General features: G+C 44.2%; 2 protein-coding genes and 1 pseudogene across 10 annotated transcripts; 2 read left to right on the forward strand and 1 right to left on the reverse strand.

The window, feature by feature from the left end:
- Window positions 1-622: 622 nt before the first annotated feature.
- Window positions 623-134,970, forward strand: FGD4 (FYVE, RhoGEF and PH domain containing 4). Of its 6 annotated transcripts, none has more exons than XM_040438988.1 (17): window positions 623-909; window positions 94,610-94,759; window positions 101,136-101,304; window positions 102,577-103,174; window positions 108,757-108,843; window positions 111,596-111,741; window positions 119,618-119,774; window positions 120,537-120,675; window positions 121,432-121,490; window positions 124,459-124,605; window positions 125,638-125,810; window positions 125,904-125,934; window positions 128,630-128,725; window positions 130,145-130,270; window positions 130,469-130,612; window positions 131,039-131,179; window positions 132,690-134,970. In XM_040438988.1, exons 1-17 carry the CDS (start codon window positions 801-803, stop codon window positions 132,924-132,926), a joined length of 2,709 nt encoding a protein of 902 aa, XP_040294922.1. In that variant the 5' UTR covers window positions 623-800; the 3' UTR covers window positions 132,927-134,970. The 6 variants fall into 6 exon arrangements, with proteins under 6 accessions (XP_040294922.1, XP_040294932.1, XP_040294947.1 ...); XM_040438998.1 differs by lacking the exon at window positions 623-909 and adding an exon at window positions 27,014-27,260; XM_040439013.1 differs by lacking the exon at window positions 623-909 and adding an exon at window positions 40,821-40,946.
- On the reverse strand, window positions 35,283-37,721 carry LOC121006111 (annotated as a pseudogene).
- Window positions 134,971-166,378: 31,408 nt separating the features above from the next.
- DNM1L (dynamin 1 like) lies at window positions 166,379-229,886 on the forward strand. 4 transcript variants are annotated; one of them, XM_040439076.1, is made up of 20 exons: window positions 166,379-166,616; window positions 175,952-176,099; window positions 177,687-177,725; window positions 188,307-188,353; window positions 191,579-191,650; window positions 200,177-200,263; window positions 200,565-200,727; window positions 202,103-202,223; window positions 202,697-202,828; window positions 205,849-206,055; window positions 206,702-206,822; window positions 206,933-207,088; window positions 209,849-209,938; window positions 210,769-210,861; window positions 210,940-210,999; window positions 213,255-213,332; window positions 215,299-215,472; window positions 216,797-216,906; window positions 216,982-217,141; window positions 229,376-229,886. In XM_040439076.1, the coding sequence occupies exons 1-20, from the start codon at window positions 166,515-166,517 to the stop codon at window positions 229,430-229,432; spliced, it is 2,217 nt and encodes a 738-aa protein (XP_040295010.1). In that variant the 5' UTR covers window positions 166,379-166,514; the 3' UTR covers window positions 229,433-229,886. The 4 variants fall into 4 exon arrangements, with proteins under 4 accessions (XP_040295010.1, XP_040294984.1, XP_040295002.1 ...); XM_040439050.1 differs by lacking the exon at window positions 213,255-213,332 and having other exon boundaries at window positions 166,380-166,616; XM_040439068.1 differs by lacking the exons at window positions 210,940-210,999; window positions 213,255-213,332 and having other exon boundaries at window positions 166,380-166,616.
- The last annotated feature ends 58,472 nt before the right edge of the window (window positions 229,887-288,358 follow it).

Below are 288,358 nucleotides of genomic sequence, written 5' to 3' on the forward strand. Positions count from 1 at the left end.
CTTGAAAAAGGGACTGTGGCTCCATAGTCACCTATTTACAAAAATACCGCCATACTGTGCTGAACTAAGGAAAGCATTGTGTAAAGCATCATGTTTTTCAACAAGTAGCGTCCCATGTTGATACATATGGCATGCGTTACCTAAGAAATTAGTGGTACATATGCCCAAATGTGCATTTTGGCATTAGTTTGAATCCATAGATATGAATGCAGCGGGTCGTTGGATCCGCTACAGGCATGCTCAATCTGCGGCCCTCCAGCTGTTGCAAAACTACAACTCCCAGCATGCCCGAACAGCCTACAGCAAGGCATTGTGGGAGTTGTCGTTTTACAACAGCTGGAGGGCCGCAGGTTGAGCATGCCTGCCGGGCTACAGTGTGAACAAGTCCTTAGCCTAGAGGTTTCTTTCTTGTGTTTGTCAGGAAGCCAAGTGTGACGACTCTTCTATATTTGGTCTCTTCCCAGCCATAGCAACCAGCGCACACTGCACAGGCAATGCAATAGCTGTGATACTCAGGTGAGAAGACTCCCCTCAGGTGAGGGTGGGGCTAAGGAAAGGGGTGTGGCCTCACATTCCTCCCTTGTGTTGTCACTCACTTTGGCTCAGTGTGCAGCAGCTGCAGATCAGCCTCACACTGCAAGGAGCTGGCTCGGCTTACAGGGAATGAATATTGAGGATTTCTACAGGGAGACCTCCCTGGATGCAGAATCTGGGGGCATCTGAAGAGAAGTGTGTCCCACTGGGAGAAGGAATTATAATCTGCATACCTGCCTGGATTCTGCAGCTACTTTAATGCAAACATGAGCTCAGAGGGTTTTAGGAGAGTGGCCATCAGGAGGAAATCCAACCCCTGTCTGGGGAGTGGACCTTTAAGCGTGCACAATCCAATGGAGAATGGGGATCAAGCTGGTAAGTCAGACCAAGGGCAAATTCTACCATCATTATAGGATATTATTGGTACACACAGCTGTGTATATAGCAGATGCCACCAACAACCACAACAGCACCAATAATTATATTGTGTGTGTCATATCTGTCTCTAGGAAAGCTGGGTGACAGCCGATCAGGCAGCTGTAACAGCTCACAGAGGGATATTACCTAGTGAGCCCTGAATGGGACAATTCATCTGATTATATGTTGTTAGACTATTGGCTTCTATGTGATTACATAAATTGTCAGACTTGCCATTCAGGGTTCTAGGAAAGTTGGGTAAAGCCCCAAATGTTAATGGTAGTTGAATTGCCACCCAGTTTTCCCAGGAAAATAAATAACGCCATATCATAACTCAATAGAAGCAGACGACCAGAGGACTTTGAATTTTAAACAGAAATGTTAATGTGTCACCTCTGTGATGAGAGTATGTGCGACTCCTGTGAGCGCACGCCTGAGTCACTGTGTCAACATTAGTGCATCACGGATTCATGCCAGTCTCCGCCTGGTGTATTATGTTGTTGACTGCTATATACTGTATACATCTACAATAGAGTGAATCGATTCCTCTCATCAGCAGGATTTTATTCCCTGTGAGAGGTGCCCCCTTGGGCAGACTGGCCATATTTCCCGGTGGGCTGATGCCCAGTGTGCCACCTAAGCCCTCCTCACGGTCACTGGCCAGGTGAATAATGATCCGATGCTCTCAACGTTAATTAATGTAGGAGCATCAGGTACTTAAGCTCCTGGCCAGCAGCTGAAGGTGTCCTCCTGAATTTAACTATATCACTGTCCTCATCATGGTGATAGGGCAGTATGTGGTATTTGGTTTTGCTGGGGCAGTATTTTGTGCTGCACTATGGTATTGCTGACCCCACCTACTTCTGTTATCCCTGCCTTCTTGTGTCTTGTGTTAGCCCTGCCTACTTCTGTTGCCCCGCCTCCTGTCAATTTGGACTCATGTACAACTTGGGACCACTTTTAGTTTTTTTTTTACAGGGCTACTTTCAGTTCTCAGTCCACCCCTGGCTGACGCCACAGGTCAAAAAGGGTCCACCTGCCGCAAGATTGACAGGGCCGGACATTTAGCCCGTCCCTGACAATTGGGCTACATGTAAAAGCCATTAAATGGATTCACCGTTAGTTTTCAACTGATGCCTTTCTGAGAAACAGACGCTAGAAATAGTCCCATTCAATTATATGGGGGCTGTCGGTCAGTGATAACTCGTGAGATAGAACATGTTGTATACTTTGACGTCCTTTATTCACTGGTTGTCAAAAAAACTGCCATGTGATTAACCCCATAGACTACCATTATTCTTAAAACGGACCAGTGACAGCCATTAAAAAAACGCCCATTACACATCCGTTTTTCACTGTCATGTGCATGTAGCCTTACCAGCCTGCGCCTCTACTCCAATGGGCAAGGGCACAGGCTCTGCTTTGGCTTTGGATCAGCCTCTGCTCAGGCGCCTGTCAATCAGCCTAAAGAAGCCCTGCTGAGACGAATCGATTTGATCATATCTAATCTATAATACATACTTGCCAACTCCCACAGAAAGTCCTAGAGCCTACCAAAAATAGGGGAGACCCCCGGAACAGTTGGCAAATCTTCCACAAAGCACTTGCAGAGCTGCATTCTCTCCTGAGCTCTAACTGTATGTGGTGCCAGGATGCTGAGTCATTAGACTCCGCCCCGGTGTCCTTACAGGATCTTAGAAGGTATGGTGTGAGTCACTTAAAGGGGGAAAAAACCATACCTGGGAAAGGGGTGGAACCTCAGAAAAGGGGTGTGTCTATACAAAAAACATTTTAGCAATGTGCTTCACGTGCTGCAATCTGATTTCTCCCACAAGCCAACTTCTAAATGTTGACATTTATGCTATAATATCACACTACTGGAAAAATGGGGCGTGGCTTGAGTTGAGTTGCCCAATGTGTAAGATATTTACCGCATGGTACACAATGTACAGTTTGTGTTCGACGTTCATGATTATTGTGCATGAAGTCACTGCTCTACGTATACTTGTCTCCGCTGTCGCTGCTCTACGTATACTTGTCTCCGCTGTCGCTGCTCTACGTATACTTGTCTCCGCTGTCGCTGCTCTACGTATACTTGTCTCCGCTGTCGCTGCTCTACGTATACTTGTCTCCGCTGTCGCTGCTCTACGTATACTTGTCTCCGCTGTCGCTGCTCTACGTATACTTGTCTCCGCTGTGACTGTCACTGCTCTACGTATACTTGTCTCCGCTGTGACTGTCACTGCTCTACGTATACTTGTCTCCGCTGTGACTGTCACTGCTCTACGTATACTTGTCTCCGCTGTGACTGTCACTGCTCTACGTATACTTGTCTCCGCTGTCGCTGCTCTACGTATACTTGTCTCCGCTGTGACTGTCACTGCTCTACGTATACTTGTCTCCGCTGTGACTGTCACTGCTCTACGTATACTTGTCTCCGCTGTCGCTGCTCTACGTATACTTGTCTCCGCTGTCGCTGCTCTACGTATACTTGTCTCCGCTGTCGCTGCTCTACGTATACTTGTCTCCGCTGTCGCTGCTCTACGTATACTTGTCTCCGCTGTCGCTGCTCTACGTATACTTGTCTCCGCTGTCGCTGCTCTACGTATACTTGTCTCCGCTGTGACTGTCACTGCTCTACGTATACTTGTCTCCGCTGTGACTGTCACTGCTCTACGTATACTTGTCTCCGCTGTCGCTGCTCTACGTATACTTGTCTCCGCTGTCGCTGCTCTACGTATACTTGTCTCCGCTGTCGCTGCTCTACGTATACTTGTCTCCGCTGTCGCTGCTCTACGTATACTTGTCTCCGCTGTCGCTGCTCTACGTATACTTGTCTCCGCTGTCGCTGCTCTACGTATACTTGTCTCCGCTGTCGCTGCTCTACGTATACTTGTCTCCGCTGTCGCTGCTCTACGTATACTTGTCTCCGCTGTCGCTGCTCTACGTATACTTGTCTCCGCTGTCGCTGCTCTACGTATACTTGTCTCCGCTGTCGCTGCTCTACGTATACTTGTCTCCGCTGTCGCTGCTCTACGTATACTTGTCTCCGCTGTCGCTGCTCTACGTATACTTGTCGCTGCTCTTCGCTTACTTGTTTACTTATGTCCGCTGTGACTGTCGCTGCCCTTTGTATACTCCTTTGTGACTGTTGCTACAGCTTACATCATTTTGCTTGTGGCCTGTTTACTTTCTCAAAGACTAGCTGTTACATAAACATTGGCATTCTCAGCACTGTGCATCCAGGCACAAGAACGGATGTAGATCATGTGGGTGTTATGTGACAGAATACGCAGAAATTAAATTTACAAAAGCAGGTCTCGCCTAGCCACATTTGAGTGTATATATACACTCGCCTAAAGAATTATTAGGAACACCATACTAATACGGTGTTGGACCCCCTTTTGCCTTCAGAACTGTCTTAATTCTACGTGGCATTGATTCAACAAGGTGCTGATAGCATTCTTTAGAAATGTTGGCCCATATTGATAGGATAGCATCTTGCAGTTGATGGAGATTTGAGGGATGCACATCCAGGGCACGAAGCTCCCGTTCCACCACATCCCAAAGATGCTCTATTGGGCTGAGATCTGGTGACTGTGGGGGCCATTTTAGTACAGTGAACTCATTGTCATGTTCAAGAAACCAATTTGAAATGATTCGAGCTTTGTGACATGGTGCATTATCCTGCTGGAAGTAGCCATCAGAGGATGGATACATGTTCTCATTCTGTTTACGCCAAATTCGGACTCTACCATTTGAATGTCTCAACAGAAATCGAGACTCATCAGACCAGGCAACATTTTTCCAGTCTTCAACAGTCCAATTTTGGTGAGCTCGTGCAAATTGTAGCCTCTTTTTCCTATTTGTAGTGGAGGTGAGTGGTACCCGGTGGGGTCTTCTGCTGTTGTAGCCCATCCGCCTCAAGGTTGTGCGTGTTGTGGCTTCACAAATGCTTTGCTGCATACCTCAGTTGTAACGAGTGGTTATTTCAGTCAACGTTGCTCTTCTATCAGCTTGAATCAGTTGGCCCATTCTCCTCTGACCTCTAGCATCCACAAGGCATTTTCGCCCACAAGACTGCCGCATACTGGATGTTTTTCCCTTTTCACACCATTCTTTGTAAACCCTAGAAATGGTTGTGCGTGAAAATCCCAGTAACTGAGCAGATTGTGAAATACTCAGACCGGCCCGTCTGGCACCAACAACCATGCCACGCTCAAAATTGCTTAAATCACCTTTCTTTCCCATTCTGACATTCAGTTTGGAGTTCAGGAGATTGTCTTGACCAGGACCACACCCCTAAATGCATTGAAGCAACTGCCATGTGATTGGTTGACTAGATAATTGCATTAATGAGAAATAGAACAGGTGTTCCTAATAATTCTTTAGGTGAGTGTATATTTATACATATTATACATCTCAAACGTCGGGAACCATCTTCTGGTTTCATTTATCTTAGAATGCTTTATAGTGTCCCTCTGTTATCCCTCCCAGAAATGTAGAAATAACTATGTTACCATTTCTCTTATCGGTGGGACATGTACCTACTTCACACATTGTCCAGTTATGCAACCCGGTTAAATGGTAACCAGACATTAACCCTTTCAAGATCAGGTGATTTTCAGTTTTTTTTCTTTTTCATTTTTTACTCCCAGCCATTTCAAAGCTATGACTTTTTTTTAATTTTTTTATTCACATAGCCGTATGAGGGCTTGTTTTTTGCCGGACAGGATGCACATTCTAATGACACCATTTACAGTTGCATACAATGTGATGGGAAGCAGGGAAGACATTTCAAATGGAAAAAAACCGTTTCCTAAGCGGTCAAACTGACTGGTTATTTTTATTCTCGGTGTCACTACTATTACAACAATAGCACATATGTATAGTTTTCCTTGATTTTTAATACTGAAAAAAATGTAAAACTTTGGGAATTTTTTCCCCCTTTGTATTGCCATATCTGACCCCCATAACTTTATTTTTATTTTTATGTTTACTGAGCTGTGTGGGGGCTCATTTTTTGCAGGACTATCTGTATTTTTCATCGATACCAATGAGTTTAACATGTTTTGATCACTTTTTATTTCATTTTTTGTGGGAGGTGAAGCAACATAAAAATGGCAAATCGGTCATTTTGACTTTTTTCCGTTTCACCGTTTGCCGTCTAGGATAAATATTTTTATACTTTAACAGTATGAGTGTTTTCAGATGCGGCGATGTCCATGATGTTAATTTTATTATCACCGATCGCATACATAAGTCCCAGGTGCCTGCTTATTAAAACAGAAGGCACCCAGTGGCTATGGCACCCTCTGCACACTTGAGCGGCGCCATATTTAAAGTCCTGACCGCCAATGTAAATTTACGTGGGGCTGTCAGGAAGGGGTTAAGTTAGTTGTACATTTCCAGCAGGCGAACATTAGGGCCTTTATTAGAGATGAGCGAATTTCATATTTTGAAATTCTTTCACACTTCGTTTATTGGTAAAAGGTGAATTGCGTTATGGATTCAGTTACGACGGACCATAACACAATTCTATGACGGAATACATAAAGGAATGCCTTTATGTATTCCGTCATAGAATTGTGTTATGGTCCGTGGTAACGGAATCCATAACGCAATTCACCTTTTACCAATAAACGAAGCGTGAAAGATTTTCAAAATATGAAATTCGCTCATCTCTAGTCCTTATCATCACACATTAATATACCATTTTGAAAAACTTTTCTTACGAAGAACCCGATGTTCATGTTCTGTCCCTGCTAAATGGAGATACAGCTGTGACTATAATAAAGTCAGGCTTGCCCTAGGAACGTTCTCTCTCCACATCCATTCCTTCACCGGGGCAAATTTACTAAAGTGATAGTGATTAGACCTTGTTGTAAAATGCAACAAAATTTACAACAGAATTTGTGACCAGTGAATAAGTGATGTCACTGGCCGCAGCACTTACCACTCACCAGAACAGTTGATTGGTGCTAATGTCGGGAGTCCAACCCCCCACTGACTAGATATAGATGACATATATAAAGGATGAATCCTGGAAACCCCCGACAACTTGGAACATCACCAATATGTGCCGAAATTTAGCAAGACGTTAACACTGACTACATTTTCAATTTTTAAATGTGCCCCCGTGTCTTTCAACAAAAGGATTCTGCAAGCAGCACTACTTTTTGTACCAGCATTGTTGGGCATGGTAGTCCCTTAGATCTGGAAAGATACTGGCAGAATTTCGTGCAGCAGGAAAGCAATGTCTGTAACAATAATTAATGCTCCCTCCTCTTCATAAATTCAAGGCCTTAGGACATGGGTGGTGATTGCTGTAATGGCTTTCCCATACTTTGATGTCTGCTCAGACACGTTCTCATGCACTCGTGTAGGCTATTCTGGAACAAACAAATGCATAACTGAAGAATTAAATAACTTGTTGACTTAGTTTGAATAAGTATTCACCCCTCTCTCCTCAGATCATGTCTCCTATCATTTCATATTTGTCAAAATGACTTTTTCTTATTAGAGAAATGAAGTAGGCATGTAATCGTTTTTGCATTTTTACATAAAATGGGCAATACACATGCACTGTATTGAGAAAAGTATTGGGATACACATCATAATCATTGAATTCAGGTGTTTCATTTTGTCCCATTGCCACCTGCCTTTACAAACACTTTACAAAAGGACAGGTCATTGGGAAAATAGGGTAGAGTCACCTAGAGCAGTGTTCCTCAACTCCCGTCCTCAGGACCGACCTGCCGGTCATGTTTTCAGGATTTCCTTAGCGTTGAGCAGGTGATATAATTAGTGTCGGTGCTTTAGGATTTACCACAGGTATTCATTCTGTGGGATATTCTCAAATCATGACCGGCAGGTGGGCCTGAGGACTGGAGTTAAAGGTTTCTGTCACCCCACAAAACTCATATTTTTTTTTTGGATAGTTATATTCCTTATAGCACGATATAGGAGAATATAATAGTCTTACTTACTTTCATGCGGCCGATTCTTTAGAAAACGAAGTTTTATAATATGTAAATCAGGGCTCTACCAGCAAGTAGGGCGTCTACTTGCTGGTAGCCGCAGCAGAAAACCGCCCCCTCACCGTGTTGATTGACAGGGCCAGCCGTGATCTCCTCCTCCGGCCGGCCCTGTCAGTATTTCAAAAATCGCGCGCCTCTGGTCATTCGGCGCAGGCGCTCTGAGATGAGGAGGCTCGTCTCCTCAGCACTCCCTCAGTGCGCCTGCGCCGATGACATCACCGAAAGAGAAGACGTCATCGGCGCAGGCGCACTGAGGGAGTGCTGAGGAGACGAGCCTCCCCATCTCAGAGCGCCTGCGCCGAATGACCAGAGGCGCACGATTTTTGAAATACTGACAGGGCCGGCCGGAGGAGGAGATCACGGCTGGCCCTGTCAATCAACACGGCGAGGGGGCGGTTTTCTGCTGCGGCTACCAGCAAGTAGACGCCCTACTTGCTGGTAGAGCCCTGATTTACAAATTATAAAACTTCGTTTTCTAAAGAATCGGCCGCATGAAAGTAAGTAAGACCATTATATTCTCCTATATCGTGCTATAAGGAATATAACTATCCAAAAAAAAAAATATGAGTTTTGTGGGGTGACAGAAACCCTTTAAGGAACACTGATCTAGAGTTCAGTTGGCTCTGTGCAGTAGAAAAGGGGCTATAGATTTTGGCCTCCTGCAGCCACCGCTAGAGGGAGCTTGACCAAAGTTGCCTATTACATGGTACTTTTTTAGTATCACATCTGAGTAGGGAAAAGCTGGTACCATGTGCAGCAGCCTAGCGAGGAGGTGGAGAGGATGACCATAGTAGTGGCATAGATGTGGGTGGTAGTAGTCATTGTGGTTGTCCTCCCCAGCACTTCATGAGGCCATGCAGTAAAAATGATGATGCAAACTGCAGTAGAAGGATAAGACCTGGATTTGGTGCAACATATCTACTGTACTTTACTGGAGCCAGTCAACAGGTGACCCACACAAGCACTGTATACAGGAAGTACAGTCTGTACAGCTGACATAAGCAATTCCCAAAGTTGTATATGGAGACTGATTTCTTTCTTTTATTCAGGCTGTACAATTTCTGTCCGTGCCAGCCTGTGGTAGCAGGCCTCGTGCTAACAGGGATCCACCTTCTGGGCGGTGGAGTCTCATCCTCTAGCTGTACAGGCTTTTCCCACTGTTCAAGTTTTTGCCACATTTTCTCTATGCTTTTGCTCAGGAGAGAGACTTGATCTGTTAGAAAAGCAACACCATCTAGAACTGCTGCTTGAGCTTCTTGGCTAGCCATGAAACTGACCTTTGGAGGCTTAGGCTACTTTCACACTCGCGTTTTGTGCGGATCCGCCATAGACTGATCCGTTCAGATAATACAACCGTCTGCATCCGTTCAGAATGGATCCGTTTGTATTATCTGTAACATAGCCAAGACGGATCCATCTTGAACACCATTGAAAGTCAATGGAGGACGGATCCGTTATCTATTGTGCCAGATTGTGTCAGTGAAAACGGATCCGTCCCCATTGACTTACATTGTGTGCCATGACGGATCCGTTTGGCTCAGTTTCATCAAACGTTCTGGTGTCCGTCTCCAAAGCGGAATGGAGACTAAACTGATGCAAAGGCCTCATGCATACGACCTTTGTTTTGTTCCGCACCCGAGCTGCAGTATTTGCGGCTCGGATGCGGACCCATTCACTTCAATGGGGCCGCAAAAGATGCCGACAGCACTCTGTGTGCTTTCCGCATCCGTTGCTCCGTTCCGTGGTCCGCAAAAAAAATATAACCTGTCCTATTCTTGTCCGTTTTGCGGACAAGAATAGGCAGTTATATTAATGGCTGTCAGCGCCGTTCCGCAAATTGCGAAACGCACACAGATGCCATCCGTGTTTTGCGGATCCGCAATTTACGGACTGCAAAACACACAACGGTCGTGTGCATGAGGCCAAACTGATGCATTCTGAGCGGATCCTTTTCCATTGCATTAGAATGCAAACTGATCCGGATCTAACAAACGGAAAGCCAAAACGCGAGTGTGAAAGTAGCCTTAGGCTGCGTTCACACGGGCGAGTATTCCGCGCGGGTGCAATGCGGTAGGTGAACGTATTGCACCCGCACTGAATCCTGACCCATTCATTTCTATGGGGCTGTTCAGATGAGCGGTGATTTTCACGCATCACTTGTGCGTTACGTGAAAATCGCAGCATGCTCTATATTCTGCGTTTTTCACGCAACGCAGGCCCCATAGAAGTGAATGGGGTTGCGTGAAAATCGCAAGCATCCGCAAGCAAGTGCGGATGCGGTGCGATTTTCACGCATGGTTGCTAGGTGACAGTCTATTCACTATATTATTTTCCCTTATAACATGGTTATAAGGGAAAATAATAGCATTCTGAAAACAGAATGCTTAGTAGAAGATCAATTGAGGGTTAAAAAAAATAAAAAAAATAAACTCACCTTCTCCTCTTGTTCGCGTAGGTCCCGGTCTCTTCTTTACTTCTTTAAAGATGAACTATGGGCTAAAGGACCTTTGGTGACGTCAGATCACATGCTCCAATCACATGGTCCATCACCGCGCGTTGCATTCCTACTCGCGCGTTTTTGCCGCAACACACCGGGACGCATCCGGAACTAATCCGGACACGCTCGTGTGAACCCAGCCTTAGGCCTCATGCACACGACCGTATTTTTTTGCGGTCCGCAAAACGGGGTTCCGTTTTACCGTGATCCGTGACCGTTTTTTCGTCCGTGGGTCTTCCTTGATTTTTGGAGGATCCACGGACATGAAAAAAAAGTCGTTTTGGTGTCCGCCTGGCCGTGCGGAGCCAAACGGATCCGTCCTGAATTACAATGCAAGTCAATGGGGACGGATCCGTTTGACGTTGACACAATATGGTGCCATTTCAAACGGATCCGTCCCCATTGACTTTCAATGTAAAGTCTGGAGTCCCTTTTATACCATCGGATCAGAGTTTTCTCCAATCCGATGGTATATTTTAACTTGAAGCGTCCCCATCACCATGGGAACGCCTCTATGTTAGAATATACTGTCGGATATGAGTTAGATCGTGAAACCTCATTTCCGACAGTATATTCTAACACAGAGGCGTTCCCATGGTGATGGGGACGCTTCTAGTTAGAATATACTATAAACTGTGTACATGACTGCCCCCTGCTGCCTAGCAGCATCCGATCTCTTACAGGGGGCCGTGATCAGCACAATTAACCCCTCAGGTGCCGCACCTGAAGGGGTTAATTGTACTATCATATCCCCCTGTAAGAGATCAGGGCTGCCAGGCAGCAGGGGGCAGACCCCCCCCCCCCCTCCCCAGTTTGAATATCATTGGTGGCCAGTGCGGCCCCCCCCCCTCTATTGTAATAATAGGTTGGTGGCCAGTGCGGCCCCCCCCCCCTTCCTCCCTCTATTGTAATAATTCGTTGGTGGCACAGTGTGCGCCCCCCCCCTTCCTCCCTCTATTGTAATAAATCGTTGGTGGCACAGTGTGCGCCCCCCCCCTTCCTCCCTCTATTGTAATAAATCGTTGGTGGCACAGTGTGTGCCCCCCCCCCTTCCTCCCTCTATTGTAATAAATCGTTGGTGGCACAGTGTGCGCCCCCCATCGGCCCCCCCTCCCTCTATAGCATTAACAACATTGGTGGCCAGTGTGCGGCCTCCCATCTGCCCCCCCCCCCACCCCCCCCCCCCCCCCCCCCGATCATTGGTGGCAGCGGGTTACTAGCAATAGTACAATAGTAAAAGATTCATACTTACCTGGGAGCTGCGATGTTCGTGTCCGGCCGGGAGCTCCTCCTACTGGTAAGTGACGGTTCATTTAGCAATGCGCCGCACAGACCTGTCACTTACCAGTAGGTGGAGCTCCTGGCCGGACACGAACATCGCAGCAGCAGGTAAGTATGAATCTTCTACTATTGTACTATTGCTAAGTAACCATGGCAACCAGGACTGTAGTAGCGTCCTGGTTGCCATGGTTACCGATCGGAGCCCCAGCGATTAAACTGGGACTCCGATCGGAACTCCGCTGCCACCAATGATTGGGGGGGGGGGGGGGGAGATGGAAGGCCGCACACTGGCCACCAATGTTGTTAATGCTATAGAGGGAGGGGGGGCCGATGGGGGGCGCACACTGTGCCACCAACGAATTATTACAATAGAGCGAGGGAGGGGGGGCGCACACCGTGCCACCAACAAATTATTACAATAGAGGGAGGGGGGGGCCGCACTGGCCACCAACCTATTATTACAATAGAGGGGGGGGGCCGCACTGGCCACCAATGATATTCAAACTGGGGAGGGGGGGGAGGGTCTGCCCCCTGCTGCCTGGCAGCCCTGATCTCTTACAGGGGGCCGTGATCAGCACAATTAACCCCTTCAGGTGCCGCACCTGAAGGGGTTAATTGTGCTGATCACGGCCCCCTGTAAGAGATCGGGTGCTGCCAGGCAGCAGGGGGCAGTCTTGTACACAGTTTGTAGTGTATTCTAACTAGAAGCATCCCCATCACCATGGGAACACTTCTGTGTTAGAATATACTGTCGGTTCTGAGTTTTCACGAAGTGAAAACTCAGCTTTGAAAAAGCTTTTATGCAGACGGATCTTCGGATCCGTCTGTATAAAAACTAACCTACGGCCACGGATGCCAATCTTGTGTGCATCCGTGTTCTTTCACGGACCCATTGACTTGAATGGGTCCGTGAACCGTTGGCCGTGAAAAAAATAGGACAGGTCATATTTTTTTCACGGCCAGGAAACACGGATCACGGATGCGGCTGCAAAACGGTGCATTTTCCGATTTTTCCACGGACCCTTTGAAAGTCAATGGGTCCGCGAAAAAAAACGGAAACCGGCACAACGGCCACGGGTGCACACAACGGTCGTGTGCATGAGGCCTTAGCCTGTTTACTTGTGGATATTACAGCAGGTTTGTCTGGTTCTGATTGATGTTCTCTTCCCAGAATGCTAATAGCTAGCTCTTTAAGGTTCATTAAAGTGGAATGTGGTTGTTGAGCAAATAACATCTTTAATTGGCTTTTTAGAATCTCTGCACAGTCACCATCAATGAGTTGAGTTTTGTCTTGATTCTCTGCTTTACTGGGGTCTAATTGCGCTGTAGCTGTACTGGATCTGTACTGTTGTACATGTACAAATCCACTGTACTTTATTGAGGCCGTCGATAGGTGATTCACACAAACGCAGTACACCGGAAATGAAGTCTTTATAGCTGACATAATTCTGAAGGTTGTATATAGAGGATAGTTTCCCTCCTTTTAATCTCTCCTTTTTCGGCCTAAAGGGATGCACTTTCTCTATCTTCAGATATATATTTACAGGTGAAACTCGAAAAATTATAATATCATGTAAAGTTCATTTATTTCAGTAATCCAACTTAAAAGGTGAAACTAACAGATGAGAGACTCATTACATGTAAAGCGAGATATTTCAAGCCTTTATTTGTTATAATTTGGATGATTATGGCTTATAGCTTATGAAACCCCAAAGTCACAATCTCAGGTACCCTTTGCTCAGGGGGTATGGATTAATCAGCTGACTAGAGTGTGACATTTTGAGCCTAGAATATTGAACATTTTCAAAAAATTCTAATTTTAAGTTACATTACTGAAATAAATGAACTTTTGCACGATATTCTAATTTTTTGAGTTTCACCTGTATGTCCACAGTATCCTCGGGGGAATACAGTCTCTGAACAGAGATCCCTTTCTTTCCTGAGGCTTGTTTTGCTCCAACCACATGCAGAGAAGCCTGTAAGCCAGGGTGTAGGTAGTTACCTTCTCTGACAAATGCTCTGCAATCCTCTTTGTAGCCGCTAAACGTTCTGGCTGGCACATAATCTGTCACTTTTACAGTTTGTAATCCACAGGGTTGGCGGTTTCCCTGGGTCACTGCTCTCAGGTGTTCACTCCACCACTGCTTACTGTAGACTGACTAGCAACTTCCTCCTTGAGAGGAAGAGAACGTTCTAGCTCCCCCTAGCTACAGAACCAAGTAACTCCATATACAGCCTATGGGACATGACGCATGAAATATGGTGTCATAAACACTTTCATTGCTTTGAAGTGGATTTCAGGACACTGCATATGCAGAAGAAAAACCGTTATATAGTCTATGCATTTTTGTCGGCATAGCCTGTAGCCATACATATTTGTTTGCATTTTATTCTCTATCGCACCTTGACCTGAAGGCTCCTGGAGCTATGAGGTAAAGTAGTGCTCATTAGGGCAGATATTTTCCTGGACTTCCTGTAAGTTATTTAATTGAAGATTACCATAACCTACCGATTTACAGCGTGAACTTATTGATAGTAGGGAACAATAGATTTCAATACTTCATAGTCATAATAATATGCTTGCAATCGTCAAGAAGGAATCTCCTCTAATTTAGGCTGGGTAATTATTCATGAGAGAATTTTCCAGGCACCCTAAGGCCTCTTTCACACGGGCGTTGCGGGAAAAGGTGCGGGTGTGTTGCGGGAACATGCGCAATTTTTCAGTGCGAGTGCAAAACATTGTAATGCGTTTTGCACGCGCGTGAGAAAAATCGGCATGTTTGGTACCCGAACTTCTTCACAGAAGTTCGGGCTTGGGATCGGTGTTCTGTAGATTGCATTATTTCCCCTTATAACATGGTTATAAGGGAAAATAATAGCATTCTGAATACAGAATGCATAGTAAAATAGTGCTGGAGGGCGTTAAAAAAAAAAAAAAATAATAATTTATCTCGCCTTAATCCATTTGATCGCGCAGCCCGGCTTCTCTTCTGACTTCTTCTTTGCTGTGCAGGAAAAGGACCTGTGGTGACGTCACTCCGGTCATCACATGTCCGTCACATGATCTTTTACCATGGTGATGGATCATGTGATGACCGGAGTGACGTCACTACAGGTCCTTTTCCTGCACAGCAAAGAAGTCAAAAGAGAAGCCGGGCTGCGCGATCAAGTGGATGAAGGTGAGTTCAAATTATTTTTATTTTTTTAACCCCTCCAGCGCTATTGTACTAAGCATTCTGTATTCAGAATGCTATTATTTTCCCTATAACCATGTTATAAGGGAAAATAATGATGATCGGGTCTCCATCCCGATAGTCTCCTAGCAACCGTGCGTGAAAATCGCACCGCATCCGCACTTGCTTGCGGATGCTTGCGATTTTCACGCAGCCCCATTCACTTCTATGGGGCCTGCGTTGCGTGAAAAACGCACAATATAGAACATGCTGCGATTTTCACGCAACGCACAAGTGATGCGTGAAAATCACCACTCATGTGAACAGCCCCATAGAAATGAATGGGTCCTGATTCAGTGCGGGTGCAATGCGTTCAACTCACGGATTGCACCCGCGCGGAAAACTCGCCCGTGTGAAAGGGGCCTAAGGATTTTCTTTGCAGCAGTGTTTAATAAGCAGTGACATAAATATTTTTTGAATAGTTCCTTGGCAACGGTTGGCATCGTCAGTGGGTGACAACCCTAGATTCTGACACTCTCCAGCAGATCAGACATTCTGAGTAAGAGTGCTAGTGTCATATATTGATAAAACCCATTAGATATTCATGCCTAATTCATTTAAGGAGTTGTCCCATTAAGACAACTTTGCCCCGTTGCTGCCGAAGAGACACATATCCCCTATCCTGTGGATATAAGATATGTTGTCTTAATGGGACAACCCCCTAGCTTTATGTCCTTAAAGGGGTTGCGTACTCATACCGGAGAGCAAACCGCAGCATGCTGCCGTTTTCTTTCCGTCATGGGATGCGGAGCACAAAAGATCTTTCATGACCCACAATGCAAGTCAACTCTGACACAATAGAAAACAGATCCGTCCCCTATTGACTTTCAATGGAGTTCATGACTGATCCGTCTTGGCAATGTTAAAAATAATACAACCGGATCCATTCATAATAAATGCAGATTGTTGTATTATCAGTAACGGAAGTGTTTTTGCTGAACCCTGCCGGAAAGTACCCTTACCTGCTACATGCTGCTGCGGTCCTCCACTCTCGCTCCTGCATGTCCATGTTCCGTTTCAAGGACTGTTTACATCTGGTGGTGCATGGGAATGGTTGTGATGCTGCCAATAACTGGCTTCAGCAGTGACATGGCCACAAGAAACGCATCACAGCTGAAGCTTGGGTGCAGTGGAGAACTGGAGCAGCGTCATGTAGATCAGTATAAATGTAGTATTTACAAATGCAGGCTGCGGGCATTAGATAAGATATCTTTATTCATGTAGAATCCCTTTAAAGTTGTTGTGTCACAATACAACTACACTATAGCAGATAAGCATCTGATCGGTGGAGTCTGATCATTAGGACCAAATTTAATCACAAGAAACCAGGGTTGTGTGTACCAGAAAGAAAGGTGCGGCAGGGCAAGCATTCATTCTCCATGGGACTGTGGAGATAGCCAAGTACAGATAGAATTGTCAGCTATTCAGCAATGTCAACAGTTTTTATCTCAGTTGTTCATTAGAACAATAAATAGAAGATGTAGTGCAATAATGCTTGGCGCAGCCGGAACCCATACTGACATCCACTGTACATGTATGGTGGATGACTGGTCTTTGGAGATGGTGATTGCTCAGGAGTTGAGCAGGCACCACAGCGGGCAGGTGACTGACTGCTATGTTACATAGAAGATACCCGCCAGCAGTGTCTGTGATCGGAGGTAACTCTAATCACATTTAAATCCTCAGAGGAAGTGGTAATTTGCGGTCACAGTACCTGAGGGGTCAATTACTGCTCCATGTGATCGGACACCCCCCACAACAAGATTGCAGTTACTTTTCCTTTGCTAAGACAGATGGGAATCTTTTTAAGGGTCCCAGACCTGCCATGGCAAAGTTCCTATTGAGCCCTGCCTCAGACAGGGTTCCATAAGAATACAGGAATTTTCTCATAAACTGCTGTGGTACACAATTACAGTCAAATTCAGGCAAATTCAGTTCCCCTAAGGGGGCTAAAAACAAAGTTTACAAAGTTTTTTTAATTTTTTTTAAAGAATAAAAAAATAAAATCACCTTCCTTTCGCCCTTTTACATAATAAAATAAACAAAACAAATATCATATTGCTACTTCCAAAAATTGCTGAACTATTAAAACATCTCACCGAATATTAAAATATAATGGTGAAATCACCATTTCTTGGTTGCTTTGCTTCTCCCCCCCCAAAAAAAAGTCTAACATAACCCAAAAAGGTATTAAGAAAAACTACAGATCACCCTACAAAACCAGAACCCTCACATAGTACCATAGACATGCCTATAAACAAGTTGTGGATGTTAGAATATGGTGATGTAAAGAATTTTTTTCAAATTTTTATTTTTTATTTTTTTTAAGTATTAGAACATACCAAATTTGATGTCACTGTAACCTTACTAACTTACAGAGTAAAGATAATGGAAGAGATTTATCAAAACTGAAGAAAACTGTTTTAGTTGCCAATAGCAACCAATCAGCTTCCACCTTTAATTTTCCAAAGGAGCCCTGAAAAATGAAAGATGGAATTTTATTGATTTGATCTACCTTCTGGCCTAGAGATGACGTCCTGAACATAGTATCTACCCCCATTACAATTCCCTTAAAGGGTGTATGAAAATGTCCATCTCTCTCTCAGAATGCTGGTACCCTGGCCAAAGGGTTAGTGGCCTAGGGTCTGTGGTGCAGTCATCCGTCTGGCTCCATGGTTAAAGGTTGGTGACCTGGCGTCTGCGGCTCAGTATTCCCATCTCAGTGTCTTCTTCTGGTCATTAATGCAGTCTGGCAGAGTCTCTTCTACTAAACACTGGTCTCCATCTGCAGACAACTAGGGGCTCTAATTCTCTCATTTATATACAGTTTCTAGCTCAACTACAAACTTCTAGTGGGAGATATGGAGTGTAGAAACACAGCCTTACAACAAACATTGTAGCAATTTCAGTCTACTATAGACTTGTATAGAGTTTCAATACAAGTCTATAGGAATGACTTAGTAGTTATTCCAGACATAAACAAGTCTTCAGACATAAACAAGATAGCTGAACCACACAAACGGTCAGTATGCCTGTTTTTCCCTCCAAAACTTTGCTAGCAACTGTGGGAGATTTTTAACTTCTCAGTGCATAGACAGAAAGTCCCTAAGTCTCTCATTATTAGCAGACTGTGCATTAACCCGTTCCAGTGCAGTACAGATATAGTGCAATAATGATGAAAATAAACAGGATATATTACAATAAACATCTAAAATTCAATTCAACAGTATAAAACACTATAAGTATAAACAAAGGCGTAAATAAAGTTAACCCTTCCAAGTGCAGTAGTGAACAATAAATGGGGATCCATGGATCCATGTAAAGTACAGGGCTGGTTCTAGCTTTCTTAGAGGTTCTCATGTACTATATGATGTCTGATTTTTCAGTTTTAGGCCTCATGCACACGACCGTTTTTTTTGCGGTCCGCAAAAACGGGTTCCGTTTTACCGTGATCCGTGACCGTTTTTTTGTCCGTGGGTCTTCCTTGATTTTTGGAGGATCCACGGACATGAAAAAAAAGTCGTTTTGGTGTCCGCCTGGCCGTGCGGAGCTAAACGGATCCGTCCTGAATTACAATGCAAGTCAATGGGGACGGATCCGTTTGACGTTGACACAATATGGTGCAATTTCAAACGGATCCGTCCCCCATTGACTTTCAATGTAAAGTCAGGAGTTAATATACCATAGGATCAGAGTTTTCTCCAATCCGATGGTATATTTTAACTTGAAGCGTCCCCATCACCATGGGAACGCCTCTATGTTAGAATATACCATCGGATTTGAGTTACATCGTGAAACTCAGATCCGACAGTATATTCTAACACAGGCGTTCCCATAGTGATGGGGACGCTTCTAGTTAGAATATACTACGAACTGTGTACATGACTGCCCCCTGCTGCCTGGCAGCACCCGATCTTTTACAGGGGGCTGTGATCAGCACAATTAACCCTTCAGGTGCCGCACCTGAAGGGGTTAATTGTGCGTATCATAGCCCCCTGTAAGAGATCAGGGGCTGCCAGGCAGCAGGGGGCAGACCCCCCTCCCTCCCCAGTTTGAATATCATTGGTGGCCAGTGTGCGGCCCCCCCTCTATTGTAATATCATTGGTGGCCAGTGTGCGGCCCCTCCTCCCTCCCTCTATTGTAATATCATTGGTGGCCAGTGTGTGGCCCCCCCCTCTATTGTAATATCATTGGTGGCCAGTGTGCGGCCTCCGTCGGCCCCCCTCCCCCCCTCTATTGTAATTTCATTGGTGGCCAGTGTGCGGCCTCCCCTCTCTCCCCTTCCCCCTCCCTGCCCGATCATTGGTGGCAGCGGAGATTCCGATCGGAGTCCCAGTTTAATCGCTCTGAGGCTCCGATCGGTAACCATGGCAACCAGGATGCTACTGCAGGCCTGGTTGCCATGGTTACTTAGCAATATTACAATATTAGAAGCATCATACTTACCTGCTGTGCTGTCTGTGACCGGCCGGGAGCTCCTCCTACTGGTAAGTGACAGATCATTAAGCAATGCGCCGCACAGACCTGTCACTTACCAGTAGGAGGAGCTCCCGGCCGGACACAGACAGCGCAGCAGCCAGCAGGTAAGTATGATGCTTCTAATATTGTAATATTGCCTGCAGTAGCGTCCTGGTTGCCATGGTTACCGATCGGAGCCCCAGATCGATTAAACTGGGACTCCGATCGGAATCTCCGCTGCCACCAATGATCGGGGGGGGGAGGGGAGGCCGCACACTGGCCACCAATGATATTACAATAGAGGGAGGGGGGGCCGGGGGAGGCCGCACACTGGCCACCAATGATATTACAATGGGGGGGCAGGGGGGGGGCTCACACTGGCCACCAATGTTTTTCAAACTGGGGAGGGAGGTGGGTCTGCCCCCTGCTGCCTGGCAGCCCCTGATCTCTTATAGGGGGCTATGATATGCACAATTAACAACCTCAGGTGCAGCACCTGAGGGGTTAATTGTGCGGATCACAGCCCCCTGTAAGAGATCGGGTGCTGCCAGGCAGCAGGGGGCAGACCCCCCTCCCTCCCCAGCAGGGGGCAGTCATGTACACAGTTCGTAGTATATTCTAACTAGAAGCGTCCCCATCACTATGGGAACGCCTCTGTGTTAGAATATACTGTCGGATATGAGTTTTCACAAAGTGAAAACTCATCTCTGAAAAAGCTTTTATGCAGACGGGTCTTCTGATCCATCTGTATGAAAGTAACCTACGGCCACGGATCACGGACACGGATGCCAATCTTCTGTGCATCCGTGTTCTTTCACGGACCCATTGACTTGAATGGGTCCGTGAACCGTTGTCCGTCAAAAAAATAGGACAGGTCATATTTTTTTGACGGACAGGAAACACGGATGCGGCTGCAAAACGGTGCATTTTCCGATTTTTCCACGGACCCATTGAAAGTCAATGGGTCCGCGAAAAAAAAACTGAAAATGGCACAACGGCCACGGATGCACACAACGATCGTGTGCATGAGGCCTAACAGCAATCATGGCATAACCTGTTTAAGTAAATTCATTTACATGACAGCCATGACATCAACCTATCACATAGTTGGAGTTTTGCCACCACCTCTGAACCCCCTGGTCTGGGAACTACACGTTATGCTTGTTAATATGCTTTTTTAGCTTTCTTCCAGTGTTATAAATGCTGAGCTGTTCAGTACCAACATGAACATTCTTCAGGGAATTGAAAAACAAATCTAGCGTATAAACCTGCTGGACGCTTTTTTATTAAGTTGGTCATGTGCCCAGAATTCTACTTTAATAACAATAGGTTTTGTCCAGACCGGTCTATCAGGAATAGTGAGCCATGTGGGAGATTTCTCTTGGCCACTTGTGTATGAATTATAATTTGTAGAGAAGCTTTCATATTAAAGTGTGCCTATAAAACCCAAACCCAAGATAGATAGAGATATATATATATATATATATCTCTATGGAACAAGCTCATACACTATAATACAGCAGGCATCAGCTGTACTGACCTGTTTTGGAGATGATTCCGATCCCAGTCATCTAACCCCTCAGATGCCATGGTCATTAATGACCATGGCATCTCTGAGGTTAGAAAGAGGGAGGGGGTTCCCTCTGCCTTCCAATCTAAGACCCTGCATGGAAATTATGGGGCTCATTACAGTCTGAAGTGAAGACTCCCAGCACTTCCATACCAAGCTGCCTGAAAAGCCATGCCAGAGGCCAGCCAATTTGCTAGTTTTTGGTCATGCTGGTCAAAGTTGAATATAAAGTGATGGAAATTTTGTATGTACAGCAAATATAGTAATAAACTACAGCTCACCCTCACACATATTTAAAAGGTTTTTATTTTTTTAAGTAGTCAAACATAATAAATTAGGTATCACCGTAATCTTAGTGACCCATAGCAATCGACGTCGTCATTTTTGGTGCACAGTGAACAACACCAAACCTCCCCAAAAAATGGCTGAATTGCATTTACAAGTTGTGCAACAAAAATAAGTCCTCATTCTGCTTTGTAAACGGAAAATTTAAAAAAGTTAATCGCTCTTGGAAGGTGTTTATTTTTACTTAAATTTTTTTCAAAAACTGTCCTGCAATAATAATTAAAAAAAAACATTGGGAGAATTTATTATCTCATTACCCCGGCTAAAGAGAAAATCAGCCCTGGTATAGTGACGTCTATGCTCCCCCTATTACAACTCAGGAGGCAGTTAATGGACGAAACTGAGCATGTGCGGAGATCTCAGTGAGCAGGACATAGAAATGAGAAACAAAAAAACAGTAGGTGGCGCTACACAGATAAATTTTATTGAATAATTCAGTGGCTATACTAAATTTTACATGTAATTACAAAGGAATTGAGATCCAGGTGCTGGTTTGAAAACTGTAGAATATTTTTCATGGGACAACCCCTTTAACATTACAAATAGTACAGCAAATAATTTCAGATTCCCCCAGTTGTACTGAGGTACTGCACCACCATTCCAGTTATCACATGACAAGTCATGTGACCATTTAGGGTCCATTCACACGTCCGTATGTGTTTTGCAGATCCGCAAAACATGGACACCGGCAATTGTGCGTTCTGCATTTTGCGGACCGCACATCACCAGCACTCTTATAGGAAATGCCTTTTTCTTGTCCTCCATTTCGGACAAGAATAGGACATGTTATAGTTTTTTGCGGAACAGAAGTGCGGATCCGCAAATGTGGATGCGGACAGCACATTCTGGCCCAATTGAAAATGAATGGGTCCGCACCTGTTCCGCAAAATTGCAGAACGGATGCAGACCCATTTTTCGGACATGTGAATGGACCCTTATACTAACAGGCAGCGACACGTGTGTGGGAAGGGAAAGTAAATAGAAGTGGTGAAAATTTCTTCTGTTTGGGCCTCTGATGCTTGGGTAACCAGTTTACCTCCACACAAAACATATACGTTGGTGCAAATTTAGGAACCAGGAGATTCTCAGATGTTGATATCAATAAAGCAGCCATCGTAGCTTCCAAAGGGTTTCACATAAAGCTATCTCATTATATGAATAACAAGCCAATGTAATGAAAAACCACGTCAGACTAATTCTTCTTGGGCCCAGCAGAGGATATGATTCTTATAAGTCCATACAGGGGTGGACATATCGCCTGTATAGCCGGTTCAGCTGCACAGGGGCCCGGCGTGTGAGGGGGCCCATTCATACTAGTATCATACTAGTGAGCGCATCCAGAAACGCTCACTAGTATGAATGGGCCCCCTCTAGTATGCAAAAGAGAGGCGGTGGATAGAAGCGCTTACTTACCCCTCCGGCTCTGCTTTCTCCTTGGTCTCCTCCAGCCTGACTGCGTACAGCGCGCACTATGACCTGAAGCTGTACGCAGTCAGGTCACGTGACTGTGCAGCGCGAGTTGTTGGAGACCAGCAGGGCAGGCACTCGCATCAGGACACCCCGGCGGACATGGAGGGCAGTGGAGCAGGAGAGGTAAGTTTTCATTATTTATTTTTAGTCTGATGGGGGTCTGTCACATCGATATGGGGGGCCTGAATGAGCATATGGGGGTGCCTGAATAAATAATTTAACAACTGATATTAGGGGGGGTCCTCCTGACTCTGGGGGTTCTGAGCAAGTGACATATGGGAGGCCTGCCTATTTTATATACTGGAACACATGGGAAGCACTATGGAAGGGGAGGAGTAATATGGGGGCCCTATCTTATATACTGGCACACATGGGGGTTACTATAGAGAGGGAGGAGCACTATGGGGACCCAATCTTACATACTGGCACACATGGGGGCACTATGGAGAAGGGGGGGAAAGGAGCACTATGGCGGCATCTTCTGGGGCCTTATCTTATATACTGGCAGACATGGGGGGCACTATGGAGGGGAGGAGCACTTTGGGGGCCCTATCTTATATACTAGCACACATGGGGGGCACTATGGAGAAGGGGGAGCACTATGGGGGCATCTACTGGGGACCCTATCTTATATACTGGCAAACATGGGGGGCACTATGGCGAAGGGGTGAGAGGAGCACTATTGGGGTCATTATATAGGGGAATTATACTGGCACACATTATGGGGGCATTTTATACTGGCACATTGTCAGGCACCATGGGGACAAGGGGAGGCGCACTATTGGGGCACGATATAGGAGTATTTTATACTGGCGCAAATTATAGGGCACTATGGGGACATTGTCTCTACAGGGGGCACTAAGAGGAGGTATTTTTTATACTGCCACACAACAGGGCATTTTTATTTTTACTGTAACACATTATAAAGAGAATTATTACTACCGTGGGCATTATGGTGGGCTTTATTACAGTTCAAGGACTATAAGGAACATGAATACTAGTATGAGCACTATGGGAGCATTATTACTTCTGGGAAACAGTGGGGAATTATTACTGTAGGTGCACTATTACTACTACGTGTTGTCTGATAGATAATTATTTCTATTGGTGGGACTTTGGGGAGCAGTATTACTGTGGTGGGCACCCTGGCACGATATCAGCTTAGCACAATTATTTTTGGGAAACATTATTTTTACACTATTAGTGTCAGGGACACAGTTTCCTGGGCACAGTTATTTTTTAGGACACTGTGTGCCAATAATTATTGAAGGGGAACTATCTGTGTGTAATTTGTATTGGGGGTGGCAAGATGGGGTGTTCAAAAGGTGGGAGGATGATGGAAAAGTAGGAAACTAAGATGTCTATCAACCTCTGCAGAGAGAAGGGATGGCTGAAAGAAATCATCATGGCGGTCTGGTCTGAAAGGAGAAGATGAGGACAGAGAACATCTACATCAAGCATGTCAAACTCAAAGGCTAACATGGGCCAAAAAAACAAAATTTAAGTTTATGTGGGCCGCATCAAAAAAAAATAAAAATCGTACATTTTCATAGAACAACATTGTTGTTTCATGACTGCTGACCCCCAACATCCCGTTGCCCAATAACACAAGTGAGACCTATATATATATATATATATATATATATATATATATATATATACAAATATTAAACTTCACTATAAGACGCACCTAGGTTTTTGAGGAGGAAAATAAGAAAAAAATATTTTTAACCAAAAGTTGTGCTTTTGGTGGTCTTTGAATTAATGGTGGTCTGTGCATGACACTATTATGGGGGATCTGTGGATGACGCACTGTCATGTGGGGGATCTGTGGATGGCGCTGTTATGGGGGATCTGTGGATGGCGCTGTTATGGGGGATCTGTGGATGGCACTGTTATGGGGGATCTGTGGATGGCACTGTTATGGGGGATCTGTGGATGGCACTGTTATGGGGGATCTGTGGATGGCACTGTTATGGGGGATCTGTGGATGGCACTGTTATGGGGGATCTGTGGATGGCACTGTTATGGGGGATCTGTGGATGGCACTGTTATGGGGGATCTGTGGATGGCACTGTTATGGGGGATCTGTGGATGGCACTGTTATGGGGGATCTGTGGATGGCACTGTTATGGGGGATCTGTGGATGGCACTGTTATGGGGGATCTGTGGATGGCACTGTTATGGGGGATCTGTGGATGGCACTGTTATGGGGGATCTGTGGATGGCACTGTTATGGGGATCTGTGGATGGCACTGCTATGGGGTGGGATATCTGTGGATGGCATTGTTATGGGGTGGGGGGATCTGTGGATGGCATTGTTATGGGGTGGGGGATCTGTGGATGGCACTGTTATGGGGGATCTGTGGATGGCACTGTTATGGGGGATCTGTGGATGGCACTGTTATGGGGATCTGTGGATGGCACTGCTATGGGGTGGGATATCTGTGGATGGCATTGTTATGGGGTGGGGGGATCTGTGGATGGCATTGTTATGGGGTGGGGGATCTGTGGATGGTGCTGTTATGGGGGATCTGTGGATGGCATTGTTATGAGGTGGGGGATCTGTGGATGGAACTGTTATGGGGTGGGATATCTGTGGATGGTACTGCTATGGGGTGGGATATCTGTGGATGTCATTGTTATGAGGTGGGGGGATCTGTGGATGGAACTGTTATGGGGGGGGATCTGTGGATGACACTGCTATATGTCATCCACAGATCCCCCTCATAACAGTGTCCCCCAATACACCGGCCCTCTGCTCACCGAAGTATTTATAAACGTGAATCCTTATCCTGTTATTAAGTTGAACTAACGCTGCGCTCTCCCATGTTCCCCTGTATCCCCACAGAACTTACGAACACGCTTCCATAGCAGGCAGAGCGGACGGCACCAGTAACGTCACTCACTGACGTCGCGCGTCTGCTCCGCCTGCTTCATTCATAAAGTGGGCGGAGCAGGCGCTCGACGTCAGTGAGTGACGTTACTGCTGCCGTCCGCTCTGCCTGCTATTGAAGCTTAAGTAAGTGCTATGGGGATACAGGGGAACATGGGAACATGGGAGAGGGCAGCGTTAGTTCAACTTAATAACAGGATAAGTTTGTAAATACTTTGGTGAGCGGCGGGGCCTGGTGTAAGAGTACAGTGACTGCACCGGGCCCCGCCCCTAGTTACGGACTCCAGCCCCTCCTCTCTCCCGGCTCATACATAGCAGTGCATCTTTGCCGGGCCGCAAAGATATTCATTGCGGGCCGCATGCGGCCCGTGGGCCGCATGTTTGACACCCATGATCTACATCAAGGGAGATGTTACTGGATGGAAGAGGTATGTGGACCTGTATTAGGCTACTTTCACATCTGCGTTAGTGATTCTGGCAGGTTGTTCCAGCAGCGAACAGCCTGCCGAAATTCTGCTGGATGCAGACAAAAGCCCGCTGGCCCCATTGACTATAATGGGGTACGGCAGAGATCCAGCCACAATCTGGCAAAAATGCAGAGAATCAGTGGGACACAAACCTTGCATTTTCTGCCGGATCAGGTGGCCGGAGCGTAGTGCTGCAGGTGTGAAAGTTGCCTTACCCTGTATGTTTTGTATTGCTATAAGTAATGTTAGGACGGAATAGGTTAGGTTGCGAATTTGGCTTGGGGTGGGGGGGCCCCAGGCACATTTTTTGCACAAGGGCCCTCCATAGGACATACCATCAATAAGATCTAATTTATTTGTGAAGCATCTTTTAAGATATAGAACCTAATGACAAGTCAACTCAAACTTGGTCTTCTGCTAGACCTCTGAAGCCCATATTTATGTTACAGGTTGGATCGGAGGATCCTTAATTAAAAATATTCACTGTGTCAAGCAACTGTCAGTGGGCCTAGTGTTAGAGTCTTATGGGGACTAAAACTGAAGCAGATGAAAATGTCAGCAAAACAGCTAAATCTTTACTATTTTATACAGTTATATAAGTTATATAATGCAAAGAGTTATAATCAACCATTATTATCTTCTTGGTAACTTATCATTAAATACTTATATACTTGCCAGAAACTTAATGGAAGGTCATGACTCATGATATCTAAAGCTCCTCCTGTTCCCTTGTTATTTCTTGGGAGATTAATATATTCCATCCCTGATTCACCTTGGGTGTTCCCAAGACCTGTATTTTTCAAGCAGTGTTACACAGGAAAGTTTGCAGAGCACAAGATCTCTACAGCTCTGTCATTGGCCTTTTTAGTCTTTGGAGTTTTTGCTTTAAAATGTGACATTTTTGGTCATGGAAGCTCTCATTATGATCATCATAGTCAGCAACAGTGTCTAATTATATTTTTATGGTTGGGAACTTGGAATGAAGCCATGTCCTTGGAGGTGGCCTGCCCCAGGTGCCAAGCTCTTTCATCCTGTCACTGTGATAACACAGGTAAGTGTTTGTCTTTCAGTTCTTCTGTTTGTTAATCTATAGGAAGGGTATAAGGGGAGCATCTGCTAGTCACACCAATTCTTCAAGAAAACAAATAGCCAGGGGAGTCAGGTGGCCCTACAATATATACACGATGGGACATGAAAAACACAACCCTATTTCCCTTGTGTGGTTTGTACAGGACAATCCTTATTGGGCCTCATTTATCAAACCTGTGATCAAGTGATTGTCAAGTTGCAGCTTGAGAAAAAAAAATGTTTTATTAGCTCTGTGATGGCTTTTTTGCAGGATGAGCTATATTTTTTATTAGTACCATTTCTGGAAAAAAAATGTATCAATGTTTTTTTCTTTTTGGGAAGGCAGGATAAAAAAAACTTTTCAGGTATTGCTTTTAGTTTTTTATATTAGGGGTGTTTATGTAAGCCATACAATTTATATGTGCCTAATGAAGAAGAAGAAAAAAACGAAAAAATTGTATTATTTTTTTTCAGATTTTTTTTTTTAGTCCTGCTAGGGACCATACGATTGCTTCATTGCAGCATTATTGCATTGTATCATGCCAGTGTCTGTTCAACTGTTTTAGCGGGGTCTAAAAGGAGTTCAAAGATAACAAACCTGGGGACTTTCATTAGACTCCCAACTGCCATGAGAATCTGTCAGCAATCCACAGTCGAGTTGTAGGGGTGCTGTTGGTGCGACCCCCCCCCCCCCCCTTGGTGTGACCCCCCCCCTCCCTCTGTCTAACAGCTTAGATGCCAAGGTTGCTATTGAACGCAGAATCTAAAGGACTCAATAGCCAAGATCAGAGTTATCTCGGATCCAAGCTTTTGCAGCAGGATATTATCTGTATGTTACAGCCAACACCTACTGCTGATGACACAGGCGCAGGGTGGGAAGGTGTTAAGTTTCTTCTCATGTGGCAGTAGGCAGCCTGAGGATTTGACTTTGCTGCCTGTGTGTACTTGGTGCTCTGTTCAAGATTTGCTAATCTTGGAATGCATTTTAGATAAGAGAGTCATTTATTAATCTGGTCTCAAAGTGTGTTCTCAAAGAAATTATTTCAAAGCGGGCAGCACGGTGGCTCGCACTGGTTAGCACTGTTGCCTTGCAGCGCTGGGGTCCTAGGTTCGAATCCAACCAAGGACAACATCTGCATGGAGTTTGTATGTTCTCCCCTTGTTTGCATGGGTTTCCTCCGGGTACTCTAGTTTCCTCCCACACTCCAAAGACATAGTGATTGTGAGACCCATTGGGGACAGTTGGAAGCTAATGTCTGTAAAGTGCTGCGGAATTTAGTAGAGCTATATAAGTGCATACAATAAAATAAATAAATAAAGAGGAATTCCAACCAAATAAAAAACTTAATTTTGCATGATCAACAAGTTCACCCCTTACAATTTCCTTACCTAAAAATGATATTCTATTTTATTAAGTTAAGATGAAAGGGTTTGTTATGGTTAAGAAAGGTCAATCACTTAAAGGGAGATTGCAACTAGAGACATTTATGATGCATTAGCAGCATATACCCATAGGTGGGGAACCTACATTTCAGAGGTCCCCTGACCCCTATTAAAGAAACAGTCAAGCAAGCACGTTGAATTTGGTTGCAAATTTGAGGTCCCAGAATACAGTTTTCCAATAAATGGTCATCCCAGAGATGATTAATAAATGTTGTTGGTAATAATAGTCCATCATATTGAATATTGTGTCACAAATGGATCAGCCACCAGCTTCTAGGAAACGCACATGGTAGGAATCGATTGGAAAACTGGTTATTTAAAGCCACCTCTAGAGGGAGACTACTGAATACTGTTTATATATTGTATAGTAATACAGTAAAAAGATAGTCTTTAGCAAGCTCCTAAGCTCACTCTAGTGGTGGCTGCAGACAGAATGTCCACACATAGTTATTTGTGGATGTATTAGAAAAATGTTGTGAAGACTACCGTAAAGGTATATTATGAAATTAATTGGCTCCAAATTTTACAGAGTCCGCTTTAAAAATGTGAACTCCATTTTTTTTTATTTCGGGAAAAAAGAAAGATGTATCATCGTATCCGTTTCTAAACCCTGAAGTTTTTTACACTGTAAGACTTCCCAAAAAATGTCTTGCTGTTGATAAAAAATATCAGTATGTAGAGGCATATTGAAAACTGTCATCAAATCAATAAATGAGGTTGATTTTTACCGTTCACTCCATGAAAAAGAACATTTGGAGGAGTGGATAACACACTGCTACATGGATCTGAAAGATTTCAGCTTGTTTTGGGTGGCTCACTTGGTTAAAACCATGTATCGGGTGCTCAAAATCTATCTGATTCACCCAATCAGAAAGTTTAAAATCTGAAGTATAATGTATAGACGAGCACTCCTCATCAGGTCTTATGCAGAAATTAATATTTATTGGTTAAAAGATATAAAAAAAAAAAAATTATAAAAATATATATACAGTACAGACCAAAAGTTTGGACACACCTTCTCATGAAAAGAGTTTTCTTTATTTTCATGACTATAAAGGCATCAAAACTATGAATTAACACATGTGGAATTATATACATAACAAACAAGTGGGAAACAACTGAAAATATGTCATATTCTAGGTTCTTCAAAGTAGCCACCTTTTGCTTTGATTACTGCTTTGCACACTCTTGGCATTCTCTTAATGAGCTTCAAGAGGTAGTCCCCTGAAATGGTCTTCCAACAGTCTTGAAGGAGTTCCCAGAGATGCTTAGCACTTGTTGGCCCTTTTGCCTTCACTCTGCGGTCCAGCTCAACCCAAACCAAATAGCCCTTACTTTCAAAGTTTTCCCAATTTTTCGGCTGACTGACTGACCTTCATTTCTTAAAGTAATGATGGCCGCTCGTTTTTCTTTACTTAGCTGCTTTTTTCTTGCCATAATACAAATTCTAACAGTCTATTCAGTAGGACTATCAGCTGTGTATCCACCTGACTTCTCTTCAATGCCACTGATGGTCCCAACCCCATTTATAAGGCAAGAAATCCCACTTATTAAACCTGACAGGGCACACCTGTGAAATGAAAACCATTTCAGGGGACTACCTCTTGAAGCTCATCAAGAGAATGCCAAGAGTGTGCAAAGCAGTAATCAAAGCAAAAGGTGGCTACTTTGAAGAACCTAGAATATGACATATTTTCAGTTGTTTCACACTTGTTTGTTATGTATATAATTCCACATGTGTTAATTCATAGTTTTGATGCCTTCAGTGTGAATCTACAATTTTCATAGTCATGAAAATAAAGAAAACTCTTTAAATGAGAAGGTGAGTCCAAACTTTTGGTCTTTACTGTATGTATAAGGAAGATATGGTGTACAAATAAAATAGCGTATACGGTTACTTATTGGAGTTCCCACACAGACATAAATTCAATACAAACTTGATTGCATTGGTGCAATTGTGCAAAAAAGTGCATGTGCAGTAAAAGGATAAATAGTTAAAAGTTGTGAAGTAAATCGATGAGAAATAAAGGTAAAAATAAAATAAAGGTAAAAATAAAGGTAAATTATTTTAATATTTTTTATTTTTACCTTTATTTCTCATCAATTTACTTCACAACTTTTAACTATTTATCCTTTTACTGCACATGCACTTTTTTGCACAATTGTACCAATGCAATCAAGTTTGTATTGAATTTATGTCTGTGTGGGAACTCCAATAAGTAACCGTATACGCTATTTTATTTGTACACCATATCTTCCATATGCATATTTTTTTTTTTTTAAATGTAATTTTTTTTAAATATCTCCTAACCAATAAATATAAATTTCTGCATAAGACCTGATGAGGAGTGCTCGTCTATACATTATACTTCAGATTTTAAACTTATGGATCTGAAAGATACACACAAGTGGTTGAAATGGCTAATATACAGTACCTTGTAATATAACATATTAGATTTTCTTTTTCCTTTCTTAACACTTTCAGCCACTTAAACTTGGATACGTTTGACAGTTACAAAACCTTTTAATGATTTGAGGGTTTTCTGTTCGCACTTTTTAGTATTGTAACATGCTGTTGCCTTCACATTAGCCCTGCCAATATGTTGCAGCAATTCAGATGAGCAATAGAAATGTACAGCTTAAAGAGGACCTTTCACTTGTAAAAACAATGTGAACTGATTATGCTGCCATGGAGAGCGGCGCCCAGGGATCTCACTGCACTTACTATTATCCCCAGGCGCCGCTCCGTTCTCCCGTTATGCTCTCCGGTACCTTTGCTCTGTAAGTTATAGTAGGCGGTGTCTTCCCTTGTCCTGTGGGCGTCTCCTTCTCCTAGGGTGCAGCGCTGGCCAATCGCAGCGCACAGCTCACAGCCTGGGAGGTTTTTTTCTCTCAGGCTGTGAGCTGTGCGCCGCGATTGGCCAGCGCTGCAGCCTAGGAGAAGGAGACGCCCACAGGACAAGGGAAGACCCGCCTACTATAACTTACTGAGCGAAGATACAGGAGGACATAACGGGAGAACGGAGCGGCGCCCGGGGATAATAGTAAGTGCAGTGAGATCCCTGGGCGCCGCTCTCCATGGCAGCATACTTAGTTCACAATGTTTTTACAAGTTAAAGGTCCTCTTTAAAGAGTAACTTTCCATAATTCCGTCGTTCAAACGAAGATAAGAAACTTTATATACTTCGGCCTCAACAATGAAATTGCCACACCAAGAAGGACAAAAGGTCATGAATAAGGATCTGAATTTGTTGATCTGAAACGCGTAGACCTGGTGTACATGTCCGGATTTTAGCACGTTTTTTCATTAAAGCATTTATATGGTCGTCTGGAAGCTGGATTTCCCTTTTTTCTTATAAGAAGGACAAAAGGTAAGGTTATGCGAATCGAGGAAGTAGCAGGTGTTGCCGAGATCTACATTTCAAGCACCTACTGTAGCTCCAATCTGTGGCATGAGGGAGAGATATAAACGCCAGATTGATAGCAATTTTTTTAGCCACATGAAACGACAAAAATACGATGATTGCTCAATGCCTCCTGTTTGTTGATCCCAGTTATTGCAACTTGTCAGAAACGAAGAGGGCTAAAATCCTTGAACTGTGATACCTTGGTTTATCACTCAGGCAGATCACTACATGCCTAGTCTGAGATATTAGCACCGTTCTATGTTGTTTGCACTGGTGGTTGGGAGAACAACAACGAACTGCAATGACAGTCAAGAGTTGTATAGAAGGGTGTCACGGTCATGGACGTTCCCGCGACAGGTGGCAGGAGATCGGTGAGACTGGCAACACATGGTTTGATCTGACATGTTTTCTGTTTGTATCAAATGACGTCTGTGTTGTTTCTGGTGCTTGCCACACCTTCTTTCCCCAGGTGTGGCTATTATGGTCATTTAACCTTCTCTATTTATTGATGTTTCTCCCACTATGCTATGCGGTTTAACGCTTCAGTTTGAGTTGTGAATAGCTGGTGTGTGGATCTCGACTGAGCTCCTGGTGCGGCCATAGGCACTTGAAGTTAAGTGTTTTTTCTTTCCCTTTTGTATTTTGTTTGGGTTATTTTGTGTGTTGCATTTCCCTGTCATTTGTATTAAGGCCCGAGGAAGACTCCTGTTCGTCCTTCCTTTTGGAGGAACAGGTTGTCTCAGTCCTGACATTAGTACCAGGGTCCTATAGGGTGAGTTAGGACATTAGGTATTCCTGTGTATGAACTCACCTACCTCTGGGGTCTGTTCATACTGGTAGTTAGTCAGGACTTTGATTAGGGTTTTACTAGGTGTCCATCTTCTTTCCCTAGTTTCCAGGCCTTATTCCCTCACCTCTCTACCTCCTATGTTTGGTGTGGTGTTTCCCTCCCACACCCGAACGTGACAAAGGGAGCCTTTGCACAGATGGATCTGAATAGAAGACAGGCCTGTATTGATCCATTCGGTACTGCAAGTTAAACTGGATGTCATATATCAAGCCTAGGACGGCAAACAGTGTCTACACAAACCATCAGAAGGTGTTTGCACAACTTTGGGCTACAAGCCAGACATTTTTATCATTTGCATATTTTAAACATGTCTATCGATCCGGTGATTTCCATAATTCCACAACTTTTCCTTCTTGGTGTTGCAATTTCAATGTTGAGAAGCGTACTATATCTTATTAGAGAAACATGTATCTTTATCGGGCTTCTTCCCTCCTGACTATTGAGTTCTTCTCTGAGGTTTCAATTAACTTAGGTATCCGGTCTTTAGCCTGTATTACATCAGGGGTCTGGTCTGGAGTCCGATTTAATTTTGCAATGTTGCCAGCTTAGTTGTCAGGAGAAATTGCCATGGTGGTGTGGGCAAGATAAAAAACACAAGGAAAGTGAAGGATTCCAATCAGAGTTGATGTTGCCTGTGAGTTACTGGATGTAACTTTATTGTATTTTATACTGTATATGGCTACTTTCACACCTGCGTTCGGGTATCCGCTCGTGAGCTCCGTTTGAAGGGGCTCACAAGCGGCCCCGAACGCAGCCGTCCAGCCCTAATGCAATCTCAGTGGAGGCGGATCCACTGAGAATGCATCCGCCTGCCAGCGTTCAGCCTCCGCTCAGTGAGCGGACACCCACGCTGCTTGCAGCGTTCGGGTGTCCGCCTGGCCGTGCGGAGGCAAGCAAATCCGTCTAGACTTACAATGTAAGTCAATGGGGACGGATCCGTTTGAAGATGACACTATATGGCTCAATCTTCAAACGGATCCGCCCCCATTGACTTTCAATGTAAAGTCTGGACGGATCCGTTCAGGCTACTTTCACACTTAGAAATTTATAATGCAGACGGATCCGTTCTGAACGGATGCAAACGTCTGCATTATAGGAGCGGATCCGTCTGAGCAGACATCAGACGGACCCGCTCCGAACGCTAGTGTGAAAGTAGCCTATGACTGCAAGTGACCTGTGTTGTATTCAAGTACTGTAAGATAGTTTTGAATTGATTCAAGGTTGAAGGGGGGATCAATTTGTTTAATCTGTTTAGGGCTCCAAATCATGTACCTGTATCATATAATATGGGATATATTTTATAATCATGAATTTTACATTTGTATATGCACTGTAAATTGATTTTTGTCACACAATAAATTGATAATTGATTTATATTGACCACCCTTTTTATATGCTCTGTGTACCCACTGTTTGTATCACTGCTTGAGAAAGTTTCCAGTGTTTGGACCGAAACGCTGAGATTGGTGAATAAATATACACTTTTCTATATAAGGAAGTGCCGTGGATCTCTTTGAGATAGATAGATAGATAGATAGATAGATAGATAGATAGATAGATAGAAGAGCGAGATAGATGGGAGAGAGAGTTGGTAGTTAAATGGATGGGTATGAACTGTATATTATAATTTGCCCAGCAGATGGCATTGTAATAATGTAGTTATTTAAGTGTCGTGCTAACAGGCTGTATGTTTTAGTTTTAATAAATTACACATTTAATAGGTTTCTCTCTGTACTTCATCAAATACTCACTTACTTTTGGAGTAGTTTATTAATGATTGCCGCAAATTAAGCGCATCTGGTTAGAGTGAAGGTCATGTCAGCAGTGTGATAAAATAGGAAGAAACCACGGCACTCGTTTTTCAGATAATCAGAGATAATTCATTTATTGTCCATCCCAGAATTGGATCTTTTGAATAATGGCCAACGTTTCGGTCCACTAGGACCTTGTTCACGGCCTTAGTGCAGTGTGATAAAAACCTTGCCTTGTGCTTTATAAATGAATATACAGGGTGAAAATGTTTTATAATAAGTTATGTTTGGGCTCTGTTTAAAGTGTGAACATATAGACTATGGTGTTGCGTTTAAGCAGAAAAAAGGGGAAAAATGAACTTGTGTTACAATATTCTGAAGCCAGTCTTATGTTTTTTTGCTCTTTATATATTGTTTAGTGGAATTCTGTAAGGTTCTTTCAATAAATTCAACTGTGGCACTGGGGATTGGGAGATGGACTGTGATTTGGTTATAAGTGAATGGGGTTGTAAAAGGAATGTGAGGTTGACTCCAGATAAGGGGAAGGTCTTTGATTTGCTTCTTGTCCTTCCTAACTGTACACTATAAAATGACATTCAGTCGATTTAACAAATGCATTCCTTATAATTGTGCCTTTCTCAGCTCCCTTGATGCTGATTCATAAATATTGATTTTCCATCCTGGAGTTGGATAAAGCCGCCATGGCCTCCACTTCTGATATCTCTTAGAAAAGGATTTCAAAGGTTTTCTGAGAGCTGCTCCTAAAATCACTTATTATTGTGCAAGAAGGACTCTTGGCCTTAGTGTCAAATAGAGCCTTCCCTTTATTTCTGAGGCGCAGGGCGTCTCTTATTCATCCCTTGTGCTAATTTACTTTGACAGATGAATAGGACAGGTTGGGTTTTCACAAAGCAACAGTCATGTAGGTCACGCTAGAGCAATGCATTATGGGAAGACGGGCCCTGTGTCTCCAAGACACTAAAATAAAGTAATATTGAATGAAGTCATTTCATGGTTAGTCATTGTGAAGAAAAAATGCTCTAAAAAGGATCAGGATATTGGTCCTCAATCACATCAATGTATTTGGCTTTTGTCTGGTATTGCAGCTCAGCTTCACTTTGATGACTAGGGTTGAACTGTAATACCGGAGACAGTCCATGGACCAGGATGACACTGCTTCTTGGGGGGAAAAGACAGCAGAGCCTTTTTTTGAAAGACTAGCTTTAGTTACAATGTAGGCAGATTCCTTCAGTGGAATAAACCTGGAGGAGTAAGTGGCACCAATATCAAGTCTGCCGTGCCTGTAATGTATATTGCTGAGTTAAATTTGCCATATTTGTGTACCTAATAGCATTGTATGGACAATTAATGGTTAAATCCTTGACTCATCCTGTTAGGTTACCAGGAGATGGACCTGGGTCTGCCCCTGGTTAGAGAGTCTGTTCTTAGCTGTGCTACAGTGAGGACGTATATGTGCCAGTTCTTAAGATCTAGGCCCAAGCTCAGAGAACCTTCATCGCCAGGACTTCTACAGCCAAATATGCTACATTACCATTGAAACTGATCCAGAGAGAAAGAAATCAGAAGGTCCAAAATCTGCAAGGCAGTGCATTGGACTCAGTTAGCAAGATATTATGCACAGATATGACAGAGAGACCTTAAAGGTGTTCTACAGTTTGTTTTAACTGATGATCTATCCTCTGCATAGATCATCAGCTTCTGATCGGCGGGGGTCCGACACCCAGGACCCCTGCCGATCAACTATTTGAGAAGGCAGCGGCGAGCCAGCAGCGCCACGGCCTTCTCACTGTTTACCGCAGGCCCAGTGACGTCACGACTAGTATCACTGGCCTGGGCGGGGCTAAGCTCTGTTCACTTGAATGGAGCTTAGCCCCGCCCAGGCCAGTTAATACAAGTCGTGACGTCACTGGGCCTGCGGTAAACAGTGAGAAGGCCGAGGCACTGCTGGAGCGCCGCTGCCTTCTCAAACAGCTGATCGGCGGGGGTCCCGGGTGTCGGACCCCCGCCAATCAGAAGCTGATGATCTATCCAGAGGATAGATCATCAGTTAAAACAAACTGTAGAACCCCTTTAATGCTGCGTGAGGGAACACTGCTAATGCACCTTTTCACAGCTGTATCTTAAATCGGCTCCCCTTAGCCTGGGAACTGCAGAAACATTTCACAAGAACCTCATTGCCAGCCTATGGTTCTGTTGGGGGATTTTAGAGAGACAAGGAGATAGAGTACTACAACCTCCATCATTGCTGCTGTCCATACACTGCTATTGGGAAAGGATTTCACTGCATTACATGCATTGCAATTGTGCCTTGTTATTGTAAGGTGTACTACTACTCCTAGACTGCACTTTTGTAAAGTGAGACTTCTTTATTAATACCAACTGGCCTGACTTCACCTTCGCTCGCTATTGCACCTGACCCCTGCCTTGCAAAAAGAGCAACACCTAACATCTAGGGCACCCCAACTACCACCAGGGTGTGCCTGAAGGCAAGAAACTGTGTGCCCTCCAGTCACTGCATGGCACCAAGGAGCACCAAAGGGGGAGATTGCCATTATGAACTGTGAGCACTACTATGGCCAGCATAGCCACTGACAATCCCATTCACCTCTTCGCCTCCCCTCCGGGTCACTGTACTTGTAGGTGGTAGAAAATTCACCCAGGTAATGGCCAAACATCTTGGGCTTCATTTCAGCTATGTTGAAGGATTTTCCTTGCATTTCTGGTCCCATGATCAAGTCTCCCAGATGAGTCTTTATGACCTCTGGTTTCTCGATGGGAAGATCTTCCTCCTTAGCCCTGCGCAGATGCTTCAGAGGAGAGTTCCATTTGACCCCTGTTCAGATTCTTGAGTTGACAGGCAGAGTACAGCTGCATGATCTGCTGATAGGACATACAAGCAGCTGGTCCAAGTCCACACCTCTGTATGTGAATTTCCTGCAGGTCCTTTTCCTCTTCTGTTCTGCATTTGCCATCTTGTCCAGGAGCAGGGGAGGAAAAAATAAAATAAAATTAGACCCCGTTTTTTAATGTCCTACACTTTCCCATTTATTCTTCTGCTGGATACCAGAGGCAGGAACCGCACGTATAAGGCATATCCTATGCATTATTGTTTGAGATGGGAAAACTTCAGGAAGAAATACTTGATTTCCTCTGCTCCGTCCTCCGCTTCTGATATTTCTACCAGGTTTTGTCAATTCTGGCATCCTTGACCGTGACTGGTCGTCAATAGAGATGAGCGAATCGCATCCCACGAAGTGGAATTCGATCCGAATTTCAGGATAAATTCGATTCGCCTCAAAGCTGAATTTCCTCGTGCTTCGTGTCAGCGAATCGATTTAACCTGAAATAGTGTTAAAAACAAAAAATAAATCATACTTACTTCCTCCATTTACTCGCGACGGGCCTGCCAGCCTCCATCTTGATTGAAGATCTCGGCCGAAATCCCGGCGTGATGACGTAATCTCGCGCTGCGCAAGATTTCGCTCCAGATCTTCAAGCAAGATGGAGGCGGCCGGCCCGTCGCGAGCAAATGGAGGCGTTAAGTTTGATAAAGAAAATAATTTTATGTTAATTTCACACTGTTTTTACACTCAGATGCCGCAATCATGTATGAATGCGGCATCTGAGGGGTACAATGACGGAGGGCGGCGCTATCGCTGCTTTCTGTCATTGCATCTGCTACTTAAAAAAAAAAAAAAAGGCGCTTTGTGACGAACTTATTTGTCACAAAGCAAATTTCTTTGTAAAATTCGGCGACTCAGCCGAATTGAACTTTTCATAAAGTCGCTCATCTATAGTCGTCACGATCACTATAGAAGAACCACTAAAAATGCATCTTTAAAAGATTGTTGCCCAGCACAGAAATGATGCAGCGTCTGAAGGGTTAAAGGGAAGCAAAGTTTAGTTACCGCTCATAGCAGCATGCACTATAGGGTACTGGAACAGTTCAGACTTGCTCAGATCCTTATTTTGGTTTGTTGGAAAAGGAAACTGTTAAGGGCTATGAAACTGCGGTGAGAGTGGCCATTTTTCAACAGTACTGCTCAGATGAATTGTACTCTGAATAGCAGTTTGGCCCTCAGTAGAAGGACGTTGACATGCATGGGCGTACTCCACTCGCTGTAGAAAGTGAAAGGTCAATCTCTGTTGTGTGTCTATGGCAAAGAACAGGAAAGGGTCATACACGTTGGGTACTGATAGGAAGATCTGACCCAAGTGTTTAGCAAGAGCAAATGTCAGCAAGAACAACCATAGAAAACCAGGCATACTGCCTGGGAGGGTTGATCATGTTGAGGCAAAGACCCCTCTCTTGCAGCAATCCAATGTGTTGTCTTTGAGAAATTCATACTTTTATGATATTGAGGTGCTCAGGGCACTGAGTGGCGGGCCTAGCCCCGCAGTGCACTGTTTCACCTCTGCGTTTCACTCTTTGCCACTCCCTCCCCCCCCCCCCACCGATGGACACAGCTTGCCTGGGATTGACTGTTCGATGCCTGGCCCAACAATCTTGCGCATGTGCTGGCAAGAGTGCAGTTGGCATATGCGCTATCCCCGCTTTGAGATCCAAACTGCGCATCTTTTTGTAGAACTCTATTTTGTGTTGTTCCTCTGTTATTCCACCTGAAAAAGTGTGAATAAATGGAAAATGGAGTTTAACCTTTCACCTTGTCAATGTTCATTCAGTGCAATGACATTTGTTTGGTGACCCAGATTGGGGAAAACAGTAGGTGACAACCTCTGCAGGAACGGCAATGGCTACCATTTTTGGTAACTGTAGATTGGTCTGTAACTGAGGCAGCATTGTTTCTTAAAGGGTTTTAAGGAATAAAATAAAGGCTCTTTTTTCCCCAGAAACAGTGCCACTCTTGTCTGTGGGTTGTCACTGGTATTGCAGTATTTAATTGAACGAGACTAAGCTGCAATACCAGACACAACCAAAGGACAAGAGTGGCGCTGTTTCTGGAAATAAAACAGACCCTTTTTATTTTAATCCAGTAGAATCTGTCAATGCCAGGAATACAGTTGTAACACAGGACACTGAAGAATGGACAGGCAGTCTCCACTCAGCAGTGACACACACTGTTTCACATCATCATAGTTTACCCTCTTTACTCTCCTGCCCCTGACATAACTGAAGGCTTTTGTGGTGCATTGACTGGCTAATGGGTTAAACATAAATACATTAGGATTAAGAATTACTCTCCATTGTTGCAGACATGTGCTGTAGCTGAGTCTTTCTTCAGCTTTGAAAACAAAAAGTCCTTTTCACAAAGACGAGGGAACCTTGCCTACAAGAAAGAAGTTGACATTTTCCAGCTCTGAGAAATTTCCTGTCATTTAGATAAATGAAGAAATAGGACACAGTTTCCACGAGAGTTCAGATCTGCTCTTATCCTCTGGAGAATGTACAGATTAAAATGTATTTTTGTCAATTTTTGTAAACATGTTTTTGTTAAATTTAAGATAAAAAATAAATAGTGAAGTATAAAATGTTATCAAAAATTATAATTACTAATTTAAGGGAAATTTGGGGCAAAAACTGAAATAAATTAGGCTCCATATTTGCAGCCCTGGAATATGCAAATGTCTGGGTTTGCGGTTAGAAAAATTTACGGCATCTCAGAGAGAAGGTTCATCTAGGGCCCATAGATAACACAAGATCCACCATTCCCAATAGGTGATATCACAGCTTATCTACTCCCTCCTGACCTCTGCACAGGTCACAGAACATGCCTAGAAAACTCTGCCATAGAGTCTTATCCTGCCCATTGTGTCTCTCAAAGATATATAGAAAATTAAAAAAAATCACCAAAAATTCGAAAACGTATATCTTTAACACAAAAGCTTGAATAAGTCATTTTCTGATGACACATTCCCTTTAATATGAAGTATGCACCGTCCATGCATAGCAAGGAAGCAGGGAAGGTAAGGGGGGCTTTGAACAATCCAAAACAACACGTCTGAGGAACCGTTTCCTTCGTGTTTTGAAATACTCTTGCAAGTTTCCTGTGGTTGCAAATTGTTCACAGCTTTACAAAATATACAGCATTTCCTATACAGCTGCCCTAATATTAACGCTGGTAGTGACCCCGGCTCTATCTAGACATATGGCTCTAAAGAAGGATTTTTGGTGGACTGGTGGGAGAATTTTGGCAGAAATGTAGAGACATCCGGAGAGGAGCTACTCATGGGGGGTTGTGAGTATGGCTGTTTGTTTTTTTTTTTTCTGTTCTTAATAATACAAATATCAGAGGTGGAACATTTGTAAGTCTGTATCTAAATCCTTTATCTACTATGTGCCATGTATAATACTGGTGTCTTCATATGTGGCAGAGGGGCCCCGGTGAGACCTCCTACAGCTACAACCTGCCTATAACCCCATAATTGGAGTAACACCCACCCACCAGTTCCTCTTTAGTTGTGTACTTCATTTTTCTTGCCCCCGCTAAACTCTGTGGTTTGGCCGTAATGAGTTGAATATGTGCAGCCTCCATTGTTTCTCACAATTAGGCTGTTATTCTATTATTATGATATTATTGCTGTTTTTAGGCTGCTTATGGTTTTGCTCTGGTTTTTGGCTTTTAGGTTTATAGTAAGTCATCTGATGGTTTATTTTATGGTGATCTGTTGGCTTAGGGAGTGCAATACTTTCAGTTATTGAAAAGTGCTTTTAGACATTTTGTTTGGAAAACTATAATGTAAAAGATGTTTTTACTGGTTGGGTGCCCTTATAGTAAGGTACTGTATCCTTAAAGGGAAATTTTAGCCATAGATGTGTATGATGTGTCTGTAGGATATGTCTGACTTAGGTTGGAGCACTACTATACAGGTATCCCATACATCTGCTATGAATCAGGTTGGCATCATACTTCTTCCACATGGTTGGTATGGCCACTTATGGTTTTATATAGATTGGGGCCTGGGCAGCAAACAAAGTAACTTGCCATTTTTATTTTTTCTTATACTTTTAGACCACATAATGATGTTGTACCCACCATATAACGCCAAGATAACAGTGGCATATACAGCCCACAATAACCACGATATCGTGTTCAAATAATGTGCAGTTTCCAAATAATATTGTCTACTAATACAAAGTAGAGCTCACCTAATTCTACCTTGTGGTTCCCTCATACTCTAATACTATAATACCATATAGTGCTAAATTATACCAGGTAGTCTTCATTTTCCTCTCAGGTTCCTGTCTTCAGCCTAATTTTCAGAGACAGTCTCTGCAAATCATGGCCTGAAAATGGGCAGTCCTGCTCGGTTTGGGAGTGTACCTGGGGTGGGGGGGTCAACTTGTCCCTACTTTGCCAACTGCAGTGTTGGTAAGTATGAAATTGGTTGCCACCAAACTTTCCTGTAACGGTTTGCCAGAAATGGTGGTCTTTTTTATTATTTTATTTCTCCTTATATCGTAAGCTGTATATGATAACATTACCTTGGCCCTATAGGGCAGTATTTGTCCCATAGGAAATGTGCTCACGTGAAGCTGTAAAATGTTTTATCATGAGATCTGCTTCATATCTTTACTTGGAAATGTCTCTGCTGTTTCTCCAGCTCATTTGCAGAATAGTCCGTTGTATAAACCATCAGGGACTTAGATTTATACAGACTGTAAATGCTGGAACATAAAAGTGTGATCCCAGATTACAATCACTGGTAACTGGACAAAAAGCCATATTTGGTGCTAGACTCTCTATAGCTTCTCAGGCAAGGAGGCCATTACACCTTATCAGGGGGGTCAGGGGTACATTCTATATGCTCACTGCACATTCTGTAAGTTGTATTTCAAAATATCTTGTAATATAAATTCTAATGGTCCACAATTTCAGATACCCAACTAATATATTCGCAATTACTGATTATCAGGAAAATGTCCAGTGGTCCAGCATCCATTGCTAAACATGAAATAAAAGTTCTAAGATGAGCTACTAATATCATTGTATGTAAATGTTCATAGAGGTTCTCAGAGATGTCACAAAGTAGTGGTCATTGGGGTAAGAGTTTGTCCATACCAGTCGTCTCCAATCTTTGGCTGCTGTGAAACGACAACCCTCAGCATGCTGTTTTGTATCAACTGGAAGGCCATAGGTTGGAGACCATGGGTCTAAACAAGAGGCATACATTGGAGCTTTTGGGCCTCTACCAAGTGTCTGTGAATAATACTGATGCCTTATTGTGTTTCAGAGAGGCCTTTGAGGCCATCGGACACCAGGGCCCAGGTGCCACCACTACCACAGCAACCCCTATAGGTACAACCCTAAGCAATCATTCTATTGAAGACTATTACAGCAAGAAATGGCTAATAACAGGGAATAATACAGTGTATTGCACAGTAGATGGAGAGAAGATAGACTCAAAATTTTAGTGCCCCTTGAACCTGTAATCAATTTTTTGCTGACCTCACTGAGGGCAGCATAAATTAGTGACAGAAATGTTGATTTCAGCGGTGTGTCACTCATGAGCTAAAAGTAAGTGGTTGCTGAGAACCAGCATCGTAATCATTGCAGCCCAGGCCTTGAAAAGAGTCAAATCTACCTGAGAAGAGTCCTGGTTATTCCTAATCTCCTGCTCTCTCACCCATCTGCTGATGATTGGCAGGTAGAAGACTGTCAATCATCAGCAGGTGGGCAGGAGAGCAGGAATTTAATAATAACCATGACTCTTCTCAGGTGGCCGTGACTCTTTTCCAAGCCCAGTCTGCAATGATTGCGATGTTGGTTCTTGGCAACCACTTACTTTTAAATGACAAACCGCTGAAATCAACTCACCTGTCTCTACTTTATACTGCCGTTAGTATGGGCAGCATAAACATGATGACAGGTTTCCTTTAATGAGTAAGTATAATGCACAGAAATGCCACACACAGATCATTGATTTGAATGTTTTACCCTGTAATGCTTCATGTCTCCTGTGGGGGCACTGTAGGGGAACTAAACACTTATAACCAGGTTCCCTCAAAAATAACAGCTGATGACTTGGAGTTCTAGCAGTAGGGAAATCTTTGATCATCCTGCAATGTTGGTGGACATAGATACAGTTGAAATGGAAACATGTGACAACCTATCCCAGGCAGCAGATGGAATCTGGAACTGTCCTGCTAGATAAGGGATGGCTGGGATATATGTATATGTGGCTATGGGAAAGGCGTGGCATTAGGGGGTTCTGTTACGATTGCAACCCCCATTAAAATGACCATGCAATCAAGGTCTATATATATACAGTGTGTGTGTGTGTATATATGTGTGTGTGTGTGTGTGTATGTGTGTATATATATATATATATATATATATATATATATATTAGTGATCCCTCAAGATACAATATTTTCACCATACAATGGTCTTTTCTGACCCATCGTAAGTTGAAACCAGACTCAACATACAATGTCTCAGACTCAGATCCAACCAATGAGGCCACTTCTCTGGTTAAATAGCTGTATTAGCTGCTAGTAAGCAGCTATTCCTGAATGTTATGTGTAAGGACTTGTTTAATCTGTCTTAGTTATCTGCTTATTTTTCTTAAATCTTCATTTTCTCTTATCTTGAATGACACTTTTGGGCTTTGGAACAGATTACTCAAATTACAATGGCTTCAACATACAATGGTTGTCCTGGAACCAATTAATATTGTAACTTGAGGGACCACTGTGTGTGTGTGTGTGTGTGTGTGTGTGTGTGTGTGTGTGTGTATATGTATGTGTATATGTATATGTATATGTATATATATATATATATATATATATATATATATCCAAAAACGAGGCAGCACTCCAAAATAAAGTGAAGATAGTGGACCCTTTATTGACCCCTCTGCAATAAAGGGTCCACTATCTTCACCTTATTTTGGAGTGGTGCCTCGTTTTTGGATATATATAGTCTTGTATTGATGTCACGAGGGTGTCAAGAGCCACGCCTGACTCCGTTATACCCGGGGTCAGGAAGTCGCAGCGGGTGGCTGCGCGCTCTATGTATAAAGATAGTGCTGTTTCTTAATGGTAGCTTTCTGGGTTTGCCTTGCAATCCTTTTTGGCTCACTCAGGGATCCGTAGCTCCTTCTCCTCAGCTGTTTCTTGTCCAGCACTCCCAACCTCCTTATATTCCCATCTCTCACTTCTCTGGTTGCCAGATATAGAGCTTCCTGCCTGGACTTCTATACTGACCCACTGGAGCTGTGTAGCTGCGTTCTCTGGTTGTTGTTCCAGAACGTTACCCTCCGGATCCCTGTTGGGCTTTTGTTGTCTGCTGTTGTCGCCCACCTGGGATTATGTGTTTGTCTGTTTTGTCTGTCCTCTCCTTGGTGTTTTCCTTTATTGTCAGTGGTGCGGACTAGTGATCCCACCGCCCTGTTCACTACGTAGGGCTCATCTTAGGGAAAGCCAGGGTTTAGGCACGTGATCGGCGTACGGGTGAGGAACCCGTCTAGGGACGTCAGGGCAGTCAGGTGCCAGCCGCAAGGTGAGTCAGGGGTCACCACCTTTCCCTCTCCCTTGGACAGGGCCTTCCCTTTTCCCTCCCCTTGCGTCACGTATGTGATCGGCACGCCGGTCATGACAATTGACTGCTGAGCCTGCGGTTTTGAGGATTTTGCACCCGTGGTCTATTGGACTAGTGCTGCTGTTTGATTTTTTTGTTTTAGATTTTTTTGTTTTATATATCTACACATTTTTTTTAAACATGAAGCAACTTGAACTGGATTCTGCTATGCAGAGATCCTTTTTACAAGGTTCATAAGGTAATTGTATAGCAACAGCCTGTAAATTCATCATACTGACACATTATAGAAGAGACGGTCACATTTCCAGCCACCTAATTCATCTGTAATTAGATTTTTTTTAGACCGTTAATAACATGTCATATTGCACAGTATGAGATTATTAGACTATGGCAACAGCTGAAACATGACTGGTTTCTATAGGTGGAGACACAAAACCAGGGGGCACCATCTATAGAGTGAGGTAGAGGTGTAACTTGATGTTCCTAGGCTGCTAAACTATCATCAATGATTTATAGCATTGGTCTCCTCACATGGAGCAGGTTCTGTGTCTTTCTCTTGTATTTTATTATTGGGAACCTCTTCGGAATCTACCTCATGTCTTCTCTACAAAAAAAAGAAAGTTGTATGTGCACTAAAGTTCATCTATATAAGATGGCAGTTATCAGGGGCGTAGCTAGAAGTGACTGGGCCCCACAGCAAATTTTTGTATGGATACCCCCCCTCCCCCCCAGGCCCGCTCACGGACCATATGTCTCGGAGGACATACAGTCGTGTTTATGGGCCCTTATAAATTTTTTGTTTGTTTGGTGTATGTGTGTATTGGGGAGGGAGGGGGGTGTTTAGTGTTTTTAGTATTTTTATATTTTAATATGTTTATCTTTATATAAAACATTGGGAAAGGGGGTGATTTGAACTTTCATCCCAATCTCTGCCAGCCTCCTGTCTATAGCTTGCAGTACATGGCAGCCTCCCCTTTTCTGGCCGCTGTTCTGCTGTGTTCTAGTGCTTATTATGGCACATATAAGTGCACACCCGATGCCAGCCCAGGACCATCCTGGCATCACGTGTGCATATATAAAAGTGCCAAAATAAGCAGTAGTAGATGGCAGAACAGCGAGCAGAGGGGGAGGCTGCTATGTATCGCATGCTTTATTACAGAAGGCTGGTGCAGGAAGTAGTGGGCAGAGGCTGGTCCCATCCTCTGCCCACTCCTTCTAATGCCAGCCTTCTGTACTGTAATATAGCAGAGATGCATATAATACAGGAGGCTGGGGTGGATGTGGCAGCTACATTGCCTGCAATCTGCTGTACCTGGCCTGCTTTCCTCTACTCTCGCAGTCTCACACAGAGTCCAGGACTCCACAGTCTCTTCTAGTCCACCCTGCCCTGCGTTCCCACTGCCCTTCCTCCTCCTCATGCCCAGAACTTGCCTGCAGGAAAGGGCGGGGGTGGCGCAGGTAAGAGCCAGAGGGGTGCAAGCAAGGGCCAGGGGGCACAGGCAGTGCGCACATACCTGAAATGCTGAGTGATGTGCGCTGCTTTTCTGCTCCTTGTGCCTGCTCCCTCCTTCTTTAGGTGAGGAACTTGGTAGGCAGGTTTAATTAGCATAGTACGCTGCGCCTGCCGGCTTGTACTTTTCTCTAGCTGGCGGCACGGTGCGCTATGCAGGCGCTGTCTGGCAGTGCCAGTAAGGAATCAATCTATGCGGGTGGGGTGGGCGGCCTTCTTTTAGTGAATGGATGATGGACAACAGGCCAGGCACGGGCCCCCAATATGACCGTCAATGCACAGTATGTGAAAGGATCGGGCCCATCCTGGAACTAAGACTGTATGTTAAGTTGTTTGAGACACAGCTTCTGGGCAGCCGGGCCCCTTGTCAGCCCGAGCCCCGAAGCAGCCGCTTCCCCCGCTTCCCCGATAGTTACGCCACTGGCAGTTATACTGCACATTCCCCTTGCACTGCACAATATATACTATGAGTAACTCTTAAAGCATGCTGGGAATTGTACTTTCACAACAGCTGGAGCGGTTGGTAATCGTTAATCTAGAGGAAGTATTACTGTGAAAATATAAAAAGACTGCATATTTGCTAGATGAGAACTACAGTAACATAAAAGGATATACTAGTTTACAAATATAATGCACATAAAAGCAAGTTTATAGGGCAAAATGTAGTACTGTGCAAGTCATGCGTACACAACCTGAATAAATAATAAAGGGGCTTTCCACATTCAGGATATTGATAATTTATACCTCAGGATAGACCATCAATATGAGATTGGCAAGTGTCCTGCTTCACCGATTGTCTGAAAGGACTAGATCACTCATGCGAGCGCTGTGACCTCTTCACATTGTTTACATGGGTCCATCTACCTGCACACGAGGGACGGATTGGCCATAGACCCTACAGGGAAATTTTCTGGTGGGCCGATGCTCAGGTGGCCACTGAAGCCCCCTTGATGGCCGCAGGCCAGGTACATAATAATCTGATACTCAATGGCCACAGGTACCCTCCTGAACTCAACTGTCATACAGTTGAATACTGTGGTTGGGGTGCAGTATTTTGTGCTGCCCTGGGGTATTTGGTTCTGCAGGGGTGGTTTTCTGTGCTACACCATGGTATTGCAGGCCCTGCCTACTTCTGTTGTCTCTGCCCATTTGATTTGTCTCATCTTCTGTCAATTTGGACCCACCTTCAACATGGGGTCATATTTAGGGTTTTTCCCAGGGCCACTTTAAGTTCCCAATCTGCCCCTGCTGCACACTGTCTGCTTAGTAGCACCAGTGCAGGGTATGTTCAGTGGGTTCCTAAGCATAGGCTGTGCCTGTAAAACCCACTTGAAGGAGTTGTTTTGCTTTAAAGGATATGGACACCTTTTGTATTTAACTCATTTTGTCATAAAAATTATTTTTTCAATTGCTCTTTATTAAAAATTGTCAACAGTTTTTCCGCTACAGCGTTCACTTTCACTACATCTATAGAATATTGCTCTCTACCTCATGCTAAATCCCCCAGGGAGCTGCTCTGACTGCTTAATCTACAGGTCTTATCTTTGGACTCCTGACTGCTCATAAACAAACATTATAGCTACAATCTTATAAATCCAATAAGAATATGGTTTAAATAAGTGTTTAGGAGCTGTCAGGAGTTCAGAGATAACGACTACAGATTTGGCTCTTAGAGCAGCTCCCTGACAGATTTAGTGTAAAGCAGAAAGAAATGTGGTAACAAAGTAGATGTAGTGAAAGTAAAAGCTGTTGAAAATGTTTATTAAAGACCAATTGAAAAAAAGAAGAATGTAGATATGAGTGTTTATGAGCTGTCAGGAGTTGAGCGAGAAAAGCTACAAACTGAGCAGATCCCTGAGGGATTTAGTGTGAGGCATAGGGCAATATTTTGTAGATTGAAAAAAATCTTTTTTAGCCCAAAATTATTGAAATACAGTATTAAAAATTCTCCCAAAAGGTGTCCACAACCATTAAACAATCCCTTTTTGTAAGTAGAGTCGCCGCCCTGATTTTCAGACAATCACTGATCAGCTGTAATCTGTGGAGGAACCTGGCTGCAAGCTTTAAATTCCCCTGCAGCACCCCCACAGGAAGAATGAAGTATTACACAGTGCCCATTGAAATCAGTATGCTGTCCATGTTACACAGGGAGATGCTCCTGAACTAGGGACCACTTCTATTATCCTCCGGGTAAGTATTTTCTACAGACTGCACGCACATTTAATTGCAGCCAGTCTCCGTAATTCATGACAGAGCTGAGCTATAATAAATCCAGAAGGAAATGCTCATCCAGAGCCCTCATATGAAGTTCATGTGTGGTCTGTGTGATTAATCTGTGAATGGGAGACAATAGTTTTCGGTTTGGCACACGCTATGGTTTTGTTCCTCCCTTTGCAGTGGAAATGAAGAAGGAAGGGAAAAAAAAAAAACCCTCTTGCTGACAAAGTCCTGGCCCCGGCTCTGCATTCACAGTCTAGCTCGTCTTCAAGTCTTTTATGCTGCAAACTAGAGCACTTGGACAAAGATCGAAAAAAAAAAAAAATCTGCACCTGTCAGTCAGGCTCTGCTATTGCCAGGGGCAGCTTGTCCCTTCATTAAGAAATTTGCAAAGCACAGGGACAATGAGTGAAAAAAAAAAACTAGTTGCCCAATAGGCAGGAGCCGTATTCATCCAATAGAGTAAGCTGAGGCCGGTTGCCACGGATATCGCCATCTGTTCCCTCCCCACTGGAATGTGGAGCCTGCTGGAGAAAAGCTGGGAAGCAATACAGTGTGGGTACGGAGACCTGCAGTGGGGAAAATCCTAGGACTGACCCAGAATAAGGACTAATCCAGGATTCCATGCAGGACGCGGTCACGTCATTTCTGGATTCCGGATACCCCCAGGTAAGGGATGAATGGGTCATTCCAAAAATGTCAGGCTTTCCAATATCCTATGGAGGGGGGGGGGGGGTCATGGTTCTAACTAGAAGATAATGCAGAGAATTACCAAATCCCTTTGTTGTCTATGACTTTCTGGTGGTCTACCTGGAGGCTGCACTAGGATGCAGGGGAGGACGGGAGGGGGGTTTCCATTGCAGCAATCTTCTATCTTCACGATCATGTGTGGTTTTGGTGCATTTTGCAGTCCCCATTCAGAACTTTCAGCAGTAGCTATGTATCTCCTCCCCATAGAGGGAGAACATCTCTGGCCTCTTGCCCTCAGGCCTTGGTCTTGTTTGTCCCTGATCTATAGTGTAGGAGATTTAGTTTTTTGGAGAACGAGTGCATGCTTGGCATATTTCTCCAGGGTACAGATCAGTGAGGGTAACAATTAAGTCCCTTGTTTCGATCTTATGTATTTCTAATGCAGTGAGATCTATAGCCCCTTGTTGGAAAGGCTGATACCCATGAAGGACCCCCTTCTTTACTCCACACTGTCTGGGGGGGCATGACGGATATGGATCGCCTGTTCACTTTGCCTTTTCTTTCTTTGATTTTCAGTTAAGTAGCGTTTACATCAAAATGGCCATATCTGCAATTAAAAGGGCATTTACCCCCAAAAATCCATCTTTCCATCTCTGTATGTTACAGGAAAAGCTGGGCAATCAGGCTGCAATTAAAGCTCTCAAAGGAGTTGTCACCCAGCTTTCCTGAGGTCCTGAAAGATAAGTCCAACAAGGTATCTAGTTATGCAGCAAGATAGAAGTTGGGAACGCATCACTAGACAGTTTTGTCGTTCAGGATTGTAGGAAAGCGATGTGTCAGCCAGGCCCTCTGGAAGCTGGCAGACATATAGATTGTCACCCATCTTTTCCAGAAACAGATAGGTGTAGAGTCATGTCTTTGTTCTATGTACCCTGCATGTTAATGTGATACTTGCAGCTTAAAGCTGTGTGTGCTATTTTTGTGGGTATTGCTTCACCAGTGTCTTGTGATATTTACACTATAAGGGGATGTGATACTGTCGTGTCAGTGAAGTTCAGCTGCTTAGACCAAGATCTGTGGGCGAGAGATGACGTTGGAGAGTGAGCACTGTAGCTGATGTTTGGAGAGTGAGCAATGTGAATAGGGCTCCACTTTTTACAAATATACAGCACACATCAGGTTTACATTCATCTATTCAATAAGGGGATTCTGGGTTGACAGAGGGGTCCATTTGAACAGTAAGTGTGTAATACTTAATTTCTCCTGCGGGGGCACTGCAGGAAAATTAAACACTTGCTGCTAGGAACTGGACACTTTGTGGTTATTGTATCGTAAGCCATTTCTACTACGGAGCTAGAATATTTTGAGTTAAAGGGGTTATCCAACCCCTATAATGCCCCCCCCCCCCCCCCCATCCCCCAATGCCCGGGCCCCTTGTGTACATTATACATACCCGATCCTTGGCACTCACGTTGCTCCTGATCCCCGCACAGCCTCTGCTGCCTCGTCACTCGCGATGCTAGGTAGGCCGGTCACCGTCGCGGCCTGCTATTGGCTGCTCCCCCCGTTGCAAGGATCAAAACATCAGCACCTGTGGCAGTGCGGGGATCAGGAGCGACGCAGGTGCTGGGGACCAGGTAAGTATAATGTATATGAGGGGCCCGGGCATTGGGAGTGTCTCTTATTTGGGATCTCCTTTGATTAGAGAGAGCAGAGAACAGCTCTTTCTTTCTGGAGGACACCACATGTCTGTGCATTACATAGACAGCCCATTTGATTTCAAAGTGTAATGCTTTCTCCCCTAGGGGCAAACCCTGGGCCTTTTGGGGACATCAGTAGTTGGGATGTCCTTGATGGTAAACAGTTGGCAGGGTACAAGGCGGGAGAGCGGGTGCAGGGCCAAATAATGGCAACAGTGCAATGATGGGGCAATAATCAGGCCAGCGTAGTGGTAACATCAGGGCCGGTGCAAGGATTTTTGCCGCCCTAGGCAAAGATCCATTTTGCCGCCCCCTCATGTCACTCACTCACTGACAGACACACACACACTGACAGACAGACACGCACTCAGACACTCACTGAATGACGTACACACATACACTCACTGACAGACACACATACACTCACTGACAGACACACATGCACTCACTGACAGACAGACACGCACTCACTGACAGACATACACCTACCCACTGAAACACACACACAGAAACTCACTGACAGACACTCACTGACACACATACACTCACAGACAGACACACACTCACTCACTGACAGACATACACCTACCCACTGAAACACACACACAGAAACTCACTGACAGACACTCACTCACTGGCAGACAAACACACATATAATCACTGACAAACACACAGACACTTACTGAACGACAGACATCCACACTCGCTGACATACACTCACTCACTGACATACACACACACAGACACTCAATGACAGACACACATACATTTACTGACAGAAAGACAGACATACATACACTCACTCACTGACATAAATACACAGTTAGAAACTCACTCAGTTAAACACTCACCTCCCTGGGGTCCAGTGTGGTGCAGCTCCTCAGTCCTCCAGCGCGCCGTTTAGTATGCCGGGTCCGGAATGACGTCATATTCCGGCATCACAGAGGGCGCACGAGGGAGGAGTGGGGAGCTGCTAGAACAGCCTCCCTTGCCGCCCGCCTCCTCTCCTCCGGTAATTTACTGGCAGAGCAGGCACCTGCCATCAGGGTAAGCAGATGCCTGCTCTGCCATATTTAAGAAGGACCTCCACCTCCTGGCCCCCCTGTAACGGCGCTGGGGGCGGCTCAAGACCCGCTCGCCCAGGGCTGCAGCCCCAGTCAGGGGGAGCCCAGCAGGCCGGCGCCCTAGGCGAACGCCTAGTTCGCCTATATGGTTGCACCGGCCCTGGGTAACATATCTAGTGTTCTTTACCGAAGTAGTTTAGGCAGTTCATTAAGACATTGGTAGCATTCAGTTCATTCTGTTCAGAGTACATAGACAAGGTTTCCAAGGGTGAACAGGAATAGCAAACTGCAAGATGGCTGACTCTGAGTCTGTTGAGAGGGGTGCACAGTTATTCATGATATGTGCTGCAGTTCCCACAGCGGGGTGCAGATCTTTTAACAGGTAGCTTATCCGTTGTAAAAGTGTGTTGGGCATCAAAGCAATTTACCCTTCCCACTAGCAGTAAGGCCTGTTGCCATAAATGAGTGAGTGCACTTTCTGTCTGTTCTTTGCCACCTGTCCTTCAAATTGGCCCTCAATAATCTGTATATTCTGTTCTACCTTCTAACTTTTCCTCAGCATGCAAGGATGGAGGCTTTTTGGAGTAGGGCTCACACTGCACATGCAACATGCATCTCCTCATTCTCTGGTTGCATGTTCTACACTCCTCAGCTCCTCCATCAGAGAAGACAGGTCCAGCCTTCCTCCTTCCGAGTAGGGCACAATAAACTAAATAGTGCTGCCATGTTCAGTTCTTGGAAAAACATTAAAGCACATAAAATGTATTAACCCAAAATAGCAAATGTTAGCACTTTACAGTGGTCGTCTGGGGCACTGCACAGGTTCCCTTTAAAGGGTCTGTTGACCTAGGAGTTCAGCTGCCTTATCAGTACTAGCACACATACTTCCTCGCTGCTGTGCTTGGACACAAATCGAAGGTGCTGCAGGCAAAGTTTCTTGAAGGGGTTGTCCGGGATTTCTTTTTAAATATCACCTATCTCCAGCGGAATTTGTAAAAAGATCTATACTTGCCTGCTCCTCGTCAGGTGGGCACTGTAAGTGCAGTGAAGACAGCCCAGATGCTACAAAGCTGGAATTGAGCATCGGGGAGCAGTTAAAAGTATGGATATTTTTAAGAATAGGCCATCAATGTATATTCCTGAAAAAGACAGTCCTTTTAAGAATAGGCCATCAATGTATATTCCTGTTTTTTGTACTTTTTGGATGATTACTATTACAGTCCACACAAGGCATAGAAATACTTATTGTCTAATATTATACAAAAGAACAGTGATGATGTCACATAACCCATAGCAACCAATCCAATATTGCCCTATACCCCCCTTCAAGGTAGGCATTCTCATTAAAGCCAGCATCTAACAGTTAGCTTCTGTCACACTTCACTGTTTAATAAATGCGCCCCAAAAATATTTCTGGGTAGTCACCGGGATCAGGAGGGATTACATTTCGGAATTACAGAGCATTCTGGCTTGTTCTCTATATCATGGGACATGTATGGGAACCTCCCTGCATTCTGAGTCACTGCATTGAAGCGCTTTAATTCAGCAGCTTGATGGTCGCTGGTTAATTGTTTCAGAATGTTCCTCGCAGCTGAAGTGTTCAGGGATCTCTTCTGATAGTCTGCTCATTCCCCCTCCTTGGAAAAAATCTGTTAAATAATTCATGGGAAGGGATGAAGTAAATTTTCTAGCACAGGCAATGAGGTTAGGTTAGGTTATTAGTATCAGGTCGGAGCAGGGGGGTGGGAGTACCCTCCATCGATCAATTATTTTCTCCTAGGGTTCCCCCTATCACCATAGTCAGCAGCAGGAGCTTAACTATAGGGGGGGGAGGGTGCCATCATGGTGACCCAATTACCAGGATCAGCAGCAAAGGTGGACAGGGGTGCAGAGGTAGCAACCTTCCCAATCCAAGGTGCTTCACAGGTCGCAAAAGCCCCTATGCCACATGAGAAGACTAGTATTATAAATATCACATGGTAGGTGGGGGGCTGTTACAGATTTGGGCCTAGAAGCTTAAAGAGGCTTTGCCATCCGAACATGTATGGCCTATCCAAAGAATATGCCATAAATGTCCCATAGATGTTGGTCCTACTTCTGGGACCCGTTCATATCTGAAGAAAGGGGTCTAGTCTTGTGCCACCATGAATGAAGAAGTGGCCACACGTCTGGCTCCCTCCATTCATCTTATATGAGACGTCTGAAAATAGCCAAACTTGCTAACTTTCCATTCATGAAGGTGTGAGATAAGGCCTCTTTCTTAAGGTGAGAGCTGCACCTATTGGAAATTTATCGGTATCCCATAAAGAGTCAACCCATAAAAATATAATTTGAATGCCCCAAAAAACAATATTTTTAGGACAGAAGCCATAGAATTAAATTATAACATTCTGGATTCCTAGGCTGCAGCTTCGGCATACATACAGTACCTGCATACATATAAGTCAATTGTAGCAATATACATGCTTATGCAGCAAACTCCCCCTAGTGGCGGCTTCCAGCAGCCTTTGCGGGAATCCTGTTCTGTTTAAAGTCCTGGAGATTTTGCCAATTTCATTTGATTACTGAACAACCAAGGAAGTAGGGAAGTATATTATAGGTTCAAGTTTTGAAAAGAAGAAAGAGGGACATTTTGTGCGGCGCAGATAGTGCGCCACAGCAAATTTTTTCATGATAAGCCTGTACAATATAATGTCCTCGATAGTGCCCCCCATTGAAAATAAAGCCACATAGTGGCCTCCAGAATAAATTATGTTCCCTATAATGGTCCCCAGCATTCATAATGTCTTCCATAGTGCCCCATGTTTTTTTTTTTTTTTTTTACTGCCGACAAAGAAAAGTGCGGGGACACTCCCTCCTCGCTGGAGGCAGCAGGACCTGACACTAAGAGCGTCATCACGCTGGGAGCACAGGTCCTGCTGCATCCAGCCTCCAAAAGCCCTGAAATGCCAGCTTTAACAGCTGTTAGACGGGTGCACTCCTGTCTAAAAGAATGTTAAAACTGTCCCATTGATTTCACAGCCCAAAATACGGCATGTCCTACTTTCTGACAGCCGCTATTCTTTGGCCGTTAAAGGAACATCCATATGACCACCCCCATAGACTTTAATTGGTTATAAAAATTACCGTGTGACGACTGTTACTTAAAATGTCCTCACTTTGCATACATGTGCATATAGGCTAAATAGCATTGCTCCCCTCCTTTCAGCCCCTCCAACATACAGTCCCATGTAAATAACATCAGACCCTCCCTCAGCTTCCTCCAATGTACAGCAGTCCTATGTAAATTACATCACTTCCTCTCTCCAGCTCCCTCCAACATACATTCCCATGTAAATAACATCACTCCCTCCCTCCAATATACAGTCCAATGTTAAACCATCGCTCACTTCAAACCTACAGTGCTACGTAAATAATATCACTCACTCCAAGCAGGGAGGGAGTGCAAGAGAACTACAACTCCCAGCATATCCCAGGCTCTCAGCCTCTTATGTTGAATCAGTAGCAGGACCTTCTCTCCACTGCTATGTTTCATCTCTTCATGCACTGATCCCAAGGCAGTGACACCATTGCAGGTCCTTCAACTGCTGATCTCTGCCTGCTGACGTCATCACAGGTCCTTCAGCGACTGCAGACAGAAGAGGACACTGAAACAACAAGTCCTCCTCAGAGCGCCTATGGACAGTTGAGAGCAGGAAATACCTAAGCCGTGTCGGGATCACAGGACAGCCACCTAAGCCCGGGACTGTCCAACCAGATTTGGGATGTATGCAGTCACCCTCCTGACTAGGGCTATCTGATGCCCTAAAATATACTTTAAGGCTGAAAAATGTATGAAAGTTGGTTTGAGTGCTCTTTGTTGCTGACAGGGTAACTCCTTTCTCATAACTGTTGATGCTGACATGACAAAGTACTGTACATAGTAGATTATTAATCATATTAATAACATTGCAGTCATGTGGTTAAACTGGCATTTTTCTTCCTGACCATCTTCTGTTTTGAGTGAGCTCTGCACTACTGGGCTGTTCAATAAAAAAAAAAAGGCATTGATCAAAAAGTTATTCTACTGTGAAATGACTGAAGAGTGTCATCAAAGGGGTATTCCAGGTATTCCAGCTTTTTGATATTGATGACCTATCCTCCACATACATCATTAATATCAGATTGTGGGAGTCCGACGCCCAGCACCCCCATGATCAGCTGTTTCAGGCAGGCACCAGAAACTAAACAGCGAATGAGAGCTGAGCTGTAGTAAGCTGGAACAGCTACTACACAGTGGACAGCTTCTGCTTCCGGCTCTGTCCATTGTTTAGCTTCCGATGACAGCTGATAATGGGGATGCTGGGTGTCGGACCCCCACAAATCTGCGATTGATACCCTATCTGAAGGATAGGCCATCAATACCACTTAAAGTAGAAAACCAATTCTGCTCTGTCCTAGGTGAAGGCAGCTATGTTAGTTTTCCTCTAGAGGCCCTGGGGAGGGTGAGATTAATGTACACTATGTACTGTGTAGTTTCTATAACACTGCCGCATACACATCAATATAGCTCTTATAATACTGCCCCTAGGTACAAGAATATAACTACTATAATACTGTCCCCATGTACAAAAATATAACTACTATAATACTGTCCCTATGTACAAGAATGTAACCACTGTTATATTGCCCCTATGTACAAAAATATAACAACCATTATACTGCCTCCACGCACAAGAATAAAACTACTATAATACTGTTTCTATGTAAAAGAATATAACTACTATAATACTGATCCCTATGTTCAAGAACATAACTACTATAATACTGCTTCCTAAGTACAAGAATTTACAATAATACTGCTTTCTATGTAAAAGAATATAACTACTATATTACTGCCCTACATACAAGAATATGACTACTATAATACTTCATCTGTGTACAAGAAATAATTACTATAATACTGCCCCCTATGTACAGGAATATAACTACTATAATACTGCCCCTTTGTACACGAATAAACTATAATATTACATGCTATATATTAGAATATAACTACTATAAAACTGTCTCTTATGTACAAGAATATAACTACTATAATACTGACCCTATGTACAAGAATATAACTACTATAATACTGCCTCCTATGTACAAGAATATAACTACTATAATACTGCCTCCTACGCGTAAGACTATAACTACTATTGTACTGCCCCTATGTACAAGACTATAACTACTATACAGACTCAAACATATCTTTGAATAGGAAATTTGTCTCCATATTTGAAATTACTTACCTTCCCTAGCTAGAAACCTTTCTCTTGAGATTTTGTTTTAGATATCTTTTGGTATATTTGAAGGTCAGACAGAGCTCAGGGGTAGAACTGGCCTAATGCAGACATTGATGAAGAAAATAGTATTTGTAGACCATAATCAGGGCAGAAAGACTTTTGTGGTGTACTGAAGGGTGACTAATGGCACCAGACAGGTCAGCTATATGGAACGTCTAACTTACAGCAGGCCCAAAAACTGCTGCATTATGGATATAAAAGAAAACAATTTTTTTTTTATACAAAGGCCCCATACTGTGAAGAATAGCTCATTATGTTTGGTAGCCTCATTTCTGATTTAGTTTTTCCATTGGCAAAAGGAATCTTTGACATGGACACTCATTTTAACTGTTATAGTTTGGCAGTTTTATGGCATCTATTATTGTAGTATTTATACTGGACACCTCCATAATAGGGCGACATTGATATTTTTAACATTAGTTACAGATCTGAGATAATGTTTGTCTTGTGGATGTTGATTTTATTTAACAGCCCACAATTCCTACATCTGGCACATGTTCTAGCACCCATCATCCCATTAGGAGTTCTGTGTATGGAACTGCTGGTGAGGCATTATCAATATACACCATGTATTGCTGATCCATATTATGCATTTAGTTTTATTGTCAGTTGTTCACCACTATTGCATGTGCGGTTTTGACACTTTGTACAGCCAGGATTATACTACAAGACTAGGACTCCATAATTGTGTTTATATTCATAAATCTAGAAACACTTGTAGTCACTCCTATATCAGTACAGATCTCTATGGACATCAATATAACTGCCATCATACTGCAATATAAGTACAAGAGCATAACTGATATAATACGGTGCCCTATGTACAAGAATATAGTTATTATACGACTATACCTACTATATAATACTGTCCCCTATGTAGTAGAATATACACAGTAACTACTATAATACTTCACCCTATGTAAAAGAATATAACTACTATAATACTTCGCCCTATGTAAAAGAATATAACTACTATAATACTTCACCCTATGTAAAAGAATATAACTACTATAACACTGCCTCCCATATGCAAGAATATAACTACTATAATACTTCACCCTATGTAAAAGAATATAACTACTATAATACTTCACCCTATGTAAAAGAATATAACTACTATAACACTGCCTCCTATATGCAAGAATATAACTACTATAATACTGCCTCCTATGTACAAGAATATAACTCCTATAATACTGAAAGTGAAGAAGGGCTCAAGCATCCAAATTTCCGAGTCTTTATTAGCAAATCAAAATCCAGTACAGGAAACATGTACAGTTGACACTTTTCGGCTAACACAGGTAGCCTTGACGGTACATGGTGAACAAGTGAGTATTAAAAGGAGCCAAGAACCAATCACGGCTCTCTAAAATAACACATGACTGAATAAAAATGGAATAAATAGGGAACAGCCTAGTAGTGTGGAATCGGATCAGATTTCCAATTCAGACCAAGGGGGGAGCATGTCCATAACAGAAACAACCAGAAAGTTTCTCTAATAATGACCTCCCTTAGGTGGTCGGCAAACCAGAAATACGCCTATATTAGGCATTATTTCTGGCGCAGATTGTGGTGCAAAGGTCCTTTGCGCCACAATCTGCGTTTTTCCCCCTCATGCCAGGTTTAAAATTGTGGTGTGGGTGGGGAAGGGTACAGGCCAGCAGGCCTATCTCATATACCATTTTGTACAGCTGGTTTAGGTCTAAATGTAAGACCGCAAGGAAGCTGTCCGGCAAATCTTATTTACAATGATAATGTGATAATCACCTATTGTGAATGGAGGATCCTGTCTTATCTGTACACCGAGGTGATATCATTACAGGCAGGATTAGAATGAGTTAACTGCAGTAAAGTGATGTGGGCAAACCAAGAAGTGGCAGCTATTATTAGACTTAGTGGCCAGTGCGAAAACTGCAGGGTTTTTGGTTTTAGTCACATGTGACATGTGTCTGGAGCACCGCGGTCTCCTCAAACAGCTGATCGGCAGTGGTGCCAGGAGTCGGAACCTTGCCAGTCTCATATTGATGGGCAGCACGGTGGCTCGCACTGGTTAGCACTGTTGCCTTGCAGCGCTGGGTTCCTGGGTTCAAATCAGACCAAGGACACCATCTGCATGGAGTTTGTATGTCCTCCCCGTGTTTGTGTGGGTTTCCTCCGGGTACTCCGGTTTCCTCCCACACTCCAAAGACATACTGATAGGGACCTTAGATTGTGAGCCCTATTAGGGACAGCGTAAACCAAAGCCGTGTTTGGTTTCCCACTTTAAAAATCACCGAATTTATTAAACAAAGTCACACGCGACTTTGAGAATAACTAACTTGGGCTCATCAGATACTCATTCTAATACTGTACTGAGACGGATCTCTGTACTTAGGGTCCATTCACATGTCCGTAATTTGGGTCCGCATTCGTTCCGCAATTTGCGGACCCATTCACTTTCAATGGGGCTGGAACAGATGCAAATCCACATTTCCTGGATCCGCATTCCCATTTTCGGGATCCGCATCCGTTTTTTCGCTCACCTCTAGTCCTGACCGTAACCCTATAAAGAAGCTGTGTCATAACCTGAGGAGGACTGTGCACACCAGAAATATTGAGGAACGCAAACACATTTGCAGAGATAAGGACGTGAACAATACAAATGTTTGTGTGCTATTAGTTTAGTTAGGCTGCGCTTTTTTATAATTGTGAGCTGAATAACAGACCACATGTTATACATTTTTACTTTTTTTTCTTCATTACTTCATTTTAATTTGAAAGGGTTCACTTACATTTTCTTGCAGCCTTACCTTCTATGTACAGGAATATAGCTTCTATAATACTACCCACTATGTGGAGGAATATAGTCACTATACTGTTGCTCCCAATGGACATAAGTTACACAGTTATGAAGGATTAAGACCGCTTTGAATGCAAATTCTCATGTTAACATTTGCATTGAAGGAGGAGGGGGGGGTTCCATTTTCAGAAATGATTTACAAAATGATGACAAAAATCCATTGCTGAAGCTGAGACCGCCAAAAGAGTAATGGGGAGGGGGGTCATTCTATAGATCAACAGAAAATGTAAATGTAAAATGTAAAATTCAACACAAACAATAAAAAATGTTTATCTTGGAAAAAGTAAGGTTACTTCTCCCAGCATCTTCTGATGACCTGACTTGACCCTTTAAACAAACATGGACGATATTTTCAGAAAATAAATTAAAGGGTTGCCCAGCCTTCAAAGAAAAGAAAACTTTCTTATTAAAGGTGGCGTCCGCTGCTCAAAATGGCGCCATTCCCAAGCGGCAGACACTGCATTTACTACCACTGATTGAGCAGCTCTACTAAAGCAATTGAAATTGGAATTTATGAAGGAAAATGAGCAAAGTACGACAAATTCCGGACAGGCACGTGACCGCTGCTGGCCAAACAATGTCCTCAGCAGTCATGTGTGCATGAACGGCACGTGACCCCTGAGGTTTGTGGTTCCAGGACTCCCCCTTTTTAACCTCACCCACTCCCTGCGACAAGTACAGGTGGGGAGTGAGCGGGAGGTTGGCTCTTCTGCACTGAAACGCAATCAAAGAGGCCTGATGCTATACTATGGCAGCTGTGTAGGCCCAGCCAAGGCCCTGACTTCTAGATCACGGCCCTAGTCATCTAAAAGCACAAAAACAAATGACATTAAAGGGATCATCCAGGATTTTGTTATTGATGGCTTAAAGGGTTATTATGGTCATATTAAGTTATCTTCTATCCAATCCCTGCTGTTCCAGCACGGCAGATATGACATTCCGGAGTACCCCGCATAATCACTACAGCCAACCACTGGCCTGAATTTTCAGAACTCCCACAACAGTGAATGGAGGGTGGCTGTGCTTGCACAGTGTGCTCTCCTTCACCTCAGAAGGTGCGTTCTAGAGATGAGAGCTGGTCTCAGAGGTGGGACCTGCACCTACCTGACATTAATGCCATATTCTAGTTATATGAGATTATCAGATAGGAATACCCCTTTAATACATTTTATTTACATCAAAATGTGCCATTGAAGGGTTTCTGCCACCACACTTTTCACTATTAAACAGGCTGACATTATACATGTGCAAATGTCACCTGAATTTAACTCTGCTATTCTTTTTTTTCAGTGTATTTCTGTTTTTGTGCAATTCTAACTTTTATTATATGCTAATTAGCATCTAGGAGCAGGAAGGGGGGGCGTTGCACCTGCTCCTAGAGGCTCCGTTCGCCCACCTCTTTCCACTCCCTTCTACTTTTGATTGACAGGGCCAGGCCAGCGCTGGTCTCCTCCTGCCGGCCCTGTTTGCCGAGGAAATCTCACGCTTGCACCATCCCGTTCAGTATTCGGCGCAGGCGCAGTGAGGAAAGGACGCTCGCCGGCTACCGGCTTCTTCACTGCGCCTGCGCCGAATACGCAGCAGTGAGGTGAGCGTCCTTCCCTCACTGCACCCATCAGAGCCAGTGAGGTCACAAGCAACTATGCTAGGTAGAAGCCTCTGTCTAGCAGTGAAAAAAATATAAACAAAAAAGCTCTTACCCTGAGTGATCCATCGCAGGGAAAGGGAGAGCATCGGAGCATGAAATTCTCCAATGCTCATATCAGAAGGGCTGCCTAGGTGAAAATGGGGATATGTCAGGGTTCAGTTCTGAACCCGAACAACCCTTAAAGTTTTTGGTGCCAGCGGCAGCCGAAAAGAGCTGCTCTGTGGGGATGTCGGCTGTTGGACCCACACCAATCTTATATTGATGACCTATCGTTTTAATCTGTTAAAATTCTACTTGTAGATTTTTCTTTGTTTTCTTAACATGATTAAGGGGGCAGCCATTTTGCCTGAGATTATGTTAACAGCATTTAGAGATGTGCTTTACAGCTGCCATATGGACCACAGAAATCTGGTATCTGGAGATACCCACCCAATGAAGACCCAGTTTTATAGGTAATTCTTTTCATACATTTCAACACCAAATCTGAACCAAAATCTGCATGTGTAAATTGTGGATTTTGGCATGAATTTTGATTCAGGTTTGCCCCGGATCTTTTATATTTGTCACGGCGCGGTGTGGGTGGTAAACTCCACATCGAACACAGGAGGGACGGGAAGAGGTACTAGGCTTGGAAACTAGGGAACGGGGAAAGGTCACCTCCTAGTGAATCCCTAAACTAAGCCCTGACTTCTATCAGTATGAACAGACCTCGATGGTAGGAATGTTCATATGCAGGAACCTAGAGCCCAATCTGACCCTAAAGGGCCCTGGAAATAGTGTCAGGACAAGAGACGACCTGTTCCTTCCCAGCTGAAGGAACAGAAGACTCCCTCAGGACCGACTTTATCCGGATGAGCTCTGTGAAAGGATTTCACCAGACGACTAGCATTAATGTCGGCCACTGGAACCCACATCCTTTCCTCTCGTCCGTAACCCTTCCAGTGAACGAGATACTGGAGGGATCCACTATCCTGGCAATCTGAAATTCCAGATTACCGTCAACCATGACAGGAGCGGGAGACAAGGAGGACTGTGCAACTGGTTCGACATATGTCTTCAACAATGACTTATGGAACACATTATGAATCTTCAAAGCCTGAGGAAGTTCAAGACGAAAGGCTACCGAGTTAATAATGGCAGTGATCTTGTATGGACCAATAAACCTTGGACCCAACTTCCAAGAAGGTACTTTCAACTTAATGTTTCTTGTGGACAGCCACACGGAATCACCCACTCTCAGGTCCGGACCATTCATACGTCTCTTGTCAGCCATACATTTATACTTGTTGCCCATTTTTTTTAGATTATTTTGAATTCTCCACCAAATAGATGACAAAGAAGAGGAAAATCGTTCCTCTTCAGGTATACCAGAAGTCTCAGTACCAGAAAATGTACCAAATTGCGGGTGGAACCCATATGCCCCAAAAAACGGCGACTTTGCAGTTGACTCCTGTGTACGTTTATTTATGGCAAACTCTGCTAAAGACAAAAATGAAGACCACTCCTCCTGGTTCTTCGAAATAAAACATCTCAAATAAGTCTCCAAATTCTGATTAGTGCGTTCAGTCTGTCCGTTTGACTGAGGATGAAAGGCCGAAGAGAAGTACAATTGTACCCCCAGACGAGTACAGAACGCCTTCCAGAATTTGGAAACAAACTGAGTCCCTCTGTCAGACACCACATCAGAAGGAATACCATGTAATTTCACAATGTTATCGACAAACACTTGTGCAAGAGTTTTAGCAATAGGTAGACCTGGCAATGCTATAAAGTGCACCATCTTACTAAAGAGATCAACAGTTTTCCCTGAAGAATTAGCTAAATCTGTGATAAAATCCATGGATAAATGAGTCCATGGTCGGGATGGGATGGGCAACGTAAGCAAAGATCCGGAAGGCAGAGTATGTGTCACCTTAGCACGTGCACAAGTACTACAAACAGACATAGCTTAGTCCTCAACACACTTACACAACCCCGGCCACCTGGATCTGCAAGAGATGACATCGACAGTGGATCTGCTCCCAGGATGTCTTGTGAGAACCGTACAGTGATGTCCCTCGAACACCTTGTAATGTAATTCAGAAGGAACAAACAACTTCCCCGGAGGACAAGAATCCGGTGCATCTCCCTGGGCCTCCAATACCTCTGCCTCAAGGTTGGGATATAGGGCGGATATAACGGGCGGATATAACGGACCTTCTCTGGATCCACACGAAAACCTGAAGAGGAGAGTAGGTAACCTAGGAATTGCACTTCCTGAACTGCAAATACACACTTCTCCACCTTAGCATACAATTTATTCTCTCTTAGGATCTGTAACACCTGTCTCACATGATCCTGATGAGTCTCCATATCTGGAGAATAAATTTGTATGTCATATAGATACACAACAACAAACTTCCCCACCAGACGATGAAAGATATTATTAACAAAATGCTGGAAAACCGCAGGATCATTAGTTAACCCAAACGGCATGACCAGACTCTCAAAATGCCCTCTGGGGTATTAAATGCTGTCTTCCATTCATGCCCTTCCTTGATCCTGACCAGATTATATGGCCCTCTGAGGTCCAACTTGGAGAAAACCTTGGCACCAACAATCTGGTTAAACAAGTCAGGAATCAAAGGAACGGGGTACGGATCATGGACCGTAATCCAATTGAGCTCACGGAAGTCCAGACATGGCCTAAGAGTTCCGTCTTTCTTCTTTACAAAGAAAAACCCTGCTGCCACTGGGGACTTGGAAGGTCTAATATGTCCCTTAGTCAAACTTTCAGCAATATACTCTCGCATGGCCGCTCTTTCGGGTTCAGAAAGGTTATATAACCTAGATTTGGGCAACTTTCCGGGAATAAGATTGATAGGACAATCATATTCCCGGTGTGGGGTTAAACCCTGGCAACCACTCTCAGAAAATACATCAGAAAAATCGGAAATGAAAGAAGGAACCACTTTATTGGTCAAGACAGAAAGAGATGTGTTAAGGCTACTTTCACACTAGCATTGTTGGATTCCGGCAGGCAGTTCCGTTGCCGAAACTGCCTGCCGGATCCGGAAATCCGTATGCAAACTGATAGCATTTGTTTCCAGATCCGGATCCGTCTGACAAATGCATTGCAATACCAGATCTGTCTCTCCGGTGTCATCTGGAAAAACAGATCCGGTATTTATCTTTTCACAGATTTAAAGGTCTGTGCATGCGCAGACCGGGAAACCGGGTCCGTTTTTCCGGAACACTTGGTACCGGATCTGGCATTAATATATTTCAATGGAAATTAATGCCGGCAATCCGGCAAGTGTTCCTGAATTTTGGCCGGAGAAAACACCATAGCATTATTTAGAATTCAGAATTATCTGGGTGAAAAGAGGTAAAGGGGTTGTCTGGTCATGACCACCACTGACCATATGGACATCATAGAGGTCCATTGCTTAGGACTTCCTATTTCACAAGTCACTGTGGAGAGACGCTAACAAGCGGTGGCGTGTCAAATGTCGATCAAATTATTCATGTTAGTTCTCACTTACTAGAACACTTAGGGCTCATGCACACAAACGTGTGTCGGCTGGGCACTGTACATCTCCTGTATAACGTTTGTGCATCCTAAATATCTGTGACATTCAGTGTAATTTATTTGCGCATACACTTACAAAACCTGCGCTACTGTAATTGTGACATACTTGCAAGCATATATACCATTTAATATGCTCAAGGCGAGCAGTAAGGGATGGGGAAGTGGCTGTGATGCTGATGGTGCACGCAGAGGCTGTGGCCCTGGGCGCAGTGAAACTCTGCCTGCTGCCAGAGCACAATAAACACACTCATCCACGATACCTAGCTTCATGTCCCAGTTTGCAGAGGCGGTGCAGGACACCACTCTTGAAGTCACACCAGTGCGACCAGGTGGTTGGTTGGATTGCAGCAGATAATGCTTCCAGTCGGTTAAGCACCACCCTGTCTTCCACAAAGTCCAGTCTCAGTAGCTAAGAGTCTGGTCAACAGAATCCTCACCCTGATCCTCCTTCCTCCCACCATGGAGAGTCTTGGCAAACCAGGATATTCCGAGGAGCTCTTTTCATCGCCATTCCTTGATTTGGGCCTCTCGCCAAGCACACTTATAGAGGGACATGAGAAGATTTTGTGCACGGATTCCCAAACTCTTGAGCATCAACAGTCAGAAGAAGATGACGGTGGGGAGTGGCAATTAGTGTTTCACGAGGGGGATGATGATGATGAGACACAGTTGCCAATAAGTCAACCGCAACTAGTGGCTCAAGAGGTTGATTATGAGGATGAGACACAGTTGTCAATAAGTGAGGTTCTTGTTGGGTCTGGAGTGAGGATGTGGAAGAGGAGGTGGTGGACAATGAAATCACTGACCCAACCTGGGAAGGTGGCAAGCCGAGCAAGGACAGCAATTCAGAGGGGGAGGGATCCGCAGCACCGCAACAGGCTTAAAAGAGACAGCGGGGTGTCAAAAGGGAGAAGGCGGGCCACACCAAACAGGCAGGCAACTGTTCCCCGGAGCACCCCCTTGCGGCAATCTCCCTTGCCAAGGGGTGGGTGTTCCACAGTCTGGCGCTTTTTTGAGGAAAGTGCGGATGATAATAGAATTGTCATTTGCAACCTGTGCCGTACCAAAATGAGCAGGGGCGTGAACACTAGCAACCTCACCACCACCAGTATGATCCGTCACATGGCATGAAAGCACCCTAATGGGCCGAACGCCTGGGTCCACAATCAATGTCTGCGGGTCACACCACTGCCTCCTCTTCCCCTGTGTTATGTGCTGGCCAATCCCCTGTCCAAGACGCAGGCCTGGATTTCTACCGCCCTGCACCTGGACCTTTGCAAGCACCATCAGCTAACACATCCACTTCTGTGACCCAGCGCAGCGTACAGATGTCCATACCCCAGGCCTTTGAACGAAAGCGCAAATACCTAGACTGAGCTGTGGCTCTCGCCACTCAACCTACAACCAGGCATGGTTGTATCTGATAATGGCCGTAACTTGGTGGCGGCTTTGGAGCTCGGCAAACTCAGACACATCCCATGCCTAGCCCACGTGTTCAACTTAGTTTCTCAAAACCTCCCCAAAGCCTGGGACAGTTTCATGACACCCCGCCAGCACCCTCACCCTGATGCGTTGCCTAGTGTCACAAGGAGGGAAAAGTTTTGGAAGATGGTGAAGGAGTACATAGTGCCTTACAACTATTGGGTGTCCAAGCTGGACACGTGGCACAAACTGGCGCTCTACGCCTTGGAGGTGCTGACCTGCCCTGCCACCAGCGTTTTGTCAGAGCGTGTATTTAGTGCTGCTAAGGGCATAATAACTGATAAGCGCATCTGCCTGTCAACTGAAAATGCTGACAGGTTGACTCTTATCAAAATGAACAAGGCCTGGATTGTCCATGACTTCTCTACTCCACCAGAGGAAAGCGGCCAAACATAAAGGTACTTTACATGTGGCTTATATGGTGTATTGAATACACTGTATTCCCATGCACCCCTTCCACCACAAAAAAGGGTATATGGTTAAATCTTCCTTTTCTCGTCCTCCTCCATCATATCAACATGCTTATTAGGCTGCCCTTGCTTCTAATGTTTTAGAGGGTCAGATCAGCAGCAGACCCTCACCACTAATGTTTTAGAGGGTCACCAGCAGACCCTCGTCCATAATGTTTTAGATGGTCAGATCAGCAGCAGGCACTCGCCCCTAATGTTTTTGAGGGTCACCAGCAGGCCATCAATCATAATTTTTCAAGGGTGTGTAGGATGCCCTCATTTATGTGTAATAAAGGGTGTATTGTAGTGCTGGTTCCTTGTAATTTTTGGCAGCCCTTTCACTTAGTGCATAGGCTTTATGAGTGTAGGAGTCCCACTACCTGAACAATTGTACCACAATGTAAATGAGGCCCTCCTTTATGTGATATACAGGTTGTATCTGAGTGCCTCTTCCTTGTAATTTTTGGCAGCACTTGCACTTTATATACAAGTAAATATACAGGAAAGAATGTTTCCTAACAATTTTTCCCCTAAAATCGATTTTATCTTCGGTTTTGTGCGTATTATTGTCAGTCTGTAAAAATGGCGTACTACTCGGACAACATCGTTCCCAGCAGCGACCTGGGAGTCCAAGATGCATCCAGACATCCTCCCCATGCTGTTCCTGAACATGAACCATTTCAGTGGTGTTTCCATCAATTTCTGACCTTTTTCCTATGAACCAGACACCCTCCGCTCTTCAGAGAAGGGGGTGCCTGGTTAATGCTCTGGTCCTCCCATTGACTTCCATTGTGCTCTGGTGCTCTGTAGAGCACCCGAGCATCCCCATGTTATCCACTTGAGCACCTGAGCACTTTGGGGCTCGATCAACACTACCTGTAACCTCTCCTGACATGTCAGTTTTACCAAACACTTGCATCCCCCATATAATAACAATTCTGGAGCATCTGTTCTTATGACTCTATGATGTGCCATTCCTTTATTATTCCTGCTAGCATTCCTGACAGCACTGATTGGAGGATGTAGGACTGTGCTTGGAACCCCCGCCCAACAGGTAACATCATTTTTGACCTTCATTGCAAACTGTTACCAATTCATTCATAACTTCTAGCAGGAATAATAAAGGTATGGCACAACGTAGAGTCATAAGAATAGATGCTCTGGAATAGTTATTACATAAGGAATGTAAGTAGTTCTTAAACCAGACTTGTCAGGAGAGGTCACAGGAAATCTTCAGTGTACTATTATATGGTAATCCTGGCACTGCCACACAATTACTATGGAGACCTTTTTTTGTTAATAGAATTACTTAATCAGAGTAATTCATACAGCTGAAGCACTTTGGTAGCTTGGCTCTGTCAGTGAGGGGTTAATGCAGAGGTCAATATGTGGGCAGGGTTTTTGCAAGTTACCTATTTGCTATTCCCAGAGAGCTGCCAGCTGGAAGTTATCCTGACCATTCTCAGTCAGCTTCTACTGACCTTTACCATTGCAGCAATGTCAATAGTGAAGCATTACGCCAACAAATTTTCCAGTACCCATTCAACATTCGCTGCATGCCAGGCTGCCATTCATTGCATACTGCTCCTCAAGAGTTACTGAGCTGGTAGACGGGCAGACACTGACCTGCCTACCATGAATGTAGTACCCAGAAGGAGGTGAGTGTAACATCATTACTAAAGGTTCCTGTGACACCCAAGTTGTAGAAGTGAGTGATTGGGAATATGCATAGTTTATATGGATGGATTTGCCATTCAGGATCTGCGGAAAGTCAAGTACGCTGTAGCTAATCCTGCTTTCAACAGAATCCTAGTTAAAGGTGTCTTTCTATGGATACTTTTTTATAATAATACAGGACAGGTTTAAAAAGAAAAAAGAATCATTACTCACCTCCAGCGATCCTTCCCTGTTGCTGTTCCCACTGTCACGGTCCCTGCAGCTCGGCATTTTCTGCTCCTTGCTTCTTGATCAGCCAATCACAGTTTTACTGAACCAAACTGTATGCAGTAACCTCCAGGTTTCTGATATTGATAGGATAGGTCATTTATATCTAACAGTCTGAAACCCCTCATCATAAACTGTTTCCTGCAGCCCCTGGCACAGCTTTGTTCAAAATGTAGTGGCCATGCTGGATTACTGCACCTCAGCTCCCATTAATGTGAATAAGTACTACACTTTTAACTGAGCTGTGCCTCCTGTTAACAGCTGATGAGTGTGGTTGGGGTGTGTCGGGCCTCCACCGATCGGATATTGATGTCCTATGCTGAGTATAGGTCATCAATATGAGGAAACTGGAATACCTCTTTAAGTCTATATTCACATCACGTTAGCGGATCTGTTTAAAGAATACGCTATAAACATATACTAGCGTATGCCAACCGAAGGGCACCTGTTTGCATTTGTTGTAATAGACTTACACTATCTGTCAGTGTCTGTTTTTGATGGGCTCAAAATTGTGGTAGACTCTGCTTTTGTGCACCGCTGCCCCATTCCTGGCAGCTTTCAGTCACCTCAGGACCATAAGTGTCTCTGTCTCGTGACACCTGAAGCCAATCACTGGCCTCAGTGGTCATGTGCTTGAATGGCATGTCACTGCTAGTAATGTACTTGTGATGATTCGTTCAAGCACACATGACCGCTGAGGTCAAAGATTGTCCACAGCGGACATAGGACCAAGCTACATCCAGTCCTGCAGGGTCTAGAAGCAGTTGGCTATAGCGGCTCAGGCACAGTGGGACCATGGACAGTAAGCATGTCTGCATTTATCGGACAGTTTGTACCAAATGTATGAAAACACCAATAATATGATCTTTAAAATTTGCACGTTAATACATTTTGCACATTTTACAACTCGTCTTAGACATGCCCTTTCCGTGACACATAAAAAACTTCTTCCCCAGCCCACCTGTCTACATTTGTCGATGTGCAGTAAGTGGGTTGTGTTTGGTCAGCATCATATAGTCTTCAGTAGTCTCCTCCAGATAGGTACATGGCATTCCAATGTCATTGCCTCATTAACTTCCCGCAGGTTGCTCACAAAGGTGTTTCTGTAGCAGCTACCAGGAGAGTTTCCATCATATTGGATACATGTCAAACTATCAGGACTTGGATTATTAGTTGCTAGATTGATGCTACATTCTGTATATATTGCTCCTCTTCTATGAGAAAACCACCCTTTGTGCTGCCAAACAACTGATCCATTGCAACATGAACTTCACAAGAGCTCTGAAGGGTCCTATGGTATCTGACAGGCATGTAGGTAGGGAAAAGGCGGCAAACAGGACGTGTGCCCCTAGCGGGGTGACAACAAGCCACTTTCTGGGTCAGGGTGTTTGAATACAGGACAGTGAACAAGCCCTGGGTGAAGGAAAGCCTTGCTACAGCTTTATCTCTCACCAAGATGTTACCATGACGTAGGTACAGGCTATCATGCTCGCTACCCTGTCCCCCGTCCCCAACCCACCACCTTGTCCCAAAATAATGACACAAACACCAAAGTTGGATTAAATAGGCCACAGCAGCCGTTTTTATTATTATATATGTTTAAATTTCCCAACAAAACATTTTTTAACGGCATATGACAACACTCACATATGTATAACATATAATAACGACGAGAGAGGTCCTCGAAGCCCCAACTGTTTTATAAAATCCTCCTCCACAGGATATTCCATCTTGCTCCCAGCCAATGATCACCAGCTAGGAGGCACCACTGATGGACCTAAAAACCAGCCCCTAATATCCAACCATGGGAGTCCAGCCCCAACCATGGAGCCCTTCCATCCTCCAGAACCTGATATTCCACCAACTCCGAGGACCTCCCGCCGCCTCAACTGACAAAAGGAAACCTCCCCCTTCTGCAAGCTGTGACCTGGAAACAAAAACAACCTGTCTGCACTCAAGATTGCTACCCACGAGAAATAAAAACAAGGGTGGTGAACGGCTGTCCCTCACTGTGCTACCTGATCTGCTGATTTTCAAACCTAAAATGGCCCCTTCTACCCTCCTCCCTGCTTATTTAATACCCCCCTTCTCCCCCCCCCCCCTGGAATTTCCAAACCACCAATCACCCCTTCTTTCTTTACTGGCTCTCAGACGCCTCCCCTCGTCATGCCGGCTTCTCCTAAGGCTTTGCCCTCTAGTCCGGTCATACTGGAGATCCTCTAAAGCAGGGATGCCCAACCTGCGGCCCTCCAGCTGTTGCAAAACTACAATTCCCAGCATGCTCGGACAGCCTACAGCTATCAGCCTATATCAGGGCATGGTGGGAGTTGTAGTTTTACAACAGCTGGAGGGCCGCAGGTTGGGCATTACTGCTCTAAAGGGTTATTCCCACTAACAACTCCTATCTCCTATCCACAGGATAAGGCTCCATTCACACGTCCGCAAATGGGTCCGCATCCGTTCCACAATTTTTGCGGAACGGGTGCGGACCCATTCATTTGCTATGTGGACGGAATGGATGCGGACAGCACACAGTGTGCTGTCCGCATTTGCGGAGCGCGGCCCCGATCTTCGGGTCCGCAGCTCCGCAAACGATAGAACATGTCCTATAGAATAGGCATTTCTATAGGGGTGCCGGGCGGGTGTGTTGCGGATCCGCAATTTGCGGGTCCGCAACACACCACGGATGTGTGAATGGAGCCTTAGTGTCTGATTGCTGTGGATCCAAATGCTTGTGTGATCACAAGAATGGGGGTCTCAGAGTTCCCTATGTGAACAGAGCAGTCATGCACATGTGACCACTGCTCCATTCACGTCTATGGGATTATTGAAGATGGCTCAAAGCTCTGTTCTTGGCAGTTCTATAGAGAACCCATGTAAAGTCCTTTCAGTTGAAAGCTAAAGCCTCCATGTACCGAACTTGTTACATAGGAGTAAAAATGACACATGTCCATCAATTTCAACCATTGTTTTTCAAGTACTTTGTCACAGTGCAGTTCACTGTGACAGTTTTGGCCGTGTAGGCTGGCTGTATGCCCTCTCGCGTTCTGGCTGCAGGCTGTCTCCTGTGTATGCTGGTTGCTTGGGGCTGCGGTGTTTTGTGGTACTGCTGCCTGTGAATGTTGCTCTCCCCGTGTCTGCTTCTCTGTGCAGTTCTTATCACTGTTGCCGTGCAAGCTGGCTGCAGGCTCCCTTGTGTACTGGCTGCAGGCTGACACTTGTATGCTGGTTGCTTGGGACTGCGTGCTGGCTGTGGTGTAGTGTGTGAACTGTGGCCTGTGTTTATGGATTCCTGTGTCTGCATCTCTGTGGCTCATGTCTCTGGTGCCGTGTAGGCTGGCTGCAGGCTGACTCCTGAGTATGCTGTTTGCTTGGGACTGTGTGCTGGCTGCGGCCTTGTGTGTGAACAGGGTCTGAATATGGATGCTTTTCTGTTTGTCACTGTGACACGGGTTGTTTGTGCTCTGGCGTACTGGCTGCGATGGACTCCGTGTATGCTGGTTGCCAGGGGCAACGTCCAGTACTGCAGCCTGTGTGTTCACTTCCCTGTTCATACAGGCTCCCATCCCTGTTTGGTTCTGATGGGGTTAACTTCCCCATGTCCGTTCCTGGGTGTGGCTTATCAGGTGCCCTCATTATTGCAGCTATATCTACCTTTGAGCCGTGGGGCTTGAGGTCAGTCTTTCTTGTGTCTTGCTGGGTGTAGCACCTCGCTGCTCACCCAGGAGGTCAGTATATTTTCTGTCCAGTGCCTTACTGGGTGTAGCCCCCTTGCTGCTGACCCAGGTTTTTTTCCCTATCTGCCCTTGTTTGTGGTGTCACCTGGTAATGCATTGTTGCTGCTTTGTCTGATGTTGTGGTGGTTACCTGTTCTACGATGTTTTGTACCTGTCCTGTACGTTGTGTATCCTAGCAGTGCTCTACTGCATCTGATAGCCTGGCAGTGCTAAACTGCTTCTTATGTATTCTGTCCCATCTCCTGTCTGGCAGTGCCTACTACTTCTGATCCTTGTCTGCCTGTAGTTCCTTTCTTTTTCTGTTCCTATGCCGTGTTTGTCCTGCCTTCGTGAGAGGGTCCCTGGCTTCCCCCCGGATGGGGAATCTCTAGTCTGTGTAGTATCTCTAGTCTGTGTGCAGTTCTTAAACCTTGCTGAGGATATACATATTTATAGTTGTAAATTCATGCAGTATAGAAAAACCGGATCACAGTAAGCATGAATAAAACGTAACTTTTATTCTTAATTTTTAAATAAATATTGAATGATCCACCCGTTAAGACAAACTACGATACGAACAAACATGCAAAAAGAATGGCGGGAGAAGGACAGAATAAGGGGGAGGACAACCGCGAGGGACCCCACTAATCATATGGGAACCCTCACTATCACCTCAACCCACAGGAACACCCTGATGGTGGATGGCCTGTGGTCCTGTACCTATCCTGACTCTCCCTAGAAAGACCCTAAGACCTCCCAACGCGTTTCCCCTAGAAAAGGTTCATCAGGGGAGAGATAATGGGTGAAAAAAACATATAGGAACACACAATGAACATATATATCATAGATAAAAAAAACACCCAATGCCGGGTACACAAATTTTTCTTGATCACAGGCTATTAAATTAGATAGTCAATAGCCTATGGCACCGATATCGCCAGATTATATAGTTATAGAAAATGTACACTGATGTAATAACTCCAAAAGTCCCCCCTATATAAAAGGGGCTAGATACAAAGGTATAAAGATACAAAGACTTCAGTTGATAATCGCTCAAGTGCCAGTTCCCAAAATCACAGATATAGTGTGCAGTTCTGCCTGAGACCGCCATGCATCTTCCTCTTGGAGTCCAGGCATCTGCTTCTGTACTGGTTCCTGTTCGTCTTGTCTGTTCCATGTCCTGTGTTTGCTTGGGTTACAGTTCTGTCGTCTGTTCCGCTGGTGCAAGGTTCCTTGCAGATAGAGGCCAAGTGTAACGGGACCTTCCTGGAGGTGCGACGAGTGAGCCCTCAGCCCAGTTCATCCCCACCACCAGGGGCTCTGTGAAGAACGGGGCTCTCTGGTCTGCCGGTGCACTTGGTTCTGTGGTAGTGCTACCACTATTGCCTACCTGCCTACTGTCATGTGCTTTTATTACACTTGTAATAAAGTTCTCTGTGGGCCCTCATCTGTTTTGCCTGTGTCCTGTTTGCATGACATCCTGGAGGTCTGCCTTGGGCGTCCGGCACGTGACACACTTCCCACAGATGCTCAATCGAATTGAGATTTGTGAGAATGTGGAGGCCAAGTCAATACCTTGAACCCTTTGACATGCTCCTTAAACCATTTGTGAACAATTTTTGCATGTGGCAGGGCACGATATCCTGCTGAAACGTCTCACTGGCAATAGGGAATACCATTGCCATGAAAGGGTGTACTTGGTCTGCAAGAAGCACAGATGAAAGGCGGGACCCAATGTTTCCCAACAGAACATTGCCCAGAGCATGACGCTGCTTCTGCCGCCTTGCATTCTTCACATAGTGAATCCTGGGGCCATCTCTTCCCTAGATAATCGATGCACATGCACTCAGCCGTCAAGATAAAAACATGATTTATCAGACCAGACCACCATCTTCCACTGCTCCATGGTCCAGTTCTGATACCCGTGTGCTCGTTGTTGGCGTTTTCAGTAGTGGACAAGGTTTGGAATCGGTGCTCTGACCATAAGGTGGCTATGCAATCCCACAGACAGCAATCTTTGACGGCCTTTGTGTACTAAAACCTTTCTACCATAGCCAGCAATTTGTACTGCTGTACCTCTTCAGTGGCATTGTGCCAGATGGGCTAGCCTTTGCACCCTGTGGGCATCAAAGAGCCTTTGGCCCCCATGACCTTACTACCTGTTCACAGGTTGTCCTTCTTTGGACCACTTTTAATAGGTGCTAAACACTACATGCTGAAAAGACCCCACTGAACCTGCCGTTCTAGAGATGCTCTGACCAAGTTGTCATCAAAGTTAAGCCTCATTCACACATCCGTGTCCGTGCTCAAATCCGTGAAAAGGTGGTCAGTAATAAATCCGTGAAGGATTCGTGTTGGGCCATGTGCCCGTTTTTTTTACTGTCCGTGTGCCATCTGTGTTTCGCGGACACAATAATTTTCAAAGCATCTCTTCCAAATGATCCGTGAAACACGGATGGCATCCGTGGTTTTCACGGACCCATAGACTATAATGGACGTGATGGATCTGTGAACACGGACAAAATAGAGCATGCATCCTTGCAAAAAAACAAAAAACAAACACTGACCCACGGACCGTGCTACAACACTGATGTCTGAATACACACATTAAAATAAACGGGGACGTGTGCTGTCCGTGGAGAACACATACAGCTCACGTCCGTGAAACACTGACGTGTGAATGAGGCTTTAGGCCTCTTGTCTGCAAAACATGGATCCACAAAAGAGGGACACCTTCCGTGTGCATTCCACATTTTCTTACTCCCGTCACTAGAAATGACTATTGTTGTCCGCAACATTGAAAAGGAATAGGACGTGATCTACAATTTGCAGAACGGGCACACGGATGCAGACAGCACACTGATGTAGATATACGCGGGTTTCCACCAATCAGCGGTCAGTAGACATTGTGCACATACTCCTTCAGACTTCTCCGTGGTCTCTTCATGACGTCTGGGCATTTGGTTGCTCAGAAGCTGGAGACATTGTGGGCTATGTAAAGTGTCATTGTGTCAAGTGAGTTTTTATTGAGGAGGAAGTGGAGTCTCTCCCTGGCAGGGAGGAGCGTGCATTGTGTTGGCAGAATGTAAGGCACGGGTTAGAACGCAGCAGAAATCCAACGTTTAGCTAGGAAAGAACCCAACCTGCAGCTCTGCAGAGGATCGCACCGCTTACTGATTTCCTCATTTCTGTCTAACTTCTCCAGACCCTGGAGAGACATTGCTCACAAATGTATACGAGCCGCGGGAAGTCGACAGCAGGTGAGTGTTTCTGAAGTTGGTTAGTTACCGCGCAGCTGAGTTTGCCAGGAGACTTAGATTATCATATGTAGCAGAGCTGATTTTGTCATCACACTGTGCTATCTACTGCATAAACTTAAATGTGTACCACTTTTATAAAAAATACTTTGAGTTCCGATTCCTCGCCATTTTCAAAATCTCCGCTTGCGATCAGTGAGCTGGAAATGTTTGGATTTTGAATCCAGAGACTGAAATCCTATACAGACCAAATTCTTCTCACAGCTGATGGTTTGTTACCATTGGCTCCGGACACAAATCTCTCTCCTTGTCCTGATAGTTTGTTACAATGTGTCAGTGCTGGTAAAAATGTATCCGTCTGGAGTCCAGGCGGTTTAGCTCCTAGGCTAAATACAATTGTAGCAAACCCTCAGCTGTGAGAAGTATTAGATCTGAACGTATTTGTTGCACTTCTGTCGGTAAACAAGAATGTTGCCATTCACTGACAGCAAGCCAAAGGCTTGTAAATGGTAATTGAATGGACACTTGAAATGTATATTACACAGCGGTAATGATGGAGCACAAACCCCTTAATTCACATATGATAGTCTCCAAAGAGTTAAATTACGCATTTCCAGCAATTAAAGGGGTTATCCAAGTTCTCAAACAGCCCTCCCATGTGTCGGGACCCCTCAGAGGTAATATACTTACCCGGCTCCCGGTCTCCGCATCGCCGCTGCTGCTTCTCCTTGTACACGGCTGCTCCCCCCCGACACCGGATGTTTTCATGTGTGTGCGGGAACCAGGAGCGGCATGGGGAGCGGGGTAAGTATATTACCTGTGAGGGGCCCGACACATGGGGGGGCTGTTTGAGAACTTGGATAACCCCTTTAAGGGGTATGTCTTACATATTCTGACCTCACCAAAAGATCACTCTATGGGGTTCAACACAAAATAAATCCTTGTAGACCAGTGATCTCCAATCTGAGACTCTCTAGCACCGGAAAACTACAACTCCCAGCATACCCTGACAACCTCCTTGGTTCTGACTCCTTAGACTTTGCATTAGGCGTAACACAGTGAGCCGGTTTTGCCTGGAGAGTTAGTTTAATTTGCGGCCAGATCCCTTCATTAGTAAGCAGATATGCCCAGGAGCAGGGCCACCCGTGCCCTGCTGGGGGCGCTCCCTTCATCTGTCATGCCCAGTTGCTGCTGGAGATCTACCGTATGTGTGTTTGCCGCTTGCTTGTCTCGTTGCTGGTAGAGATCAATTGAAATATTTAACTAGGCGCTCTCCATACATCATCCACTGTAGGACTTTGTACCAGCAATGACATTTTCTAGACATCATGGAATTTGTCTTTAGTGTACTGTAAGGGTACGGCCACACAGGTTTCTGCAGGCAATCAGGAGTGGGTCATAAAAGGAGAGAAAGTATAAAGGACGGATACAACTTCTACTCCTTTGAAGTCACTTCTGGTTTTAGTTTCCATTATCTCATAGCTATCTATCTAATATCTATCTATCTATCTATCTATCTATCTATCTAATATCTATCTATCATCTATCTAATATCTATCTATCTACCTACCTATCTAATATCTATCTATCTTATGTCTACCTATCTATCATCTATCTCATATCCATCTATCTAGTCTATCTCTTATCTATCTGTTTTGTCACTCTGTCTATCTAATCTATCGTCCATCCATTCATCTATCCTGAAAATAGGTTTAGCAAGTGGGCTGACGCGTCATGCTGGGTAAATACAATTCACTTTTGACTTGACCCATTGGTGCTGCAGGTCTGTATGGAGTATATTAGGCCACGTTCATAGATCCGGCTGTCTGATCCGGTGCAAATGTCAGCAGTCGGCATTTATGCCAGAAATCAGCCAGATCACTGCCGAACCTCACTGCAGTCAATAGTGATGCTGTGGTGAAGTAGAGGATCCGGCAGGCTGCTCTGTGCCGAAACATCCTGCCGGATCTCCTAACGGAGATGTGAATGAAGCCCTGTGGATCTCTGAGGGTATAGCTCGCTGGCACACCACATGGTGTTTTTTGATTAAAGGGTTATCCCATGACTAATGTAAAAAATGAAAACCCGACATCATATAGTACATGACAATCAAAGCTAGAACCAGCCCTGTACCTCACATGGATCCAGAGATCTCCCCATTCATTGCTGCTAGATTTATATCAGGCTGGCAGATTAAGGGGAGTGTCTTTCCTGCTGCAGCTCAGGGGGCGTGTCAGTGGTCTCCCTATCACAGCTCAGGAGGCAGTTGAAGGATGAAACTGAGCATGTGCGGCCTTCTCAGTGAGCAGGACAAAGAAACAAGAATAAAAACAAACAGCAGGTGGTGCTGTACACATAAATTTTATTGAATAACTCAGTAGCTATGCAAAATTTTTAATTCTATGCAATTACAAAAGTATTCAGGTGCTGGTTTGAAAACGGTAGAATATTTTCTCGATATGCTGGTATTTGCATATTATATGTACATGATATTTAATGTTATTTTGTGAGCAGAGTTATGAAAGCATAGGAAACCTCCAATCTGTCGTGTTTTATCTAGAATCTGCTATGTACATTGTGGTTGATGACTTTGTATTAGAGAGATAACTGCGTTACCAGCTCCACGTCCCCTGCGTTACCAGCTCCACGTCCCCATCATCATGTGCATGGTCCAAGGTCTCGCATCCTTGGACAGCCTCCTGTATAAATGAAGACCTGCTTGTTATATCTGAACCTAGAGGAAAAGCCTCGTCTGAGTTTTGTGTTTAGTACAGTGTGAAATCCATAACTGTTATGGGTGACACATGCCATCTTCTACCTGGAGAACGCTAACTTAAAGGGGTTGTCCAGGATTAGAAAAAATGGTCTTCTCAGAAATCGTGTCACACCTGTCCATAGTCAGTGGCTGAGCTGCAATACCTAACATAGCTATGGCACTGTTCCTGGAAAAATATATATATTTTCTTATAATGGTCAAGCCTTTCTGCCTCCTGAACTGTGATAGAGAGAGATCTGCAGCAGAAAGGACACACCTCCTGAGCTGCAGCAGAAAGGACACCCCCTTAATCTGCCAGCCTGATATAAATCTAGCAGAGCAATGAATGGGGAGATCTCTGGATCCATGTGAGGTACAGGACTGGTTCTAGCTTTGTTAGGAAGAGATTGTCATAATATATGATGTCTGATTTTCATTTTTTACATTAATCGTGGGATGATAACCCCTTAAATATTGCTGTTCCACTAGATGTCATATATGTACTAACACTATATGTACTAAATCACCTACTATATGAAAAGGTTCTGTAGTGAGCCCCACTCATAGGGTCCAGGACGCTGAGATATGAGGTGCTATTGGATGGGATTCACACACTATGGAGCTAATTTATCTGTGACGTGGAAGGAACACTATTACTGGCCGCCTTTATATCTCAGATAAGCAGCACAATAATATGTTTGTCCGCTACATAAAGGTGTACTCTCCATTACAAAGGTCACCCAGCGTGTTCAAGCTTGTGCTGTGCAAGACGCAGCCACCAGACACTGAAATAGTCACATAGTCTCTCTCCATCCAATGCAGGATGATGAACAAGATATCTTGTGTAGATCTGCTGTCTGGTATATACTCCATTCAGAAACTGCTGCTGGTCAATGCCCATAGTCCGGGATGGCTTTGCCAAGCAGTCAGTCAGGCTGTGGGGGCTAACATTGCATCCTAAAATGCAAACTCTAAGTCATTTCTTTACCTAAATACTGTACATTTATAGAAAAATCTGATTATTAATGACAGCCGAGATGAAGAAAGGCTTTCTGTGGCCACCAGAAACATAACTTGAAGCCCCTGGGTCTCCATACAAAATCTATAACAGGGCCCACATCGACAGTACCATGGGTCCTTTGGTCCTCCTCATGCACCAGGGCCTAGGTGCCACATCTACCCCCCCCCCCCCCACAGACCGATTATCCTAAGGACAGCATCGCTGGAAAACCATTTTGACTTCAAACTTTATTAATGTCCAGGAAAGATAGCCCTGCGCGGTCAGAATCGAGGGCATATGAACCATAGGAGCAGACTGTGCAGCTGCTAGGGGGAGGAGGTCATGGCGAGAGGTGGACCAGACCAGGTTGGCCACATTCCTGTGCCAGGATCCACTCTCCACTGTTAATAAATAGAGGTGTGCAGAAGAATGAATTGCATTGCTTTCTGTATAGGGATACGTGAGGTCACAGTCTGCGCTTTGACTGGTATCTACTGCTTCACCATGGGAGATCGGGGCTTCCTGCACAGCTGGACTGGAAAAAAAGTTTTGTTTTTTTTTAACTAAAAATAATCACTTTGTAGTTAAAACGTGTTTACAGAATATCAGAATAAAAATCTGAGTATTTGCCGTTTCTCTTCAAAATGGTAATTCGTTCCTCATCCTATGACTGGGTCAGATTCCTTATTTCATTAAAAATGGGAAATTTTTATTAACGTTCCCCAATAGAGTCACTCAAGCTATACTATGTGATGGACAGAATGCCGCCATAGTGACGGTCAGACAGTACCATCTGATGGACAGAGTTCCCCTTTAATAATGAATCAGACTGTAACATGGTTTCACCCCAAGTTATCTCAACGCCTCTATAATGATATGCAGAGTGCCTCCATAGTGACAGAGACTGTACCATGTTCCTATCCCCTATAAGGACAGATTGTGCCATGTATCAGGACAGACTGCCCCAGTAATGAAAGACCTGCGTCATGCATTTATCCCAGGTTATCTAAACAGTCCTTTAAAATTGTGGACAAAAGGGGGTCATTTACTAACTGATATACGCCATCTGTCACAGATTGCGCCGCAATTTGCGACTTTTCCCCGCTCATGCCAGGTTTAAAAATGAGGGCATTGCGGGGAAGGGGGTGGGCCCATCTCATTTATAATTTTCCACGCCTTTTTTAGGCGTAAAAAATGTTCTAAATCTATGCCTGAAAGAGAGCTGGCATTGATTTAGACAGGTGGTAAATACACTGTAGTTATGTAGTGGCCGGCGTCTCTACATAACTTTGGTGGATTCACCCGCTACCGCATGGGTTATTAAGACCGGCGTCTAAGACACCTGTCTTATAAATGACCCCCACACACTGCCCCATGTGCCCACCTCTGCTCTGAAAGCAGCTGTGCAATGAAGAACAGAATGCCCCCATAATGACATTCAAACTGTACCATATCCGCATCCCTACATTCTCATAATTTTGGGATCATTTTGACTACCAGGTAGAACAATGCAGGGTTAATTATGTACTGCTCTATAATGATGGACAGAGTGCCCCCGTAATGACAGCCACACAGTCCCAAGTCAAAAAGAAAATATTCCTGACAGGAAGTGACATGTGAACAAGTGACAAGTGGCTACTCGTGTCACTTCCTGTCTAGCCACTGATTGTTTCCTTCAGATTAGTGCCAACATAGTGTTCTTCACCAGTCTAGGAGAATACACAAATCTAAAATATTATATATATCAGCCACCAAAAAAAAAAAAATGCCGTTGCCATAGTAACCAATCAGACTGCAGCTTCCATTTTTCTGCGTGACAGACCATTTTCCTACATGCAGCCCAGTGTAAAATTTTGCATGTGTTATTCCAGATTTGTTTCCAGTTGTGACATATAGCACCTAATACTCGATAGAGGAGGAGCCCCTGGCACAGATTCATAGCTTCTCTTCCAGACATCTGCACGGACATGAACCCCCTGATAATGGTCAAAACACGAGATGTCAATAGCATCAGAACTCAATCTGAATTTTTAAGAGCTGCTGGTGTCTTAAAGGGGTTGTCCCATTGCAATAACTTTTAAGTGGTTTAAGGATGTGTCTGATCAGCGAAAGTCCGACCATGGGGGCCCCCAACGATTATGATAACGGGGGCTCGTGTTCCCGTGTTTGAATGTCGCGGTGGTCACGCATGGCGGCAAATGTGTTGCTGCTCTACTTAAAGGGGTTTTCTGAGACTTCTATTGTATATGTTATACTGATAACCTAGCCTCTAGATAGGTCATCAATATCTGATCGGTGGGGGTCCTACCCCTGGGACCCCTGCCGATCCGCTGTTTGAGAAGGCACTGGAGCTCTCAGTACGGAAAACCTATGTTGCCCATGGCAACCAATCACAATGTAGAATACGAAATGAAAGCTGCAGTGTGATTTTTGTGGTACCTCATTTTTATTGACCTGATAAACTGTCCAGAATATTTTAACTCTTGGTTGCCTGCTTGGCTGTATTTTATATGTTTGCATTTCGGAAGTAAATCTACTGTACAAGGTGGCTTGTTTTTAAGGCAATTTGCATAGGCACCACCCAACTATCCATTTAAAATCAGAAGAGTTGGGAGGCATGAGAGGATCCAAAATGAGTGAACTTTCACTGCCCCTCTCACTGTAGCCATTAGGAGTAAAGGTAAATTAACTGCTGCCTGATGCCCCAGATTATGAGATTGTGCTGGGAGTTCCCGCTCTGGGAGAGACAGATAGAGCTGCATCATTTTTGGACAGTGTTTGATCACCAAGCACAGACTGGCACAACAACATGTGCGCTCTAGTAATTTGTGCATAGGGCAAAATGAGTAAGAAGATCCCATACCATACATTCCATGTAGGTGAAGTAATATAGATCCAGGCATTTTTATAGTTCAGCTCTTAGTGAGCTTTCTTCAAGCATGATGGAACTAGGCAGCACCGATCTACATTATTCTGTATACTGAGGACAATTGGACCTGTGTCTGGTTAGGCCTGCAGCAACTTTTTTTTTTTGGGTTCTTTTGGTTCTGATTCTACTGTGCAAATTTATGAAAATTGCCTAAAAGGAAAATCTATGTTGCCCATGGCAACCAATCACAATAGAGCTTTCATTTTTTAAGAGAATACGAAATGAAAGCTGCACTGTGATTGGTTTCTATAGTTTTTCATTTAGACCGCTTTCATAAATAAATCTTATATTCCTAGGTGGTCACAACTGTACTGACATTTGTCACTGAAGACATCTGTCTTTTTTTTGCTAAATAAATTTGAAATATCTGAAATATTGCTTACTGTTATGAGATGCTGCTTTCCCACGCTCAGAATGGGAGGTGGCAAGGGACATTTTAAGCCATATTTAGTACTGGATAAATATACGGAACTACTGGAAAATAGTTTATTTTATTCAAAGTCGGTTTGTCAGAGAAACAACTGATGCAGATTCAGCTTATTTTTGGTAGCAAGTAGTGCTTATCTGTCCCTTTACTGTCCTAAAAGGCTCACTTGAATTTTTTTTTATATAACTCACCCAAAAATGAATGGTTTGATCCGTCTTCTGTCACTTTCTTAAAAATGATATGCAGGTGGGTGCCCCAGAAACAAAATGGCTGCTATTACAGCACCGATTTGGGTTGTTGGTCCGTTTGGGAACCCAAATGATTTTTAGATGGAAGTACTCTTAGGTAGTATAGCTTCATCCTAAAAATGCACATTTTTCTTCCTCTACATTTAGCTTGTTTATTGGCGAGCCATACATAGAAGATATACTATAGAGCTGGCCCTAATGGGTCAAATTATTAGGTCATCATACAATTCCATTCAATATTAGTACAATTGTTTGGTGGTGTCCACCCTATGACAGCTGGCATTAAACCTTTAATTCAGGGCCAGGTTTAGATCTACCCATGGCTTCACAATATTAGACCGTGCTCACCCAGGTGACCACAGGGGGCTCCAAGCCCAGGAAACCATCACATCTGATTCCATCACATAGTAAGGTACCAAAGAATTGGCAAGACCTGGTGTCAGACTAGACTATGGAGAATGAGAAGATCCTTCGGTGGGTTAAAGTTCTGACGGATACGATCCATATTCTTTATAGTGGCCCATGAGGGTAATTTCATCTGGAGGACACAATGTACCCTAGTCCGACACTGTACAGAGTTTCTTAATTTATATCCTGCAGAACAGTAACATGCTTAAATAAATGAAAACGTAATGGAAACTTTTAGTATTTCACCTTTTTGTCCTTTCTTTGCTACAACCTTCACTTAAAGGGCTTCTGTCACCCCACTAAACTCATTTTCTTTTTTTGTGTACTTATAATCCCTATCATGCCATATTGCCATACATTATGTTATTAATAATTTTCGTTCAGTAGATTTAGCAAAAGACGTACTTTTATGATATGCTAATTACCTGTCTACCAGCAAGTAGGGCGTCTACTTGCTGGTAGCAGCCGCAAAAAACCGCCCCCTCCTCCTGTTGATTGACAGGGCCAGCCGCGATCTCCTCCTCCGGCCAGCCCTGTCAGCATTTCAAAAATCGTGCGCCTGTGTTGATTCGGCGTAGGCGCTCTGAGAGAAGGAGGCTCGCCTCCTCAGCACTCCCTCAGTGCGCCTGCGCCGATGACGTCTTCTCTTTCGGTGACGTCATCGGCGCAGGCGCACTGAGGGAGTGCTGAGGAGGCGAGCCTCCTTATCTCAGAGCGCCTGCGCCGAATCAACACAGGCGCGCGATTTTTGAAATGCTGACAGGGCCAGTCGGAGGAGGAGATCGCTGCTGGCCCTGTCAATCAACAGAAGGAGGGGGCGGTTTTCTGCGGCTGCTACCAGCAAGTAGACGCCCTACTTGCTGGTAGACAGGTAATTAGCATATTAGAAAAGTATGTTTTTTGCTAAATCTACTGAATGAAAATTATTAATAACATAATGTATGGCAATTTGGCAGGATAGGGATTATAAGTACACAAAAAAAGAAAATGAGTTTAGTGGGGTGACAGAAGCCCTTTAACATTCTTTTTGCTTTTTTTATATTCTTGAGGGGAAAAAAAGGGAAGAAATAAGAAATGGGAACGGAAAGAGGAATAAGGAAAGGGAAAGGAACATGGAAGAGATAGTAGTAGACTGTAATATGGAAGTGAGGTGACCAGTTTGTTATACCCTTTGATACTACCTCTTTCTCATGTTAGGACTTTCAGAATTTAGAGGTTCTCACTTTTTACTCTGTACTTTTAATTAAAGATATACCATCCGTAAACAAAACAAAAAATCTGCAATTACATTGCAATCATTTTCTTTACAGTTAGTTACAGTACCTCATGTTTTATACCAGAGCTGCACTCACTATTCTGCTGGTGAAGTCACTGTGTACATACTAAGTTACATCCAGTATTCTACTCCAGAGCTGAATTCACAAATCTGCTGGTGGAGTCACTGTATACATACATTACTTATCCTGTACTGATCCTGAGTTACATCCAGTATTATACTTCAGAGCTGCACACATTATTCTGCTGGTGGAGTCACTGTGTACATACATTACTTATCCTGTACTGATCCTGAGTTACATCCTGCATTATACTCCAGAGCTGCACTCACTATTCTGCTAGTGAAGTCACTGTGTGCATACATTACATTACTTATCCTGTACTGATCCTGAGTTACGGCCTGTATTATACTTCAGAGCTGCACTCACTATTCTTCTGGTGGAGTCACTGTGTACATACATTATTTATCCTGTACTGATCCTGAGTTACACCATGTATTATACTCCAGAGCTGCACTCACTATTCTGCTGATGGAGTCGCTGTGCACATACATTACATTATTTATCCTGTACTGATCCTGAGTTATGGCCTGTATTATACTTTAGAGTTGTACTCACTATTCTGCTGGTGCAGGCACTGTGTACACACATTACTTGTCCTGTACTGATCCTGAATTACACCATGTATTATACTCCAGAGCTGTACTCACTATTCTGCTGGTGGAGTCACTGTGTACATACATTATTTATCCTGTACTGATCCTGAGTTACATCCTGTATTATACTCCAGAGCTGCACTCACTATTCTGCTGATGGAGTCGCTGTGCACATACATTACATTATTTATCCTGTATTGATCCTGAGTTATGGCCTGTATTATACTTCAGAGTTGTACTCACTATTCTGCTGGTGCAGGCACTGTGTACACACATTACTTGTCCTGTACTGATCCTGAATTACACCATGTATTATACTCCAGAGCTGCAAGCACAAATCTGCTTCTTGATATTTGAAACTCTCAGAAAGTTTTATGTTGGGTAAGTCCTCAACAGCTTACCTGCGCACTTCTAATGCAGGAATATGCATGCTGTGCATACATTCATTTGGTATAGTTTCAATTTTTATTTTTTTTACTGAGCTCCACAACTGAGGAATGGTACACAAGGAGTTAAAGTTTATTACAGGAATATAATTAGACATCAGTGAGCAGAGGACAGCGGAAAAAGTATTATTCAGCTGAAAATAGGTGGTCCGTGTGTAGTATGGAGCGCAGTGAAAGTTTTTACTTTCTGATTTATATGACACATGTGAATTACATCACATACAGAATGTTACAAAAGTGAGAAAATAATACAAATTATGATATATTTTTCTTTAAAGATCCATCTTCTCTCCCATCCTGTCAGCTATTCAGAACTCTAGGAAGTGACAACCCCTGGGGCAGCTATAATGGCAGTCACTCAGCTTCCCTAGGAACAGATGACAAATAAGGATCTGAATTGACAGAGCACCATTCCAGACTTAGGCCTCCTGCACACGACCGCATGGCTTTTTCAGTGTTTTGCGGTCCGTTTTTCACGGATCAGTTGTTCCGTTTTTTGTTTCCGTTGTGTTTCCGTTTCTGTTCCGTTTTTCCGTATGGCATATACAGTATACAGTAATTACATAGATAAAATTGGGCTGGGCATAACATTTTCAATAGATGGGTCCGCAAAAAACGGAACGGAAATGGAAGACTGCATTCCGTATGTGTTCCGTTTTTTTGCTGACACATTGACTTGAATGGAATGTGATTTGCAGGCAATATTAGGACATGTTCTATCTTTAAACGGAACGGAAATACGGAAACGGAATGCAAACGGAGTACATTCCGTTTTTTTTGCGGAACCATTGAAATGAATGGTTCCGTATACGGACCGTATACCGAACGCAAAAAACGGCCAGTAAGGGGGAAAAAAAACGGTCGTGTGCAGGAGGCCGTAGGCTTTTGCTCCTCAGGGTTAATTCACACGACCGTTAGTGTTTTGTGGTCCGCAAATTGCGGATCCACAAAACACGGATACTGGCCGTGTGCGTTCTGCAATTTGCCGACCGCAGATGGCCAGCGCTATATAGAGAATGCCTAAGCTTGTCCGTGGTTGCGGACAAGAATAGGACATGCTCTATCTTTTTTGCGGGGCCACGGAACGACGGATGTGGACAGCACACGATGTGCTGTCCGCATCTTATGCGGCCCCGGTGAAATGAATGTAAATATGTTTGTTATGTCAATTTGTTGGATAATTAAAAAGTTCTGAGACATTCTAATAGACTGCGTTTCAATTATTCACGATTTTTAGGATCTCTGCTTGCTGTCACCTTGTTGGAGACCCAAATCTATTAGTCATCACAGCTGAGCATTTATTATATCTAGTCAAGATTAAACCTTGTGAACTAAATAGTTGGACTCCTGGCTGATAGATTTTACCTGCACTGATACATTGTAGTCAACTATGAGGACAGGAAAGAGTTTTTTTTTTTTACAGAGGGTTGGCTAGACTGGATACAACTGCAGCGAACCCTCAGTCCTGAGAAGTCATAACCCTTTTTTGTTTTGGTTTTGCACTCCCTGCCTTCCCAGAGCCATAACTTTTTTATTTTTCTGTTCACATAGCCATATAAGGGCTTGTTTTTTTGCGGGACAAGTTGTACTTTAATGTTTTCTTATTGATTAAAATAATAAAAACCTTGAAAAAAATCAGATTTATTTTTTTGTCGCCTTAGGCCTCATGCACACGACCGTTGTGTGCATCCGCGTCCGTTCTGTCATTTTTCACAGTTTAGCCGAGGTTCCATTCATTTCTATGGAGCTGTGAAAAAAAATGATAGTCCTCTGTTTTTTCTCCGCGTCCGTGATCCGTGATTCTAGTCCGTCAAAAAAATATAACCTGTCCTATTCTTGTCAGTGGAAAACGGAGGACGGACCCATTCAAGTCAATGGGTCTGTCCAAAAAAACGGATGCACAACTGGTATACAACTGATATGTCATCCGTGTCCGCGTCCGTTTTTTTTCTACAAGACCTTGGTGCAATAAAATTACACTTTTCATTAACCTTCCTTTGGATGTTTTTTGCTGTATGGGAAAAATATTTTAATATTTTTATAGTATGAGCGTTTTTGCAATTGACGATAGCCATGATGTGCATTATTATGTATATATATATGTTTTTTTAAACTTAATTTTTTTTTACACTTTTTTTTATGGTTCCCATAAATCACTAGATTGCTATTTCTCAGAGACTCCAACACATTAGGGAACACCATCTTTTTGACACAATAGGTCACTTTTATCAAATTGAATAATAAATCAGCCTGTTGCCCATAGCAACCAATCAGAGCTCAGCTTTCAGTTCCTACAGGGCTCAGAAAAAAGGAAAGCTGAGCTCTGATTGGTCAGATTTACAATTAGGCAGTTTAATTTGAAGATATTGGAGGCGGTCTACTTTTTCGAGGGCCACCCTGTATAATGCATTTTCACGCGAGCCATTGTCACGTAGTCATTTTTAATCTCACATTAAACCACTTTAACAGGGAACAGGTCCTGTCAAGCATCTTCTTCCTCTTTTCGATAATCATTTTCATTTCTAGTTCATTTACTTTTACAAAGAGTAAGTCTTATGCATTTCGATAAAACATTAGCTACTGCTTCCTCAACTGAAATGATTCACCTGGTCAAACTGCGGCCGCAGTGCGGGAAGGTGACAACTACTGTCCGCGTGCTTTCTTAGTAGCACGGCAATAACCAGCTCCATCCACTACACAGTGGAGAGAGTTATATAGATGACATAGCTGCTGCACAACAGCTGACGCTGATGGGAATCCGATCCCCATGATCTCATACCGATCACCCATCCATAGTATATAAGTCACAGAGAACCCCTTTAAGTTTAAAAGCATTTCTAAAAGTATCAATACAGTAAGCTCCCTCTAGTGGTGACTGCAGGCAGCAAGAATTTTATCATTTATCTCTGTATGTCTGCATCCGTTTTGGAGCTGTACTTCATACAGTCTTGATGGCCAGTTGCACTCCTGGAAAACCATTTCAATCCATGCGTAAACTGATGTATAATTTAGGAAGACAAGTTGGAGTTAGGGGTTAGACCATGTGTAACAGTCCCAGGGAGACCTCCATTATCTACATACAGTCAAATGCAGCACTTTATGGCTCCTTTCAATCTCCTGGGGCAAAGAAAAATAGCAAATTGCTGGCTAAGGATCTGCTTGTGTCTAGGTTTCCCTTCTAAGCTAATTTTCCCGCATCACATAATGCATGTCTATGACATTAGCACGTGAGAAGAGCCCGATGATTAATTCATGAGAGATGCCATGCATGGCCGCAAATATCCCATTCAGAAAAAGCAACTGTATGTATAAACTGTAAAATGACATTAAAGGGGTATTCCAGCTATTAAGTTATCCCCAGATGGGTTTTACCCAGGGCCTTCCACAAACCATTATGCAGGCCTGGGTCCCTTCACTGTTCAAATATAATGGTGCTTTATTGAAATGAAAGTAATTGTGCAATTTTTTTTCTATATATATATATATATATATACATACGGATAGGGCATAACTTTAGATCATGAAAACATGGGGCCCCTACCCCCTGTTTGAATGGACAACTGGTTGAGGATGACCACTACTGCTCGACTTATCTTGATGGGATTGCTGGAGATAGCTCAGTAAAGTGCTCAACCAGTGTGCCATTTAAACAAAGGACATGGGTGATCCCAGCGGTCAGACCTCTACCGTTTTAACAGTTGTCACCTATCCAGTGGATAAGAGTTAACTTGTTCTAAATGGAATACCCCTTTAAAGTTGGGTACTAATGCAAATAAGGAGGCCTGAAGAACGTGATCACCTCTCCAATACAAGTGGTTGAAGTTGAACCCAATTCCTCTGGGTACTAGTTGGGTGTCCTGTACCTGGAATCCATACATGTCTGATTAAAGGGGTTTTCCATCTTTGGGGACCCCAACCTGCTAAAAAAAAAAAAAAAATAGCCAGTCCCTAGCTCCCTTCTGTAATCTTTCAGTTCTCATCCTATAAACTTCCTGACAGATGGGGTCACGTGCGCTGCTGCAGCCAATGACTGGCTACAGTGGTGACGTGCCCCCAAGCAGCAGGTGACTGCTGGGTCATGTGGCACTTTAGGACATGTTATCACTGAGGCCAGACATTGGCTGCAGCTGCGCATGTGACCCCATCTGTCTGGAAGTTTACAGGATGAGGACTGGAAGATCACAGAAGGGAGCTACGGACAGGCTATGTTTTCAGCAGGTGAAAGAGAACCAGGGAGCCAGAACGGAGAACCGGGGAGCCGGTGAATATGGTTTTTCCAACATATGCAGCAGACGGGTTGAAATTCAATAGTCTCCAAAGCTAGAAGATCCCTTTAAGGTTCACATCTGTGTCAATGGCTCTGATGTGCAAGCAGCACTATTTTTCCTCTCAAGATGATGGACACTTTGGAGGAACCTGACAGACCCCATTATAGGTCAGTGGGGTCTGCCAGGTGGTATTGGGGTCTGCCGGCGGAGCGTTGTGGCTCATGTTTATAACACGGATGTGTGCAGAGCCTGACATACCAATACCCGTCATACATCAATGCAAACCAGAGCGCTAACCTTAAATTCCTTTATGACAATTGCGTTGTCTTGCGTGGCAAAGGGGCCTTCGTGCAGATTTGTGTGCAGAAAGTCCACAAGAAATCTGTACCAAATCCACACTATTTATCGCGGTTTTGTGTGTGTTTTTATAAATTTTTATGCAGTTTTTGGTGCAAACATTCTGTTTATGGTAACAACCCCATTGAAGTCTATAGGGAAAACCACTCTACATAAGGGTGCCTGCACATGATGCGGATTACGCACGGTTTTTCTGCACTGATTTTCATGTGGGAAAAACGCGGAATAATTCAGTACCAGCAAAACGTGTGACAACAGCCAAATCTCATGTACGCTTTTTTTTTTTCTTGGTGTGGAAATTGACCTGATATGCAGATTTTTAAATCCACAGCATGTCAATTGTTGTTGCGTCTTGTGCGGACCCTATTCAACTGTGAGATGTGAGAAAAATCTGCAACAAATCCGTACCAAAAACTGCATAAAAAAACGAACCAAAAACACAATAAATAGTTTGGATTTCTGTGCATTTTTCATGCGGTTTTGGCCTCATGCACACGGCCGTTTTTGTGGTCTGCATCCAAGTCGCATTTTTTGCGGCTTGGGTGCGGACCCATTCACTTCAATGGGGCTGCAAAAGATGCGGACAGCACTCCGTGTGCTGTCCGCATCCGTTGCTCCGTTCCGTGGCCCCGCACAAAAAATATAGCATGTCCTATTCTTGCCCATTTTGCGGACAAGAATAGGCATTTCTACAATGGGCCGCCCGTTCCGCAAATTGCGGAAGGCACATGGGCGGCGTCCGTTTTTTTGCGGATCCGCGGTTTGAGGACCGCAAAAAAAACGGCACGGTCGTGTGCATGAGGCCTTTGGGGCACATTTCTTATGGATTTTCTGCACTGTGTGCAGGTACCCATAGGTGCAGAATCGCAGAAACAATTCTTAGGCTGAGTTCACACGGGCGAGATTTCCGCGCGGGTGCAATGCGGTAGGTGAACGTATTGCACCCGCACTGAATCCGGCACCATTCATTTCAATGGATCTGTGTACATGAGCGTTTTTTTTCACGCATCACTTCTGCAATGCTTTAAAATCGCAGCATGTTCTATATTCTGCGTTTGTAACGCAGGACAGGCCCCATAGAAGTGAATGGGGCTGCGTGAAAAACGCACTGCATCCGCAAGCAAGTGCGGGTGCGATGCGTTTTTCACTGATGGTTGCTAAGAGATGTTGTTTGTAAACCTTCAGTTTTTTATCACGCGCGTGAAAAACGCATCAAAACGCATTGCACCCGCGCGGAAAAAACTGAACAACTAAACGCAATCGCAGACAAAACTGACTGAACTTGCTTGCAAAATAGTGCGAGTTTCACTGAACGCACCCTGAACGCATCCTGAGCCAATCCGTCACGCCCGTGTGAACCCAGCCTTACTCTCCAAGTCCAGGAGCGGACACTATGTCTGCAGCCCCAATGTTGTTTGTCTCAGCTTTATAATTAGCACTTGAAACCGCAGAAGATTTGCAGGTTCTTGAAGATTTACAAACCCTTCCCACTTTACCATAATGATTGTTTTTTCAGTTCGCAGTCACTTTCAGGCAGTCGTGATGGACTTCTTAGCAATTTCGCTCACACATTTGGAGAGATGAACGGCTTGTTTTGGAATGGCTAAAACACCAGTAATTTAAAGCCGAGTTAGTAGAAAACAAATGAATAAATGTGGGAGATTTTCTGCAAAAAAAATAAAAAATTAAAGTAACATTTTTTCCTGCATGAACATTAGCACTCATTATCTGAGATGAGTCAGGTTTGGGCAGACTGTCGCTGCTAATTACATAATGCACGCAGAGAACTGAAGAGGGAAATAATAAAACCCTTCTCATAAAAGACATTTCACCAGTAATTAGAAGTTCTTGAGCGGTCCTCTTAGATCTGATTGTGGAGCTGGCTTCCAGTACACCTGACCCTGAATGGCAGATCTGCCCAGCTTTGCAATGCTACACCCCATTCCTAATGCTGTGCATAATTAGTACTCTAATTAAGATACTATAGGTGACAAAACCTGAGGTATGGTCGCTTTTTACACAGGCCAATGCACTGGCATGAACTACAGTAAATGTTCCCGATAATTGCCTGATCATCAGAGGAGTCGAGAGCTGCCTTTATGTGCAATAATCATCTCCCCTGCAGTGATGGCCAGTTCGCCGTGTTCGCTCGCGAACACATGCGGGCTGCCATCTTAAATCACAAGTCCGGAAAGGCACAGGTAAGCCCTTACCTGTGCCTGTGCCTGCGCTGCGAGCCGGTCTGAAACAAATGCGGTGCGAGAACAGCCACCGGGGGCCTTCATCGGGCTGTTCTTGGAACTGCCTGCTCCCGGTGACCTCATTTGTTTCAGACCGGCTCGCGGCGCAGGCACAGGTAAGGACTTGCCTGTGCATCGCCGGACTTGTGATTTAAGATGGCAGGCCGCATGTGTTCACGGGGGTGAACACGGCGAACTGGCCATCACTGCTCCCCTGTATGGGGACAAGCGATCTCATGTCCCTGTTTACACAGAATGACCTGCTGCCCAGAAAGAATGATATTGGATGCCGCATCAATGATGTTTGATCATTCATCCAGTGATCTGTGGCACCGTTACACAGGTCAATTCTGAGGAACGAGCATTTGTACAAATGTTTGTTCCCAATAATCAGCCATTTACAATAGCGACCATCAAGAGTATACATTACATACCACAGAGGCATGCTATTGGATAAAGGGAGGCTTGGTTGCTCTTGGGTGGCAAGAACTTGTGCAGGACTCACCTCTTGAGAAGAACTACATTGGTCTAAAAGATTGGGCTATTGGCCCAGGAGTCACAGATGGGACCACCAAATACTAGAAACTTCTCTCCTGAGTGGCAAAACCTGGCACCATAACGTAGACCCATTTTGATTTTTGCTATGGGGCCCGCTTTGTGTATGTCACTAGGAGCCATATTAGTTTCCAGTTAACCCTAAAAAATATGACTGAATAAACAACTTTTACTATGTTGTGATCTCTCAATAGAGCCTGTTTCCCCATGTTAAATCTCTTCAGCATGGACTAAGGACCATGGCCTCTAGGAGTTTATTTGCTATGTAGAGTATTTACTAGGAGGTTCTTCACATTTTTGATCAGCTCTACTTCTCTTGTTTTCTTTGTTATCTGCTTCTTATTTGTGATCTTATCCAATTCATATATTGTCTTGCAGGCAACAGCGTACAGTGTCCCCGTATCCTTCCCTCCTGGAAGCCGATCTCCACTAGCCGAGACCAACTGGTAGATGAGGAGAGAAGGAATAAACAAAATGATTACACGTCGGACTTTCCCAAAACTGTAGGGAGAAGTCCAAAGCCTAAAGGTAAACCATGCTTGCTGTATTTCATAGGAAACATGTGACACGCTCCAGCTTTTCAGATTTCTTTTATATAAATCAAAACGATGAAGAACACCATAAAGACTGCACAACAAATGGTGTAGTCAACCACCTGATAAAAGCAATGACATTGAAATACAAGTGAATCATTTACAGACCGCTGCATAAGGAATAGATGGATACATAGCAAATTATCTTCCAACCACAAATGGTCTCAAAGTTCACATGGGTGTGAAGAAAAACTGGCTAAGGCTACTTTCACACTGGCGTTTTGGCTTTCCATTTGTGAGATCCGTTCAGGGCTCTCACAAGCGATCCAAAACGGATCAGTTTACATTCTAATGCATTCTGAATGGATAAGGATCCGCTTAGAATGCACCAGTTTGCCTCCGATCAGTCTCCATTCCGCTCTGGAGACGGACGCCAAAACGCTGCTTGCAGCGTTTTGGTGTCCGTCTGATGAAACTGAGCCAAACTGATCCGTCCTGACACACAATGTAAGTCAATGGGGACGAATCCGTTTTCACTGACACAATATGGCACAATAGAAAACGGATCCGTCCTCTATTGACTTTTAATGGTGTTCAAGATGGATCCGTCTTGGCTATGTTAAAGATAATACAAACAGATCCATTCTGAACGGATGCACATGGTTGTATTATCTGAACGGATCTGTCCATGACGGACCCGCACAAAACGCAAGTGTGAAAGTAGCCTTAGTTGCCCATAGCGACCAATTAGATCCCACTTTTCATTTCCCAAAGGAGCTCTGAAAAATGAAAGGAAAAATCTGATTGGTTGCTATGGGCAACTAAGACAATTTTCCTTTACCACGCCAGCTTTGATAAATTTCCCTCATGGTGTACTTTCTACACCCTAAACCTCAACAGCATTCCTTCTCTGTGGGAACGTTCTTATCCCTGATCTATGTTCATTAAATGGGTTGACCTATCTAGAACAATCAATGGCATACTAGGATATGCCATCAATGTCAATTAGGGCTCTGAAACCCCTTCCTATCTCCAGAACAGGGCTCCTGACGTGAACAAAGAGCAGACGGTCATGCATAGCCACCCTCCGTTCATCGCTATGGATGTTCTGAAAATTGCCATCTTGTGTATTTCTGGCAATCTCATAGTGGTAAATAGGGAGGTGGCCGCGCTTGTGCGCTGTGCTCTTCATTCACCACTACGGCACTTAAAAAAAAAAAAGCTGTGTGCGCCCCCTCAGCTATTTTCGAAACTCCCAAAGCAATGAATGGAGAGCATGCTGCGCATGTGGCTTGCATGTAGGGCTACTTTCACACTCGTGTTTTGCCTTTCCCGTTTGTGAGATCCGTTCAGGGCTCTCACAAACGGTCCAAAACGGATCAGTTTTGCCCTAATGCATTCTGAAGGGATAAGGATCCACTCAGAATGCATCAGTTTGCCTCTGATGAGTCTCCATTCCGCTCTGGAGGCGGACACCATAACGTTGCTTGCAGCGTTTTGCTGTCCGCTTGACAAAACTGAGCCAAACGGATTCGTCCTGACACACAATGTACAGTGCTGCCCATAATTATTCATACCCCTGGCAAATTTTGACTTCTAAAGTTACTTTTATTCAACCAGCAAGTAATTTTTTGACCTTTGCAAAAGCTCATCTGGACAAAGAAGAAGACTTCTGGTCTTCTGTGTTATGGTCAGATGAAACAAACATTTAATTGTTTGGTCACAATGATGTTTCCTTCATTTGGCGTAAAAAAGGAGAAGCCTTCAACCCAAAGAAGACCATCCCCACTGTCAAACATGGTGGTGGGAACCTAATGCTTTGGGGGTGTTTTTCAGCCAATGGACCAGGAACCTAATCACAGTAAACGGCACCATGAAAAAAGAGCAATACATGAGGATTCTCAACGACAACATCAGGCAGTCTGCAGAGAAACTTGGCCTTGGGCACCAGTGGACATTTCAGCATGACAATGGCCCAAAACACACAGCAAAAGTGGTGAAGAAATGGTTCAGACAAGAACATTAACGTTTTGGAGTGGCCCAGCCAGAGTCCAGACTTGAATCCAATTGAGAATCTGTGGAGGGATCTAAAGATCAGGGTGATGGCAAGAAGACCCTCCAACCTGAAAGATTTGGAGCTCATTGCTAAAGATGAATGGGCAAAAATACCTGTGGAGACATGCAAAAAGCTGGTCTGCAGTTATAGGAAGCGTTTGATTGCTGTAATAGCCAATAAAGGCTTTTCTATTGATTATTGAGAAGGGTATGAATAATTTTGGACTGGACACTTTTTGCTCAATCGTAAATAAAAGCTGAGAATTTATTTTTTTCCACAATAATGCCTCTTGTGCATCGTCTTATTATCTTTTGGGAGACACCTATGTCATTTCCCGTCAAAAAATAAAATCTTGCTGGTTGAATAAAAGTAACTTTAAGTCAAAATTTGCCAGGGGTAAGAATAATTATGGGCAGCACTGTAAGTCAATGGGGACGGATCAGTTTTCTCTGACACAATCTGGCACAATAGAAAACAGATCCGTCTCCCATTGACTTTCAATGGAGTTCATGACGAATTCGTCTTGGCTATGTTACAGATAATACAAACGGATCCGTTCATGTCAGATGCATGCGGTTGTATTATTGTAACAAATCCGTTTTTGCAGATCCATGACGGATCCGCCCAAACCGCGGGTGTGATAGTAGCCTAAGTCTCATCCTAATTGGATGAGTTAAACACTGGATACAACCATGCATGAACAGTACTTGATTACCTAGTGGTCTTTGTAGTGAGCATATAGCCATTTAATCATTACCAAACCTTCTTTTGTCCTGTCCAGTCTAATTTATGGCCCTTCATATGAGTGCCATCCCCGACCACCACCACCTTTGGAATATGCTATTGTGATCCCTTGTCCCCATAAAGAATTATTGTTTCTGGACAGCAGATCGCTGCTTTGCTCGTTCATCAGGTGATCAGCGGCACATTTAGATGGGCAGATTGTCAGGAACGAGCGTTTGCAGGAATGGTTCTCTATAATCTGCCCAAAAATTTGACTGTAAATCCCCCTTTGGGTTTATTTTTTTTACTTCTTCAGTATCACCTTTTGTATAGATAACACAGGATGGATCCACCATTCACAGTAGGTGATATCACAGCTTATCTGCTCCCTCCTGACCTCTGCACAGGTCACAGAGCATGCCTAGAAAACGCTCTCATATGTTAATAAGATCCTCTCCTGTCCATTGCATCTATGGCCCAGTGTGAAAATTGCAGGATTTTAGGATGGTATTTTAAATTATAGATAGGGACATGGAAAATGAAAAAATATTCACCAAAAATTCTGACATAAAATTGATAGGTTATTTTCGGATGACTTATCCCCTTTAAAATCAATCAGTAGTGTTGCACAAAGTCTACGGGTAGTCCTAGCCTAAAGAAGAAATGCTCCCAGTAGTACACCTCAACTTTTTGAATACAATGAGACCAGAACTGAACAAAACTAAAACATTTCCCCAGTAGTGATGTAAAGAGAAAGGCCCTAGGAGGTTTTGTCGAAACCACCACACTCCAAAGCACCTGGGACAGGAGATACCTACCAGTTCCCACCACTGTTTACAATACAACCTGGAATTACCTTCTCTATGCAGGGTCCCACAGCAGCAGCAGCTTGGGTTGCCTCTATGATACCTACGGTTCTGCTAATAAATCCCACTTCTCTTGTGGACTCCAGTAGGTTTCCCCCGAGCATTCTCTATACAAGCCTTCCATAACTTTCTGTGTAGAAGCACCACTATTGCTGCCACCACCATGATTTACATTGAGGGTCTTTTGTGTTTGCTAAATGCACAATTTTGGTGCCATCAGACCACAGAACTTATTTTCCTGGTTCAAAAATATTTGCCTGTGTGTGAATGTACCTGAGTGTAATTTGACTAGTTCAGTGTTGGTTTAGGTGTCGTAGTAATGAAGAAGTGAATAGTCATGTAGTCATTAATCTTGTAAATATATAGTATATGCAGATCTTTGTCATTCATCGCAAATATCTTGTGACCTTTCATTGCACATGTAGCCTTTTTCATATCTGGCACACAAAAATGATGACTTCTGTGCCCCACCTTAGCAGGACAGCTCTGACTCAGCAGGTTGGAGGAAGGGATAGGTTTGACCTAATGACATGTCCTCAGTAGATGGACATATTGAAATCCCTGAGGAGCAATAGCCACATCCAGCGATAAAAGATGCATCCTCTGTCCCCCAGCAGCCTTGTGCTGCCCATCTTCAGTGTTCGTTTCCTTATGTTTGGTTGGGTAGCTGTCTGCTTCTCTTTCTAGGTAGAGGGTAATCATCCAAATTTCATATGGAGGTTGTCCAATGAAAAATATTGTACGTTTGTCAAAACAGCATCTTGTTTTGAATACTTTCCTAATTGCATGTGATAGAAAATGTACAATAGCTGCTTAGCGTAGTTATTCAATGAGATCTGTATAGCTCCACCTGCTGTTAGTTCTCTAATTTCTTGGTCCACTTCGGGGTCAATGGGGGGTCCTACAGCTCCCATTGACTTGTACTTTTGTTTATTGGGAGCACTGAACTAGGGCTACTGTGTGCAGAGGACATTCATTTGGCCATTTTGGGAAGTGCTATGATGGTGCAATTAGAATATTGTTATTAATGGCATTGTCATCGGTGCCACTGTGGTTGGCCGATCAGCATGTTGTGTACTATATAGCGGCATGTTTTAATTGTAAATGTATGGCAATGGTATTTATATGCATTGTATGTTGGCATAAGTTTTGTGTGGTATAGCAGCATTATTTATGTGCACTGTATGGCAGTATAAGTTATGTGTATAGTATAGCAGTATTTCTGTGCCCTGTATGCTGTCATAAGTTATGTGTGTAGTATAGTGGCATTACCTATGTGCACTGTATGGTGACGTACGTTGTGTGTAGTATAGCAGTATTATTTTTGTGCACTTTAGAGTGGCATAAGTTATGTGTATAGTATAGCAGCATTTATGTGCACTGTATGGCAGTATAAGTTATGTGTATAGTATAGCAGTATTTCTGTGCCCTGTATGGTGTCATAAGTTGTGTGTAGTATAGTGGCATTACCTATGTGCACTGTATGGTGACGTACGTTGTGTGTAGTATAGCAGTATTATTTTTGTGCACTTTAGAGTGGCATAAGTTATGTGTATAGTATAGCAGTATTTATGTGCACTGTATGGCAGTATAAGTTATGTGTATAGTATAGCAGTATTTCTGTGCCCTGTATGGTGTCATAAGTTGTGTGTAGTATAGTGGCATTACCTATGTGCACTGTATGGTGACGTACGTTGTGTGTAGTATAGCAGTATTATTTTTGTGCACTTTAGGGTGGCATAAGTTATGTGTATAGTATAGCAGTATTTATGTGCACTGTATGGTGACATTATTTATTAGCTTGATAATAGGGGAACTAATGAGGTCTATCAAGTACCTGTGTCACAAAACAGAAGTATTTTTAAATCATTATTCATAGCTGGTCCTGGGAGGGGTGCCATTTCCTCTGACTGGCCTTTTACCGACGTATATAGAAAATGCTTCTGCAGCAGTCTTTTATGTTGGGAGAAGGCAAAACCGCATGAGGTGTAAAATAAATTTGTCATCAAGAGATTATCCAGAAAAAACGAATATATCCTCCATTACGGTTGCTATAAGGGTTGTAATCCTGTTTTCCCTGATTGATTATTGGATAATCTGCACACTCTCTTATCCTTGCAGCACTAGGGAGGTTTGCTGTTCAGGATACTAGAAATGCTGGGTGACAAGCAATATAGTGACTAGTACATACCAATATGGGTGGTCAATAATGTAGTCACACCGTGCTGTAGTCTTTTACAGAGCTCAAAATAACTATACATGTGCAGATCTTGTGATCTTACTTTACTTTGATTTTTATATTTTGATAACTTCAATAAAAGATATAGCAGATCTGTAAATCATTTTAACAAAAAGTATTTACAGCTCAAATGCAAACTTGTGTGTTTCCATGGTAACGGCAATCAAACCCTGTGTAGTTTGATCCTGCAGTCACATTACCCATGTCCTACTTCTTACTAACCCACCAAGGGCCCAGAGCATTAGGTGGGGCCCACAGCGTCCCACCTAGAAACTGTACCACAGATCTCTATAGGGATCAAAGCTCAGTGTTTCTTCCCTGGAGCTCCAAATTCCTGACCCAATCCCCTCAGTAGTTCCCTGCGTATGGATTAATACAGGTAGATTTATGTTTAATTTGCGCTGTATGCAGTGACCTCCTCTTAATGGTAGCTGCAAGAGGTTCTGTCAAAATAGCTAATACTGAATTTTATTTCTGCTTGTGACAGTACCACCAAAGCCTTCAGATTTACCGCCCTCTCCATCACCATACAAGAACCAATCTCCTATCTGCAGAACCTATCCTCGGGTCCGTTCCAGGATGGATGAAGGTTCCCCTTCGGCAGGAGAGAAGTCAAGCAAGATCTCGGATCTCATCAGTCGATTTGAAGGCAGTGGGTTAGTATTTTATGCTCAAGTTTTTATCTCAGCCAAAATGAAAACTGAGCCATCACATACATGTATAGTGCAAAGCTGTAGCAGTGTGGCTTTTATCACCTTTACACATCTTTTTCAGCCTCCGCTTGTGTTATTTCCCGTCCCCTTCATAGGCATCAGTAGTTACATGACCATATACTTCTGCATTTTAGTGTCATTATTATGTGGAATATACCTGGTGTTAGGTCTACTGCACTGATCTCTATGAGATTACATGGCTATCTAAGTTGTTTTGGAGATAATTTATTATAGAAACCAATGCAACCGCACCACCAGCTATGAAAGCTTATTTAGAGCAGATATTGGTCTTTGAACTTGAATAATTCTGGAATGAATCACGGTTATGAATTACTAAACTTCTTTAGATCAGCAGGAATATCTCTTTAATGTCCTTATCCTAAGAAAATATTCACTGCAATCTCTTTAACCTTTGCCCTAATGCTTATGTAACACTCATAATTTAGGGTGACAGGTTATGATGTCTATTATCTATTGGCAAGCTACTCGGTGCACATCCTTGTTCTCAGCAAGGTCCTTCCTCTCTACATATTGTGACATCTAGGTGGAGCTGAGGAAGAGCATGTGCCTTCCTATGTAGCCTTTCCCTTCAGTAGTGTCTTAGCACCTGGACACACACCGTTTCCTTTGCAGAAATGCTATTCCTGTGTGTCATGGTGTATTGAATTATTGTAGAACACACATGGACATGGGGCTCCGTGCCAGAGGACTAAGCAGTGTGTATTTTACAACTATGCTACTGATAAAATAGCCCACCACTGACTTTATAGTAGACCTGCCTTTACTCCAGAGAGGAGATTTACATTAGTTCAACAGCTACTTTCCAAAAACAGTGCCAGTGTCTGTGGGTTGTGTCTGGTACTACAGCTCATACTGAACTGCAATGCCAGAGAAAGCCTATAGACAGGAGTGACTGTTTCTGGAAAAACATGGCCCCTTTTGTAAACCACTTTAAGGATGGAGATCCCAAAGAGGACGTGCAACCAAATCTAAAAATTTGAGTTAGGCAAGAGTGAATTTCCAACAGGAAATGGTGGCACGGCATATCTCCACCTGGGTTCGAAGATTGAACTGGTAATAAATCAATATTGTGATCCCTGACCATTCATTAGATTTTTGGGCTATACCTATAAATATTTGAGATTATGGGGATCAAACCTTGAATCACTAATGAGTAACCATAATTCACACACACGCTATATTTTTGTTTTCCAGCACTGTTGAAACCAAAAACGAAAGTCCAGATCTGAATAATGGACCTACTCAAAAGACTGTAGCTAAAGTAATTCTCCAACCACGACCATTTACTGAACACCCCCTTCTCCACAAACAAACTGTAAGTCAAGAAGAACCAAAGCACAATGGCATAGTAGGCCCTGACCTGGAGGAATATGTTGAAGCAGACACACTACCTTCTGCTGGAAATAAGATTGAGAATGAACTCCTTTCTTCACAATTACCTCAAACTCCAAAATCTCCTATTCATGATACAAGAGTTCCAACACCTCCAAAATCTCCAAACAGGACACAAGCCTCTAGGACACAGGATTTTCCACCAATGGATACACAAGATTCTTTTCCTGGAACATCAGAACTTTTCACTGAACAGATCTTATCTCCCTCAGAAGAAGCCGCAGTGCAGAATCTTCTGAATGGAGGACCCCAAACATCTAGGGATAAACCCAGCCATAAGGGTCTTATTAATGAGGGGTACCAAGAAACTGAACTCCCGAGCAGATTATCATCTGAGGAGAACGATATAGAAGGCAATAACAGTATCAAGTCCGTGTCAAGTCAATCTGATGAAATCAAGGTACATAGAATGATCTTGTTATCTTCATTAAAAGTACGGTAGTTCTCTGGGACATGCAGCAAAGTTGATATTTTCTCACATCGGAGGCATGATGTTGTCACTACATAGTGCTACATGGATTTAGATGCCAGACAATCTTGCAGCATTGACTTAGTGTAGATGTGGTTATAGTGACTGTGTGCAGACTCCCCAAGCTCTCCCCTAGACATCAACCACAGCATTTATGAAACACTCATAGATAGATAGTTATCATATCATAGAGAGAACTGTGTGGCTGTACAGTTACAACTGAATGGCCGTCTATACCACTGGTTCCCCTTTTTTTATACCAAGTACCACCTAGGGACAAGAAGTTTGCATTGAGTCCCCCCCCAAGAAAGAGAGCACTGCTAAATGTTAACAAAATAAGGCTAATCTCACGCTATGGTCATACTCTTTTCTAAGCCTTTGTCAGCAGTATCTTCAGATTTGACAGAAAGAATAGTGTAGCAGGCAGAGCTAATCTTCCTGTCAAAATGAAAGATACAAAATTAGGACTCCTGATGGATGACTATTACTTTTTAAATTACATTCTGCACGACCAAACATACAGGGTAATAGAGCACTACATACCTCTTACATACAGTGACATTTCCTCTGATATACATGTTCTCATTCTTCATCTTCTCTAATCAGACCAGACCGCCATGAGGACTTCTTTCAGCCATGTCTTGTCTCTGCAGAGTTTGTCACACAGACATCTTAGGTTCCTACTTTTTCATCATTATCTTCTGAACACCCCATCCTGCCACTCCCAATACTGTGCCCCAAATATTATACTACAGAGTCAGAGGGTCCCCTTGAAAATACCAGTACCACACAGCGCCTTCTTCAATAATTAATGTCACACCGTTTCCTCAAAAATAATTGCACCCAGCAAATAATGCCCCTTACAGTAACTGCCGTAAATAGTGTCCCCCAAAAATAATTGTGCTAAGCTAATGTGCCAGGGTGCCTCCACAATAATAGTAGTCACAAAAGTCCCACCAAGTGTAATAATTCTCTCTGAGTGCCTTGAGTAGTAATAGTGCCCCCAAAAGTAATAACATCCCCCATTGTGCCCCAGAATTAATAAAGTAACCCATGGTTCCCCAGTAGTAATAAAGCTTACCATAATGCCGCCCAGTGGTAATAATTTCCCAAAAAGTGCCCCAGTACTAGCAGAGCCCACCATAATGCCCCCTGTAGTAATAATACCGCCATTAGTAATAATACCCGCCTACAGTGGCCCAGTAGTAATGACACATACCATAGTGCCCCCAGTAGTAATAAAGCCCCAAAGTGTGCCCCAGAAGTAACAACGCCTGCCTATAGTGCTCCCAGTCGTAATAAAGCTTCCATGATGTGTGCCAGTAGAAAAAAAAAAAAAAAACACTGAGGAAACCCTGCTGACAACTGAGGGTTTGCTACTATTGTATCCAGTCAAGAAAATCTTCCTTGCTCAGACTGCAGGCTGATACATTTAATGACTGTTACATTGTATCACTACAGAGATTCATGCTTCTCTTATTAATAGCCACAGAGACATACTGTACCTGGACTGTATAAAGTGTAGCAAACCCTCAGCTCTGAGCATTATGTCTCTATAGGACTGTAGGTATCCCAAAGGTTTCCCATTGATTTCTATGGGTGCCCTCTAGGGCCGGCTTTAATATTGATTGGACCTTGGGCAAGAATTTACTTGGGCCCCCTGGATCCCGCCTTCCCACACCCTAGCATGCAATCACGCCCTCCACCACAACACACAAAAAAAAAATCCACACACCTCGTAGAGTAGTAAACTTTAATAATGATGAGTGGCCACTAGAGGTGTTCCTTGGCAGTAATGCAAATACTGCCTTTTTTCTGAAAAGGCAGTGTTTACATTAAAAATCTTGCAGAGACATGCTATAGACACCAGAACTACTACGTTTAGCTGTTGTGGTTCTGGTGACTGTAGTGTCCCTTAATATAGAGAAAAAAAAAAAAGAATCAGCACAAAAGTATCAAATAAAATGGCTGTATCATTATTTGAAAAATTAAAAAAGCAAAACTTCTGACAGAAATATATAGTATGTTGCAGATTACTTTTTTTTTACAATGTGCTGATAGTACTGTACTATTAACCCCTCCTTCCACCCCCACATACAGGGTAATACAGCGCCACATACCACTTACATCCAGTGATGTCTCTTTGATGTAGATGTTCCCTTTCCTCATCTTCTCCTTTCAGACCTTTAGACCAGACCACCATTTTTCAGCTATTTCTTTATCTCTGCAGTTTGACAAACAAAATCTTAGTTTACTACTTTTCCATCATCCTCCCATCTTCTGGACAAATCATCCTGCCACCCCCAATACTATGCCGCTGTGCTCCCCAATGCTATACTTTAGAAACAGATAAACCCCCTGATAATAGTAGTACCATGCAGATAGTGTCCTTTAATAATTATTGGCACACAGTGCCCTAAAATAACTGCGCCCAGCAAATGGTGCCCCTGACACTAATAGTGTAAACATAACGTCCCCAAAAAATAATTAGTGGTAAGCTGATACTGTGCCAAGGTGCCCCCACAGTAATAGTCCTCCCAAAAGTCCCACCAATAGGAATAATTCTCTGCTAGAGCACACATGGTAGTAATAGGGCTCCTACAGTGCCCCCAGCATGTCCCCACAGTGCCCCAGACGTAGTAATGCTCCCATACTGCCCATACTAGTAATCATGTTCCCCATAGACCCCCAGTAGTAATAAAGCCCATCATAATGCCTCCCAGTAGTAATAATTCCCCTTATAATGTGCCAGTGCAGAAAATACCCCCTTTTAATGCCCCCAGTTGAGCTAATGTCCCCATAGTACCCCCATAATGTGCCAGTATAAAATACCCCTATATAGTGCCTCCAGTAAATGCCCCCATAGTGTTCCTCTCCCCCCTTCTTCCTAGTGCCCCCCATAATATACCAGTATAAAATGCCCCATATATAGTGCCCCAGTAGATGCCCTTAGTGTCCCCCATAATTTGCAAGTATAAAATACCCTTTCTTAGTGCCCCCCATAAATGAGCCCATAGTACTCCTCTCTACCCTTCCCCATAGTACCCACCATAATGTGCCCCAGTATAAAATGCCCCTATACAGAGCCCCCCATATAAAATACCCCTTCTTTGTGGCCTCAGTAGAAGCCCCCATAGTGTTCCTCTCCCCCCTTCCCCCATATAAAATACCCCTTCTTTGTGGCCTCAGTAGATGCCCCCAATAATGTGCCAGTAAGAAGTGCCCACATAGATGCCCCCATAGTGCTACCCAATAATGTGTCAGTAAAAAGTGCCACTAATAATGTGCCAGTAACAAGTGCCCCATAGATGCCCCCACAGTGCCCGCCAATAATGTGCCAGTAAGATATGCCCCCCAATAATGTGCCAGTAACAAGTACCCCCATAGATGCCCCCAATCATGTGCCAGTAACAAGTGCCCCTATAGATGCCCCCCAATCATGTGCCAGTAAGTAGTACCATATAAAAAAATGAACACTTATACTTGCCTCCATCAGTCTGGCAGCGATGCAATGCAGGACTCTTCCGGCCTGTGTCCCGAGCTGTACGGCTCACTCAGGAGGAGCGATGACGTCATTGCGCCGCCTGCACCGGCCTCTGATAGGCTGCAGGTACTAGGCCTGCAGCCTATCAGAGGAACGGGGAAAGAAGACGCCTTTCCCGCCACAGCACATCTATCTGTATCGCTGTCCTGAGTACGGCGATACAGATGGCTATGGAGATGAGCGCTTCCATTGTGGAAGCGCTCATCTCATCTCCCTGTGCCCTGCCGCCACCCCCCACTTGTCACCAGGGCCGCGCCACCTGGGGCCATTGCCTCACTTTGCCTAATTGGTGGTGCGGCCCTGCTAGCACCCCCTGGAATTTTGTGCCCGTGGCAACGCCCCCTCTCCCCCCCACGCTACGCCACTGGTCAGCGAGGCTCAAAAGGCAGCTACCTTTGGCCCTCCTGGAGTAACTGGCCCAGGGGCAACTGCGCCTTTTGCCCACGTTAAAGACGGCCCTGGTGCCCTCTAGTGCTGTATTTTCGTTGCTGGAGGTAGACTAGCCCTGGTCTTGCAGTCCCCCTGCAGGTAATGGCACCTCTATGGGATGCACGCTCTGAAATTGGGGAACTGTTTTTGATTATCCATGTACAGGGAAATAGGAAAATGCAGTCTGCAGAATATAGGGCACGCTGAGGCGCTCACTTCTGTAATTGGCTGTACGCTCTGTACCCGAGCCGCTCTATAGAGATTAATTATCTCTGTGATCCTCTGTCTTTGCTGTCAAAAACCGTAACACAGGAGAGTCTGAAAAAGCAAATCTCATCTTGGTATTTGAGGATACGTCGCGTGTCTCTTCTTTTGTTACTGAAGGCCATAGTTAAGCAATATCCAAGACAAGTGCTGCAATGCAGTATTCATGTCCATTTATGAAATATAGCAGTCTGGAGTTTGCCATATAGTACAACTCACTGTACCTCTGCCATGTTTTCTGCATTTTTACATCGGACTGCAAATTTAATTAACTGACAAATTTAGCTGTGCTACATCTATAAATCTACAGTTTAATGAATGAAGAAAACACCATATAATTACCCAAACATTGGTTGTACTGCCTGCGAAGTGTTAAGAAGAATGATTTATCATTGTCCGCACGTCCTATTCTTATCCGTTTTGAAGACAAGAATAGACATTTTTAGAATAGTGCGGGACAGGAAAAAGCGGGATGCACACGGCCAGTAGGTGTGTTTTGCGGATCTGTGGTTTGTGGACCGTAAAACACATAGGGTCATGTGTCCATGTAGCCTTACAGAGATGAATAACTGCCCAGCCGGCATTCAGATTCACAATTCGCCCATGTTATAATTTGCTACATAGGAGCTTAACAGTACAATAAGTGGCACATGATGATTTTGAGGACTCTTACAGATGTTACTTCGATGCCCAGGTCAATACTGTAGAATATCCTTCAGTTTCCACCTTCTATCAAGTGGCCCTCACAACTCACACAAGAGGTGTCACTTTACTTTCCAAGATACCTGAATGTCTCTAGATATGCAGCAAAATATTCCTATAATCCATACATAACTAGGCAGATATGCCATATAGGACTCTGTTAAAACTAAGTGGCAATTCCCATGCACGTGTCATTTTAAGGAAAGAAACGGATAAATAAGAAACGGCTGAATACAACTTTGCAGCCACGAATGACTCAGGGCCTTATATTTACTGGTGAATTATTGTAGATGGAGATACTCTTTAGTTATGATTCACTAGAGCTGCCTTCACATCATCAATATAATATTCTCCTCCTGGATAGGAGCTGAGTAATAAACAAGCAGAATCAGAATGCCTGTGGTTTGTGGATTATCATTAGTAGAGCCAAGTAAATGTCAGATGACCTCCTAATTGGGAAGCTATTTTGAGATGATGCAATGTTTTTGTGTCCCGCAGAAGACCAGCATCTCATTAGTCTACTAGATCAGAGGTCTATATCACTTCATAAAAACTGAACTTTCCATTTTTCTAGGAAACAAATGAGCAGAAACTTCATAACATTGCCAATGAACTTCTACAGACAGAACGAGCGTATGTCAGCAGGTTGGAACTTCTGCAGGTAAAGATGCTCTACGTTCTATGTACAAGACTATAACTACTGTAATACTGCCTCTACAGTATGTATAAGAGAATAACTGTTATAATACTGCCCCATGTACAAGAGTATAAGTACTATAATACTACCCCCTATGTAAAAGACTATAACTACTATAGTACTGCCCCTACTTGTATGTACAAGAACATAACTACTATAATACTATCCCTGTTTACAAACATATAACTAATACTGCCTCTACAGTATGTATAAGAGAATAACTGTTATAATACTGCCCCATGTACAAGAGTATAAGTACTATAATACTAAACCCTATGTACAAGACTATAACCACCATAGTACTGCCCCTTCTTGTATGTATAAGAACATAACTACTATAATACTATCCCTGTGTACAAACATATAACTAATACTGCCTCTACAGTATGTATAAGAGAATAACTGTTATAATACTGCCCCATGTACAAGAGTATAAGTACTATAATACTACCCCCTATGTAAAAGACTATAACTACCATAGTACTGCCCCTACTTGTATGTACAAGAACATAACTACTATAATACTATCCCTGTTTACAAACATATAATTAATACTGCCCACTATGTACAAGAATTCAACTACAATAATACTGCCCACTATGTACAAAATATAGCTACTGTTCCCTATGTGCAAGAATATAACTGCTAAAACACTGCCTCCTGTGTATAACAATATAACTACTATAATACTATCCCTATGTACAAACATATAACTACTATAATACTGTCCCCTATGTACAAGAATTTAACTACTATAATACTGCCCTCTATGTACAAAATATAACTACTCTAATACTGTTCCCTATATACAAGAATATAACTAATATAATACTGCCCATTTGTGAAAAAAATAATAATAATATTGTCCTCTATATACAAGAGTATAACTGCCATAATACTACCCAGTATGTACAGCAATATTATTAATATAATACTGCACCCTACGTACAAAAACATAAGTACTGTAAGACTGCCCCAATGTGCGAAAATATAACTATTATAATACTGCCTTCTATGACAATGGATAATACTGCTTCCTATGACAAGAATATAAAGATTATAATACTAAGAATATAACAAGAATATAATTATTAAAATACTGCTCCCTGTGTACAAGAATATAACCACTGTAAAACTGTCTCATATGTACAAAAATATAACTACCATAATACTGCTCTCTATGTACAACTTTTATAATACAATCCCATAACTTTTCAGTAAGTAGTTGGTATGAGCTGGGATCAGTGCTCTACAGTAGAACCAAGGTGCTGACTGGGAGGGGTGTGGTTTTGGCAATTACTGCTGCGCTTTCTGAACCATGCAGCAGCGGTGGCTTTTCCAAGTTTTATGGTTTTAAAGACTCTCGATACCAAATAGAGCAGGATGTAGTTATGCTTATGTGTCCAAAGCCCAGAATTTCCAAGTAAGGGGAAATGTCACCCTTTCAGCAATAAGTCAGGGGACAACATTGATGGATGGAGGTCAGTAGAGATGAGCGAATTTCATGTTATGAAATTCTTTCACGCTTCGTTTGGTAAAAGCCGAATTGCGTTATGGATTCCGTTACCACGGACCATAACGCAATTCCATGATGGAATGCATAACGGAATGGCTTTAGAGGCATTCCGTTCTTCATTCCATCATAATAGAAGTCTATGGGCTGCATAACGGATCCGTCCTATTTCCGTTAAGCAGGGGAGTCCTCTCCTGCATTATGGAAACGGGACGGATCCGTTTTGCAGCCCATAGATTTCTATTATGACGGAATGAATAACGGAATGCCTCTAAAGGCATTCCGTTATGCATTCCATCATAGAATTGCATTATTGTCCGTGGTAACGGAATCCATAACGCAATTCGGCTTTTACCACCAAACGTAGCCTGAACGAATTTCATAATAAGAAATTCGCTCATCTTTAGAGGTCAGTATTGAATTCTCATGGCTTCCTTCATCAAGGGGACCTTGGCCTTGACAAAACAGGTATTTCATGAACTCGAATACAACTTTTTCCTATTATCCCATTAGGAAATCTAACACTAGGTTAATTTATATTAGAACAGATCATTTTTTTCCTATTATATTTAAACTAGAGGGCGCAATTGCATCTACTAAATAACCTCCAATGTTGAACTCCAGCAGGAATCAGATCTTCAGTAGGTCATGTGACCCCTTTCAGCAATGCTTACTGGTTGACACAGCTCACTGATAAATCTAGGGGCGAGTTTATTATTCCATTTGCGCCAGAAAACTGGAATCAAAAAGTTGCAATTTTTGCCACGTGCCATGTTTGCGCAAACATTTTGCAACTTTGTATTTTTATGCCGCTCTTGCCACGTTTGGAAAGTGGGTGGGAAAATGGGCCTGCTTAGCTATGTAAAAAACTGGAGTAAGATCTCTAGAGAAAAGTTGTATGCACCGAATTTACTAAACGTCCTGCTAAATTTAGGCACAAATTATGCTAACGAGGACTGAAGCAAAACTGAAAAAAACTCCTTGTGATGAATTCTCCCAACCCCGCTATGTGTCAAACTTTTTACCAGTCCTGAATGGGGCAATTCAGCCTACGCATTTGCAACCTTTACTTTAATGTTTTCGGGGTATTTTCTATATTTTGGGTGACCTGTTCCCATTAATGATCATTTATCTTCATTTGAACCGGATTAATTTAAAATCATATATTTTTTTTTTATAATAATTTTGTATTTTATATTCCAGACCTTTAACAAAGCATTAGAGAATGAAGCCAAGAAAGGATCTTTCCCAGTGGATGTTCCTAACAAAATATTCTCAAACATTATCTCAATTTACAATTTCCATTCGTCATTCCTGCTTCCGGAGCTTGAGGGCAGAATGAATGAATGGTGAGTAGTAAATAGCTCTACTATTGCTCTATGCAGCCACCATAGATTATGACCAGTCTTAAACTGAATGTCCACCATATCGTTTATCCAAATCCTTTGCATATACTTAAACATCTTGGATGCAAGAAACCGCCACTAGAGGGAGCTTAGGAGCGTACAGTTTTTTCATTGAGTTCAGAGCACAAACAGTATACTGTACAGTAAGCTTTTAAGCTTCATCAACTGGCAGCTGCATGTATCCAAGATTTTATCTTAAATGGAATTTGTCAGCGGTTTTGACAGCTCTAGGCAGGAGATGGGGTAAACAATAGAAACATAGGGGGTCATTTATCAAACTGGTGTAAAGTACAACTGGCTTAGTTGTCCATAGCAACCAATCAGCTTCCTTCTTTCATTTTCCAACGGAGCTGTCCAAAATGAAAGGTGGAATCTGATTGGTTGCTATGGGCAACTAAGCCAGTTCTACTTTGCACCAGTTTGATAAATGGCCCCCATACTTTATGTGGAGGTTTCATTATTGGGTGTAGTGTGAATATGAAGTTTTATTCTGTCAGATGCTCCTTTAGTGCCCAGGAGGTGGAGCTTCACTCTGAAGTGCTCTCTCCACTGAAATGCTTCATAGTCCCTCCTCTTTGCCCTAAAAGAGCAGAGAGGCTGGGATGTGAAGCAGCTCAATGTAGAGAGACCTTCATCATGAAGCTCCACCTCCTGGGCACTTAAGGAGCAGAATCAGGCAAAATAAAAGTTCATATTATCACTATTCCTGATCATAAAAGCTCCACAAACGGTATGTGTGTCCCTCTCTCTCCAGGCCCTTACCAGTTCTGTGAGTAGTATAGCATGGTCAAAACTTCTGACAGATTACCTTTAAGGGGGTTGTTTTCTACAGACCCCCCAGAGTGGCTAGACCGGCGAGGGTAATCATACTTGCCAGATCCCTGCTGCTGGGTTCCAGCTCCATCTTTGCTTCCTCAGTTCTGCAGGTCAACATCCGGTTTGACACCAGGTCACATGACTGCTGCAGCCAATGACTGGTAATGTGTTACCCATACATCACATGACCCAGTAGCATGATGCATGGGTGACACATTATCACTGTAGCCAGTCATTCGCTGCAGCAGCCACGTGACGCGGCATCAAACTGGATGTTGATGCAGAGAGACCCGGGACCTGGAGAGAAAAATGCCTCTTTCCCCGCTTATCAGCTCTTTTCCTTCACCCTCATCCCTCCAAAATGAAAGGGTTCTGAGAGACTGAGACAGACTGTCTGCTCACTAAATGATCAGATTATATGCTGCCCATAGAAGTCAGTGACTAGAAGAGGGGGCGGAGTAATGAGCTGCTAGAGGAAAAAAGTTTTTTGTTTTTTTTACAATAAGTTATATTACAAAGTTTCTTATATTCACAGGTATTATTGATTTATGAAAAGTTTGTTGAGTAATCACTTAAAGGGTTTCTGTCACCCCGCAAAACTCTTTTTTTTTTTTTTTTGGATAGTTAGATTCCTTATAGTGCGATATAGCAGAATATAATGCTCTTACTTACTTTCATGCGGCCGATTCTTTATAAAACGAACTTTTATAATATGTAAATGAGGGCTCTACCAGCAAGTAGGGCGTCTACTTGCTGGTAGCCGCAGCAGCAATCCGCCCCCTCGCCGTGTTGATTGACAGGGCCAGCCGTGATCTCCTCCTCTGGCTGGCCCTGTCAGTAATTCAAAAATCGCGCGCCTCGCGTCATTCGGCGCAGGCGCTCTGAGATGGGGAGGCTCGTATCCTCAGCACTCCCTCAGTGCGCCTGCGCCGATGACGTCTTCTCTTTCGGTGATGTCATCGGCGCAGGCGCACTGAGGGAGTGCTGAGGATACGAGCCTCCTCATCTCAGAGCGCCTGCGCCGAATGACGCGAGGCGCGCGATTTTTGAATTACTGACAGGGCCAGCCAGAGGAGGAGATCCCGGCTGGCCCTGTCAATCAACATGGCGAGGGGGCGGATTGCTGCTGCGGCTACCAGCAAGTAGACGCCCTACTTGCTGGTAGAGACCTCATTTACATATTATAAAAGTTCGTTTTATAAAGAATCGGCCGCATGAAAGTAAGTAAGAGCATTATATTCTGCTATATCGCACTATGAGGAATCTAACTATCCAAAAAAAAAAAAAAGAGTTTTGCGGGGTGAAAGAAACCCTTTAAGGCCATAAATAGTAGTTATGTTGAAACATATTCTCACCACCTATAAGCAGGTGATTTACTGTAGGTGAGATGTGTTCTGCATAGGGTTGTCAGATGACTGTATAAAATGTAGTGTGAACATTACATTGACCCAGGGCCGTCTTTAACGCGGGGCAAAAGGGGTAGCTGCCCCTGGCCCAGCTGCCTCTTGAGCCCCACTGGCCACTGCCCACAATGACATAGTAAAATATCTTGGCTCCGTGTCCCGAAAACTACCATAGCAGGCAGGCCAGCCGCGTAACGTCACTCAGTCTGTCACGCGCCCGCTCCGCCTGCTTCATTAAAAAATTGGGAGGAGCAGGCACGTGACGGAGTAAGTGACGTTATGCTGCCGGACGGTAGTTTGATAGTGAATACTCAGGGCCGTCTTTAACAAGGGGCAGCTGCCCCGGGCCCAGTTGCTCCTGGGGGGCCCAAGGCAGCTGCCTCTTGAGCCCTGCTAGCCACTCCCCCGGGTGTCAGGCTGTCAGCTACACAGGGGGTGCTGCCATGCCTGCCGGCACTCCAGGCAGCGTACTGTGAGAGCTATGATTCTCTAGGACCTTAGATGACATCATCACCATGTGACCAGTAACCTAGCAATATTACTGGTCACATGGCTATGAGGTCATCAAAGGTCCTACCAGGAGTGTTGCGGTAGAAGTTTGCCTTAACTGTGGACTTTTTTTTTGTGAAGATTACATCAGAAAAAGGTGACAGGGGCTGTTATGCTAATATACTGTAAACTACTGTACAGTGGGGTGCTGTATAGTGTGAGGGCCTGTATACTGTGGGGGCCTGTATACTGTGGGGGGCTCTATACTGTGGGGGGCTGTATATTGTGGAGTGCTATACTGCTGTACTGTATAGTGTGGGGGGCTGTATACTGTGGGTGCTGTATATTGTGGAGTGCTATACTGCTGTACTGTATACTGTGGGGGGCTGTATACTGTGGGTGCTGTATATTGTGGAGTGCTATACTGCTGTACTGTATATTGTGGGGGGCTGTATACTGTGGGTGCTGTATATTGTGGAGTGCTATACTGCTGTACTGTATACTGTGGGGGGATGTATACTGTGGGAGTCTGTATACTGTGGGTGCTGTATATTGTGGAGTGCTATACTGCTGTACTGTATACTGTGGGGGGCTGTATACTGTGTGTGCTGTATATTGTGGAGTGCTATACTGCTGTACTGTATAGTGTGGGGGCTGTATAGTGTGGGGTGCTGTATCGTGTATAGTTTGGGGTGCTGTATACGGTGAGGTGCTATACTGTGAGGTGCTGTATACTGCGTGCTGCTATACTGCTCTACTATATACTGTGGGGTACTGTATAGTGTGGGGTGCTATACTGCTCTACTATATACTGTGGGGTACTGTATAGTGTGGGGTGCTATACTGCTCTACTATATACTGTGGGGTACTGTATAGTGTGGGCGGCTATACTGCATACTGTGTGGTGCTGTATACTATAGGGTGCTATACTGCATACTGTGGGTTGCTGTATACTATAGGGTGCTATACTGCATACTGTGGGTTGCTGTATACTATAGGGTGCTATACTGCATACTGTGGGGTGCTGGGGAACACTGTAACACTAGGGTGAGCCGAGCCCTGGTCTCCTTCCTGCAGAGCGGTGCCCACTTCCAGCCTGAGCCCAGCTGCCCAGAGCACTGATCCTGAGCCGCTGGAGTCTTCAGAACTGGAAGTATTTATAGTCATTCACTGTACTCTACCAGATGTGTGGATTTTTTGTGTGTGTGTTGTGGTGGAGGGTGTGATTGCCTAAGGTGTGGGAAGGCGGGATCCAGGGGGCCCAAGTAAATTTTTGCCCAGGGTCCAATCAATATTAAAGACGGCCCTGTAATTACTACAGAGGATTGCGCTACTGCAGAGGATTGCGATACTTTAAGTTAAAGTATCGCAATCCTCTGCAGCAGTGCAATCCTCTGTAGGATAATCCAGATTGCCCCCGCTCCATCTATTAGATGGAGAGGTTAGGTATAGTCCGAGACACAGGCAAGATGTAGCCGAGTCACATTACTTCCTATAAGGCACCATCTTTGGTATGGGCAGATGCTGGTATGGTGGGCCTGCGTCACTTCCTATGATGCGGCACACACACATTAGTTGCCAGACACAGGTTACCAGAGGATCCTGCCGACCTATCTGGTCTCAGGGAGGGCTTTTTAAAGTGCCGAACTCTGACGTTCCAGCCAGACATCAAGCGGATAACAAGGTGCTCCCTGTGTGGTTGAGCCCTGGCCCGGCCGCCCATGAACAGAAACCTTACACATCTGTAGGGATAAGTAGTCGTGTATATTATATTGAGAATGCAGGGAGGTATTCTTTGTATCCCTTATGCCTTGTTGCATTAGGGATAAATTAGCCCTATATGTTATTTCTGTCCCTATATTGCAAGAAGCAGTCAATGCAACACCTGTGCTGGAATATATCGGTGGGCACAGGTGGGATGAATGTATCCTCCTATGCAGTGGATGTCTGGATCAGTTGAGTTGGTTGTGCTTATGCATTTTATTGCTGAGGTGATCTGTGATGTACTTGCACATCACACATTACTGTGAGTTGTATGTGGATTTTTGTGTGTGTTGTGGTGGAGGGCGTGATTGCATGCTAGGGTGTGGGAAGGCGGGATCCAGGGGGCCCAAGTAAATTCTTGCCCAGGGTCCAATCAATATTAAAGACGGCCCTGGAATATAAATTGCCAGAAAAATCTCTGTGCAGACACAACAAGAATGAAATGCTGGGAGATTTCAGCTCTGAAGCCTGCAGAAATATCAATGAAACCCTAGAGAATAATACAGGCCATAACTCCGGATCTGTACAATATAAGTAATGTGTATACAAAGTGACTCCACAAGCAGAATAGTGAGTGAGGATCTGGAGTATAATATAGTAGAAGATAAGGAATGTATGTACACAGTGACTCCACTTTTTATGTAGATGAATTCTTTCGGAAACTGTAAAGTGGTGAATGTTCATTTTACGTAGTGTGTATATTTAGCTGATAATGTTATACGTTCTGTGAAAAACAATAAAAGATCACAGCTCTGCAATATTCAAATTAATTCTGCTTGCGTTGCCTTCACTGTGTGTTTTTGGAGTGTGACATTAGGGATCTGGAGTGGGTGGAGGCACTAAGAATGGGATTTGTGTCCTGGGCTAAACTGATGGTGTAATATGTTTTCTGCTTTGAGAGGAGGAACAAGTTTTTGGAACACAGTACAAATCGATAAGACTATTCCTACAGAATTGAGCTTACTTTCTGCAATTGGCATGGGTGTATTCTCCCACAGGGTCTGCCTTCCATCTGTGTCTGCCTAGAGAGATACATAGGAATGAAGTTGTCAGTCCTCATCTTCTGGTTTTCCTAAATAATGACAGGCTCAGCAGGGTTTAGTGACGCCTGCGCTGTAGATTCTGTCATTCATCTAGATGGGAAGAGAAATGTCGTCTGACAACTTTATTGCCGCACTCTTGGAATGAGAGGCAGCAATTTGCTTGCTGTAATAACAATGGAAGGTGATGTTCATGAGAACACAGTTTATTTCACTGCTATCCTAAAAGAGTCCTCGGGGACGTCAATGAGTTGTTTAAAGCAAACTTCCAGCTGGGGAAACGACAGTTCCCATAGGGGTTGTCGCCCAGCGTTTTTATATTCCTGATTGGTAATGTAATACATCCCTGGCTCTTCCATAACGCCATACTACCTAAGAATCATTTTTAGGGAGACCTGAGAGGTGTTTTGCACACTCCCATAATGACAACTACATTGCCCCCTAGTGGTGTAACTTGGTGATCTTAGGTCCCAGTGAAAAATCTTTGACAAGGCCCTCCACCTCCCAAGCTGCAATTATAAAACTGATGACACCACGGCCCAAGTGAAACTGCCAGCCCTACAAACCGTTACCTGCAGATTGACTTCGATAAACTAGTGTCAGCAGAGTGCCATCCATGCCATAATTGTAGAAAAAAGGAACTGGACCTCTCCTCCACATCTTATACAATATGAAGTGAAGAATACTGCGGCACTCCATGTCTTCTTCTAATAATTCAGGTTTATTGACCAAAAATGCACTGTTTCGACTTCCTATAGTCTTTATCAAGCTTGATACAGACTGTAGTAAGTCGAAACGTTGCATCTTTTTGGTGAATAAACCTGAATTAGAAGATGACATGGAGTGCTGCAGTATTCTTCACTTGATACTGTCTACCAGGAGCCCTCAGACTAGGACCTGGCACCACCACCTAATGTACTCCGAAACTGTTGCTGAAGGACCGTAACTGCTGCTACACCTTTTTTCTACACGTTATACATTCATCTGTTGCAGCTAAGCAACATTTCTAGACACGAGTAGGAGGTTCCTAGTGTATGTTTTGCTTAAAGGGAACCTGTCACCAGTTTTATGGTGTCCTAACTAAGGGTAACCTAAATAAGTGACTGATTCTCTTAGCACAATGCTGGGTCACTTTCTTTAATTGACCTAGTCAATCTGCCAACATCTTGTATTGAAAAGCTCCAGCTCATAATGATGAGTCCTGAGTATTCATGAGCTCCTGACTCTCCCCGCCTACCTGCTGCTGATTGACAGTTATTTTCCATATGAATCAGCAGCAGGTGGGCAGGGGAGTGGCTATAGCTCTGAATTAAAAAAACGCTGGACTCAATGACATCATGCTGGACTGAAATCAGCTCATTGGCATGCAGCATCTTTGTGTGTATATTATGAGGTAACCATCTGTCACACCAGTAAGTGAATACATCTAAGGCACTTTTTAGTAGTTAATGATTGTATATAATTAGTTAGATTGTAATCAAATATCCACATGACAGGTTCCCTTTAAACTGTATTAGCCCACTTGCCATCTTCGCCACAACCTCCTTTAAGTGGGTCCCTACACTATTGGATATGGCACCAGGTGATTGCTGCTGCCACATCACACCTCTTTCAAGGGGACAACCACAGTACCTCCTCCAATAATGCCAGAAGACTGTTGTCAGACTGTCTTTTATGACTAATAGGACCAGACGAGAAACCCTTCACAAACAGCGCTTCTGGCATAATACTTACCTTCACAAAGTGTAGAAGAGATAATATTCTTGCTACCTGTAGCCACCACAAGAGGGAGCTCCCTGCACGTAGCATTTTTATTTCTCACTTAAAAAGGTTAGTCCTATATTCGTACAATCTTCCATACTGTCACCCAGCTTTCCCAGATGCAGAACTAAAAAAAAAAAGCACAGTAGTACTTTTTAAGAACATTTCTGCAGAGGACAACTCAAGGACTTTTATTCACTAGTGATATTTTGATTGTGGATGAAAATTTTTCTAGAACTTGCATATTACTCTTGGTCCATTTACGCAGGATGGGGTCCTTTTCAGGCCTACTGCAGATTCGTTTCTTGGGTTTCTGGTGACAAAGAAATGTCAGTTTTCTATTAGCAGGAAATGTCAGGCCTGAGCTAGCGGAGGGGCCTGGAGCATTGAATTTACCAGACACATTGTTAGTGCAGACACATAATTATTCCTGCTCTGATGCTGCATACTATTAAATGTCAGGCAGAGATCGAAGAGGCCATGATAAATGTTCCCAGCCTCTACGAGAAAATATACTAAATGCCATTTTTGTTATACTTTTGACAGGTCTATCAGCCCCAGAATTGGAGATATTTTACAAAAACTGGCACCATTCTTAAAGATGTATGGAGAGTATGTGAAAAATTTTGATAACGCTATGGAAACGGTGAAAACCTGGACGGAGCGGTCGGCGCAGTTTAAACATGTGGTTGAAGAAATACAGGTGAGGCCTCAGATGTACTGAATACATACCATAGCGATATATATATATATAATTACAGTACTATTATGTAGTGACCTCTAGTGGTGAAGTTTAAAAATGCAGCAGTCACATATTTGTAAAGAATTTTTAAGAGGATTTCTAGTTTGGTGTAAAATAAAAGACCTGGAAAATGTGTTTTGATATTTCAACCTCTGCTTGCTGTCAGTAAATAAGCACATTCTTGTTTACAACCAGGTGCTGATAACCTGTACATGCATGTAAGCCCTGTCTCAGGGAAGGCTCTAGACCCTTCAGGAAAGTCTACTAAGGGCAGGGCTTGGATTAACCCTACCCGTTTATGACCTGGGACAACCCAAATGTGCTGGTACTGTCTCTGAAAATTAGAGACAGTCCCTGCAAATTGGGGACAGCTGGCAACTATGAATACAGACACAATTGTAGCAAACTCTCAGCTCCTTAAAGGCTTTTAAACATTAGAGGCAAACATGAAAGCCCCCATTCACAGACAAAAAGCAGAGAGCTTGAAAATGTTGAGAACATAAAAATATATATTAGAAAGAGAAGAACTTCTCTATCCATATACCCTAATGGGACAGGTTTGGCCCAGTTGGAACCAATAATTATAAGTATTTTTTAGTTAGATCTGTTTTTAGGGAAGTTGGAGGACAACTAATCTTGCAAATCGCAGGTGACTGTAATATCATGGAGCATCTGATCATCCAAAGTCTGAAAAATAGAAGTGTATGTACTTTCTTGTTGCAGAGGGAAGGAAAGTGCGGTAGCTTGACACTGCCGCACCATATGCTGGGGCCAGTACAACGGATACCACGATACGAGATGCTCTTAAAGGACTATCTGCGCAAACTGCCCGAAGACTCACTTGATCGAAAGGATGCAGAAAGTAAGACATTTATTGCATGTCGTCCAGATAGATCCAATGTTAACACCTTGTGATGCTGATGGCACCCCCAGCAATCGGCTGTAATATGTGGGGAATCCTGGAAGCAAGTGTTAGTTCCCCTGCAGTGCCCCCATGGGGGAAATAAGACATTACACAGCCCCCTATTGAAATCAGTCTACATGACTGTGTAATGTATGGATGGGTCAGGTCCTCCAGAGGAAGAAATACTATTTGTAGCCACTACTCTCTCTACCTTATAGATGAAGTTCCTGAACTGTAGTTATTATCAGGCCTGGCATGAGTACAGCCAACCACCATAGTAATGACTCCCTCACACATATCATTATAATATTATAAAGCACCTCTGTCACTGATGCAAACATGGAAAGGAGCCATCCTCGGCTGATTGCTGTTCCATTCTCAAGTTCCTGCAATGGTCCCTGATCCATATATTTGGATATATATAATTTTACCCACTTATATAGCGTTGCTGTATTCCGCAGCGCTTTACAGGCATTAGGATGAAGCTAACATACAAACTCCATGGTCGGATTCGAATCTATATATATATATATATATATATAGCTGTTTTTCATATGTGTAATATATATATATATATATATATATATATACACATATATAGTGTGTGTGTGTGTGTGTATATATATATATATATATATATATATATATTCACTATCTCTATTATAATGAATAAAATATTTTGTCATGGTAATATACGGTACCTCTTTCCTTCAGAGTCCCTTGAAATTATTTCAACGGCAGCAATTCACTCAAATACAGCAATCAGGAAAATGGTGAGTGATTTATCGCGCAAATCTAAGGTACTCACATAACTCTGGCACGAAAATACCACCAGACCATACAATGGTGCCACAGGGTGCATAAATAATAACGCTGACATTGACAGGAGCAGAAAGTATTGCACTCAACTGTCTTTTTTACCCTGTTACAATCCAGCCTCATATGATGAGAACTCTTTCAGTGTACCCACCTCCCTTTGTATGGGGTAAGTTAAACTTCACTCTGCTTAGTCCAAAAGGGGAATCCAAAGTCAAGTTTGGTACCGAGGTACCAGATAGTACCAAAGCCATAGAAGTCATAGAACCGAAAGCCGAAGTCATTCACCGAAAGCCGAATTTTGCCTCCGCGAAGGACTTAGGTTACTTTCACGCTTGCGTTGGTAATTCCGGTATTGAGATCCGGCAGGGGATCGAAACAGAAAAAATTGATCCATCACTAAACACATTGAAAGTCAATGGGTGATGATCCAGTTGTTTAGGCTCCTAAAAAGAACGGATCCATCATCATTGACTTACAGTGTTTTCAGTGACGTATGCGTTTTTCTTTCTTGTTCCGATTTTATGCCCAGACAGAAAACCTCAGCTTGCAGCGGTTTTTGTGTCCGATGAGTTCGCAACCTCCTGCCAGCCCTCAGTGCATGGTAAATCTTACGCCTGCGCCGTGCTGTTCAGTATTCAGCGCAGGCACAGTGAAGGAAGGACGTGCAATGAGCCGGACTGCAGGGGCAACACGTGAGGCTACGGTGGGCCAATGGGGGTAGTAGTTCATGTACTCACGGTTAGCAGAGCCTCTCTGGGCCTGCGTGCAGTGATGGGGAAGACAGCACTAAATCCACCGGGGCACTCTCTATTGCAGGGAACACCAGCCAGATGGAAGCTGGGGTGCCCTTGATGGTATAGGTGTTTAAGGTGCTTTGGTGGTTGGGCCCCTGTATTCGTGACTCCAGCACCGTTAGGTTCAAATATTAAGAGTAGTAGTAGAAAGGATGAGGAGTCAGTTGTTGTAAAACAGTTGAACATTTACTGAATCAATAGTCTCAGGACAGGTGTTACAGTTCATCAATATATCAATGGTAATTATCCAGATGTTACTTTAGCTGTAATTCCTTAATACAGGTCTGGCAATTGTCAGTTGAGGAGTTCTCTTAATGCTTTGGCTTTAACAGGCAGAATGACAATTCTTGCTTAAGTAGTTATGCACTAAGTCCACGTTCTAGAACTCAGGTACTGAATATAATGTTTTCCTATTTATCTTGAGCATCCAATAAGGGCGTTCTCCCTCGTGGCAGGCAAACTCTCTGCTACATTATTTGATGCAGGATGCTCTCCTGAAATATTAAGGTTCCCAGAAGGCATTTAGTGCAAAAGGACAATTCTGCGCACTATTTATCCAGTTGCGTCCAAGTACCTTTAAGTTCCTCCTGGTCACTTGTGCTTGTGAAGTCCCTTGGCCAGACTCAGCTCGAATCTTCACCAGACTTGCTTTATATTCATACTTAGACTTACTGTATTGTGCTGGGCTGCTGTGACTCCTTGGTCTGTCATCTCCAGGCTTGATCAGGGCACAGAGGAAAGAAAGGCAGCTACATTGTGGAACTTGCCTGTTCTCCTCCTCCATTAACTTCCTTCTCCTCTCTCTCACTTCCACTAACTACTTCACTTTCTGTTCTGGCACACCCCAAGCTATATATAATATGTGGCGCCAGCACCACCTAGGGGAGAATAAATATATTGAAAATGCCAGCCTGATATTAGGAAAATACATAATATTAGATACATTAAATATGACATTTAGCTGCAATTTAAAGTGGCCAAATATAGCACATAGTGGGACACTGCAGACGCTCACTGCCTGCCGACTTCCTTACTGCGCTGAATACTGAACAGCACGGCGCAGGCACGAGATTTACCATGCACTGAGAGCCGGCAGGAGGATACGAACGCTGCCTGGCCCTGTCAATCAAGACTTGGAGGGAGGTGACAGGGGTGGGAGAACGGAGCCTCTAGGAGCAGGAGCAACGCCCCCCCCCCCCCCCCCCCCCGCTCCTAGAGGCTAATTTGCGTATTATAAAAGCTACATTTATGGAGTAACGGGGGCATGGATAACAATAGGAATAGGCTAGTTAGGTTAATCTGACATTAGCACATCGCTAATGTCAGCCAGTTTAATTTAGGTATGCAGGTTTTTAAATAAAGTTTTTGAAGCCCAAATCAGGAGTGGATCATAAAAGGAGAGAAACTATGATGGGCAGATACTATGTCTAGATTTTTTAATCCACCAAATTATTTTTGGCTCCAAAAACTGCATCAAGAAACCGAAATGTGGGGCAACACTTAGTGTGATTAAGCTCTAATAGGTTATTTGTGATTCAAATGGCAAGGAACTGGCAAGGGTGCACTTTCTGCTTCCTGAGGCGAAAATTGAAAAGGCGCGACTCCTTCCCCAATGCCAATTTCTTAACCTAACCCCTTCCCTTCAGCCCATGGCCATTCAGCTGTCCCTCTCTTGCCACTACCTGCTGCCTGAGGCGATCACCTCACCTGGCCTCATTGGTGGTGCACCCCTGGGAAATGGCTCCAAACTCACTCCCAAATGGGGTTGTCTTCTGTCATTATTGTTTCAGTGCCTGGGTCCATTGGAGGTTCTTCTAAGACTCCGGTGGGCCACCTGGGTCTAACATACCCCCCTGGCTAACTGGGGACACTTGTGGGGAACTATAGGCAGTCTATGTCAGAGTCATAACAGAGTCTAGATTACATGAGTCTGATTGCTCCTCTCCATGTACTATAGTATGAGATTCTTCACTTGCGTGTTGAGGGACGTGCATTGTCAGCATAAGATTTTCCAAATATTTATCCAACCCTCTACACTAGAGAACTTAATATGTATGTAATATGAATGTATTCTTACTACACTGGTATCACTAATAATCACTTGCTGTGGATTTCTGGTGCTCTGCAGGAGAGTCAGAAGAAGCTACTGATGGTATATGAAATGCTGGGAGAAGAAGAGGACATTGTCCACCCCTCTAGTGAGTTCATAAAAGAGGGGCAGATTCTTAAACTGGCCGCTCGTAACACGTCAGCCCAAGAGCGACATCTCTTCCTGGTACGTCTTGGTATTTGAAGGATATTTCTAGTCGCCAGTAGTGGCACACTAACCATACTTAACCCTTTCATGACCGGGCCCAAAAAGGCCTGAATGTCCAGGCAACATTTTGTGATGTTGTGCACCTGGTGGTTTAGTGACCGTAGCTTTTTTATTTGTTTGACTACAAAAATAATGTTTTTTAGAGGTTTTATTTCTTTTTTTAGGTTTAATTTGGAGGAAAACTGCTAATTATTATTAAAAAGTATTTTTTCAAATTATTTTAAAGCTTTTTATTTCTTAAATATTAAAACGGACACAAAAATATCGTTTTCATATAGAACATGTATAGGTTTGAGAGAACGGGGCGACTATGGTAACTGTTTCTGTTAGCGACCGCATTTTTTATATTTTTGGGGGGAATTTTTTTATTTGTATTTATTATTATTATTATTTTTAATTTTTTTTTACTTATATTTTAATTTATTTTTTTTGCCACATAATCTGTCGCCCAGGAGGTCATTAAAAGACCTCTGGAGGACACAGATATTTTTTATTTTTTACTTTTTTTTCCCCACTGTTTCCACTGTAGCTGGGGCATCCACAGGAGCCCCAGTTACAGGGGAAAACAGCCCCCTGAGGGGAAATGACACACAGGCAGAGCTGATCAGGGTCTCCTTAAACCCTGTAGCTCTGCTCCTGCCCCTGCTCTAGACACCCCGGCGGTCACGTGACCACCAGGACTAACAGAGGAAGCGGCTCTCCTGCCTCTCTCGTGCAGCACTCTCCTCCTGCCGGCACAGGGGAAGACAGAAGCAGTAATAATGCACTCCTGTCTTCTCCTCAGGGTCCCTGCTGCGTCTGTCAGCCGGGACACGAACAGGATTAAAGCGCTGCCAGCACGTGTATATACGTGCTGGCCGCACGGGGCATATGCAAATAGCACGTATATAGCCGTATGGCAGTCGGAAAGGGGTTAAGTGACAATTTTTACATTTACTACAGATAAGTGAGACTCATGTGCGACTATTGTATCAATCTCTTCTCTTTAAGTTCAACAACATGTTACTGTACTGTGTGCCTAAGTTCAGTCTGGTGGGGGCAAAGTACTCTGTGCGTACAAAGATCGGACTGGAAGGTATGAAAGTGGTAGAGACGCAGAATGACGACTATCCGTACACCTTCCAAATCTCGGGCAAAGAGCGTACACTGGAGTTACAGGCCAGGTAACCAGTCCTCTGTATGGGATCTTTGAGACATCGCAGATGTTTTCTTCATTATTATTATTTTTTTTAAACATGATTTATCTTTCATTTCAGCTCTGAACAAATAAAACAAGAATGGCTCAAGGTATGTACAATGACTGATCTAAATTAGTTTTCAGTTTTTAACAGGGATCTTCGGGCAGTTATAGGACATGGCTGCCCATGTATAACACATGGATAGGCTGGGTATGACAGAGATGCTCTATGATAGCAGCTGTCTGTGAATGTTCTCATTCTTCCAGGTCATGGTTTATCAGTAAAAAGTCAGAGCAACTGGACTTGTTGGATTCTAGCTCTAATTGAGAAAGCCAGTCAGATGACTAGCTGAATGTCTTCAAGAGAAAATACAAGTCCAGTTGCTCCGACTTATTACTACTGATATGCTCACGGCTCTGGCTAATAGAGTAATGAAATCACGTTTTAAAAAGAAGCCATCCAGAATGATCTCCTCTGACCCCATATTCTGCAGCAAAATCGCCCATAAAACATCTCCCACTTATTTAAATGGCACATACTCACTGAAGAGTCCAGGGTTGGACTGGGAACTTAAAGTGGTCCTGGAAAAGAAAACTAAAAATGTCCACATGTTGTAGGCGGGTCCAAATTTAAAGTGTAACTATCATGTTTTAGCATATGTTACTGCTGCAGCATTATGCATAAAGCAATCTTTAGTTTCTTCACATACCACTGTTTTCCTTAAGTTTTTCCCTTAGTTACGGCTGTTTTAACTTCTGCAATATAAGGATCTTCTCAAGATGGCTCCTCTGCCAGTTCTTTGAGGCCAAAACTGTCTTCCCTCACTTCACATGAACACTTGCTGTAGCCAGCAGATTCCTGCCAGCCAATCAGATTGGATTACTGAGAGACACGCCTCCTCACTCTGAAGCCTAATGTAGGCATGCAATGTTGAGGACTGCCCCTCTGTCTTCTGTTTATACTAAAGGGAAGTCAGAAAAGCTATAGCAACAGTCTTTTAAGGGACCAGTGGAAAGGACATTAATGAAAGCTGTTATTATAATGTAATTACAGATCTTTTGGCAATCATTGACAGACTAACTCAGGTATGCATGCCTAGCTATAATAAACTAGCAAATCAAAAAAATATGACAGCCCCTGCTGCAGTATCCAACTATATCACCGTCCAAAAGATGATGATACAGTTGAATTTAGGAGGGGGGACCTGTGGAGGGCTCGGGCGACCCCCTAGAGGGCTTGGGAAGCCCCCTAGGCATCATCGCACTGGGATATTTCCTTATAATAATCTTTAATTATATAGCGCCAACATATTCCGCAACACTTTACAGTTCAGGAGTTCATGTACAAACAGTCATAAATAATATAGCAACAGACAAGGCAATAATTAGAACAAGAGAAATGAGGGCCCTGCTCGCAAAAGCTTACAATCTATGAGCAGATTGGGATTGAGACAAAAGGTAAAAGTGCTTGTTTTGTACAATGGTCCAGCCATCTTGAGAAAATAGGGGAGTAGATATGAAGCTGCATGAGCCAGTCACCAGCCGATAAATGAAGTGCTTCTGGGTGCAGTGGAGGATCAAGTTCAGGAACTGATGATAAATGGGCTATATATGGAGAGGAGTTAGATCAGGGGAAGTGAAAGGCCACCCTAAAAAGATGTGTCTTTAGGGAACGCCTAAAACTGTGTATATTGTGATTTAACCTAATTTCTTGGAGTAGGGCATTCCAGAGAACTGGTGCAGCTTAGGCTACTTTCACACCTGCGTTCAGGTGTCCGCTCGTGAGCTCCGTTTGAAGGGGCTCACGAGCGGTCCTGAACGCAGCCGTTCAGCTCTAATGCATTCTCAGTGGAGGCGGATCCACTGAGAATGCATCCGCCTGCCAGCGTTCAGCCTCCGCTACGCTCAGCGAGCGGACACCTGAACGCTGCTTGCAGCGTTCGGGTGTCCGCCTGGCCGTGCGGAGGCGAGCGGATCCGTCCAGACTTATAATGGAAGTCAATGGGGACGGATCCGCTTGAAGATGACACCATATGGCTCTATCTTCAAGCGGATCCGTTCCCCATTGACTTTCAATGTAAAGTCTGAACGGATCCGCTCAGGCTACTTTCAGACTTAGAAAATTTTCTAAGTTATAATGCAGACGGATCCGTTCAGAACGGATGCAAACGTCTGCATTATAGGAGCGGATCCGTCTGATGAAACATCAGACGGATCCGCTCCGAACGCTAGTGTGAAAGTAGCCTTAGGAGAAGTCTTGGAGCCGGTAATGAGAGGTTAGGATTATGGTGGATGTCGGTCATAAATCATTTGTAGAGCACAGGTAGGGTGGTAGACAGAGATGAGGGAAGAGATTTAGGGGCAAAGCACGGGCAGGGTGGTAGACAGAGATGAGGGAAGAGATGTAGGGGCTAGAGAATGGGCAGAGTGGTAGACAGAGATGAGGGAGGAGATGTAAGGGGGTGCAGCACTGTGGAGAGCTTTGTGGGTGAGAACGAGAAGTTTAGATTGGATTCTATACTGTATAGGCAACCGTAGGGTCTATGGCCAGTCCGCCACTGAGTCAGTGTCAGATTTCTTCTTGTAAATCAGCATAGGATTTTACTTGTGTTAAAAATCCATTGTCTGAACATGCCCTTACTGTCGGGGGAAGCCATGGTTAGACACACATTTCCTTTGCAGTGGCATTTCTTAATGCTATCAATTACTGGATGTCTCACTGTTCTGGCACACACTGAGAAATTAACCCCCCCCCCCCCCCCCTTCCCCCCAAAATAACACATGTAATTCATTACTTCCTTTCAGGCTTTGAACGCAGCGATTGCAGAATTTCAGCAGCGGAATGAAACCTTTATAATTGCAAATGCTAAAAAAATGGAGGAGGCGCCACAGGAAGTTCCTGTAAGTTTTGACTAATTTACATTATGAGTCTGTTAACCGGCAATGAACAGCAGCTTGTGAAAAAGAGAAGTATTCTGCCATATCACGTCACATGAAGTAACACTATGGGTTCTGACAGTTCCCCTTTTTTCACAGCTTCCCCTGTCAATTACTTGCCATAACGGGTCACCCAGAGGTGTAACAAGGACCCATGGGACTCCATAGCAAAACATGGAATTGGGCGCCACACCTGCATGACCACTTTCAGTAGCATATATAGGAGACATTTATGATTATATTGGTTTTAGTAATGCATAGGGATAATGCCACAACGGTGGTAGAATGTGCACAGGGATATCACAATCGGATGATAATGTGCATGGTGACGTACAGAAATAATGAAAAAACAGTAATGCTCTCATCCATTGTCCATGGACATCACTAGCTGCACATAAGGGTGGAGATGGACCCCTTTAGTAATTGGGGCCCCATAGCAGCTGCTATGCCTGCTACCCTGGTACTTACACCATAGGGTCGCCTCTGTGGCCAGTGTCTGGTTGCAATGTAATATGGCTTTAAAAAAAATTAAAGGTCAAATTAAATTTCAATCTCTGATCATACTTCAAATTGTATCACAGATTTCCTATTCTCTTCACACTGGAAGAAGCTTTCACCTTTGCTTATATAGTTGTATCTTTGCTGAATAATGGTATAAGATTCTCAGGAGTATGGAGGAAGGGGGGATGACAACTGCCCTGAGCCCAAGGGGTTGTCCGCACTTATAATATTGATGATCCATCGTCAGAACGCCGATCAGCTGTAGGAGACGGCACGGGTAGTGTGCACGTGCCGTCTCCCATCCTGTTCATGTCAAAGCCGTAGTGAACAGGAAGAGAGAAGGGAGACGGCACATGAGCACTGCGTGCGCCGTCTCCTCATACAGTTGATCGGTGGGGGCGTAGGATAAAAGCCCGGAGAACCCCTTTAAAGCTCCCCTATACACACTACCAGTGCATCTACAGTACTTCTTCCTGTGATCCTCATACTCATGCTATCCAGTTGAGCTGAACAGTGCTATTAAACCCAGAGATTATCTGACAGATTTTCTGACCAGTCATTGGTCAGATGGCCGCTTACACACACAGATCTTTTGTTATACACACCAACTATTGGTCTAATTGGACAAAAATTGGTCAGATAATCCTTTGGTGTAATGCAACCCTAAATTGGAGGTGGTTTACAGCTCTGCTTCTCTATGTTGCAACTCTGTAAATACATTGTATTACACGTCTGATGCCGTACTATCTGTATTATACTACAGAGCTGCATTTATAATTCTGCTGGACAGAGTAGAAAAGCTCATTAACAACATTATGCAAAGTCAGACTTTCTTTGGAAACATATAATTTAGCTTAAGATATTTTTATCTGTCTGTTTTAGAGTGCTGAACTGGGTCTCCGAGCTCCAAAGTGGATCCGAGACAATGAGGTGACCATGTGCATGAAATGCAAAGAGCAATTTAATGCGCTGACCAGGAGGAGACATCATTGCAGGGCGTGTGGCCATGTAAGTAATTTGTTTGGTTCAAAGGGATACATTCACTCAGGGTTGACCTAAGGTTGGAAAATGGTGCCTTGTGCTGTAACCTATGTTGGCTAGGTGGTCTTAGGACTCTTGAGGTTATTTCTGACAGTCTATGGTGTTTCAGGAGATAATATCACTATGGATCCAATATCTAACATACATTTACCTTCTTCCTTACAGGTAGTTTGTTGGAAATGTTCTGACCACAAAGCCCCTCTTCAATATGACGGTAATAAAATGAATAAAGTGTGTAAAGACTGCTACCATATATTGCAAGGTTGTAACAACAGCGAGGAGAAAGAGAAGAAAAGGGGCATACTGGAGGTGAGATCTGAAATTTGGGCTTTGAGGTTGCACAAATCCACTACAGTGCCTAAACTCACTCTTTTTTTTTTTAACTGGGTGATGGGATGTCCCATCATAATCACATTTCAGCTTGAAGCCAGGCCTTGCTTCAGCAGATGAAATATAGTACTGCATGCAGGCCATTCAATACAGTGACTATCCACTCTCAGTAGTAGTCCCCCTCTACTTTATGGGACACCTCTGTCAATGGACAGGATAGAGATCTATTCAAGAATATTGATTTATAAAAGACAAAAGCACTTGATAATAAAATCTGTCTCAGTTGGCCCAAAAAAACTTCTTCGGGGCTCTATGAAAGGATTTAGTTTTGAGTTGACAATATTAATATATTAATTGCCTTTTTGTTTCATAATTCTTTCTAACCTTTGTTCTTCCTATTGTCAGATTGAGTCTGCAGAAGTCTCAGAAAATAGCGTAATCTGCAGTTTCCTCCAGTATAATGAAAAGTCAAAACCTTGGCAGAAGGTCTGGTGTGTGATACCGCAACACGAGGCTCTTGTGTTATACATGTATGGAGCGCCACAGGTAAGACAAATGTATGGCACTTGCTGATGGTCTCATGTGGGTTTATATTAGGGAAAATACCATCTCTGGTTTGAAATCTCTTTTGAAGCCAAAGTGGTAAAACTTAAAGGCTATGGACATCTTTGGAGCATTTTTTTTATTATTATTATTGCACTCTGCTTATTTGGGGTTAAACACTTTTTTTCAATTGTTTTTATTAAAAAATGTTCAATCATTTGTCTTCTACACTGACTCTGCAGATTGTTCCCTCTCCTTCTCACTGAAATCCATCACGGCACTGTTCTGACAGCTTATCGAGATGTCAGAGCAGCTCTGACAGGTTTCACTGTGAAGGAACAGTTCGTCAAACCTGAAGGCTGTAGAAGATAAAGAATAGAACTTTTTTTTTAAAAAAAACATTGGAAAAATGCTTTTGAGCCCAAAATAAGCACAGTGCAATAATAACTAAAATGACCCCACTGGTGTTCATAGCCTTTAAATTCATATTTTATGACCAACATTCTGTGCTGATTCATTTCTTAACATCTCTCTATAGTGGTTGGAGCTTCATTATCTTTTTATACAGAACTGCAAATTTCCTTTACAGGCATATTGGAAACTGCTAAAATTTCTGGGTGTCTACAGTCACCACTAGGGGGAGTCAGAATGTAATAATTTGAGAATGTAATAGCACCACTAAAGGTATCTGTCAGCAGATTTGTACCTATGAAGCTGTCTGACCTGTTGCATGTGTGCTTGACAGCTGAGGACATCTGTGTTGGTCCCATGTTCATATGTGTCTGTACTGCTGAGAAAAATGATGTTTTAATATATATAAAAGAGCCTCTAAGAGCAACTCTGCTGACAGATGGTCTTTAAGAAAGTTTGCCAAACTAGGTATCCCTCATGCCACTTTCTTTAGAACTGTTCTTATTCCTACATCTCTCGGCCCTTGTCTTATCTGTGTTTCATCCCAAGGCTTGATTATTTTGTCTGCAGTCTTCATACTGAAACGGTGGTCATACAAATTGAAGAAAAATAACTATGTGCCAGAAAGCCTTAACTAAAACCGCTTAGAGAAAAGATCTGCAAAGAAAGCAGTAAACCTAGATCTCTAAGAGGCATACAGTTGTTCACGATTCTTTTTTGTGAAGAGGCATCTCCCAAAATAAGCTTATCATAGGTGGAATCCCAATGTAATCTGTAGGAGAGCAGGAGAGTACGTTTTCAAATCTCCTGCAGTGCCACCTACAGGTGAAATGATGTATTTAATGGTGCTCATTTCAATTCAATGGGCTGGAGTGTCTATGTAATTCACTGGTGTGCCAGGACATTCAGGGAGAGACTCCATGTACCTGTACTCTGCACCAGCTAATTGATGGTGGTCCCAGATGAACAATTGCCCCCTCTGTTATATGTAGTGGAGTTTTAATACAACTGGTTCACCTGCTAACGTCTATAATATTCACAATTACCTTTAAAACATTAACGTAGGAACAATAGTCAATGTTTTTCTTGATTTTGCTTTCAGGATGTCAAAGCCCAAGCCACAATTCCTCTTCTGGGTTACATTATTGAAGAATCACCCCGTGGAGTAGACTTGCCCTACAGCTTCAGACTATCTCAGTCTAAATCCATACACAGCTTTTCGGCTGACAGTGAAGAACTGAAGCAGAGGTGGCTTAAAGTTATCAATCTGGCAGTAGTGGGGGAGACCACAAGTAACAGAAATGGTGCTGTAGATGGACACTTAGAACCTTCTCTGTGATAATGAAAGTTCTTCTTGGAAACCCCAATGAAATATGAACACAAGCCTAAGAAAGTTCTTTAAAAGGATAAGCCGAATTTGGTTTACAGATCTAACTACTGACCTGAGATCGAATGTCACTTAGCTTCCAGGTCACATCTTTCTTCAGTGCCAACCATGAAAATCCATATGGCTATTTTGGTGGTGAGAAGAATACTTGGTGGACCAGTCTTGATCAATAATTGGGGGGTCTAACATTCACCAAAAGGAGGTATCACTACATGGCGACATTTTATGGATCTTTAGGACTTCAAGAACATCTCTGATACAGATTTCAAAAACAAGGTGAACGCTACAACAGTTAAAAGGACAACACCCGAAAATTCCAGATAATGTTATAGGAAATCAATTATTTTATTAATAATTGCACAATCAGCTAAAAGATGAAATTGTAATGTTTTACAGATTTATTCATAGAGCGTGGATGAGAAAAATTTAAAGGCACAATGGTATGACAGAGAAAGCACATGGGGACTTAGAGTGAGGTCTAACGTATGCCCCAATCCTAAACAAAATTATTGTAAATTGAAAAGTCCTTGATTTATCAACTTTTTATTTGCACTTAGATTTTATTTATTAATTAAATATTGTCCTTTGTAATACACCATCGCGACTGTCATTATGCTGGTGTTAAGATGCCACCTTAAAGGCTTTCTCCAGAATTTAAAAACTGATGACCTATCCCTAGGTGGTTTTCAATATCAGATTGCAGGGGATCTGACACCCCCATTCACTTCAGTTGGAGCAGCACAGCAGTAACCCGCTTCATCTACTACACAATGGAGGGAGCTGTGTAGTTATACTGCCTACTTCTGGCACTGGAGCTACTCCCAAACAGCTAATCTGAAGGGTGCGGGGTGTCAGACAGGTCAATTGTTAAATTGACTTGTTTAACTAGTGTTCAAGGGTGGACATTCAAGTTTTAGAGAACTCTCTACTGTCCGACACTAGTGAGGGTCTCCGAGCTCTAGTTTGAGCACCCCTTTGTTTGGGTAGTGTGAGTACCAGCTGAAAGAACCCACCAACTTTATAGGAATTTAGGTGGAATGCCCCTTTATTTATTTTATCTTCATATAAATACATTGAGTTGGTTTCAAAAATCATGTTTCTGTTCGAATTTTTCCTCAGTTACCTACATTTTTTGTTACGTGGGGGAAGGGGGCAGCCATTTTGTCGTTTAAAGTGAATATTAGTAATGGCTCACCATTGGAATGATGATAGTTCTTATGAGGTAAAGGAACACACCAAGGCAAGACTGATATTGTGCTATGTCTAGGGCAGAGGCTGAGGGGGTGGAGCATGACACCGATTTAACAAACCCTGTGTCATGCACCGTTCCCTTATTAAACGTAACATAATATGAGTTGTACCTGTAGTGGGTGATTTACCAGTGAGTGCAGGGTCGGTAAGTAAATGGCTGCCAAACTGGTTCAGTGATATCATCAGTCTGAAGTAAAGTAATAGCAGATGAGCATTTACATGGGCAGTACGGCCACTGCTCATTTTTTGAGGCCATTTAAATTCTCTTTTATAGCATTCCACAACTGTTTCTGAAGTTAGAGGCCTATAAAACAGTATTATTATTATTATTAAAGGTGTAATGCTTTAGAGACAGGCTATGTGATTTCTAGGGGGCCCTTGGAGAGACGAGGCCTAGCCCTGGATGGTCCATCTCATGGAAATTGTCCCAAGGTTCATGGAAAAGACCAGCAAACACCTAGCTGTTACATGACTGTGTGCACGTGCTAACTGAGGGAACTAACATACATACATTATACATAAAGTACATATATACATAGCTAACATACATTGACATATGGACTGATGTGGGAGAAAATGTGTCTACAATGTACAGTCAATACTATCACTGCAAATAAAGCAAGCGTCTTCATCTTTAAAGGGGTTATCCCATGACTAATGTAAAAAATTTAAATCAGACATCATATAGTACATGACAATCTCAACAAGGCTAGAACCACTATTGTACCTCACATGGATCCAGAGATCTCCCCATTCATTGCTCTGCTAGATTTATATCAAGCTGGCAGCTCAAGGGGAGTGTCTTTTCTGCTGGAACTCAGGGGGCGTGTCCATGATCTCCCTATCACAACCCAGGAGGCAGTTGAAGGATGAAACTGAGCATGTGCGGCCTTCTCAGTAAGCAGGACAAAGAAACAAGAAAAATAACACAGCAGGTGGCGCTATACAGATACATTTTATTGAATAACTCAGTGGCTATGCTAGATTTTTAATTACATGTAATTACACAAGTATTCCAAGTGCTGGTTTGAAAACTGTTGAATATTTTTTGTGGGACAACCCTTTTAACTACTGTATTTGCCCGTGGTGGACAAGCAGTCTCCTATGATACATTTCATTGTAGAAGTTTTTCCCCCATTGCAGAATGGTGTAAACACTACATCTCTTACAATGCACCACAGCAGACCACGCTCTGTAAAGACACTGAACCAGCAGGGGATTGCGGTAAAGTCATCATACAGCTTGACAGGTTACAGTAAGGCCTCATGCACATGACCATATGTATTTTGCGGTCCGCAAAAAATACAGATGACATCCGTGTGCATTCCGTATTTTGCGCAATGCAACAGCTGTCCCCTAATGGAACAGTACTATCCTTGTCCGTAATGCAGACAATAATAGCACATGTTCTGTTTTTTGCGGAACGGAAATACGGAATTGGAATGCACACGGATTACTTTCTGTTTTTTTTTGCAGACTTATTGAAATAATTGGTTCCGTATATGGTCCGCATAAAAAAACTGAACGGATACGGAATGAAAATAGGTTCCTGTGCATGAGGCCTAAAGCAGCAGTCCTGACTGCAGCACTGAGCTTTCACCTACAGACAGGGACACAGCTATAAGAGTCATGCCTGAGCTCCTCTGCTACATAAAGGCTATGTGCACACAGAGGAATTCCATGCGAATTTCACCATGTATTCTGAGCCAGATTCAAATTAAGGGAATCTGTCGACCTCCCTATCAAGTTGTTTGCATAGACTCATTGCTGTGGTTTACCTGTTTAAAATGATGCTTTTCTTTTGCTGATCTGAGGCTTAATATGCAAATTATCCCTTTGGTGCATTGAGGGCGTCACCATTGCTCTTGTTGCATCCAAGTCTCACTGCTGACTGTGGCCAGCCCCTCCCTAGCTGCTTTACCACTCCTTGGCCCTGTCAATGCAAGCAGCCAGGGAGGGGCTGGCAGAAAGGATAAGAGCAATGGTGATGCCCTCAGTGCACAAAAGGCCTAATTTGCATATTAAGAAACAGCATCATAACTCGGGAACAGAGCCTCTGATCAACAAAAGAAAAATTGGGTTTTAATCAGGTGAACCACAGCTATCTATGCAAACAGTTTCTGCATAGGAACCGCAGTGGGTGGCTATATACAAGGACTGGCCTCATTGAATGGAACTTATTGGCATTTCAACCCATGGCTAATGGGTTGCTAATGAAAATCCCAGTCAGAAATCGGAGGGTCAGCTTCCGTTTTCTGCCATGGACAACAGTATTATAAATGGCATATGGTTGGTGGGGTCTGTAACAGATTTTGCACTAGGGCCTAAGATCTTTAGGTGTCGCCTCACCCTCTTTTATCACTGTACTTTTCCCCCGAGTGACTTTTTATACACATCATGGTGCACATTACACCATGGAGTTACACGGCTGCAAATCTGTTCTCACTCATCTCATAAAATGCTGTTGGATGTGGACGAGAAAATCAGAAAAAATGTATATAAACCCTGCCTGCGTTTGGGTGTGTTCACATTGCATTCCAGTGAATTATACAGATCCATAGCATGCAGGCGCACACTGACCGTCGGGCCACTAGGGCTTTGGGGCCACAGCTTATGGCTCAATCACAACACTTTGTACGGTTTAACTATCGTTTTGATTATCTCTTTTCGTTTTGTGTATATAGCTCCTACGCAGACATGTAGACTACTACAGATGCCATAAAAAGCATCTACATCATTTGGCATTACTTGGCAGCACAATCCATACTGTACGGTTATACCATAAACTGCCTATGTAAAACAGTCACACATTTTAGATTTTAGTTTCCGATTTGGTTTTACAGGGTTTGCTGATTATGGTGCCTTAGGTACTAATAACATATATTTTGTATGAAAATATTAGTAATGCACACTGGCTTGACTAAAGCAAGCTGCTTCAGCACAGTGCCAATCTGCAGCTGGAAAGCTTTGGTTGTCACTCAGGACACGTGGGGCTCTGAAATGGCAAAGAGCCGGGCAGTACACAAGCTATGCTGTTCTCTTCTGAAATTTACCCAAGAATAATCAGTACATACTGTAGATAAATGTGTTGAAGGCACCCGGGCAGAGAGGGATTTGACAGTATGTAACCCCCCTAAAGTACAACAAGTCTGATCTTTACCACTAAAGTGATTTTCCACTTTTTAATGTCATGAACCATTTTTAGGTCCAAATTTCTGTGCTGCTTCTTTTGTTAATATCTCTATATCTCTTGAAGCTGCATTTGTCTTATACAGAGTAACAAATTCCCTGCATTGCCATGCAATTAAAAGACTGCACTCTAGTAGCCCACAGTGGCCACTAGGGAAGGGGGGGGGGGGGAGGTTAATGCATACTGTGTTCTGTGTTCGTTTTGAGTTCAATGTATGAACAGTATGCAATAAGCTCCCCCTAGTGGTGACTGCAGGTAGCCAGCAGGTTATCTTTAAAGGGATTTTCCGAGATTTAAATATTGACGACTTAAGGCTCCATGGAATTACTCAGTTTCTGGATTTCCGCACGTCCGCTTCCGCTCCGTCTCCCGGCACCCCTGCCAATCAGCTGTTTGAGGCCACAGCACTTCCGGGAGCACCACGGCCTCCTTACAGCTTACCACGCACAGCAACACACATTGTATAGCGGCTATACTTGGCATTGCAGCTTAGTCCCATGCCGTTTGGCTTACCTAGGCCACAATTATCGTGACATCACATGTCCTAGGAAGAGGCCTAAGCATTCAGAGCACTGCGGCCTCTTTGTACAGCTGATTGGTAGAGGTCCCAGGAGTCGGACCACCAATCTGTAAATCCCGGAGAACACCTTTGAAATGTATGTCTATACATGGAACTTGGAGATCTGTATAAGAACAATGGAACTCCAATCTAAGAGGAATGAATCAACACAATAAGAGAGCTTTTTACAATGTCGCCAATATTAATGAATGAAAGGAATGTTTTTGAATGACCCCTTTTTAACCCCTGAGGATGATTAAGATTTTGGAAATTGTACATATTTACTGTAATATATGTATATTTGGCATCGAGGATCAGGAGAGCTGGTGTGTTGTATAAGAAGACAAAAAGCACTTTAATTACTGTTAAATAGCTGCAAATTTGAATTCTGTAAAAAGTCAAATCTTCAAATCGGATGACTGTTGTATTGGAAAAGACTCTTTGGCTATGATGATAATAAAATGCCTACAGCTGATCACCTCAACCTATTGCTTAGTCTGTTTTACCTAATTTTAATGAAATTCTGTTTTTTGTTCAGTTATTAAACAGTTTTTACATTTTAGATGGCAACTGTTTCTACCAGTGGAGTGGCATCGATAAATGTAGGGTTCCCACTGATATGAGGCCCAGCAGGAAAGATAGGCATGGCATGGAACAACCAAAAATTATAGTGTCAGCAATGTCTTATTATTATTAAAGGGTTTTCTGAGAAATTTTGACCGTAGTAGAACCCGCCATGTGAAGGGAACCTAATACTACTTGACAGCTCAGCTCCTCCTCCCCCTCGTAGCTTGAAACAACGCATTCTCACTATACTCTCCAAAAGAAGTCAATAGGTCATTTTTTTTACTGCATTTTCACCTTTGGGGCAACCAAAAAAAGCTATCTGCCTGGGATACACCCAGAAGCTGAAAGTTTCTTCTAATCACCCTTCTAATCACCCTTCTAATCCCTGGGCTCATATATGGGACTGAACAGGGTGATGGAGAAAGGTATGGTAGTCGGCTTTTAGTTTTTTCATTCAATGCCATTATCTTAAATACAACCACAATTATGGCTTCATGGTGACATGGCATGTCTACAAGTCACAGTAAAACCCACCATATCCAGCCTAGCCTAAAGCATTTCAAAATAAGCATCTATGAGTAGTTCCTGACTTTTGAATTTTTCGTCTCCCTAGTGCCACTAACACACCTCTGACCCATCAAGGTATGGACTCCACAAGTGTTTCATGTGGTATCTGGCAACAAGTATTTAGCAGCAGATACTTTAAGTCCTTTAGGTTGGGAGAAGAGGCCTAGATGGATCTGACTTTCTTTCCAGCATACCCCACAGATGCTCAATCAGATCTGGGAAATTTGGAGGTCAAGTCAACATCTCAAAGCCCTGTCAAGTTCCTGTACATTTTTTGCGGGTGGCAGGACATTTTATCCTTCCAAAAGAGGCCATTGCCATTAAGGAATACCATTGTCATGAAGAGGTGTACTTAGCAGGGCCGGGCCGACACAGAGGCTGCTGCCGCGCCTGCCGGACGCGCTGGAGGACGAAGGGAGTAGTGAGCACTTGGCACTGACTTACATGCTCCCTCCCCACTCCGCCTCCTGGCTCGGCCGCTCCGCTGCTCTGTTCTCTGCTCAGTCGCTTGCCTGACTGGCTGCGTACAGCGCGCACTTTGACCGGGGGGGGGGGGAAGGGGTTGGGGTGGATGATGATTAATAACAAACATACATATCTAAATGGCGGGGCGGGGGGGGGGGCAGCCCTGGTACTTGGTGTGGAACAACGTTTAGGTAGGTACAGTACAAATGTCAACGTAACATCCACATGAATGTCAAGCAGAAAATTGCCAAGACCATCACACTACCTTGACTGGCTTGCTTTCTTCCCATAGTGCTTCCTGGTGCCATCTTTTCCCCAGGTAAGTGATGCACATGCACCTGATTCTACACATGATGTAAAAAGAACATCAGATCAGGTCACCTTCTTCTATTGCCTCATGGTCCAGTTCTGAAACACTTTGTTGGAACTTTCAGTGGTGGACAGGGGCAAAATGGGTACAATAACCAGTCTGTGGTTAACAGCCTGATAGACTGCAAACTCTGATGCAAACTTCTGACACCTTTCTATCATAAACAGCAAGTTCTTTGTCTGCAGCGTGTGCTACTGTAGCTCTTATGGTGGATTGGATCAGAAGGGCTAGCCTTTGCTCCTCCTATCCATCAAAAAGCCTTGGCCACCAGTAACCTTATTGGTTGACCTCTTGTCCTTCCTTGGCCCATGTTTGATAGGTACTAACTACTGCATACCAGGAACACCCTACAAACCGGCCATTTTAGAGAGGATCTGATTTAGTCCTCTAACCATCAAAATTTGGCTCTTGTCAAAGTTGCTACTTAAAATTTCCTTACCATTCCTGCTTCTAACACAACAACTTCAAGGACTGACTGTTCACTTGCTGCCTAGTAGATCCCACCCCTTTAGAGGCCCCATTGTTACAAGACTATGTGCAGCGTACCGGACACCCTAGGGGTGATGTGTGGTGAGTGAGTGTACTAGTGATGAGGTGCCGAGGATAGTAGTACTCACAGTTCAGTTGTCCCCTGGGGCCGGCGTGCAGTGGATGGGAAGACCGCACTAAATCCTCCAGGGCACTCTCTATTGCAGATAACACCAGCCAGATGGAAGTTGAGGTGCCCTTTGATGGTAATTGGGTAATGCTTTGGCGGCTGGGCCCCTGTGTTCGGTTCGTGTAGCCAACACCGCTAGGTGCAATAAGGAGATGGAGTGGAATGATGAGGGAGGCAATGGTTGAACCAAACAGGAACTTTACTTTTAAATTGTAGTCTTGCAATAAACATCATCCATTAGCAGCGCTTTGTCATAAATACAGATGGTAAAGCTGCAAATTCTCATACCAGGCTCAGTGAGGTGGTGTCTATAGGTTCCAGCTCCACTGTATAGAAGTGATGATCTTACTTGTACTTGGTTCCTGATCTTGCTTTTGTTACTCAACCTTTCAAAAGTAGTTTAGATCCTCTGTAAGTAAGATGGCCTTTGTGTCCGTGGTTAGGGTGAGCAGCCTGTAGCTTAACCCCTTAAGGACCGGGCTCATTTTCACCTTAAGGACCAGGCCATTTTTTGCAAATCTGACCAGTGTCACTTTAAGTGCTCATAACTTTAAAACGCTTTGACTTATCCAGGCCGTTCTGAGATTGTTTTATCGTCACATATTGTACTTCATGACACTGGTAAAATGAAGTAAAAAAAATTATTTTCTTTGCACAAAAAAATACCTAATTTACAAAAAATTTGGAAAAATTAGCAAATTTCAAAGTTTCAGTTTCTCTACTTCTGTAATACATAGTAATACCCCAAAAAATTGTGATGACTTTACATTCCCCATATGTCTACTTCATGTTTGAATTGTTTTGGGAATGATATTTTATTTTTTGGGGCTGTTACAAGGCTTAGAAGTTTAGAAGCAAATCTTGAAATTTTTCAGAAATTTACAAAAACTCAATTTTTAGGGACCAGTTCAGGTCTGAAGTCACTTTGCGAGGCTTACATAATAGAAACCACCCAAAAATGACCCCATCTAAGAAACTACACCCCTCAAGGTATTCAAAACTGATTTTGCATACATTGTTAACCCTTTAGGTGTTGCACAAGAGTTATTGGCAAATGGGGAGGAAATTTGAGAATTTCATTTTTTTGTCTAATTTTTCATTTTAACCCATTTTTTCCACTAACAAAGCAAGGGTTAACAGCCAAACAAGATTGTATCTTTATTGCCCTGACTCTGCCGTTTACAGAAACACCCAATATGTGGCCGTAAACTACTGTACGGCCACACAGCGGGGCGTAGAGTGAAAGGTGCGCCATATGGTTTTTGGAAGGCAGATTTTTATGGACTGGTTTTTTTACACCATGTCCCATTTGAAGCCCCCTGATGTACCCCTAGAGGAGAAACTCCCTAAAAGTGACCCCATCTAAGAAACTACACCCCTCAAGGTATTCAAAACTGATTTTTACATACGTCGTTAACCCTTTAGGTGTTGCACAAGAGTTATTGGCAAATGGGGATGAAATTTGAGAATTTCATTTTTTTGCCTAATTTTCAATTTTAACCCATTTTTTCCACTAACAAAGCAAGGGTTAACAGCCAAACAAGACTGTATCTTTATTGCCCTGACTCTGCTGTTTACAGAAACACCCCATATGTGGCCGTAAACTACTGTACGGCCACACAGTAGGGCGTAGAGTGAAAGGTGCGCGGTTTGGTTTTTGGAAGGCAGGTTTTGCTGGACTGGTTTTTTGACACCATGTCCCATTTGAAGCCCCCCTGATGCACCCCTAGATTAGAAATTCCATAAAAGTGACCCCATCTAAGAAACTACACCCCTCAAACTTTGTTAACCCTTTAGGTATTGCACAAGATTTAATGGAAAATAGAGACACAATTTCAAAATTTCACATTTTTGGCAGATTTTCCATTTTAATGTTTTTTTTCCAGTTACAAAGCAAGGGTTAACAGCCAAACAAAACTCATTATTTATGGCCCTTATTCTGTAGTTTACAGAAACACCCCATATGTGGTCGTAAACCGCTGTACGGGCACACGGCAGGGTGCAGAAGGAAAGGAATGCCATACGGTTTTTGGAAGGCAGATTTTGCTGGACTGGTTTTTTGACACCATGTCCCATTTGAAGCCCACCTGATGCACCCCTAGATTAGAAATTCCATAAAAGTGACCCCATCTAAGAAACTACACCCCTCAAGCTATTCAAAACTGATTTTACAAACTTTGTTAACCCTTTAGGTATTGCACAAGATTTAATGGAAAATAGAGACACAATTTCAAAATTTCACATTTTTGGCAGATTTTCCATTTTAATATTTTTTTTCCAGTTACAAAGCAAGGGTTAACAGCCAAACAAAACTCATTATTTATGGCCCTGATTCTGTAGTTTACAGAAACACCCCATATGTGGTCGTAAACCGCTGTACGGGCACACGGCAGGGCGCAGAAGGAAAGGAATGCCATACGGTTTTTGGAAGGCAGATTTTGCTGGACTGGTTTTTTGACACCATGTCCCATTTGAAGCCCCCCTGATGCACCCCTATAGTAGAAACTCCAAAAAAGTGACTCCATTTTAGAAACTACGGGATAGGGTGGCAGTTTTGTTGGTACTAGTTTAGGGTACATATGATTTTTGGTTGCTCTATATTACACTTTTTGTGCAGCAAGGTAACAGGAAATAGCTTTTTTGGCAAGTTTTTTTTTTGTTATTTACAACATTCATCTGACAGGTTTTATCATGTGGTAATTTTATAGAGCAGGTTGTCACGGACGCGGCGATACCTAATATGTATACTATTTTTTTTATTTATGTAAGTTTTATACAATAACTTCATTTTTAAAACCAAAAAAATGTTTTAGTGTCTCCATAGTCTAAGAGCCATAGTTTTTTCAGTTTTTGGGCGATTATCTTGAGTATGGTCTCATTTTTTGCGGGATGAGATGACGGTTTGATTGGCACTATTTTGGGGTGCATATGACTTTTTGATCGCTCGCTATTACACTTTTTGTGACGTAAGATGGCAAAAAATGGCTTTTTTTACACCGTTTTTGTTTTTTATTTTTTTACGGTGGTCACTTGAGGGGTTAGGTCATGTGATATTTTTATAGAGCCGGTCGATACGGACGCGGCGATACCTAATATGTATACTTTTTATTTATTTATGTAAGTTTTACACAATGATTTCATTTTTGAAACAAAAAAAATCATGTTTTAGTGTTTCCATAGAGAGCCATAGTTTTTTCAGTTTTTGGGCGATTATCTTGAGTAGGGTCTCATTTTTTGCGGGATGAGATGACGGTTTGATTGGTACTATTTTTGCGTACATGCAACTTTTTTGATAACTTTTATTACCTTTTTTGGGAAGTAAGGTGGTCAAAATTTCAATTTTCTCCTAGTTTTTATTTTTTTATTTTTATGGCGTTCACCGTGCGGGGAAAGTAACATGACCGTTTTATAGATCAGGTCGTTACGGACGCGGCGATACCTAATATGTGTAGTGAATTTTATTTTTTTAATTTTTATTCAGTGATAAATGTTTTTTTTTTAAATCTTAACTTTTTTCACTTTTTTTTACATTTTTGTGACCCAGACCCACTTGGTTCTTGAAGATCCAGTGGGTCTGATGTCTGTATAATACAGTACAGTACAATATATATTGTTCTGTACTGTATTTTACTTACACTGAACAGATCTATGCTTTTAGCACAGATCTGTTCAGCACCATGGACAGCAGGACGCCTGAGCAGGCGTCCTGTTGCCATGGGAACCTTCCCCGTCTGCTCAGAACTTCGCAGACGGGGAAGGGTAAGCACAGGGCTGAGGGGGGCTCTCTCCCTCTCCATCGGGGGGCTGCAAAGGCACAGCAGCCCCCCGATGGAGAGGGAGGGAGCTCCCTGACCGATGACAGTTAACTTTTTCAATACAGCGGTCCGTACGGACCGCGGTATGGAAAGGGTTAAACGGCTGACATCTGCACACATGTCAGACGTTTATACCAGGGTGCCAGCAATGTGCTGGCACCCTGGTATACCCACTAGAAGCCAACGATCGTTCATGGGGAGGCGGGCGCCCGCCCACCGCCCGCCTCCCGCAACGCTCCCACCGCCTGCGACACCCCCCCTGCACCACCCGCCGGCATAAAATCGTGCAGGGGTGCAGGGGGGTGAAAAATATTGATTTTAGCCACTCTAAAGTTTCTGATCCCCGCAGTCAGGGACCGCGGGGATCAGAAACTGCAAAAAGCGCAGCAAACCGCAGGTCTGAATTGACCTGCGGTTTGCTGCGATCGCCGATACGGGGGGGTCAAATGACCCCCCCTGCATTGTTACGGGATGCCGGCTGAATGATTTCAGCCGAAATCCCGTTCCGATTAACCTCTGGGGCGCCGGAATACAGATTTTAAGTCAGGACGTACCGGTACGTCCTGGGTCCTTAAGGACTCGGGAAATAGGGCGTACCGGTACGTCCTGGGTCCTTAAGGGGTTAAAAACTCTCCACCTAATGCAAAGGTGACTAAAACCTGATAAACGGCAGTTATCTTCCTTTGCCAATAGTCTATAGTTCAATAATCCAGCAACCCAAGGGCGGTCTCCCTTACGGCAGGCAAACTCTCTGATCCATTCTTTAATGAGGTTGCGGTAGATACAGCAATAATTCCCTAAGTCCCCGGAAGGGTTCCTAGTAGGGATATTACAGTTATGGATCAAAAAGTCCTAGGCTTGAACTACATGGGCTGAAGTAGCTTCACTATCTAGGGCAAGGCCCAGAGGACAGAGCCAAACCTGGCTCCTCTCCTCCTAACTCCTAAACTCCCATTTCTAATTTCCTGTCTCATAACCTATACAGTTGCAAGAAAAAGTATGTGAACCCTTTGGAATGATATGGATTTCTGCACAAATTGGTCATACAATGTGATCTGATCTTCATCTAAGTCACAACAATAAGCAATCACAGTCTGCTTAAACTAATAACACACAAAGAATTAAATGTTACCATGTTTTAATTGAACACCATGTAAACATTCACAGTGCAGGTGGAAAAAGTATGTGAATCTGTAGACTAATGACATCTCCAAGAGCTAATTAGAGTGAGGTGTCAGCCAACTGGCGTCCAATCAATGAGATGAGATTGGAGGTATTTGTTACAGCTGCCCTGTCCTATATAAAACACACACCAGTTCTGGGTTTGCTTTTCACAAGAAGCATTGCCTGATGTGAATGATGCCTCGCACAAAAGAGCTCCCAGAAGACCTACGATTAAGTATTGTTGACTTGCATAAAGCTGGAAAGGGTTATAAAAGTATCTCCAAAAGCCTTGCTGTTCATCAGTCCACGGTAAAACAAATTGTCTATAAATGGAGAAAATTCAGCACTGCTGCTACTCTCCCTAGGAGGGGCCGTCCTGTAAAGATGACTGCAAGAGCACAGCGCAGACTGCTCAATGAGGTGAAGAAGAATCCTAGAGTGTCAGCTAAAGACTTACAAAAGTCTCTGGCATATGCCAACATCCCTGTTAGCGAATCTACGATACGTAAAACACTAAACAAGAATAGATTTCATGGGAGGATACCACAGAGGAAGCCACTGCTGTCCAAAAAAAACATTGCTGCACATTTACAGTTTGCACAAGAGCAACTGGATGTTCCACAGCAGTACTGGCAAAATATTCTGTGAACAGATGAAACCAAAGTTGAGTTGTTTGAAAGAAACACACAACACTATGTGTGGAGAAAAAGAGGCACAGCACACCAACATCAAAACCTCATCCTAACTGTGAAGTATGGTGGTGGGGGCATCATGGTTTGGGGCTGCTTTGCTGCGTCAGGGCCTGGATGGATTGCTATCATCGAAGGAAAAAATGAATTCCCAAGTTTATCAAGACATTTTGCAGGAGAACTTAAAGGGCTTCTGTCACCCCACTAAACTCTTTTTTTTTTTTTTTTGGGTACTTATAATCCCTATACTGCGATATAGCTATACATTATGTTATTAATCATTTTCGTTTAGTAGATAATGCAAAAAACATACTTTTATAATTTGCAAATTACCTGTCTACCAGCAATTAGGGAGGCTACTTGCTGGTAGCAGCCGCAAAAAACCGCCCCCTCCTCCTGTTGATTGACAGGGCCAGCAGCGATCTCCTCCTCCGGCTGGCCCTGTCTGCATTTCAAAAATCGCGCGCCTGTCTTGATTCGCGCAGGCGCTCTGAGAGAAGGAGGCTCGCCTCCTGAGCACTCCCTCAGTGCGCCGATGACGTCTTCTCTTTCGGTGACGTCATCGGCGCAGGCGCACTGAGGGAGTGCTGAGGAGGCGAGCCTCCTTCTCTCAGAGCGCATGCGCAGAATCAAAACAGGCGCGCAATTTTTGAAATGCAGACAGGGCCAGGCGGAGGAGGAGATCGCTGCTGGCCCTGTCAATCAACAGGAGGAGGGGGCGGTTTTTTGCGGCTGCTACCAGCAAGTAGCCGCCCTACTTGCTGGTAGACAGGTAATTTGCATATTATAAAAGTATGTTTTTTGCATTATCTACTGAACGAAAATGATTAATAACATAATGTATAGATATATCGCAGTATAGGGATTATAAGTACCCAAAAGCGATTCACACCAGACATCCCAAGAATATTGCTGAACTGAAACAGTTCTGTAAAGAGGAATGGTCAAGAATTACTCCTGACCGCTGTGCACGTCTGATCTGCAACTATAGGAAACGTTTGGTTGAAGTTATTGCTGCCAAAGGAGGTTCCACCAGTTATTAAATCCAAGGGTTCACATACTTTTTCCACCTGCACTGTGAATGTTTACATGGTGTGTTCAATAAAAACAAGGTAACATTTAATTATTTGTGTGTTATTAGTTTAAGCAGACTGTCATTGTCTATTGTTGTGACTTAGATGAAGATCAGATCACATTTTATGACCAATTTGTGCAGAAATCCATATAATTCCAAAGGGTTCACATACTTTTTTTTGCAACTGTATATATGGTGTGAGGGTGACACCTAGTGTTGGATGTGTGTAGTGCATCCACCAGCCTGTAATAGGAACTTAGCAGCTGTGACAAAGGAAAAATACATTCAACAGTGAAAAATGACATAGAATGGCATATAAACATTTTGGAGTGGCCCTTACACACATATGTGGGACATTACATATGGCTGATCAGTACATTCATATATATTACACACAGTGTTCCTTCTAATAGGACCTGATGCGTTATGTGAGTTACTTCACAGATGCCATTTCTTCTATTTTTAGCTAATCCTCCTGGGCGTGCCAACGATAAATAGCAGTCCTGAAACACTGGTAAGTAAGAGATGTCCTCAATTGTGTAGCTGTGGAAACCACGTGTATGGAGCCTCTGACAGCTCAGGTTTTGGGGTCTTGACCATATGGCCGTCATGCCCGTGTTGCAGACTGCAAACAGGGCACTGGCCATGTAAACCCCGTATTGCGGCACATTGACTTGAACAGGTCTGTGACCCGCAAAAGATAGGACATGTCCTATCTTTTGCAGAGGGGAGGCATGGATCGTAACCCCACAGAAACACTTGGAAGCCCTTCCGTGGCTTTCAGATCTGTGCCTCCACAGCGAGGCACGCGACCATATGGTCCTGTGAATGAGCCCTAGAGCAGACATATTACAAATAACATAAAAGGGCATTCAATGGGCAACATATCGGTGCAGCGTTTTAACCTGTTGGGGACACATGACGTACCGGTACATCATGATGTCCTGGTACTTAACCCCTTAAGGACGCAGGGCGTACCGGTACGCCCTATTTCCCGAGTCCTTAAGGACTCAGGGCGTACCGATACGTCCTAACTTTAAGGCCTCTTTCACACTACAGTATGTCCATTTCAGTGTTTTGCGTTCCGTTTTTAACGGATCCGTTGTTCCGTTTTTTGGTTCCGTTGTGTTTCCGTTCCGTCCCGTTTTTCCGTATGGCATATACAGTATACAGTAATTACATTGAAAAAATTAGGCTGGCCATAACATTTTCAATACATGGTTCAGAAAAAACGGAACGGAAACGGAACGGAAACGGAAGACATACGGATGCATTTCCGTATGTGTTCTGTTTTTTTTGCGGACCCATTGACTTTAATGGAGCCTTGGAACGTGATTTGCGGCCAAATATAGGACATGTTCTATCTTTCAACGGAACGGAAAAACGGAAATACAGAAACGGAATGCATACGGAACACATTCCGTTTTTTTTGCGGAACCATTGAAATGAATGGTTCCGTATACGGACCGTATACGGACCGCAAAACGGAAAAAAAAAACGGTAGTGTGAAAGAGGCCTAAATCGGGATTCCGGCGCCCCGGGGGTTAATCGCAACTGGATGCCGGCTGAAATCATTCAGCCGGCATCCCGTAACAACGCAGGTAGGGGTCATTTGACCCCCCCGTATCGGCGATCGCAGAAAACCGCAGGTCAATTCAGACCTGCGGTTTACTTTAGTGTCCCTAAAATATGGATTTTACACCCCCCCCCTGCACCCCTGCATGATTTTTTGCCGGCGGGTGGTGCAGGGGGGGGAGTTGTGGGCGGTGGGGGCGGTGCGGGAGGCGGGCGGTGCGGCAGGCGGGATCACGATCCCCCGCCCGCCTCCCCTTGAATAAATCGTTGGTGTAGAGTGGGTATACCAGGGTGCCAGCACATTGCGTACGGACCGCTGTATGGAAAAAGTTAACAGTAAGAGGGAGCTCCCTCCCTCTCCCATCGGGGAGGGAGAGAGCCCCCAGACAGCCCCCCGACAGCCCCGTCCTTACTCTTCCCCGTCTGCACAGTTCTGACCAGTACTGAGCAGACGGGGAAGGTTCCCATGGCAACAGGACGCCGTCTCAGGCATCCTGCTGTCCATGGTGCTGAACAGATCTGTGCTAAAAGGCATAGATCTGTTCAGACAAAGTGTAAAATACAGTACAGTACACTATATATTGTACTGTACTGTATTATACAGACATCAGACCCACTGGATCTTCAAGAACCAAGTGGGTCTGGGTCAAAAAAAAAGTGAAAAAAGTGAAAATAAAGTAAAAATCAAAAAACACATTTATCATTGATTAAAAATGAAAAAAATAAAATTCCCTACACATGTTTGGTATCGACGCGTCCGTAACGACCTGATCTATAAAACGGTCATGTTACTTTACCCGAACGGTGAACTCCATAAAAATAAAAAATAAACTATGATGAAATTTAAATTTTGCCCACCTTACTTCCCAAAAAAGGTAATAAAAGTGATCAAAAAAGTCGTATGTACGCCAAAATTGTAACAATAAAACCGTCATCTCATCCCGCAAAAATCATACCCTACCAAAGATAATCGCCCAAAAACTGAAAAAACTATGGCTCTTAGACTATGGAAACACTAAAACATGATTTTTTTTTGTTTCAAAAATGAAATCATTGTGTAAAACTTAAATAAAATAAAAAAAGTATACATATTAGGTATTGCCGCGTCCGTATCGACCGGCTCTATAAAAATATCACATGATCTAACCCCTCAGATGACCACCGTAAAAAAATAAAAATAAAAACGGTGTAAAAAAAGCAATTTTTTGTCATCTTACATCACAAAAAGTGTAATAGCAAGCGATCAAAAAGTCATATGCACCCCAAAATAGTGCCATTCAAACCGTCATCTCATCCCGCAAAAAATGAGACCCTACTTAAGATAATCTCTCAAAAACTGAAAAAACTATGGCTCTTAGACTATGGAGACACTAAAACATTTTTTTTGTTTTAAAAATGAAATCATTGTGTAAAACTTACATAAATAAAAAAAATTGTATACATATTAGGTATTGCCGCGTCCGTGACAACCTGCTCTATAAAATTACCACATGATCAAACCTGTCAAATGAATGTTGTAAATAACAAAAAAAAAACGTGACAAAAAATCTATTTCTTGTTACCTTGCCGCACAATATAGAATGTAATATAGAGCAACCAAAAATCATATGTACCCTAAACTAGTACCAACAAAACTGCCACCCTATCCCGTAGTTTCTAAAATGGGGTCACTTTTTTGGAGTTTCTACTCTAGGGGTGCATCAGGGGGGCTTCAAATGGGACATGGTGTCAAAAAAAACAGTCCAGCAAAATCTGCCTTCCAAAAACCGTATGGCATTCCTTTCCTTCTGCGCCCTGCCGTGTGCCCGTACAGCGGTTTACGACCACATATGGGTGTTTCTGTAAACTAGAGAATCAGGGCCATAAATAATGAGTTTTGTTTGGCTGTTACGACTAAGGGTACTCACCCGAAACGCGTCAACGCCCATGCCGTGTATCAAGTGGCCATGTCCGTTTTGTGATAAATATTAATAAAGAAGAGCTGTAAGAGGACCTCCATTGTCTCCAGAACCTTTTTCCATTTGTCTGCAGCCTGCTACGGGAACACTCCCCCAGGGCCTCTGGAGCCGGGATTATATACCATACCAGGAAGGTGAGCTGGATAAAATTTTTCCTGTTAACCCTTGCTTTGTAACTGGAAAAAAAATATTAAAATGGAAAATCTGCCAAAAAAGTGAAATTTTGAAATTGTATCTCTATTTTCCATTAAATCTTGTGCAACACCTAAAGGGTTAACAAAGTTTGTAAAATCAGTTTTGAATACCTTGAGGGGTGTAGTTTCTTAGATGGGGTCACTTTTATGGAGTTTCTACTCTAGGGGTGCATCAGGGGGGCTTCAAATGGGACATGGTGTCAAAAAACCAGTCCAGCAAAATCTGGCTTCCAAAAACCATACGGCGCACCTTTCCTTCTACGCCCTACTGTGTGTCCGTACAGTAGTTTACGGCCACATATGGGGTGTTTCTGTAAACGGCAGAGTCAGGGCAATAAAGATACGTCTTGTTTGGCTGTTAACCCTTGCTTTGTTAGTGGAAAAAATGGGTTAAAATTGAAAATTAGGCAAAAAAATGAAATTCGCAAATTTCATCCCCATTTGCCAATAACTCTTGTGCAACACCTAAAGGGTTAACGAAGTTTGTAAAATCAGTTTTGAATACCTTGAGGGGTGTAGTTTATAGAATGGGGTCATTTTTGGGCGGTTTCTATTATGTAAGCCTCCAGTGGCGTACCTACAATAGCGGCAGACCACGCGGCTGCTATGGGGCCCGTGAAGGGGGGGGCCTGGAGTGGATGGAAGGCCCCGCCCCTAATTACACTGACATAGCTGCTGTGGCTCCACTATCACTTCTCCCTATCTGGGGCTCAGACGGGCCCTGCTTCCCCTGTGCTCAGGGACCCCCTCCCCTTACATATTTTATCAATCTTCCTGCCGGCTCCTGCAGTGACAGACAGTCCCCAGCCAGCCTATGCCAGTGCGCTTTCCTCTGTCTGTCTGCTGGGTGTTGAACCGGCCAATCAGCATTTAGCAGCGTTAATAGCCTGATGCTAATTGGCTAGCCTAGCTCAGTAGACAGAGACAGGACTGAGCGGGCGGGATGCTAGACTTGTCTTCCACTGCGCTGCCTGCCCGGCTCAGTGATTTATAACTCCAATCCCCAGAGACTGGTAATGTGTCCAGAGAGCGTGCCCTGCACAGCTACGGACAAAGTAAGTAGTGTGCAGCTGTGCACCGTCAAAAGTAAAAAAAAAGTTAATAGGGAAGTGTGGGGGAGGAGGGAATGGTTAGTGTGAGGGGGCAGCAGCAAGCAGAGTTCGAGGGGAGGGGGGGGCATACATAATCTTATCATATACAGAACAATGTGCCTCAAGCAGCCCCCCCCCCCCCATTAACACTGCTTGCTGTTGATGCTTATATAGACAACGATGCCCTAGCAGCTCCCCCCCCATTACAGTGAACTCTGTCACATTAGCATTAAGAAGAGTTCATGGAGGGGGGGGGGGGGGGGTTGTGCAGAGTGGGCACAAGCAGGAGGAACGATGCTATGCAAGCTCCTGCCTTGCCCTCCTTCAGCTCTACTCGCATATAAATCGCTCTTCCTGCCTGTGCCCACTGTGCCCACTGTGCCAGGCTTTAGCAGACAGGCAGGAAGAGTGATGTGTGCTGTACATCGCTCGCTGCAGCCCTAGTGAAATCTGTACTTCTGTACACCACTGTCATATCAGCAGTGTACGAAAGTATGGATTATTAAGCACTATAGGCACTTGAATTTCAGGTGCCTGTTTCTCATACAAAAAAAATAAAAAATCTTAGAAAAAGTCATCTTAGGCTACTTTCACACTTGCGGCAGGACGGATCCGACAGGCTGTTTACCATGTCGGATCCGTCCTGCGGCTATTTCGCCGTGCCGCCGGACCGCCGCTCCGTCCCCATTGACTGCATGTCAGGCTTTTTAGTCCAGCGGCTTTCGCCGTGCACTGCCGTGCTGCGCCGGAGCTCCGCCCCGTCCCCATTATAGTCAATTTCAAGATTTGCTTCTAAACTTCTAAGCCTTGTAACTTCCCCAAAAAATAAAATATCATTCCCAAAATGCTACAAACATGAAGTAGACATATGGGGAATGTAAAGTCATAACAATTTTTGGGGGTATTACTATGTATTACAGAAGTAGAGAAACTGAAACTTTGAAATTTGCTAATTTTTCAAATTTTTTGGTAAATATGGTATTTTTTTATGCAAAAAATTTTTATTTTTTGACCCAATTTTAGCAGTGTCATGAAGTACAATATGTGACGAAAAAACAATCTCAGAACGGCCTGGATAAGTCAATGCGTTTTAAATTTATCAGCACTTAAAGTGACACTGGTCAGATTTGCAAAAAATGGCCAAGTCCTTAAGGTGAAATAGGGCTGAGTCCTTAAGGGGTTAAGGACACATGATGTACCGGTACTTCATGTGTAGTGTAGTGATTGGTCAAATACTGCAGAGGGACCAATCGCAGCGGGTCGGGGCAGGTAAGGGGGGGTTAGGGAGGGACTATGTGCTTCTCCTTCTCTGATCGTCCCAATTCCTGTCAGAGAAGCGATCAGAGAAGGAGAGAGTGTGAAAAGCTGCTGTACATTAATACCTACCAGATCGAATTAACCCCTTTTGTGCCGAAAAGCTGCTTCTGTGCCTCAGTCAGTGACACAGATCAGTTCTGTGCCTCATCAACAGCCTGTCGTCTGTCATCTGTAGTCAGTTCTGTGCCTCATCCCCTGCTTTGTACATAATTAACCCCTAATTAACCCCTTCAGTACCGATTTGCCATTCTTCTGTGCCTGATTTGCCCCAGTCAGTGAGATTAGTCCTGTCCAGTCCTGTCATCACCTCATCCAGACACCTGTCACTACTGTCCGTCCGTTAAGACAACTGTCTGCCCGTCAAGACACCTGTCACTCCAGCCTGTCCGTCCATCAAGACACCTGTCCATCCATTTAGACACCTGTCACTCCAGCCTGTCCGTCCATCAAGACACCTGTAAGTCCAGCCTGTTCATCCGTCAAGACACCTGTCACTACAGTCTGTCCATCCATCAAGACACCTGTCACTCCAGTTTGTCCGTTCAATAAAGACACCTGTCACTCTAGTTTGTCCGTCCATCAAGACACCTGTCACTAAAGTTTGTCCGTTCAATAAAGACACCTGTCCCTCCAGCCTGTTCGTCCATCAAGACACCTGTGACTCCAGTCTGTCCGTCAATCAAGACACCTGTGACTCCAGTTTGTCCGTTCAATAAAGACATCTGTCACTCCAGCCTGTCCGTCCATCAAGACACCTGTCAGTCCAGCCTATTCGTTCGTTAAGACACCTGTCACTCCAGTCTGTCCATCCATCAAGACACCTGTCACTCCAGTTTGTCCATTCAATAAAGACACCTGTCACTCCAGTCTGTCCATCCATCAAGGCACCTGTCACTCCAGTCTGTCCATCCATCAAGGCACCTGTGACTCCAGTCTGTCCGTCAATCAAGACACCTGTCACTAAAGTTTGTCCGTTCAATAAAGACACCTGTCACTCCAGCCTTTCCGTCCATCAAGACACCTGTCAGTCCAGTCTGTGCGTTCAATAAAGACACCTGTGACTCCAGTTTGTCCGTTCAATAAAGACACCTGTCACACTAGCCTGTCTGTCCGTCAAGTCACCTGTCACACACTCCCAAGTTACATAAAAAAAATTAATAAAAAATAACCGTCAATAGGTGTGCCATCCTCCTGTGCACCATTCTGTAAAATATAAGTCTCTTATGCCCCATGTGGATTTGTGCCCCCTAATACTGTAAAATAATACATTAATTAACCCCTTTTATGCCCCAGTAAGGATATTGGCACTACTCTGTGCCCCATACGAGACCCCTGGCTCATCGCCAGCCATCTGTGCTACCTGTGACACCTATCAATAATTTCCAAGAGACTCGGGGAGTTTTTATCCAATCCTAAAGGATACACAGTATTTTAGTCCGCTGTTCTATTTAAAAAATATATATATGTATAAAAAAAAGAAAAAAAAAAAATCTACGTTAGTTTACAGTTTAAAATGACTAAACGGCTTTTCACTGCCGAAGAGGCATATGCTGTACTTTTTGAGGACACTGACTCCAACAGTGGAGATGAAGTGACATTTTTAGTTTCATCTTCCTCAGATGATTCCTCTAATGATGAACCCCCTCGTAGGCGTCCTAGGGGTAGTGCGCAGTCGCAGCCCTGTACAAGTGACTCTTCATGGATCCCCGCAGATAACTATGTGCCCCAGGTGTCTGAATTTACAGCCACTCCAGGCATCAATGTAGATACAACAAGTTTCAGTGAAATTAATATATTTTTATATCACACCCCTCTTGCCATGCCCCGGGTCCGTTTTGAAGTGCTTCTGAGATTCCTACACTTCAGCAATAATAATGAATGCCCACCCCCAAGCGACCCCAGTTATGACACATACTCTTTAAAATTAGGCCAGTGGTTGACCACTACAATTCCAAATTTGGTATACCCCCCAAAAATGTCTCTCAGTGGATGAATCATTGGTCCACTTCAAAGGCTGATTACATTTTGGCTAGTACCTGCCCAATAAAAGGGCTAGGTATGGTGTGAAGTTGTATAAGGCCTGTGAAAGTGTATCCGGGTATACACTGCGCTTTCGTATTTACGAGGGAAAAGATTCCAAAATTTAGCCACCCGATTGTCCCCCGGTTCTGGGTATAAGTGGGAAGATAGTATGGGATTTATTCCACCCCCTGCTGGACCACGGATACCATCTGTATTTGGACAACTTTTACAATAGTGTCCCTCTCCTGAAGTGCCTTGGTGCCAGAGGCATAGGCACATGTGGCACAATTAGAAGAAATCAAAAAGGGCTCCCTAAATCCTTTATAGATCAGACAGTGCGTCGTGGTGAAAGCAGGGCTGTTTGCTCAGAAAATTTGATGCTGCTAAAATACAAGGACAAACGGGATGTTCTTGTGTTGACTACCATCCATGCAGATCAGTCCACCCCAGTCCCAGTCCGAGGAAATCACAGAGCAGAACATCAAGCCTGTGTGTATCCAGGATTACAACAAGTTCATGGGTGGAGTGGATCTTTCAGACCAGGTACTACAGCCCTACCGTGCCTTAAGAAAATCTAGGGTGTGGTACAAAAAATTAGCTGTGTACCTAACCCAAGTGTCACTATATAATGCCTTTGTCATCCACAGAACAGCTGGTCATGGGGGGGACCTTCTTGGAATTTCAGGAAAAAATAATAAAAAAATAGATTTTTGGCGTTCAGGAAGGAGAGGGCAGTTTTTCATCCATCAGTGCTTCTGGGGTATCAAGAATAATACGTGGGCAGCATTTCCCTGGAGTACTTCCCCCCCACAGAAAAAAAAAGGCGACCCCAAAAAAGATGTCGAGTTTGCTAAATTAAAGGGATTAGGAAAGACACCACTCACTACTGTCAGACCTGCCCCTCTAAACCGGGCCTCTGCATTGGAGAGTGCTTTCAAGTTTATTACACCTCCACTGATATCCATTAAGTCCATTTCACTAATTTCTTAATTAATCCATGGCAAGACATTTTCAGTTGAGCATTTTTCCATTTGGCAATCCAATAATAGCCCCCCCCCACAAAAATAAATAAATAAATAAATAAAAACCTTAAAAATTCCCATTATACCCCTAGATGAATACATTGAAAGGTGTCATTTTATTAAATGAGGCAAATCTTCAATTTCCTTTTATGTTCTGGCACCCCTAGAGCCTCGTTTTTGTGGTTTTCACTGTTGGGGTGCCTCAGAGTGTCTTCAAATGCGACATGGTGCCTGAAAATGATTCCAGCAAAATCTGCCTTCCAAAAGCCACACGGTGTTCCTCCCATTCTGAGCCCCGCTGTGTGCTCATACAGCACTTTACAACCACATATGGGGTGTTGACGAACTCAGAAGAAAATGGGTAACAGATTATGGGGTGCATTTTCTCCTGATACCCCTTGTTAAAATAAAAAATTTGGGCCTAAAGCGAGATATTCTTGTAAAATATGACATTTTTCATTTTCACTGCCAAGCCTTTCTAAGTTCTATGAAACGGCTATTGGGCCAAAGTGCTCAGTGCACCCCTTGAAAAATTCCTTGGGGGGTGTACTTTCCATAATGGGGTCACTTTGGGGGTTCTTTCACTGTTGGGGTGCCTCAGGGTGTCTTCAAATGCGACATGGTGCCTGAATATTATTCCAGCGAAATCTGCCTTACAAAAGCCACAGTGTTCCTCCCATTCTGAGCCCCGCTGTGTGCTCATACAGCACTTTACAACCACATATGGGGTGTTGACGTATTCAGGAGAAAATGGGTAACAGATTATGGAGTGCATTTTCTCCTGATACCCCTTGTTAAAATGAAAAATTTGAGCCAAAAGCGAGATATTCTTGTAAAATATGAAACTTTTCATTTCCACTGCCAAGTCTTTCTAAATTCTATGAAACGGCTATTGGGTCAAAGTGCTCAGTGCACCGCTTGAAAAATTCCTTTGGGGGTGTACTTTCCATAATGGGGTCACTTTGGGGGTTCTTTCACTGTTGGGGTGCCTCATGGTGTCTTCAAATGCGACATGGTGCTTGAAAATTATTCCAGCGAAATCTGCCTTGGAGAGTGCTTTCACGTTTATTACACCTCCACTGATATCCATTAAGTCCATTTCACTAATTTCTTAATTAATCCATGGCAAGACATTTTCAGTTGAGCATTTTTCCATTTGGCAATCCAATAATAGCCCCCCCCCACAAAAATAAATAAATAAATAAATAAAAACCTTAAAAATTCCCATTATACCCCTAGATGAATACATTGAAAGGTGTCATTTTATTAAATGAGGCAAATCTTCAATTTCCTTTTATGTTCTGGCACCCCTAGAGCCTCGTTTTTGTGGTTTTCACTGTTGGGGTGCCTGAGAGTGTCTTCAAATGCGACATGGTGCCTGAAAATGATTCCAGCAAAATCTGCCTTCCAAAAGCCACACGGTGTTCCTCCCATTCTGAGCCCCGCTGTGTGCTCATACAGCACTTTACAACCACATATGGGGTGTTGACGAACTCAGAAGAAAATGGGTAACAGATTATGGGGTGCATTTTCTCCTGATACCCCTTGTTAAAATAAAAAATTTGGGCCTAAAGCGAGATATTCTTGTAAAATATGACATTTTTCATTTTCACTGCCAAGCCTTTCTAAGTTCTATGAAACGGCTATTGGGCCAAAGTGCTCAGTGCACCCCTTGAAAAATTCCTTGGGGGGTGTACTTTCCATAATGGGGTCACTTTGGGGGTTCTTTCACTGTTGGGGTGCCTCAGGGTGTCTTCAAATGCGACATGGTGCCTGAATATTATTCCAGCGAAATCTGCCTTCCAAAAGCCACACGGTGTTCCTCCCATTCTGAGCCCCGCTGTGTGCTCATACAGCACTTTACAACCACATATGGGGTGTTGACGTATTCAGGAGAAAATGGGTAACAGATTATGGGATGCATTTTCTCCTGATACCCCTTGTTAAAATGACAAATTTGGGCCTAAAGCGAGATATTCTTGTAAAATATGACATTTTTCATTTTCACTGCCAAATCTTTCTAAATTCTATGAAACGGCTATTGGGCCAAAGTACTCAGTGCACCCCTTGAAAAATTCCTTGGGGGGTGTATTTTCTATAATGGGGTCACTTTTGGGTGTTTTTCACTGTTGGGGTGCCTCAGGGTGTCTTCAAACGCGACATAGTGCTTGAAAATTATTCCAGCGAAATCTGCCTTCCAAAAGCCACACAGTGTTCCTCTCATTCTGAGCTCCGCTGTGCCCCCATACAGCACTTTATGACCACATATGGGGTGTTTCTGTAAACTTAAGAATCAGGGTAACAAATTGTGAGGTTTATTTTGCTGTTAACCCATGCTGGGTTGCAAGAGAAATTGATCTAAATGGAAAAATCTGCTAAAAAAGTGAAATTTTTAAAATTCACCTCCATTTTCCATTAATTCTGGTGGAAAACTTAAAGGGTTAACAACGTTTGTAAAATTAGTTTTGAATACCTTGAGGGGTGTAGTTTTTAAAATGGGGTCATTTTTGGGTGGTTTCTATTATATAAGCCTCACAAAGTGACTTTAGACATGAACTGGTCCTTAAAAAGTGGGTTTCGGAAATGTTCTGAAAAATTTTAAAATTTGCTTCTAAACTTCTAAGCCTTCTAACGTCCCAATTTTTTTTAATAACATTTACAAAATGATGCAAACATGAAGTAGACATATGGTAAATGTAAAGTAATAACTATTTTATAAGTTACCACTGTCTGTCAGAGAACCAGAGAAATTCAAATTTAGAAAATTGGAAATTTTTCAAAATTTTCTGTAAATTTTGGAATTTTTTATAAATAAAGGTGAAACATATTGACTCGAATTTACCACTAACATGAAGTACAATATGTCATGAGAAAACAGTCTCAGAATCGCTTATATAAGTAAAAGCGTTCCAGAGTTATTACCACATAAAGTGAAACATGTCAGATTTGCAAAATGTGGCTTGGTCCTTATGGTGAAAACTAGCTTGGTCTTGAAGGGGTTAAAGAACCTTTTATAATTGATTTCATGTTCGATATTTTTGTACAACAATGTAAAAGTTGGATTTTTTTGGGAAAAAGTATTCATAAATAAATAGTTTTGGTTTTGGACTGATATTTTCTCTTTGTTATTTCTTTTTAATAAAAAAACTTTTTTTGTCCTAACATTTGTGTGCGGTATGGTATGTTGGCAGGTAAACCAAATATAAAGACAATCAATCCTCAAAAAGTGGACAATAACAGAAGATATGCTAGTTGGAGACACGTTGCAACCCTAATGAAGATTTGTTCGTAACACCACAGTCAATCAATGGTGGTTGACCAATGCATGCTGATCGACTCTCCCATCAATTATGAACCAGGCTCCTATATAACAACATAATTCGAATAAATGAGACTATGTAAATTAAGATGATATGCTGTCTATGGAATCATTAACCGCAAGAAAATATACAATTTGTATAACAACTGTTTATTTTTATTTTTTTGAAACAATGCTTAACAAAACTGAGAATTAAATTGAATCAAAAATCAAATCCAAAACATAAAAGTGCACAGCATGAATGTTTTTGAAAAATTCTGATATGTTCATCTTGCCAAGGCACAGATCCAGCCAAAGAGATGAAAATATTCGGAAAATGGATCCCACATGTGATTCACAGCAGCTGTTGATCTTGGGCCAGTTTGAACTGTATCTCCAGGTGTAGAAACTGACAGGGGGTCTAAAAGCAAAGGCTCTTTGGTCAGTACATAATTGTGCAACACAACACATGCTTTTATGACGTCATCCACTGCCTCTATTTGTAATTGTATTGGCCTAGTGAATATTCCCCATTATGCAACCAAAATGCCAAAAGCGCAGGTCAGGCAGTAATTAAAAACTCTTTTAGGATAGGTTAAACCACGGCTAGAATATGGCTTCAGTAAATTTCCACACATTTGGAAAGTTTCATCTCCTACAAGAACAGATGGTAGAGCGGGGTTTGAAGAACAAGGTGAAGGCCTAGGCTCGGGAATTTCAAATTTTCCAGAGTATAGACTTCTTCCCATAGAAGAATTTAAAAAAAACACAAGAATCATTGGTTCGTCCGAAAGCTCCAATGTCAGCAGCCACAAATTTGTACCGGGCACCCGCTATAGCTATTAATATGACAGAGAAATACTTTTTCTAGTTAAAAATGGAGAATCCACTACGTGGGGGCTTCATGATTCTCACATGCTTTCCGTCCACAGCCCCAATACAATTTGGAAACTGGGTGACCTCCCAAAACTTGTCGGCTATGCTAACCCATTGCTGGCGAGTAGGAGGAGGAACATCTTCTTCACGAAGAAGATTCCATATTGTCTGGCAGGTATCTCTAACTATATAAGAAATGGCTGATTTTCCAAGACGAAATTGAAATTGAAGACTTTAAAAACTTTCCCTTATGGCCAGAAACCTAGGAAACAAAAACAGAAGTACCACATATTACACCTAATGTAGCAATACAATTATGGCTACTTTCACACTCGCGTTTCGGCTTTCCGTTTGTGAGATCCGTTCAGGGCTACCACAAACGGTCTAAAACGGATCAGTTTTGCCTTAATGCATTCTGAATGGAAAAGGATCCACTCAGAATGCATCAGTTTGCCTCCGTTCCGCTCTGGAGGCGGACACCAAAACGCTGCCTGCTGCGTTTTTCTGTCCGTCTGACGAAGTGGAGCCAAACGGATCCGTTCTGACACACAATGTAAGTCAATGGGGAAGGATCCGTTTTCTATGACACATTTGGCACAATAGAAAACGGATCCGTCCTCCATTGACTTTCAATAGGGTTTATGACGGATCCGTCTTGGCTATGTTAAAGATAGTACAAACGGATCCGTTCATGGCGGATGCATGCGGTTATATTATTGTAACGGAAGCGTTTCTGCAGATCCATGACAGATCCGAAAAAAAAGTAGCCTATGTCAGTTTTCATAAAGCACAACAACTTTCCGTTCATTGGTCAACATGCGGCCTTCAGGTTTAAGTACTTAAAGGGGTTCTGCAGTTTGTTTAGGGTCCATTCACACATCCGTATGTGTTTTGCAGATCCACAAAACACGGACACTAGCAATGTGCGTTCCGCATTTTGCGGACCGCACATCGCCGACACTATAATAGAAAATGCCTAATTTTGGCCGCAATTGCGGACAAGAATAGGACATGTTCTATTTTTTTCGGGAACGGAATTGCAGACCGCATTCGGACCGGATCCGGACAGCACATAGTGTGGCCCCATAGAAATGAATGGGTCCGCAACTCCGTTAAAATGCGGAACAGAATTGCGGACGTGTGAATGGACCCTTAAACTGATTATCTATCCTCTGGATAGATCATCAATATCTGACACCCAGGACCCCCGCCAATCAGCTGTTTGAGAAGGCAGCAGCGCTTCAGCCTTCTCACTGTTTACCGTAGGCCCAGTGACGTCACGACTAGTATCACTGGCCTGGGTCGGGCTAAGCTCTGTTCACTTAAATGGAGGTTAGCCCTGCCCAGGCCATTGATACTAGTCGTGACGTCACTGGGAATGCGGTTAAGGCCTCATGCACACGACCGTGCCGTTTTTTGCGGTCCGCAAACTGCGGATCCGCAAAAAACGGAAGCCTGTGTGCCTTCTGCAATTTGCGGAACGGAATGGGCGGCCCATTGTAGACATGCCTATTCTTGTCCGCAAAATGGACAAGAAGAGGACATCCTATATTTTCTTTGCGGGGCCTCGGAACGGAGCAACGGATGCGGACAGCACATTGGAGTGCTGTCCGCATCTTTTGCGGCCACATTGAAGTGAATGGGTCCGCATCCGAGCGGCAAAACTGCGGCTCGGATGCGGACCATAACTACGGTCGTGTGCATGAGGCCTAACAGTGAGAAGGCCGCGGCGCTCCTGGACCGCCACTGCCTTCTCAAACAGCTGATCGGCTGGGGTCCTGGGTGTCGGACCCCTGCCGGTCAGATGCTGATTATCTATCCAGAGGATAGGTCATCAGTTTAAAAAAAACTGCAGAACCCCTTTAAGACCAGGTAGATAAAAATTAAAATTACCATATAGTAGCTCACAGTAACACTTTACACTTACATCTTACTCCACTTTTACATATGTCCAAAGTCACTTTTGGCCAAGTCAGATTTATTAATGGTCCTTTAATACTGTAATAAATGGGGTTTGACGGTAGCAGTTCATCCTTCAGTAAGCGGCTATACAAAAGTCGCACGTCTTTACGAAAAAGACGCATTTTCTATTAAAAAGTTGCATAAGATAAGCATGGTCCTCACTGGAGTGAAATTGCGACTTTTTAAATTGTCGCAATAGTAAATCTGTCTAGAGATTAATTTACATAATAAAACACGCCCACTTTTAGAAAACTGGCGAGCATAGCGCAGAGCCAATAAAAGTCGCACATTTTTGTGCAGTTTTAGCGATTGTGCAAAAATTTGCAACTTTTTCCACTCCGTTATTTTGACTTGAGCTAATGATAAATCTGGCCTTATGTATTTTACCCATGTTTTAAAGAAGATATGGTATACAACCTTTCTGACTTCCATTAAGGGCTCATGCACACGACCGTTGTTGTTTTGCGGTCCGTTTTTCACGGATCTGCTGAGCCACATCTGAGGTTTTTTTTTTATCTGAGTTAAGTACTCTTCCATTCCGTTATTGCACAAAACATATCCGTATGGTTTCTGTATTTGATCAGTTTTTGGCAGATCGGAAACAGAAACAGTAACTTATTAATCACCAAACACATGAGCAATATGGGCTGGGCATAGAATTTCTACAGTATGGATCCGCAAAATCCGGATGACATATGGATGTGTTCTATGTGCGTTCCGTATTTTCTGGGGACCCATTCACTTAATGTGTCCGCGATATGGCCGTTCCGCAAAAAGATAGGCCATGTTCTATCTTTTTGCGGAACGGAAGTACGGGACGAAAGCCCGCAGAAGCACTCCGTAGTGCTTCCGTAGGGTTCCATTCCGTGCTTCCGTTCTGCACCATTCCACATCTCCAGATTTGTGGACCCATTGAAATGAATGGGTCCGCATCCGTGATGCGGAATGCACGCTGAACAGTGCCCGTGTATTGCGGATCCACAAATGCGGTCCGCAATACGGCCACGGGACACCTACGATTGTGTGCAGGAGGCCTTATACATACCTCAGAGTGACCATCAGTCGTTCTTCAGGAGTAAGGCCGAATGCACACGGCCGCTCGGCCGTGTGCATTTGGCCTAAGGCTACTTTCACACTAGCGGCACGGACCTCCGGCAGGCTGTGCCGTCGGGTGAACAGGCCGTCAGATCGTCCTGCTGCTAGTGAACGTGTGCCCCTGGACTGCCGCTCCGTCCCCATTGACTATAATGGGGGCGGTGCGGAGTTCCGGCGGAGGCACGGCAGTGCACGGCGAGGGGCTGCCGGAATAAATGTCAGACATGTGGTAGTTTTATTCCAGCAGCCTCTCGCCGTGCCTCCGCCCCCATTATAGTCAATGGGGAAGGAGCAGCAGTCCGGGGGCACACGTTCACTAGCGGCAGGACGGAGCCGACAGGCTGTTCACCCGACGGAACAGCCTGCCGGAGGTCCGTGCCGCTAGTGTGAAAGTAGCCTTACACTCCGACGAAATTTTGTATCCTTGTGTCTTAAGCCTCTTTCACACTGGCGTGTGCGGCCCATGGTCACTTGAATGGGTCCGCGATCTGGCCGTTGCGCAAAAAGATAGGACATGTTCTATCTTTTTGCGGAACGGAAGTACGGGACGAAACCCCACGGAAGCACTCCGTGGTGCTTCCGTTCCGCACCATTCTGCATCTCCGGATTTGCGGACCCATTCAAGTGATTGGGTCTGCATCCGTGATGCGGAATGCCCACGGAACGGCGCCCGTGTATTGCGGCCGCATTTTGCGGGCCGCAATATGGCAATGGGCCGCACACGCCAGTGTGAAAGAGGCCTTAATCGTCTATGAGAACGCTGGACAAGGTGATCAAAGCTTGAGACACTTACACAGAGATAGTCCAAAAATGTTTCAGGGTGTTTTCAAAGTTCTTTATAAAGTGTAGAAAACACACCGCGTGTCATTCGGGCCGATGTAATGGGATGCACCTAATATCGCCGTCTTCTTTGACGTATGCAAGCCATTCTCATGTGTCTGAGTCTCCAGGACACGAGCAGGCAGCATAGTTCCACTTCCAGCAAAGAGATGCAAAATCACATAATCCGGATCCATTACTGTAATCCGTCTTTAATACGCACAAAAAGGGGTCTGTTGTGTTCCGTTATGAATCAATCCAATTCTTGATCCGAACGGATTGAAAACAGAACGGAGAGCAGAACGGAAATAACAAACGCTGATGTGAACTCAGCCTAAGGCTACTTTCACACTAGTGTTTTTTGCGGATCCATCATGGATCTACAAAAACGCTCCCGTTACCATAATACAACCGCATGCATCCGTCATGAACACACGTATTGTCTTCTATAGCCATGACGGATCCGTCATGAACACCACTGAAAGTCAATGGGAACGGATCAGTTTTCTGTTGTGCCAGAGAAAACGGATCCGTCCCCATTGACTTACATTGTGTGCCAGAATGGATCCGTCTTACTCTGCACCACATTGCGGCGTTTTTCTGTCTGCGACGGGGACACAACCAAACGGAACGCATTTTGGTACATTCCGTTTCGTTCAGGGTGCTTTCACACTAGCGTTATTCTTTTCCGGTATTGAGTTCCGTCCTAGGGGCTCTATACCGGAAAAGAACTGATCAGTTTTATCCTAATGCATTCTGAATGGAGAGCAATCAGTTCAGGATGCATCAGGATGTCTTCATTTCAGTCATTTTGCCTTTTCAGGACGGAGATAATACAACAGCATGCTGCGGTTTTATCTCCGCCCAAAATCCCATTGAAATGCGCTGGATCCGGCCTCGAGTGTTTGGCAAAACGGATCCGTTTTTGCGGTCTGCGCATGCTCAGACCGGTAAAAAATGTGAAAAAAAATAAATGCTGGATCCGTTTTTCAGAGACGGATCCGGCATTTCAATGCATTTGTCAGACGGATCAGGATCCTGATCCGTCTGACAAATGCCATCAGTTTGCACACGTTTTGGCGGATCCGGCAGGCAGTTCCGGTGACGAAACTGCCTGCCGGAATCCTCTGCCGCAAGTGTGAAAGTACCCTAAGTTCAGTTTTGTCCCCATTGACAATGAATGGGGACAAAACTGAAGCGTTTTTTTCCGCTATTAAGATACTATGACGGATCAATTTCTGATATGAAAATGCTAATGTGAAAGTAGCCTTGACCAGTGCCATTTTTTATTGGTGATTTTTCTTTTAGGGGGAAATATTCTTCACATAACTCCTAACATATAGAGAAGACATACAAGAGGAGAGCCCCCTGTGCGGCTCACACACAGCTCCTCTTATCTGTCAGCACTAGAACGCCTCTGCTGCATGCTCCTATCTCCCAATGTCACTGAGGGACCTCTCAGAAGACAACTTCCGGTTTCTCACATGACGCACTTCCTGTTCTCATTAACGAGGCTACAGTCGCCATATTTACTGTGGTCAGACGCAATTCAATTTCTAGTTAAAATACCTCTAACAATTAACCATTGCGAGCCATTCACGACGAAAATAACATTGTTTAACGCTCCTAAGTCGACATGTTACCTGTTACGAATTTACAAGTCATGAAATAAGAGACAGTGAGCAGTACTCTGAGAAATAAAAACAGTCTGAACGAATCAAATACACAGGCTGCGTAGTCTTCGTTTCAGTGGTAAGGAAGGACTACAATTCCCGGGGTGCTTTGAGCCGTGGGCATGCGCACTAAGTCTTTCCGCGCCCCTCCCTAGCGCAAAGGCTTGTGGGCCAGGTCAATGGTTGCTTAGTGGTGGTGCCGGTTGTGGAGAGCAGTGGCCGCCCACCTCCTGTCCCCTCCATTCATCGCCCGTCACAGGCCTGAGACATGGAGGCGCTCATCCCGGTGATCAACAAGCTGCAGGATGTCTTCAACACTGTGGGGGCCGACGTCATCCAGCTGCCGCAGATCGTGGTGGTGGGGACCCAGGTGGGTTATGGTGGGGTTCATAAAGGTGATATGGCAGCGGGGGGGATCTCCTTTATTGACAGGGGCCGTGGTAACATTGGTATGGCCCATTGGATGTTATTTATTATGACATGGAGGTCAGCCCAGAGGTTGCAAATAGTGTCCCCCCATTACCATCAAGTTCTATCTGTCTGTCATATATCTCATCTATCTAAAATATTATATATATATGTCTATCTATCATATTAATTTATCTCCTCTTGAAAGCGCTATAATATTGGAATTTTGCAAATTTTGCCAATTCCTCCCATGTTCACCCAAAGCAGGTGGCAGGCCTGGCACATCTACTCGTCATTAATGATAAAACTCAAATGAAGCGCCCATTTACGCGCCATCTTTTAACGTCTGGATTTTGTTGTGGCTCCTCCATCACCGGCCGCCGTGTGGTCTCCACCTCCAGTTGATTTTAGAGGGAGGCCATACTGCTGGTTGCGTGGGTGGTGGTCCAGGACCGCACCTGCACCAAGAATGGACATGTCCTTTCATCATTTCTCAATGTCTGTGTGGACGCTGCTGGAAGACGCAGCGGGGCTAAACCACAGCGAGTCCACCACCATGCGATTGAAAAAATACAAAAACGTGACTGTGTCATCATCTGATGTGTGAAGAAAAAAATAAAATGCTCTTCTATACTGGTAAACTTTTGGATAGTGCTGTCACCCACTGAAGCTGCGGAGGTACAACGCATCAGGGACGCCTGACAGATCATAGGATTGCATTGTAGGAGACTGGCAGAGCGCCGGATTCACTATGCAGCTGCCTCACCGCTTCCTACTTGGTGCCATGCTCCGCAGGTGTCTCGGGGTATGTTCACGTCACATAATGGATTTTTGGCACGGGTTGCCAAAAACTGCACGCTGAAACCGCCGCCCACGCTTCATGTGGTCGAGGAGTTTTCCCAGCCACGCCAAGAATGTACGTGTCCATTCTTGGTGGTGGTTATTGGGCGGACACCTCGTAAAGCCGTGGCAGGAGCTGCTCGCTGTTTAGTGCCATTCAGTGGAGCTACTGAGAGCAGGACCGCAGCTATCAAAATAAAATAAGAAACCTGTGACATAGGTGTCAGGAGTCACTAACGTGTCCATACTTCCCCAAACATTATGGGGGGGAATTTATTTAGACAGGCGTTTTATACGCCGGTCTTAATAAGCCGCTGCGCTGACGGTGGATCCGGCAAAGTTATGTTAAGACACTGTCCTCTACATAACTTCGGAAGATCCGCCGCCGCTTCTAGATGTAAGGAAGTTTCCTTGCTGTCTTACATTTAGACCATTTTCTACTCCTAAACCATTGAAAATTGATGAATGAGACGGGCCCCACCCGTGCCCATGCCACGCGGCGGGGAAGAAGTTGCAGATTCTGCCGCAACATGGCGCGCGACAGGATCTGCTCCAGATGTACGCCACAAAAGTAGCATATATCTGTTTGTAAATGACCCCCTATTTATTTATGCGCTATATATCTATAGGGTATTTTTGCCCCGTATGGTTGCTTCTGAATTTGGGTTTCTGCCATGCCAGGGACTGATGCTTCATTGCTGTGATTTTTGGGCTGCTGTTGACTCTTGCTTTTTAATTTTTATAGGATTTAGGGTACGGCTACACTGATTTTGGGTGGGACGTGTTTTGTGCCTGTCACACTAAACTATAGGGCAGGCATCCTCAAACTGCGGCCCTCCAGCTGTTGCAAAACTACAACTCCCAGCATGCCTGAACAGCCTACAGGTATTAGCCTACAGCAGGGCATTGTGGGAGTTGTAGTTTTACAACAGCTGGAGGGCCGCAGTTTGAGCATGCCTGCTATAGGGCATTCTGGGACTTGTAGTTTCAAAGCAGGTTAGAGACGGCTCTTATACGGGCTGCTGTATTACTATGGCCTGGGACCAATCAGATTTCTGCTCTCATGTTTTAGAAGTCTTTTACAGAATGAAAGCAGAGGTGTCATTGGTTGCTATGGACAACTTCTCCGCTCACCCCAGTTTTTTTAAATGCTTTTCCAATGTGTTTGATATGGTGGTGTGATATGCTGTGCCAGGACCGCTGGTGCTCCCCCCTCTTCCAGGGTTCTGGTGCTTGGTCAGGAAATATGCATCAGGACGTCACTGGAGCAGGTAAAACTATAGGTGATGACGGTTGTCAGGGTAAGGGTCAGTCTTTAGGGCTTATTCCATATGCAGAACCATTCACTTCAATGGGTCCGTAAAAAAACGGAAATGACTCCATGTCCTATTCTTGTCTGTTAGTCACACGGATATCATCCGTTTTGTTTAGTTTTTTGCGGACCACAAAATACATACGGGTGTGTGCATGAAACCTCATACAGTGGTGTCCAGGCGCTGCTGCGCAGCTACAACCCCCAAGGGCATGCATGGAGTTGTCATGACAGCATGACATTTCTTAAAGGGGTACTCCTGACTACAGATATTGATGACCCATCCTCAGGGTAACTCATCAATATCAGATCAGTGGAGATCTGACACCCGGCACCCCCTCCGATCAGCTGTTTCATGCTGCTGCTGTGTCCTGAGGATAGGTCATCAGTATCTGTATTTTAGTAACCAATCTACAATACAATGGCTGCAGAGCCACATGCTGGACATCTCTGGTCTAATACATGTTGGAAGAACAAACAAAAAAATTGGTTCCTGTAGGCAATTGCCCAATCAGACCATTGTCACATCGCAGGTCCCCTGGTGACCAATCGAATGTAGACCCATGCCCATTTTCCTGCTTTTTTTTTCTGTATTGTACCAGCACGACCACCGCTGCTGCATTGCAGGGTGGTTGTAACCATGGAAACGAGCAGTGTATAATGTGACGGAAAAATGAATCAAGGCAGCAAAGGAAACAATATGGACAATCACAATACATTAGTAAGTGCCTTGTATTAACTTTGTCTACAAGATAAATGCCATTTGCTGAAGTGAGACGTCCCCTTTAAAGGGGTTCTGCCATTTAGGTATTGATGACCTATTCTGAAAATAGGTAATCAATATAAGTTTGGCGGGGTCTGACCCCCAGCACCCCCACCGATCAGCTGTTAGCGGCAGGGACCACAAACAGAACAATTAAAGGAAGCCGGAGGCCGTGTCACCTGACGTCTTCTCCTCGATGCCCCTTTTATGTATGAACTGGAGAGGACAAGCCAGTTACATAAGACGGTTGATTTCCTCGGCTTGCCGTCTTGTGAGTGTGCTGGTAGCTGAGGGCAGGCCGTGCTCAGAGATAGAATGACATGGGCACGGGAGGAGGATTCCTCCATAGATACAAGGCTCCTGACCCTCACAAGGTTACAGGCTCCACAGCGTGATTATTCATGGTGTCTGCTTGGCCTGTCCCCTCCGCTCATTAACCCATTTGGATCATATGGCTGACCCTCCCTCTCTGTGAAAGGATTCCACGTCCTGGAGCTCCAGCTGTTGCAAAACTACAACTTCCATCATGCCCAGACAGCCTACAGCTGTCTGGACATTCTGAGAGTTGTAGTTTTGCTACAGCCGGAGGGCCACGAGTTTGACGTTCCGGTATGTTGTAACATTCAGATATTCCGCCCCCTGACAAATACATCAAATCTTTCTAAAACCCATAGTGATGTAGTCCTGTAGCAGTGATATGGCGGTGTGACCTCTCCTGGCGTGTAGGCGATTTTTAGTATTTGGAGTATTTTGGACAAACCACCTGGAAGCCAAAATCGGGTACCCTCAGTCCAGGGATTGTCTCGGTACACACAATAGGGGATCAGATTTTGGTGGAGGTCTTATGGTCGGCCTATTTTAGTTAGACTGCTTGACTTGTATAACTTGTCAGTCAGTTCTTGTCCGTATCTGTTTGTGGGAAAGTTGGGTAGACACTATAGCAGACCAGTAAGAACTGTCAGACCAAAACTTAAAAAAAAAAAAAAAGTTAGGCGCCTGAGGCAAATTTTTGATGGCTTTGGCTCTGAGCTCCTAGGATTTGTCCAGCCTTCCATTACAGCTTCCACATCGGTTGACATCCAGCTTTCCCAGACACCTGAAGGGTGATTCTGTCCTACTATGCAGTGATACCTTGCCACCCCACCCCATGTCACTTCCTAACTATGGGAAATGTAATGTCAGCCATATTCCTTATCAATAATGTCGGCCATTTTGAGACAGCTCTTTACTTATATCTATGCCTGGTGATGATTGAGGTTGCGTGTACTGCTGACATGTCTGTGTTGTCACATCACCTGCCTGTCATAGTGTTTCTTCCTTGCTCTGTCACTAGGTTAGAGTGCACCAGGCTCGTCCATAGAGCCGCCTGCTCTGCAGCTTCATACATGTGCCCCGTGCACAAACAATAACCCAGGTCCAGTTTAAAAGTTTGGCGCAAAGGTGATTTTGTGCAAACATTTCATAAATGTTTTCTTTTTTTTTTCTTTCCTCCTCTCTTACTACGTTTTTAAAAGTGGATAGTGCTTAGCAGAAGGGTGCGTCTTCCACCGCCTGAGACATTTACAATAATTACCAGAAAACTGGTGAAAGTTATAACTGAAATCTACTGCCCCAGCTTTCCCAGATACAGTTAGACAGTCCCTTCGGAAAGTCTTCAGACTGTCAGTGGACTGCCATTTTTAGGTCTCCCTAGAGATGTTCGATTGGGTTCAAGTCAGGACTCCTATGTTGTCTTAGCTGTGTGCATAGGGTCGTTGTCCTCTTGGAAGGTGAACCGGAGGTCCAGGCAATCTGGATCAGGTTTTCATTAAGACTATCCCGTACTTCGTTCCATTCAGATTTCCCTCAACCTTGATGGTCACCCCCCCCCCCAGCATGATGCTGCCACCACCATGTTTCACTTTAGGGATGGTATTGGACAGGTGACAAGCAGTGCCTGGTTTTCTACAGACACGACTCTTAGAATTGAAGCCTAAAAAGCTCAATCTTGGTTACATCAGACCAGAGAATCTTGTTTCTCATGGTTTGAGACCCCTTTAGGTGCTTTTTGCAACCTTCAGGGATACTTTCATGTGTCTTTTACTGATCGGAGGCTTTTTTCTGGCCACCCTGCCAAAAAAGCTCAGAGTGATGGATCTGTGCCGCCTCATAATTCTGTCTCTGAACTGCACAGGCAGTTCTTTCCTCCTCATTGCTTAGCTTTTGCTCTGATATGCATTGCCAGCTGTGATAAACAGGGGGGGGGGGGGGGCGCAGGGGTCGCAATAAAGCCTGTACAAGCGTCATAGACACCTGTTCAGGCCATTTTAATCCCTGGAAAAAGACTTGTGTATTTTTTCGCATGGTCTCTTTCTAGTCTGGAGCGCTGTGTCAGAAGCTGCCAGGTCCAGCACACATGAAGCCCCGCCCCTCACGGACATCTCTCTCCCCAGGAGCAGCTCCAGACTACATTGTGGTTACAGGACCTGTGGTGATGTCACAGTCATGTGATCAGCCATGTGTGTGGGAGGAGTTAGGGGAACGCAGGCTCCTTGTAGGACTGTGCTGGTGGAGAATCCAGAATGGAAGGTGTGTATAAAGCAGGGCTATGTCAGTTTAACCAGTCTATCGTACAGTTTTCTGTGTGTAATGTGCACACAGTAGTTCTATCTGTGTAATGGACATGTAGCAGAGCTGTGTGTGTGCAATGTTTACATAGTAAACTGTCTGTGTAATGGGCACGTGGTAGAGCTGTGTATGTAATATGTATATAGTAGCGTCGGGTGGGCGCCGTGTATGGCAGCTTATCATGTATGAGGGACCGCGCTGCTTCACTTTTCCTCAAGGGGCGAACTCTCGCAGTCAGGATTCCTGTGCACTTCCCAAATGCGGTAACATATGAATCTTCACATAAACTATTATCCTCCTGGCAGGCTTCTAAGGACCTTCAAAGGGAATGTGCAAAATAGTGAAGTACCGTCACAATAGGTGAAATAAATACGATTTTATTATACTCACAAGCATATAAGCTTAAAAAGCCTTAAAACAACACTGCAAAGCCTCGTGTTCATACCCGACCCGGGTTTCGTTTGACGCTTCATCTGAGGCAACGTATCTTGAGACTTCTTCTTTTTTAAATTTACTGCAGTGTATGGCAGCGTCTGGTGGGCGCAGTGTCCAGTCAAGATGTAGAAACAGTTCAAAGATGAATAAGGGGTCATTGAGACAACCGTATCCTTTTTGCGGTCCGCAGAAAACAGATATAGTCTGTGTGCGTTCCGCGTATTGCGGAACGGCCAGCCCAGTGATAGCAGTGCCTATTCTTGTCCACAAAATGAAGAATAGGACATGTTGTTTTTTCGGGGCAGTGGAACGGAATTACGAATGTGGACAGCACACGGTGTGGTGTCTGCATCTTTTGCAGCCCCATTGAAATGAATGAGTCCACATCCATTTCTCAAAATTGCAGAACGGATGCAGACAAAAATATCCGATCGTGTGAATGGGCCCCTAAGGGCTCATGTACATGGCTGCAATATACGGGCACCGGCTGTGTGCACTCCATATCATGTATGGACTTGAATGATTCCGCAAGATGTGGAGCGGAGACACGTATCGGAAGCCCATGGTCCGTGCCCCCGCACTGCAAAAAAATTGAACAACGCTGGTACCCGTGCGTTGCGAACCATTATTTGTGGTCCACAGCACGGACACAGGGCACACACGCTCGTGTGCATGTCCGAAGAGAAAAAGAGCTACATTTCAAGTGTCATAGCAAAGGATATGAATACTTGTGTCCATGCAAAATGTTAGTTTTTCCTTTTTAATAAGTTAGTAAAAATGTCCAAAATTCTGCTTTCACTTTGTCATTATGGGGTATTGGGGGCAGATTGATTGGGGAAAAACTGGATAAACCCCTGTACACATCGGGGTAAATGGAGAAAACAACTAGAAATGCTTCTGATATCTCGTCTCTCAAGGCAATTAATATGAGTACTATATCTCATTATGTTATTGATTTTGGCCATTTTACAGTGATTTATTAAATGTTTATTAACTTATTCTTTCAATGGCTCATCCTGTCATTACTTTTTGCCTTGAGCGCCTAGATATCAGAATCCTTTCTAGATCTAGATTTTTATTTTATTTTAAAGGGGTTTTGCACTTTCATTTAACTTTGCAATTTCCTCTGGATAGATCATCAGCTTCTGATCGGCGGGGGTCCGACACCCGGGACCCCCGCCGATCAGCTGTTTGAGAAGGCAGCGGCGCTCCAGCAGCGCCGCAGCCTTCTCGCTGTTTGCCGCCTGCCCACTGACGTCGCGACTAGTATCAACTAGCGTGGGCGGGGCTAAGCTCTGTTCACTTGAATGGAGCTTAGCCCCGTCCACACTAGTTGTGACGTCAGTGGGCCGGCGGTAAACAGTGAGAAGGCCGTGCCGCTGCTGGAGCGCCGCTGCCTTCTCAAACAGCTGATCGGCGGGGGTCCCGGGTGTCGGACCCCTGCCAATCAGAAGCTGATGATCTATCCAGAGGATAGATCATCAGTTAAAGGAAAGTGCAGAACCCCTTTAAGGCTACTTTCCCACTACCGTTCAGAGCGGGTCCGTCTGATGTCTGCTCAGACGGATCCGCTCCTATAATGCAGACGTTTGGATCCGTTCAGAACGGATCCGTCTGCATTATAGTTAAAAAAAAAATTCTAAGTGGGAAAGTAGTTCAGACGGTGTTCTGAACGCTGCCAGACTGATGCATTCTGAGCGGATCCGCGTCCACTCAGAATGCATTAGGGCTGGACGGATCAGTTCGGGGCCGCTTGTGAGAGCCTTCAAACGGAGCTCACGAGCGGAGCCCCGAACGCTAGTGTGAAAGTAGCCTAAGTTTTATTTTAGCTCAAGGCCACAACATAAAATGTGAAATTGTTCTAAGACTTTCCGAAAGCATTAACAGATATTGCTGGCTCCTTCACCCCCCAGAATGGGCCCCATCTGCTCATTGTATTATCACATTAGGGAACACTTACCGCTGAATATTACATGGAACTCCTGTAGTAAGTATATCATAGAAATCTTACATTTCATGGTTCTGAGGAAGAAGTGATCAGGAAAGGGCTGGGATTTCAGATTGTGTCCCTGCTCCCAACCTCCGTCCCTGAAGTGCAGCATGACTTCTGTCTGGTGAGCTATTAAACGGGTAGTCGGACTAGTACATACTTACTGTATGAGATCTGGCAGAACATATGTCTTCAATTAGAATCATGTAAAAAATGCTCCTGTGTCTGTCTAGATATTGCTGTTACATATGTGTTATTGCGCCCCCTACTGTTCTCTTGATTCCCTCTCAGAATGTCCAGTCCACCTCATGTGCTAGTTTTGGTGGTCACACTTGCTTGGGAGCTAAGCTTCATCGCAAGGATCCTTGTCTACGTGGTGGCGGGGTTATTCCTGCTATGGTACAGGCTAGCCAGTAACAATCGGCGTGGTAGAAGAGACGTCTTCTCACTGACACTGGACTCGCGAGATTTGAGTGGGAATATAAAGAGCACCAGGCGGCGCCGTAACAAATATTTCAGAAATATCTACAGGCATGAGCATTTATTTTTTTTTTTTTTTTATAATTTCAGTTGAAATGTTGTTTTGTGTGCTTTAACACCTATAATTGTGGGGCTACCCCTTTAAAGGGGTGGTTCATCCTAAGAACCTTTTCTACAGATCCCTTCCCCCAGCATGGACGGGCCCGCTCTGGTAGTCATACTTACCTGATCGTCACCATTGCGTCGCTGCCCCGATGGCTCTGCAGGTCCCAGGTCTCCCTGCATCAACATCCGGTTTTACATGCTGACTGCTGCAGCCAATGACTGTGCACAGGGGTGATGTCACTGGGTCACATTGCCCCCGCACCGCCACCGATCAACTGTTCCATTCGGCCACCAGAAATTGAAGCACCGGGTCCTGTCCATTGAGTAGTGGTCATGCCGAGGTACTTCAGCCGAGCTGCTAGCCAAGTGAATAGGAGTGGGCCTGCACCAGAAACTACACAATGTCAAAAACCTTCCACCCACTGTATCGTTTTAAGTGCCAGTTGCTGCTGATCAGTGGGGGTGCTGAGTGTCAGACCACCACTGAACTGATATTGATTACCTACCTGAGGATAGGCCATCAATATCTAAGCTTCGGTATACCCTTTTATTTCAGGATGTAATCTGTATACAGAAAGCTCCCCCTAGTGGTGGCTGCAGGCAGTCAGAATTGTATCCTTCAAGTCTATTTTGGAGGATTTGCAAAATCACAATAAAGAGATATATCCTGTGGTAATATGTTCCCCAATTATCTGCTTTTCCCCAATTCCGGTGCAGACATTGTACAGAATTTTATATAATAATTTTTATTTTTTCTGTTTACAGAGCAGTGGAAAAAGCTCCGTCCTAGAAAGCTTAGTTGGCCGTGATCTGCTCCCCCGAGGCACAGGCATAGTGACGAGAAGACCCCTGATCCTACAGCTGGTTCATGTATCCACTGATGATCGGCGCAAAACCTCTGGAGAGGAGAATGGTAATGAATGTCTCTTCTGTTACATATTTTATGTGGACTAAAGCCTCTAGCGTTGTGCTGTGTACAGAAGAGGATGATTAGGGTTGTAGTATGCACAGTGTGAACTATCAGGTCTTCACAGGAATACGCCCCTTGTAGGTAGATCTGTAATACAGCCAATATGAACAGACCTACACAGAATGCATTCCCGGGATGCCTGATTATTTAGTAGAGAACCCCCTTTAGATTATGGATGCTGCCTTTCTTTGACTGCACAGCCTGTGTAATTCCACATTCTCTGTATAACGTTAAATGATCATGCTGGGTCTCCTCCCTGGCTAGTAGAGGGATATCCTGAGTGGGGGTACCTACACCCTTCTCTTAAAGGGGGTATTTTCGTGACCTATCCTCAGGATACGATTAGTGGGGGAACCAATATTTCGGCACCTGTGCTGATCAGCTGTTTGAGGAAGCCGCAGTGCCTCCCTTGAGCGCTGTGGCCTTCTCGTAGCTTACCAAGCACAGCGCCGTATAGTGGCTGCGCTTGGTATTGCAGTTTAGCCCATTCACTTGACCTGATAATAGAGGCATATTGACATGGCTTGTCCAGTTGAGACAACCCCATTTATCGCTTGGTAGTGGTATGGCTTTGTGGCACCAGCCCTGTAAATCTGTTGTCATAATCATGAACCAGGAAGCTCAGGATTGACTTGCTTATTGGCTCCACTAGCAATGGAACATATAATCATAAGTGCTCTCTGCGGGGACAGAGCTGCAGGAAGGACAGGTTCGGTTTCTCGTAAGAGCTGCTTTGTGGTCAGCCAGAATTATTATTTTTTTTTCCTGTAACGGCTGACTCCTGTTTCATTGGATTCATCTCAGGCGAGGATGATGATTATGAGGGTACATAGATTTCATAGAAATGTCTGAACACTGGGACACCCACAGTGCTGAGAAACAGAGGGAAGATAAGCGGCAATGGGATCGGACAAGTAAAAACTGAGACCGATTCTTGTTTCTACGAATTCAGAGCATGTCACCGAGCATCATGGGAATTGTGTGTCCTATTGACCCCCGTAGATGCTGAGTGGCATCCATGCATTATAGATGTGATGAAATGTACATGGACAAGAGGTGTGCCTTCAAATTACAGTGAAAGGTCTGTAATCCGACACGTAATAAACCGGAATAATCTACACCGGCGGTTCGCAACGTTCAGCACTCCAGCTGTTGTGAAACTACAATTCCCAGCATTTCTAGGATAGATCTTAGAAGAGCAGAGCAAGTATGCATGCTGGGAGTTGTAGTTTCACAACAGCTGGAGTCCCGGAGGTTGCCTACCTAGGATCTACACCTTTTGAGGCCCAGTTGATGCTGGATTAAAAGCATTTTACTGTATTTTGAATTGAATGGGGCGAGGGCTGAACAAAGATCCATTCCATAAACTATAGGGGTTGTTTCCATATGTCTCAGCGTCCTAATAAATGGATTGATAACCTGCTAGATGTGAACAGAGCACTATGGGGTAGGTGGCACGGATGCTGAGCTGACACTTAACAATTGTCTCTGCCTCTCTTGTCTTTTCTTTCCACGTTTCTCTGATTCCAGACCTGGACACCTGGAAAAATCCAAGACAGTTATCCAAAGGTCTCTGGTTTCCATACTCTACTTCTATACCTGCATGAGCTGTAGACATCTCCATGGGGCTCCCCTGTGGACCACTGGCTGTATCCGTACTATGCGCCATCACCTACCCCCTCATTGCTATATGTAGCCTCGTCTGGATACTGCCGCAGTGTATCCATTTTATTTGCTTATTTTGTCGTCTTCCTCCTTTTTAGGTTTCTTATTTATTCAGCTTTTTTTTTTTTTTTTTTTAAACTTCTTTTATGCTTTAAACCAGCTTTTCCTCGCAGATATCATAACTGTTCCCTTGTGTCAAGTCTTTAATATTCTATTAGGCTGCTGCCACATGGTGCTTTTTAAAAGCGTTTTTGTGGTGATCTTTATTTTTTTTCAGACTTGTTTTTCCCAATAGATGTCTATGGGAAAATGTCTGAAAAAGACACACCCTGAGCATGCTACGATAAAAAAAAAAAAAAAAATGCTACGAAACAGTTTTAAGGCATTGTTTATATGGTGTTTTATAATTTCCCATTGGTATGCTCTGCTTTTTGGTAAAAAAAATAAAAAGTGCCAAAAAGAGGGAGTAAGAAACCACCCTTAGGGTCCATTCACACGTCCGTAGAATGGGTCCGCATCCGTTCTGCAATTCTGCGGTACGGGTGCAGACCCATTCATTCTCAAAGGGGACGGAAAGGATGCGGACAGCACACATTGTGCTATCAGCAATTCTGGTCCGCGGCTCCCGAAAAAAATAGAACATGTCCTATTCTTGTCCGCACGTGTGAATGGACTCTTAAAGGGGTTGTCCTGTTTTGGCCTTTTATGGCGGAGATGGAAATAACTAACGGTAAGTGCAGGTCCAGGGAGGGAGTGTTGTGGCATCCGCTGTGCGCATCATGGAAATAGCGGAGTAGCGACAGCTTTACTGTTTCCATAACTGCCCACCCTGGGACAGCTCTTACTTTGGGTTACTCCCATGTCGACCATGAAAGGCAGAGATTTGATAACCCTATTGAGCCATTTCTTAATCACTCAGGACTTGGTAGACTTGTTGTGAAGCTGGCCCAAGAGTTGTTCAGGAGTCTGAGAAAACCGAGTGACTACTCTTGTGTGTGCAAGAATGATTGGCATCCATATAGGAGGTGACCCAACTTTCCCAGAAATGGCTAGGACTATGAGATGGCTGTATAAACTTTTATCGACCTAACAGAATAAGACTATGCACTGAATGACCACTTTATTAGAGACACCCATCTAGTAGCACATTGGACTTCCTATGGCCTTCAGAACCGTATAGGTTTCACTAGGTGTTGGAATCGTTCTGAAGGAATATGGGTCCATACACAGTAAGGACAGCTTCTCGCAGTTGCTGCAAATTAGAGGAGGTACTGACATGCTCTTAGCAGCTTATTCTACCGTTTCCCTGAAATGTTGGGACTGTGAAGATCAAGGAAACTAGGAAAACGTGCTGTCCTCCTTCCTGGAACCACTCCATGACCATATAACCCTTGTGGCATGGTGCATTGTCCTTCTGAAAGTGTCCAAGGATGCACTTGGTTGGCTTCAATGCTTACATAAGCCCTACTGTCCAAGCGTTCATTTACAGGTATCTGTGGACCCAGGGTGATCTAAGAAAACATTCCCCACACCATTACTCCACCTCCACCTGCCTGAATTGTTGGAACCTGAGGGGAAAGTTCTTCAATATCTACTGCTTGAGCCAAATACATTCTTACCCTCCCATCAGCATGGTGAGACAGCAACCTGAATTGTTGACCATGCAATTTTTGTCCCCTTCTTGGTTATCCACTTTTTGTTTTGTTTTTTGCCCACTGGAGTCCTTCCATATTGCTTCTTGTAGACGGCACTGGAACTGGTTGTCTCTAGGTCATCCGTGCTGAGGAACGACGAGTTGTACATGTTAGATGGGGCACCAGCTTTGTATTTGGCTGCAGATTGGTTGACTGTCTATCAGAATGATTCTTGACATCCTCCTCTGATTGCTTTCATAGGCGACTTATTTACGCTTTCATAGGCGACTTATTTACGTTTTCCTCCATCACACCATTCTCTGTATACTGTCAACACCATTGCACGAGAAATCCCCACAACGTTGGAAGGTTTTGAAATACTGTCCCGGGCTAGTCTAACACCCATAACCATGCCTCGTTCAATATCACTAATTTTCCCATTTTATTGTGGATTTCCACTGAAACTGTTCCACAGAAAAGTTGATTTTATGCTGAACCCGGGGGTCACGTGTCTCATGACTGAAGCTTCCCTGTAAATTAAAGGCAGGTGTCTCTAATAAAGTGGCCTGTGTATGGATCACCTGTAAGTATATTCAAAGGATCAGTCTTATTTATTTCCGACCTGAAGTTTAACGTGTTACCAAGAGACGTGGCTGAGCTTTCAGTGGTACAGTTGCCAAGGCAGCCATATTGTGTCCAAAGTAGGGTTGACACGATACCAAAATTTAGATTCGATTTCGATACCATAAAAAAACTATTGCGATGCTCGATACCATTCGATACTACGCAAAAAAAATAAAACCCCCAAAAAGCCGCGTGCATTCCGCTTTTTTTGGAACGTCTGATAATAGAACAGTCCGATCCTATTTTAGGGGGGGGGGGGGGGTGCGGCAGGTGACCAAAAAATTGCAAATTGCGCAGTTCTTATTATTTTTTTTTCTGTTACGGCGTTCACCGCATAGGATATATTTTTTAATATTCTAATAGTTTGGACTTTTTGGACGTGGCGATATGTAATATGTTTATTTATTGTTTATATATTTTATATGTATAAATTGGGAAAGGGGGTGATTTATACTTAATATTTTGGTGTGTGTGTTTTTTACTTTTTATTTAATAACTATTTCCCCCTTAGGGGCTAGAACCTGGGATCTTTTAAGCGCAGTAGCGCAGCCTAGTATAGGTAAATGGCAAATCCCGGTATCGAATCGATACCGGCACAAAGGTATCGATAATTTGATACCTGGTGCAACCCCTTCTCCGTAAGGGTACGCCCACATGACGCGGTCATAATCTGGTCATGTCCTGGCCAGCTGTGGTCAAGAACCTCGCAGCCAATTAGGCCACAGCTGCCTGATATTTAACCCTTTCACCACTGGAGTTTTTTTTTATTTTGTTTTTTTCGTCTTTGCATTTTCATTTTTCTTCCCCATCTTCCTTGAGCCATAACTGTTTTCATATTTCCAGTCACATAGCTGTATGAGGGCTTATTTTTTGCGGGACAAGTTGTACTAATGCCACTATTAATTATGGCTTAAAATGTAGTGTGAACCGGTAAAAAAATTCCAAACGCAATTCCTCCTCCGTTTTACAGGTTTTGTTCCCACAGCGTTTTGTTTGCGCCAAAACTGACCAATGCCCTTCATTCTCTGGTTCAGTACAATTACAACAATACCCCATATGTATAGGTTTTTTAAGTCTAAATAGTAGAAAAATTAATTTTAACTTTGGAAGAAAAAAAAAAAAATATTTTTTTTTAAATCCCCGTATTCTGACCCCCATAACTTTTTTTTTTTTTTTTTATACTTATGTCTACTGAGCTATATAGGGGCTCATTTTTTTGCGGGACAATCCATAGTTTTTATTGATACCATTTTGGAGTGTGTGTGACTTTTTTTGATCACATTTTATAAAAATAATTTTGGTTAAGAGAAGCAATGAAAAAATGGCAAATCGGCCATTTTGACCCATATCTCTCCATCGCCCTTTGTCGGTAGCGAAAGGTTAAACGGAACCTGTCACCGGTATTTTGTGTATAGAGCTGACGACATGGGTTGCTAGATGGCTGCTAGCACATCCGCAATACCCAGTCCCCATAGCTCTGTGTGCTTTTAGGCCCCCTGCACACGAACGTGTGCTTCCCATTGCCGTATTGCAGACCCGCAATACACAGGTGCCGTTCCGTGGGCATTCCGCATCACAGATGCGGACCCATTCACTTGAATGGGTCCGCAAATCCGGAGATGCGGAATGGAACGGAACCCTACGGGGTTTCGTCCTGTACTTCCGTTCCGCAAAAAGATAGAACATGTCCTATCTTTTTGCAGAACGGCCGGATCGCGGACCCAAGTGAATGGGTCAGTGATCCGCTGTGGCTGTCCCACGGACTGTGTTCGTGCATTGCGGCCCGCATTTTGCGGCCCGCAATACATGTGTGCAGGGGACCTTATTGTGTAAAAAAAAAAACAACGATTTGATACATATGCAAATTAACCGGAGATGAGTCCTGTCCCTGACTCATCTCACATACAGGACTCATCTCAGGTTAATTTGCATATGTATCAAATCCTTTTTTTTTTTTTTTTTTTACACAATAAAAGCACACGGAGCTATGGGGACTGGATATTGCGGATGGGCTAGCAGCCCATGTCCTCAGGGTGACAGGTTCCCTTTAACTAATGAAGACCACACTGTATAGGTCTGAATTCTTAATGGCAGCGCAGTATTGAAGGTTCCACGCTGCCATTAAGAATTTAATTGGCCGTGACCCGACCGGATCATGGTGGCACTCTAGCTGTGCCAGACACTGCTCCTGCCATCACTTTAAAGTTCAGGCAAGAGATGAGATGAAATGATAGTGTCCCTTTAATTGGATGCGGGGGCTTTCTCATTTTGATATCTTGCTGATTGTGCATTTCTTTTTTTTATAGTGAAGGGGTATACAAGATGGAATCGTGTTTTTTTTTGTGTAATAGAAATGACTTGTGTTTAGTTCTGCTATTAAAGGGATTCTGTCACCTGGATTTTTTGCCTATAGAGCTGGGGACATGGGCTGCTAGATGGCCGCTAGCACATCCGCAATACCCAGTCCCCATAGCTCTGTGTGCTTAAAACTATGTTATATATATGTAAATGAGGCAAGTAAGGAGCCCAAGGGGCTGTTACTAACATTTCCGGAGCCCAGCACCACCCTGCATCCTCCGAATCTCCTCCTTGCTCCCCGTGGTCACCAAGTTAGAGCGCTGTAATCTCGCGATGCGCGAGTGAGCGGCATGTCAGTGCCGGCATAGTGTTCCTTCCCTGTGCTGGTGATCAGCCTCAGGGAACAAACTGCGCATGCGCTAGCTGCGAGATTACGGCGCTCTAACTTTGTGACGTCGGGGAGCAAGAAGGAGATTCGGAGTATGTAGGGCAGTGCTGGGCTCCGGAAACATTACTTGCTCCTTACTTGCCTCATATATAATAAAAGCACACAGAGCTATGGGGACTGGGTATTGCGGATGTGCTAGCGGCCATCTAGCAACCCATGTCCTCAGCTCTATACAGAAAATCCCGGTGACAGATTCCCTTTAATGTCATTGCTATGTTGGGGCAGCATCGTCAGAAGTGACCACCTCGATCTTCAGTTCTACATCCTGTTCTCTGCTGAGGAAAGAAAGTTAAAAAAAAGCACAACTCCCCCAAATACTATGACGTCAGCAACACTGATATCCCACAAGCCTGGGGGCCGGCAATCTGGTGGGAAGCACCCCTTCCCACACACAGCCCAGACAGGGGGGTTTGAAGCCTATAATGAATTGGCCTCCCACCTCATGAAACACTTGGCATATACCCTGGGTATATTAATTATAAGGGGGTCTTCTCTCAGCCTGCTGTATAGAAGAGCCGCACGGGTTTGACTCTCTCCACTGAAGTCTATGGGAGTTATGGAAATGAGAGCCTCCCGTCACGATACCCCTGTTCTTGTGTTAGAAGTTTGCTGTTCAGGAATCTGGGAAAGCTGGATGACAACCCCTGTATGAGCAGGAATGGTAGCCATGTTGGTTGTCGCCTGATCTTCCCAGCCACACCCAAACATTATGCTCCACTGTTTGTACTTAGAAAACCTGGTGACAACCAGATCCCCATTGTCGGTTTCAGAATTCATGCAGTCGGCTCCAAAGGAAACTGTTAGGATACATGCACCGGGGGAACATAGATATTCTACTACAGTGCCAAGTCATTGGTCAATGGGGAGGGGGGAAAATAAAAACTTAAAAAGCATCGCAGATTTGGAAGTGTACACTAAAAGTATCTGGTTTTTAACTTTATTGTGTAAAGGGACATCATATGTTCACATAAGTGATGCATCTGGCCACTGTACACTAATGACTCGCTACAAATATGTGTGAGAATCGCCCTCTAGTGGTCATCTTCTGTAACACCGTGACCTCTGAGCGGCCCTCAGCAACGGAGCTCATAATGCCTGTAATCGCCCTCTAGTGGTCATCTTCTGTAGCACCCAGTGACCACTGAGCAGCCCTCAGCAACGGAGCTTATAATGGCTGTAATCGCCCTCTAGTGGTCATCTTCTGTAGCACTCAGTGGCCCTCAGCAATGGAGCTCACAATGCCTGTAATCGCCCTCTAGTGGTCATCTTCTGTAGCACTCAGTGGCCCTCAGCAATGGAGCTCATAATGCCTGTAATTCATAATGCCTGTAATCACCCTCTAGTGGTCATCTTCTGTAGCACCCAGTGACCTCTGAGCAGCCCACAGCGGCGGAGCTCATAATGCCTGTAATCGCCCTATAGTGGTCATCTTCTGTAGCACCCAGTGACCTCTGAGCAGCCCACAGCGGCGGAGCTCATAATGCCTGTAATCGCCCTCTAGTGGTCATCTTCTGTAGCACCCAGTGACCTCTGAGCAGCCCACAGCGGCGGAGCTCATAAAACCTGTGTGCACATTATATATCCCCTGTATTATATAGGATTTATCTCTGGTATGAGGGCAGCACTTCTTACGTGTTTTTGTGTTACTGTTGCTATGTCAGTGTGGGAATCTGTCGGTGTATTAGACCCTGGTCACATGACAAGATTTACTCTGTCCTTGGGCAATGCCTTGTTTTCAGAGGGCGCTGATGAAAGTGCTCTTAAACAAATAGTAACTTGTCATATGCCTCCTGTCTGTGTGCAGTAACCAGTAATTCCAGTAACACACAGGATTTTGAATATGAAGATGTAGCAGGGCTGATTTTGTTTTTTAAAGGAGTTGTCCAAGCCCCAAAGCCATTTTACTTATGGTCCTGAAGTGCTTTGCATAAAGGGAAAAATAAAAAGCCACCCCTTCTGTTCACCCTCATTTCATCCCATGAGGGTCCCGTCTCTGCTGCCTCTGGTCTCCTGTGGACTGGCATTATACTAAGCACATTCAGAGCCCTAAGTAAAACTGCTTTGCGGGTCGGACAACCCCTTTTAAAGAGTTATAGTGACGCACCACTTACTTCTAGGGATACTACTGTGGTCCTTCTTTTGGGATGCGGTATAAAAGCAATTACGTTAATCTTGAGGCTAAAGTCGATTTTGGACAATCCCATTTAGTTAGTAGGATCCCCCATTAATAAGCTGATAATGGAGGCCCTGCTGCCGATACCCTCAGCCGTCAGCTATAAACACTGGGGGAATCTGACTGCTGGTGCTCAGTTCCATCACAGCGCCTCCACAGGAGAAATGAGGCATTACACATTTCCCATTGGAATCCGTTTTCACCCAACCTCAGAGGGACACTTCTGCCACTTTCCCACTGCATGGTACCGGCCCTACTTTATCCCGCTCATCTCTACTCCGCCTTTGTGCCAAGTATTTTTTTTTTTTCCATTGTGGATATTGTACCCCCTGGATGTAGCTGGTAGCAGTGTAGTGACGATTCTCTAGGACCAGTCACTAGTCAGCAGGGTGGTCACTTGGTCTTCATGGTACCAGCTAAGAACCTCCTTGCACTTGGTTCTAAAAAAGGATCAGGTACTTATCTGCAACATTGATCTAGTGGAAAAACACAGTTGAGTACAGTAGATGAGGGTCCTGAATGAGACCCTCCCCCCTCTTAACTCAGAACTTCCTTACAGGGTATTTCAATGGATTTTTGAATACAGACCACCCCTTTAATGTATATGGGGGCTGTTCAGTTGCACCCTCTAGCTTGTTTGCACAAGGACTTTTTGGGATTGGATCATAGGTTTGCAATGCTGCAGGAAGGTGTAAGGTCGGGTAGTGCTGGAAGACATTGGTGCCGAGTGTGGCACTGCTGGGGTTACTTGTAGAACCCTGGTCTTCATGGGCTCTGCACACAAATGTTCTTCATGACCTTTTCCAGGCTCCTTCCCTCTGCCTGTGACTCATTATGGAGGAAAGTGCCTGTGGCTTCTTGAATGGAAGACTGTGACTCATCTGGCTCTCCTCACCATAAATAAGCCCACGTACAATGTGCCTGGAATATCTTAGGTGGACCTCGGACCACTTGGAAGCTTTTCGCCAGTGGATTTAAAGAGGACCTGTCACCACACGTGATATGTCTGTTTTAGTCAGTACTCGTATTCCCCTATACGGCTACTTTCACTTGCGGCAGAGGGTTCCGGCAGACAGTTCCGTCCCCTAGCACGGAACTCAATACCGGAAAAGAAAAACGCTAGTGTGAAAGTACCCTAAAATAGCAATTCTTGTCTTAGAACGCCTGGATTATGTTGTTCCTCTTCTCGTTCCTCTTGTTCCTCCTCCTAGATATGTATGAATAAATTGATAAATGTGTGTTTCAATTCTAAAGGGGTGTCCACCTACACAGTCTGGCATCACTGATTGGGGACATCCTTATCCCCTAGCAGCTGCTAACTCCCAACTGTCCAGGAGGAATAACAGTGTGTGGAGATCTAAGAAAAGATGCTACAAAATTGTTGTTTCCTACAAGTATTTAGTTAGATAGACCTATCAGAAGAGGAGACATATTTGGGGGGCTTTTATTAAAACTTGCTTAGTTGCCCATAGCAACCAATCAGATTTCTTCTTTCATTTTTCCAAAAGACCTCTAAAAATGAGAGTTAGAATCTGATTAGTTGCGATGAGTAAGGCTACTTTCACACTAGCGTTCGGGGCTCCGCTTCTGAGCCCGTTTGAAGGCTCTCACAAGCGGCCCCGAACGGATCCGTCCAGCCCCAATGCATTCTGAGTGGATGCGGATCCGCTCAGAATGCATCAGGATGGCTCCGCTTGGCCTCCGTTGCGCTCAGCAGGCGGACATCCGAACGCAGCTTGCAGCGTTCGGGTGTCCGCCTGGCCGTGCGGAGACAAACAGATCCGTCCAGACTTACAATGTAAGTCAATGGGGACGGATCCGTTTGAAGTTGACACAATATGGCGCAATTTCAAACGGATCTGTCCCCCATTGACTTTCAATGTAAAGTCTGGACGGATCCGCTCAGGCTACTTTCACACTGAACTATAATGCAGACGGATCCGTTCTGAACGGAAGTGTGAAAGTAGCCTAACTTAGCCAGTTTCCTTTTACATCAGTTTTTGATGAATCTTTATTTTCTTTAAGGCCTCCTGCACACAACCATAGGTGTCCCTTGCCCGTGCTGCGGACCGCATATGTGGATCCACGATACACGGGCGCCGTTCCGTGGGCATTCCGCATCACGGATGCGGACCCATTCACTTCAATGGGTCCGCAAATCCGGAGATGCGGAATGGAAGCACGGAATGGAACCCTACGGAAGTACTACAGAGTGCTTCCGTGGGGTTTCGTCCCGCAAAAAGATAGGACACGTTCTATCTTTTTGCGGATCGCGGACCCATTCACTTTAATGGGTCCGCGATCCGCTGAGGCTGCCCCACAGCCGGTGTTTGTGCATTGCGGCCCGCAAATTGCACGTTCATGTGCAGGAGGCCTAAAGTGGTTTCATGTATTGTAAATGATCGTTAACCCCTTGAATACCGGAAGTTTTTTTCATTTTTGTGTTTTTATTTTACTTCCCATGTTTTCCCAGAGACATAGCTTTTTTTATTTTTCCATTCACATAGCCATATGTGGGTTTGTATTTTGTGAGACAAGTTGTACTTTCTAATGCCACCATTTAATATGGCATACAATGTAGTAGTAAGTGGGGGGAAAAAATTCCCCAAAAAATGCTATTCCGCCACAGTTACGGGTTTTGTCACTACGCGCTACCCTATTTTGTAAAACTGACCTATTCCCTTCATTATCGATTACAAGTAAACCACATTTTGGAGTGTGAGTTTTTGATCACATTTTATTCAATTTTTTGTGGGAGGTAAGTGAAGTAAAGCAAAAATGTTGAATCAGCAATTTTTATTTTTTATTTTTTTGTTATGCCTTTTCGCTGTAATATTTTTATATTTTTAATAGTTCAGGCATTTTGGGACGTAGTGATGTCCATGATCACTGTTTTATTTTTTATTTATTTTAATTCTTGGTAAAGGGGGGCTGAACCCGGAAGCGCGCACTTCCAGTTTTTTGGCATTTAGATGCCGTGGTCACATTTGCGAGCGGATGCCATATTTAAAACCCTACTTCTGCCGTACATGTACAGCGCTGTTACTCAAGGGGTTAAAGGTGTATTGGTGTTTCCTCATATACAGATAGAATAAGTGTGGAACTCTGTGGTTGGGAACTCCTCTGATCCCAAAGGTGAAGAGTAGGCCTGACATGTGCGGGTTATTTGATGGATGAGTGAGAGGAGGTTAAAGTGCCGTCACATCCTCGCCCCTTGATTTCTTCTTTTTTCTTTCCTAATTTTTGTATAATGTCACTTGTCCTCTCACACAGACTGGAAAGTTTTACATTTTATTTTTTCCCCTCAGGGGTGGACGCTGAGGAATGGGGCAAGTTTCTCCATACCAAGAACAAGGTAGGGCTGCATTTCAGAAGTCCTCATAAGAGAAGAGGGTAATATGCAAATGAGCTCTTAACAAGCTCTGCCTCTGATGCCACCAGATGTAAGGCAGCTATCCTATAAGTCAATGCTCGACCTCTTAAAAGACCTTGACATGACTTGGATAATAAGCCAGCATCTCATCTGCAGGCAGCTGTTTCAGCGTGATTGTCCCTCATCGGAGCAGAGAGTACTGGCTTAACTGGATGAGAGGCCAAGGTCAGGATTTAGGGAATAATATATCTCCTTATGGAGACCTACCCTGACTTAGGCCTCTCACCCAGTTAAACCTGGACTCTCTGCTCTGCCCTGATGAGGGGCAATCTCCGCTAAACTGCTGTCTGCAGATGAGATGCTGGCTTAGGCTACTTTCACATTAGCGTTCTTGCAGATCCGTCATGCATCTGTAAAAAAAAAACGCTTCCGTTACAATAATACAACCGCATGCATCCGTCATGAATGGATCTGGTTGTATTATGTCTTGTATAGCCATGACGGATCCGTCAGAAACACCATTGAAAGTCAATGGGGGACGGATCCGTTTTCTATTGTGTCAGAGAAAACAGATCCGTCCCCATTGACTGACTTACATTGTGTGTCAGGGCAGATCCATCTTGCCCCGCACCACATCGCGGACAGAAAATTGCTGCTTGCAGCGTTATTCTGTCCGCAATGGGGAAGCAACTAAATGGAACGGAATGCATTTTGGTGCACTCCATTTCGTTCAGTTTTGTCCCCATTGACAATGACAGATCTCAATAGTGTAATTGAAAACGCTAGTGTGAAAGTAGCCTTAGTTATTATCCAAGTCATGTCTCAAGAACATTGACTTGTAGGATAGCTACCTCACATCTGGCAGCATTTGCATGTCCTCTTCCCAGGATTCCAGAGGAGCGTTTCTTGGCCTATGAGACTCATGACACCGTTTCAGGAGCACTCTCCATAAGGAAATATTGTATCTCCTCCCCCCCCCCCCCCCCCCCCCCCTCAAAAAAAGGCCTCATAGGTAGGGTTGAGCAAACCCGAACTACAATGTTTGGGTTCGTACCGAACTTTGCGAGTTTGAGTACCCGAACCCGGACTTTTTCACTGAAGTTCGGTGTTCGGGTGATTTTTATTATTTTCCGTGATAACGGAAAATAATAGCTTTCTTAAGATAGAATGCTAAATAAAATGGCCATTGAGGGGTTAAAAATAATAATAAAAAAAAACTCACCTCATCCACTTAATCGCGCAGCCGGTATCCGTTCTTTCTTCAGGACCTGCAAAAGGACATTCAATGACGTCACCGCGCTCACCATGTGGTGAGTGTGCGGTATTGTCATCGCAGGTCCTGAAGAAAGAAGAGGATATGGGCTGTGCGATCAAGTGGATGAGGTGAGGTTTTTTTTTTTGTTTTGTTTTTATTATTAGTATTATTTTTAACCCCTCAATGGCAATTTTATTTAGCATTCTATCTTAAGAATGCTATTATTTTCTATTCTAACCATGTTATAACGGAAAATAATAAAGTGAAGTTTGGGTCCCCATTATCTTTAATAGGGTTCGGGTTTGGTGTTCGGGTCCCAAACCTAAACTTTGCCTGAACCCGAACTTCACCGGGTTCGCTCATCCCTACTTCTAGGACATAAAGGAGCACTTGGTAAAGTCAGTCATATGCACAGGCCCTGAGCAGCGACTCCCTAAAGGTCCATCTTATTCCATGTGATGGAGTATGCAGTTGTTTTGCATAGACCCAATACAATATCTGAGGAATTGGAATTTGTGGCGCCATATGAAATGAAAAGCACACTTTATGGGCCTTATATTATTGATCTATAATGTAGACATGGACATGAGGCCTTATACTTGAAGGGAACCTGTCACCAGGAAAGTGCAGTGCCATCATATGTGTCGTCCTGTGATGGACAACCTTCCCTGTATGCTTAGTAATGCTCAGATAGCTGTCAACCACACGACTACTAAACCTAAAAAGAGCAGGGACTTAAAGGGGTTCTCTGGGAATGATTTAAAATGGACACCAGGAACCTGTCCTAGAATATGAGGACTGGTTTCCACCACTTGCAGAGCTGCCTCGGGGGGTGAGTTGGCGGGGCCTCACTACACAGCTCTACAATAGATGGTAATGATGCGATCCTGCCTACGATATGTCATTTTGGCTGAGCAGCCTGAAAGGAATACACACCAATGTGTAGTATAGGTAAGTTCCAGAGTGTAGTGTGTAGTGAGTCCTTACCTCCAGGGCAGCTCTGCAAGTGGAGGCAACCAGTCCTACTCACTTTCTAGGACAGGTTGCTGGCAGCCATTTTAAATCATTCCAGGAGAAGCCCTTTAAATTTTATAATAAATTATAATAAAAATTTAGAATTTATAAAGTTTTACTAAATCTTTTCCCATAAAACTATATATCAATCTGCTCAGCTCCTCCTGCTCTATAACATGCTGCCTGCAGATTGCACTCCATATTCATGGTGACAGGTTCCCTTTGAAGAGATTATCCAGTTTCGCCCCTGTTCGTGCTTCCCCAAGAGGGACTTCCAACTTGTATTCTGTTGCTGAGGGGCAACTGTCATAATATTAGTCTCCATTCACACATCCGCAACGTGTTTTGTGGTTCCGCAAAACCTGAAAAGCGGACCGCACATTGCCGGCACTAATAGAATATGCCTGTTCTTGTCCGCAATTGCAGACAAGAATAGGACATGTTCTATTTTTTTGCGGAACGGAAGTGCGGATCCGCAATTCCGTGTCCGGGCAGCACATGGTGCTGCCCCATAGGAATGAATGGGTCCACAATTCCGTTCCGCAAAATGCGGAACGAAATTGCGGACGTGTAAATGGAGCCTTAAAGGGGATTCCAAAGAGATAAAAATGAAGGCCTGAATGGTTTAAAATCCCCCTCACTAATCCCCCACTGCTACTGTTCTAATGCTGCTCTGGTTCCTGACGCTCTCCACTGATACCAGCTCAACACACTGGAAATGCCGGGGAAGTGCCACACAGCTCACTGCCCGTAGTGGTGATTTCCCCCCCCCTCAGATAGTGTTTGGGTGTGCAGGCCTTTCTTGGTGTTCCAGCATGTTGAGCCAGGATGTGGAGCATCGTCACACAGCGGGTGGGATCTGTACCTGTAAGTATGTTTCTTTTGGTCTTCCACTACTGCTTTGTAATAAATGTGTCATGATATTTCCTCTTTTTCAGATTTTTACAGACTTTGATGAAATTCGGCAAGAAATTGAGAATGAAACAGAGAGGATTTCTGGGAACAATAAAGTAAGTGTGAACTGGTGCAAAGGAAAACTGACTTACGGCTGTATTACAGCTGCCGATATTTCAACTGGTAATCGCTAGCAAGCATTCGCATGAGCACTCATCAGTAATCATCTTGCAGTATAATACTGCTGCCAATTGCCTGATGAACGGCAAACACTCAGGCTCAGTTCACACCTGAGCGTTTTACAGCGCGTTCCTACGCGCTGTAAAACGCTCAACAAGGAGAAACCAATGCTTCCCTATGGGAATGGTTCTCACCTGGGCGTTTTACAGCGCGTACGATCGCGTTGTAAAACGCCCGACGCTCACACAAGTACAGGAGCGTTTTTTTGGGCGCTTGTCGCGCGTTCCCGTACATAGACTTTCGGGAACGCGCGACACTGTGTGCACACTTGTCTCTGTATGCGCGCTTGTAAACGCCCGTACAATCGCGCATACAGAGCGCTCCTTTCAGAACGCTCAGGTGTGAACTGAGCCTCAGTCATCGGGCAGTTCTGATCTTTGAAGGGGTCCTCCGGGAATTAAGAAAATGAAAATATCTAAATATTACTTTGTTATAAACATATTCCCAAATACCCACCATTAGGAGAAATAAAATGTCCGCCGTCCTGCTCTGCTCTGCTTGTCAGGGATTATGATCATGAATATAGCTGATAAGATCTTCAGCTGAATCTCTGAAGGAAATGAGCTCATTAGGAGACATGGACAGGACAGACTGTGGTAATGGAGACTGCATACAAGAGCTGCTGCTCATTACTTACATCCCCACTATCCTCTCTGTACTTCATGTCTCCTCATGAACTCCATTCCTACAGAGATTCAGCTGAAGTTCATATCATCTGTATTCAGGATCATAATCCCTGACAAGTAGAGCAGAGAGGAGGATGAGGCAGCTCTTTAGCTCAGTGTTGTGAAGTAACTCATCCGCCTGTGTGACTAGGACAGGTTCTGTGTGGACTAATAGGACAGTGGGCATTTTATTTCTCCTATTGATTGCTCCCTAGACAAAACGAACCATTATAACTAATGAAAGGTATTTGGGAATATATTTATAATAAAGTATTTTCATTTTCTTAATTCCCAGAGAGCCCCTTTAAGCATTCTTAAAGATCAGTGCTTGCCAGCGGCAGATTGTTTTGTCTACTAACGATCTCCCACCAGCAAACCACTACACAGTATGGGAATGAGCAATGGCATAGCGATCGCTGCATGTAACATCAGCGATCTCCTCCATTAGCTAGCAAGAGATTGCTGGGAGGGAAAGCTTCCCTCTTGACAGTTGCTTGCTTTAGTTCCCCATAACAACCAATCAGATTCTGCCTTTCATTTTTCAGAGCTCCTTTGAAAAATGGGCAGATGAATCTTATTGGTTGCTAGGGCCAACGGGTCAGTTTTCCTTTGTCCCAGTTTTGATAAATCTCCCTCAAGTTGTCTTTAGGAAGTAGAGACTTGTGCGGAGCAGCCATACCCCACCGGGATTCACATGTATTCCATTTTATATAATGTTTCGTAGGGACTGAGGAAACAGGATCCTGAGGAAGGAGGTGTCTTTAAAGGGCTTTTCTCATTAACAAAATTTATCAGCCTATCCCCAGGCTTCCTGGCAATCATGAGAATAAGGGTCCTCTAGTCCCATGGGTCAATGACATGTTAGTGTACAGACGTGACCACTAGGGTTGAGTGAATTTCATGTTTTGAAGTTCGTGTTGTGCTATAAGCTGAATTGCGTTATGGATTCCGTTACCACGGACCATAATGCAATTCTATGATGGAATGCCTTTAGAGGCATTGCGTTATTCATTCCGTCATAATAGAAGTCTATGATCTGCGTAACGGATTCGTCCGGTTTCTGTTATGTACAGTAGGAGCCGTTATGCAGCCCATAGACTTCAATTATGACGGAATGAATAACGCAATGCCTTTAGAGCCATGCCATGCATTCTGTCATGGAATTGCGTTATGGTCCGTGGTAACGGAATCCATAAGGCAATTCGGCTTATACCACGACACAAAGTCGAAGTTCAAAATATGAAATTCGCTCATCCCTAGTGTCATAAAGGGTATAGTGTGGGCGTATCCTGTTACTGTTCCTGTGGAGATTACTTCTGCTATGTCTACATTACCGGCTGCATGAAGTCATTATAGAGGATTGGAGAAGAGCCTAATTAATCCTGTAAAATTTTCACGTGTCCTCATTGTGCCTTTATGATTTCCCGGCATATGTACCAGTGTCTCAGACTTCCAGTTCTGCTGCTCATAATGTAATTTGGCTCCGCTGCATGGTTTTCTTCAGGGAAATGTGACTTTAAAATAGAAAAAATAAACAATCAGAAACCTTCCTACGGATAGGGTGGCCCTGCTAACTCCCCACTTCAAGTATGGATACAGCAGCGATGGGGCTAAGTTGGGTTGGTGTACAAGTCTGGTTCAATTAACTTCTGAGATGCTGGGTACAATAGTGAGCGTGGCATCTAAGGAGTTTCAGAGGGGACCATTATTCTTAGGGTACTTTCACACTTGCGGCAGAGAGATCTGGCAAGCAGTTCCGTCGCTGGAACTGCCTGCCGGATCCGGCAAAATGTATGCCAACTTTCATTTGTAAGACTGATCAGGATCCTGATCAGTCTTAAAAAGGCCTGATCAGTCAGAAAAATGCATTGAAATGCCGGATCCGTCTTTCCGGTGTCATCTGGCAAAACAGATCCGGCATTTTATTTTATTTTTTCACCTTTTTTTCCGGTCTGCGCATGCGCAGACAGGAAGGATGGTTCCAGCATTACAGTATTTTGAATGCCAGATCCGGCACTAATATATTCCTATGAAAAAAAATGCTGCATTCAGGCAAGTCTTCAGTTTTTTTGGCCGGAGATAAAACCGTAGCATGCTGCGATTTTATCTTTTGCCTGGTCGGTCAAAATGACTGAACTGAAGACATCCATGGGGATATGCCTGATCAGTCCTTTTCCGGTATAGAGCCCCTGTGACGGAACTCTATGCCGGAAAAGAAAAACGCTAATGTGAAAGTACCCTTACACCATGCATGTTGCAGTTCAAATAAATATATAAAAACACAAAAAAAGTGACTGAATATACACTGTTGTAGTAATATAAAATCCAACTTGTCCCACAAAAAACATAGTTAATTACACAGAAGTTAAAATGTTATTAGTCTTTTTTCTAAAAAACATGCTTTTTTTTTCATCAAAAGTGCTATTAAAAAAAAAAAAAAAATATATATATATATATATATATATATAGTGACTGGTTTCCTTTCCTGATATGATATAATGCTGACAGGTCATTTCCATTATGTAAAAAAAAAGGAAAACAATGGGGGAATTGCTGTATTCTTCCCACCGCCACAAAAAAAAACTTTACCCTCCTGTGCAATGGGTTTATGCGCTTGCAGTATATTGATCAAGTAGTGAGTAATTCCACTGGGGTAGTCTAAAAAAAAAAAAAAAAAAAAAAAAAGGCAGTGGGGGGGGGGGGTTAATATGGGTTATAACTAGGGTTGTCCCGATACCGATACTAGTATCGGTATCGGGACCGATTCCGAGTTTTCTCGGCGGTACTCAGCCGCCGATACCCCGCCCCGATATATAAATAGAATACTATGGGCGTAACTATGGGCGGGGCCCGGTGCAGTCACTGCACTCTTACACCGGGCCCCGCCGCTCACCGAAGTATTTATAAACGTGAATCCTTATCCTGTTGTTAAGTTGAACTAACGCTGCGCTCTCCCATGTTCCCCTGTATCCCCACAGCACTTACTTAAGCTTCCATAGCAGGCAGAGCGGACGGCAGCAGTAACGTCACTCACTGACGTAGAGCGCCTGCTCCGCCCACTTTATGAGTGAAGCAGGCGGAGCAGGCGCGCGACGTCAGTGAGTGACGTTACTGGTGCCGTCCGCTCTGCCTGCTATGGAAGCTTAAGTAAGTGCTGTGGGGATACAGGGGGAACATGGGAGAGGGCAGCGTTAGTTCAACTTAACAACAGGATAAGGATTCACGTTTATAAATACTTCGGTGAGCGGCGGGGCCCGGTGTATTGGGGGACACTGTTATGAGGGGGATCTGTGGATGACATATAGCAGTGTCATCCACAGATCCTCCCCATAACAGTTCCATCCACAGATCCCCCACCAAATAACAATGCCATCCACAGATCCCCCCACCCCATAACAATGCCATCCACAGATATCCCACCCCATAGCAGTACCATCCACAGATCCCCATAACAGTGCCATCCACAGATCCCCCATAACAGTGCCATCCACAGATCCCCCATAACAGTGCCATCCACAGATCCCCATAACAGTGCCATCCACAGATCCCCCATAACAGCACCATCCACAGATCCCCATAACAGCGCCATCCACAGATCCCCCATAACAGTGCCATCCACAGATCCCCCATAACAGTGCCATCCACAGATCCCCATAACAGTGCCATCCACAGATCCCCATAACAGTGCCATCCACAGATCCCCATAACAGTGCCATCCACAGATCCCCATAACAGTGCCATCCACAGATCCCCATAACAGCGCCATCCACAGATCCCCCATAACAGTGCCATCCACAGATCCCCCATAACAGTGCCATCCACAGATCCCCCATAACAGTGCCATCCACAGATCCCCCATAACAGTGCCATCCACAGATCCCCCATAACAGTGCCATCCACAGATCCCCCATAACAGTGCCATCCACAGATCCCCCATAACAGTGCCATCCACAGATCCCCATAACAGTGCCATCCACAGATCCCCCATAACAGTGCCATCCACAGATCCCCCATAACAGTGCCATCCACAGATCCCCCATAACAGTGCCATCCACAGGTCCCCCATAACAGTGCCATCCACAGATCCCCCACATGACAGTGCGTCATCCACAGATCCACAGATCCCCCAAAATGGTCACATGACATTTAAAAAAAGTATCGGTATTCGGTATCGGTGACTACTTGAAAAAAAGTATCGGTACTTGTACTCGGTCCTAAAAAAGTGGTATCGGGACAACCCTAGTTATAACAATATCACATTATTTATCCTGCATGATTAACACTGTAAAAAGAAAAAAAAAATCCATGTGAGGTTTGCTGTCTCACCTCCCGAAAAAATGGAATGATCAAAATGGTACGAATACAAACTACAACTCACCCCTCTGGAGGATTCAGCCGAAAGCAGTCACACGAGTAACTCGCATGACCACTGCCATTTTGCTTCCCATGGATGGGGTGGCCGAGGCACTGCACTCATGACATGGCCCATGGACTGACAGCCTGGGGCCAACGGCAGCTCCGCTGAAAGCATACCATGAGTTTATTATGCCGCAGCATGCACTGTATGGCCATATACCGCATATTCTTATAAAGTAGCTAACTCCTTTAAGTGAAATTTTACTTGTAAGCAATAGAAAGTACCAGGACCATGGGCTTAATTATAGCATAGCGCTTGTTATGGGGCCCAGAGGTTGAGGGGCCCAGTCAGGTGTAGGAGCATTGTACCTTTTTTGGAGGGAATAACAATATGCTAGCTTTTTGTTATAATGTGGGTTTTCGGATATACAGTTGCAAGAAAAAGTATGTGAACCCTTTGGAATGATATGGATTTCTGCACAAATTGGTCATAAAATGTGATCTGATCTTCATCTAAGTCACAGCAATAGACAATCACAGTCTGCTTAAACTAATAACACACAAAGAATTAAATGTTACCATGTTTTTATTGAACACACCATGTAAACATTCACAGTGAAGGTGGAAAAAGTATGTGAACCCCTAGACTAATGACATCTCCAAGAGCTAATTGGAGTGAGGTGTCAGACAACTGGAGTCCAATCAATGAGATGAGATTGGAGGTGTTGGTTACAGCTGCCCTATAAAAAACACACACCAGTTCTGGGTTTGCTTTTCACAAGAAGCATTGCCTGATGTGAATGATGCCTCGCACAAAAGAGCTCTCAGAAGACCTACGATTAAGAATTGTTGACTTGCATATAGCTGGAAAGGGTTATAAAAGTATCTCCAAAAGCCTTGCTGTTCATCAGTCCACGGTAAGACAAATTGTCTATAAATGGAGAAAGTTCAGCACTGCTGCGACTCTCTCTAGGAGTGGCTGTCCTGTAAAGATGACTGCAAGAGCACAGCGCAGACTGCTCAATGAGGTGAAGAAGAATCCTAGAGTGTCAGCTAAGGACTTACAAAAGTCTATGGCATATGCTGACATCCCTGTTAGCGAATCTACGATACGTAAAACACTAAACAAGAATAGATTTCATGGGAGGATACCACAGAGGAAGCCACTGCTGTCCAAAAAAAAACATTGCTACACGTTCACAGTTTGCACAAGAGCACCTGGATGTCCCACAGCAGTACTGGCAAAATATTCTGTGGACAGATGAAACCAAAGTTGAGTTGTTTGGAAGAAACACACAACACTATGGGCCAGATTTATCATTACTCTGACAGCTCACTCCACTTTCACATATGGCTAAAGTCAGTTTTAGCCAAGTCAGATTTATGATCGGCCCTTTAAGACTGTAATAAATGTGGTCTGACTGTAGTAGTTTATCCGTCAGTAAGCAGCTTTGCAAAAGTCGCACATCTTTATGAAAAGTCGCACGTCTTTACAAAAAAGTTGCATGTTCTATTAAAAAGTCTCATAAAAGCATGGTCATCACTGGAGTGAAATTGCGCATTTTTTTGCGACTTTTTTGTGACTTTTTAAATAGTCGCAATAGTAAATCTGTCTAGAGATTCATTTACATAAGAAAACACGCTCGCTTTCAGAAAACTGGCAAGGATAGTGCAGAGCAGAAAAAAGTCGCTAATTTTTGCGCAGTTTAAGTGATTGCGACTTTTTCACTCCATTATTCTGACGAACTAATGATAAATCTGGCCCTATGCGTGGAGAAAGAGGCACAGCACACCAACATCAAAACCTCATCCCAACTGTGAAGTATGGTGGTGGGGGCATCGTGGTTTGGGGCTGCTTTGCTGCGTCAGGGCCTGGACGGATTGCTATCATCGAAGGAAAAATGAATTCCCAAGTTTATCAAGACATTTTGCAGGAGAACTTAAAGGGACTCTGTCACCACTTTCTAACCCCCCCTTTTAAAAGTATTGTTCTCTCCATGGCGCCCTTGTGATTACAAAGGTGTTGTTATAACATAAATTCGCCGTCTCGTTTTGATAAAAATACCTTTTATCTAACCTGTCAATCTTGTGGATAAGGTGCCCAGGGCGTTTCTGAAGGTCTGAAGCTGCCGCCCGCCGCCGCCGTTGGTGCCCAGCTCCTCCCCTGATCCTTTCAGCGCCACCTGAATGTAAAGAAATCCGCCTCCGGCTCTCGCTCAGTGCCCCCTCCTCCTTTTCAAAGATCCCGCGCGTGCGCACAGGCCTGTGCCTGATGCGCCCGTGCGGACATTTAGAATCAGCCTCATTGAGCGAAGTGCGCATGCGCGCACTTCGCTCAACCTCCTCATAAGACGAGCACTGCAGCCAGCCACTCAGAGCCTGCCAAGCGCTGTATGGAGCCGCAGGCTCTGAGTGGCTGGCTGCAGTGCTCGTCTTATGAGGAGGTTGAGCGAAATGCGCACTTCGCTCAATGAGGCTGATTCTAAATGTCCGCACGGGCGCATCAGGCACAGGCCTGTGCGCATGCGCGGGATCTTTGAAAAGGAGGAGGGGGCACTGAGCGAGAGCCGGAGGCGGATTTCTTTACATTCAGGCGGCGCTGAAAGGATCAGGGGAGGAGCTGGGCACCAACGGCGGCGGGCGGCAGCTTCAGACCTTCAGAAACGCCCTGGGCACCTTATCCACAAGATTGACAGGTTAGATAAAAGGTATTTTTATCAAAACGAGACGGCGAATTTGTTATAACAACACCTTTGTAATCACAAGGGCGCCATGGAGAGAACAATACTTTTAAAAGGGGGGGTTAGAAAGTGGTGACAGAGTCCCTTTAAGGCCATCTGTCCACCAACTAAAGCTCAAGAGAAGATGGGTGTTGAAACAGGACAACAACCCAAAGCATAGAAGTAAATCAACAACGGAATGGCTTAAACAGAAGAAAATACGCATTCAGGAGTGGCCCAGTCAGAGTCCTGATCTCAACCCGATAGAGATGCTGTGGCATGACCTCAAGAAAGCGATTCACACCAGACATCCCAAGAATATTGCTGAACTGAAACAGTTCTGTAAAGAGGAATGGTCAAGAATTACTCCTGACAGTTGTGCACGTCTGATCTGCAACTACAGGAAACGTTTGGTTGAAGTTATTGCTGCCAAAGGAGGTTCAACCAGTTATTAAATCCAAGGGTTCACATACTTTTTCCACCTGCACTGTGAATGTTTACATGGTGTGTTCAATAAAAACATAATAGCATTTAATTCTTACACTAGGTGGTGGGGCCCCATCTTATTTCACTATAAGGCCCTATGAATTATAGTTCTCTAATCAGTATTATTAATTGATTTTATAATGCCTTTTAGCTGACAGTCTTTTCTTTATACTAGGGTATTAGTTCAGAACCCATCCATTTGAAGATATTCTCTCCCAATGTTGTCAACCTGACACTGGTGGATTTACCCGGGATGACAAAGGTAACAGATGTTATGTTCTTTATGCCATCAATAACTCACTTTTAAATGGCTGTCCTGGATTTGAACACATGGCTGTTTTTTTTTTTTTTTTTTTTTTTAAATCAAACAGCGCCACCCCTGTGCATGGGTTGTGCCTGGTATTGCATTACTGCCACATTTACTTTAGTTATGCTAAGCTGCAGTACAGGAACAAACCATGGACAGGTGTGGCGCTGTTGCTAGAAGAAATCGGCCATGTTGGTCTGGCACAATTCCGTTATCAATTATTATTTTTTTTTTCCTCTCTAACCAATACCTGTAGGTACCTGTAGGCGACCAGCCCAAAGACATTGAAGTTCAGATCCGGGAGCTCATTTTCCGGTACATCAGTAACCCCAATTCCATCATTCTGGCCGTCACTGCTGCCAACACGGACATGGCTACGTCTGAGGCTCTGAAGGTTGCCAGAGAGTGTGATCCGGACGGTGAGCATTGAGGAGTGCTAGGCCTGACATGTTTTACTGACACCTAGATCAAGACCTCCTCTTCTCTATATAGATATCCTATTTTTATATGTAATGTGTTAATAAAGGCAACCCCTGTCCTAATACTGATTTCATAGAAGGGAACCCCTGCTCGGGACCCTCCTCCATTAGCCACAGTAGAGAGCTCCCCACAAATATCATTTACGCTGTACTAGACTCTGATGTGGTTGCCCATTCATGTGAATAAAAGCTGTGTACTTTGTAATACTGCATTTGTCCTGCAGTGGCCGCTGCAGAGGAAATGCATAGCTACATCCCCTGACTGTACTGATCCTCATGACCACACCTCCAGTGCTGCGCTCCAGCCAATCAGTGTTGTCATAGGTAACACTCAGTGTCATGATCCAACTGAACTGAATAGCCGTTGTAATTCCGATGTGGACATTGATTGGATCATGATTTTGATCAGTGTCCTTCGTGACAGCTCATACCTCACTTTGGGAGCCCTAACATTGTAATACACTCTAAAAGAGTATTTTATATGACCTCTTTGGACGTTCTCCTGTAAGCATATTGAAAAATAGGAGATATAGAAATATACATAATTAATTATTTTTTTTACAAAACAGCACCACTCTTCTCCCCAGGCCGGTCCTGGTATTGCACCTCAGCATGAGTCAAGTTAATACAGATCTCAATACTGGACACGGCTCATGGACAAAAGTGGCATTGTTCCTTGGGGGGAAAGTAGATGTTTTCTTCTAATTTCATTTAGTTCCCATGCACACAACCTTACCTGTTCCTCGGTCTGCAAATCACGGATCCTGTCTGTGTTGCATATGCATGTTTTCTGGACCTATTGGCTACGATGGGTTCTTGGTCTGCATTTTGCGGACAAGTGTAGGCCATGTTCTATCTTTTTGCGGAGCAGACATATGGATGCGGAAAGCACGCTGATCATCTTTTTGCTTTCCGCATAACTATGTCCGTTCTGCAAAAAGAACATGTCCCCAAAATACAGACCATGGACCCATTGAAAACAATAGGTCCCCGAATAAAATGTGTACAGCATATAGACCATATCTGTATTTTGCGGATACGCGATTTGCGGACCACAGAAGGGATACGGTCGTGTGCACGAGGCCTTAGATGGAAATCTAGCTTTCAAATGAATAAGAAGTTGCGTTCTCAGATACAAGAGAAGGAAGATGCATATGACTGAGGCTAGTCCTGCAAATTGGAAGTTTTTGTGATCAGTGCATGCAAAAAAAATTTTTTTTTTGTTTTTTTTCCTAGCTTGGGGAATATTAGAACTCGCATCACTATTTCGCAATAGAAACATTTTGATCTAACTTTGTCAAAATCTGTCTGTCAGGGCGGAGAACGCTCGCTGTCATCACCAAGCTGGACCTCATGGATGCTGGTACAGATGCCATGGACGTTTTGCTGGGGAGGGTCATTCCTGTGAAACTGGGCATTATTGGAGTGGTCAACAGGTAGTGACTTAATAAGTTCAAGGAATAATTAAAGGACGCTGCCGATATATTAATCTGTGCTATCAATGTACTTGGTCATTGTCTGCTTTTTTTTGGTGTTTTAATCTTAATAGGTCCAAAATTCTATGTTGATTTACCTGTAATACATCTTTATAATGGTTAAAGCTCTTATTTTCTGATACAAAGCTCTGAATCCCCAGCAACCCACTGGCTGCCTGTTTTCACCACTAGAGGGCGCTTACTACATGCTGGTTATATATTAAACTCAGTAGTAGCACAATTGGAAATGGCTCTTATAGCTCCCTCTAGTGGTGACCGCAGGAAGAATGTCTCATTTTAAATGTTTGAGATTTGAAGCTCTGAATCAAGAAAGATGAAGTCTGACTCGTACAGCGAGATTTTAAGTATTAAAAACGACATAATGATAAATGGTTGGGATTCACTTTAATCTATTGTTTTATACTATGTTTTAGGAGTCAGCTAGATATTAATAACAAGAAAATTGTTGCAGACTCCATCCGGGATGAGTATGCTTTTCTACAGAAGAAATACCCATCTTTGGCCAATAGAAATGGAACCAAGTACCTTGCTCGGACACTGAACAGGTAAGTGAACCGGGAGGTAGGTTGTGATTGTCAGTGCATGTTTCAGCTCACCTGAAACAAACTTGATATCATTTCTGAGTTATTGGGGCATATATCTGTTATAGAGCCCCTCGCACTCAGAATCCCCCTCCCCCTAATGAACCAGGAAGGAGAGACGCTAAGAGCAGCTCTTTTGAATAGTAACCATGTAATACTTTAAGGGGTTTTCCGGCTTGCACCAACATCCCTTTAAATTAATTATTTATGATGGTAGCTGTAGTTTTCTAATGTATAGCTGCTGTCTTCTGTTCTGGGCTGTGGTCACATGGCCATGTCCATGCAGCTCTTTCCTGTGATATTACAGTTAGGTCACATATGTACTGTATTTGGATAGAGACAACATTTTTCTAATTTCTGTTCTGTACATTACCACAATGGATTTTGAACAGAACAATTCAGATGCAGCTCAAGTTCAGACTTTCAGCTTTACTTCAGTGGGTTAAACAAAATGATTGCATAAAAATGTGAGGAACTAAAAGTATTTTTTAAACTCCATCCCTTCATTTCAGGGGCTCTAAAGTAACTGGACACATTAAATAATTGTAAATAAAATGTTAATTTCTAATACTTCGTTGAAAACCCTTTGTTGGCAATGACTGAAGTCTTGAACTCATGGACATCACTGGACGCGGTTTCCCCCTTTTTAATGCTCTGCCCGGCCTTTACTGCCGCGGTTTTCAGTTGCTGTTTGTTTGTGGGCCTTTCTGTCTGAAGTTTAGTCTTTACCAAGTGAAATGCTCTATTGGGTTCAGATCAGGGGACTGACGGCCATTCAAGAATATTCCACTTCTTTGCTTTAATAAACTTCTTGGTTGCTTTGGCTTTATTTTTTGGGTCATTGGTCAGCATTTCATAATACAGATGGACAATCAGTTTGGCTGGATTTGAGCACACAGTATGTCTCTGAAAACCCCAGAATTCATCCAGCTGCTTCTGTCCTGTGTCACATCATCAATAAACACTAGGACCCAGTGCCACTGGCAGCCATGCATGCCCAAGCCATCACACTGCCTCTGCCGTGTTTTACAGATGACATGGTATGCTTTGGATCATGAGCTGTACCAGGCCTTCGCCATACTTTTTTCTTTCCATCATTCTGGTAGAGATTGATCTTGGTTTCATCTGTCCAAAGAATGTTCTTCCAGAAGTGTGCTGGGTTTTTTAAGATGTTTTTTTTTTTTTTTAGCAAAGTCCAATCTAGCCTTCCTATTCTTGAGGCTTATGAGTGGCTCGCACCGTGCAGTGAACCCTCTGTATTTACTTTCATGTAGTCTTCTCTTTATGGTAGATTTGGATATTGATACGCCTATATCCTGGAGAGCGTTGTTCACTTGGTTGGCTGTTGTGAAGGGGCTTCTCTTCACCATGGTAATTATTCTGCGATCATCCACCACTGTTGTCTTCCATGGGAGTCCGGGTCTTTTTGCATTGTTGAGGTCACCAATGCTTGCTTTGTCTTTCTCAGGATGTACCAAATTGTAGATTTTGCCACTCCTAATAGTGTAGCAATTTCTCGGATGGTTTTTTTCTGCTTTTGCAGATGAAGGATGGCTTCTTTGACCGAAATCTTTACTTCTCAGCAAAATCTTCAAAATGCAAGCACCACACCTCAAATCAACTCCAGGCCTTTTATGTGCTTAATTAAAAATGAAATAATAAGGAATTGCCCACACCTGCCCATGACCGTCTTTGAGTCAGTTGTCCAAATACTTTTGGTCCCTTTAAAAACAACAGGGTGCCACATGTAAAGAAGCTGAAACTCCTAAACCCTTCATCCAATTTTTATGTGGATACCCTCAAAGGAAAGACTTTGTCCATTATATAACTATAACTTGAATGTTTTAGTAAACAGGTAATAAAAACAAAATGTGTCAGTGTCTATATATATATATATGGACCTAACTGTATGTTCATGGCTGTGTCAAAGCAGCAATAGGGGCAGTGATAGGGGAGTGTCTATGTAACTAGCTGGGTGGGAGGAGCTATAAACTGGCAGGATGTTGTTAGGGGCGGTGCTGGAGCTGTGGCAGAGAGAGAAGTGCATCATGGGTTTGGTTGGATACAGGATGGAAAGTAACCAGTGATTTTTTTACATGGTAAAAATGGGCCAGGAGAGTCAAAATTTTAAAGAAAAAGCATGGGGAGATGTACATGTGGTAAGCAACTGCATGAGCATATCTGTAAACACCATAGTAATCCCAGGAAACCTTTTCCGACTTTCCTGTCTATAAACCCCAGCTCAGTACAATGTATAGTGCCGTGCTTTTCATAGCAGCTCAGTCCCATGCACTTGAATGGTACTGAGCAGCAGAAAGGCAGTGTGACTGAGAATGAGACTGCAACGCTCACCCGAGTTCCATAGCCCCTTCTAATAGCCGACTGGGGGAGGTGTTGGGATTTGGACCCCCCCTTGATGAGATATTGATAACCTTACCAGTGGATAGCTCCTCAATATTTAAACGGGTTGTCTCACTTCAGCAAATGGCATTTATCATGTAGAGGAAGTTAATACAAGGCACTTACTAATGTATTGTGATTGTCCATATTGCTTCCTTTGCTTATGACCACCCTGCAATCCATCAGCGGTGGTCATGCTTGCACATTATAGCAAAAAGTGCTGGCCTTTCTGGTGGCCGGGACTGTGGAAACTTACATAGGCCGGCGCTTTTTCCTATAGTGTGCAAGCACGACCAGTGCTGGCATTTCAGGATAGTCGTAACCATGGAAACTAGCAGTGTATAATGTAATGGAAAAAATTGTCTAACCAGCAAAGGAAGCAATATGAACAATCACAATACATTAGTAAGTGGCTTGTAGTAACTTTCTCTACATGATAAAAGCCATTTGCTGAAGTGAGACAACCCCTTTAAGACCCCTTGATTCCGTTTTTTTTTTATATATCCAGTTGTAGGAGGAAGAGAGCTGATTCCTTTATTACAGTGCGTTGATTTACATTGTCATATTGTGTGTCCTGTCTATAGGCTGCTGATGCACCACATCAGAGACTGCTTGCCGGAGCTGAAGACCAGGATCAATGTTTTAGCAGCTCAGTATCAGTCTCTGCTGAACAGTTATGGCGAGCCGGTGGATGACAAGAGCGCCACACTGCTCCAGCTCATTACAAAGTTTGCTGCTGAATATTGTAACACAATCGAAGGAACCGCAAAATACATTGAAACCTCAGAGCTGTAAGTGCACCTGGATCGTAAAGGGTTTTTCCTGAGAGTTTTCCACTGATGACCTATCCTCTGGATATCTGATCGTTGGGGGTCTGACACCCGGGACCCCTGCCGATCAGCTGTTGGAGAAGGCACTGGAGCTTGCAGTTGCGCCATAGCCTTCTTGCAGTATAGCCTAGGCCATGTGACATCATGTTCATTGATCACATGACTTAAGAGCAGCCTAGCCCCATAGCATTGAATGGGGCTGAGCTGCGATACCAAGCAAAGCCGCTATCAAATGGACAGCGATGTGCTTGGTGAGCTGGGAGAAGGCCGCAGCGTTGTTCACAAACAACTGACCAGATCCCCACCGGTCAGATGCTGATGACCTATCCTATCCAATGGATAAGTCATCAGTAGAAAAGTCACGGAAAACCCTTTTAAATATGATGTCTGTTCCTGGAAAGTGACCCGGTTACTGAAGAAGATAGTTGTTATTACCCAGCTTTCTTAGAGCCTGATTATTCAGTAAGATGAGAGGGGAATGCCTCGATGGACAAGACTGCTGTGTGTAGGAGTCTGGGAATGCTGGGTTGACTACCTGTAATATCGGCCATACTAATTGACACCCAGCTTTCCCTTCTGGTCTCTGCTACAATATTTCTCTGTCCAGGTGCGGGGGTGCTCGAATTTGCTACATTTTTCATGAAACGTTTGGGAGGACGTTGGAGTCTGTAGATCCATTGGGCGGCCTGACTACGATTGACATCCTGACCGCTATCAGAAATGCAACTGTGAGTTTTACTGAGGTGTTCCTAGATTTGGGGGGGGGTGTAAGTAACACAACTAGGTATATAAATATATAATGTATCCTCTCCTGACAAGTCTTCTATTACGTCTCCAGGGTCCCCGGCCAGCCTTATTTGTTCCAGAAGTCTCCTTTGAGCTGCTTGTAAAGCGGCAGGTGAAACGATTGGAGGAGCCGAGTTTGCGCTGTGTGGAGCTTGTCCACGAGGAGATGCAGAGGATTATCCAGCACTGCAGTAATTACAGCACACAGGTCGGCACCGTACACACCTTACTATTAATACACCGCCAAGGCTGGCGCTAATTACACAGCATGTGAATCTGCCCTTACTGCAGGCCTAACACGCCTGTAATCTGACCTCTGGTAGACAAGGGCATGGCTTTTGACACCATGGTGTTAAATTGATTGCAGGTAAAATCTGCACCAGTGTGAACAGGACAGGCTCTCAGTCTCTGAATATAAACCATGAATTTTACCGTTTGCTGACAGCAAGCGGAGGAATTGAAAATGGTGAGAAATTGAACTACAAAGGGCCTTGTTTAAAGGACTTCTGTCACCCCCCAAAACTCATTTTTCATTTTTGGGCATATTAAAATCCTTATTGGACGACTATTCCCTATATAGGGCTCTTACCTTGTTCTGTGGCTTTGTTTCATAAAAATAATCAAGCTTTTAAAATATGCAAATGACTTCACTAACAGCAAGTAGGGCGTCTACTTGCTGGTAGCCGCTGCATCCTCCTTTTAAAAAAACCCACCCCCTCCTCCAGTTGATTGACAGGGCCAGCGAGCGCTCTCCTCCTCCGGCTGGCCCCGTCAGCATTTCAAATCCTGCGCCTGCGCCTTGCGTGTCTTCATTCGGCGCAGGCGCTCTGAGAGAAGGACGCTCGCTTCCTCCGCACTCCCTCAGTGCGCCTTCGTCGATGACGTCTTCTCTTTTGGGTTTACAGGTGACGTCATCGGCGCAGGCGCACTGAGGGAGTGCTGAGGAAGCAAGCGTCCTTCTCTCAGAGCGCCTGCGCCGAATGAAGACACGTAAGGCGCAGGCGCGGGATTTGAAATGCTGACGGGGCCAGCCGGAGGAGGAAAGCGCTCGCTAGCCCTGTCAATCAACTGGAGGAGGGGGCGGTTTTTTAAAAAGAGGATGCGGCGGCTACCAGCAAGTACACGCCCTACTTGCTGGTAGTGAAGTCATTTGCATATTTTAAAAGCTCGTTTTTTTTTTTTTTTTTTTTTTTTTTGGATTTTTTTTTTTTTTAAATAAAACAAAGCCACAGAACAAGGTAAGAACCCTATATAGGGAATAGTCGTTCAATAAGGATTGTAATATGCCCAAAAATGAGCTTTGGGGGGTGACAGAAGCCCTTTAACAAAACGGTCTAAAAGATAATGTATTGGTTGCTATGTTATTTTTTTTGTTGTTTTTTCCCTTTACCCCTATGACAGCACCTGTGAGAGATCCCCCCCCCCCCCCCTTTCCGGACATCAAACAGGAACTTCCCAGATCTTTAAAAGGGTCCTCTGTACTCCACTGCTCAGTTTCTTCCTGTTTCCTGTCCGTAGGACAGGGGGATGGGGTCTATTAGAGGGCTGCAGGACTTCTAGGGTAATTACCTAATGCCTAGTGGAGGTTAGCTGGCAACGTAAGTCTCCACTAGGAGCTTCTGTAAAGCCCGTTCGTTTCCTCTTCATTATGCCATGGGGTGATCCCTGGTGTCCACCTCGTACCCTTCGGTTGGCGAAGAGGTGGGAGGAGTCATCTTCTCCTCGTGGTTAACTGCCGGCCTGTTATGGGCGCATGGGAAGTGACACATGCGTTCCACCTGAACAGGATGGGGGGGGGGGTGCACAGCCTTATTGAAGAGGGGACGCCAGCCAGCATGGAAGGAAGCAGCAGCAGACTTTGACCAGTCGGCCAGATCTTCCATACCCCTTGAATGCACACAAAATGCAGGAAGAAGGGGAGATGCAACAGCGCACTGAAAGATAGGAGCTACACTCCGAATCCAGCATGGTACTCCTGGCGGTTAGTGGGGTATGCCTGTTATCTCCTTTTTAGGAGATTATTTTTTCCTTTTGGTAACTGATTATGGGCTGTGTGTTAAGGAGACCCCAAGAAAATCTACGCACAAGACTAAAATCAGAGAATATGGAATTTGCAAAAGAAAAACTTGTCAACCCTGTCTGGATAAATTGGTAGCGGAAGAATCCCCATCCTTACTCCAGAATATTCAGGATTTAGTCAAAATGGAGGTTCGTTCCTCTGTGGAACAATTTAAAGTCACTTCCAGGCTCGCCCAAACATAAAGAGCAGCAAGAAATTAACCCCCGTGTTCTCTGCAGGATTTTTACAAGGCTGGAAATTCTACAGACTAAGGCTCCATTCACACATCCGCAAATGGGTCCGCATCCGTTATGCAATTTTGCGAAATGGGTGCGGACCCATTCATTCTCTATGGGGGCAGCACACAGTGTGCTGTCCGCATCCGCTTTTCTGTGCCGCGGCTCCGCAAAAAATGTCCTATTCTTGTCCCTAATTGCGGACCAGAATGGGCAGTTCTATGGGAGGTGCCGGTCGGGTGTATTGCGGATCTGCAATACACTATGGAAGTGTTAATGGACCCTAAAGGCTCATTCACACTAACGTTTTTTGCGTTCCTTATACGGGCCATTTTTTGAGTTCCGTATACGGAACCATTTATTTTAATGGTTCCGCAAAAAAAAAGTAATGTACTCCGTATGCATTCCGTTTCTGTATTTCCGTTCCATTCAAAGATAGAACATGTCCTATCATTGCCCGCAAATCACGTTCCGTGGCTCCATTAAAATCGGAACGGAAAAACGGAATGGAACCGTAAACACTACTGAAACAAAAAACTGAAAAACGGATCTGTTAAAAACGTCCTGCAAACAACTGAAAAAGCCAAGGGACAAGATTATCACCTCCTTCAGAGGTCCTTTTTAAAGTAATATATTTGGGGGGAAAATGTTACATTTTCTGCTTTTCTCACAGGAGCTCTTGAGGTTTCCTAAATTGCACGATGCCATTGTCGAAGTCGTCACATGTCTTCTGCGGAAGCGACTGCCAGTGACTAATGAGATGGTAAGAAGTCCTTTTCAGGATACATTGAGATCTGCTTTCTATAATTGAAGTTCTATATAATTGATGTATTTTGTGATTTGGATCCACACATGACAACTGTAATCTGAACCTCAGCGAAGTAATATATTAAAAGGTGACTGTAAGCTCTTCTGTTTTTAGTAAATCCTTGTAATCCTCATGAAATAACAATACTGGAACATCTGAGTCATGTTGTTCCTCTTTTATTCCTCCTGGACATCTTTGAATAATTTGACAACTGGGTGTCACCATGCCCCTACACAATCTGACTGGCACACATGGCATAATGCAGAGATGTGAGAAAAGATGCACCAGGATTGTTACTTCAAGGCGAAGTACAAGTACTTTTCCGAAGTTGGGCCGCTAACCAGTCCTCTTTAAAGGGGTTCTATACCTTTTTTTTATTACTGATGATCTATCCTTTGGATAAATCATCAGCATCTGATTGGAAGGTGTCCGACACCCAGGACTCCAGGTGACGGACCCCCGCTGATCAGATGCTCATAATCTATCCAGAGGATAGATAATCAGGATAGGTACAGAACCCCTTTAAGAGGGTTGTCATAATCCATTCAGCTGACATAGAAGGGAGTCCATTGCTCCAGACTTATTTCTGACTCTGAAGAGCTCATCATATAAGATAAGTAATCTACTCATTTGAATGGGTGCTGTGTAATACCTCCTTTTGCCTGCAGAGGCCGCTGCAGTTGTTCTCATTGATGACGCACTCTGTAACCTTTCACATTTGTAGCTGTGTGTGTAGTTCTGTCTGTATAGAACGGTCATCAGCCGTCTTCTAAATTCCTCTCTAGGTTCACAATTTAGTGGCGATTGAACTGGCTTACATCAACACCAAGCACCCTGACTTTGCAGATGCCTGCGGAGTGATGAACAACAACATAGAGGTGAGGATGGCGTCGCACCCGCCCTCCCCATGAAGTGGCCATGTAAACAGTAATGCCCTTTTATTTTTGTGTATGCAGGAACAGAGGCGGAATAGAATAGCCAGAGATTTGCCCCCTCCTGCAGCGCCCAGAGATAAGGTGATTTTATCAGGTGACCATTGTGTAAATGACGTCGGTGAAACGGAAGGAATTCTGGAGATCCCAGTAGCATGATATAAGAGGTGGTCTCTGGCCTGACGGTGATGGCCTATCACTAGTGATCAGTGGGGGGCCAACTGCTGCTACCCCTGCCCATTGCTAGCTTGAAGTGGCAAGAGGTCCTTTGTCTTCTGCTTGATCCATAAGCTTCCTCTACATGGCCATTTACTAAAAAACAATATATTATTTTCGGGTTCTACTACTGTTAGTACTTCACAGGTGTATCCAATGGAGGGCTGCATTGTTTGTAGGTGTCCTCTGTCATTCTTGGGTGGCTTGACGCCCAGTAGCCTTTCAAACCCTTCCTATTAATTTCCACAATTACAAATAGTGTTACAGTTTTATTTATTTGTATATATATTTTATTTCAATAGTATGCTTTTTTTTTTTTTATTTAATTTCGTTTTTTTCATGCATCAGCTAAAACGACTTAAAGATGCTTTGCTGCTCGTGATCCATTGCCGTGCATGGATTTTGCTATTGATAACAATTCAAAAGGTTTTGTCTGCATATAAAGGTCATCAACAAACGGAGGGGAGGGGGTGAAAGCTCTTCTAGCTGCAGTGCTATGTGAATTACCAGATTGAAATCTTACACACTCATTGACAAAAAAATAACGCACCCAGATAGAAGCAGAACGTGGCATGCAGATATGTAGATGATTACAAGCATGGTCTGATCAGACGCTTGGTCTTGCCACAAGAGACCTAGCTGTTAGGAATTTTTGGGAGCAGTGGTAACGTGACGGCACACAGTGTACAGGCCCTGACAGACCACTAGTAAAGAGGATAATTTGATCCACCGTTTCATTGTCTACCATCCAGACACAAGTGGCCCTTTCACTACACACCCCTGTCTGTGCCCGAACCATTTAGAGGAAGCCAGCCACCATTTGCCAGCCAGACAGCCACCGTCCCCTTTGTTTGGAGGTGTGCCTCAAACGAGAAATCTTGACTACTACAGGCTGAAACTGTATAATCTTTAGTGATCCAGCTTCCGTTTGTGATCCCACGATGGAGGCCTTGTGGAGAGCGCTTCAATCCTGCTGGTGTGATGAACTGGGAGGCCATCACATATGTCAGTCAGTTACCACCAGTAGTGATACGAGGGCCACTATCTGCTCAGGGATATGTACAGGACATCCTGAGACCACAGGTGTTGCCTCTCATGGCAGGGCTTCCAACTGGCAGTTTTCAGCAGCATAATGCTATGGGTCCATTCACACGTCCGTAGTGTATTGCGGATCCGCAATACACCCGGCCGGCGCCCCCCCATAGAACTGCCTATTCTTGTCTGCAATTGTGGACAAGAATAGGACATGTTCTATTTTATATATATATATATATATATTTTTTTTTTGCGGACCCGCAGCCCGGAAGTTTTGGGTCGCGCTCTGGAAATACGGATGCAGAGAGCATATAGTGTGTTCTCCGCATCTCTTCCGGCCCCATAGAGAATGAATAGGTATTGCGGAACGGATGCAGACCCATTTGCGGACGTGTGAATGAACCCTAACCCACACTCAGGCATTTATGGTACCAGCTGGGGCGCCAGCTTCAGCAGCTGACAAGAGTGCAGGATCTACAGTCCCAGCTACAACATCTGTGGCCAAACGGCTGCAGAAGACCATACGGAACCTGTATGCCTCCATGCCCAACCTTCTCTCATCTTGTATCCAGGCTAGGGATGGCACAACAGGTTACTAGTGCCTCCTTTCAACTGTACAGTTTTCTCCAATAAACTTCTCCTTTCGCGCTAATGTTGTAATCACTTACATATATCATCATTACACTCACACGTAGAAAGTTTCATTCAATTCTAACAACTCCTTGGTGTGTTGTTTTTTTGTCAGCGAGAGTACTTTCTTAACATAGTCTCGTACTGCAGTGATCTCCAAACTGGGCATCTGCCTTACGTCAATCCATACCTGGGGCATCCTGAGGGTTGTGGTTATGGAGCAGTTGGAGATCACTACAGTATAGTCTGTTCTCTTATCAGCCAGAGAGACTCTCACGCTTGAGGACCTGGTTTGGCCATGTATTACCTGGTCTGACATTCCAGCAGTTCTGTCCGTCTTCTCTTGGATCCAGCAGACGTCTCTGCATGCTTCTCCAAACAGGACATTCTGCTCGTGTTACTGTGCGAGAGTCTGTGCTTTTGGTTAATTCTGCATCTGGTTCTCTTTCTCCCTTCAGTCTACTAAAACTCAAGGGCCCCTGGCCCCTGCCTCTCTGGAGCCTTCCCCTGCTACTTCAGCTGATACTGATGGCAAGGTCTGTGCCAGCTAACGCCATGCTGCATGTTCTTTTACATTGGCATGAAAGGACACGTGTTGCATGTTCACCCAGCAGCATGATGATTGTGGCTGTGGCTCCATTTTGCATGCTGTGCATCATTCATGCATGACACAGGAGTCCTACTAAGGACTCTGCAGAGCAGGCAGCCACACGGCTTAGGCCATGTTCTCACAACTGTACAGTTGCATTTTAGGGTCCATATTAGGGCTGCAACAACCAGAACGCCTTCACTATTGGACGTAGAACCCTGTGGTGATCAGTTTGGTTCAGTAAAACCATAGGGAGTGGTTGACATTTGAATCCCTCACGTAAGGAATGAAGGTTTCTATAGAGTTCTCATGATTAGTTTTGAGCGAACTTGTGTTTTCAAGTTCGGCGTACAAGGTTCGGGTTATCTAAGGAGTCCATAGCGGAATTCTTAGATAACCCAAACCTTGTACGCCGAACTTGAAAACACAAGTTCTCTCATCCCTGGTCTAGAATTCCAGAATTTTGATTAGATTTTGATACCAAGAAAAGTATTGCAATACTCTACACCGCGCAAAAAAATATAAAAATACCCACACATTTACCCCATGCTGGGCAACATGGGTTTATTTATATATTTTTTTTTTGTTTTGTTTTGGTAAAGTATTAATTGCTCATTATGTGAAGAGGTGCTTGATGGGGTTAATTACTAATAATGTGAGGCAAGTCTAAATTGATAAAACCATTTGCCTCTCGTTGATGGCAACTACTTCCTCACATAATGGACAACATGAGGTTAATGTGTTTGGTACATGATGCCGTTGCTTACTGACCACGTGGTTTTATCAGTTTGCACCTCACAATAACCCTATGTTGCCATTATGTGAGGAGGCATATGATGGGATTATTTGCTATTTCCATGAGACACCTGGTTTTATCAGTTTGGACCTCCATGTGCCTCACATTGATACTAAATAACCCTATCATGTACCTCGTATTAACCCCATGTTGTCCATCATGTGAGGAGGTACATGAAGGGGTTACTATTAATGTGAGCACATAGTGTTACTAATTTTGAAGCTCCATGTGCCTCATATTAATAGTAAACAGCACCAACATGTACCTCTCACATTAACCCCATGTTGCCCATTATATTATATACATGATGGTACTAAAGTAATAAGACCCTGTGCCTCAAATTAATACAGGAATACAGCAGTGTCTCCATGAAGGACATACCTTGCACCTTCTCCACTTAAATACAGCAGCAAACTTGTTCTGCCGCAAGATCCTCCTGGTTGTTGTAGGATAAAGGACCAGCGATGATGTCATCACTGTGTGACCAAGTGAAGGCAATGGCAGGTCCTTTTATTCTGTGATCATCCACTAGGAGTGTGGACCATGGTGAATGTATCTCTCCCCTGTCCTCCTATTTTTTCCCCCTTCCCTGACATCACCCACCCCCCACCCCTATCGGGCCACTCAGTTTTTCATTTTTGGCAGTGGCCAGCGGCGTCAGTGTGGCTGCTGATGAGAACATGGTTTGCATGCGCCATGTTCTCTGATAGGGACTGATACGAAAAAATACCGAAATTATCAAAGTACTGAAAAAGTATGGAGACTCTGATACCTCGTGCAGCCCTAGGTTCTTATTGATTGACAGCAACCAGAGATCTTGAAAGCTGAGAAATTGAAACAGGAGGTAAATTGGAAAATTGTAGAACTTTCTTTGCTGAAACTAGAGTACCCCTTTAATTTGCCACATTCAGTGCTCTCCTGGTTCGGCGTGTGAGAGCTCCTCTCCCCGCTTTGTGGGTTGATGGAAGTAACAGCCTGTCCGAACACCACATCATTTCTTGCGTTACTGGCATCCTGAGGTTTGTGTGTACAATTTGTGGGGTTCCATTTAATCAGTTTTTCATATACCTTGATACTTGACTTTTGCCTGACTATATTGTGTCTGCTGTCATTACAGGCTGTACCAGCTGTGGGCACTGGTGACAATATCCCTGATGCTGGGACTGGTAATTGGAGGGGGATGTTAAAATACTCAAAAGGAGAGGAGCTGTCAGGTGAAGACCGGAACAGATCAGCCCCTGCCCTTCCTGCCAGCCCTCAGAGGGGTCATGCTGTAAATCTGCTGGATGTGGTACGTCCACTGAACTTGGTAAAATTCCAATAATCCAGCATGCTATGGATTGAAGCGAGATTTGTAGATTTTCCCATTTGGTTGCTTTTCTATGACCTTTGCCTAAAAACCCACCGTCGGTCTTCTCCGGCCGCTCATATGATTTTGACAGCAGTTCTTCAACTTTTAGGCCCCTTTCACACGGGCGAGTATTCCGCGCGGATGTGATGCGTGAGGTGAACGCATTGCACCCGCACTGAATACCGACCCATTCATTTCTATGGGGCTGTTCAGATGAACAGTGATTTTCACGCATCACTTATGCGTTGCGTGAAAATCGCAGCATGCTCTATATTCTGCGTTTTTCACGCAATGCAGGCCCCATAGAAGTGAATGGGGTTGCGTGAAAATCGCAAGCATCCGCAAACAAGTGCGGATGCGGTGCGATTTTCACGCACGGTTGCTAGGAGACAATCGGGATGGAGACCCGATCATTATTTTTTTCCCTTATAACATGGTTATAAGGGAAAATAATAGCATTCTGAATACAGAATGCATAGTAAAATAGTGTTGGAGGGGTTAAAAAAAAATCATTTAACTCACCTTAGTCCACTTGATCGCGTAGCCCGGCATCTCCTTCTGTCTCCTTTGTTGAATAGGACCTCAGGTGAGCATGAAGTACAGTTACAGGACCTTTGATGACTTCACTCCGGTCATCACATGGTACGTCACATGATCTTTTACCATGGTGATGAATCATGTGATGACCGGAGTGACGTCACCACAGGTCCTTTACCCAGGTCCTGAAGAAAGGAGACAGAAGGAGATGCCGGCTCCGCGGTCAAGTGGATTAAGGTGAGTTAAATTATTTGATTATTTTTTTTAACCCCTCCAGTGCTATTTGACTATGCATTCTGTATTCAGAATGCTATTATTTTCCCTTATAACCATGTTATAAGGGAAAATAATACAATCTACAGAACACCGATCCCAAGCCCGAACTTCTGTGAAGAAGTTCGGGTTTGGGTACCAAACATGCGCGATTTTTCTCACGCGCGTGCAAAACGCATTACAATGTTTTGCACTCGCGCGGAAAAATCGCGGGTGTTCCCGCAATGCACCCGCACATTTTCCCGCAACGCCCGTGTGAAAGAGGCCTTAGACCCTAGACTATTCCAGATAAGGTTTGGGCATATATCAAGTCCTGCAAAATTTCCATTAAACTGGAGAACTTCTGCTTCCATATGGCGGTACTAGATGAGACTGTCCCCACAGCACGTGACACTGCCACTATTCTCCTCTACCTCTGTCTTGTCTTCTCTGATTTTATTCTCTCTCATTCCAGCCTGTGCCCGTTGCCAGAAAACTTTCCGCCCGAGAGCAGCGCGACTGTGAAGTGATCGAGCGATTAATTAAATCTTACTTCCTAATAGTACGGAAGAATATTCAGGACAGGTGAGTAGCTGGGGGCAGCGAGGCGCCCATCACTTCACACCGGGCTTTAATGACAGTTGTTCTGTGTCCTCACAGTGTGCCAAAGGCTGTAATGCACTTTCTAGTGAACCACGTGAAGGACGCCTTACAGAGCGAGCTCGTGGGTCAGCTTTATAAATCCAACCTGCTGGATGATCTGCTCACCGAGTCTGAGGACATGGCCCAGCGCAGGAATGAGGCGGCCGATATGTTAAAGGTATACAATACGCGGCAGTTATAATATACTGTGATGCAGTGTCTGTCGCCCACGCTGAATTTGCTTAGGCTACTTTCACTCTTGGTTATTAATTCCGGTTTGGAGATCCGTCAGAGGATCTCAATACCAGAATGAAATGGATTTGTTTTGATTTGGCACATCAGGATGCATCCATTCCTTTAGGATGCGGTTGTGTGAAATCAAAACGGGAAAAAAATGAATCTATCACTAAATAGGTCATAGACTCCTAAAAAAAAAAAAAAACAGACCCGTCACCATTGACTTACATAGTTTTTCGTGACTGAGCCATTTTTTAAAAGTTTTTATGACCATACACAAAACCGCAGTTTGTAGCGGTTTTGTGTTCGGGTCACAAAACAGGATGCTGCTGGAAAGGAAGACATCCTGATAATCTCTTTCCATTCAGATTGCATGAGGACTAAACGAAAATTGTTTTTTTTCTCGTTAATGTCATTGGGGGACACACAGCACCATGGGTATATGCCCAGCTACCACTAGGAGGCGACACTAGATATCAAAAAGGTTGGCTCCGCCCGGGGGGGGGGGGGGCTATACTCTCTCCACAGCCACTAGGCTTATCAAATTTAGTCTAGTGTCCGTAGGAGGCAGACATGACCTACGTTTTTTTTGCAGGTCTTGCTGCTTTAAATTTTATTTTTATTTTTTTCCCTTTCTTCTGCAGGTCTCGGCCTGCTTCAGGATGGGGCTCCATCGTGGATTACCACTTTAGTTGTACCCCCTGCGGGCATGTACTTGAAGTACCTACGCTGGTCACCCAGTCCCCTATTACTGCATCTGCAGTGGCATGCCGGCAATCCCACCTAAGTGTTGAGTTTGCCGAAGGGGTGACCCTGTCTGAGTCCTCTATCCCTGCCCCAAGAGGTCTCTCGGGTTAAACCCCCCTTTCTGGCCAAGGGATGGGATTAATTTTATTTGTGGGGCCTGGTTAGGTCCCTCCTTTCCCCCTTTTCTTCCCTCCCTTGGGTATCCTTCACCTCCCTGGCCACCCATGCCTTTCCCTCTACTTTAGTCTCCGGCCTGCTCTCGGGCCCCTGGTGCTCCTTTTGCCCTGTTTTTACCCTCCCTGAGCGTCATTCCTCCTCAGGAGCTCCCCTCACCCTTTTTTTTTTTTTATTTATTCCAGAGGGCCCGAGGTCTCCCGTGGTTCTGGTCCGCCAATGGCGTACCTTTTCCGGCCACATCGCAGCCGTTTTTCGCGCCATTACACATGTCTGGTTCTAGTATGCATCATACAGTCATTCTACTCCTTTATCAAGTGCAGTACATATGCCATTTCCAGATGCTGTAGCCATGTCTCCACTCTCATTATCGTGTTCACCATGCAATCAGATTACTCCCATTCAGGCGGAGTATTTATAGTATCTGCAAGTGCTGTGCCCTATTGGTACAATCTGTGGCCCATACGGCTCCTGCATTACTGGGTGTATTTTCCTGGCTCTAATGTGTGCTAGGCAATCATGGGGCCCCTCTTCATGCTGAGTGAAGGTACCATCCCCAGACGCTGTATTAATCACCCTTTTCTGGTTCTAGTATGTATCTGGCACCTCATTACCGGCATGCTCGGCGGTGTACTTGTACTATCTCAAGGCGCTGTATCAGACAGGCCATCCTGGTTATAGTATGTACCTGGCAACCATATGTTCTCCCCCCTTTTTGCAGAGTTGCAATTCTTAGATCCAGTATATGGCTGGCCTCTTCAGATGTGACACCCTGTGCAGTACCTCCAAATCTTCCCATTGCCCCTGTACTGGGCATGATTTTTTCTTTATTGCTCGTCGCGCACTAGACAACCACACTCCCCTCGTGTGCGCAGGTTGTTGGCTGTCATGCTAGATTTTCAACCCTATACAGTTATTGCTGTATTCATGAAGGAGTACTCGCGTTGTGTTTACTGCTTTGTTTTCACACAGTTACATGGTCCAGCCTTGACAGAGTTCCTGGATCTCCACTGAATGCTCTATCCTGCAGGGATACGAAGCATTGTGAGCACCAGCCGCTACTGCAGTTTTCGGGTCATCGCTGGATATCCTCGCTGATATGGCTGTGACAGGACTAGTGAGCGCCACACACCTACTTGGTGGGTGGGATTTTCCGCTGCTCACTGTGGTATTGGATATGGTCCCGTAGTTCTTCCATGGTCCGGGCATTCTTCTACTCCCTTAGTTTCGCGGATTAGTGGTGCTACATGACAGTAGTGCCGTCCACTTGGGCCTTGCTGTTTTCTGCACCTGTCAGTTTCTTCCCCTTTCCTTGGGGGTTTCATTGTGCTCTGCTGGTAGCTGGTTTCTACATGTCAGTGTAGTCTTCCCTGGCTTTCCCTGGTGAATTCTGCATCCTCTTCTGATATATGGATATCTGGCCTTTCTTTTACAAAATCCAGGGTGCTGTACTTTCCCATTCCGGAGCAGTGTTATACAGTATGCTAGCCACTACACTTGGGATGGTTGTTTAACCATGGCTGATGTTTTTTTCCCTATGGTGGATACATTTCATTTTTCCCTTGATAATCTGGCTATTATTGTCCTCATGTGGTCCTGTTCTGTGGACCCTACTTGAGCCTCTGTCTGGGTAATCTTGCTTGGAGTCCCTGCCACAATGATTCTTTGACGATCTAGCTGTCCGGTTCCCTCTGGGAATCTACTCGTGGCATCGCTGACCGCACATGCTCTGTATGACAGCTGCTTCTTTGGGCCTGGTTTGGTTCTTTTCCCTCCTGGCTTCCCATAGGCTCTTCCTGTCTCCCCAGGTCAAGTACCTGGCATCTGAGAGTTTAATGCTACGGTTTGCAATTTGGATCGTATTGGTCACTTTCAGGATGGAAGTTTCCCTCATTTTCAGAACAGTTCCTCCTTAGGCTGTTTGGAGTCCTCTCCCTTCTACTCCAGTATTTCTCAGGTGTGTCTCCACTTGTATTACCAGGGCCTGCTACTGTTTCCCTTTTCCCTAAGACTTCATGTGGCCAGGGATATCTCTGGTCTTACATTTCATAGCGATATTTTGTTAGTTTTTCAGAGGCTCGATCCTAGCCTCTTTTTTTATGGGAAGCAGGTCTTTACATTCCCTTCTCCTGGCCATTAACTAGGATCCCCTCCTCCCCCAGGCGTTGGCTGCTTTCTCTAGCAGGATGGGGTTTCCACCTTCTCATAGGGTGTTTCTCTTTGCCCACATGCCTTGCTGTAGAAGGCCTTATAGAAGCCCCTTCATTTTGCCGAGGGGCGGTCCACAGGGTCTTTTAGCTTGTTTTCAGGAGGTTTTTCTTCTTGGTTAAGGACTGCTCTGTCCTTTTTTTTCCAGGCATTTTTCCTCCTGCCAGGTACCCTCATAGTCTAATTTTCTTGTTTGGTCTGTCCTCTAATGGATTCTCCTCCTGGAGCATCCTTCCATATGCAGAGCGCTAGGTCGTTACCAACAGACGTTGCTGTGCTACTCTCCTGTTTCTTCAGGAGGAGCCCTGGTTCTTCCAGATCCTTCATCGGGCTCTTTAGTGCGCACTTGTTCAACTCTTCGTTCTTGCTCAGGACATCTGCCTTGCTCCTTATCCCACCTCAGGAGGAACTGGGTGTTTCCCCTTGTTCCTTCTTGGGCTCTTTTCCCAGGCACTTGTCCTTGGAATCTTGACTGTCTCCTATATTGTTTCCTTTGGAACCATTGTATGCTATGGCCTCTCCTGGTCTGGTTGGGGCACAGGGTTCTCCAGCACCTGTGCGTCCAACTTTTTGCATGAGATTTCCTTTCTACCTTCGGGGACTGCTGTGGGATGTCCCATGTTGCTGTGTCCCCCAATGACATTAACGAGAAAGTTGGATTTTTGTACTTACCGTAAAATCTGTTTCTCGTTCAATTCATTGGGGGACACAGATCCCACCCCTTGTTTTCACTTATTTTCCTGTCACCGGGCTGCTGTTCTCGTGTCCTTTCCCGGTCCAGGACATGTTGATTCTTCGCTTTGGTTTCTCTCTCCTACTGCTGTTGGTACAAACGGATTAGCCTAGTGGCTGTTGAGAGGGTATAGCCCACCTGGGCGGAGCCAACCTTTTTGATATCTATCTAGTGTCACCTCCTAGTGGTAGCTGGGCATATACCCATGGTGCTGTGTCCCCCAATGAATTAAACGAGAAATGGATTTTACGGTAAGTACAAAAATCCAACTTTTCCGGTATTGAGATCCTCTGTTGGATCTCAATACCGGAAAACAACAACGTAAGTGTGAAAGTAAAGGTATTTAACTTTCTTATATACTTTATGTCCACTTCTGTGACCCGGAAATTAGCCAGGCCTTGCCTTTTAAGATAAACGCCCTTTTCTAGGCGAAGGATCTCTGTCATTCTGTTCAAAATTTCAGCCCTAGTTGGGGGCTGGGGTCTAAGCCAGTGTTTAGCTATTCATTTCCTGGCCTGAGAGAGCAAGAGCTGCACTCCGGTGCGTGAGTGTCGGTTTTGAATGTCCAATATTCCCAGTACACATGTCCTTGGACCGGGCGAAACCGCAACCTGATAGCCGTCTTTGATATCTGCTATCACACCTGACCAGAAGTTTCCAAGCCCTGCACACCCCCAAAACATGTGCAGCAAGGATGCGGGACTCTCTCCACATCTAGGGCATGAAGCATCATGCCCAACACCAATCTTGAACAGAAATGCCAGAGTCCTATATACCCGGTGGACAAGAAACAGCTGGGACATATGCTGGCCCTCACATAATGATAATTGAGGCGTCAAGGCTAAAACTCTTCCATTGGTCTTCTGATATTGGGCTAACCTCTCCTTCCCACCTTCGCTTGACCACTATAGTTCCTATATATGGATGATGTTAAGCCACTGGAGGAGTCACTTGTGAGAATCTGCTGAAACAGTAGGACTGTTGTGCATGTAAGCGATATAGATTTTGCCTGAGCCTGGAATGCGTGCCGTATCTGTAAGAATTGATAAAAGGGCGTATGAGGCAGGGCAAAGTCGGCCCTGAGCTGTTCAAATGATTTGAACGCCCCATCTCTCTGCAGCTGATGCAGAAATTTCACACCTTTCCGTTCCCAGGGCGAAAACCCTTCTAAGCGAAATATCTCTGTAATATATCCAACCGAATCCTGGCTCGTTTCCTACGCCAGATCAAGCTTCTAAACATACCATCTATCCTGAAAAAAATTTGTTGGGGAATTGTGCAAGACATACACAAGCTTTGGCATGATAATCATTTTAACCCCTTAAGGACTTAGTTTGCCAAGTCCTTAAGGACCCATGACGTACCTTTAAAACTACATTGCGGCGGGGGTTAATCGGAACAGGATGTCCGCTGAAATCATTCAGCGGGCATCCTGTCACAACGCCAAGGGGGGAGGGGGTCGTCATGTGACCCCCCGCATTGGCGATCGCAGCAAACCGCAGGTCAATTCAGACCTGCGGTTTGGAACAGGATTACTCATACAGCCAATGCATTCCAATACAGAAGTATTGGAATGCATTGTAAAGGCAATTAGACCCCCTAATGTTCAAGTCCCAAAGTGGGACAAAAAATAAAGTGAAAAAATAGTTTTCCCCCCAAAAAATTAAGTTTCAAGTAAAAATAAACAAAAACGTAATTTTCCCCAAATAAAGTAAAAAAATGGTAAAAAATAGGGGGGGGGGGAAAGTATACATATTGGGTATCGCAGTGTCTGTATCGACCGTCTCTATAAACATATCACATGACCTAACCCCTCAGATGAACACCGTAAAAAATATAAAATAAAAACTGTGCTAAATAAACCATTTTTTTGTCACCTTACATCACAAAAAGTACAACAGCAAGCGATCAAAAAGGCGGTTGCCCACCAAAATAGTACCAATCTAACAGTCACCTCATCCCGCAAAAAATGAGCCCCTGCCTGAGACAATCGCCCAAAAAATAAAAAAACTATGGCTCAGAATATGGAGACACTAAAACATCATTTTATTTGTTTTAAAAAAGCTGTTATTGTCTAAAACTTACATAAAAAAAAAAAAAAGTATACATATTAGGTATCGCTGCGTCTGTATCGACCGGCTCTATAAAAATATCACATGACCTAACCCCTGAGATGAACACTGTAAAAAATAAAAACTCGCACCCCAAAATAGTGCCAATAAAACAGTCACCTCATCCCGCAAAAATCATACCCTACCCAAGGTAATCACCCAAAAACTGAAAAAATTATGTCTCTCCGACTATGGAAACACTAAAACATGATTTATTTTTTTTGCTTCAAAAATGAAATCATTGTGTAAAACTTACATAAATAAATAAAAAAATTGTATACATATTAGGTATCGAAGCATCCGTGACAACCTGGTCTATAAAAATACCACATGATCTAACCTGTCAGATGAATGTTGTAAATAACAAAAAATAAAAACTGTGCCAAAACAGCTATTTCTTGTTACCTTGCCTCACAAAAAGTGTAATATAGAGCAACCAAAAATCATATGTACCCTAAACTAGTACCAACAATACTGCCACCCTATCCCGTAGTTTCTAAAATGGGGTCACTTTTTTGGAGTTTCTACTCTAGGGGTGCATCGGGGGGCTTCAAATGGGACATGGTGTAAAAAAAACTAGTCCAGCAAAACCTGCCTTCCAAAAACCGTATGGCATTCCTTTCCTTCTGCGCCCTGCCGTGTGCCCGTACAGCGGTTTACGACCACATATGGCCTCGCAAAGTGACTTCAGACCTGAACTGGTCCCTAAAAATAGGGTTTTTGAAAATGTCTTAAAAATTTCAAGATTTGCTTCTAAACTTCTAAGCCTTGTAACATCCCCCAAAAATATAATATCATTCCCAAAATGATCCAAACATGAAGTAGACATATGGGGAATGTAAAGTAATAACTATTTTTGGAGGTATTACTATGTATTATAGAAGTAGAGAAATTGAAACTTGGAAATTTGCAATTTTTTACAAATTTTGGGTAAATTTGGTATTTTTTTTTTTTATAAATAAAAATGAATTTTTTTTACTTCATTTTACCAGTATCATGAAGTACAATATGTGACGAAAAAACAGTGTCAGAATGGCCTGGATAAGTCAAAGCTTTTTAAAGTTATCAGCACTTAAAGTGACACTGGTCAGATTTGCAATAAATGGCCAAGTCCTTGGCCAAGGTGAAATAGGGCTGAGTCCTTAAGGGGTTTAGGTACCCTGCCATATTTCACCTTAAGGACCAGGCAATTTTTTGCAAATCTAAGGCTACTTTCACACTAGCGTCGGTGCTCCGCTTGTGAGCTTCGTTTGAAGGGCCTCACAAGCGGCCCCGAACGCATCCGTCCAGCTACCAATGCATTCTAAGTGGATGCGGGTCCGCCCAGAATGCATCAGTCTGGCAGCGTTCAGCCTCCTCTCCGCTCAGCAGGCGGACCGTTCGGGTGTCCGCCTGGCCGTGCGGAGGCAAACGGATCCGTCCAGACTTACAATGTAAGTCAATGGGGACGGATCCGTTTGAATTTGACACAATATGGCTCAATTTTCAAACTGATCCGTCCCCCATTGACTTTCAATGTAAAGTCTGGACGGATCCGTCTGAACAACTTTCAGACTTAGAATTTTTTTTAAACTATAATTCAGACGGATCCGTTCAGAACGGATCCAAACGTCTGCATTATAGGAGAGGATCCGTCTGTGCAGACACCAGACGGATCCTCTCTGAACGCTAGTCTGAAAGTAGCCTAACATGTCCCTTTATGTGGTGTTAACTTTAAAACGCTTTTTCTTATCCAGGCCATTCTGAAAGTTTTCTCATCGCGTATTGTAGTTCATGACCGTGGTAAAATTGAGTCAAAAAATATATTTTTATTTATAAAACAAATACAAAATTTACCAAAAATTTTGAAACCTTTCCAAATTTCAATTTCTCTACTTTTTATAATAGTAATACCTACAAAAATAGTTATTACTTTACATTCCCCATATGTCTACTTCATGTTTGGATATTTTGTGAATGCCATTTTATTTTTTGGGGACGTTTAGAAGGCTTGGACGTTTAGAAGCAAATCATGAAACTTTTCAGAAAATTTCCAAAACCCACTTTTTAAGGACCAGTTCAGGTCTGAAGTCACTTTGTGAGGCTTATATAATAGAAACCACCCAAAAATGACCCATTTTAGAAACTACACCCCTCAAGGTATTCAAAATAGATTTTACTAACTTTGTTAACTATTTAGTTGTTCCACAAGAATTAATGGAAAATGGAGATGAAATTTCTGAATTTCACTTTTTTGGCAGATTTTCCATTTTAATATTTTTTTTTTTCCACTGACAAAGCAAGGGTTAACAGCCAAACAAAGCTCAATAATTATTGCCCTGATTCTGTAGTTTACAGAAACACCCCACATGTGGTTGTAAACTGCTGTACGGGCACACAGCATTGTGCAGAAGGAAAGGAACGCCATATGGTTTTTGGAAAGCAGATTTCGCTGGGATATTTTTAAGCTGCCATGTCACATTTCAAGACCCCCTGATGCACCCCTAGAGCAGAAACTCCCCAAAAAAGTGACCTTATTTTAGAAACTACACCCCTCAAGGTATACAAAACTGATTTTACAAACTTTTGTTAATCCTTTAGTGTTCCACAAGAATTAATGGAAAATGGAGATGAAATTTCAGAATTTCACTTTTTTGGCAGATTTTCTATGTTAATCCATTTTTTCCAGTTACAAAGCAAGGGTTAACAGCCAAACAAAACTCAATATTTATGGCCATGATTCTGTAGTTTACAGAAACACCCCATATGTGGTCGTAAACTGCTGTACGGGCACACAGCATTGCTCAGAAGGAAAGGAATACTATACGGTTTTTGGAAGGCAGATTTTGCTGGACTGGTTTTTTGACACCATGTCCCATTTGAAGCACCCCTAGAGTAGAAACTCCAAAAAAAAGTGACCTTATTTTGGAAACTACGGGATAAGGTGGCAGTTTTGTTCGTACTATTTCTGGGTACATATGATTTTTGGTTGCTCTATATTACACTTTTTGTGAAGCAAATTAAATAAAATTGCTGTTTTGGCAGTTTTTATTTATAACGTTCATCTGACAGGTTAGATCATGTGGTATTTTTTATAGAGCAGGATGTTACGGACACGACAATACCAAATCTGTTTCAGTTTTACATAAAGCATTTTTAAAAAACATATCTCCACATTTTTCAAAGCCATAGTTTTAAATTTTTGGGTTGATTGTCTTAGGTGAGATGAATGTTTGGCACTATTTTGGGGTGCATATGACTTTGATTGCTTGCTATTAAAATTTGTGATGTAAGGTGACAAAAAATTGCTTTTTTTGACACCGTTTTTATTTTTTTACGGTGTTCACCTGAGGGGTTAAGTCATGTGATATTTTTATAGAGCAGGTTCTTACGGACTCGGCGATATCTAATATGTCTACTTTTTTTATTTGTGATATCATTTTTGAAACAAAATCATGTTTTAGAGTCTCCATAGTCTGAGAGCCATAGTGTGTGTGTTTTTTTTTTTTTTTTTTTTTTTTTTGGGCGATTGTCTTAGGTAGGGGCAAATTTTTGCCGGGATGAGGTGACCGTTAGATTGATACTATTTTGGGGGGGAATTTGCCTTTTTGATCGCTTGGTGTTGCACTTTTAGTGATGTAAGGGGACTTTTTTTGATTGTGTTCACCTGAGGGTTCATGTTCATGTGATATTTTTAGTATCAGGCCAGTGATACTAGTCGTGACGTCACTTGGCCTGCGGTAAACAGTGAGAATGCTGCGGCGCTGCTGCCTTCTTAAACAGCTGATCGGCGGGGGTCCCCTTTAATATTCTAAGGCATATATCTTCCTACTAAATAGCAATCATTAGTACATTTTCTATAATGTACAAACTCCTATCAGAATAGAAAATTGTAATAGAACAATGGCAAAGGAGAGGACACAGAGGTAGTATATTGTACTCATCGGACACGATCCTTGACCCTCATAGGATCCATTACGGTTCCTGGAACTTGTAGAAGGTGCGTTCATCCAATGTTCGCTGAACCTCGGCAGAAAAATCTGGAAAGATAGAAACTTTATTTCCGTTGAGCAAAAGCTCAGGATAATTTCTGGCTTTTTTAAGAATGTTGTCTCTATCCCTAAAGTGTAGCACTTTCATTTAGACTGGACGAGGGGAGCCCCGCTAGTGGAGAACGGAAAGGCACCCTGTGTGCTCTTCCAATGGCAAACAAGCGTGATAGAGAGTCCTTGCCAAATTTAAGGGTTAGCCAATCTGCCACTGGGTCAGTCCCTTCTGCTTTTTTGGGAACCCCAATCAATCTGAGTTTTTCTCCTTGACCTATTTTCCAAGTCTTCAGTTTTAGACATCAGTAGTGTCACATTATGTACAATTCTGCAGAGATCTCTTTTCACAGGGGGCAATTGATACTCAATGGTGCTCACTCTATCTTCGACCTCTTTGATCCTCTCAGTGACCTGCCTAAGATCTTGCCTGATGAGGGAGACCTTTTCTTGCAAGCTGCCCATGTGTGTAGTGAGAATAGCCAGTGAACTGCTGCAGTGCTGTACAGCTGCAAAGATATCTTTTAATTGTGGGATCTACTCCATCAGTAGGAAAGTGGTCAATCTTCATAGGATTATCCTCTGTAGCACAGGGAAGAGACTGATGATCTATGGCCTTTTCCCTCCCTGATTGCTGAGCTGCCATCTTGGGGACCTGAGGTGCACAGTCAGCGCTCTGAGGGTTTTTTGGATGTTTCCCCCACACAGTTGGTAGGGGCGCCTGATACATTTGGAGGAGGCACTGAGGATGAGCGGGCGAATTTGCCCAGACTGGCCGCAACCTCCGCGGCTCTCACCTCCGACGCGGAACGGAAACGGAATGCACTCGGAGCAACTTTTTTTTTTTTTTTGCGGACCCATTTAAATGAATGGTTTCGCATACAGTCCACAATAAAAAATAACGGACACGGAAAGAAAATACGTTTGTATGCATGAGCCCTGAAGCAGTGGATTGCTAAGAGCGTCATTGCATTCAGCTGAACTAGCCCTACAAGGCATTGTGCCTGACTTAACCGTTTCCTGATGAGATTACCTTTTTAAGGGGTAACTAACTTTTTATTTGACTTTGAAACTTTAAATTTTATACTATTGTAAATGGTCCACAATTGTTATAATATACGTCATTCCTTTATTTTTATTTGTTTTAATGACAAAATAGGCACCCAAAGTTCAGGGTGTCAATAGCGCTTTGGAATCTGTACACCGCTGACATGTATGCAGTGTACTGATTCCACAGTTCTGCAGGTGTAGGGGCCGCAGTGAGCGCTGTCCTTGCAGGAGCACAGTAGTGAAGAATAGACTACTTCTAGTCTGAAAAAGAAAAAAAAACTTCCGGTTCTTCCCTTCATGGAGAATCCTTTCCATAAGCCAGAATGGCTTTAGTAGACTTTGAATATTCAGTCTCCAATGCTACGCTCCTGTGGTGGCAGCATGAAGGGGTGACGTATAGCCAGCTGTAGGTGTCCACCGGGCCAACTTCAACATGAAGAATTTGTCTGCTGGCCAATTATTTTAGGTCTATGGCTGTACACTTGTCCAGCCAACATCTATCGCTCACCGAAAGTGTTCTCAAAAAGAAAATGTATGGAACCACTAGCAGCAAATTGTCTTCCCAGGAACAAAAGAATTGGGCATTGAGATCACACTGCCTATCAGGGTAGAGCATGGAGGACTCCAAACACATTTCATGGTCAGCTGGTCCCTCTGAAATTGGCGGTTTCAATGTTTTACTATGATAAAGAGACTTTTGTACAAAATTATATATATATATATATATATATATATATATATATGTGAAAAATGGCGGCACTGACTACTGCGCGGGAAAAATAGGGTGCACGCTCCAGGGGAATCGACTCCTTACCCCAATCAATGGATCCAGAAAAAGGACGGCACACCGGTCTTGAAAAAGTAAAAGTGGTTTTAATCAACCTTGCGGTACAACGTTTCGGCTCCAATACTGAGCCTTTCTCAAGCACGTGCTTGAGAAAGGCTCAGTATTGGAGCCGAAACGTTGTACCGCAAGGTTGATTAAAACCACTTTTACTTTTTCAAGACCGGTGTGCCGTCCTTTTTCTGGATATATATATATATAATATATATATATATATATAATATATCCATGTTAACATGCAATTGCTTTCTAATATGTGTAACATGTACCACCTATCATCCCTCAGGCTTTGCAGAGAGCCAGTCAGATAATTGCTGAAATCCGGGAGACACATCTCTGGTGACCAGGAGTTCAAAACGTCCCAAACCAGATGGAAGAAAAGTCACACAACTTGTAGAGGAGCTCGTCAGTCCGCATATACTTGATCGAATTCCTGCTATCCGTATACAGTACATATGGGGGGTACGGATGTCCAGAAGGGAACCTGATGTATTTAGGAAAAAGCTATACTATTCACACAATTAATATTGCGTCACAAGTATCACCCCCACCATACAGATTTCTGTTGTGATTCGAGCTGACCAACTGTTGTGACAATGGAGCAAAGCATGCTGGGAAGCCCCTTATCGTTCCATTTCACACACATGACTGTTCCATCGGTTTAGTTTTAGGGGATGTATGTTTTCTACAGAACCCGTACAGTTCTCTGGAATTGTGTAAACATTTGCATTTTATTGTTTGGTACTGCACTGAAGTATTTACACATTGTCCATCATACAATAAAGTTCACCAGAACATATAGAGAAATCTCCACTCATCAATATGAAGTTGATCGTGAGTATGTAGACGAAAATGCATTTATGGGTCCCCCATCTTGTCATGTGACTAGTTTTTAATTGGCTAAACTCTACTGGCTCCCTCTACAAAATGGCTGTATTCAGGCTAAGGTGTCACCTGTGCACCCATCATTAGGTCATAACAAAGGCACTTACATTTCAAAGACGTTCGTCTAGTGGGAGCTAAGAGCATTTACTGTCCAGATCCTATAACTAGAATTTAAAAGCTTGTGCACTGTGCCTGTCATCCATCTGAAAAGGACATATGGGAGGAGCACTGTAAAAAGAGCAGCTGGCTGACACATATCCTTTTCAGATGGATGCCAGGCAAAGTATACTGCCCCTCCCTACTTTGGTTCTGGGATGTATAATGGTGGATCTTAGCAGTTTAAACTAAGATGTCCAGTAAGGGGTTTAAGCGCCTGTAATCTTTAAAGGGAACCAATCACCGGGATTTTGTGTATAGAGCTGAGGACATGGGTTGCTAGATGGCCGCTAGCACATCCGCAATACCCAGTCCCCATAGCTCTGTGTGCTTTTATTGTGTAAAAAAACCGATTTGATACATATGCAAATTAACCTGAGATGAGTCCTGTCCCTCACTCATCTCAAGGACAGGGCTCATCTCAGGTTAATTTGCATATGAGTCCTGTCCCTCACTCATTTCAGGTTAATTTGCATATGTATCAAATCAGTTTATTTACACCATAAAAGCACACAGAGCTTTGGGGACTGGGTATTGCGGATGTGCTAGCGGCCATCTAGCAGCCCATGTCCTCAGCTCTATACACAAAATCCCGGTGACAGGTTCCCTTTAACTGCATAGAGATTGTGAGTTGATGCGTATAATGGCTTGGAGTGCCAGTATAAGATGTAAGCCTGAGTTGGTAACCCCTTTAAATTGTACAGTATATGGAATATGAAAAATGTTACCTCTCAAGTCATAGAGGTTGTTTTGGGCAGTCTAAAAGCCTTGGCCTCTAGAGATGTCAGCCATTTATATTAGGAAAAAGTCTTATCCGACCCTAGAGGCAGCTGCATGTTTAGTGGTTTTAAGTTTGCGTCATGGACAGTGAACCCATGGGGGTGAAAACTGTTCCCTTCATAAAACAAAAAAGCTTTAAGATGAACATTCTGTGTTGTACGTGTCTTTATTTTCTGCCACCAGAGAACTTGGTAAGGGTTGTGTGATACGTTAAAGGGACCTGCACCAAATCGGGAGATGACGCCATTATTCTCTTGTGATAGGTCTGCTTGTACACCTAGTCTGTGTGATGTAGGGGAACAAGCGCTGCCTGCAAGCCAGTCTGTTCGTCCTCCGCTGCCAGAGACGCACTGTATGTTCTGATATGTCTGTGCTTATCATTGTAAATAAACTGGTCCTGCAGAAAGTTCTTGTCTTGTTCACTCACCAGTCCTTGTGTCCTCAATTGATGGTCCTAAAATAAGCAATAAAGAGGACCTGTAACCAATGCTGACATGTCTCACTCTGGAGCATCTATTCGTATGACTCTATGATGTGCCATGCCTTTATAATTCCTGCTAGAAGTTATTACAGAATTACTGGGTATTGCCAGTGTCAGACGGTGCAGGGACATGCCCCCAACTGGACCTTCATTGCAGACTGCAATTCATTCATAATTTTTAGCAGGAATTATAAAAGAAATGGCACAACATGGTTATAAGAGTAGATGCTGCAGAATTCTTATTATAAGGGGGTGTAATTAGTAGCTAAAGCAGACATGTCAGGAGAGGTGACAAGTCCTCTTTAAACCCATCACCCTGCGATGGTGGGGCAACTGTTTTCCAGGAAAGAGATATTTGTAACCAGCATTTTCTGTTGTCCCAATTTGAAAAGAATCAACTTTGCACTTTTTATTTTATTTTTTTAAATCTAAGAAACCCTTTCCACCTGTTTTTAACCCTCTTATGTCACAGCACTCAATGCCACTGTCTTTATTGGACCTAGCAATTACACGAATGCTTGGTACCGACCCCAGCATGGCTGAGCTGCAGAGTCTTGGCTGACCAAGATAAGCTCTGCCAATGATGTGTCTCTACACATTGTATTAAAGGGGTTTCCCAAGATTGAGGCCTCCGTCGATCAGCTGTTTGAGGATGCCTCCTTGCAACTTACCAAGCACAGCTCTGAGGATGGCAATACACTTGAACTCAGGAGGGCACATGTAGTTACCAGCTGAATACACAAGTTACCTGATGCTCCTAGCATTAATTAAAGCTGGACGCATCAGATTGTTGTTCCCTGGTGCCAGCCGTGAGTGGGACCTGAGCGTCTCACTAGTGATAGAGATGAGCACATATGTATATCATTCTTCAGAAATCAAGATGGCTCCCATATCCTGTTGCTTCAAACAAAGAACAGCATGAGGGTCTCAGCCCATCCTGGAAGACCCCCCTTCTGGAGGGGTCATTTGTGATAAACGTAGTACCACTACTGACCAATGAGGACATTACACAATGTACTCCTCCCCCTTCCTCACTATGTATAGGAATGTGCTGTCTAAAAAAAATCTGAGGACTGAATTGACCATGCTGGCGTCAAGTCTCTTCTTCTGTGCACATAAAATCCTAGTATTAAACTACTAATTTGGAGAAGCAGAAGCAAACATTTTAGCTCTGATTAAGAGCAACTTTAACAGTTGGCGCCCGAAACGTGGGGCTCGAGAGAATGTAACAGCAGTAGCCGAAGGTTTGGGTTCCCGAAGCACGGTGGATGACTTGACGACGGGGACTGCAGCCCCAGAAACAAGGTAAGAAACTGGTTACCTTCCCTGCCACATTTTGTACCTCAGCGTGCTGTGGTAATCTTTCTGCTGGTCGCTTGTTACACTGTGAAGTAGCAGCCCTCGGCTGATTGTTGAAATCTCGAGTTTTTTAGAACCTTAGCCTGAAAAGAATAAGGTTTGCTCTGCTGTGGATTCTCCTTTTATGTTTTTTGTGTCGGACGCCTTTCCCGGGTAACAGGCAAGAAGACTACCGGCAGGGAGAAGCGCAGGAGGGACTACAATAAATTTCTGTGGCAGATGTTTTAGTCCTAGGGGGCTACAATAAATTTCTGCCTATGATTGGGACTGGGAATCCCCAGAGGCGGTGGCAGATGTATTAGTCTGAGCTAGCGGAACCAGAATTTGGGAGCCAGGGAAAAATTCTGCTGGTGGAGGTGAACTCTGCTTGCTGTTGAGAGGGGGAGGTGTTGGTTTTGTTTGTCTTGTCTGTAATTGTAAGTGTGTGAAAACTCATGAGACAGTGTCGTGGAAAGTTGTAGAACAGCAGATTCTAGTGAAAATCTGTAAGACTCTGTGAAGTTAGAGACTGTGGACATTAGAGCTCCGGTGATATTGAGGGGGGGTTCTGATGAGTTAGAAAACAGAGCAGTAAAGGATGGTCAGTTAATGAATAAGTATTGTACCTAGTATGTGCCAACAGATGTGTGGCTAGCACTAAGAATATGAAGGTGTTAGAAAGATATCTCTGTTGAAGTAGTTCTGCTTTCCAGAGTGTGAGAGAGGATGTTTTTCAGGAAAGATAAAGTATTGTCTGGTATCAGTGAAAAGTTGAAAGAGTTTGAAGAAAGTTGAACGTTGAACAATACCCCCCTCTGTGTCTGTGCTGCTAAGGGATAAAGACAAATAGATAGTGGCATTGTATAGTCCCATCCCCCTCATAGTCTGTGTTAACCCTCCAGTCTCAGGAAAGCTGAATGAATCCTTGAAAGTGAGGAAAGGGGGCTGAAGCCTGTGGTGGGCTGAGTCCCATACTTACAAAGAGACATAGTCTGCTAGGCAAACGTTACGGAGATAACGGATGTTGGCAATGCCAAAGTGACTATGAAGAAGGAGGGTGGGGTGTGAGACAATGAGAATATAAAATGTGTTTAGCTAATGATGTAATGCCTTTTACAAGACACAGAAAAGTCAAGTTTAATAATTTTCTTTCTTCTTTCCCAAGCAGCTACCGTAATGTGGGAATTCAGTTTCAAAGGAAAATTATTGTATATGTGTAACACCAATTAACCGCCTAACGCAGGATCGCGTTCCGGAGGCGGCAGCTGCAGGCAGAGTCGCGCATATACGCGTCATCTCGCGAGACGCGATATTTCCTGTGAATGCGCGCACACAGGCGCGGAAGGTAAGCGAGTGGATCTCCAGCCTGCCAGCGGCGATCGTTTTTTTTTTTACCTGGTCCTCTGGTGGTCCCTTTTGCTTGGATCGACCACCAGAGGACCAAACACCACTACACTACACACCCCCCCCCCCCCCCTCTGTCACTTATTAACCCCTGATCATCCCATATAGACTCCCTGATCACCCCGGTGTCATTGATCACCCCCTTGTAAGGCTTCATTCAGACGTCCGTATGTTTTTTACGGATCCACGGATACATGGATCGGATCCGCAAAACACATACGGACATCTGAATGGAGCCTTACAGGGGGCTGATCACCCCATATAGACTCCCTGACCACCCCCCTGTAAGGCTCCATTCAGACGTCCGTATGTTTTTTACGGATACATGGATCGGATCCGCAAAACACATACGGACATCTGAATGGAGCCTTACAGGGGGGTGATCACCCCATATAGACTCCCTGATCACCCCCCTGTAAGGCTCCATTCAGACGTCCGTATGTGTTTTGCAGATCCGCAAAACACGGACACCGCGGATCCGCAAAACACATACGGACGTCTGAATGGAGCCTTACAGGGGGGTGATCAATGACAGGGGGGTGATAACCCCATTTACACTCCCTGATCACCCCCCTGTAAGGCTCCATTCAGACATTTTTTTTGGCCCAAGTTAGCGGAAATTGTAAGAAAAAAAAAAAAGTCTCATATTCCACTAACTTGTGTCAAAAAATTAAAATCTCACATGAACTCGCCATACCGCTCACGGAATCCAAATGCGTAAAAATTTTTAGACATTTATATTCCAGACTTCTTCTCACGCTTTAGGGCCCCTAAAATGCCAGGGCAGTATAAATACCCCACATGTGACCCCATTTCGGAAAGAAGACACCCCAAGGTATTTGCTGAGGGGCATATTGAGTCCATGAAAGATTGAAATTTTTGTTCCAAGTTAGCGGAAAGGGAGACTTTGTGAGAAAAAAATAAAATAAAAATCAATTTCCATTAACTTGTGCCAAAAAAATAAAAAATTTTATGAAGTCGTCATGCCCCTCATTGAATACCTTGGGGTGTTTTCTTTCCAAAATGGGGTCACATGTGGGGTATTTATACTGCCCTGGCATTTTAGGGGCCCTAAAGCGTGAGAAGAAGTCTGGGATCCAAATGTCTAAAAATGCCCTCATAAAAGGAATTTGGGCCGCTTTGCGCATCTAGGCTGCAAAAAAGTGTCACACATGTGGTATCTCCGTACTCAGGAGAAGTTGGGCAATGTGTTTTGGGGTGTCATTTTACATAAACCCATGCTGGGTGAGATAAATATCTCGGCAAAAGACAACTTTTCCCTTTTTTTTTTTTTTTTTTTTTTACAAAGTTGGCATTTGACCGAGATATTTCTCTCACCCAGCATGGGTATATGTAAAATGACACCCCAAAACACATTGCCCAACTTCTCCTGAGTACGGCGATACCAGATGTGTGACACTTTTTTGCAGCCTAGGTGGGCAAAGGGGCCCACATTTCAAAGAGCACCTTCAGGATTTCACAGGTCATTTTTTACACATTTTGATTTCAAAATACTTCCCACACATTAGGGCCCCTAAATTGCCAGGGCAGTATAACAACTACCCCACAAGTGACCCCATTTTGGAAAGAAAACACCCCAAGGTATTCCGTGAGGGGCATGGCAAGTTCCTATTTATTTATTTATTTATTTATTTTTTGTCACAAGTTAGCGGAAAATTATGTTTTGTTTTTTTTTTCATTTATTTTTTTCTTACAAAGTCTCATATTCCACTAACTTGTGACAAAAAATAAAAACTTCCATGAACTCACTATGCCCATCACAAAATACCTTGGGGTGTCTTCTTTCTTAAATGGGGTCACTTGTGGAAAGAAGACACCCCAATGGGGTCACTTGTGGCTGCAAAAAAGTGTCACACATCTGGTATCGCCGTACTCAGGAGAAGTTGGGCAATGTTTTTTGGGGTGTCATTTTACATATACCCATGCTGGGTGAGAGAAATATCTCGGTCAAATGACAACTTTGTATAAAAAAAAAATGGGAAAAGTTGTCTTTTGCCGAGATATTTATCTCCCCCAGCATGGGTATATGTAAAATGACACCCCAAAACACATTGCCCTACTTCTCCTGAGTACGGCGATACCAGATGTGTGACACTTTTTTAACTTGTGACAAAAAATAAAAAGTTCTATGAACTCACTATGCCCATCAGCGAATACCTTAGGGTGTCTACTTTCCGAAATGGGGTCATTTGTGGGGTGTTTGTACTGTCTGGCCATTGTAGAACCTCAGAAAACATGACAGGTGCTCAGAAAGTCAGAGCTGCTTCAAAAAGCGGTAATTCACATTTTTGTACCATAGTTTGTAAACGCTATAACTTTTACCCAAACCATTTTTTTTTTTTTACCCAAACTTTTTTTTATCAAAGACATGTAGAACAATAAATTTAGAGAAAAATTTATATATGGATGTCGTTTTAAAAAAAAATAAAAATTTACAACTGAAAGTGAAAAATGTCATTTTTTTGCAAAAATTTTGTTAAATTTCGATTAATAACAAAAAAAAGTAAAAATGTCAGCAGCAATGAAATACCACCAAATGAAAGCTCTATTACTGAGAAGAAAAGGAGGTAAAATTCATTTGGGTGGTAAGTTGCATGACCGAGCAATAAACCGTGAAAGTAGTGTAGTGCAGAAGTGTAAAAAGTGGCCTGATCATTAAGGGTGTTTAAGCTAGGGGGGGCTGAGGTGGTGGCATATAAGATGATTTGGGTTTAAGAGAAATTATTGCGTGATTATAACTTGTATATGGTGGGGAGAGAAGAGCAATAGGAAAACAGCGGCACTGCTCCTTTAAGAAAGTCACCCACGCCTCCTTCAACTCCGGAACTCCTAGACCCGCGGCTGCACAAGCGGACCCAGACAGTGTGGTGCTCAGTGTAACAAGAGTAATACTTGACGTGGAAGTTAGGTAATAGATGCGCGGCACTCACCAGGGTCGAATCTTCAAAGAAGCTTTATTGCTGACTAGCAAGGTAGCATCAGCTGCACCGGCTGGGGAGCGGGACGGCCCAGGTGTGGACTGGCGGTGACGGCCGTTTTGCGCTGAATCGCGCTTCCTCGGACCACTACTGACGGGCAGGTGCACGAATGTGCATTTAAGGGCGACCATAGGTCATCACCATGACGACCGTGGACGCTCCCCAGGTGCGCGCTGTAAACGATACAGAAAGGCAGCATTGTAACATTACGTACATGCTGCAGGGCACTACAGCAACATATTATCAAATGATGGAGGAGACAAGTTACATTAGCGTACAGACGAGGTGCTAGAAAGCAAAGGAAGATACAATGAAGTTAGTGTATAAATGCTGTTTCCCTTGTGCTATATGAAGCAGCGGGCGATGACCCTATCAGGGAGTGGGGGCACGGGGAAAAAAAAGTTCCCTTAATGCCCTGCTCCGCTGGGGAGCAGGAACAAAGGGAGGAGATTGGAAAGCAATCACCAAGGGCAACAGACGAGGGTATTATGGCATGAACAGTGAGCACTGGCAAACCCCTTGGTATCCTGGTACGGGAGAGTGAAATGATCTTAGAGAAAAACAGCCATGTCATTTTTGTCGTTCAGGCCATGTGATCCCATGGCACCCGTTCTGATGATCCATCGAGCCTCCCGCTGCAACAAAAGGCGGTGGCGATCCCCACCCCGTGGGATGGGTCCCACCGCCTAAATCCCAGCAAAAGAGAGGCTGGATGGATCACTATTGTGGGTCGAACGGACATGGTCAATCAGGCGGGGAGATCCTCGGCCCCTCCTGATTGAACTAAGATGCTCCCGTATTCGTTCAAACAGGGGCCTGATAGTTTTGCCAATATAAAACCTGCCACAGGTACATGATACGACATAGACCACATGAGAGGTGCGACACGTAATGAAGTCGCTGACCCTATGTGTAATGCCCCCTAAAGACAGGAACTTCCCCTGCGAGTTATGGGAACAAAAAAAACATGTCCCACATTTAAAGTTGCCCTGAGGTTTCCTACTCTGGAGCCAATTTAACTGTTTCGTGTGCCTTAGCACGCTATGGACTAATCTGTCCTTTTTAAGGTGTGACACTTTTTAAAGGTGACCAAGGGTCGCCTAGAAACCAACTCCCCCAAAGCTGGATCACCTTTCAAAAGGTCCCAGTTATTTAGCACTGCTCGCTTCACAATATCTGCAGCTGGACTAAATTTAAAAATAAACGTGAACCTGTCTTGGTTATCGTTTTGAACCTGGTCATTGAGGAGACTATGCCGGGGACGAAGAGCTGCTCGATGCAGCGCATCGATCACGCCCCTTTCAAGCAGCCTGTCCTTGAGTTGGTGGGCCTGCCTAAAGTAGTTTTCGTCAGTACTATTAATCCTACGGAGGCGTATGAACTGCCCAAAGGGGATGGCCTCCTTAACGGTAGGGGGATGGAAACTGGTCTGGTGGAGCAGCGAATTAGTTGCGGTAGGCTTGCGAAAACCTGTGGTCTGCAAGGTGCCATCAACCACGGTGACCTTCACTTCCAGAAAATCTAGACTATTGCCACCAAAGTTGAGGGTGAACTTCATGTTCATTTTATTGATGTCATTCATGTATTGCACAAATTGCCTACACAGGTCTTCGCTACCAGACCAGGAACACATCGTCCACATTCCGCAGATAGAGATGGACGTACCTAAGGAAGGGGTTCTGCATAGAGAAAACATATGTCTCTTCGAATACCGCCAGATACAGGTTGGCGAAGGTACACGACACAGGTGTGCCCATCGCTGTACCTAGAATCTGGCGGTACTACTGACTACCAAACTGAAAAACGTTGTTGGTAAGTATTAAATCTAGGGACTCCTGTATGAACTGTGAAAAAATGGTGCCTTTGTTGGATCTGCTGAGAACTGATGCTACGGCTTCAGCCCTACATCATGTGGGATCCTAGTATAGAGACTCTCCACGTCTAAGGACACAAGGTGGAATTCCTCCTGCCACTCAACCGAGTTGAGGGCACGGAGGAAGTCCCCGGTGTCCTTTAGATACGTGGGAGTGCCTTGTAATAGGGGCCTAAGTAGCCAATCTACATACCTGGAAAGTGGTTCAGTCGCTGACCCCATACCGGAGACGATAGGTCGTCCCAGAGGGTGGGACAGCGATTTGTGCACCTTGGGCACAAAGTACCAGGTTGGATTCTTGGGGAACTTGGGGATTAGTTTGTCCATGATGCTGCTGGAGAGAAAAAGGCCTTTTACTTGGAGGAAGCTTCCAGGCAGTTGGGAGACACTGATGTATATGAGAAGCTCAGTGACAACCCTGTCCCATTGATACTAGTCAGGGTGCGGTCACTTCTTTCCAAATATGTAGACACACAGTTTCTCCCCAGGAGCATCCTAAACAAACTAATCCCCAAGTTCCCCAAGAATCCAACCTGGTACTTTGTGCCCAAGGTGCACAAATCGCTGTCCCACCCTCCGGGACGACCTATCGTCTCCGGTATGGGGTCAGCGACTGAACCACTTTCCAGGTATGCAGATTGGCTACTTAAGCCCCTATTACAAGGCACTCCCACGTATCTAAAGGACACCGGGGACTTCCTCCGTGCCCTCAACTCGGTTGAGTGGCAGGAGGAATTCCACCTTGTGTCCTTAGACGTGGAGAGTCTCTATACTAGGATCCCACATGATGTAGGGCTGAGAGCCGTAGCATCAGTTCTCAGCAGCTCCAACAAAGGCACCATTTTTTCAGAGTTCATACAGGAGTCCCTAGATTTAATACTTACAAACAACGTTTTTCAGTTTGGTAGTCAGTGGTACCGCCAGATACTAGGTACAGCGATGGGCGCACACCTGTGTCGTGTACCTTCGCCAACCTGTATCTGGCGGTATTCGAAGAGACATATGTTTTCTCTATGCAGAACCCCCTTCCTTAGGTACGTCCATCTCTATCTGCGGTATGTGGACGATGTGTTCCTGGTCTGGTCGGGCAGCGAAGACCTGTGTAGGTAATTTGTGCAATACATGAATGACATCAATAAATTGAACATGAAGTTCACCCTCAACTTTGGTGGCAATAGTCTAGATTTTCTGGAAGTGAAGGTCACCGTGGTTGATGGCACCTTGCAGACCACAGGTTTTCGCAAGCCTACCGCAACTAATTCGCTGCTCCACCAGACCAGTTTCCATCCCCCTACCGTTAAGGAGGCCATCCCCTTTGGGCAGTTCATACGCCTCCGTAGGATTAATAGTACTGACGAAAACTACTTTAGGCAGGCCCACCAACTCAAGGACAGGCTGCTTGAAAGGGGCTAGTCCAGAAGGGACGTGATCGATGCGTTGCATCGAGCAGCTCTTCGTCCCCGGCATAGTCTCCTCAATGACCAGGTTCAAAACGATAACCAAGACAGGTTCACGTTTATTTTTAAATTTAGTCCAGCTGCAGATATTGTGAAGCGAGCAGTGCTAAATAACTGGGACCTTTTGAAAGGTGATCCAGCTTTGGGGGAGTTTGGTTTCTAGGCGACCCTTGGTCACCTTTAAAAAGTGTCAAACCTTAAAGGACAGATTGGTCCATAGCGTGCTAAGGCACACGAAACAGTTAAATTGGCTCCAGAGTAGGAAACCTCAGGGCAACTTTAAATGTGGGACATGTTCTTTTTGTTCCCATAACTCGCAGGGGAAGTTCCTGTCTTTAAGGGGCATTACACATAGGGTCAGCGACTTCATTACGTGTCGCACCTCTCATGTGGTCTATGTCGTATCATGTACCTGTGGCAGGTTTTATATTGGCAAAACTATTAGGCCCCTGTTTGAACTAAGATGCTCCCGTATTCGTTCAATCAGGACGGGACGAGGATCGCCCGCCTGATTTGACCATGTCCGTTCGACCCACAATAGTGATCCATCCAGCCTCTCTTTTGCTGGGATTGAGGCGGTGGGACCCATCCCACGGGGTGGGGATCGCCACCGCCTTTTGTTGCAGCGGGAGGCTCGATGAATCATCAGAACGGGTGCCATGGAATCACATGGCCTGAACGACAAAAATGACATGGCTGTTTTTCTTTAAGATCCTTTCACTCTCCCGTACCAGGATACCAAGGGGTTTGCCAATGCTCACTGTTCATGCCATAATACCCTCGTCTGTTGCCCTTGGTGATTGCTTTCCAATCTCTTCCCTTTGTTCCTGCTCCCCAGCGCAGCAGGGCATTAAGGGAACTTTTTTCCCCCGTGCCCCCACTCCCTGATAGGGGCATCGCCCGCTGCTTCATATAGCGCAAGGGAAACAGCATTTATACACTAACTTCATTGTATCTTCCTTTGCTTTCTAGCACCTCGTCTGTACGCTAATGTAACTTGTCTCCTCCATCATTTGATAATGTGTTGCTTTATGTTGCTGTAGTGCCCTGCAGCATGTACGTAATGTTACAATGCTCCCTTTCTGTATCGTTTGCAGCGCGCACCTGGGGAGCGTCCACGGTCATCATGGTGATGACCTATGGTCGCCCTTAAATGCACGTTCGTGCGCCTGCGCGTCAGTAGTGGTCCGAGGAAGCGCGATTCAGCGCAAAACGGCCGTCACCGCCAGTCCACACCTTAGCCATCCCGCTCCCCAGCCTGTGCAGCTGATGCTACCTTGCTAGTCGGCAATAAAGCTTCTTTGAATATTCGACCCTGGTGAGTGCCGCGCATCTATTACCTAACTTCCACGTCAATTATAACTTGTATGCTGTCTTGTTATAAGATTTTGATTGAAGACTAGCAGGCGTTGGAAAAAACATCAGAACAAAAACAGATCCTCAGCGATTTTGGATGTGGTGTGCCTGTCTGTTTGCAGCAAAGCTGTTTGTGCTGCAAGTTTTAGGATGAAACAAAGAAAACTGTGTGGCTGGGATGGAAGCCATAAATTATTCAGTGGACTGTGAATGGGTGTGGCTCTGAGTTGCAGTTGAGTCGAATATGTGTGAAGACTGATGGATGCTTAACAGAGTTGTGTGTGTGTGTGTGCGCGCAGTATAAGGGCGTGGTTATGAGCGGTTTGTGGAAAGGACTAAATGATACTGCAGCAAGAAATGCACAAATGAAAATGTGAATGCGTATGGAGTGCGATATTTGTTTTTATAATATGCGCATTGGGGGGGTTTATTGTTCTTAGAAGATTTTAGTTTTTTATTGGTGCCAACATTTTTGATTGAGTACTACATTTTTTTATTTAAATTCAATGCAACGTTTCCTATGGGCCTTTTATGTGTTCATGTCTGTGTTGTTAGATCTGTTCGTTTTCAATGTTTGTAGTTACGTGTTAGGCTACTTTCACACTGGTGTTTCTGGGTCCGCTTGTGAGATCCGTTTCAGGGCTCTCACAAGCGGCCCAACTCGGATCAGTTTAGCCCCAATGCATTTTGAATGGATAAGGATCCGTTCAGAATGCATCAGTTTGCCTCCGTTCAGCTCTGGAGGCAGACACCAAAACGCTGCTTGCAGCGTTTTGGTGTCCGTCTGATGAAACTGAGCCAAACGGATCCGTCCTGACACACAATGTAAGTCAATGGGGACGGATCCGTTTTCACTGAGACAATATGGTGCAATTGAAAACGGATCCGCCTCCCATTGACTTTCAGTGTAAGTCTAAACTGATCCGTTTGCATTATCTTCATGATAATGCAAACGGATCCGTTCTGAACGGATACAAGCGTTTGCATTATAGGTGCGGATCCGTCTGTGCAGATACCAGACGAATCCGCACCCTAATGCAGGTGTGAAAGTAGCCTTAATGTTAAATGTTTTGTTCACACCAGAGATCTGTTCTCATGAACAGTTGAGACAATACTGATTTAAAAGAGGGCGCATCACATCGTCCGACCGGAATGGGTGGACTAAGGGCTCTTTCACACCTGCGTTCTTTTCTTCCGGCATAGAGTTCCGTCGTCGGGGCTCTATGCCGGAAGAATCCTGATCAGGATTATCCTCATGCATTCTGAATGGAGTGAAATCCGTTCAGGATGCATCAGGATGTCTTCAGTTCCGTAACGGAACGTTTTTTGGCCGGAGAAAATACCGCAGCATGCTGCGCTTTTTGCTCCGGCCAAAAATCCTGAAGACTTGTCGCAAGGCCGGATCCGGAATTAATGCCCATTGAAAGGCATTGATCCGGCCTTAAGCTAAACGTCGTTTCGGCGCATTGCCGGACCCGACATTTAGCTTTTTCTGAATGGTTACCATGGCTGCCGGGACGCTAAAGTCCTGGCAGCCATGGTAAAGTGTAGCGGGGGAGCAGCATACTTACCGTCCGTGCGGCTCCCGGGGCGCTCCAGAGTGACGTCAGGGCGCCCCAAGCGCATGGATCACGTCATCCATGCGCATGGGGCGCCCTGACGTCATTCTGGAGCGCCCCTGGAGCCGCACGGACGGTAAGTATACTGCTCCCCCGCTCCCCGCTCCTACTATGGCAACCAGGACTTTAATAGCATCCTGGGTGCCATAGTAACACTGAACGCAATTTGAAGACGGCTCCGTCTTCTAATGCTTTCAGTACACTTGGGTTTTTCCGGATCCGGCGTGTAATTCCGGCAAGTGGAGTACACGCCGGATCCGGACAACGCAAGTGTGAAAGAGGCCTTAGAGGGGAGAGAGGAGGACAGGGTAGACGTCAGAGACACAAAGACAGCCCTTGTGTCCATCCCCTAGTTGCAAGACACCCCCATGAAAGATGAGAAGTCCTGTGTTCCAGTCTATTAAATTCCACATTTAAGAAAAAGCTAGGTACTTGAGTAAACCACACTGCTAAAGGGTAATAAATGCAGAGTTCCATCAAACGGCATTAGGTATCTTAAGAAGGGTAATGAATAACACTGGTATTAAGATTGTAATTGGTTACAAGGTTTACCTTAAAGAGGCCCTTTCACTAGAATAGAAAATCTAAACTAAGCATACAGACATGGAGAGCGGCGCTCAGGGATCTCCCTGCACTTACTATTATCCCTGGGTGCCGCTCCGTTCTCCCGGTATAGGCTCCGGTAGCTTCATATGTTCGGCTCCATCCAGTGGAGCCTGCCGGCGTCTTTCTCCCAGGTTGTAGCGCTGGCCAATCGCAGTGCTCAGCTCATAGCCTGAGAGAAAAATTCTCTCAGGCTATGAGCTGAGCGCTGCGATTGGCCAGCGCTACAGCATGGGAGGAGACTCTGGCAGGCTCCACTGGGTGGAGCCGAACATATGAAGATACCGGAGCCTATCCCTGGGCGCTGCTCCGTTCTGCCGGAATAACAGTGCAGGGAGATCCCTGGGCGCCGCTCTCCATGTCTGTATGCTCAGTTTAGATTTTTTTTATTCCAGTGAAAGGTCCTCTTTAAAGTGATATCTGTGCCTTGCTATAGTTTATTGTGTTGCAGGATGAAGGCAAAAGCCAGTGGTGCAAACCACAGGTTGTGTTCCTCGGGCATTGCCTCAGTCATGACGCCAAAACCTCACTGAAGAGAGGAAAAAAAGCTGTTTTTCAGATCCTGACCCCCTATGAGGTTTCTGCAATCTTCCAAAAAACTCAGCTAAAACACCTCTTGGCTGTTGGGCATCTCCGCATGCAATGTTCACTTCTCCTCCCAGACACTGTTACGATCTTTAGGTGTGATGTGCTTAACCCCACTTCCCTCCTCCCTTTTACGCAAGGGGGGATTGGCAATGAAGGGGATGTTTATTCTGCTGATGACTTCTACTCTGGAAAATGCTATGACTGCATAGAATTGATTAAACGAGAGACTGAGCCTCTTACAATACCTGAAACAATTTTGGGCAACCTTGATCTCAATCTGTTTGAAATATACACAGACTCTAATGGAACTCCTATAAAAAAAATGCTGAAGCTGTGCAAACATTGATGGAAGCCTGCCACTCCCCATATCCAAGTCATGTCTCAAGGATTATTTAAAGGGTTGAATTTTTTTTGTATGAAGAGGCTGCGGTGCTTCATGAGCGCCACAGTCTCTTCTTAGGCCACATGACATCTTCAGACTAAAAAAAAATACCCCAAATTGGGTCCTAAACGGAAAAATTTGGTAGCCAAATTCAAAATAAATATAATTGTTATAAAAAAAGACATTGAGGAGAATACAGCACCACATACCTCTTACATCCAGTGACATCTCCTGTCATGTAGACCTTCTCTTTCCTCTTCTCCATTTGACCCAGACCACCATGGCAAATTCTTTCAGCCGCATCTCGTCTCTACAGTTTGTAACACAGACACGTTAGATTTCTCAATTTTTCTATCAACCTCCTCATCCTGGTGTCCCCACAGTGTCATCCTGCCAACCCCAATACTGTGCCCCCCAATGCCCCAGGTATGTGACCCTAATAGACATAATTGGGGTAATTTATCAAACTGGTGTAAAGTAGAACTGGATTTCCAAAAGAGCTGTCAAATATGAAAGGTGGAATCTGATTGGCTGCTATGGGCAACTAAGCCAGTTCTGTGTTACACCAGTTTGATAAATTACCCCAAATGTTCCTATAGTGTCCACAGCAACTATAATGTCCCCAGTAATAATAACACCCTCTATTGTGCTCCAGGCAATAATCCCTGTATAGTGTCCCCAGAAATAATAGAATTGCCCCTACGGTGCCTCCCCAATAGCAACACCCCCATATAGTAATTTCCACCACACTGCCCCCACATAGTAATCCCCCCATAGTAATTTGCCCCCACACAGTAATTTGCCCCACACTGCCCCCACTGCGCTTGCTCGCAGAGGAAGGCGGGATGAGTCAGGCGCGTCACAGTGCTGCGTCCCGGCACAGGCGCGTGATGACGTCATCACGCACGCCTGCGCCGGGATTTCACTACCGCATAGGCCTTCAGGCCCGACTGAAGATTTCCACAGACTATAGAACACCAATATTTTTTGGACTTGAATATAATAAGAATACTCTCCTGCAGCACAATCCTTCTTTTCTCATTTTATTGTGCGGACTATTTTCACTCCCTTTGTCCTGGAATTTAGAGGGAATAATATCTGAACAGGGATTGTACTTAGGCTTCAGGCCTTGTAGGCCTGAGAATAATGTCGGTGATAGGCGACGGGAGAGGGAGCTATGCACTCCCGTGCCCCGCCGCAGAAATACAGTATGTGGGCATTCGGGTCAGCGGCACGTCGGGGGGGGGGGGTTTGAACCCCCCTATCCCCCCCCCCTTATCTACGCCCCTGGCAGTGATACAGAAACCACTCCCTTCTAGTTGTTTGACGCAAGATGTGGAGCTGAAGGCAATCACTGCAACGTGTAATCTGCATGAGGGAAAAGAGGGGAGCATCCATATGGACCCGAGGTATGCGTTTGGTGTAGCACATGATTTTGGAGCCATTTGGCTGAGCTGCAGTTTCTGGAGCTCTGTAGGTAAGCCTACATAGAATGCTGAGGCTGTACGACAGCTATAGGACGGATATTAAATAAAAGGGCAGCTGTGGTGAAGGTGTCAGCACACACCAAAGAGCAGACCCGCTGAAACTCTGATGAATACAGTGTCAGATCAAGCAGTCATAAAGACAGCCTTACTCCTCTTGATGGTGGCTGCCCCATCGGCCATGCCTGCGGTAGAAATAGAACTGCTACAGAGAACGAGACATAAATAAGAGGTATGGAGGTGCCATACAAGGAGAAGGTGAGTCTTGGTGTATACACACACTAAGGTTTGTCTGCCCTGTTTGTTTTCCATGATGGCCGTCCTGTCCCAGTCAGTGGTCCATGACTTCAGGTGCAGAACTAGTTTGCCCCAGGGTTTCAGAATGCAGCTGAGAAAAAGTTGTATAGGGATGCCTTACATGTGCAAGTTATAACCCTGGAAAGCCTACTCGAGTACCCAGGAAGAGCACCACAAGAACAGATACCCCGTTATTAGAGATTGCAGGTGGACTATATACAGCTACCTAAGGTGGGTAATTACGTATATGTCTTGGTCTGAGTAGATGTGTTCTGGATGGCCTACCCCGTGAAGAATCAGACTGCAAGGACAATGGTGAAGAAGTTGTTAAATGAAATTGTAGATTTGGGGTACCTGAAGTGATAGAGAGTGATCAAGGAACTGCCTTCATAGCAGATGTGGCCCAGGAAATATGGGCTGCACTAGGGACCCATCTTGCTTTCCATACTCCATAGAGACCGCAAAGCAGCGGAAAAGTGGAAAGAATGAATGGCACATTAAAACAAAAAAATATTAAAAATGGCACAAGAGACTGGAAGGGCATAGCCAGAGGCTTTTCCTATTGCCCTATTCAGTGTCAAACATACCCCTAGAGGGACGGAGAAACTGCCCCCTTTTGAGATTTTGTTTGGTAGTGCCCCTAAGTTATGACAGTATTGTCCCCAAGAACTTGCTTTGCAAAATGATTGTCTGCTTGTGTATCTGCTCTGCGTGAACATCAGACTGACTTACATTTTTGAGTATTTTCTTCACTTCCATGTCCCAGACAGATTCCTGGAAGTCATACCCTTCAACCAGGAGACTGGATCCTAGTGAAGAGGCACGTCAGAAAAACTCTCAAACCCAGATTTGATGGTCTGTTCCAGGTCTTGCTGATAACACCCACTTCAGTGAAACTTGAGGGCAAGAAGACCTGGATACACGCCTCACATTGCAACAAGATCCTGGCTTCCCTTGCAGAAACCTGCTAAGAAAATATATTTTCTAATCCTTCTCATAATGGGAGGGAGTGTGGACCTTGTTAAAGCAAGCCGATATCCACACCCCTACTCTGCTTTTTGGTATGCCAAATGATCAGACAGGAGTCCAAACCCCAACAGGGGTGCACTAGTATTCTGGTTGAATGTTTCAGAACCCATACAAGTGTTTGAAATTGACTTCTGTGATGTCGCTGATTGCAGATGATATGACAGTTGGATGTCCAATTTTGCTACATTGCAATATTATGTATCTGTCATCAGGCCCAGTAATGAGTATTGTGCATCCTGGTCTGATGTGCTCACGAACACGGGGGTAGACTAGGGATACAGGCCGGTAGAGGGGGTGCAGAAAACTGACTCTAAAGGAAAGAACTTACTAAAAAGGATGCATTTGGCAAATAAAGATCCAGGGAAGACTCATGCCAAAGGTACCCCACTGGGGAGACAGGCCCCCAAACCTGTTACCCCCTTATACTGACTCTAGAAAAACTAAGAAATCCTAATTTAGAGTAGGATTACACTTCCCCGTCATCTAAAAGAGAGGTAGTCTTGATTCTCATGTGTATATAGATGCTATTGGAGTGCCCAGGGGGGTCCCAGATGAGTTTAACCTGTTACGGACACAGGGCGTACCTGATGTTCTGGTACTAAAGGACACAGGGCGTACCTGTACGGCCTGTGTATTTCCGATCACCGCCGCGCGGCGGGCGGTGATCGGAACCTGGTGTCTGCTCAAATCATTGAGCAGGCACCTGGGAACAATGCGCTGGGGGGTCCCCCTCCCCCTGTAGGTGATCGCAGCAAACCAATTCAGACCTGCGGTTTGCTGCGTTTACGGGTTATACACCACCAATCACCATCCTGCAATCCTTAGAGGTGATGTGACATCACCTCTCAGGATCGGCTCTGATTGATAGGTGGGAGGGCGGGAGGTTCAAATTAGAGCAGCGCTCCTCTCCTCCTCCTTTTGTGTCCGGGGAGCAGAGGAGAGAGGAGCGCTGCACGTCATTGGATCTCAGCACCTCCCATCTGTCCAGGCATCACCCCATCTGTGCCCCAGCACCCCCCATCTGTTCAATCAGGTACTTAGGGAAAGGTTGGGTTAGGCAGGGATATAAAGGGAAAGTTAGTGGAAGTAAAAATAAAAAGTTTGTGATTGCATCACCCTAAATCGGGTGTCTAGGGTCAACAGCACAGCTGTGTGACCATAGACCCCCCAGGCGTGCTGCAGCTTCCCCCCCCCCCCCCCCCCCCCCCCCCCCACAACTTTTTTGGTTGAGCGGTTTAGAATTTTTTGTTAAAAAAAATTTCCACATTTTTTGCCCTTTTTTTTTGTTAGTCTTTTTTTTTTTTTGTCTGTTAGGTTTAGGGTGAGTTCGCGAACACCCGTGCCCCCACACACACGCACACTGAATAAAGATTTACACACACACACACATGCAGACACACACTCCCCTATGGCCCGCCGGATGTTCCCGGCCGAGGAGGCATACGCCCAGCTTGCCTCCGAGTCCGAGAGTCCTAGTGAGAATGAGGATGACCCCACTTTCCTGTTGTCATCTGCGTCCTCCTCATCATCTAGCGATGATGATGAGCCCCCAAGGCGGCGGAGACGCCGCCAGGCGGAGCAAGGGGACCGCTATGCTAGGGACCCTGTGGCCCACCCTAGTACGAGCAGCTCTGGGGCTCGTACTAGTTTTCCGGCCCACAAGTTAAATCCACCGGAGCCCCCTGCCGGTGAACTTGTCTGGTGTACCCCAGAGTGTTTTGAGCCCGTGATTCCTGATTTTGTAGGCCAACCAGGAATCCAGATTTCCACAGTGGGCTTCACTGAATACGACTATTTTAGTCTTTTTTTCAGTGACCACTTTGTAAATCTAATGGTGGAGCAAACAAACCTGTACGCCCAACAGTTTGTTGCTCAACACCCGGGTTCCTTTTTGGCTAGGCCCGGTGGCTGGACCCCGGTCAGTGCAGCCAAGATGAGGGCATTTCGGGGCCTCATGCTGCATATGGGCCTAGTCAAGAAACCTAGTGTCAGGCATTCCTGGAGTGGGGACGTTCTCTACCAGACCCCACTTTCCAGTACGGCCATGACACGTACCCGGTTTGAGACCATCCGGAAATGCCTGCATTATTCAGATAATGCAGCATGTCCCCCCAAAGGTGATCCTGCCTATGACCGCCTATACAAAATAAGGCCGGTCATCGATCACTTTGGGGCCAAATTTGTACAGGCCTATGTACTTGGAAGGGAGGTCGCAGTTGATGAGTCTCTCATTGCGTTCAAGGGGAGACTCTTTTTCCGCCAGTATGTTCCCTCAAAGCGGGCGAGGTATGGCGTGACGCTGTACAAACTTTGTGAGAGTACCTCAGGGTACACTTACAAGTTTCATGTGTACGAGGGGCGAGATTTCTGTATTCAACCCCCAGAATGTCCCCCCACTCTGGGTGTTAGCGGGAAACTTGTGTGGGACCTTATGCACCCACTGCTAGATAAGGGTTACCACCTGTACATGGATAACTTTTATACTAGTATCCCCTTGTTCCAGTCCCTCGGCACCAGATCCATGTTCGCTTGTGGGACCGTGCGGAAAAATCAATGCGGCCTCCCTGCCCACCCCCTCCAGGTACCTATCCCCAGGGGTGAGACCCGTGCCCTTACCAGTGAAAACCTGTTGCTGGTCAGAAATAAGGACAAGAGGGATGTCCTTGTACTGTCCAGAATTCATGGTAACGGCATCACCACTGTCCCTGTGTGAGGTACCTCAAGCCAGATTTTATCGTCGACTACAATCGGTATATGGGAGGAGTTGATCTCTCTGATCAAGTCCTCAAGCCATATAACGCCATGCGCAAAACCTGGGCATGGTACAAAAATGTTGCGGTCTACTTAATGTAGGTTGCCTTGTACTACTCTTTTGTGCTGTCCCGGAGCGCTGGCAACACAGGGAAATTCCTTCAGTTCTATGAGGCAGTCCTCAAGGACCTGATCTTTTCTGACCGGGTAAGAGCAGGCCGGAGTACCTCGCCTGGATCGTCCCTGGGCAACACTTTCCAGGTGTGGTCCCCCATACTGGAAAGAAGGGACGGACCCAAAAAAAAGTGCAGAGTGTGTCGCAGGAGGGGGATACAGAAGGACACCACTACTCAGTGTGACATGTTCCCCGATCATCCGGGCCTCTGCATTGACGGTTGCTTCAGGGAGTACCACACTAAGGCCTCTTTCACACTTGCGTTGTCCGGATCCGGCGTGTACTCCACTTGCCGGAATTACACTCCGGATCCGGAAAAACGCAAGTGTACTGAAAGCATTTGAAGACGGAACCGTCTTCCAAATGCTTTCAGTGTTACTATGGCACCCAGGACGCTATTAAAGTCCTGGTTGCCATAGTAGGAGCGAGGAGCGGGGGAGCGGTATACTTACAGTCCGTGCGGCTCCCGGGGCGCTCCAGAATGACGTCAGAGCGCCCCATGCGCATGGATGACGTGATCCATGCGATCACGTGATCCATGCGCTTGGGGCGCCCTGACGTCACTCTGGAGCGCCCGGGGAGCCGCACGGACGGTAAGTACACTGCTCCCCCGCTCCCCGCTACACTTACCATGGCTGTCAGGACTTTAGCGTCCCGGCAGCCATGGTAACCATTCAGAAAAAGCTAAATGTCGGCTCCGGCAATGCGCCGAAACGACGTTTAGCTTAAGGCCGGATCCGGATCAATGCCTTCCAATGGGCATTAATTCCGGATCCGGCCTTGCGGCAAGTGTTCCGGATTTTTGGCCGGAGCAAAAAGCGCAGCATGCTGCGGTATTTTCTCCGGCCAACAAACGTTCCGTACCGGAACTGAAGACATCCTGATGCATCCTGAACGGATTACTCTCCATTCAGAATGCATTAGGATAATCCTGATCAGGATTCTTCCGGCATAGAGCCCCGACGACGGAACTCTATGCCGGAAGACAATAACGCAGGTGTGAAAGAGCCCTAAAACAAAAACAAAAAATATTATTTTGTAAAACTAAAATAAATAAAAGAAAGTAGACATATTAGGTATCGCCGCGTCCGTAATAATCTGCTCTATAAAAATACCCCCCCCTAACCCCTCAGATGAAAACGGTCAAAAAGATTAAATAAAAATGGTGAAAAAAAAGTTTTTTTTTGTCACCTTACATCACAAAAATTATAATAGCAAGCGATCAAAAAGTCATATGCCCACCAAAATAGTGCCAATAAAACTGTCCTGTCATCCCGCAAAAAATGAGCTCCTACCTAAGATGATCGGCTAAAAACTAAAAAAAAATGATTTTTAGACTATGGAGATACTCAAATGTTGTTTTTTTTTGTTTATAAAAAGATAATATAGTGTAAAACATAATTTTTTTTATTTAAAAGTAGACATATATGGTATCGCCATGTCCGTAAGAATCTGCTCTATAAAAATACCCCCCCCCAACCGCTCAGATGAACAAAGTAAAAAATGAAAATAAAAACGGTGCCAAAAAAGCTAATTTTCCATTTTAATCAGTTTTTTTCCAATAACAAAGTAAGGGTTAACAGCCAAGCAAAACTTAATATTTATTACCCTCATACTGCAGTTTGCAGTAACACCCCATATGTGGCCGTAAAATGCTGTATGACCAAACAGCAGAGCGCATAAGGAGAGGAACGCCATATGGTTTCTGGAAGGCAGATTTTGATGGCCTTTTTTGTTTTTTGGCACCATGTCCCATTTGAAGCCCCCCTGATGCACCCCTAGAGTAAAAACTCCATAAAAGCGACCCCATCTAAGAAACTACACCCCTCAAGGTATCCAAAACTGATTTTACAAACGTTGTTAACCCTTTAGGTGTTCCACAAGAGTTATTGGCAAATGGAGATGAAATTTCAGAATTTCTATTTCTGGTAACCTTGCCTCACAAAAATGTAATAGAGATCAACCAAAAATAATATGTACCCTAAAAGTAGTCCCAACAAAACTGCCACCTTATCCCGTAGTTTCCAAAATGAGGTCACTTTTATGGAGTTTCTACTCTAGGGGTGCATCGGGGGGCTTCAAATGGGACATGGTGTAAATAAACCAGTCCAGCAAAATCTGCCTTCCAAAAACCAGACGGCGCACCTTTCCCTCTACGCTCTACTGTGTGCCCGTACAGTAGTTTACGGCCAGATATGGGGTGTTTCTGCAAACTACAGAATTGGGGCAATAAATATAGCATTTTGTTTGTCTGTTAACCCTTGCTTTGTTACTGGAATAAAATGGAAATTCTTAGATTTCATCCCCATTTGCCAATAACTCTTGTACAACACCTAAAGGGTTAACAAAGTTTGTAAAATCAGTTTTGAATACCTTGAGGGGTGTAGTTTCTTAGATGGGGTCACTTTTATGGAATTTCTACTCTAGGGGTGCATCAGGGGGGCTTCAAATGGGACATGGTATAAATAAACCAGTCCAGCAAAATCTGCCTTCCAAAAACCATAAGGCGCACCTTTCCCTCTACGCCCTACTGTGTGCCTGTACAGTAGTTTACGGCCACATATGGGGTGTTTCTGCAAATTACAGAATCTGGGCAATAAATATAGCATTTTGTTTGTCTGTTAACCCTTGCTTTGTTACTGGAAAAAATTGATTAAAATGGAAAATTTGCCAAAAAATCGAAATTCTGAAATTTTATCTCCATTTGCCATTAACTCTTGTGGAACACCTAAAGGGTTAACGACGTTTGTAAAATCAATTTTGAATACCTTGAGGGGTGTAGTTTCTAGAATGGGGTCATTTTTGGGTGGTTCCTATTATATAAGCCTCAGAAAGTGACTTCAGACCTGAACTGGTCCCTAAAAATTGGGTTTTTGAAAATTTCTGAAAAATTTCAAGATTTGCTTCTAAACTTCTAAGCTTTGTAACATCCCCAAAAAATAAAATATCATTCACAAAATAATCCAAACATGAAGTAGACATATGGGAAATGTAAAGTAATAACTATTTTTGTATGTATTACTATGTATTATAGAAGTAGAGAAATTGAAACTTGGAAATTTGGTATTTTTTTATAAATAAAAATATATATTTTTTTTTACTTTATTTAACAGTGTCATGAAGTACAATATGTGACGAAAAAACTATCTCAGAATGGCCTTGATAAGTCAAAGCGTTTTAAAGTTATCACCACTTAAAGTGACACTGGTCAGATTTGCAAAAAATGGCCTGGTCCTTAATGTGAAATAAGGCTGTGTCCTTAAGGAGTTAAAGCTAGAGATCAAGTGGCAGCAGGTTTTGAATCTCTCATCCCTATAGTTACGGTAAACAAAAATGTGGACTGGATTAACTACATTTATTATAATCATCAGAGATTTGTAAACTATACCAGAGATGCCTTTAAAAGGAATAGTAGAACAACTAGGACCCACTAGTGTTATGGCATTCCAGAATAGAATGGCCCTGGATATGCTGCTTGTTGAGAAAGGAGGTGTATGTAAAATTATTGGGGTAACCTGTTGTACCATAATTCCTGACAATTTAGGACCAAATGGCCAGGTCATGAATGCCCTTAAGGGACTTGCCTCCCTTTCAGAGGAACTGAAAAGAAACTCTGGAATAGATAATCCATGGCGGGAGTGGTTTGACAGCTGGTCAAAACTGGAAACAGACCCTATTACAAATTGGTATAATAATAATAATAATTGTTGTATTGCTAATGTTTGCATTAATTGTCTGTTGTGTTTATCCCCTGTATTAGAAAACTTCTAGCTGTAGCTGATGCTACCCCAGAGATGTTTATGGGAGAATTTTATGATGAAATTGAAGATGAAAACCAAGGTCCACTACACTCTGTCGGTCTCCCCCTTTATAACACCGTTTGGAAGAACAATTACAGATAGGGACAGATCATCCGACTTCCCCGTGCTCAAATCTAGTGTCATGGGTGTCTATTTATTAGGAATAGGTTGTCATGGAAGCTGGTGAAGAGGAGTCGGAGCATTGGGACAGATGTTTAGGATTAGGGAAAGAATGATATCCAAGGGGGGACTGATAGAGATGTGCATATATGTACAGTCATGTGAAAAAATTAGGACACCCTTTGAAAGCATGTGGTTTTTTGTAACATTTTTAATAAATGGTTATTTTATCTCCGTTTCAACAATACAGAGAGATTAAAGTAATCCAACTAAACAAAGAAAACTGAAGAAAAGTCTTTTCAAGATCTTCTGTAAATGTCATTCTACAAAAATGCCTATTCTAACTGAGGAAAAAGATAGGACACCCTCACATGTATTCCCTCTTAAATTGGCTCAGATCTCACACAGGTATATCACACCAGGTGCACATAATTAGTAGATCGTTACTCTGCATGTTGAATGAGGCTTGCCCTATTTAAACCTCAGACATTTAGTTTGGTGTGCTCCTGACTGTTGAAGTGAGAGTGAGCACCATGGTGAGAGCAAAAGAGCTGTCAGAGGACTTCAGAAAAAAGATTGTAGCAGCCTATGAGTCTGGGAAGGGATTTAAAAAGATCTCAAAAGATTTTGAAATCAGCCATTCCACTGTCCGGAAGATAGTCTACAAGTGGAGGGCTTTCAAAACAACTGCCAACATGCCCAGGACTGGTCGCCCCAGCAAGTTCACCCCAAGAGCAGACCGCAAGATGCTAAAAGAGGTATCCAAAAACCCTAAAGTGTCATCTCGAGAACTACAGCAGGCTCTGGCTACTGTTGATGTAGAAGTACATGCCTCTACAATCAGAAAGAGACTGTACAAGTTTAACTTGCATGGGAGGTGTGCAAGGAGGAAACCTTTGCTTTCCAAGAGAAACATCGAGGCCAGACTGACATTTGCCAGCGATAAAGTTGACAAAGACCAGGACTTCTGGAATAATGTTCTTTGGACAGATGAGTCCAAAATTGAATTGTTTGGACACAACAGCAGAGGACATGTTTGGCGTAAACCAAACACAGCATTCCAAGAAAAGAACCTCATACCAACTGTGAAGCATGGAGGTGGAAGTGTCATGGTTTGGGGCTGCTTTGCTGCAGCAGGACCTGGTCAGCTCACCATCATAGAATCCACGATGAATTCTACTGTGTATCAGAAGGTGCTTGAAGAACATGTGAGACCATCAGTTAGAAAATTAAAGCTGAAGCGGAACTGGACCATGCAACATGACAATGACCCAAAACATACTAGTAAATCAACCAAAGATTGGCTGAAAAAGAAGAAATGGAGAGTCCTGGAATGGCCAAGTCAAAGTCCAGATTTGAATCCCATTGAGATGCTGTGGGGTGACTTGAAAAGGGCTGTACGTGCAAGAAACCCCTCAAACATCTCACAGCTGAAAAAGTTCTGCATTGAGGAGTGGGGTAAAATTTCCTCAGACCGATGTCGAAGACTGGTAGATGGCTACAAGAACCGTCTCACTGCAGTTATTTCAGCCAAAGGAGGTAACACTCGCTATTAGGGGCAAGGGTGTCCTATCTTTTTCCTCAGTTAGAATAGGCATTTTTGTAGAATGACATTTACAGAAGATCTTGAAAAGACTTTTCTTCAGTTTTCTTTGTTTAGTCGGATTACTTTAATCTCTCTGTATTGTTGAAACGGAGATGAAATAACCATTTATTAAAAATGTTACAAAAAACCACATGCTTTCAAAGGGTGTCCTAATTTTTTCACAAGACTGTATATCATTCTTCAGAAATCAAGATGGCTCCCATATCCTGTTGTTTCAAACAAAGAACAGCACGAGGGTCTCAGCCCATCCTGGAAGACCCCCCCCCCCCCTTCTGGAGGGGTCATTTGTGATAAACGTAGTACCACTACTGACCAATGAGGACATTACACAATGTACTCCCCCCCTTACTCACTATAGGAATGTGCTGTGTAATAAAGCTGAGGACTGAATTGACCCTGCTGGCGTCAAGTCTTTTCTTCTGTGCACATAACATCCTAGGATTAAACTACTAATTTGGAGCAGTAGAAGCAAACATTTTAGCTTTGATTAAGAGCAACTTTAACACTAGTCATCTGCCCACAGAGAATGTTCCCGGTATGGTCTATGGTCAGTCCGCCACATTGTAAAGATTACACAGATGCAGGACATGACCAGGACAGAATATTATCTCGTCATCTTTGTAAGATTGTTCCATATATGTGAAATGTGAGTACATAATTGTGATATCTAAATGAAAAAGATAACTGGTTAAGTGCAGTAACTGAAACATTCATATGCAAGAAAAATATCCTACATGGTAGAAGATGAAGCCCAAGAGTCTTACTTTCCACACTCACAAATACAAAAAGCCAGCGAGTCCTGCTTCCCCCACCCAAGAAAAGAGAAAGCCGGTGATTCCTTCTTCCCTCATCTTCTTCTATGCCTTGTCCCTATAAATGTCTTACAGATTACATGGTATAATTTCTTCTTTGTTGGCAATGCTCAATATAGGTAAAAAGCGTATTCCTGCTTTGTTTAGATTTAAAGGTTTTGTCCCATCATGCACTTTGATGGCATATGGCTTGGATATAACACCAATCTCCGATAGTTGTGGGTCTGACCTCTGGGACCCATAATTATCTTTAGAATGGGGCCTCCAAAGTGAATTAGGGTGCATCACGCAAGCACCCAGTCACCCTCCATTAACCTCTATGGGAATGCACTCTCTTTGTTCTTTTCGGAACTCCCATAGAAGTGAATGGAGGGGTGGCCATCCATGTCCTGTGCGCTCTCCTTCGCTTTGAGGGCCCCCGTTCTAGAGATAAGTGTGGGTCCAACCTATCAGACATTGGTGGCATATAACCAGGAGTACAAGATGGACCAACTCTTTTTGGTTTGATCTGTTTATAAACTGCGAGGAAATATGATCCAACATGGTAGAATATTTAGAAACATTACAGGGACTAAGGGGGTCATTTATTAAGACTGTAATTTTAGACGCCGGTCTTAATATCCCCTATAGTTGGTAGAGGATCCGCCAGATTTATGTAGAGGCACATTGACAGCCACTTCTAAATGTAAGACCGCTTCCTAGCTGTCTTACATTTAGACTATTTTCTGCACCTATGCCCTTCCACTCCCCCTTTTTTAGACCTGGCGTGATCGGGGAAAAGTCGCAGATTGTGGCTCAAAGGATCTCATATAGGCGTATTTCTGGCTTGCAAATGACCCCCTAAGGTCTGTATAAGAGGGACTCAGATTATGTCTATCTCATCACGTAAAAAGCAGTTGGAGGAGAGGGACATAAAAGCTGCTGCTGAAAAAAGAGTCAATGCTACAAAACCATCTAAGATAAAATGGCAGGAGACACAACCGAAATATGATTAATTTAAGGGAGAGGGCCTTTAGGACCCTTTTTCTTCAGGAGGCTTTTTGGTTAAAATGGTTGGGAACCGAGGGAGGGTAAGAGCCCTTGCACACGACCGTATGCCCTCCGAGACATATGGTCCGTGAGCGGGCTATATGTTCCAGAGCGGCATTGATTGTGCGCACGGGAGTACACAGCATCATAGATTACAATGATGCTGTGCACGTCGGGCCATACGCGGGGCTATTGTCCCACATTCATAAGATCATATGCGTGCGGGACAATAGCCCTGCGAGCGGCCCGACGTGCACGGCATCATTGTAATCTATGATGCTGTGTACTCCCGTGTGCACAATCAATGCCGCTCTGGGACATATGGACTGTATGTCTCGGAGGGCATACGGTCGTGTGCAAGGGCCCTAAATGTCATAACTGCAATCAAAGATCAGGATGGGGAAATCCACAAAAAGCAAAGTGATGAATGCATTTTTTCAGTTCTATGTATCATATACTTCAAGAGCCAACTATAGTTCAGATGAACTGCAGGCATTTCTGTGGGAAATACTATTGGGGTCATTTATCAAACTGGTGTAAAGTAGAACTGGCTTAGGTGCCCATAGCAACCAATCAGATTCCACCTTTTATTTTTGACAGCTCCTTTGGAAAATTAAAGGTGGAATCTGATTGGTTGCTATGGGCAACTAAGCCAGTTCTACTTTACACCAGTTTGATAAATGACCCCATGTGTTGTCAGAAGCGAATGGAGGAGCTAAAGAAAGCTAAGTTAAAATCTTCAATTTATTCAAAGTTTCAGGGGATGTTGTTGCAGGAACTTCATAAGATCTTGGAGGCTGCATATCTACCGGATTCTTTGCCCGTATCTATGTTGGAGGCAGTGATTACACTGCTTCAAGCAAAAACAAAAAAAAGGAAAAATGCTTTAAATTGACTCTATCACCCAATATCGCTGATAAATTGTAATGCTAAACTTCTGGCCAGGGTAGGTTTGTTCCTAACAGGTATAATAACCCATTCATGACGTGATATAATAGTTTGTCACATGTTGGTTCTTTAAAGATGGAATCTGCTCTGGAGTGGAGTGAGCGCCGTAGCAACCGGGTGTCTGATGTTTCACACAGCAGACACCCAGACTAATGTAAAACTGATCGCAGGCATCTGAGAGGACTAAAACCCAGAGGAGCACGCTTGCGGGAACACCTCCCCTAGGCGTATATCGGGGAAGCCGTTCCATTAAAGTAATAAGTCAGAGCCTTTACTAGACTTCTTGGCTTATTACTTGTATTTTACAATTCTGGCCAGCAGGTGGTAGCACTGAATTGTAATATACGAGCCTTTTCATGGATTTAATTTTATGATTGCGTTTTGGAGGGCCTAAAAAAAATATATAAAAATTCTAATCATCCCCCTTTCCCAAAAATAAAATAAAAAAATAAACCCCTACTACAGTGAATGGCGCCACAGCAAAAAAATCTATATGGCCAATTTGCCATATATTTCATGCAATAAAATGGTTTGAAACCGCGCTGCTTCAGATTCAGTCGAACGCTGCACAGGTGAAAGAATCTGGGTACTAGCCTCCGTCCTCCTCTCTCAAGGGGTTTAATCCTCCTCTGACCACCTCCTCTGTAGGATTAAATGACCGGCATATAGTGAAGTACCCTCTTAGTTGTTGTTAAAAAAGGTTTTATTCTACTCACAGACAATGGTAGATAACAAGCATGTCACAGTGAAATCAATTCAATCTCCTGCCCTGGGCAGGAGGGAATAGGTGAGTATTCTTTTACTTACCTTTACTGGGAGGATCCTTATCTAATTTTCCCCGCACTGATTCAGATTCTTCTGCTTCACTCAGCTGCACGCTTCTACTGGGACACCAGTACCTGGGATCTCCTGCAAGCTGATAGGACGGTTACTATCCCTCTCCAGCCCTGAGACCAGTATTAGGTTTGGTTAGGCAACCATGTTCGAACCCACTAGCGACTCCCGCATACCACCAGCCACCATTTATTATGCATGCACTAAATGCAAAATTAAGTTCCCTCACGGCCAGCCGGGCTCTGTATGCTCCGCATGTTGTGCGCCCAGACAGGTTCTACCTACGCAGCCGCATGACCACCCTGACCGGGTGGAACCGGACTGGGCCTGTGCCCTATCCCGGGCAGTGGAGGACCTAACGAGAATATCCCAATCCACCCTTTCCCTCATGGGTTGTTTGGTTGATAAATCCCCACCTATGCAGTCTGCCCCTTCAGGCGAGCAGCTTAGGGGCAGACCTTCACACAAGTGGTCCAGAGCAGGACATCATTCCTCCTGACGCCTCAGCATCCCCAACCCCCACCCCCGAGTCACACTCGGACGCATCCTCCCTCCCAGAAGTTCTGTCCGACGGGGATTTTGGTGACTCAGACTCTGATATGGATCCGGAACAATCTTCCAAGATTGCTTCCATGGTGGACAGCCTAGTTACTGCTGTCCGTGACACCTTCCAGGTGCAGGATGACTCCCCCTCCACGAGCCACCAGGGAGTGTCTTTTCTCCGCTCCAGGCAAATGCCTAAAGCCTTTCCCTTACATGATGACTTTTAGGTTGTCATTGCCAAGGCGTGGGACCGTCCAGATAGTCGCTTTACCACATCCAAGCGTCTTGATCTACTTTATCCCTTTCCGGCGGATTGGGTAGCTAAATGGTCCTCTCCTCCTAAGGTGGATCCTCCAGTCGCATGTCTCGCCAAACACACCGCCATTCCTGTGGCCGACGGCTCATCCCTCCAGGACCCCGTAGATCGCCGTATGGAGTCTTTTTCTAAGTCCGTTTTCGCGGCAAGTGGATCAGTACTTCGTCCCATTTTCCGTCTGGGTGGCTAAGGTGGTCTTCGAATAGGCGCTCCGGTTAAGTCAGGACTTGGCGGCGGACCTCCCTCTAGCTGAGCTCCAATCATTTGGCCCTGCAAATCTCACAGGCGGGGAAGTATCTCTGTGAGGATTCCTTGGACGTGGGATTATTCGGGGCCCGGTTAGATGAAATTATCTCTGAGGCTACGGGTGGTAACAGTACTCACCTCCCACAGGGCAGATCCAAGCGCACGTTTCGTGCTAAGCATTCAAATGCTCGGGCCCATTCCTTTCGCCGCTTCTCTGGTACACGACCGGCAGCAGGAGCCCCTCCCAGGTCCTCCACGCAAGACCAGCGGAAGAAGCCAGTCTTTAGGCCTCAACCAGCCTGGCGCCCGCGGGCACAGCCCGCTCGTTCTTCGGCCAACAAACAGTCCTCCGCATGAAAAAGCGCCCCTGCCCTCATGGGTGTGGGGTCATCTCCTCCTTTTTCAGGAAATTTGGCGGGCCCACATCTCAGACGCGTGGAAGCTCAAAATCGTAACTCGGGTTACAAGATCAAGTTTGCTTCTCCTCCTCCGGAACAAATTCTTTCTGTCCCAGCAACCCAGAGATTCAGGTCGGGACGTCGCCTTTTTCTAGTCAATTCGATCTCTCCTCGCTCGAGGTGTGATCTCCTCTGTTCCCCTGGAGGAACAATTCACGGGGTTTTATTCAAACCTTTTTGTCGTCCCCAAGAAAGAAGGATCCATTCACCCGGTTCTGGACCTCAAGTTGCTGAACCGGTTCCTCCGGATTCAACACTTCAGAATGAAGTCCCTTCTCTCTGTTGTTGCTTCACTGGAGCGGGGCGAATTCCTCTCTTCAATAGACATTCAGGACGTGTACTTGCACATCCTCTTTGCTCCAGTGCATCAGCGCTTATTAAAATTCCTAGATCCTTTTCCATGTCAGTGTTACCGAGTGTTTTACCATTTAGTATGTACGGGTGACTTGCATTATTCCTTCCCATGTGCATAACTTTACATTTGTCAGTGTTAAACCTCATCTGCCACTTATCTGCCCAAGCCTCCAATCTATCCAGATCCCTCTGTAGTAGTATACTGTCCTCTTCAGTGTTAATTACTTTACACAGTTTAGTGTCATCTGCGAAAATTGATACTTTACTATGCAAGCCTTCTACAAGATCATTAATAAATATATTGAAGAGAATAGGGCCCAATACTGACCCCTGAGGTACCCCACTAGTGACAGTGACCCAATCTCAGTGTGTATCGTTAATAACCACCCTCTGTTTTCTATCATTGAGCCAGTTACTTACCCACATACAGACGTTTTCTCCCAGTCCGAGCATTCTCATTTTATATACTAACCTTTTATGTGGTACAGTGTCAAATGCTTTGGAGAAGTCCAGATATACGACATCCATTGATTCGCCGCTGTCAAGTCTAGAACTTACCTCCTCATAGAAACTGATTAAATTAGTTTGGCATGACCGATCCCTCACGAAGCCCTGCTGATATGGCGTTATTTGCTTATTTCCCTTGAGATGCTCTAAGCTAGCATCTCTCAGAAAACCTTCAAACAGTTTACCCACAACAGATGTTAAACTTACCGGCCTATAGTTTCCAGGCTCTGTTTTTGGACCCTTTTTGAATATTGGCACCACACTTGCCATGCGCCAATCCTGTGGGACATTCCCTGTCAGTATAGAGTCCGCAAATATCAGAAATAAGGGTCTGGCTATGACATTACTTAATTCCCTTAGGATACGGGGGTGTATGCCATCCGGTCCTGGCGATTTGTCTATTTTAATCTTTTTAAGTCGCTGATGTACTTCTTCCTGGGTCAGACAGGACACTTTTAATGGGGAATTTATTTTTACATTCTGCATGTCATCTGACAGTTTATTTTCCTCAGTGAATACATTGGAGAAAAAAATATTTAACAGCTTTGCTTTCTCCTCGTCGCTCTCTGCGACTCCACCCTCATTACTCTTTAGAGGGCCGACACCTTCAGATTTATACTTTTTAACATTTTATATAATTGAAGAACATTTTATGGTTAGTTTTACTCTCTTTGGCAATTAATCTCTCGGTCTCTAGTTTGGCCGCTTTTATTTGTTTTTTACATGTTTTATTTTTTTCCTTATAGTTTTTCAGTGCTTCCGTGCAACACTCCTGTTTTAGTGATTTATATGCTTCCTTTTTGTCATTTATTGCTTTCTTTACAGTTCTATTTATCCACATTGGTTTCTTTTTGTTCCTTAACCTTTTATTCCCATACGGTATGTACCTCTCACAATGAGATTTTAGGATGTTTTTAAAGATATCCCATTTTGTGGCAGTATTTTTATTTTTGAGGACTTTGTCCAAGTTAGTTAGGCCTATGGCCTCTCTTAGTTGGCTAAATTTAGCTTTTTTGAAGGTTGGTATTTTTGTTTGGCTCTTTTGAATGATAATTGGAAGGTTATTACTTTATGGTCACTATTTCCCAGGTGTCACCCAACCTGCATGTCTGTTGTTCTGTCAGGCCTATTGGTTAATACTAAGTCCAGTATGGCCGTCCCTCTGGTCGAGTCCTGAACCAGTTGGGAAAAGTAATTGTCTTTGGTTATTGCCAAGAACCTGTTTTCCTTATGAGATATACAAGTTTCAGTTTCCCAGTCTATATCTGGGTAGTTGAAGCCCCCATAATAACCACCTCATTAGGATTATGAGGATGGATTTATGTTTTTTTTTTTTTACAACATTTCCTATGCGGTAAAACTGACCTGTTACTTTTATTTTCCAGGTCAGTACGATTACGGCGATACCACATATGGTGCGGTATTTTTCTTTTCATCATTATGTTCTAACCCCTCTAACTTTTTTGTAGCTATGTGTATGGAGCTGTGTGAGGGCTCTTTTTTTGTGGGGCGATCTGTTCTTTTCAATTATACCATTTTGGGGGGTGAAGGACTTTTTGATCACCTTTTATGTAATTTTTTGTGGGAGGTGAAGCGACTAAAAAACTGCAAATTGGCCATTTTGACTTTTTTCCCATTTCGACGTTTTCCGTATGGGAAAAATATTTTTTATATTTTGATATTATGGGCGTTTTTGCTTGTGGTGATGCCCATGATGTGTATTTTTTTTGTTTACATATTTTTATTTACATTTTGGGGAAAGGGGTGGAGATTTTTTAATTTTTTTAATTTTTTACATTTGTATTAGCATTGGAGTCAATAAGAATTTTACTATGTTCCTATGGAGCCCTGCCACAGGCAGGGTCTCCATAGAAACTAATATGCAGCAGCCTCATGTCATACAGGAGGACAGGGGCTGCCGCATACATGCTCCGGTTCGCCTGATGCCCGCTAGGTGGAGCCGGAGCACACCCAGAAGTGCGCGCTCTTTAGGGCATCTAGATACCGTGGTTACATGTGACCACGGCATCTGAAGGGTTATAAGTTTACAACCGACATTACCTCTGGTCGCAGATATTAGTGCCGGGTGTATGAAACAGCAGATACCAGGAAGCTATGGCGCCCACTGCAAGCACCAGCGGGCGCCATTTTTAAATGCACAGCCACTAACCTAAATCCGCTAATAATAGTAATAAATCAAAATGTTTGTCAAAGATTGGCATAAAACTAAAACACATGTTTTCTTTGGAACAACTCTGTCTCCTCACTATGAAACAATTAGTATATTCTTCAGTTGGGAGACAAATCTTTCTGTATTCCGGAGATCTAAAGGTTTGAAGGGAATGTCAGCAGTTTTGACTATGCTAAACTGTTGACATCACTAGACAGAGGCTGGGGAAACCAGAACAAACATTCCTTTTGTGGAGGTTTTGTCATCAGCAATGGTGTGAATATGAGTTTTTGTTCTGCCAGGTTCATCTCTTGCAAGTGCCCAGGGTGGGGTTTCACTGTGAAGTGCCCGCTGTTCTCTGCATTGAGCTGCTTCACTGACCGTCCCCCTGCTCTGAGTGACAAATTTAGGATCCAACCAGTTGAACACCACAGCTGTTACTCACAGGAGAGAGGTTATGAAGCATCTCAATGCATAGTGAACTTAATAGTGAATCATCGCCCTGGGCACTTGCAAGAGGAGAATCTTACAGAATAGAACTTCATATTTATACTACTCCAGATGAGAAAAGCCGCAGAAAAGATATGATTGTCCTGCTCTCCCCAGTCCCTACTTAGTTTTGTCAACAGTTTACCATAGTCAAAACTGCTGACAGATTCCCTTTAACTTTGGTGTTACAATTATTCAGCAAAGAAAGAAATTTAAGTTTTCAAACATTAATTGCACGCTTTTTATGAACCGAAATACTTTTTTAGATATTTACAGATGCACCATGCGATCTCTTGTTTGCCCTATATAGACCACTATTTGCAATGGGAGGCTTTGATCTTTTTATTATTATGATTGATCATAATGCCTCTACTAAATCTCATAATTCTAGAAAACAGGATCTGGGACCTACTGTATGTTAGAAGGGAAAAGGGAAAATTCTGTATATTCCGTTTCAGAGAACTTTAACCATAAAATGACACAATATATGATTCTACACAGGCTTTATTATTCCCTTCTTGACTTATATTCTTTTGGTTGTAGGGATTCCTCTAGGTGTCCTAAATGTGACGGGTTGGGAGCTGGTTTCTTTCATATGTATTGGCTGTGTCCGATTAGTAGGCAGTTGTGGAGACAAGCCTGATTCCGAGTCTAGTTCCATATGAATTGGAACTAGATGCCTGTTGCTGCTTATTTAGTGACTTTTCTACATTCCCTTGTGTCATGAAAAGGTGACATGAATGCATATATTTGTATGGGGAATTCTATTATAGTTTGTGTCCAGATGTGATAAATGTGACTTTGTAAAAATACCCTTTGAACTACTCAGGAGAATTTATTTTGCCAGTGGGAATCTGAGCTTGAGTCCTTGGAGAAGGTAGAGTGTGACTTCTGACATCTGGGTCTGGCTTGTAGAAGCAACAAAGAATGGACAAATAGACATTCCAGCTGAGGACCACCACCCCACTCATACAAATTAATATTTATCAGCCTTGCCCCTTTATTAATCTGCTTCCCAGTCACCAATGATGGATTTGAACTAATTCAGAAGAACGGCTCTGAAACCGGAGCCAAGTTCTGAAATGATTTAACATGAGGATGACCATAGGAACATTGTTATACATGGCCAGTCAAGATCTGATTGTGTTTCCATATTTCCTCCAAAGATTTGGAAGGACTATAGCTTATAAATTAGGTTTTTCTTTTTTCTCCCATTTATTTTCTAACTGTTTTGCTTATTTTATATCATTTTATTCAGTCACTTTTTCAGTTTTTTATACGCACAGAATTTTCTGGTATTAAAGTATTTGCTTCAATGTTAGTCCCTGTATGCTCTATGGATCCATTGCCTTGTATAATGTCTTGTCTGGATTGCTGGAGAGTGTGTATCTGGGTTGCGTGGACTGTGTTGGGGTGTGATTTATGCTCAGTTTGCACCCTGAAAGGTGAGCTAAAGTTTATGTGGCGTAAATTAACCCCTTACAGTCACGCTTGCATCATGGGCTTGGGTGATACGTACATGACACCTGATAACACTGATGGTTAGGGTGCACTCACACGACCATGTGTATTTTGCAGTCCGCAAAATGCAGATCTGCAAAAAATACGGATGACGTCCGTGTTGCAAAGGTTTTTTTTGCGGATTCATTGTTACAATGCCTATTCTTGTCCGCTAAATGGACAAGAATAGGACATCTTGTGTCTTTTTTGCGGAATAGACAAATGGATGCAGACCCAATACATATGAATAAGTCCATGTGTGACCCGCAAAAAATGCGGATATGATGTGGACCAAAAATACGGTTCTGTGAATGGGGCCTTACGGTAATAGGTTTTCAGTTTTTTCTTGTGAGGTTATTAATTGCTAGGAAGTGGATGTCATTTAAAGCAGTGGTCCTTAACTCCAGTCCTCAGGACCGACCTGCTGGTCATGTTCTCAGGATTTCCTTAGCGTTGAGCAGGTGATATAATTTGTGTCAATGCATCAGGACTTACCACAGGTATTCATTCTGTGGATATTCCCAAATCCTGACCAGCAGGTAGGCCTGAGGACTGGAGTTGGGGAACCCTGATTTAAAGGATTGTCTTATCAAGCATGGCTCTAACTGTCTAGGTAGATTTATAATGTGTATGAACAGATCACAACATTGCAGGCTCAAAATCTTACTCCAAACCATTTATTACAGCATGTACTGTACATCCACCACAAAAAAGATTGTGACGTTTCAGCAGAAAAACCTCTGTCATGAAGCATGGATACATGTTATAATGTGCACATGTATATACCCCTTAATCCGAAGCTATTGGTCATCACCCAAGTGATTTCCTTTATACACCATGGTAACACATATATACAAACAATAACGTGCAATGACACATGCAATGCAGTAATAGATCAAAATAGAAATAAAAAGAAAAAGTCTCAAAATACATTGCCTATCTTCTATGCGCTGCAGGTCCTGAAGTGATATGGGCAAGTTCACACAGCAATGCGTTTTATGTGAAGGACCGCGCTGCTTCACTCTCCATCAATGGAGAGTCAAGCGAAACCCTGGTCGGGTATGAACATAAGGCTATGTTTTAAGGCATTTTAAACAACCTTGCTTGTGAGTATAATAAATTGTACATTTTTAACCTCTTGTGGCGGTACTTTACTATTGCGCACGTCCCTTTTTGAAGGTTATACCATCTACCAGGAGGGTAAAAGCGAATGTGAAGATTCATATGTCACTACATTTGGGAAGTGCGAAAGAATCCTACTGTGAGAGGCTATCCCTTGATGGAGAGTGAAGCAGCGTGGTCCTCCACATAAAACGAATAGATCAAAATAAGTCATGTGAACACATGGACACAGACCTCTCCATTTGGTCCAGGCCATCATGACAACTTCTTCCAGGCACAACTCGTCTCAGCAGAATTTGCAACACAGACGTCTGGCTCTTAGGTTTTCCAGTATCCTCCCTGCTTTTTTCCAGCCTAAACAAACCATTCTGATACCCCCATTTCTTGTTACTGCTCCATTTCCATTTGCTCCTATTATACCTATTGTGTTGCACAGTGACTGAAAATACTGCACTCAAAAACATTTTATTGTACAGGTTATAAAGGCAGCTGTAAATAGGCTACATTCACACATCAATTTCTATGGGGCTATTCACATGGCTGTTTTTTTTGTTTTTTTTTTTAACACCCAGTTAATATAATAGCAGCTGTCCAAAAAAAATAGGACATGCCCTATTGTTGGCCAGACGGATGCATTTAAATCAGTGAGCCCACTTTATTGGCCATGTACACCGGAGTGCACCTGTCTAACGACCATTAAAAATGGGTTGCTTTTCATGGGTTAAAATAAAATATGTATATTCACCTCATCCACTTGAACATGCTGACACTTGTTCTGCACTGAAGGGAAATGAAAGGACCTGACGCTCCCAGTGTCATGACATCACATTTGCACTTGGGGTGCTATTTGGGACCTTTTTATACTAGGGGAATACTATTGGGAGATTTTATATACAGGGGGTACTATTGGGGGTGATTTTATATACAGGGCAGCACTGTGGTGGTCCTTATATATACTGGGCTACTATGAGGTGGGGGGGTTGGGATGCTAAAAAAAAAAAGTTGAGTCCCCTACTTTTCTCCATTTACACATTCGGCTAGGGACAGCTTATAGAGTCCCATGGCTTCCAATGCTACCTCTAGGACGACACTCAGATCTACCTGTCTGGCCCAGATGTCACTTCTCTGATACCCAGAATCCCACCTATATCCTCATTATTCTCCTCCTGCTTTTTAAAATTGAACATGGAGAAAACTGAATTCATCATCTTTCCTCCATGTCACTCAACCTACTCCGGCCACCCCACCCCCCACCGGACCTATCCATTACAGTTAATAGCACAACGCTTTCTCCAGTCTCGCAGGCCCGCTGCCTGGGGATAACATTTGATTCTAACTTGTCCTTCAAGCCACACATTCAAACCCTCACATCCACCTGCTGCTTTCAACTCAAGAACATCTCTCGTATTCGCTCCTTCCTCATCCCTGAGCAGGGGCGGATTGGCCATAGACCTTACAGGGAAATTTACCGGTGGGCCGATGCCCCAGGGAGCATAATGAGTACATAATGAGCTTTCAACTGTAATTAGCGATGTGAGAATCAGGTACTCATGTATCCAGCCAGCGACCACACATGCCCTCCTGAATTCAACTGCTGTGGCCGGCACCTCACCTACTAAGCCCTCTGCTCCATAGACAACTGGAGGAGGAAGAGGACAGAAGATGGCAGCTATTGATGGCAACCACAGAGGGACAGCTTTTGGAGCAATATATTGTGCTACACTGTGTTATTTGGTTCTGCTGGGATGGTATTTTGTACTATGGTATTGTTGACCCCGCCTACTTGTGTTGCCTCGTCTTCTGTTAATCTGGACCCCAAAATGGGGCCACTTTTAGTTTTTTTTTTTCAGGGCCACTTTAAGTTCCCAGTCCGTCCCTGTCCCTGAGTCAACTAAAATGCTAGTGCATGCCCTTGTCGCATCCTCCTCTGTGGTCTTCCATCTAGCACTCGAACTCCCCTCCAATCTATTCTCAACTCTGCTGCCCGGTTAATCCACCTCTCCCCTCTTTTCTCCTCTGCCAACCCATTCACTGGCTCCCCACTGCCCAGCAAGTTCAGTTTAAAATACTAAGGGGATGTTTACAGGACAGATTTTGAAAATGTGCTGAAAAATCTGCGCAGAATCCATGGAATTTGCATTTTTTGTGCAATTTTTGGTGCATTTTTTAATGTGTTTTTTTAGGCATTTTTTTTTTAACCAATGGGTGTTCACTTCAATACAAAGCTGCATTTTCAGCTTCAGGTTTCTGCCAAAAAACGTGCGGAAAATGCTCACAAAAAACATGGACTTACATGGAGCTGTTTTTTTGATGCTTCCCGTTCGTTTCAGTAAGAGATTCGTGCGGATTTATGTGCATTTCTGCTGCATACCCGCAACAAAATTTGCAATTTCTAATTGCGGATTAGATGCAGTTTTGCCACAAATTTCACCCTTCTATTGCAAAGGGTGAAATCTGCAGCTTAAATTGCAAACATAATTGACATGCTGCGGACTTGGAAATCTGTAATGCAGGTCAATTTCTGCACTGAAACAATCCGTAAAGTGTACATGAGATTTGTGTAATCTCATAAGTTGTGGTTTTTCCCATGTGTAAAAAACAAGTGTTTTCTGCAACGTCTGCAGGTGTCCCCTCCTTACATCTCTCACCTGCTTTCCCGATACATTTCCACAAGTAATCTCTAGTGTTGGGCGAGCATGCTCTGCTGAACACTAATTTTACTCGAGCATCGCAATACTCGGCCGAACACCACGTGTGCTCGAGCACGATGCTTGAGTCTCCTCCCCGCACGTTTGTTGGCTGCTACGCAGCCAATAAACATGCGCAGAGGTACTGGCACTCACTGTAATGCCGTAGCCATGTTGGCTACTGGAATTACAGTGATTGGCTGGCCGGAACCCGTCATCGGCTGCTATATAGCACCCGATGACACGTGTTCAGCTCAGTTTTAGGCCTCATGCACACGGCCGTTGGGCGGTCATGGCCATATTGCGGCCCGCAAACTTGAATGGGTCCGCAATTCCAGAGATGCGGAACGAATTCACGGAACGAAACACCGGAAGCACTACGGAGTGCTTCCGTGGTGTTTCTTTCCGTTGTGCCGCACCGCAAATAAATATGACATGTCACAATTGCGGTCCCCAATGCACGGAACGGCCGCACAACGGCCGTGTGCATGAGGCCTTAGTCAGGCAGAGCTGTGCTGAAGAAGGGACAGATAGTGTAGGGAGTGAAATAGTAATATTTTAGTGAAAAATTTGTTAGAGACCCAAAAGTCCTAAGTTTAAGGACTATTGCTGTATCTGAAGGATAATTAAGGAAGATATGGCACTCATATATCCGGAAGACTGCTCAAATATTTAATTTTATTATATTCAAATATTCTGCAGGTCACAAATTCTAAAAATCATACATCTAAAATCAATATACAAGATACGTAAATTGTACTAGAAATACACAATAAAAGCATTAAAACGTCACTAAAATGACGATTATTTGATGTTAAAATAGCTGAGGAATAGGGTATTCGTTAAACCTATGTGCCTAGCAGCAAATATAGTCAGGTCATCGAATAAAGGTGATCGTTCAGACTGGATGTCGATCAGACCATCACCCTATATTCGATAACCACAAAAATCCGATAACCGCGATTCACAATATGTTCTGGTTAACAGATATAATAGTCATTCAAACCAGAATCTCGATTAGATGGTCTCCAAATATTCGGCATTAATAGTCGCTATTAAACATGTTGGAATACATTTGTATAATTTTCCCAGATAGCAGGACGTGGTTTCAGTTTGATTATTGGCTGTGAGTTACAGGTGTTGTATCGATCCAACACCATATATTCGGTCGGCTCACAAAGTCAATATTTCGTTATAGAAACACTATATCAGATTTCACAGATTAGCTTGAATAATTCGGGATTCCAGCTCTTTATGAGCTGTACTACTCCCTTACCTCCAAAGCGAAATAAAGCCTTTCCTCTGGTCTCAGCTGTTTCAGCGTCCCTCGTGCTCAAATCCTGGGTTGCTCCAATTAAGGTGGAGTGGAACAATATGGCTCCAGGGAGTTCTTTGGTAGGCACGGGACAATCTGTTCTCAGCCAGCAGATAAGAGAGAGGTGCAGATCCTGGTGGTCTGTAGCGTACGCAGAAAAGGTGGTATTGGAAGGTCCAAATTTCTCTCAGACGCGTTTCGAAGTCTTGTGGATTCTGACTTCTTCCTCAGTGGTAATCTGGAACCCACCTTACCACCTTTTTATATCCCATTTCCTGATTGAAATCCAGTAGGAACAAAATCCTGTCTTGGACCATGATAGCAGTTAGGTAGAAAGTCTGGCCCGGATTTTGATGTACAGATGTCACAGTCGTTATCTCTGGCTGTGACCTTCCGTCCTTGCTCGTTCGGCGCTCCTCGCTGAAGTTTCGTTTCTGTGTATTCTTTGATTCTTTATGGGTTAACTCCCCTATGTTTCATTCTGGAGTTAATCCTCTGTCTGCTCCATGGGTGTGGCCTCTCTGCTGCACCTATGGAACCTGTATTTAAGGCTGAGGTTTCCTCAGTTCTGTGTCAGCTCTCCTGGTGTGTGTTGTCTTGTCCTGCTCCTTGTTTGTACCCACTCTCCCATGCTGCTGACCCATGGGATCTGTGTCTGTCTGTGCTCTGTGGGTTTCCCTACTTGTTCATTGATGTCCTCTTTCCTGTGTTTCTGTTATCTGTTCTGCCAGTTATGTTTTAGTTACCTTGTGTGTATTCATATCTCTGTTCAGCAAGCCCTTGCTGCACCTTTCTTTGCAGCAGAGTGCCATGGGTAAGGCCATGCAGTTTACTACTGGTGGAGCAAGTCCTTCTCTGCTCATTGTCACTCCTGTTTCCTTGCTATGTACTCCTGCTTGTGTTATTAGTTGCCCTGTTTGTATTTGCCTGTCTATGTTATGTATGCCTATGTGCCGTTGGTACCTTCTGGTACCTGTTGTCCATTCGTTCCTGCTGTCACTCTCTAGTTCACGCTCCAGAGTGGACCCTGGCAACTTCCTGCTGCAAAGCCTAACCCTACCATCTGGGGCCCTAGTGAATACCAGGAGTTGCTTAGTCACGCCCCTCTGGAGTATTACTAGACAGTGGCGCAGTGGGTGTTTTCTCTCACTGTGCTGACGGTACATAGAGCTCATGTTTTGTCTGTGCTGCCTTCCCGGGTTTTTGTTTGTGCAATAAACTCTTGTGTGTCTGTACCTGATTTCCGTTTGTTTATTGCTTGACGACGCGGTGGTCTCTCCTGGGACCTCCTACTCGTGACAACAGAGTCACTTTGATGTTATTCATGTTATTAATCCAAATTATTGCATCTATCCATAGTTTATGACCATCAGATCGATGTAATATGTCAAAATCTTGCTTTTGAACAAAAAAAACGCATGGTGCGGTAACGGTGCGGTTTTCATGCGTTTTTTCCCCCAATGCGTTTTTTTGTCCAATGCTGCTAAAAAGACATTCCTAACAACCTGGATAAAGGATTTGAAGTCATCTTAATTCCTTCTCAAGATATACCCTCATTTCCTCTTTTTTAATTACTAAAATAATCCTCATCATACAAATAATCATCATATAACTGAGTTTAGGGAATACATAAATAAATAAAAAGATTTGTAAAACTTTAATAGTTAAAACGTAATAATTAAAACTTTCGGACATATGTGTGATACACAGGCTTGTTTTGATGAATATGAGAATGTGGTTGATTACAAGGTGGGTATTGCTGTATCTGGCAGCAATATAATTATTAGCGCAACCTGCGCTGAATTGCGTGGAATTGTTAGAGACCCAAAAGTCCTTTTAAGGACTATAGTTGTATCTGGCTGCAATATACAGGGTGGGCCATTTATATGGATACACCTTAATAAAATGGGAATGGTTGGTGATATTAACTTCCTGTTTGTGGCACATTAGTATATGTGAGGGGGGAAACTTTTCAAGATGGGTGGTGACCATGGCGGCCATTTTGAAGTCGGCCATTTTGAATCCAACTTTTGTTTTTTCAATAGGAAGAGGGTCATGTGACACATCAAACATATTGGGAATTTCACAAGAAAAACAATGGTGTGCTTGGTTTTAACGTAACTTTATTCTTTCATGAGTTATTTACAAGTTTCTGACCACTTATAAAATGTGCTCAATGTGCTGCCCATTGTGTTGGATTGTCAATGCAACCTTCTTCTCCCACTCTTCACACACTGATAGTAACACCGCAGGAGAAATGCTAGCACAGGCTTCCAGTATCCGTAGTTTCAGGTGCTGCACATCTCGTATCTTCCCAGCATAGACAATTGCCTTCAGATGACCCCAAAGATAAAAGTTTAAGGGGGTCACTGGATATGCAAAATTGCTACATGATGATGTGTTTCCCTCTTTATGCACTGAAGCTTGCACGTTCCCTGAGTTTTTCCAGCAAGATGGTGCACCCACCACCACATTATGGGTGTCAGGTCCGAGCATTCCTAGATGAACAGTTTCCTGGAAAGTGGATTGGTCATCGTGGGCCAGTTGAATGGCCCCCAAGTTCTCCCGATCTGACCCCCTTAGACTTTTATCTTTGGGGTTATCTGAAGGCAATTGTCTATGCTGTGAAGATACGAGATGTGCAGCACCTGAAACTACGGATACTGGAAGCCTGTGCTAGAATTTCTCCTGCGGTGTTGCTATCAGTGTGTAAAGAGTGGGAGAAGAAGGTTGCATTGACAATCCAACACAATGAGCAGCACATTGAACACATTTTATAAGTGGTCAGAAACTTGTAAATAACTCATGAAAGAATAAAGTTACGTTAAAACCAAGCACACCATTGTTTTTCTTGTGAAATTCCCAATACGTTTGATGTGTCACATGACCCTCTTCCTATTGAAAAAACAAAAGTTGGATTCAAAATGGCCGACTTCAAAATGGCCGCCATGGTCACCACCCATCTTGAAAAGTTTCCCCCCTCACATATACTAATGTGCCACAAACAGGAAGTTAATATCACCAACCATTCCCATTTTATTAAGGTGTATCCATATAAATGGCCCACCCTGTATATTATTAGCGCAACCTGTGCTAAATTGCGTGCAATTGTTAGTGCCGCTTCTGATAGTGACACAACCTCTGCTACATCTTTTATTTTACATTTGCGCAGCCTAAATATCTGTGACATTGAGTGCAATTGATTAGCCGCTGGTGACAGCGACATTACTAGCGCTACATCTCCTCTATAACGTTTGCTCATCCTAAATATGAGTGACATTCATTCAGTGTAATTTTTTATTAGCCGCTGGTGACAGCGACATTACTTGCGCTATACCTCCTGTATAACGTTTGCGCATCCTAAATATCAGTGACATTAATTCAGTGTAAATTTTTATTAGCCGCTGGTGACAGCGACAATACTTGCGCTATACCTCCTGTATAACGTTTGCGCATTCTAAATATCAGTGACATTAATTCAGTGTCATTTTTTATTAGCCGCTGGTGACAGCGATATTACTTACGCTATACCTCCTGTATAACGTTTGTGCATCCTAAAATTATCTGTGACATTCAGTGTACTTTTTTCATAGACGCTGCAGACAGCGACATTATCTGTGCTGCATCTCCTGTTTAACGTGTGCGCATCCTAAAAATATCTGTGACATTCTGTGTACTTTATTTGCGCATACACTTACAAAACCTGCGCTACTGTACGTGTGACATACTTGCAAGCATATATACCATTTATTGTGCGCAAGGCGAGCAATAAGGGACAGGGAAGTGGCCGTGCTGCTGATGGTGCACGCAGAGGCCGTGGCCCTGGGCGCGGTGAAACTGTGCCTGCTGCCAGAGCACACGAAATCCACGATACCTAGCTTCATGTACCAGTTTGCAGGGTGGCGCAGGACACCACTCTCGAACTCAGACCAGTGCGACCAGGTGGTCGGTTGGATTGCAGCAGATAATGCTTCCAGTCGGTTAAGCACCACCCTGTCTTCCACAAAGTCCAGTCTCAGTTGACAAGAGTCTGGTCAACAGAATCCTTACTCTGATACTCCTTCCTCCCACCATGGAGAGTCTTGGTAAACAAGTTATCCCACATTCAGATTTTCTTCGCCATTCCTTGATTTGGGCCTCTCGACAAGCCCGCTTAAAGAGAGACATGAGGAGATATTGTGCTCTGATTCCCAAACTTTCGAGCATCCACAGTCACAAGAAGATGACAGTGTGGAACGGCAATTAGTGTTTCACGAGGTGGATGATGATGATGAGACACAGTTGCCAATAAGACAACTGCAATTACTGTCTCAAGAGGTTCGTGATGAGGATGAGACACAGTTGTCAATAACTTGTTGTTAGGTCAACAAGTCAGGAGGATAACCAGAGTGAGGAGGTGGTGAACGATGAAGTCCCTGACCCAACCTAGGAAGGTGACAAGCTGAGCGAGGACAGCAGTACAGAGTGGGAGGGATTCGCAGCACTGCAACAGGCTAAAAGAGGCAGTGGGGTGGCAAAAGGGAGAAGGCGGGCCAGACCAAACAGGCCCGCAACTGGGTCCACAATCAGTGTCTGCGGGTCACACCACTACCTCCTCTTCCCCTGTGTTACGTGCTGGCCAATCCCCTGTCCAAGACGCAGGCCCGGATGTCTCCCGCCATGCACCTGGACCTTCGCAAGCACCATCAGTTAGCATATCCACTTCTGTGTTCCAGCGCAGCGTACAGATGTCTATACCCCAGGCCTTTCAACAAAAGTGCAAATACCCAGCCTGAACTAAATGTGCACCTTTCCAAATTGCTGGCCCTGGAAATGTTGCCATTTAGGCTTGTGGATACTGAGGCTTTCCGCAGACTGATGGCGGTGGCCGTCCCGTGTTACTCTGTCCCCAGCCACCAATATTTTTCACGGTGTGCAGTCCCAGCCCTACATCAGCATGTGTCCCGTAACATCACCCGTGCCCTGACAACGCAGTTATTGGGAAGGTCCACTTAACGACTGACACATAGATAAAGTGCTTTTGGCAAGGGACGCTACATTTCCCTGACAGCACACTGGGTCAACATTGTGGAGGCCGGGAGCGAGTCGTACCCTGGGATGGCACAGGTGCTACCAACGCCAAGGATTGCGGGCCCTACTTCCATCAGGGTTTCCGCCACCACCTACGTTAGTGGCTGCAACCCCTCCTCCCTTCTCCTCCACTTCCACCTCTGAATTATCGTCTTGCAGCACCAGTCAGACGCCAGTCAGTAGCTGGAAGCAGTGTAGCACTGCAGTGGGGAAGCGGCAACAGGCCGTGCTTAAACTGATCTGCTTAGGTGACAAACAGCACACCGCTGCAGAGCTGTGGCAGGGGATAAGGGACCAGACTGAGCTGTGGCTCTCGCCACTCAACCTTGAACCAGGCATAGTTGTGTCTGATAATGGCCGTAACTTGGTAGCGGCTTTGGAGCTCGGCAAACTCACACACATACCATGCCTAGCCGACGTGTTCAACTTAGTGGTTCAGCGGTTTCTCAAAACCTACCCCAATTTGCCTGAGATACTGGTGAAGGTGCTCCGCGTGTGTGCCCATTTCCGCAAGTCATCAACAGCTTCCGCCGTTCTGGCAACGCTGCAGCATCGCTTGCAATTGCCAGCTCACCGACTGTTGTGCGACATAAACACGCGCTGGAACTCCACGTTCCACATGTTGGCCAGGCTTTGTGAGCATCAGAGGGCAGTAGTGGAATACCAGCTGCAACATGGCCATCGCCTTTCCAGTCAGCTTATGCTCTTCATAAGTGACAAGTGGGTATTGATGTCTGACCTCTGTAAGGTTTTACGCAACTTTGAGGAATCAACACAGATGGTGAGTGGCGATAACGCTATTATCGGCATAACCATCCCACTTCTGTGTCTACTCAAACAATCGCTGCTCACAATTAAGGCGGATGCTTTGCATGTGGAAGAGGTTGAAATGGGGGAAGACAGTACACAGGGTGATAGCCAGACCACCCTCAGTTCATTCGAATTGAATGAGGAGGAGGAGCAGAAGACAGTTGCCTCCGCTACAGAGGGCAGTACCCATGGAAGTTTAATTCCATCTGTTCAGCGTGGATGGGTAGAAGAGGAGGAAGAGGATGAGGAGATTGAGAGTCATCCTCCTGATGAGGACAGCGAAGTCTTGTCTGTTAGGACTCTGGCACACATGGGTGACTTTATGTTAGGCTGCCTTTCCCGTGACCGTCGCGTTGTACGTTATATGGCCAACACGGATTAGTGGTTGTTCACCCTTCCTGATCCCAGATACAAAGAGAACTTCTCATTTCTCATTCCTGTGGAGGAGAGGATGAGCAAAATGGTGCAATACCAAAAGGTCCTTGTGGAAAAATTGCTCCAAAAATTTCCAGCTGGCTGCAGAGTACGTAGTTCCTTGGCCAACCGAGGAGGGGATACGAGGGGAACACACAGCAGTTCCAACAGAGGCAGGGCAACACTCTCCAAGGCCTGGGACAGTTTTGTGACACCCCTCCAGCACCCTCAACCTGATGCGCGGCCTAGTGTCACAAGGAGGGAAAAGATGGTGAAGGAGTACGTAGCAGACTGTGTCAGCGTCCTCAGTGATCCCTCTTTACCTTACAATTATTGGGTGTCCAAGCTGGACACGTGGCACGAACTGGCGCTCTACGCCTTGGAGGTGCTGGCTTGCCCCACCGCCAGCGTTTTGTCAGAGCGTGTATTTAGTGCTGCTGGGGGCATAATAACTGATAAGCGCATCCTCCTGTCAAATGAAAATGAAAAGGCCTGGATTGCCCCTGACTTCTCTACTCCACTAGAGGAAAGTGTCTTGAGTACAATAAATGGATGGATGTATTTCTGGAGTGTAATAATATTACAGGCTATAGCTACTAGAGAGGGGTCGTTGATCCAGGGAGTTATTCTGATTGCCTGATTGGAGTCGGGAAGGAATTTTTTATTCCCCTAAAGTGGGGAAAATTGGCTTCTACCTCACAGGGTTTTTTTTTTTGCCTTCCTCTGGATCAACTTGCAGGATAACAGGCCGAACTGGATGGACAGAAGTCTTTTTTCGGCCTTGTGTACTAGGTTACTATGTTAACATAAAGGCACTCTAAATGTGTCTTTTATGGTGTATTGAATACATTGTATTCCCATGCACCCCTTCCACCACTAAAAAGGGTATATGGTTCAAACTCCCTTTTCTCATCGTCCTCCTCCTCTATCATCATGTCAGCTCAGCAGCAGGCCCTCACCCATAATGTTTTAGAGGGTCACCAGCAGGCCCTCACCCATAATGTTTTAGAGAGTCACCAGCAGGCCCGCACCCATAATGTTTTAGAGGGTCAGATCAGCAGCAGGTACTAGCCCCTAATGTTTTAGAGGGTCAGCTCAGCAGCAGACCCTCACCTCTAATGTTTTAGAGGGTCAGCTCAGCAGCAGACCCTCACCCCTAATATTTTAGATGGTCACATCAGCAGCAGACCCTCGCACTAATGTTTTAGATGGTCAGATCAGCAGCCCCTTGCTCCAATAGTTTTTGAGGGTCACCAGCAGGCCATCAATCATCATTTTTCAAGGGTGTGTAGGATGCCCTCCTTTATCTGTAATAAAGGGTTATTGTAGTGCCGGTTCCTTGTAATTTTTGGCAGCCCTTTCACTTAGTGCGTAGGCTTTATGAGTGTAGGAGTCCTACTACCTGAACAATTGTAGCACCATGTGAATGAGGCCCTCCTTTATGTGATATACAGGTTGTATCGGAGTGCCTCTTCCTTGTAATTTTTGGCAGCACTTGCACTTTATATACAAGTAAATATACAGGAAAGAATGTTTCCTAACAATTTTTCCTCTAAAATCGATTTTATCTTTGGTTTTGTGCGTATTATTGTTAGTCTGTAAAAGTGGCGTACTACTTGGACAACATCGTTCCCAGCAGCGACCTGGGAGTCCAAGATGCATCCAGACATCCTCCCCATGTTGTTCCCGAACCATTCCAGTGGTGTTTCCATCAATTTCTGACCTTTTCCTGTGAACCAGACACCCTCCCCTCTTCAGAGCAGGGGGTGCCTGGTTTATAATGCTCTGGTTCTCCCATTGACTTCCATTGTGCTCTGTAGAGCACCCGAGCATCCCGAGGTGTTCTACTCTAGCACCCAAGCACTTTGGTGCTCGACCAACACTAGTAATCTCCGGTCCTCACAGGACCTCCTGTGTGTTCTTCATTTAATCGACTACAAGATTCATCACGTGCCTCTCTTCTACTCTGGAACTCGCCATCCCAGCACATCAGACACTTCCCCAACATCCATGCCTTCAAAAGTAACCTGAAAATCCACCTCTTCAGTTAAGCCTACCACCTGCAATAAGCATGCTGCCACCACACAGCAAGATGAGCAGCCTTTACCCTCACGTACTGTATCCTTCAACTTCCCTTGTACATTGTAAGCTCACGTGGGCATTGTCCTCTCCTCCTCTGTACCAGTTTGTTAATAGTTTCATGTTTATTGTGGTGATAAAGGTATCCAGATAGCAAAATTATTTTTAGGAGTAGGCAACTCCTCCCTTCACATTCCGGTGTTGGGTCATAACCTCATCCATGTTCCATTCCCAAAGCCAGGTCAAGAGATTATAGTCATAAAATCAGTAAGATGGAACCACTTCACAGAGACCAAACCCCTATCATAAAACTGGAAGATAGCGTGATGGTCATACACAAGCCTTACACAGGCTAGAACCTTAGAGGGGTCAGGAAAAGGCTAGTGTCCTTTCCAGTTGAGGTCACACATGAAATCCCTATCTTGCGATATACAGTGCCTTGCAAAAGTATTAACCCCCTTGACTTTTTTCGTGTTTTGTTACATTACAGCCTTAAGTTCCATGTTTTGTTAATCTGAATTTTATGTGATGGATCAGAACACAATAGTCTAAGGCTACTTTCACACTAGCGTCGGGGCTCCGCTTGTGAGCTCCGTTTGAAGAGTCTCACAAGCGGCCCCGAACGCATCCGTCCAGCTACTAATGCATTCTGAGTGGATGCGGATCCGCTCAGAATGCATCAGTCTGGCAGCGTTCAGCCTCCGCTCCGCTCAGCAAGCGGACACCTGAACGCTGCTTGCAGTGTTCGGGTGTCCGCCTGGCCGTGCGGAGGCAAACGGATCCGTCCAGACATACAATGTAAGTCAATGGGGACGGATCCGTTTGAATTTGACACTATATGGCTCAATTTTCAAACGGATCCGTCCCCCATTGACTTTCAATGTAAAGTCTGGATGGATCCGTCTGAAGCTACTTTCACACTTACAATATAATGCAGACGGATCCGTTCTGAACGGATCCAAAGTCTGCATTATATGAGCGGATCCGTCTGGGCAGACCCCAGACGGATCCGCTCTGAACGCAAGTGTGAAAGTAGCCTAAAAGTTGGTTAAGTGAAATGAGAATGATATATAAATAAAACTATTGTTTAGAAATAGAAAACAGAAAATTAGCATGGGCGGCGATGACAGATTCTCTTGCAGACCACAGGGTTAGGCCTCGGTCCGCAAAAACGGGTTCCGTAGTTCCGTGATCCGTGTCCGTTTTTTCTTCCGTGGGTCTTCCTTGATTTTTGGAGGATCCACGGACATGAAGGAAAAAGTCGTTTTGGTGTCCGCCTGGCCGTGCGGACCCAAACGGATCCGTCCTGACTTACAATGCAAGTCAATGGGGACGGATCCGTTTGACGTTGACACAATATGGTGCAATTGCAAACGGATCCGTCCCCCATTGACTTTCAATGTAAAGTCAGGAGTCCCTATTATACCATCGGCTCTGAGTTTTCTCCAAACCGATGGTATATTTTACCTTGAAGCATCCCCATCACCATGAGAACGCCTCTATGCTAGAATATACCATCAGATTTGAGTTAGATTGTGAAACTCAGATCCAACAGTATATTCTAACACAGAGGCGTTCCCATAGTAATGGGGACGCTTCAAGTTAGAATATACTGAGAACTGTGTAATAACTGCCCCCGATCTCTTACAGGGGGCTGTGATCTGGGGGGGGGGGGGGAGAGGGGAGGCCGCACTGGCCACCAATGATGGGGGAAGGTGATTTTAATTAGGGGGGGGGAGAGGGTAGGCCGCACTGGCCACCAATGAATATAATACTGGGGAGGGAGGGAGGGGGGCCGCACTGGCCACCAATGAGTTAAATACAGGGGAGGGAGGGAGGGAGGGGGGGCCGCACTGGCCACCAATGAATATAATACAGGGGAGGAAGGGAGGGGGGCCGCACTGGCCACCAATGAATTTAAAACTAGGGAGGGAGGGGGGTCTGCCGCCTCCTGCCTGGCAGCACCCGATGTCTTACAGGGGGCTATGATACGCACAATTAACCCCTCAGGTGCGGCACCTGAGGGGTTAATTGTGCGGATTACAGCCCCCTGTAAGAGATCGGGTGCTGCCAGGCAGCAGGGGGCAGTCATGTACACAGTTCTTAGTATATTCTAACTTGAAGCGTCCCCATCACTATGGGAACACCTCTGTGTTAGAATATACTGTCGGATCTGAGTTTTCATGATCTAAAAAGCTTTTATGCAGACGGATCAGCGGATCCGTCTGTGTGAAAGTAGCCTACGGACACGGATGACAATCTTGTGTGCATCCGTGTTTTTTCACGGACCCAGTGACTTGAATGGGTCCGTGAACCGTTGTCCGTCAAAAAAATAGGACAGGTCATATTTTTTTGATGGACAGGAAACGCGGATCATGGATGCGGATGACGGTGCATTTTCCGAGTTTTCAACGGACCCATTGAAAGTCAATGGGTCCGCAGAAAATCACGGAAAACCGAACGGACACGGATGCACACAACGGTCGTGTGCATGAGGCCTTAAAGTCCAATTGTTGCTTTATTTATCACACTCTGGCAATACAGGCAACCCCAGTTATAATTCACTGGGGAAGGTGAAGGTCCAGCACCACAAAACATAAACCAAAGCAAAGAAAACACCTTCCCATCTGGGCTCTGGCTAATACAGTGAAGTTCCTAACTCACCTATTGAACACAGGTCACACAGAGAATTCAGCTTCTCGAGCCAGCGGGGCAGCCAGCTTCCCAGACTTTCTCCAGGCATCACTCTCCCCAGACTGACAGCCTGGACTGTGCTTTATTTCCCCTTGACGATCCCAGCTGGCTTCAGCTGGGGATCCCTCAGGCTAGGGGAAAACCTGTCCTGGAATGGGGTGGACTGGTGAGGTCCCTCTACCAATCCTACCTTCTCTCAGTCCAATAAAATCCAGCCCATAAACTTAACAAAACTGTCTCAGCAACCTATACATTGCTGAGACCATTTTAACCTTCTGGATTTTTATTTACCTGACCCAGTTGAGGAAGCTGGGTGGGATATACACCCCTTCCAGGACTTTACCATACACTTTTCTGTTCACCTTACCACATACCCCCCCCCCCCTCTCTCTTCTCCATTTTTTAGCCAACAAGCAGTGTATCCTGGACAAAGCATCTGCGTTCCCCTGTAATTTCCCCGGCCTATGTTCAACCTTGAAATTAAAATTTTGCAGGGAGAGAAACCACCTGGTCACTCTTGCATTTTTCTCCCTGTTTTGTTTCATCCAAGTTAAAGGAGCGTGATCTGTTACTAACGGAAATTTCCTACCCAGCAGGTAATATTTAAGTGACTCCAGAGCCCATTTAATGGCTAGACACTCTCGTACCACTATGGCATAATTTTCTTTTTGCCGGGGTCAACTTCCTACTTAGGTACATCACTGGGTGCTCCTCCCCATGTATCACTTGTAACAGGACCGCTCCCAAGCCTGTCTCAGATGCATCAGTCTGGACCAGAAACTCTTTTCTGAAATCCAGGGAAATGAGCACTGGCTGTTGACAAAGAGCGGACTTTAGGCTTTGAAAGGCCTTTTCTGCCTCTGGGGTCCACTTCACCATTACTAACTTAGGGCCTTTCATTAAGTCAGTCAATGGTGCTGCCATCGAGGCAAAATTTGGTACGAACCGGCGGTAGTACCCTGTCATGCCAAGGAAGGCCCTGACTTGTTTCTTTGTTAAGGGCCTAGGCCAGTCTTGTATCGCCTCTACTTTATTGATGTAACGGTCGCGTACACACACACACAGGGGGGAGGGAAGTGACCACTCCACCCTTACCCCTGGCCCTGCCTACTTGCCTCGCGAGTCCTAATGACAGGGGACAACTGGACGGCAATCCCTAGCTTGTAATAAGTGCAGGGATGACAGACAGACAAACAACAGAACGTGAACAGACCGAGTCAATACCAGGAAAGCTACAAAGTACAAATGGAGCAAGCAGAGAATTGTCAGGAGAAGCCGGGGTCATAAATACCAGGAGAGTCGTGAAGTACCAAAGGAGTCAGCAGAGGATCGTCAGGAGGAGGCCGGGGTCAGAATACCAGGAGAGCAGCAAAGTACACAAGGAGCAGGCAGAGGATCGTCAGGAATTCAGCAGGAGGTAAGTATGCCAGGAAAGACAAAATCACAGGTGGAACCTAAATTAACAGGCAACCTGTGGCCAGCAGGCTGCCTGTATTTATAGTGGGGAGTGAGGGTCATGTGACGTGGCCAGCTCGGCGCTCAAGGCAGAATTAGGAGCAGGGGGCCTCCCAGCTAGCAAAGCCGCCCTGGGAACGAGGTCAAACACAGATCCTCGCTCCTGAAGCTAAGCAGCAGGTCTGCGGCTAATGGGAGACCGAGTGCACCTTCGGAACCCCGTTACAGTACCCCCCCTTTTACGAGGGGCCACCGGACCCAAGACTTCAGGCGATGGCCTTTCAGGGTGTTCTAAATGAAATTTTCGAACAAGTCTAGGAGCATGAACCTCCCTGGCAGGTACCCAAGATCTCTCTTCAGGTCCATACCCCTTCCAGTGAATCAGGTACTGCAAGGAATTACGCACCTTCCTGACATCCACTATTTTAGACACCACATACTCGACAGCATCATTAACAAGAACCGGCAGAGGCGAGGCTTTCGATGGTACTACCGGTTCAAAATATTTTTTAAGCAGAGATTTATGGAACACATTATGAATGTGGAATGACTCGGGCAGCTCCAACATAAATTATACCGGGTTAATCACCTCCGTGATCTTATATGGTCCAATAAAACGAGGAGCAAACTTTTTAGAATCTACCTTAAGAGAGAGATTCTTGGAGGACAACCATACCTTATCCCCAATCTGAAAATTCACCCCCCTTGAACGTCTCCTATCGGCCTTGAGTTTCTGAGAACTTTGAGCTTTTTCTAAGTTCGATTGAACCCGGGCCCAAACTGTGCACAGTTCAGAGGAGAGCCTATCCGCCTCAGGGTTAGAGGAGGCTACGGATGACCCAGAATGAAAACGGGGATGGAAACCATGGTTACAAAAGAAAGGTGAAACCCCAGCAGAAGAATTGACACGGTTATTCAAAGCAAATTCAGCCAATGGAAGAAATTTCACCCATAATTGCTGGTCATCAGCAACATACAACCTCAAGAATTGTTCCACAGACTGATTAAGGCGTTCAGTCTGCCCATTACTCTCAGGGTGGTAGGCAGAAGAAAAAGACAATGAAATTTTACATTTTTGACAGAAGGCCCTCCAGAATTTGGACACAAACTGCACACCCCTGTCAGAAACAATATTTTCCGGGATACCATGCAATCGAACAATTTCTTTCACAAAAATAGACGCCAGGGTTTTGGCATTCGGGAGTTTCGACAGGGGAATGAAATGGACCATCTTGTTAAACCTATCGACCACTACCCAAACTACAGTCTTACCCTCCGCCGGCGGTAGGTCAGTTATAAAGTCCATCGAGATATGGGACCAGGGTCTACTGGGAATGGGTAGGGGTTGTAGGTTACCAGCAGGGCGAGTCCTAGGTGTCTTGGACCTGGCACAAACCTCACAGGCTGACACGTAGGACTTGACATCCCTAGTAAGAGTGGGCCACCAATAAGATCTAGAAACCAGATCCTTAGTGCCCTCAACACCCGGATGTTCACAAAAGGCAGAATCGTGACACTCACCCAACAGCTGGAGACGAAATTGTACGGGAACTAACAACTTATCTGTTGGGGTGGATACCAGTGCCAGATGTTGTTCAGACCTAATGCGAGCCGAGATATCCTGGGTTAGAGCTGCTATGAAGATTTTTGCTGGTAGGATGGATTCAGGTGGTACCTCAGTAGGTTGAAAAGCATGGAAGCTCCGAGATAATGCGTCCGCCTTCACATTTTTACTTCCCGGCCTGAACGTAATGGAAAATTCAAAACGAGTAAAAAACAGAGCCCATCTGGCTTGACGGGGATTCAACCTCTTAGCAGACCCGAGAAACATAAGGTTTTTATGGTCAGTGACAACAGTTACACAATGCCTTGCCCCCTCCAGAAAATGCCTCCACTCCTCAAATGCCCATTTAATGGCCAGCAGCTCCCTATTCCCTATGTCGTAGTTTCTCTCTGTGGGAGAGAATTTCCTGGAGAAGAAGGCACATGGTCTCAGGTTAGTGAGGCTAGCAGGACCTTGTGAAAGGACTGCTCCTGCGCCGTCCTCGGACGCATCCACCTCCACAATAAAAGGTTTCTCCTGATCAGGCTGGATCAGAATGGGAGCGCTACTGAATGCCTTTTTTAATTTTTCAAATGAAGAAATGGCCTCAGTAGACCAATTCTCCAAATCCGCCCCTTTCTTAGTAAGGTCGGTCAACGGTTTAGCAATTCCGGAAAAATTCATAATAAATTTACGATAGTAATTGGCGAAACCTAAGAACCGTTGTAAGGCCTTTAAGGATGAAGGCCTTACCCATTCCTTAATTGCTAGTACCTTACCAGGATCCATCTTGAATGCGTGAGGAGTCAGAACATGCCCTAGAAACAGAATCTCCTGTACACCAAAGACACATTTCTCTTGATTACGGGAGCTGATTCTCCCTCAACACCTCTAATACTTGTTTAACATGAGACACATGGGATTCGAAGTCAGGAGAGAATATCAAAATGTCGTCAAGATAGACAATAACAAATTTACCTAAGAACTCCCTAAGAATGTCATTCATGAAGTTTTGGAACACAGCTGGGGCATTGCTGAGTCCAAAAGGCATCACCTGATATTCAAAGTGTCCTACCGGAGTATTGAACACCGTCTTCCATTCGTCTCCCTCCTTGATTCGGATTAGATTGTATGCCCCTTTCAGGTCAATTTTGGAAAACCAGGTTTCCCCAGAACCTGGTTAAATAAATCCGGAATCAATGGGAGGGAGTATCTATTCTGGACAGTGATTTTATTTAATCTCCGGTAATCGATACATGGCCTAAGACCACCATCTTTTTTCTTAACGAAGAAAAACCCCGCCCCCATAGGAGAGACAGAAGGTCTAATATGCCCTTTACCAAGGCTCTCCTTAATATAATCTTCCATGGCCTTGCGTTCGGGCTTATAAAGATTATAAATTCGCCCCTTAGGAAACTTGGCCCCCTCTACTAGCTCTATAGTACAATCATAAGGTCTATGGGGGTGTAGAACCTCCGGGGTTGGTGATGAGAATACATCAGAATACTCCCTAACAACAGTGGGTAAAGTAGCAGACTTAACTGAGACCCCAGCCTGTACCACGGACAAGCACGAGTCACACTTAGGCCCCCATCTCACCAACTCCCCATTGGACCAATCTATAGTGGGGTTATGTAGTCGGAGCCAAGGCAACCCTAGTACCACCTCAGCTGGTAGTTTCTCCAGGACTAAAAGGGAACATCTCTCTGAGTGGCACACACCCACGGTTAGAGAAATCTCTGAGGTACATGAGCTCACCGTACCACCAATAAGAGGAGTAGCATCAATAGCCATGACATGGATAGGAGTTGGTAAAGCAAACATTGGAATACCCAATCTTACAGCATACTCAGAGTCAATAAAGCTGGCCGCTGAGCCAGAATCAATAAAGGCCTTATCCGGCCATTTATCTACTCCCAGAGAAATCGTAATGGGTACCAAAAGCTTACATTTAGAAAAATCATGGTGTATCTGGTCTTTAGGTTGCCTTGCCTTAGGAGACTTGACAGAGAGGACCTTCTTAGGACACTGGTTGATCCAATGGTCAGGATCTCCACAGTAAAAGCATTCTCCACGTCTGCGGCGAAGATTCCCTCGGGTCATGCCAACCTGCATGGGTTCCTCGGTGGAGACCTCAGCATTGTCTCTGGGATAGGCCTCTGGCTGGACCACCATCTGGGAAGAGAACTGTTGTTCCTGTCGTCTCTCTCTAACCCGTCGGTCAAGTCGGACAACAAGGGTCATCATCTCCTCTAAGGTCTCTGGAAGTTGATAACTGACCAGAAGATCCTTTAAATTATCAGACAGACCTGACCTGAACTGACTCTTCAGGGCTGGTTCGTTCCATCCTGAGGGGACACACCACCTTCTGAATTGGGTGCAATAATCCTCCGCAGGTAGATTGCCCTGAACCAGTGCCTTTAGAGCCGTCTCGGCTACTAGAGCCCTGACCCAGTTGAGGAAGCTGGGTGGGATATACACCCCTTCCAGGACTTTACCATACACTTTTCTGTTCACCTTACCACAGTATGTATTCACCCCCTTTGTTAGGAAGCCCATAAAAAGCTCTGGTGCAACCAATTACCTTCAGAAGTCACATAATTAGTGAAATGATGTCCACCTGTGTGCAATCTAAGTGTCACATGATCTGTCATTACATATACACACCTCTTTTGAAAGGCCCCAGAGGCT

Source organism: Bufo bufo, chromosome 1 (assembly GCF_905171765.1).
Source record: "Bufo bufo chromosome 1, aBufBuf1.1, whole genome shotgun sequence".
Lineage (NCBI taxonomy): Eukaryota > Metazoa > Chordata > Amphibia > Anura > Bufonidae > Bufo > Bufo bufo.

Bases quoted from the DNA above. Each gene is read 5' to 3' on its own strand.
- FGD4 (XM_040438988.1), top strand. From the start codon at position 801: ATGAGCTCAGAGGGTTTTAGGAGAGTGGCCATCAGGAGGAAATCCAAC. The intron at 121,491-124,458 runs GTGAGTGATTTA...GGTGCTCTGCAG, and splicing joins ATACAGCAATCAGGAAAATG to GAGAGTCAGAAGAAGCTACT. The intron at 125,811-125,903 runs GTAACCAGTCCT...CTTTCATTTCAG, and splicing joins ACACTGGAGTTACAGGCCAG to CTCTGAACAAATAAAACAAG.
- DNM1L (XM_040439076.1), top strand. From the start codon at position 166,515: ATGGAGGCGCTCATCCCGGTGATCAACAAGCTGCAGGATGTCTTCAAC. The intron at 188,354-191,578 runs GTAGGGCTGCAT...CCTCTTTTTCAG, and splicing joins TTCTCCATACCAAGAACAAG to ATTTTTACAGACTTTGATGA. The intron at 215,473-216,796 runs GTACGTCCACTG...CTCTCATTCCAG, and splicing joins CTGTAAATCTGCTGGATGTG to CCTGTGCCCGTTGCCAGAAA.